Source organism: Rousettus aegyptiacus, unplaced genomic scaffold (assembly GCF_014176215.1).
Source record: "Rousettus aegyptiacus isolate mRouAeg1 unplaced genomic scaffold, mRouAeg1.p scaffold_m13_p_14, whole genome shotgun sequence".
Classification (NCBI taxonomy): Eukaryota; Metazoa; Chordata; class Mammalia; order Chiroptera; family Pteropodidae; genus Rousettus; species Rousettus aegyptiacus.
In genome coordinates, this window is record NW_023416289.1 from 45,643,255 (window position 1) to 45,887,047 (window position 243,793).

A 243,793-nucleotide genomic window follows, 5' to 3' on the forward strand; every position below is an offset into this window, starting at 1 on the left:
GAATTATAACGAGTCTCTGTCTCAGGGTCTCCCGAGTCATCTCTGAATCTCTCTTCAACCGTCATTCTTAGGTCAGCTCTGCTGCTGGCTGCCTGGTTCTCGGACGCTCTAGCTGCTGCGAACCATGCACCCCTCACCAGAGTCCCCTCTCCAGGGTCGCCTCGCCAGGGTCTCCACCTGGACTCTGTGCCAGACATTCTCAGACCCAGCGAGACCTGAGTCGCAGCCCTGAATAGTGCCAAAGGAGGCCGGGCATGCCAGGAACGGGTGGGGGCGGGCCAGGGAGATGCCGCAGGGTCACTCGAAGGGACCGAAGGACAGACAAACGATGGCTTTCCAGCCACTGGTGTCCTATGACATTGCGTAAAAATAGCATCTTCGGATGGGCTTGAGGGAGAAGTGGTGGGATTGGTCACCTGGACGCTGGGGAATGCGGTCTTGGGCGCCCTCTGCTGGGCGAGTGGAGAAGGGCACTAAATGTTCTATCTCCCTGCAAATTCCCGCGCTTCCTCCTCTGCCTAGTTTCTTTCTGAGATGCTATGACGCCAACTCTCTGGAAATCCGGGTCTTGTTTTCTGGGTCTGGGTCTCTACGGTCCCTCCCTCTGTGTCTGTGTCCTTCTTTTCTATGTCCTTAGACCTTCCTAGCTCTAGATCTCTGTTTCCTATCTCTCTGGTCTCTTCTCTCCTTTTCTCTCTGCTCTCTACCTCCTGTCTTCTGTCTCCTCTTTTCTCTTATTCTCGGAGACCACAAAGAGACCCCTCTAAGTGGGTCTCTGAACTCTCTGTGTGAACTGATCCCCTCCTCCTCCCTGCAATCCTGTCTCTTACGCCAGCAGTCCCAACCTTTTCGGCATGAGGAACCGGTTCTATAAGAATCTAATGCCTGATGATCTGAGGTGGAGCTGAGGCGGTGATGCTGGTTCTGGGGAGTGGCTGCAAATACAGATGAAGCTTTGCTTGCTTGCCTGCCACTCACCCCATGCTATGTGGCCCGGTTCCTAACAGGCCACAGACTGGTACCAGTCTGCGGCCTGGGGATTGGGGACCCCCGTCTTACACCTTCCTATCACTGAGCCAGGGGTGGATGACCCGCTTTGCCACTTCCAGTCCATTCTCTCTCCCTCAGCTCCTGTGAAGCTCAGGCTCTCCATGGACACCTTCCCATCCATTCCTGATGAACTCATCGCTTTCCCTTGGGGCCACTGCTGCATGGCCGTGGAAGATTTCTGATCCTGGCCCTCTCCATCCAATCGCTGAAATGACTGTCATAATTCTTAATAATTTCAATATTCCCATAGAGGATTCTGCTAAAACCTGGCCTGTACTGGACTGTCTTTTCCCAAAATGACCGTATTTCTTGTCCTACAAGGTAGTCCTGAACCTCGGCACACTCCATCTAGAAGAGTCCATGTCCCTGGCTTTCGGCGACCCCCTCAACCAACAGGTCATCTCAGAAGGAACACTGCGATTTCCAAGGTTGGGACATAAAAGGCAACTTTCCACCCCACTCTTTCTTGGAATATTTTGTGCAGGCCACATGGCAGGGCCCCTGTGGAGAGGACCTGAGGTTGCCGACCCTGGGCCCTGGCTAAACTCCTCACTGATGACCAGCACCAACCCATAGCCATGTGAGCGAGCCACTGCGGAAGCATATTCTGCCACCCAGTCTGGCCACCCCTGCTGACATTCCTGCAGAAGACAGAAGCCCCCTTCCCCACCAAACTAAGCCATTAAGTTTGTGGTCATTTGTGAGCCAAACGAATGATCTTTCTTGTTTTCAGCCACACGGTCTTCGTTACTGGTAAGAGATAACCAAGCCCGTGGCTTCTCAGTGCTCCAAGCCCATTTCCATCAACCTTGGCCTCTGCCCTGCCCCAGCCTCCCTTGTCCTTCCTTTCATTTTCTTCCCTTCCTTCCCTTCCTCCCTCCCTCCCTCCTTCCTTCCCTTCCTTCCAAGTTTTATTGAGCTACAATTCACATACCATATAATTCACCGACTTAAAGTGCACGACACGATGGTTTTTCATATATTCATAGGAGTTGTGCATCCATCACCACAATCAATTGTAAGACATTTTCGTTACCCCCCAAAGACACTGCATCCCTTATCTGACACCCCCTAATCATGATGCCCGTTTTCATGGTTCTACCCTTGTCCTTACCAGTAACTAACGCTCCCTCCAGACTCTGTAGTTTTATCGTCCCCATCTATCTATGTTCTCCTTTTCCTCACCAACCAAATTTTTAAATCTTTCAAACCCAGCAGCATGTACAACGCATTAGTTCTTACCTTTTCATTATCTCCGACTCCCCGCCACTTTATCCACCCGTCTTTCCCCTGCTCCCACTTTCCCATGGTCCCCCAATAAAATCACTGCCTTTCTCATGTCTTTTAACTCCCTTGCCTGTGACCCCCTCCAAGGTGCCTTTGGGGATGAACCCTAACCCTAGTACAGCCTTCTCTCATGTACTCTATGCCTTCCTGGGGGGCTCTAAGTGGGGCTGGATCCCAACTGCTAACCCTGCCTGTGACCCTGCTCCATGTCCCTCCTCGATGTACCTACCCTCCACCTCCCTAAGATGGCTGTTCCCCGTCTTGCTCTCAAATCCCACACAGCACCCTGGGCCTCCCCTCCTTCAGTCAGCTGATTACCTCCCTTCTCATTCCACTGAAAACATAGAAGCTGCCAGAACACTTCATCTTCCCGCAGCCCATTCTGTCAGCTGCCCAGACGCTCGTCTCTTCATCTGCCCTGCCCGATTCAAGCCCAACATCTTGCCTTGTGTCCTGGATCCCATTGCCCTGTTCCACCCACAGACTCTGCTTCTCTTATCACTCCCAAGTCTCACATGTCATCAATATGGGAGGAATAATGATGCCCCCCCCTTAAAGGTGTCCATGTCCTAATCCCTAAAACCTTTAAATATATTCTTATATGGCAATATGTTACCTTATATAGTATGAATATATTGCCTCATATGGGGATGTGACTAAATTATATGCTGATGCGATTAGATTAAGACTCGAGTTGGGGAGATGGTCCTGGATGATCGGGATGGACCCAATGTAATCATAAGGGACTTTATAAGAGGGAGGCAGGGAGGACTGAGTCACAGAAGATCTGAGGATAGAAGTAAAACAGAAGTTGCTGCATCGCTGGCTTCGGAGATAGAAGAAGGGGCCATGAGCCAAGGAACATAGGCAGCCGCTAGGAGCTGGAAAACACCAGCAAGGAAACTAATTCTCCCCCAGAGCCTCTGGAAGGAACCAGCCCTGGGGATCCGTTTGAGACGTCTGACCTCCAGAACTGCAGGATGATAAATGTGTGTTGTTTCACGCCACTGAGTTTGTGGTGATTTGTAGCAGCAGCAACAGGACACCAACAAACAGTCTGTCTCTCCGATCATTCCCATGTTATAATAACATCTTTACTTTTAATTTTGAAATATTTTTGGACTGACGCAAAAGTTGCAAAGATAGCAGTTTGTGAATATCGTTCACCCAGCATCCCCTAATTTTAGCATCTTACATTGTCCTGGTGCATTTCTTAAAATGAAGAAATTGACATTGGTACAATACTATTGACTAAATGACGTTCAGATGGCCTCTAATGTCCTTTATTTATTCCAGGATCCAATCCAGGATACCCCATTGCATTTAGTCGTCATGTCTGCTTAGCCTCTTGCAATCTGGTTGTTTCTTACTTTTTCCTTGTCTTTAAGTACCTCAACACTTTTGAGGAATACTGGTCAGTTATTTTGTAGACTATCCCTCAACTTGTGTTTATCTGGTATGTTATTGTGATTAAATTGAGATGATAGTTTTTTGGGGAGAGGTAAGAATGCCACAGAGGTGAAGTTCCCTTCTCATTGCGTCATATGGGGGGCACGATGTTGACACGTCTTATCACAGGCGATATTCACTTTGATCACCTGGTTAGAGTAGTGTCTGCTGGGTTTCTCCGCTGTAAAGTTAATTACTTTTTCTCCTTGCAATTAATGAATATTCGGGGGAGCCATCTTTTCAGTCGAGTTTATTAAGGTTTAATTTATATGCAACAAAATTTACCCTTTATAGTGTACTCTTTTGTGAGTCTTGGCAAGTGTATATAGACATGTAACAGCCACTACAATAATTATAAAAAAAGAACATTTCCATCCCTTCCCCAAAGTTCCTTCCTTCCCTTATAGTCCTACCTTCACCCCACTCCCCTGCCACATCTCTTGGAAACTACTGCTCTGTTTTCTCTCCCTCTGTCCCTGTAGTTTTGCCTTTTCCAGAATGTCGAGTAAATGAAACCATACAGTATGTAGGCTTTGCCTCTGGCTTGTTCCACATACCATGATGCACTGAGGATGTATTCCTGTCGTGTACATCCACAGTCCTTCCTTAATTCTCAGTAGGATTCCAAGGCATAGCTGTACATCCATTTGTTTGTCCATTCACTGTACAAAAGACATTTAAGTTACATTTTGTTTTTGGAGATTGAATACAGCTGATGTAAAAAGCCTTGTACGTGTTTCCATGTAAACATAAGTTTTCAGGTCTCTTGAATACATAGCTAAGAGTGGGTTTGCTGGGTTGCGTAATAGATGCATACTTAACATTTTTTTTTTTGCCATCAGCAGACAGTTGCATCATGAGACTTTCTATCAGTATCTTTTCTATCTTAAAAAAAAAAAAACCCACCTTGATGCTACTTCTCTCTCCTACTATCACCTTCCTCTGATCCCTAAAACTTCTCTAAAGACTTTCCTCTACCTGAGGTCTCCGCTTCATCTCTCATTGTCTTGTCAAGGTCGCCTGCAGTTGCCAAACCTCAGTCTTTATCTTTCTGCACTAAACACCGCCTCCTTCTTGAAGCGTTTTTCTTCTTGGCTTTCTAGACACCCCATGCCCCTCGTTTTCCTCCTAATTTTGTCATCATTCCCACTCGGTCTCCTTTGCCGGTTCTCTCTTCCATATCTGAACTCTACATGGCGGAGGGCCTTGCATCTTAGTCCTCAGACTTTTTCCCTTGTCCGTTTTCTCTTGTCTCCTAGATGAGTTCATCAATCTCATGGCTTCGAATATCATCTCTACTCCAATGACTCCCAAGTCTAGGTTCCAGCTCCGAACTGTTCTGTGATTACCGGATGTCCCAGCTTTCAATTCTGCAGCTCCATGTGAGTGTCAAATAACCCTCTCTGACATGTCTGAACCCACAACTCCCCCCACCAAAAGCCTCACTCTTCCCTACATCTCCCCACTCAGGATCAATCGCACGCACTATCAACTGCCCATTTGCTCAGTCTACAAATCTTGGAATGAGGATTATTGTTGAGGGAAGATTAGCTTCATTTAAAATGTGCTTGAAATGTAGTATTCTTAAATCATTTCGGACTTATAGAAAAATCACAAAAAATAGTACAGAGCTTTCCTTCACTCAGCTTTGGCCAATGTCAATTTTTTACATAACCATAGTACCTTCATTTGTCAGGAAATTAACATTGGTATAATACTAACCAATAATACTATAGACCTTACTTGAGTTTCACTACTTCCCCATGAATATTCTTTTTCTGGTTCAGAATCAAATACAGACCCCACATTTAATTTTCTTAATTTCCTCTAGGAGTTATTTTTAACTTCCCTCTTTTCTATGCACTTTCCTCTGACTCCTGTGGCAGCCGAATAAGTGAGCTCCACTTTCATAATATATCCCGAACCCCACCACGTCTTTCCATCCCACTGGTGCCCGTCTCAGTCCAAGCCACCATCTCTTCCCTGGAAATTGTCGCCCCCCCTAACCATCTCCCTGTTTCTGCTTTAGCCCCTTCACTGCATTTATTTATTTATTTTCGTCCATAGTCATTGAAGTGATCTTTTAAAAATGTAAATTAGGTTGCGTCCTTCTCTTGATCAAAACATTTTAGTTACTTCCTATTTCGTCTTAAAGAAAATCTGCCTACTTCTCCATGTAATGCTCGACTCAGGCAAGGGTCAACAATGGCTGCTACAATCATGAGGTGAGAGATGGTGGGCAACGGAATTTCTGCACGGTGGCAAAGCCTCGCCGCTCAGATTACCAAGGGGAAAGTGGATCTTTGCAAGGAGAGATCTGACAGTTAGATCCTCGACCAGGTGACCAAACTCAGCATCCTAATAGCGGGACCGCCTGACATCACGCACCTCCAGATGTGATGCACTATGACTTCTAAAGTGTCATCAGAAAAATATTCTTGCAAAAAAAATGCTTAACTTCAGTCTATTTAAACTTTCAGGTTTAATGTCCATTTTACAGGCAAAATGGGTTGTTGAACAAACTAACCAACAGGAAGAAACAATCACGCAAATCCAGAATGTGGAACATTCTACTGGAAACTGGTCTGAACTGTGGAAAAAAACCAACATAGTGGAGAAAAGTGTGTGCGCGTGTGTGCGCGTGTGTGCGCGCGCGCTCATCTGTGTGTATTCTATATGAAACCAGACTACGGAGATATGACACACAAATGCAATGTGTGAACCTTGATTGGCTCCTGGTTTGGGTTAAAATAAAATATTCTTGGGTTCGTTGGGAAAATCTGAATAAATAGGAACTGTATAAACTTTTGTAGGGGTGAAAATAATTTTGTGGTTATGTAAAAGAATGGCCTTATTCTTAGAAGATACATGCTGAAGTATTTAGAGGTTAAGTGCCTCAGCAATTTCTTTGCAAATGGTACAGGAAAAAAATACATCATTAAGGCAGGTTTAGCTTTGTTTATATTCTTTAAACTTTTTATTTTGAAATAATTTTAGAATTATGGAAGCTTCAGAAAATAGTGCAGAGAGTTCTCACATACATAAAGTAAATATGTCAAAATATTAAAGTATGTGTTCTTACATGAATGTTTCTTTGAAACAAAATTGGTCGTTTAAATTTTGAAATAATTTCTGTAATTATTATTAAACAGGCAATTGAATCTATCCAAATAAACTTAAAATGCAATATTTAAGTCTTCACCGGTCTTCAGGGCCTTGAATAACATGGCTGCCAGCTCTTTGAGGTCATCGGCAGCATAGTGGGATTCCTGCCAATTGTCCTAAATCAGGGCCTTTGCACTTGCCATTAACCCCACCCAGATATCCCTTCCAGGGCCTTTGTTCAGATTTCGGGTCTTCTGAAGAGCCTTCCATTAACACCCTTTCTAAACTGGCCTCCATTCTCACTGTTCATCCACCTACTCTGCCCTATTTTTGTTTTTTAATCGTGCAGGCCACTATCTGAAATTATGTTTATTCTTTTAAATGGCTTTATTGTCTCCTCAAGTACAATGAGCAGAAGTTAGGTAACAGAAGGTTACATTGTACTTGAGGAAAAGACTTTGCTTTAGTCACGTGTTACAGTCCCAGAGTTCAAACAGTGCCTAGAATACATTAAACGTTCCGTGAACAGTTATTGATTTAATGGGTTAGACACCTAAGCAATCACACTATTAACATAGGGACTTTTTTCCAGATGGCGGAGGGGTACACAAAATACACACCTCCCACGCATGCGCGCAAATCCGGGAAGTGTTAGGAAAAGGGGCGGAGCATTGAGAAAAGTCTCGCGGACAGAGGCGGTTGGAGTCCACTGCGCGAGGTGGAGGGGAACCGCTGGGTGCGAAACGCGCGTGCGCACTGCAGATATCAGCTTGCCGCGGCAAAGGAGTTCAAAGGTGCTCAAAGGCGGGGCAGTGCCCGCGCGCGTGCGCAGTGCCTGCGGCAGCGCCGAATCCCAATGTGTGGCTAGTGCTGGCATCACGCGGTGCGTGCGCAGTACGAACGGCGGAGGGATTCGAGCCGGTTCACCTTTTGCCCCTGTCGCGAGCCGAGGCCGCGCGGGCTCCTGAGAAGCGGCCTGGTGCGCGCGCTGGGCGGGCGACGGACGCAGACGGGCGCGGACGCCGCTGAAGTCAAAGCCAGAGCAGGAGTCCCTGCTGCTGAGGGGCCGCCGCAGCTGCCGCGAGCCCCCGTACCGTCGCCAGGTCGAGGAGGGCGCCGCGCGGCCGGTGAGTGTGACTGAGGGGCCTCCTCGGGTGCGGGGCTGCTACCCACAAGACCTTGCGGTGGGCCCTGGTCTCTTCTCCGCGGCCGGGCCCACTTCCCACGCCACCGCACCTTTGTGCACCCCTTATCCAGAGTTCCCTGGGCACTTAGGCCCTCTTCCCACGGCGCCCCCGCGGACCCTTACCCACAGGCCCTTGCGGTGTGTTGCCTCTTTTTTCTTCCCCTTTCTGCGGTGTCCCGGACCCTTACCCAGAATTCCTTTCGCGGTCCAGTTCTGGTACCTGCAAGCGCCTGGCTGGAGGGCTTTGCTAATTATGACTCTCTCCCGCTGATCGAGACCTGCTACCCTCATCCTGTTCTCCAAGTGCCGGACCACCAGCCGCCGCGCTGGACCGCCCTCGTCAGGGAACTCGATTTCTTCAGCAGCCCCCAGGGAACTTCCCATGCCCACAGTTCATTGCTCAGGACTCCGAGGCTCTGCTTAGAAACCCTCGTTCAGTCATTGTTTCCCTGACGGACCTTGCCCCACCCACACAATAACCCTCTCCCAAGAACCTGCTTTCTCAGTCTGATCTTATTACTTTCCCCTGTGATATAGGATCATTTTGTGTCCTTACCGAGACCTTGTTGCTATTTCTTTTTTCTGGGGAGTAAAGGGTTATACGGGCTTCACCTCTACCGCCCACCGTAACTTAAGGCTGGTTTGCTTCTGATCCCAGACTTGGCAAGATGACTCAGTTCCTGCCGCCCAACCTTCTGGCCCTCTTTGCTCCCCGTGACCCCATCCCGTACCTGCCACCCTTGGAGAAACTGCCCCATGAGAAACACCACAATCAACCTTACTGTGGCATTGCGCCTTACATCCGAGAATTTGAGGTGAGCTTGCTGAGAAAATTTAGAGTGGTTTGGGTTTCCGATGTATGGGGGTGTTTCTGGATTTGGGAGTCCAGTCGGACCATTTTCTCGCTGTGTGATTTAGGCAAGGCAGGTGGTTGATTCTTTATGATCCTCAGTTTCCCTGTCTTCAATGGGGTTGACAATATATCCCTTGTGGGGTTGTGTAAATTCAGTTATTAGCAGTTGAGGATTCATGCTCAAGTCTTATGGTACACACACTATATACCAGCTGTGTGACCTTGGACAAATAAATAGTGTTTCCTCTTAGTGCATTGATTTCTTCATTTTTAGCAAGGGAAATTATTATTTTCCTCGTGATATTTAGAAACGTGTTTTGGGGTTTGTTGGTCAGCAAATATCAATGTTATTGTGTTTACATTTTGGCATTAGTAGGGTGATATTTATAAAGGGTTAGCACTATGCGAAAGGGTGCTTGAAACCAAGAGCTTGAGAATCTCAGCTATGCACCTTCTGGGTAAACACAGATACATGACTCAGGCTCCTGGGCCGTAGTGTCTTCACTCCTAAAATTGGGATAACAATATCTATCTCTTAAGGTGTTTCAAAGCATACCTGAGAAATGGCTGGCACATAGCCAGAAGTTGAAAAAGGAAAGTTCTGGCATCCTAGGGGAATGGTAGCTGGAGGTGGAGAATGTCGCAGAGCAGAAGTTAGGTAACAGGAGGTTGGCCCTTTGCTAGGCTTTGCCGCCTTCAGTGAACCGGAGTTGAGAAATGTTACTAGCCAATTAAAATAACGGCTGCAGGCCAGGGGCACCTTTTAGTGATGCGGGTCTTGTGTCAGTTACTGTTCGATGAGTGGTTGCTGAGACCAGCGACTGCCCTGGCCCTTACAGGGTGTCTCGTTTTCTGTTTTTGAGCACTACACTTTCAGTTCCTTTGGCTTCAGGCCTGGTTCTGATTCCGATCCGTGATGAGAGACAAGTCCATTGTAAATTGAAGCTTTTAGTAAACACAAAAGAATTATTTTTATTTTTCTGGCATCTTTAAAGAGAGACTGGAAGATAGAAAACAAATATTTTATTAAGTTCTATGAGTATAAAGACTCTCCTGTCATGTTGCTGAGGAAGTTTCTGAATACTGCTTACTCCCGATTTCTGGACTTCTCTTGTCACAGACCTGTAGCAGTTTGCTGGTAGCACTGGTCCATAGACCGTGTTTTGATCTTCATCACTCCCATGCGTCCACTGGCCTGGGAACTGTCCTTGTTTGCTTGCTTGCATCTGTGCGTGGCCGGAGTGTATGGCTGAGATACTCATTATTTCTTGGATGGGTGTTGTTTGTTATTTCCCCTAGTCCTTCCCGCCCTGTCACCTCTCTTCTTTTTCCCAGGATCCTCGAGATGCCCCTCCTCCAACACGAGCAGAAACTCGGGAGGAACGCATGGAGAGAAAGGTATGTAATTTTTGCCTCCTGGGCCTTTGTCTTTTTTCGCCGCTTTCTTTAGAATGTTCTTTGACATCAGGGCACTTAGATCTGCATTCAATTGTCTGTCTTTCTATTGACAGAGACGGGAAAAGATTGAGCGGCGACAGCAGGAAGTGGAGACAGAGCTAAAAATGTGTAAGTCTCTTTTTCCTTTTTTCCTGTCTTTTCTTTTTTAAACTCCTGTGTTTCTCTCCCCCAGATCAACCCCAGGACCCTGTTTTGGAAAAGTGGGTTGTCAGTTCACATTTTGGCCCCCACTATTTGCCAAGCACTATGTTCACTTTAGGCAGTTAAGCGGGTAAGTGTGGATTAAGAATTGACAAGAAGGGAGAGCCTTGGTACCTTGGGCTGCATACTGCAGGGGGTCCTCTTGCAGGAACTGCCACTGCCCAGCTGGGTATATCACAAGCTAAAGCAGTGAAGTCCCACAAGTGAGGCAGTCCTGGCTCCCCCTTAACACCCTGATGCTTGGGTTGGGGATATTTCATCCCTTCTAGGTACAGATGGATTTGGTACATAGTAGCCATTCACCAGATTTCACAACCTCACACGGCCCATTGTTGTTAGAGCAAGGGCTTCCCAGTTAGAAAACTTGGGTTTTCCACCTACAGCCCTGAGGCCATGGTGAATCACTTCACTCTGAACCTTATTCCCTGGAGTAGCACATTTCCTTGGGGTGCTAATGTAAATCTTTGCCATCTAAATACCTGAGTATGTAGCCGAGAGCTCTCTGAGACCCGCTGTCACTGAAGCTGCCGAAGCTGCCGTCCTCTGAGGCCTCAAAGGCATCCCAGACTCAGGATGTCCTCTCCCTGCCAACTTGGTCTTTGGATTTCTTCCCTGGGACACGGCCATCTGGCTTTGCAAGACTTCAGTTTTTGCCACCCAGTTTGTTTAACACCTTTTCCCCCTTTTCCCAGGTTGTCACCAAGACCTATGTCTATTCTTTAAATGTCATAGGTCGACTTTTTTTCTGTGTCCACCACCGCTCAGGTCTCTTGTTTGGACGCATAATGACAATCTAACTGCTTTACTTCTATGTTTGCCCCCACCAAGTCCTGTGGGTCTTTTTTAAGTGCAATTCTGAATGTCCCTTTCTTTGCTAGCAACTTTTTGTTTAGCACAAAGACCATAGTCCCCTGCCCACTGTTCCAGACTCGTCATACATCATGCCCCCCTCCCTGCTTTAGCCTCGCCGGCCTCTTCTCATTCCTCATCCTTGCCACATGGTCTCTGGTCATTGGTCCTTTGCCCAGGCTGTTCCCACAGTGTCACTGATACCTTGGTTTACGTGTAACAGTCCTTATCTCAATTCAGCTGTTATTCCTAAGGAAGCCTTTTCTGACTGCCTTGCTCAGGTCGAGTCTCCTTATACGCTGAAAACCCTGAGTTTTGCGGGTTGGCCCCTTCAGTCTGCAGGGGGGCTCACTGATAAGTAACCTGTCTGCACCATTGGTTCACAAGTGCTTCAAGAGGGCAGAGTTTGGATGGGATTTGCTCACCATTGTTGTCCCAGCTTCTCCTGCATGGCGTGGCACACAGAATTGCTGGTAGCAGTTGCCTTGGGGAGTCTTTCAGGTCATCTCTTAGGGCATAGGCCTTATAGTCTGAGCCACGTGAGCTCAAATCCTGCCTCTGCCACTTAGAGCTGCATGACCTTGGGTAAGTCACTTCTCCCCTTGGTTGTTCTCCACACTTTAAAAACGGGATCCTAGCATGTTAAAAGGCACAACGAGGATGCAGTCAGCCATGTTTGGAATGGGGGGAATTGTGTAGGACGAACTCGTGACCCAGTTTCTTTAACAAATAAATGACAAGAAAAAAGGGACAAGGAATGAGCCACATGGGTTAAAGAGTCAAGAGACCTATCAAGCAAATGATAAATGCGGAGCTTGTTTGGATCTTGATTTAACTATAAAAGTCCCGTTTTGAAACAGCTCTCGACACTGGGTTTTGGGTCAAGGAATTAATGTTAACTTTTTAAGATGTAGTAACAGTACTGTGGTTATGGCTTTTTAACAGGTCTGTGTTAGAGACAAAAATGAAGTATCTGGGGTTGGTTTAAAATACTCTGGCAGAGTGGTTGTAGAGCAGAAACTGAAGCTAGGTCATGGGAGTTCATTATGCTATTCTTTACTTCAAATGTTTGTTCTCCGTAATAGAAAAGAAACGGAGAAGAATGGGTCCAGTACAGTAGGGTTCCTCTGTTCCCAACTGCAGAAGCTTGTTGTGCCTCATCACAGTTAACAGCTACCATTCGAAGGGCCTGGACCCTTGCTGAGCACTTGATGTACTTCATGTTACTGATTTCTCACCGCTCCCATGGGTGGCAGGGTTAAAATGAAGAATGCGGAGACTTGCTGAGGCCGAATATGCTTGCCAAGAGGGAGTTCTGAGCTACTTTCTCTGCCGTCTAAAAGCCTGATGCGGTTTTCCAACTCCTCAGTCCAGTCCTTTGAGCCCCTGCTCAAAGTGAATTCCTACAACCAAGGATTTCCCAAGGGGAGCATTGCCAGCAGACTGGAGTGCAGTGGTGTGTGGGTGGTCGTGTGTGCATGCTGACTGGCGCACTGTCCCCCAACGTGGGTATCGTTAGCTCACCTATACTAGCTTTTACCTTTAGTCAGACTCCTGGACCCCTTGGGTGAGCTGGAGCTACAGGGACTCACAGTGGCCTGTGGCCGGCCCTTTTGGCTGTGGGGCACTGTTAGGCCACCTATCAAGAGGCTCACAGCTCTAGGCCGTTTGGCCTTCATCTGCCTCCCCAGGCAGTGATGGGTGGTCCCGCTCTCCTGTTCCTGCCACATGCGTTAGGCCACCTATTGCCTGGTGTTGGCAAGTTGTATTCTCTTTGCTGCTGTCACACAGCAGGTCTTTGGTCAGATGTAATCATCTCAGACCTTTCCCCACCGTCCCATCGAAACTCCTCTTTCTTTCTCTGGCATTGTTTGGTAGAAGTAGACGGTTTCTTTGGCATCCGTTTGCTGTCAGCCCCCTCCATTAGCATATGCGCTCTAGGAGGATCAGGGTCGTTCTCATCTTGTTCGCTGCTGAATCCCCAACATGTAGAACAGTTCCAGGCACATACAAGTGCTTAACAAATACCTGCTGGATGGATGGATGAAAGTGACCCTGTGCAGACTAAGACCTGAGCACAGAAAATTGCAATCTAGAGGGTGAGGTGATGGGGGCGGTGAGCTGAGGCGGGTGGGCATAGAGATGGAATTAATTGTCTTCAGAGACTGCCATCAGTTCCTGAGTAGTTAGTCCCTTACATTTGGGTCCAGTCTTAAAGTCATCTGGAATTTAGTTTGTATTTGCAGCCAAACCCCTTCACAGAAAATATCTGACTTGATTTCTCTGGCTTCTGCAACTCCTAAAACTTCCTGAGAAGCTAGTGCCCATGGGTTCAGCCTTGGGGCCTGCTAGTTGGAAGAACACCTGGGCTGGGAGGCGAAGCTGGGATGTAAAGTTGGGCTTAGTCTCGGCTAGTCCTGCGCTCCGCCCTCTTCCATGCCTCATGGTCTGTTTCCATTTGCAAAATGATGGTGCGTAATTTTCAGCCTCAGCACCATGTCTAGACCGTATGCATGTTCAGGATTACTGTTATTCCTTTTCTCAGATTCCAAGTTCTCCTGAGATAGCCCATGTCGTAGAAGAAGTACCGCCTCTGTGCTGGGCAGGGTTGGGGCCCTGGCAGGCGTTAAGGGCCATTGTGTGTCCTGGGGCCACCATGCTTGGTGAAAAGGACTTCTTCCTAAGTCTGACCCATCAGAATCACCCATGCAGTTGGTTTTATAGTAGACTCTGGCTCCTGTCTGTGGAGGTGGCTATTCCTCAGTGGCCTTGTGGCAGTAAGGCTGGGAGGACTAATCTGATGGGCCTTTCGTGAGCCTCTAGCACCAGCCCTTGGGTCTGGGTTCCCCCCTGAGGCCACAGGGTGAAGGGAACAAAGCAGGGCTTGGACTCTCCTAGGCTTCTGTTCTTCCCTGGAGGGTTGCTTGGTACCAGGTTTTCCCACAGGCTGCAGTAGCTGGCTCTGCCAATGGGTGGCACTGTGGCCCTTCCGGTGAGGGATCTCAGCATCTGAGGGGATCAGGCTTCCTGTCCAGAGATGCCCAGTTGGGCTGTTGTTTCTCAGTGCTGGGAGGGACAGGGCCTTAGGGCATGTGGGTCTCAGGTGGCAGTTGGTTCTCCCCTATCTTGTTCTCTTGAACACGTCAGCCTTACCCCCCACCCCCTCTACCACCACCACCACCACCACAAGTTGGCCACTTGGATTAAGGCTGCTGAGCTTAGGGAATCTGGGGCTTGGGCATGCTGAGGTCTCCAGGTCACTGACAGTTTTCTTCTAATAGGCCTCTGCCCATTTGTCTATGTCTGTCTTGTTACGTGGGACTGTTGATACCTTTTATTTACTAATTCTCTTCCTACACAGGGGACTCTCACAATGATCCCAATGCTCAGGGCGATACCTTTTATTTACTAATTCTCTTCCTACACAGGGGACCCTCACAATGATCCCAATGCTCAGGGCGATGCCTTCAAGACTCTCTTTGTGGCTAGAGTGGTGAGTCCCAAGCCTTGGACCCCAGAGGAGTCTGGAGCCCAGGCTGCTGAGAGCCTGGGTGTGGGACAGAGGAAAATAGGCTAGGTCCCTGGAATGTTCTCAGGGCTTTGGGACAACTCCCTTCTCCTCCTTAACTCTGTATCTCTCTTGTAGAACTATGACACGACAGAATCCAAGCTCCGGAGAGAGTTTGAGGTGTATGGACCCATCAAAAGAGTGAGTGGACTGGGGCAAGGGTCTCTGAATCGGGGGCGTGTGCAGGGAGGGAGAAGGCCGTCGCTGCCCGGAGGACGCAGTGCATCATTCCAGGGCCTTGGAGTCTGTGGCCCGGCTCACATGCTGACTGCACTTCTCCACCGGCAGCTTTGGGTGGCAGAAGAACAGTTAAGTGATGACTGCGGGGTGGCTCCATAGTGTAGTGGTTAGCATGTCTGCTTTACACATGTAAGGTCCTGGATTCACGCCCCAGGTGGAGCCACGGCCTGTACACCAGGGGTGCCAGGCTCTGGGTACACGCTGCGAGCTTGTGGGAGGAGACGCCCCGCCTTCAGAGATCCAGTTCTTAAGGGGAAAAGGCAGCATCCATAGGTCAGGGGTAGAAGGAGAGGAGAAATTAGAGAGGAGAAACAGAAAAAGAAGGAATTGATGACTGCTTGTCATTGACTTGAAGCAGGGGTTGGCAGACTGCACACTTAGCTCTGGGTAAACACGTGTCGTAGGTATTCAGCCTGACCCGTTCTTTTACTGTTGTTTGGCTGCTGCTGCTATGAGGCTGAGTTGTGTAGCTGCGACAGAGACTGGCCTTCAGCAGGAAACGTGTGCCGACTCCTGTGTCAGCACAAAGCTTTATGTTTAAATGACGTATTTTCATTCAAAAGTCATTTGAATGTTCTGGGCAGTCGTGAGGTCACCGTGCACGTGAACTGCTCAGCCCAGCACTGTTACAGCATCAGTCACTCTGGGCTCTTGAAGGACAGTGGGCCGAGGCATCTGTCGCTGGCATCACCCAGCCCAGGCCTGGCACGCAGTCTGTGTGGTTAATGGGACGAGGGTTCCTTGTGTCAGACTAACTTCTGCCCGTTGCACTCCCAGATACACATGGTGTACAGCAAGCGGTCAGGGAAGCCCCGGGGCTACGCCTTCATCGAGTACGAACACGAGCGGGACATGCATTGTGAGTACCTCCCGCCTGAGCCCTGCCCTCTGACCCTCTCTCTTCTCTGCTGCCCCAGCCCCTTCCTGTCGTCTGTCCCCACCTCCCACCCTGCCAAACCTGACATTAGCAATGTCTCTTCTCCCTCTGTTTCTGATATATCTTTTTTTTTTTTTTGTATACGTGTTTTTTAAAAACAAAAACCAAAATCCCCCACAACGTGTGTGTGTGTGTGTGTGAACCTGGGGAGGTAAGTGTCACACGTTGAACCTCAGGGGCAAGGAGGGAACTGGGTGGGGCCAGCTAGAGGTGGGGGGAGGGGTCGGATTTTGGGGAGCCTCTCCCCATCACCCCACCGGAGTTGGGGGCAGCCAAGTTGGAATCAGGACTGGCCTTTGAACTAGTCCTCTCTTCCCCCAGCAGTGCTGGGCCACCCGACCCTCCGCCTCCCCACCCCTGGCCCCCCACCCTGTTCCTCAGTGGGCAGTGGGCTGGTAGGCGTGTTCAGCGCCTGTCCCCACAACTCCAAAGCCCCCTTTGAGGCTGCGGCGGCATCCACATGGGCAGGGATGGGTGGGTGGGGGCGGGCATGGCTGCGGCGTGTCCAGGGGCCGCCATATTAATTGACTGTTCTTATTGTCACTGCAGCCACCACGCAGCTGGCTTGCAGCTGATGCTTACGCTCCCCTTACAACACCTCAGTGTATGGTTGGTATAAGGGTTTGTATCATGGGTAAGATCACTCAGCACTGCACACCAGCCCAGTTTAGCCAGGCAGCTCAGGAGCAGCGAGGTGTCCCTCCTCCCATCCCTAGGCGCCCCTCAGCCTCCCCGCACCCAGAACCCTTTCCTTTTTTGGGTGTCCTTTGTCCCTTCTGACCCCTGATAATCCTGCTGACCCCATGAGGGGAAGGATGAACCCCAATGGGAAAGGCAGTGGGCCTCTCCACTTGGGTCCCACCCAGCCCGACCTACCTGGCTTCGTGGCATCAGCGGCGAGGTGGTGGGCGTACTGCAGAGCGGGTGCGTTAGGGCCGGGGCTCTGTGTGGAGCCCTCTGCTCCCTTCCCCCACACCTTCCGTGGGGCCGTTACTGTGGCCCCAGAGAATCATTTTGGTTGCTAGATTTGGGGTGTGCTGCCCCACTCCTTCTGCCTTGTGGTCTAGGCCCCCGAGGTGCTGTGGTGCCTGGCCGCTCTCCAGAGTGCATGGAATCAAGGATTGGGGTGCGGGCGGGGTAAGCAGCAGGCTGCAAACAGCTGAAGGTGCTGGAGGGTTCACTTAAGACTCTTCCACTGTCTGGAGACCTAAGAGAGGGAGAGAGAGAGAGAGAGAGAAAGAGAGAGAGGCCTAGCAGTACACATGGTACACGTTTTCTTTGCTGTTCCTCTGGGGCTGGGCCTCTGCCGGGGTTTGGGACGCTGAACCAGAGCAGGGTTTCTTTGCTTGACTGTTCCCGGTCCCTAAAATTCCTTCCCTGACTCTCCTCTGGGTTCAGGGGCCAAGTGGCCCCTTCTCGGATCACGGACAGCACTCCATCTCCTGGACCCCCGAGGCTGTCCGCTTGTGTGCCAGCCTCTGGGCTGGAGCAGGCAGTGGGAGGGAGTATGGAGTTCGAGGAGGAAAAGTCCTTCCATGTGCTGCGGGAGGCGGGGCGTGTGCCTAGTCTGGCGTGGACTCGGGAACGGCGAGGGCGGACAGGGTTTCCAAGGCCTCTCCAGCCTTCTTTTAAAATTCAAACAAAATAGGTCCAGAGTTTTCCAACTTCCAAACTTGACATTAATCCTTGTCTCCCCTTCTTTCAAAGCCTCCATGAGGTTTCTTTGGGGTCCACCACTTCCTCTGCCTGTCTCCAGGTGGTGCAGGAGATGTGGTTCTTCTCCCTTACCGTGGTTCCCTAGAACCCGCCATTGCCCTGCCCTGTAGCTTTAGCTGATCCCATGGTGGTGGGTGTGGGGTCTGGGCGTGTGCTCAGGTAAGCTTGGGGGCTCCAGGTAAGCGGTCCCGTGTCCCCACCCCCCGGGAAGCCCGCCTCCTCGCCAGGCCCCCAGGAGTTGCCGAGCCCCCCCCATCCCGCTCGGTTTGGACACCCGCAAGGCCGGCATCGGTAAATGGCACCTTTTTCTCTTCCTCTGGTTGTTATTTGGGGGGGGAGCGGGCTGGGGTGGGGCAGGGTATTGTGGTTGGTTGAGGACAACCCCCTAGGCTAGGGCTGGGGGGAGGGAAGCGGACTTTGTTGGCCTTCTCAACAGCCCCCATGCGAGACAGGCCAGGGCACTGGGCCTGCCGTTCTCTGTGCCCTGCTCATGAGTGGGAACGTACTTCTCCCTGCATCTCCCCCTTCACTCACCCTTTCTGAGAGGCTCCAGCTGGGGCTGGCTGCCCAGCACGTGTTGAGCTGGGGGTGTGGAGGGAGAGATGGGCTGGGCCCCGGGGTTGGGTGGCAGAGTTGGTCGTCTCAGGTAAGGCAGGAACTTTTAGCACCGCACGTCTCCCATGCCTCCCTCCACTTTCCCTCTGCCCCGCCTGCTGTAGGGGGCCCCTCCAGGCCTCCTGGGAGCACCGTAACCTGCCCTTCCGCTCCCTGCCATCTCCTAAAGATTTCTCCCACCCGTTCTGGTTCATTTTCTGTTCTGATGTCTGTTTACCCTATGCTCACCCTCACCCCCCCCTTCCAAAGAAAGTAACAGAAAAAAACGGTGTGAACTGGAGTGCGGAGTGGCCCAGCTGGGCCTCCTCCCCCAGCGTTATTGTTTTAGGGTGCATGCCTGGGGTTGTGGAGGAGCCCTCCCCTGCAGCAGAGTCCAGACTTAAGTTAACCTCCGGTTTCTTTGCAGCGACTTTGGCCACCTTCGCGGGAGGGGGCTGCTCTGTCGATTGGGAGTAGGAAGGGCCTGGGAGCCAGGGGTTGTCAGTTTGGGGTGGTCTTGACCCCCCCCAATAGTGATTGGGGGTGACAAGAAAGCAGATGCTGAGATGGAGCAGGCCCCTCCTTGGCTGGTAGAGGGTTGGTCTGGCCGTCAGTTGCCTGGCTGTCTGGTGGGCGTGCGTGCGTGCGTGCGTGAGTGCCAGTGCCTTGATGGGGATGTGTGGGGTTTGGGTGCTGCGGACCTGGCCTCTGTCCTGACTAGCGCACCCTCTGGGGACTCCTCCCCTTCCCCTCCCCACATCTGTTGCAGCCGCTTACAAGCACGCAGATGGCAAGAAGATTGATGGCAGGAGAGTCCTCGTGGACGTGGAGAGGGGCCGGACTGTGAAGGGCTGGAGGCCCCGGCGGCTGGGTAAGCACATCCTGCCCATGGTGGGCTCTGAGGGTTGCGCGCTTGGTGGCTTCATTCTCACCTCCTTCTGTATCTTCTGCTGCTTTCTGTCTTCCGTTTCTCACTCCCCCGCAGCTGCTCATGTCTTCCCTCCCTCTCCAGCTCATCGTTTTTCATCATCACGTGTTGTTTGCATCTGTCTTCTAATTCTGGGTTACCAGGTACAAGCAGAAGCACTGGCCTGATACTGGGACCAAATGCCACTTACTAGCTGGTGGCTTTTCCCTCTTCTTGCCTCATTTTCTTCATCCTGGAAACTGAGAATAATCTCAGAGTTTACTGAGGTCAACATCAGATGCCCAGGTTGGCCAGTAGCACATGGTGGGCCCTGTAGATGTCACTTTCATCTGCTTACACTCTGCTTTTGCACATTTATTCGTTCAGTGATTCAGCAAATGCCTTTGATCACTAGCTGTGTACCAGGTTTCTAGTTAAGAGCAATATATAATGGACAGTCTCTGCCCTCAGAGCTGCATATATTCAGTCCCCCTAACTGTCTCTAGTCATTGATCCTCTCAGTCAAGTTCTATTTCATTGCAAGTATCAGAAATACATTTGAGTTTCTTTAAAGTATAAAAGAGTTCTCAGTATAGATTTCTGGGTGTCTTTTGGAGCCCAGAGACATGTGATGCCAGTGGGCCTCAGGAGGACCTGGTAGCCAGGCCTTAAAACTGTCAAGAGCCACCTCTAGTTTCTTTGCCGCTTGCTTCTGTCTTGTTTGCTGGCCCTGCAGACTGGTCTCTTTTGTGTCTCCTTGCTCGGGCCTGCCGTGGCGTTCCACAGCCCCCCGCTTTACACCCAGTCCTGAATGAGTCTCTGCACGCCTCGGGGTTGGTGGATCTGATCGGCGTGGCGTTTGGCTTGGACCTAGCGCTGAGGTCCTGCCGTCCAAACATGCCTTTTGAGGACAGACTCTTGTGAGAGTGAGTGACAGCTCTCAGGAAAGATAGCCTTCCATGGGCAGACACCTCAGATGCTTCCAGTGCTCTCTGCTCTCATTCTTGCCTCCCAGCCCACTTTTCTCACTCTCGATATCTTGTGCTGGGAAGGGCACACACTCATCTGCCAAGTCTCTGAACTTGAAAGACAGATTCATCCTTGTTCTCTGGCTTCTCTGGGTGGAGTGGGTTCTTCAGAGTCTGCTATTGCCTGTTGTGGTAGAGTCCTGGAGTCCCAGAATCTTCTAGTTTGGTTGGCATTCAAACTTTTTGATGGTGATCTTGACCCAGTTTTTGTATGCAAAAATGCATACAAAAGGTTTATTGAACAGTAATTTATCTTTTCTAAGGGCAGCATATACTACTACTACTGTCGTATTCTGTTGTTTTGTTTCTAATACACTGGTTGCAATCCATACGGACACGATCCACTGCTGGGTCGTCACCTGAAAATGGAAAACACTTCTCTGTTCTACTGTTCCACTCCGTCCGTGCCTGTGACATTGCAGATGTCTGGTCAAGTGCCTGTTTCTGTTTGAATGTCTCTGCTACCCAAGCAGCCTTTTCCTTTGCCACCCTCGCTGCTGTCATCCATCACCCAGCCTGCCATTCTGCAGTTTTTTTCCAGGGACGGAGCTGCAGGAGAGTGTGTGTCCCAGCCCTACACTTTCTTTGCCAGGTCACCATGGGCAAGTGGCCTTATCTGAGTTTGTTTCCCCATCTGAAAAAGTGGCCTATCCACTGCTCCATAGGGTGGTTTAGTCAGTCGCTTGACTGCTGCACAGAGACCTTTGTGTCCTGGGTGCCGTACCCTATGCTGGTTACAGTGAGCAAAGCCAGGCACCATCCCGCCCCCCACGGCCCATCACATGCCGCTTGGGGAGGCGGCCGTGAAGCAGCGGCGCTTGGAATCGAGACTGCAGCTGATGTTGTGGGGGGAACGTGTGTGGCCTGTGAGGACATAGTGGAGAGTGGCCTGTGACCCAGTCGGTCAGGGACGGCTTCCTGAGGAGGCGGTGTTCGGGTTGACGTGTGAGCGGTGTGCAGGCGTGAGCAAGACGAGGAACGTGGATTCTGGGGAAAGGCAATCAGCCCCTAAAACGGGCAGGACGGAGATGGGGAGTGCGAGGAGTTTGAAAAGTGCCTGGAACGTGGAGAGCGGGGCCCCGCGGTCCGTGCACCAGTCTGTGCGCTGGTCCGGCAGATGCCAACCCCTGCAGGCTCCAGGCAGCAGGGGGCCGTTAGGCCAGCCGGGAGCACAGCTTCAGTTAGGAAGATGGCTGTGGCTTCGGGTGAGGATGATTTGTGAGGAGACTGTGTGCGGCGCACCAGGTTGAGAACACGAGCTTTGGGGCCTAGTGACATGTGTTTTCTGGCTAGCACTTTGGGAATCAGCAGATTTCAAAAGCACATTAAGAGAGTGCAGGCAAAGTGTTCTCACAGTACTTGGCCCCACAGTCACCAGCAGAGATGGCGTCCTGCCCTTTGCTCTTGGATGCTTCTGGTTTCCTGCGGTCCAAGCCCCGCTGACCCTCTCTCTGTCTGTCTGCCCCTCCCCCAGGAGGTGGCCTTGGTGGCACCAGAAGAGGTGGGGCCGATGTGAACATCCGGCATTCTGGTCGGGATGACACCTCCCGCTATGATGAGAGGTGAGGTCGGGCACCGGCTTCCTGGGAAGGGGGCAGTCACCTGGGGGAGCCCTGCCACACACCTCTGCCCGCCTCACCCAGGCCGGGCCCCTCCCCACTTCCCCACAGGGACCGGGATCGGGACCGGGAGCGGGAGCGCAGGGAGAGAAGCCGCGAACGGGACAAGGAGCGAGAACGGCGACGCTCCCGCTCTCGGGACCGGCGGCGGCGCTCCCGGAGTCGTGACAAGGATGAGCGGCGGCGCTCCAGGGAACGGAGCAAGGACAAGGACCGGGACCGGAAGCGGCGAAGCAGCCGAAGCCGGGAGCGGGCACGACGGGAGCGCGAGCGCAAGGAGGAGCTGCGTGGCAGCGGGGGTGGCGGAGACATGGCAGAGCCGGCCGAGGCTGGCGACGCGCCTCCTGACGATGGGCCTCCTGGGGAGCTGGGTCCCGACGGCCCTGATGGCCCCGAGGAGAAGGGTCGGGATCGTGACCGGGAACGACGTCGGAGCCACCGGAGTGAGCGAGAGCGGCGCCGGGACCGGGACCGAGACCGGGATCGGGAGCACAAGCGGGGGGAGCGGGGTGGGGAGCGGGGCAGGGATGAGGCCCGAGGTGGGGGTGGTGGCGGCCAGGACAACGGGCTGGAGGGTCTGGGCAACGATGGCCGAGACATGTACATGGAGTCCGAGGGAGGCGACGGGTACCTTGCTCCAGAGAACGGGTATTTGATGGAGGCTGCGCCAGAGTGAAGAGGGCCTGTCACCTGTTGTTTGGACGTGTTCCTAACCAGCCCCTTGCTGTCCTCCTCTTCCCCTACATTGGCCATCACCTAAGTTTGCCAGCTAAGGGTAGGAGTCTCCTTATTTGTTCTGGCCCTTTGGATTTAAAAATAAAATTAATTTCCTGTTGATGTTGGGCACCTTGGTTTCTTCTTCACCATTTAAGGTTTTCCTCAGAAGGTTGTCACCTGACTTGGATGACCCTACTTTGGTGTGTGTTCCAGGGTGTGCCTAGAACGTAAGCCTGGGGGTACCAAGGTATACCAGAACTATTTAAATGGAGTGAGGAAGGCCATTGTGTCAGTCCTTGACCCCTTAGTGTTGGTCTGCCCCTCCCCCCACAGTTTAAACCTCTTCAACACATTGTGCGCTGTCCATACCCGCAACTTGGCTGTGGTGGAGGGTCTTTAAGTACCAGATTACTCAGTGGAAGCTGCAACTGAATGTTGGAAAGGGTAGCCGTCGTTTGAGTTGGAGAGCAGGAAATAGGGTGAAGAAACGAAACGACACAAGGATGAGAAGGCTGGGAAGAGCAGAAACGCTTCACAAGGCTGGGATGGAAAGGGGCCTACACTTGACAGCAACTTCACCATCTATCTTTCTACTCTATACTTCCTAGTGGTAGCAGAGGAATAACAAGCAAGAAACAGAAGAGGTTCCATCAGCAATGGAGGTTTCAGCACATTTCTGGATAAAAGATTAAGGTCATGGTGAGAAGACCAGTCTGGCGACCACTTGAAAAGGGAACCAAAGAGCCTTGCGGGACCCTAGAGAGCCTCAAGGCTACAACTCCAGGTACAAGGCAGGGCAGAGGTGGAATTTGAACACAATAGTAATAGGCCTTTGTGTTAGAGCTCAGGATGCCTAGGAGCTGGGCTTTAGAAGTTTCCCAGCCTCAAGGCAAGTGGCCTGATAACCCAGTGGTATTCTGTCACATGACTACAGAAGGATCCCAGTATGCTTTCTGACTGCCTGAGTGTTTATAAACACAATCAAAGATCATAGGCATTTCCTGGAACGGGAGACCAGATAAATAGGCTGGTCCTGCAAGAAACAACGGAGGGAATAAAAGAGAATACTTGTATATTTTCATAGATACTCCAGATGTTGCAACTAGGCTTCTGGAATTGGCCATGAATACCCCTTTTAAAGATTGGACAAGATGTATAAACAACTTGTGAAAGACATTCAGGGGTAAACAGTGTTGGTGAGATGAGGGGGTCTGATCCCTAAGAAAAGGGAAGTACACAGGGGAATTTTATATTGAGGACATTTGCCAATTTATCGTAGAGGACTAGACTTCCACAGGGCTGGGTTCACAGAGGTTGCACCAGACAGCTGGGACTTGGTAAAGTTCCCACATTGGGCATTGAGCCCTCAGATCTACAGAACACCTATCGTCCTGGTGTTCGCCAGCTTCTAAGCTGCTCATTAGTGCAAGACCCCAAGCAGTATGGAGGCTAAGGACCTGAGCAGAGATCTCATTAGCCGTGTAGTTCTGGGGGAGATGGGTTGGGGTTCATGGCCTGCCAAGGTGGAGTGGCTGTGCATGAGACCCCAGAGTACCATGATACTGGAATAGGGCTGCAAAGGAAACGGACCAGGCCCTCGTCAGGTTTTAGGTGATCTGCCTGCCAGAAGAAAACCTTTGAAAGATACTCAGAGCCTCTTCCATGTTCGTACACAATGCTCAGCATCCACTCAAAATTATCAGGCATGTTAAAAGGGGATTTGAATTACCAAAAACCAAGAGAAAGAATAGGCAATAGAAGCAGGCCCAGGCATGATTCTGCTGGAGTTAGCAGAGATTAAAATGTTGACAAAATAAGGGGGGAAATGGAGAATTTTAACATCTGGAATCTTAAAAGAATTTTTAAAACTGGGAAACAACATTAAAAATTTGGGTTATTTGATAGTTGCTTAGATACTAGATAACCTCAACATACCTGTTGAAGTGTGAGAGAAATAAAAGAATTAAGACGAATGTAAGAGAAATCTCAATCTTTTTAGGATGTTAACTGAGAATACATTTGACCAGGATGAGGGATTTAAAATGACCCAGCTCCACAAAGCAGTGAAGTCCCAGGATGGCAGTTTCTAGAAAGCGCTTGGACCAGATGGGGGTCAGAGGACTGCCAAGGAGTGTTTCAGGATAAAAAGAAGACTTAGTAAGATACCTGTTGTGATGGAGAGAGGGGAAAATCAAGAATGTGATGAAAGAAACAAAAGTAGATAGAAATCACAGGGGAAAAAGCTGTTCAAGAAAGAATGTAATTACCGAACACGACTTAGAAAGTATTTAGACGTGATGTGAGCACTTCATTGATCGATATGAAAACTGGTACCATAAAACCACCATGGGAAGAAAGGGGAGGGGTTGTAAGAGCAGAAAATCAATATGTAATAATTACAACTAAAATTGGTAAGGTGAGAAAGCACGTTCCTTAGATGCAGAAGTAACTAGCAAATTAAACATTAAGTTGCCTCTCATAGTGGGGACAGTTAAGATTAGTTGGTGCTTTTCAATATAGCCCTTCTGGATTAATTTTGTTTTTAACTCTGCAAATAGGTTATTTTTTGTTAAAATAGAAAAAAGCTGTGAAGAAGGGAGGGATAGACAAACTGGCAAACTTCCTCTGATTTTGCAAAAGCCCTTCTCCGGACTCCATGCCAGACTTCAGTCTTGTCCTTGTTGCCTACATTCCTTTGGTCTCTAGAGCATCTGATGCCACTGTCCACTTTTTAAAAACACTCTTTAGTTTCTCTCACCTGATTTCATCCTTTTCTGGCCATTCTTTGTTCTCTTCCTGACTTTTAAGTGCTAGGAATTTTGAGGACTCAGCCTCAGGTCTTCATTCTATGCTCTCGTCCCCAGCATTCTTGTCCACTCCTAGGGTTTTATTTACCATCTTTGTCTAAATTCTCAAAACTGCTTGCAAGCTTTGGATACTTTACAGCAGAGGTCCCAACTTTTGTGGCACCAGGGGCCAGTCCTCCAATGAGAGTCCAATGCCTGATGATCTGAGGTGGAGCTGAGGCGGTGATGCTGGCGCTGGGGAGCGGCTGCAGATACAGGTGAAGCTTCGCTCCCCACTCACCTCCTGCTGGGTGGCCTGGTTCCTAATAAGCCACAGACTAGTACCAGTTCATGGCCCAGGGGTTGGGGACCTCTGTTTACAGGCTACTCAGATATTCAGATCTGAAATGTCCACTATCTGTCCTCCAGCCTAGACCAAGCAAAAGGCCCCACGCACGTTAATACCCCTCTCTACCTCCTGGTCCTCGTATGCAGTTGATCATGAAATGTCCACACGTTTTCATATCTGTCCACCCATCCTCCATGCCTCTGCCCTGGTCCCAGCCATCACAGACATTCGGATAGTCTGATCGGTCCCCTGTCTCCACTCACATCCAGTCTAGTCACCACATGGTGGCCACAGTGATCTTCAGATACACATCTGAATATCACATTTTATTCTTTGGAATTACCATGAAGTCCAAAATTCTCAACCTGTGTGTGTCAACTCGCAAGTCCAAGCATAAACTGCATCCTGCCCACCTTTTCACTTTCGTCACAAGTCACCCCAATACCTACTCTCCTGTCCAGCCACGGAGACTCTCTGGCCAGAACGTGATCCTTGCCCCCATGTTTTGACGATCTTACCTCTAAGGACTCCATGTCGATGTCCCTCTTAGGTCATGACCTCCCCACTCCCAATTCTGACCACAACTGTAAGCTGGTTGTCCGCCTCCCCTCCACCACAGGCTGAGCTCCCTGAGGAGACCAGCTGGCAGCCGCCGTCCTTCTGGTCACCCTGAGGCAGTGTGCCCTGCTCGCCATCGTGTCCATCGTCTTGGGCTCAGATGTTTAATACGTTTGTCCAGTGAACGTGGAAAAAAGGGATAGAGAAGGAACAGGTGTGGCTGGGAGGACAGACACATGGAAGGAGCTGCAGACAGAGGCTGAAACGGGATCGCAAACAAACAGACGTTGGGGGCTGAGGGCGCCGCAGCAGGTGGAACGGCCCCAGCAGGCTGCGGGGAGCGGAGCGCACGCGGGGCGGTGCCTCCGCAGGGGGCGCCCGTCGCCTGGGGCGGGGCCCCGCGCAGGCCCGCCCTCCTCGCCTGGGACCCGGCGGTCTAGCGGCTAGCAGCGGTGGCGCCGACATGGCTGCGCTGGTGGAGCCGCTGGGGCTAGAGCGGGGTAAGCGCGCCAGGGGGCCCTGCCCACCGGAGCCCCGATTCCCGCCCCTCCCCCGCAAGGCCCGGGCGGGGGTGGGCGGGGCGCCGCCAGTCGGGCGGTCTATGGGTGTGGGAGGGTCCGTGGGCGAACCGGCTGGGGAGGGGCGCCCGCCGCACACCCCCGCCTGGGTGCGTATGGGGATTCCGGCCGCAGTCTCTCCCTCGCTACCGGCGACTCTGCGGCTGTCCTTCCCGGGGTCTGTCTTGTGCTCGTCCTTACTCGGTCTCTGGCTGCGTCTCTCGATGCTCTGCGTCTCGGTGTCTCTCTGTGTATCCATGCCCGCCCCCGCCCCGCAGACGTGTCCCGAGCCGTGGAGCTCCTCGAGCGGCTGCAGCGCAGCGGGGAGCTGCCCCCGCAGAAGCTGCAGGCCCTCCAGCGCGTCCTGCAGAGCCGCTTCTGTTCCGCCATCCGGGAGGTGAGCCCTGCGTGGCGCCGGGGACCAGCCGGCAGCCCCGAGCCTTGGGACTACGCCTCCCAGCAGGGCCCGGGGCGGGCTGCCTGGGGATGCCCGCGTGTCAACTCCGGGTTTCTTTGGGAGTTGTAGTTTCCTCTGGCCCCGGGTCGCGAGGGCGGGACGCATCCTTGGGTGGGAGGGTCTGCGGGCCTGGACACCTGTGTTGAAGGCAGCTCCCCTGATGCTGCGTCCTCACCAGGTGTATGAGCAGCTCTATGACACGCTGGACATCACTGGCAGCGCTGAGATCCGGGCCCACGCCACAGCCAAGGTAGGCATCTCCACTGCATCGCTCATGGGACCCGCAGAACTAGCTCAGTATCTTCCTGATGTCAGACATTCTTGGTTCCTCCTCTGTGATTTTTGTCAAATCTCTACACCACTCGTACTATTACTTATTCATAATTTATTTTAAGTAATCTCACATTTTAACTTAAATGTCATATAAAGAAAGGTATCTTTAGCAACTACAAATTGTAACTAGTAACCATGTGCCTGCCTAGAAAATAACCATAAATACTCATACAGTGAAAACAATGAAATAGCAATAAGTACTGAAATCTGATTAAACTACAGTTAGATGCTATTTGTTGCTGCTTCCTGAAGGCTTTCAGCTCCTTCCAAGCCTTGTTTTTTTTCCGTTAAAAAGTGAGATTGGCAAGTGTTGAGCATCCAAGACACACCAAATGGGGACTTTCAGTTTGGCATGTCTGAACCATCCAAGGTGAACCAAAAAGGGGCATGTGGTCATCGTGGAGTGACTTCATGTGACAGGTGCCTCATGCTTGGGGAAATGTGACCTGGCCTCAGTTGCTCTCTGCAGCCTGGATCCCCCACCCCAGTCTGTATGTCATCCATGGAGGGGCCCTCACCTCCGGACACTTTCTCTCTCCCAGGCCACAGTGGCTGCCTTCACAGCCAGTGAGGGACACGCACACCCCAGAGTAGTAGAGCTGCCGAAGACGGATGAGGGCCTGGGCTTCAACATCATGGGGGGCAAGGAGCAGAACTCGCCCATCTATATCTCCCGTGTCATTCCTGGAGGCGTGGCTGACCGCCACGGAGGCCTCAAGCGTGGGGACCAACTGCTGTCGGTGAATGGTGTGGTGAGTGGGAGGCTGAGGCAGGGCCGGGGTCACTGTCCCTATTTTTGACATTTCTTCAACACATACTGGTTGAGCACTGCCTCTGTCTCTGGCCCTGTGCTGGGCTCTGCTGCAGACACTGAGAAAAGTTGGCCTCAGCCCTTACCTTCAAGAACTCTCCCTCTGATGAGACAGAGAGATTCTGAGTGATGTAGTCCTAATCCACGGAGATTATAATGAGGAAACACAAAACATTGTGAGAGCCCGGATGTGGCACTGGACCAGGGTAGACAAAGGAAGTTTTGCACAGGAAGGAACATTTGAGTAGGGTTTTGAAGGATGAACAGGAGTTCTCCAGGCATATAAGGTAGAGAAAGGTGTTACTAGGTGAAGGCGTTGTAGGTAGGGTCTGTGACACTCTTCTGAGATGAAAAGAAAGGGCTGGATTCTGATGGACTGGGCCACGCAGGGACTTAAATCACTGGTAAAAGCAGAAGTAGGCACAACTAGTATGGCCAGCCTCACAGGCCTGAGTAGCAGCCTGAGAATCTGGGAAAAAGTCCCATGGGAGGGCTGTGAGCAGGGCAGCTGTAGCTCAGCTTGGAGGTGTAGAAAGACGTCTTTGGGACTGTGGGGGCTGGACTGAGGGGAGAGAAGAGAAGCCAGAAGGCCAGTGAGGAGGCTAGGTGACAGACAGTCTGCTGGGGAGAAGACCAGGCCTGAGCTGGGGCTAGGGTGTTAAGGACATAGAAGGCGGCCTCAGGGCAGGAGGGACATGGCTGGGAGTTAGCAGATTGTGGAGGGGGGAGGGGCAGGAATAGAGATGGGCCTGGAAGTCTGACTCAATGATTTAATGAGGCATATGGCATATGGGGCTTTTCCCCGATGTGGGGACCTGGAAGGTTTGGACACGGAGCCAAGAGTTAATGACTCCCCGTGGGGACATGAGGTTTTCGCACCCAGGGCTGGTACCAAGTCTCTAACAGTCAGTCCTGTTTCTGGGGTGGGCCCTGGGTGAGGGCGGTGGGCCCCAGGCCTGGTTGTCTGTGCACTGCCCCCCAGAGTGTTGAGGGTGAGCAGCATGAGAAGGCGGTAGAACTGCTGAAGGCGGCCCAGGGCTCTGTGAAGCTGGTGGTGCGTTACACGCCTCGCGTGCTGGAGGAGATGGAGGCCCGCTTTGAGAAGATGCGCTCTGCCCGCCGGCGCCAGCAGCACCAAAGCTACTCGTGAGCCCTTTGTCACTGTTCCCCTGGGGCCTCCACTGCCTCCCTTATCCTCAGACCTCCAAATCAAGCCAAAGGCTCCTAGAACATGACCCCTGACACCTAGCCCAGGCTTTTGCCCCCAGCCGATCTAGCTAAAACCCTTGGAGACTCAGCTTGCTGCCATCCCAAGATCTGCTACCTACCTTCTTTGGAACCCCTCAACCTACTTCCCTGGGCCCTTGGCTCTGGAACCCCAGTCCTGGCTCTCTCCCAGGCCTCCTAGGTCCCCTCCCTTGAGCCTGGCTCCTCTCTCTTCCCTCTCCTTGCAGGTCCTTGGAGTCTCGAGGTTGAAACCACAGGTCTGGACCGGCTCGCCCACCCCCTCCCCTGTACAGTATTTATTTTCAACTGCTCCTTATTTAAAGATCTTTAACCCTCACTGAGTGTGTGTCTGTTCTGTATCCTAGGGTTAGAAGGTCTTGAGATATGGGGGAGGGAGGGAAGCTGATGTCGAGATCAGGCTCCGAAGAAGCGCTTTGCCGAGTCTGAGAGGAGGTAGACTTTTCCCCAGGTCTGAAGGCAGAAGCTGGCCGGCTTCCTAGGGACAAGTCCAAGGGCAGAGGCTGCGACCCAGTCTGGGTCTCAGTGCGAGTCAGAACGGAAGATAACGCCCTCTACTCTTAAAAGAGTCTGAGGGTGGAGGCCCAGCCCTTTCTGTAGCTGGTCCCACCGGAGTCCCTAAAAGCTGCGGGAGCCAGTGGGCGTCCTCGGTGTGGGCGGGGCGGAGCGAACCATCAGCCTTGTCCGCCAGGGGAGCCCTGAAGGCTGTACTATCGTCTGCGTGGGAGGCGGGGCTGGGGTTGCCGCGTGCAGTTCCCCAAGCGGACGCAGGAGGTGCGGAATAAGGTGCACTCGTCGACCCAGCATTCACCCCACCTTCCAACCCGATCGAGCGTCTCCAGGAGTCGCCACCACCTTAGAATACGACCTTTACTCCCACTTCGCCTCACGCGCAGCCCGCCTGTCCCGTGCGGCGCGAGGGCCGGCGCGCGCCACCGGCGGAATCCGGGGTTGCGACTCGGGTTCCACGCCGCGCACCCCTAACTCCAGGTGACATCATCCCCCTGCCGGGCTCCGCCCCCCGCCCCAGCCGCTTCACGCCGTGCGCCTATTGGCCGGCACGTCTTGAGCCCCGCCTTCAGCCCTCCACCCGCGCGACCCCTCCCGGCCCACGCGGAGGCGGGGTTTAGCCGCCGGCCGGCGCCGACGATGCCTCCCATTGGCCACTCAGCGCCGTCTGTCAGTCGCCTGTTAAAGGGGCCACGACCGCCCGGGAGCTGTTGGGGGGGAGGGAGGAGGAAATTTTTTTGGGGGGGAAGGTGGGATTTGGGGGGCTCTGGTGGGCACCCCTGGATCTGGCGGCTGTGGCCTTACGGAGAGAGGCTGACCGGTGACAGGGGTAGGAGGCTATTTTAGGGGGTAGAGGGCTGTGAGACAGTGAGGGGGAGGGGGTCCCCAGCGCCCAAGCCGGAGCAAGAGACGCGGAGCCCGCGCGAGCGGCGGAGACAGGGCTCCGGAGCTACAGATCCGGGCCCCGGCCGCCGCCAGGGGCCCCGCCCGGTCCCCCCACCCCACCCCACGTCCCTCTTGCAGCCCAGCTCCGCCTGCAGCCGCCGCGGACCAGGTAGGTGAGAGCCCGGCCAGGCCTGCCTGTCAGCGCCCACCCCAGGGACCCGCGCCGAGCTTTCCCCGCCTCCTCGAGACCCTAGATTCTCTTCCTCATTCTCAGGGACCCCAGAACCCGGATCTCACAGCCCAACCCCAGAGAGTCAGGCGTGCCGCTCCAGGCTCTCAGAGTCCCCAGCCGAACCCTAGAATCCCAGGCGTACTGCCGCCTTGCGCCTCCTCCAGGGCCCAGGAGCCTGGATTTCAGTTCAACCCTGGGAACCCCTCTGGACCTAGATCCTCCTCCTCCTCGGCCCAGTCCCGGGAGCTCCAGACACCCGCCGCGGCTGTGTCACATTCCCTTGGCGAGGGCCGTCCGTCGTCTGTCGCGTCCGCATAGTGCCCCATTCGCGCACCCCGTCTGCTCATATTCAGCCCTCCGGCTTGAAGCAGCCAGCCGCGTCCCCTAGTCCAGGCCGGCTCTGCCGCTATGCTGGACATAGGCCGGCTCTGGAGCTGTCCATGGTCAGGGTACTCGGCAGCCTCGCCGCCCCCATCTCCTGCCGCCTTAGAGGGGGCGCCGGCGGTGCGGGGATCCCCCCTGCCGCGCCTTTGACCCGGGGATACCCGGGCCCTCCCTGACCCGGGCGCCAAGGTTTCAGGGTTCCGTTGGCCAGGCTCTCGGCCCTGTCCTCAGCACCCCGGGTTTCCGGGACCCCAGCACCTTCCTGAGCAGTTAAGGCTTCTGAACGTTCCTGCCCTGTCCACCTTAGGGACCTTGGCCCCTTTAGACACCTGGTTCAACAGCCCCTATTCCCCTTAGACAAATATACCCAGCCTCCCAGGACCCCAGCCTCTGCCCCCTTAGAGATTCAGGTGCCATGACTCTCTCCCTTTCAGAGACTCAGAATACAATTCTTAATGAAATTCTTTGGCACCTTCCCGCCCTTCCCCCTGGAGACCTAGATGCCTTGTCCCCAGTCCTACATCTCCTCAGGGACCCAGGCATTATGATCCCAGCTTCTGTACTGACCACTAGTCTCTGCTGAGCCCATCTGCCCCAGCCCTCCCTCCAAACCCCCTGTTCTTTACCTCCACGAGGATTCTGGAGTCCAGGCCCCCAGCTCTGCCCCTCCCCCCCCCCCCGCAGGTATCTAGCTCCTCAGCTCTTACTCTTAGGGACTCAGGTCCCTATGGCCTCACAATCCTTCCTGTCAACGTGACATCTCCAGTAGCCTGGACCAACCCCTGCTTCATCCCCATTTCCTCTTAGCTGGGCTCCCTGGAACTCTATTCTCTCCCTTCACACCCAGCTCCTTGACATGCTTTCAGCACCCTGCTGCCTTCTGAGACCCATATTGTGATGTCCTATCCTCTAAGTACACTCCCAGGCTATAAGCCAAACATACTTGCCTTCCTCCAAATGTGTTCTGTGACCTGGGCTCATTAGATGATCTAGAACCTACCCATCGTCTTCAGTGTTTCCAGTTAAAGTGCCCTCCCAATGTCCATGTTCTAGATCACTTCTAGATCCTGGAACACTCCTAGTTGACATCTTTGTTCCATCGTCACCCAAGGTATGTTCTAAGTGCTAGGTTAGATGTTAAATTCCAGGCATGTTTTTTCCCAGATGAATTCAGATATCTAGATAATCCCCCCAAGCCAAATTCTGATCCCACCATCTCCTCAGACATGTTCCAAATTTTTAGAAACCAGTCCTTGCTTATTCTCTGCTAAATGTTCATTTTAAGTGTGTTCTAAGTTCCAGCCACATCCTTGGCATTGTTCTAGATTTTATTATCTTTTCAAGGGGCATCCTAAGGTCTACAATATGTGTCTTCTAGTTATGTGCTCTAGCCTTTCTCCAAATTATGCCGTCAGTTCTAGAATGCACTTTTCTGCTTTAGATTCCACCCAATCCTACAGTCTTAAGTCTAGAGGAGTCCCACTGAAACGTTCCACCTTACATCTACCTTTCTCGGGTTATAGATTCTATTCCCATTTTCTCTGTCCAGCTTTTCCTTAGTGTGACGTTAGTTTAGAACTTGTCCCCTGGTGGATTGCAGGCTTCCTCCTCCATCTGCCACTTCAGCATTCTAAGCATGCTCTAGGCTCGCTCCTCTTCTGGAGTCTTCAGCCTAGAAATGTCCTCATTTCCAGAACATCCCTCCTCGCCTTTGCCAGCTCAGTCCTTATGCCAGTAAATTTTCTACTCCCAGCATGCATCTTTCTGCATCTTCCCCCAGGCACTTCTAAGTTCCACGGAAACTCCTTGCTACTCTGTAGGTTTTTCCTCACCTCCAGGGCACGTTTTGAATTCTAGAGCATATCTTCTGCATTCTGAGTTCTAGCATTATCTAGACACATGATAAAACCAAGAATGCAACTCCTGCCATATTCTGTTATATCTTCATCCCTAGTAGATTCTGAGTTCTACGTTAGGTCTCCTAACTAAGTTTGTTGTGCACTACATTAGATATATTCCTAAAAATAATCCTGGGATCACCCAGATGCTCTTTAAATTATTGATTGTTCTCAGCTGGTTCAAAGTTCCAGACCTGGGTTCTAGAATATGTCCCATGTGCGGCTCTTAACCCAAGCACATTGTAAATGTGGGAGCATATATCCTTTTTGCACTCTGTACTGTCTACATGCCACAGTGCTTTCTAGATCTTTGCCCAGCCTTGCTATGCTTTGTTTCTCAGTGAATTTAAAGTGCTAGCGCAGCCTCCCTAAAGCATACTGGGTTGCATCTCCTGAATAGGTTCTGGGTTTTAGATACCATGTTGGTTTGGGAGCGAAGGATGGTCTGCCCTCTTATAAACATTTTCCTGACTCTGGCCTCTGAGCACTGGGGTTCACGTATCTAGATTCCCAGATGCACCTGCTCAGAGACCCAAAGGATGCAGCTGCCTCTTCCCGCCAGGTCCCAGGGCTCTCAGTCTGCTCCTCTGATTACGGGAGTCCAAGGCCCCAGTCCCAGGCTTTGGACACAGTCTGCCTTGGGTGGAGCTGGGAATTATCTACTCTCAGAACCGGTTATGCCTCTGCCGGAAAGGAGAAAAGGAAAGGAGGGAACAGAGAGAAAGTCCCTCCCGCTTTCGGCTGGGCCAGCTGGGCCTGTCTGACCTGATGTGAGCGTGGGAGCAGCTCAGGAGACCTCCCTTCATCTCCGCCCACAGCTTGTGCACCCGGACTCCTGGGCCCTGGGGGAGGAGGGGTCTGAAAGCTGGGATATTAAAGTCCAACGTTGGAGGTCGAAAGCCCAGATTCATACCCCAGGGGGAGGAAGGAGTGTGGTGTCTGACTCTGGGATGGAGAAGGAGGGGTCTGGAGGCTCACACTCCTGAGTCCAGGGGAGGTAAGGGACTCCAGGACCTAGACTCCTATGACCTGAGGAAGGAGGGAGCTGGATACTGGACACCTGGGTCATAGGAGATGGCTATCATGCTGGGCGGCCACCATGCTTTCCCCCATCCCCCGCCAAGTCTGGAGCTGAGGTCCAGATGAGAAATGGAAAGAGGGAGGAGCAGGATAACAGGTAGCCTAATTCTGTGACCCCAGTCCTGTGTCTTCTGCAGGCATGGTCCTCTGCTGGGGCTCAGTTGTCTCACGGATGCAGTGGGTTGCGGGAGATCCTCAGCAGGGCCAAAACAGGTAGAGACTGATTTTTCCAGTCAAAGTCAATGCCTGGGTCACCCGACTTCGGTTCTCGGACTAGGCAGGGCCTAGATTTGCCACCAGGGCCTGACAGAGTCTGACCTCGGTTTCCTCAAATATTTTCACGCAGGTAGCTAGGCCCGGTTTCCTGAGGGCAAAGGGTTTTAGTTTATCTTGTGCCATGATCAGAATGGATAAGCCTCAGTTTCTTCTGTGCAATGCCTGGGTGGTCCGGCCAGTTTCCTCTATGTAGTATCAGAGTGGCCCGCTGTGCCTCATTTTCTCTGCCTGTGTCTTCACGAGGCCGGTCTCTGTTCCCTGCCCCCTCCCCCGCACCTGCAGGCCAGCACCGCCGCCATGATGTGCGAGGTGATGCCCACCATCAGCGAGGATGGCCGGCGGGGCTCGGCGCTGGGCCCGGACGAGGCGGGCGGCGAGCTGGAGCGCCTCATGGTCACGATGCTCACGGAGCGCGAGCGCCTGCTGGAGACGCTGCGCGAGGCGCAGGACGGGCTGGCTACGGCGCAGCTGCGGCTGCGCGAGCTGGGCCACGAGAAGGACTCGCTGCAGCGCCAGCTCAGCATCGCTCTGCCCCAGGTCTGGGCGGGGCCGGGGCGGGGCCTGCGGGAGGCGGGGCCTCGATCAGAAGGCGTGGAGGGGCGGGCCTTGGCGCTTGCAAGGGCGGAGTCAGGAGAGCCGGCCTTGCTGGCGGTGGGCGGGGCCTGATCCGCGGGAAGGAGCGGGGCTTGATCCCCTGGAAGGGATTGGGGCTTAGCCGGGAGGGCGGGGCCTTCAAACAGCCCTTCCGATTGTCCCGATCTTGCCCACATCTGGACAGGAGTTTGCGGCTCTGACGAAGGAGCTGAACTTATGTCGGGAGCAGCTGCTAGAGCGGGAGGAAGAGATTGCAGAACTGAAGGCGGAGCGGAACAACACGCGGGTAAGTGGTGCTGGGGCGGGGCCTAAATGGAGTGGGTGGGGCCTCAGGTTTTGCCCCCTGACCCAGCTTTATTCCTTTTTCACCTTTCTGTCTTCTCTCTGCTCCCACTTCTTGGCCGGCCTCCTCTGGTCCTCTACTTCCTTCATGTCCAATCCCCTATCTCCATAATGGTCTCTATACCTGTATCACTCCTTTCTTGACCCCGCCCCTACTGCTAACATCCTTTTCTCTTTTCCTGACCTATCTCGCTCCTTACCCCTTTGCCTGGTGCAACCTCTTTGTCCATGTATCCGTCCACCCCATCTATCTGAACCACGTTTTTCCTCTTCCCTGCCTCTTTTCTTTGGCCCGGTGCCTTATCTCTGTAGCTTCTCTTGGAACACCTGGAGTGCCTGGTGTCCAGGCACGAGAGGTCACTGCGCATGACCGTGGTGAAGCGCCAGGCCCAGTCTCCGGGCGGGGTCTCTTCCGAGGTGGAGGTGCTCAAGGCTCTAAAATCCCTTTTCGAGCACCACAAGGCCCTGGATGAGAAGGTATGGGAATGGAAGAGCCTGTGTGGCTGGTGCTGTCTGGAATTGGGGGAGATTCTGACTGCGATTGGTTAGGGATGTCCTAAGTGGGAAGAATGTTGACTGCGACCGACCGAGACAGGCTATGCAGACCGGGACCTAGCTGGTCGATGATGGAAAAAGGGCGGGGCAGCTTTGGTAGCTGGTTTGGGTTGCACATCCATTATAGATAGAGGAATTCTAACCGTTGCCCTGTCAGGCCCATTCCGGGGTGATGTGCATCACGGTCAGCTGTCCTAGATTGGATCTGATCTGCATCTCATTCCCATCCTGCCCCATCCCCAGGTCCGGGAGCGACTGCGGATGGCGCTGGAGCGGGTGGCAGTGCTAGAGGAGGAGCTGGAGCTCAGCAACCAGGAGGTGGGGGCATGACCGAGAAGGGGAGGGAGGGACTAAGGAGCTCCCAAGGGGGGCGAGCTGATTCTGGGTTCCAGAATCTGTCGTGGGCAGTAATAGAGTAGAGGTCCAGTGAGGTTGGACTGTGGAGAGAGCCAGTGGGGTTCCTAAGGAGGAACTCACTGGGCAGGGCTAAGAGAACTGCCCAGTGAAGGTGAGTCTAAGGTGAGAAACAGCGGTTGGGACAAACAGAAAGAACCCGCTCCCAAGGGAATGGTTGAATGGGCAAAGTCAGGGCTAAAAAGGACACCTCCACCAGGAGGCTAAGTGCAAGAGAAGGCTGGACTCCCGCCCTGCTGGGCAGCTAAGGAGAGATATGAGATCACAAGGTCTCAGGGTAGACTGGGGGTGGGGGGTGCTGACTGGATTGAAGGCACCTATGAGCTCTCCTTAGAGAGTTTGTGCTGGTGGGAAGTGGAACTAATATTCCATTTGCCCTGATCTCCCTTTCCCATTCCTAGACTCTGAGCCTTCGAGAGCAGCTGTCTAGGCGCCGGTCTGGGCTGGAGGAGCCCGGCAAGGAAGGGGACGGGCAGGTAAGAAGTGGAAGTCCTTCACTCCCCATGCTCTTCATTGGTCCCCATCCTCGTGACCTCCCTCAGCCCTCTGACATTGTGATGGTCCTTTTAATGTTTGGTATGATCCTCACCGATCCTAGGATGTCTGAACTCCTAAGACTCTCATTGGCCTTAACCTTTGACCTTTGATTCAGGTCACTTAGCTAACCTCTGTGACCCCCATAACCCGAACCGATCTGCAATTCACTCTCCATTCCCATGGGCTTTCTCCTTGCATTCTCTCCATACCCTCTCTGGGGTCTGTCCCTTCCTCCCCCACTGTCTCCACTCCAGACCCTTGCCAATGGCCTGGGTCCTGGCGGGGACTCTAACCGACGCACAGCAGAGCTGGAGGAGGCCCTGGAGCGGCAGCGAGCGGAGGTGTGCCAGCTGCGGGACCGCCTGGCGGTGCTGTGCCGCCAGATGAGCCAGCTGGAGGAGGAGCTGGGCACCGCCCACCGCGAGCTGGGTAAGGCCGAGGAAGCTAACGCCAAGCTCCAGCGCGACCTCAAGGAGGTGAGGCCGGAGCCCCTGGTGGGCTGCCCTCTGTCCCTCCCTTCCCTTAACCTTCCCTGTTCCCCTTTGCCCAAAATCACACAGCTCATGAATGGTGGAACCTGGATTCAGCCCACAAGCTATGTAGATTTTCCTCCACCCTGAGCCCGTTTCCTAACCTGTAAGATAGGGCTTATGCCCTTTGTCAGAGGGTTGGCATGCAGCACATACATGGTAGGTGCTCAGTAACTGGTCACAGTTATTTTATCATTGGGAAATTCTCCCATGCCTCTCAACTGAATGCTTTGTCTGCATTTCGTCCCATCCTGGCTTAGGCTCCTTGATCCTAACTCCCATGTCCCAGAGACTGCTGGGAAATGTAGGGCATGAATTTTCGAAGGTCCTGGATGAGAAAGAAGAGTGGGCATCATGCACTAGGGCCATTTTAAGCCTGGAGCCTGTTGGGAAATGCGATCCACCCCCACAAGGGCTCCGGGGCAGGGTCCATCTCCCACAAGCACCTTCTCTGGGGTTCTAAGCCTATGTGACCCTGGGACATCTTGGGAAATGTTGCCTCACAAATGGAAGGGACCTTTGTTTTCCATGAGACCCTAGGGCATCGCTCTGTAATTTTAAGTCTGGGCCAGAAGTTGCTAAAAAAATCTCAGGCCTGGATTTTTGAGGCAAGTGGTTTAAGGAGTGTGGAGACTTCCCATCCTGTGGGCCTTAGGTCATTCATACAGGAGGGGTCTAAGCCAGTTCTGCCCTAGAAGCTACCACAATACTCATTCTCAGGCAGCAGGGGACCTAACATTGGCTATACCTGGGAGCTCTTGGCAGGTGTGGTTCCACTATTCTGACGCCCGGTATGGCAGGGGACTTCATTTCCCAGGATATCCTGGGGTGCCTGGTCGGGTTTCTAAGCCTAGGCTACCCCCAGGCTTTCCGGAAGCCAAAGCGCACGCGGCCCTTTGCCACCTCTGCAGGCGCTGGCGCAGCGGGAGGATATGGAGGAGCGGATCACGACGCTGGAGAAGCGCTACCTGAGTGCCCAGCGCGAGGCCACGTCTCTGCACGACACCAACGACAAACTGGAGAACGAGTTGGCCAGCAAGGAGTCGCTGTACCGGCAGGTGGGGGCGCGGCCAGAGAGGGGCGATGAGGGCGAGGTCGTGGCTCGCGTGGCCTACCTCCTCCCTTCCCCGCGTCTCTGTTGTCCTCTCCTAGAGTGAAGAGAAGAGTCGTCAGCTGGCAGAGTGGCTGGACGACGCCAAGCAGAAGCTGCAGCAGACACTGCAGAAGGCGGAGACCTTGCCCGAGATAGAGGCGCAGCTGGCCCAGCGAGTGGCAGCGCTCAATAAGGTGACAGGAGGCCTGGGGTGGTGATGGCAGCAGGGGGAGGTGGAAGGCGAGTGGAGTCTCCGGGGGAGGGGGCAGGGCCTGGAGGAGGCGGGGCCTCAAGTCTGGGGGGGTGGGTAGGAGACCCGCAGCGTGGATTCTGGGTAAAAAGACGGGGCAAGAGATGGGACTTGGAATGGAAGCAGAACCTGGAGGTTTCGGGGTGGGGACGTTCTCTGGTCCGGACTGAAAGGTGGGGTGGCCTGGAACATGAGCTGAGAAAGAGACGGGGCCTGGAGGTGGGGGCAGGGGCTGAATCTCATGTGTAGCGCCTGGAGTCCTGCGGTGGGAGGAGCCTGGAGCCTTAGGGGCCTGGCCTGGCGCCCAGTCTTGACAGAGGCAGGACTGGAGCCTGACTGGGTCCTAGTGGGGCAATGACAGATGTCATGGATTCCGTCCCTTAGGCTGAGGAACGTCATGGGAATTTCGAGGAGCGGCTTCGGCAGCTGGAGGCCCAGTTGGAGGAGAAGAACCAGGAGCTACAGCGGGTGAGGGGACAGTGACAGCAGTAAGGGCGGGGCTTTCAGGCTGTAGGCGGGACTTAGATGAGAGGCGGGCCTGGGGCGGAGCTTAGAGCAGGGGCGGTACTCTGGGCCAGGCAGGCTTTATCAGCCCTCACTCCCTCGCGTTCGGGCAGGCCCGGCAGCGGGAGAAGATGAACGATGACCACAATAAGCGGCTGTCCGAGACAGTGGACAAACTGTTGAGCGAATCCAATGAGAGGTTACAGCTTCACCTCAAGGAGCGCATGGGGGCGCTGGAGGAGAAGGTGCGTCTCAACCTTGGACTCCAACACCCTGGCATCTTGGACTACCTCTCCCCGGAATCCCGCGGCCGCAGATCTCTCCCCTACATCCCTCATTATCTGTGATCTCCTCAAACCTGGGCATCCCGAAATCAAGAGACTTCTCCGCTCTGTTGCGGGACTACTCTTTGATCAAGTCTAAACACCCCAAGAGCTAAATTCTAGGGCACCTATACCCTGAGTTCTTGGCTTTTCCCCAAGCCTCTAACCTTGTGGACCCTCCAGCTGAATCCTTTGATTACACAGAACGCGGAATTCGGAGGCTCCCAGGGACTCCCCTTCCCCACTGCATCTTTGGCTGACACCCCAAACACCCTCCAGCTCTCAGTTCTTGCCCACCTCATTCCCCCTGGAGTCCTCTCAGGCCCCCAGAGCATGTATTCCTCAGGCTCTGCCCCCTGTACCCCCACAGAACTCCCTGAGTGAGGAGATTGCCAACATGAAGAAGCTTCAGGACGAGCTGCTGCTGAACAAAGTAGGAAGGGGCCCAGAGGGGTGGACTGGAGGGGAGGTGCGGAGGCATGGCCTGGAGGGGTGGAGCAGGAGAGCTTGGAGCCTGGCAGTGGAATCAGCCCCCCCACCCCTGGAGCGTTCCGCGGGGCACACTCTGGGGCACACTCTGACTTGACAGCCCGCATCCGCTCCCCGCAGGAGCAGCTCTTGGCAGAGATGGAGAGAATGCAGATGGAGATTGACCAGCTGCGGGGGAGGCCACCATCCTCCTACTCCAGGTGACTGTACCTTCCTGTCCCACCTCCGCTCATGGACTGCCCTGACCAAGCTCATCCTTTCCAAGCCCTTCGTCTCCTCCGTCCCACTCCCTGTCTTCCTGAGACATCCACTCATCCCTGAGTTTTGACCCTTCACCCCAGACCCTTTTGCCTGACCTTTGACTTCAGCTCCCTCTCCCAGTCCCCGGACCCTGGGCCCTCCCCTGTGGTCCTTTTACTTCTGTTTCCTTTTTGGCCTCTGAGTGCCCTCCCCATGCCCACAGGTCTCTCCCTGGCAGTGCCCTGGAGCTCCGTTACTCCCAGGCGCCCACCTTACCTTCTGGTGCCCACCTGGACCCCTATGGGGCTGGCAGTGGCCGGGCAGGCAAGAGGAGCCGCTGGTCAGGAGTCAAGGATGAACCCTCTAAGGTCAACAGCCACTTCTGGGGCACAGGCAGAGCAGGGTCTGGGAGGGCAACGGTGGGAAATGGGTCTAATGTGTGGAGCTCTGGATGGGGGCTGGGTGGAGAAGCAGGGTCTCCTGGACCCATGCTGTCTTCTCTCCTTCTCCCACAACTCCATCACCCCCACTGCCTGGCTGTCTCTTCATGTGGAAATTCTGCTGCCTGGTGAGGACTTTAGAGGGCTGATAGGGTAGGGAGAGGGCTGACGGGGTCTGGGAATGATGGGTGATGGGAAGAAAGGAAGTGGGCAGAGTAACAGGAAACAGTGAAGTCAAGGAAGGAGGTGGAGTCGTGGGTGGAGGGTGGTCAGGAAAATGGACCCGTTGGGAGAGAAAATGGGTCTGGAAAAAGTGCGGGGGCTGGATCACATGGTGAGAGCAGTCGGTGTTGGGCAACGTGGGCAGGATCACGGAGGGTGGATGAGGTCAGGAGAGCTGAAGGAAGACCCAGCGCCTGCCTCTTCGGCCCCCATCCACCTGGTGTCCCTCTGTCTCCACACAGAGACAGGAATGGGAGCGATCTGCCCCTACGGGGTCCATGCCACCCCCGTTTCCTGGGGAACTAGATGGCTCAGATGAGGAGGAGGCAGAGGGGATGTTTGGGGCTGAGCTGCTGTCCCCCAGTGGACAGGCTGACGTCCAGACACTGGCCATCATGCTTCAGGAGCAGCTGGAAGCCATCAACAAGGAGATCAAGTGAGTGCTGGCCCGTCCTGCTCTGCCACTGGCCCTGGAGTCTGATCTGAAGGCCAGAGCCCATGTCCTCTCCCACCATCCTCAAGGAATTGTCCCAACCCAACGCCCCTGCAGTATCCAGGAGTCCCCCGAGATACACCCAGAAGTTTCCTCTGTGAACACATACATTCATCTCCCAGTCAGTACTCATGATTTCCCAATACGGCAAAGACTGTACCCCCAAATACCCAAATTCTCTATCCAGTACATCAAGAACCCTCCGGTATACCATGGATCGCATGGCTTCACTCACCAGTACCCACAGATTCCCAGTACCCAAAAATCTTAGCACGTTACAAGCGTCCCATCCCCAAACACCAAGAATCTTACCCTAACACATCAAGAACTGCAACTCTCTACACCAAGAATTTCTACCTAATATTAAGAATCTTCAATTTATTAAGAGTTCTCCCATCATGTAAAGTCCACCCTGATTCCCCAGCAACCGCCTTATTTAGCAATTTTCTAATAACATGTTCTCCTTGGTCCCAGCAAATATACCAATGCGAGCATCACTTTCCATTCAAACTCGGTCTGACTTGAGGCATCGACTCTCACATATGAGATGACTCCAAGACCTTTCCCAGACCCTAGGCTGACCTCCGAGCCCCTGACCGCGTCTCGTTCTTCTCAGGACCTTGTGCTTGCCATCCTCCTTGGATTCTGACCTCTTGCCCATAGCAATTCCTTTATGATTTTCCAGAACCACTAAGTTTTCATCAGGGTCATTCTGATGCAGACCTTGATCATCCTCCATGATCCCTCCATGACCTCCTGAGCTTATCATAACCTTTAACTCCCCTTGAACCTGTGAGGCGTCAGGAATCCACCAAGGCCCTCGAACCTCATGATGCCTTCCCTGGAATTATTTTTGCCTCACCGTGCTTTCTGGCTCATTGGACTCTCCAGACTCCTCCCGTTGTCTGCCCCAATCTTCTCACTCAGTCTTCCCCTTTCCCTCCTCAGGCTCATCCAAGAGGAGAAAGAGACAACAGAACAAAGGGCAGAAGAGCTGGAGAGCCGGGTGTCTGGCTCCGGCCTGGACTCGCTGGGCCGCTACCGTAGTAGCTGCTCACTACCCCCCTCCCTCACCACCTCTACCCTTGCCAGCCCTTCCCCTCCCAGTTCCGGCCACTCAACACCCCGTCTGGCACCCCCTAGCCCTGCCCGTGAGGGCACCGACAAAGCTGTGAGTGTTCTGAAGTTTCCCTAGCTTGGTGGGGTGGGTACGAGATCAGAAACTGGGCTCCCCAATGAATGCAATAATAACCGCAGACACCAGTTTTTTTCAAAAGCAACCTTAGCTTTCCCTAATAGTTCCAACTCAAAGGGCCAAGGGAAGGCTGAGCCACGGGGTTTCTGAACCCTAATGTGTACTTTAGTTAGATCTGGTCTCCTTTTACCTGTTTTATGTGCTACATTTCTACATAGGATTTTTAAAAAATGTTTCTATGACTAATCATACATTTGAGAACTACCATTAGGTCCTCAGAATTGACTTTTGAGGGAGGCATAAGAGATATCGGCCCTATTTTGTTGCCTTAAAGCCAAGCTTTCCTGCTTCCAGAACCTGTAACCTATTAGCTTTACTTGAGATTGCAAATCCCACTCCTGACACCATAGGATAAGATACTATAAATATGGGATTGTCATCCTCCAGTGGGACTGTACTCATTGGCTTTATGTTTCTGCAGTTCACCCCCTCTTAATATAGGCTACATTCAGAAATGGTGCCCAAACTACAGGCATCTCAGACCCTCCCTAGTAGACATCCCAACTAATGAGGGGCCACCAGCATGTTTCCGCCAACTCAATCCAGCCTCTCTGCCTCTCTGTTCCTAGAATCATGTCCCCAAGGAGGAACCTGGGGCTCCACGAGGAGAAGGGCCAGCCATCTCAGGAGACACCCCACCTCCCACTCCCCGTTCTGCCCGACTTGAGAGAATGACCCAAGCTTTGGCACTGCAGGCGGGATCCCTGGAAGATGGGGGACCCCCACGGGCAAGGTCAGTAGAGGCAAAGGATAGGACAGGGACAAGCTTGCTTGGGCTGATGAGATAGGCATGGACAAGGACTTGGGATGAGAGGAGGCATCCCAGATGGGGTCTGCTCTCACTCTGTCTTTCTCACCCAGTGAGGGTACCCCAGATTCCTTGCACAAAGCCCCCAAAAAGAAGAGCATCAAGTCATCCATAGGCCGTCTCTTTGGCAAGAAAGAGAAGGGGCGAATGGGACCCCCTGGCCGCGACAGCTCTTCTCTGGGTGAGTACCCTGATTCCAACCCTTCCTTCTTTACATATTCACTTGACATTCACTTCTTCATTCATTTGGCAATTTATTTGGAATATGAAGGGACAGGACTTGGCAGAGGGAGAGGGAAGGAGGGACAAAGAAAGGGCCCTCTGAAGAATGTTCGGGTGACTGGAGGGATACATGAATTTATTTTATTTACCTCTTTTTATTTTAATAGAAAAAGAGGAAGGAGAATCCTAAAGGTAGGCACCTGGTGTGTTGGATCCAGCTTGTACGGCCTCATGAGGGCCAATAGTCACATTTTCAAGGGTTTTGTGAACTACTTGACATCACATCCATAGCTTGAAATTAACATGGTAGGATTATTTACAGCACAGAAATTGGCAAATGCTACAAACGAGGGAATATTTCCCCTCTCCCCAGGGAGCCGGCTGTTAAACACTTACCAGCATGCCACTGCCACCTTGACAAGGCCAGCTCAGTGAATCCCCTGTTTAGGGGATGTCTCCAGTTTACCGCCTGGGAGGTGACATTGGTCCATGTCTGGTTTTATCACTCCCTCTTTGTGGCCTTGTTTACTACTCCCTTGGGGCCTCTGCTTTCCTGGCATCCTTATCACCACTTCGAGAATGAAAGATTCTGCCTCCTCCTTGAGACTCTCCAAATTTTTGCCCCTCTCTGCCTCTAGCTGGAACACCCTCAGATGAGACATTGGCCACTGACCCTCTGGGGCTGGCCAAGCTGACAGGCCCAGGAGACAAGGACCGAAGGAACAAGAGGAAGTGAGCGCGGGGATGGGGAGTGGGGGGAGGACTTAACGGAGATTCACATGCATTTTTTTTTTTAAACCTTCTGCCACGTTTTCTACATTCATAAAACGTGCTTTGGGAGGGGGTCGTGGTGAAGGGGGCCATCCAGGGGGGCTGGGTGTCTACCCCTGAGCTCCTGCCCTGGCCCCCTCTCCCCAGGCATGAACTTCTGGAGGAGGCCTGCCGCCAGGGCCTGCCCTTTGCCGCCTGGGATGGCCCCACCGTGGTCTCCTGGCTGGAGGTACCGGGGCCCAGAGATGCCCAGACTCTTAATCCCCAATCCGTGTGACAACCCCATTAAGGCTGGCACGGTCCACCCAGCAGCATCCTTCTAGCCCAGTAGTGGGGGGTGGGAGGGTGGGCGTGAGGCCCTGGCAAGGGTCAGGTTTCCTGCTGATCTTCCTATTCTTTCTCCCTGTCCCTCCACCCCTGCCCCATGACCATGCCCTCCCGTCCTGGTCTCCTGTTGTCTCTCTGTCTCTCCCCATGTCTTTCTCTGTCTGGAATTCTTTGTCTCTATTTTTCTTGCCTGTTTCCCCATCTCTGTGTTTTTGTCATTCCCCATATTTCTTCCTATGTCTCCGGGTCTTCCCATGTCTCTCTCCTACGCCTGTCTCTCACCTCGGTGTGTCTCTCCTCATCTCTGTCTCTCCCTATCCCTTTTGACTCTGCATTACCTTTCTCTGACTCTCCTCCTCTGTCTCCCTGTAACTCTCATGTCTCTTTGACTTGCCTTGTCTGTTTCTTCTCACTACGAACTTTCTGTATCTTCCTGTTTCTCCCCAACTTGCCTTTCCCCATCTCTCTGTCTCCATCTCTCCCTGTCTCTCTCCCATACTTCCCATCTCTCCTCTGCCTTTGTCTCTCCTTCTCCCCTCCCTTCCTGGTCCAGCTGTGGGTAGGCATGCCTGCGTGGTATGTGGCCGCCTGTCGCGCCAATGTCAAGAGTGGTGCCATCATGGCCAACTTGTCGGACACGGAGATCCAGCGTGAGATCGGCATCAGCAACCCACTGCACCGGCTCAAGCTGCGCCTTGCCATCCAGGAGATGGTCTCACTCACCTCGCCCTCGGCTCCCGCCTCCTCCCGCACGGTGAGTGTCCAATGGCCAATCCCAGCCAGTGCTGTCTCAAGGCCCCGCCCCATGTCCCCAGACTAACCAATCCTGGGCCTGCTTACTCCAGCCGACTGGACCCGTAGACCTACTTCCTATATGTCACCAGGATTATCTCTGGGGGGTTCTCCCCTCAGGTCTCTCTGCCTCCCCTCTGCCCCCAACCCCTCAGGATGCTTTACACACTGTGGCCAGAAGTATTGCACCCGAAGAAAAAGGCAAATTCATATGGTTTCCTGCAAGACTCCTGAGGAGGGGCCCCCTGTCCCACGCCTTCCCTGAGGGCTCTGATCCTTCGTTACCTTCTGTTTCTTGCCTGGAACACCCCTCCCCCTTTCTCCCTGCAAGAACGGCTTCCTATCCTTGAGGTCTCAGCTCATATGTCACCACTTCCAAGAAGCCTCCCTAACTCAACAGCTAAACTAGTCATGACTCATCACCCCAGCTCATTAATGCCTAATTTTCTCCCATAGCGTTTAATGCCTTCTAATATTTAATCCTTTCGTTCCGTGCAGAAAGTTATGTGTGCCATGCCTAAATCAGCAATCGTAATCTTTTGCCATACTTGGTATTTATGTGTCTGCGTGTTCGTTGGTGTGTACTTGAAGCGCCCGAATATAGTTTGTGGACATAACAAGTTAGTCTGAAAAATTACTTCAGTAGGCATCTTCTAAAAATAAGAACATTCTCACACGCAGCCACCACACCTTTATCATACCTCAGAACATGAACGTTATTGCTAATTTCAGCTTCTTTCCTGTTTATATTCAAATTTCTCCTTGCATATTCCAGATCTGGCACCCAGGAGGCGCTGCATAAATGTTTGAATGAATATATGAATTCCTGACTCCTGGGGTTGTGGGAGGAGGCGCTTAATAAATGTGAATACGTCTCCCTCCCCCCAAAGGGCCCCGTCGCTCACTCTGAATCCACATTCTGTACGTCTGACGTCATTGGCACAGGGCCCCAAGTCACACTTGCATTTGTTCAACCCCAAAGCCCATGTTCCGATACATAGCTGGCGCTCAACAAGTGATCATTCCTTTTCTCTGTTGCTGCCGAGCCCAAGCACTGACGGGCCTTTCTCAGCCAGAAAGCAGAATGTGTATAAATGTACATGGCTTGGGCCTCCAGGAGCACGACCTCTCCCCCTCCCCTCTCCTGAAGCCCTCTATAACCTTCCATAACACCCCTGGGCTCTCAGTCCACAGGAAACGTGTGGATGACACATGAGGAGATGGAGTCCCTTACGGCCACGACTAAGCCCGTGAGTGCCCCCTGCGGGCGGCCTTGGGGGTGGCACTAACTCTCCCTGGGGAGGAGCGTGGGGCGAGTCTGGCTGTCTGTACTTCTGTTCTTCCCTCCCGCCCTCCGCCTACCCCGTAACCCACCCCTTCTCTCCCCTCTTCCCACTAACGGGTCAGGAGACCAAGGAGATCAGCTGGGAGCAGGTAGGGGGCGCGGGGCGGTGTGTGGGCGCATGAACAGGCTGTGCACGCTGCATGGACTCCTCTCCTTCTCCCAGCCCCGCCCTTACCCTCGCCCGAGCATTCCATCATCACCGCGCGGGGGCGCTGCGCACGGAGCTCGGCTCTGGACTGTCTCACTGTAGCTTGGTGGGGGTCGGTGCAGAAGCCCTGTGGTTCCATTGTTAGTGTGGCGCACGGGGCATCTCATTATCGTGGGTTGCGGGCGCTCCAGGGGCTGCTCTAACTAGAGGGCCACGCTGAGCACCCGTTTTCCCTCTGACTGAGGGGGAAAGGGAACTGTTCCAGCTTGCCCAGCAAAGGCGAGAGCTTTTGGGTAGGGAGCAGCACATCAGGCCGAGAAGCTGGGGAGGAGGAGCTACACGTTGTTCTCAAGAGGGAGAGGCATGAACTTAACTAGAGATGGAAGAACTGTGTTGGACTGGGGTCTTTGTTTCTAGTGGGGGGGGGGCGCTATGGATTGTTTCCTTATGCTAATGGCAGTGCGGGACTTTGGGTTGATCTAGAATATTGTTCTGGGCCAGATTCAGGATTAGACTAGTATTTTCCAGACAGTACAAGAGTGATGGACGGATCCATTATCCTTTGCTGTGGGATACGTCGTCCTCACTTGGGGGAGTAGTGATGTTGGACTGATCTGTTCCGAGTTGTGACACCGCTAGATTAGTACTTCTCGATCTTTAATATACAGTTCGAGTCACCCTAGGATCTTGTGAGAATGCAGATTCTGATTCATTAGCCAGGGATGGGGTCTGACGAATCCAGCAATTCCAGCAAGTCCACAGGTGATGGTGGTGCTGTGGGTCCAAGGACCACACTTCGAGTAGACAAGTCTATTGTTTCATTTTGAAGGAGTGGGAGACAATTTTGGATTGGTTTACTGTCTTGAGCAGAGATTGGCCATTGTCTTGCTATTAGTTGTGTAAAAAGAACAACCTTGGGTTGGGTGGGTGGGACTGTACCCTTTCATACATACATGGGAAGGGGTCAGAAAGGCTGATCCCTCCCCCACCTGCCCATGGCCCCAGATCCTGGCATATGGCGACATGAACCACGAGTGGGTGGGAAACGACTGGCTGCCCAGCCTGGGGCTGCCCCAATACCGCAGCTACTTCATGGAGTCGCTGGTGGACGCACGCATGTTAGACCATCTTAACAAGAAGGAGCTCCGGGGCCAACTCAAGATGGTGGACAGCTTCCACAGGTGGGGGCTGCCTGGCCAATGGGGACAGTTCAAGGGGAAGCCCCACCCCCTAGAGAGTCTTTGGCCAATGGGGCTCCTCACGGGAAATTCCTTGGACTGTCTTTGGCCCTTCAGCCTGGATTCTCAGGAAATCCTGACTCCTGTACCCCTTCCAGCAATAAGATGGTCCACTAGGGAAAAGTCTAGATCCCGAGACAGCTTGGCTAGCTGACTCCACACCCCTTCCAAGTTAACCTGTACGAACTGCCCGTTGATCTGCCCCGACTCCTGGGAAGGTCAGCGATCACTGGAAGTGACCCGAATGGAACAAGTCTCTCACTTCTCCCAGGACAGCACGGGTCGATGGGGGCGGGACCAATAGGAACGGCAGTCACTGGGGTTGGGAAGGCTCCTCTGTGACTCCACTTCCCCTGCTGCTCAGGGTGAGTCTGCATTATGGGATCATGTGCCTGAAACGGCTCAACTATGACCGTAAAGACCTGGAGCGGAGGCGGGAGGAAAGTCAGACCCAGATCCGAGGTGAGCGGAGGAGCGTAGGAGTCCCACCTGGGAGCCAGGTGGAGGGGTTTGGGGCAGGGCTGGAGAACGGGTAATTGGGGCGAGGGGAGGCCAGGGAAGGAGAGTGCTGCCATAAACGCCGGGGTAGAGCCGGCACAGGGGGCGTGTCCAGGAAAGCGGAAATGGGGGTGAAGTATGGGCCAAATTGGATGGGCCTGCAGCTTAGGCTCCCTTTCGTCCCCAGACGTGATGGTGTGGTCCAATGAGCGGGTCATGGGTTGGGTGTCCGGACTGGGCCTGAAGGAATTCGCCACGAACCTCACGGAGAGCGGGGTGCACGGGGCGCTGCTCGCCCTGGACGAGACCTTCGACTACTCCGACCTGGCCTTGCTTCTGCAGATCCCGACGCAGAATGCACAGGTGAGCTGCCGCTCAGCCACGGGCATTCCGGGCCTCCCCGCCTCGCAGCCTGCTCGCGGCAACCCCTCCCCCACCTCTCTTCCCCAGGCCCGGCAGCTCCTGGAAAAGGAATTCAGTAACCTCATCTCCTTGGGCACAGACAGGCGGCTGGACGAGGTGGGCGCCGCAGCAGCAGCAGCAGCTCCGGGAGCTGCGCATCTGTTGCACCTCTGGGGCTGGAGCCGAAGGGGTGGGGCTTGACTTTGCCAAGAGCCGTGGTTGGAGGCGGGGCTGGGGTAGGGGCGGGGTTAAAGAAAGGGGTGAAACACGGAAAAGGGTGGAGTCAAAGAAAGGGCTGGAACCAAACCCGGACCCTAGTCCCTCACTAGCTGCCCGGCCCTTGTACCTAGGACAGCGCCAAGTCCTTCAGCCGCTCCCCATCCTGGCGGAAGATGTTCCGAGAGAAGGACCTCCGAGGCGTAACCCCCGACTCAGCTGAGATGTTGCCCCCCAACTTTCGTTCGGCCGCAGCAGGGGCCCTGGGCTCGCCGGGGCTCCCTCTTCGCAAGCTGCAGCCGGAAGGTGGGCGGCTCCCCAAAACGGCAGCCCTTCCCCCCTTCCTCAGGGTGGGAAAATGACCAACTCGACATTCCAGAAACCTCCCTCTCCAGGTTCTGAAATGGCCTAGTTTAATCTCCCCCACCCACGACAAATGGGCCGCTCCAATTTGCCAACTCTTTTCCTTCGGGTGCGGAATGGATTGATCCCGCACCCCTTTTCCGGGGTGGGAAATGAACTCGTCCAGCGTCAATGGGGCACCTTGGATGAATCCAAGACTGCGGGAACGGGAAGGAAACGGGCGTGGAGTCAGCCTGTTCTCGTCTCGGAAGGGGGAATCCAAGGAAGGACGCTAGGAGTTGAGGATCGGAGAAACGCCGGAGAGGACTGGGAGTGCGTGCGTGTGTGTGTGTGTGTGTGTGTGTGTGTGTGCGCGCGCGCGCCGTCTCCAGGCTGAACCGCTGCTCTCTCTCCCTTCAGGCCAGACTTCTGGAAGTTCCCGCGCAGACGGCGTTTCGGTCCGGACCTATTCCTGCTAGTGCAAGCCTCCAGGTGAGGACTGTACCAGGCGATCTTTGGGGTTCGGGGCGGCACGATGGATCTTCACTGCTCCACGTACTGCCCGGCCTCAATGCAGGTGACCTCGCTCGGATGGAAGAATCTATCAGAGGCTGGGCTGTCCCCCTTCCTGCCCAGAGTGTGGTGTCGCCGGGGAGCGCGGGCGGGGGAGCTCGCGCCGTGGACTGGACCATCTGTACCCACTAACGGGGAGTGCGCGTCCCCGCCTCACGAATGGACTGGGCCTGGACCAAACTACATGAAGTGGACCGAGAGGGGGAAAGAAGAGGGCAGGAAGAAATCCTGCCCCAAACTTCCGCCTCCCTTTTCTCTACTTTGTAATTTATTGACCAGTTTCCGGTGGGAGAAGGGTGCCCATTCCCTGCGGGAAGGGGGCGGGGCTTCACTCCTGGGCCGCATGCAAGGGGAGGCTGACCCCTCCCCTTTCTCCTTCCCAGTTGCGGGGCCCAAGTCTTCCTTCTTCGTCCGCAAGGAGGGGAGGGGGGACTCGCTGCTACAAGCCTCGCCCCCTGTGTCACCCAACCTCGACCCTCTGCGTTGGGTCGCCGACTCCTCGGGTCAGCTGTGGGCGGGGTCTCCTCGCCCTCCCCAGTGTCTCGTGTCCCCGGGGCCCCTCCGCCCCCCGTGCTGTGGCCGTGTCTGTGCCCCGGGGGTAGGGGGCGCAGAAGTGCGCTCCCCGTTCCCTTCCGGCCCCGGGGTTTGCATGGGAGAATCCTCTTTCCACGATGCCACTGGGCGACGTGGCGTGGGGGGAGGGAGGACGGTGGGGGAACACGTGCCCCCGACTCTTGGTCAGCCTCCCTGCCCCAGGCGTCACTCAGTGATCACGGGTAAAGAGAATTTGTTTCAAAAAGCTCCCGTGTTGACTGATTTGTTTGTCAGGAAAACCCACCCCGACGAGGACCCGGGACTCCAGGCCCCTCCTCCACCAGACCCACAAGTCCAAGTCCCTAGTTCCCCACCTGCATTCCCTGGTGCCCCGAGAAGCCAGTGAGGTTTCAGGGAGCACGTTTATTCAGAGAAATAAATAGGGCCTGTGGAAAGGGGGTGGAGGGCCAGGGAGGTAGGCCTGCGGGGTCGAGTCACGGTTCCGGAGTTTCCAGCATGTCTGCCAGGGCCCTGGAGAGGAGGACGCAGAGGTTAGACAACCGAAATGTCCGAAGCTCACCCGGGGCGCTCAGAGATCCTTAACCTGCGCATTTTACCGATGGGGAACTGGAGTCCCAAAGTCGTCCGATAGCGCAGCGGGACAGCGCCACCCTAAACACAGCACTTAAACTACCCCCTCCACACACTTACTGGTACAGGGATGAGGAGAAATAGTCGACGTAGCTTCCTGCGGGGGAGAAGAGAGAACAGGCTTGAGGGATATACCACGGGCGAAATTAGGCGGTCACTTTTCACTGAGTCTGGGAACAGAGCTAGTTTCGCTCCCTTTTCCTACTTCTTTCCCCAAACCAAATTTCTTCCACTGGGACTCCTTTGAAATTCCCGCTCGTTGTTCCCTGCTCTGGGTGTTCCCATTTCTCCAAAATTTCCCAATTCTCCAAATTTCCCCGCCCTTCGAATTCTTCTTGCTTTGGCCCCGCCCACTCTATTCTAGGCCCATCCTTCAAGCCTGCACCCATCCTTGCCTCCTAGGCTTCAGCATCTATTTCCAGCCTTTTCTCAGCCCAGGCTCCGCCCCCCCCCGTGCTCGCCCCTCCCCTCCCAGACTCCCAGCCTTGGCCTCGCCTCCACACCTAGTCCCGCCCCACAGCCTCCCAGCCCCGCCCCTCAGATTGGGCTGTGTGTCCACCTGGGTTCCCCTCGCTGGACCGCGCCCCTTCCTCAGGCTTCTCCTGAGCCCACTCACCACGCTTACCTGGAGTGCAGACGGTTTCGCAGACCAGAGGGCAGAGGTAGCAGAACTGACAGTGCTGGGGGCGGGGATAGATAGATAAAGCGTGAGTGGCAGGACGAGGTCAAGGACAGAGTCAGAGGGGGAGCGTAGTTAGGCGGAGGTTAAGGGCTGGGCAAGGTCGGGTGTGGAGTCAAGGCTGCATCAGGGGTAAGATGTCAGTTTGAGGGCAGAAGCCAGGGTTTGGAGCCATCCTGAGGTGGGGTGGACCCTTGAGCCCAGGGGTATGTCTCACCTGGCACTGGTCGCAGTGCTCTCCCATGTTCTCCTCATCACAGTGACAATTCTCACATTCAGTGCATCGCTAGGGATCGGAGGAGCCTGATTAGATGGAAACCCTAACCCCATCTGCGAGCCACCGGCCAGTCGTCCACGCCGCCCCAACTCCTCGCTCTCCTTACCTCCAACGCTGAGCTCAGTATCTTCCGTCATCCTGCCTGCCAGGCCCAACCCCACCCCCTGCCTAATCTTTGTCAAGGACCTTCCACCCCACAGCCACAGCTGCAGCTCAGGCTTCGGCCTGCCTTCCTGAACCACTGCCCCGCCCTCCTCCTTGGTCTGCTGGCCTCCTGCCTGCCCGGCACACAGCCCCAGAAGTATCTTTCTTCACCTGGAACTTCCCCTGCCCCTCCTTTGCTCAGAGCCATCCCAAGGCACCCCAGGACCCTAGGGCAAATTCCAGGAACAGCCTGGCGGGTGGACCTGGGGTGAGACGTACATCGCAGAAGGAGCAGTAGCCACACAGGGACCCTGGCCTGTAGTTCCTGTACTCTTGGGCATCCTGTGGGCCTGTAGGGACAGGAGGGCAGCAGTGACCCAGACTGACTTGGCTCTTCCCTGCCCCCATCCGGCCAGATCACTTACCCGTGTCTTCATCCTCCTCACTGGAGCCACCTTCGGCCACCTCCCGCCTGGCCAGTGGATTGGGGATGATGGTGAAGGGGAGCCCCTCCTCCTCGTCGTCCTCCTCCCCGTGGTCTTGGCTTGGTGGGGCCTGAACCTCAGCCCTCTCTTCCCTCCTCTCCTCCTCCCCTTCCTCCGCTCCTTCCTCCTCCTCCTGGCTCAGGCTGAGGCCATGACCTTCCTCCTCATCTTCCTCATCTTCCTGGTCCAGGCTGTGATGGTGAGTACCTTCTTCTTCCTGCTCTGAACCTTCATCATCTTCCTCCTGCCAGCCGTGGTCTTCTTCCTTCTCCATTTCCTTTTCCTCCTCAGAATCTCCCTCCTCCAAATAGCTTCTATCCTTGACCCCTGTGTGTTCTGGGGGCTGGTGGCTAATCTCTTTAATGGACACTCTGTGCCCAGTCTCTTCATCTCTGTGGCCTTGTTGTCTATGGCTGGGATCTTGGTGGCCAAGCTCGGCAGAGATGTCCTCATCTTCCCCCTTGGGGACCCTGTGGTGGTGATGGCCAGGGACTTCTGTTTTATACTCATCTGGTAAGTCCTCCTCTTCCGAGCTCTCGTGGCTTTCAGGTTGGTGACTTGCAACATGGTGGCTGAACTTGACTGTGATCTCCTCTTCCTCATCTCCAAGGCTGTGGTGGGTGTGTCTGTGAACCTGGTGCCAGTGTTCAGTGGACACGTCCTCATCCTCATCTTCTTTGTCTTCAGGGCCTCGATATCCATGGCTGGAGACATGATGGTGGTGTTCATCTGAGACATCATCCTCTTCCTTCCCACGGCCTCGGTGCCTGTGGGCCTGGTGTCCATACTCATCGGAGATGTCATCTTCTACTTCTTCTTGGCCTCGGCGACCGTGGGCCTGGTGTGCATACTCATCAGAGATGTCATCATCTTCTTCTTCGTGGCCTCGGTGACTGTGGGCTTGGTGTCTGTACTCCTCAGAGACATCATCACCTTCTTCTTCTTCTTCTTCTTCTTCTTTGTGGCCTTGGTGCATTTGGGCCTGGAGTCCATACTCATCGGAGACGTCATCTTCTTCTTCTTCGTGGCCTCGTCGCCCGTGGTCTTGGTGTTTGTAGTCACTGGAGTCGTCATCTTCTTCATGGCCTTGGTGACTGTGAACCAGGTGTCCATACTCAGCAGAAACACCCGCCTCCTCATCTTCATCATCCTCTTCCTCTCCGTGGCCTCGGTGTATGTGCCTGATGACATGATGTTGATACTCACTGGACACAACTTCATTCTCATCCTCGTCTTGATGGCCATGGCTCCCGCGGCTGGGGGAGTGGTGCCGGGGCTCGGCCGAATCGTCCGTGTCCTCGTTCCCATCGCCTCTGTGTTCGTGGGCCTGCCCAGTGCGCTCTGTGAAGACCTCCTCGTCAGAGACGTTCTCGTCTCCGACCTCATGGCCTTGGTACCTGTGGCCTTGGATTTGGTGACCGGATTCCCTGGAGACGTGTTCGTGCTCTTCTCCGTGGTCTCCGTGCCTCCAGAATCGATGCCCGCTCTCTGTGGAAGCATCCTCATTCTCACCGCTACGGCCGTGAGTGAGGTGGCCAAACTCACCTGATGCGTCCTCTGACGGCCCCACGACTCCTGTATTGCTGTTCCAGCTGCTGGGGTCCGGCCCGGCTCCTCTCAGCTGCTGGTTCATGGCGCTGGGGAGCAGCAGGCTGGCCATGGCAGCCCAGAGGAGACAAGTGCGCGTCCATGGCCTACAGTGGCCCATGGGGACGGACAGGCAGCAGACCTTCTCCCAGGCTGGCTCCAGCTGCCACTTGAGGCTATGCAAATAAATGTCGAGGGTCCTCGTCTCTTTTCGGGTCTTTCTCTTTCTTTCTCTCTGTGTCTTTTCTTTGCCGTGTCTCTTTCTGTCTTTGCCTGTCTGCCTTCCTCTGGCCCTTGCTCCCGGCTCTGGATGCCCCTGTGAAGCGTTCTCAGAAGCCCCCTGACCCCCCTCTTGGGCCCTCCCTGCCACTTCCCAGCCAATAGGGTCTCTCCCCTCCCCTCACTGTGGCTAAATTTACTCTCAGCCCTGAGTTATTCTGGGTTGGTCTGCCTGCCCTTCCCCTCCTGCTGCTCCTCCTCCCTGATGGGGAGGGGTGGGTGAAGGGGTCCCTCCTTGGCCAGGAGAGGGGAGCTCAGGCGCTTGACTTTGGACCACCAACTAATTCACCTTTGGCAACTGTAAAGACAATGACTAGACTTTTAGTGGGCCAGGTCGGGGGAGCTTGGGGCATCTGGGGGCAGGAGGGACTTATGTGAGCCATAAGGCCCCTTCCATGGAAGGGTTAGGAGTTAGATTATGGGGGGCTATTGGCCAGAATGGGATAATTTGTTGAGAGAGTGGATGCCGATATAAAGGCCTTGGAGAAGGGCAAAAGGAACCCCGCTCCCAGCACACGCACCCATGACCTCCTGTGGCTGGAACTCAGATCTGGGGGCAGGGGACGCACCCAGGCCTAGGCTATAAATACATCAAGGGGGTGGGGGGCTCAGGTTACCCAGGAGGCTGCAGCTGTCCCTGTCAGGGAGACCTGGCAGAAGACACGTGGCCCCGCTTGTCTGCGTGTCAATACCTCCCACTCCTCATCCTGTCACGTGGTTCTCATCCCCCTTTTGGGTCGCCTCTCTCTCTCACGGACCCGTCCCACCTCCGCAGGATTCTGGCCTCCCCCTCCCCGCCCCACTCTTGGGCTTGTCTTCCCCTCTCACTCTGAGCGTCTGTCCACCACCCAAGTCTTTGCTCCCCCTCTGGGTCGGCGTGTCTCCTCCCTCATCCCTGACACTCCCTCTCTGGGTCTCCTGCACCCCTCCTGAGCCTCCGACTCCCCCTCTGGCGTTCTCTGCCAGGAACTCCTGCCCCGCCCTTCGCCCCGCCTCCCGCTCACGTGTTTCCGAGACTCCCCGCCCCCCCCACTTCGCCCCGCCCCAGGCGGGGCTGGGAAGGCGGCCGATCCGGTTTGTCTAGAGCGGACCTGGTGTTGGGGTTGGGGAAGGGAATGTGGGGTGCCGGGTAGGTTGCGGCAGTTGCGGCGGCATGGTGGGTGCGGAGAAGGAGCAGGTACAGCGGCCAGACCCCGGATTTGAGGGAGCGGGGCGCTGGGGCCTGGTCTCCCAGTTCACAGGGAGGAGGGAGCCGAAGACACAGATTTTTGGGTGAAACGAAGGAGGGGTTTAGAGGGGCCCGGAGTCCTGAGTCCTTGGGGACGGATAGAAGGGGAACTGTGGGGGGGGCTCAAGACCCCCGAGTCTGGGGGAGGAGGGCGCCATGGTCCCTGACTCTTGCATCCCGGGGTCGGGGAGGGTTAGGGCGCGGGGTGAATGACGGCGTGTTCGGTAGGACTGAACTTGAGCTCCCCGCTCTTTGTTCCCGTCCCCAGAGCTGGATCCCCAAGATCTTCAAGAAGAAGACATGTACAACATTCATCGTGGACACCACAGATCTGGGGTGAGGAGTTCGCCCCGGGGAGCCTGCTGAGAGCTTCCCTCCTCCCCGCCCCCCCTCCCCCGCACCTCCGCCCCGCACTCCCCTGACCCTGCCCACCACAGACCCACACTTTGCCCCGCCCCCCAGTTCCCGGCCTACGGACTGGTCCAAGGGCGTTCCCCGGTCGGTCGCGGTGGCGCTCTCCCCTGGGAGGCTCTGGGTCTCCCCAGACGCTTGTGATTCCCATGCTCCAGCTCAGGGTCAGTGTCAAAGCGCCACCTCCGTTCCTGTCCTTCCTTCCCCGTGTCTCTGTCTCCTCTGGTCACTTTCTCTGTTTTTCTCTCTTGACTGTCTCTGTTTCATCCATCCATCCATCCATCCATCCATCCATCCAAGAAACCTTCACTCAGCGCTCCCAAGACAGCGTACTTTCCAGGAGCGTGGGCCTTGCCAGGGTTCAAATTTCACCTGGGGGACACGTGCTGTGTGGCTTTGGGCAAATCTTTTCACCTCTCTGGGCCTAATCTGTCGACTGGGCATTAAAACAGACCCTACCTCATGGGGTTCCGGTGAGAATTAAATGCTTGTGATGTTTCTAGAACAGTGCCTGGCATAGCGTAATCACTGAAAAATGTCTGCATTTCCCCGGGGAAGGGAGCAGTTACTACACGTGCAGTTGCCGGGCTTGTGCTGGGTGCCAGGCTAGCCCTGCGGCCAGACGGGGCGTTTACCACCCTCAGGCAGCTCCGGGCCTTGGGGCGATAGTCTCTCAAGTGGCCTCTGGCTTTCTAGTTATCCCCTAGTTGGTCTTCGAGGTGTGGAAATGTCAGCATTCCTAATTTAGTGTGTGTTTTGTTGTTTGACTTGCAATTATGTCTAAACGAATAGATATACATTTACGGGGGTGACTGCTCAAAACTTTTACTGGTGGCAGTGTGGTCAAGAAAGTTTAGGAACCTCTGGTGTGGCGGGAGGAGGGTGATATGAAGTAAGGGGACGTGAGCTGCAAAGGACACGCCACTGGTCCCCGTGGGAGACGAGAAGAGGCTAAGTCTGGCTAAGACTGGGGAGGAGACAGGGTGTCACTGAAGTCTTTTGGGGGAGGGGCCAGCGAGGTGACATTTGAAGGGCCAGCTGGAATTTGACGGTTGAAGGCAGGCTGGAGAGAGAGGAATAAGGCTGGAGAGAGGAATGAGGACGTGATTCTGGGAGCTAGATGAGCATGTGCAAATTGTCCCCTGTTATCAGGGTGGTGTGGATTGAAAATGGAGCAAAGTTCAGGGTGCAAGGAGCATTGACTTGAGAGAGGAAGGCGAAGAGGTTGGCAGAGCCAGACTTTGCTGGACCTCAAATGCCACCCCGAGGGGTCGGGACCTTGTCTTGAGGAGCTGGGGGACCACAGGAGGGGCAGAGTCAGCTCTGGGTATAGAAAGACCCTCTGGGGGCTGTGCGAGGATGAAGAGGAGTTTGGGGAGCTGGGGAAGAGTTTGAATGAGGGTCTGGGTGGGAGCGGAAGAGGTTTGAGCCAGGGCTGTGAGGACACAGAGAGGAGGGGACAGGGACAGGAGCTTGGGGACTGATAGATTTGGGGAATAAGGAGAGAGGAGTGTCTCCTGGATGTTTGGTTCGGGGCCTGGGGGACAGCGGCGTTGACCCCAAGATGGGGAACCCTTGAGAATGAGCAGGTTTGGGAAAAGTTGTGGAGCTCAGCGTGAGATCTTGTGAGTTACAGGGGTCCAGGGGGACCCGTGGCGTGGCAGGCCCAGGTCTGGGTCTCCCATCCGGGGTTTGAAAAGTCCTAGATGTCAGTGGTAACAGCAACTGCAGAAGTAGGCGTGATGGCACGGGGAAAAAGGCTAGGGAGGACGCAAACTGGCAAGTCTATGACCGTGGTTTTTTTTTGCGTGTGTACATGGAAATGCAGTTTTAGAAATCCGTCTCAAACTTGCACCCCTCAACTTACTACGGCCTCCGACATGTCCACTTATTTTCTACCTGATGCTTCTCTCCATTAAGTTACTCGCCTGGCCCCCGGGGGCCTCGAGTTTGAGACCTGTGTAGGGAAGCCATGTGGTCCTGGATCTAGGGACGACCTACACTCAAGAGAGGCACAGAGGAAGAGAAGGCCACAGAGGAGGGGAGGACAGAGCAGCTGTGTGTGTGTGTGTGGAGGAGGGGCAGGTTCACTCTGCCAAGGCAAAGGATTTCTGGAACCAGAGTCTATCAGCTGTGATCAGTGCCACTTGGTGAGAGTCAGATGAGACCTGAATAGAAGCCATTGTATTGGGGGGACGGGCAGGTAATTGCTGATCTTATCGTTAACAATTTCAGTTTCAGTGGCCTCACTGGGAGGCAGGAAGGCAGGAGGTGAGAAGTGCAGAGGGGGAGTCTGCCCGCTGTCCACCAGAACTTTCTGCAGTGGTGCAGATGCTCTGTATCCACGTCCCACAGGGCAGCTGCTGGCCGCCGTGGCTCCTGACTACTTGAAATGTGGCCAGAGCAACCGAGGGACTGGATTCGTAATTGTATTAGGTTTTAATTTATTTGGATATAAAGAGTCCCATGTGGCTAGGAGCTGCTGATTGAACAGCTCAAGTTCTGGAACATTCCCTGAGGAGTTTTGCTGGGAACGGCTAGTGGGAAGGTGATGGATGAGACCGAGATGGGTAAAAGGATCAAGTGGGTAAACTGAGGCATGCCAGGGCCCTGGAGTGGAGTAGGAAAGGGGAGGGAGCGCATCCTCCACTGTGCCGGGAGCCGGGCTGAGTGTATTCCGTTCATCCTGCGTGTGGATCCACTGGCCATGTTTGTAGTGTCTTCACAGCTTCTGCCAAATTTACAACTTTTGCCAAATCCACGTGCCACTTGTGCTCACTTCGTTACGATCCAAATCCCCTCTGGAGTCCAGGACCAAAGAGATTTAGACGCATTCGCAAATAAATCCCTCGTTCCCCAAACCCACGTTTCCTTGCCCTTTTAAACCCTGGTGCCAATCGCATTTAGATCGCGAGGCTACCTGCACATTTGTTTGGGGGCAGGGGACAGTGTCACACGTGAACCCTGGAAATGGAAAGCCTGTTCCGTTTGCCACAAGGAGAAAGGAACAAGTTATAAAAGGCGATGCTAACGAAAAGCAAGTAAAAGTATATACTTTCCTGCCGGATGCTGCTGCCAGCCCAGGTTTCTGAGGTGCCTGTTCTCTTTCAAGAAGAGAGAATAGCAAAGGGCCCGGCCTTCAACACCTGGCGCCACCGAGCCTCCCGACAGTGATCGGAACTGCAAAGAGGAATGCCTTTCTCACTGCTTTTCAAGGTTATTGAAAGCTGTGTGTGGAGCTCATGGGGCGTCTCTTTCCGACTGGGCCTGGAATGCAGCCCTCATTCCAGGAAACACTGCGCATGTCACCAGCTCCGCTTGTCACTGGCTTGCTTGTCACTGGCTCTCCTAGCTCTAGGCCATGTTATTATCATCTTTTCATTTTAGAAAGAAATTTAGGCTCGGAGGAGAGAAGCTACGTGCCCGAAGTCAGACGAATCTCTCTAGATTTTTCTTTTCGTGGTGAATTTTATCTGTTTGGACTGGGGGCAGTGAGGACACCCCGGGGAGGCCCCTGTGCTCTGCCGTGTCAGGTCCTGCAGGCCACGCTGCTCGGGCTTCCCTGAGCCACTGCCGCCTTGGGCCAGGAAGGGTGACTGTGTCTCTCCTTCCACCGTCTCTCCTTCGGGCTCCTTGGAACTAGGGAGGGTCAGGGTCAGGGTCAGTGAGGATCATGATGGCAGGGCGGGGCAGGGGGTTTGCTGAGGAGGCAGGCAGAAGTACGGACACTTCTTCAGGATGTTTGGGGCTGGTGGGGACACCCGTGGGGTTCATGCTCCCCTTATCCCTCCCCCCCCAGAGGGACCTTGTGCCAGTGTGGGCATCTGCGGAGTGCCCACCCATCAGTGGCTGTGGAGGATGCGTTCGGGGCAGCCGTGGTGACTGTTTGGGACAGTGACTTGCACACCACGGAGAAGCCCACTGATGCCTTCGGGGACCTGGACTTCCTGGGCTCTGGCCGCAAGGCCAGCAATGTGAGGCCTGCATGCCTGGGCAAGGCCGGGGTTGGCCAGTGGGACTGCATGTCTCAGGGGCTCCCCCAGCTGGGGTCTGGGGGCGCCCCAGCTGAACAGTGTGTCTCCCCATTTGCCCATCCCTGTCTTTACCTCTCTCTGGGTTTCTGTGTCCTTCGCTCTGGGTCTCTGTTCCCCTCTCCGTGGTTCTCTGGTTCTCTGTCCCTACCCCCTGGGTCTCTGTCCTCCCCTCTTGGTGTCTCTGTCCCTTTCTCCCTGGCTCCCTGTCCCTGTCTCTGTCCCCGTCTCCGTGTCCCCTCCTCCTGTGTGTCCACAGTTCCTCCGGCTCTCCGACCGCACGGATCCAGCTACCGTTTATAATCTGGTCACGCGCACGTGGGGCTTCCGGGCCCCGAACCTGGTGGTGTCAGTGTTGGGGGGGTCGGGGGCCCCCATCCTTCAGACCTGGCTGCAGGACCTGCTGCGAAGTGGGCTGGTGCGGGCTGCCCAGAGCACAGGTGACTGAGGGTGGGTGGGGGGCTCTGCCTCCTGGGCTGGGGCTGCTGCTCATCTCCCTACTTCTCTGGGATGCTGTCTCCCCTCCATCTCTGTGCGGGCTTTTGTCTCAGTCTCTAATCTCTCTCTCTCTCCATGCCTGCGTATTTCTGGACCTCACCACTACTCTCTGTCTCCATGTAGGGGCCTGGATTGTCACCGAGGGGCTGCACGCAGGCATTGGCCGACACGTTGGTGTGGCTGTGAGGGACCACCAGACGGCCAGCACTGGGGGTACCAAGGTAGTGGCCATGGGCGTGGCCCCCTGGGGTGTCGTGCGGAATAGAGAAGCCCTCACCAACCCCAAGGTAGGAGCCAGGGTCTTGGCAGAGAGAGGTTTGGGCTGTGGGCTTCTGGGTCTGAGGGAAGAAGGGCCCATCTGGACTCCTGGATCTTGGGGTGGGGGTGGGGGTGGGGCAAATGTCTGTCTTCCGGGCCCCGATGAAAAGACTCCATGACCCTCAGGGCTCATTCCCAGCCAGTTACCCGTGGCGCGGGGACCCCGAGGATGGGGTCCAGTTTCCACTCGACTATAACTACTCAGCCTTCTTCCTGGTGGACGACGGTACCCATGGCCGCCTGGGCGGTGAGACCAGCTTCCGCCTGCGCTTTGAGTCCTACATCGCCCAGCAGAAGGCGGGCGTGAGAGGTGAGTGGCTTCTTCCGCTCGCGACCCAGAGCCCCAGGCTCAGGATCCCGGTGGTCAGACCTGGTCGAAATTTGGGGGCGGTGGCGAGGAAGATCCTCCTACGGCCAAGTGCCTTCTGCCATCATTTGCTGTGCTTTAAAACAATCTTTATCTCTAAATCTAAAATACAGCAAGTGGACAGCTTGATGAATTTTTTCACAAACTGTACCCACTTATGCCGTCAGTGCTCAGATCAAGAACCAGCAGATTGCAGCCTCCAGAAACCCACTTCTGCGTGTTTGGGAGCCTGAATTCTTCTATTGACATTATTTCTGTGAGATTCATCTGTATCGTTGCTTGAGTTGTAGTTTGTAAATAACCACGAGTCAAGAAAAAAAAAGTTAGACAATATTTTGAACTGAATGATAATGAATATATGACATACCAATGTTTTTGAGATGCAGCTAATGCAATACTTTGAGGGAAATCCATAGATTTAAATGTATATACCCAAAAAAGAAGAAAGGTTGAAAAAGAATGATTTAATGCTCAAAAAAAAAGAAAAGAAAAGAAAAACCAACGGAGATCAAATCTAGGGAAAGTAGAAGCAAAAAAAAAAAATAATAAAGACAAGGGCAGAAATTGAAGAAATTGAAATATATACAGTGAAGACTTATCAACTAAACAAAAGCTGTTACTTTGCAAACACATCCTTTGCATAAAAAAGTCCATTTAATTCTTAAATTTTCCTTAGCTTTTCGGCCACTTTAATTCTATTTTTTAAAAATTCTCATATGGTAGAACAGTTTTTGGGAGTGTGCAGTTCTATGCTTATAGATATAAGTGACCAGTTTCACAATCAGGACACAGACCAGTCTCGTCACCATGAAGACATTTATTCCTTCTGTACCCCAACCCCTGGCAACCACCAATTCATTCACCATCACTGTTGTTTTCTCTTTTCTGGAAGGTCACATAAATGGAATAATATAATACCTAACCTTTTGAGACTGGCTTTTCACTACACATAATATTATGGCAGCTTTAATATGTACTCTTTGGAACAAATCAAATCATACAAAGGCATATGTAAAGAAAAAGTTAATTATCTTCTCTTCCTAGCTTCAATCCCTTCTACTGGGGTAATCAGCCTTATACAGTTTGGAATTTATCCTTTTGTAGCTTTCTCTATGCTCATAAGATTATATGCTAGTATATTTCCACCTGTATGGTGTTTTTCTTCCTTCTTTATACTACACCTACACAGGTAACGCTTTCTTATGACCACCCCTTTAGGTCCCAGCTTCTCTATCCTGATCCTCTTCTAAAGTTGCATGATGTTTCTCGGTCATGGGTGTACCATTTGTTCTTTACATTTTTCTCAATTGACAGATTCTTAACATTTTACCAGTGTTTGGCACTATTAACAATATTGAATAAATATCTTTGTGTGTGGACATCTAGAATTACATACAGTAGATTTCCCAAGTGATATTGTTGTGTGCGTATATTAATAGACTAGATAACTTTCTAAAAATTTGTAGCAATTTTCCCTCCCGTCAAGAATGTGTGATAGTGTTCTTTTCCATCCACTCTCAACCAGCTCTGGATTTTCATGCTTTAATTTTTTTTTTTTTTTTGCCAATTTGATGGGTAAAAAGTGACATGTTACTTTTAATTCGATTTTTAATTTATCTAATACTGTTGAGAAATACAAATATATATTTTGTTGGCCAATCAAATTTTCTCAATTATGAGAAAATTTGAATCGTCTACATAATTAGACTACTCAAATATGAATAGTCTATTCATATCGTCTTCATTTTTGAACTGAGTTATTTCTTATCTTTTTTCTTTCTTATCTTGTTATAGGATTTCTTTGTATCCTGTGGATAATAACCTTTTGACTACTAGATATATTGTAAACTTTAAAAAATATTTTAATTATGACTTTTATTTCCATAAAATTTCATTGTTTTTATGTGGTTAGATATATTTGTTGTTTCTTTTATAGCTGCTGGGTTTCCTGGGTTTTTTTTTTTTTCTTTTTTCTTTTTAACAAAGGTCCATCCTACTCCATCGCTATACAAATATTCTCCCTATCTTCTTTTTAATATCTTATATTTTCATATTTAAAAATTTAATCCATCTGGAAATGATTTTTACATGTTTTGAGGTAGAGAGTCATCTATACTTCTTTTCTTTGAAATAGTAAGTCATGTTTACTTCGTTATCATTTAATAAATAAGCCATCATTTTCCAGGTGAATTTGAAATAATATTCAGTTATATATTCAGTTTCTTTATACATTGAAATCTGTTTCTGAACCCTTTTCTACCTCTCTAATCCTGTGCCAAAATTATGTTGATTACGGTAGTTTAAAGATGTTTTGATGTTAATTAGGGAAAGTTCCCCCTCACTGTCCCTTCTCAAAAATTTCTTCACTCTTCTCTGACATTTATTCTTCCATATGAATTTTTAAATGATTTTGTTCCATTAAAAACAAGGAAAACACTTCTAAACCCTCCTCCCCTCTTCTTTCCCCAAACTGCATTAAATTTATGTGTTACTTCAGGACAGGTTAACATGGCATTAGCTTTTCCATTAGTTCAGGCCTGGTCCTTATATAAGGTTTATAAATTTCCTTATAAAGATGTCATACCTTTCTGGGGAATTAATTTCTAGGTATTTTATATATTTGTATCACAACATGAATAAGATACATATTAGTTTGGAGAAAAGTTTTTGATTTTTGTATATTTATATAATTCTTTTACTAAGTCCTCTTATTAATATTTACTTACTTGAGTGGAGTCTCTACAACTTTCTGAGAATATAAATTATATTTTCTTCAAATAGATATCTTTGTGTCTTCCAGCTTAAAAAAATGCGAGTTTTCATTTCAATTATTTCATTTTTTTTTTTTACATTATTATTCCTAAATGAGTGTGAATAGTAGTAGCATTATCTCGTTTCTTATTTTAATGGGAACAGAGTTCATAGAAAACTGTCTTACAGGCTTTGTTGATGGGTTTTGGTCAATATATTTATTATATTGGATAGTACTTATTTTTTTTATTTCCTTCATTTTCTGTTTGAATTTTCATTCTCTCCTGGCTCCTGGGTGGTTAATCAACTATCAGATTGTGCCACAAACATCTGCCTTGTTCGGGAACCCAGGAGTCCAGGCCCTCAGCCCCCTCTTTCGTTGGGGAGATGAATATTACTGTCTTCAAAATCTGGCCCCTTTCAGCACACTCGGAGACAAGACAATTCTCATGAGCCTCAGGATGGAGGATCAGGCAGAAGCTGATGTTTGCCCCAGGGCCTCCTGGGAAACTGTGGTTCTCTCCCATCCCTGCCAAGGATGATGGGAGGTGACCAAACCCCCAGCTCTCTTCTCTCCTCAGGGACCGGCATTGACATCCCTGTCCTCCTCCTCCTGATTGATGGTGACGAGAAGATGTTGAAGGTATAGGGGCCCAGATGTGTGGGTTTAAGGGGTGAGGTGGCTGGTGGCCTGGACCTTGAATCATAGGGGAGGAGGGGGCTCCAAGGGGGTAGACAGCTGCCTTGCCTGACCCCACTGCCCGCTTTGTCTCATAGCGGATAGAGAATGCCACCCAGGCTCAGCTCCCCTGCCTGCTGGTGGCCGGGTCTGGGGGAGCTGCGGACTGCCTGGCTGAGATCCTGGAAGACACTCTGGCTCCAGGGAATGGAGGGGGCAGGCGAGGTGATGCTCGAGATCGGATACGGCGTTTCTTTCCCACGGGGGACCCAGAGGTCCTGCAGGCCCAGGTATGACAATGAGGGCCCAACTCTGGGATGGATTCTGAGATGGAAGGGAGCTGGGGACCTGGACTCCTGGGTCTTGAGAGAAGAGGGTGCTTGCTGAGGGCTGGGAGTCTTTAAGGGAAGAAGAGGGGAACAGGGGCCCAGACTTGTGGATCTGAGAGAGGAGGGGCTGGGAGTCTCAACTCCTTGGTCTCAGGGAGGAGAGAGAGGCCTGGGGCCTTGGCCTCTGGGGTTCTGGAAGTAGAGAGTTGCTGGGCACCTAGACTACTAGGTTCTGAAGGCTTCCTGTGTCTCTGTGGACAGGCCCCAAGTGGAATTGGGCTGGGGATGCGAAATTTGGTATTCTGCAGGTGGAGAGGATCATGACCCGGAAGGAGCTGCTGACGGTCTATTCATCTGAGGATGGGCCTGAGGAATTTGAGACCATCGTTTTGAGGGCCCTCGTCAAGGGTAAGACTTGGACCCCCAAATCCTCCCCTTCTCTCCACTAAACTCTGGACACCTTTCCTGGCCTGGCACTTTATCTGTCCTTTCTAATCTCAGGTTATGCCCCGTTTCACCTCTTTCTTTTTATCATTCCCCTATGCAGTGTTTCTTGGGTGTTCACATGGTGCTCTCTTGGACAGTTTCTCCAAGATGCTTTCATTATGTCCCAACATGACTTTCTTTCTGTTGGACCCATCCATTCATCCTTTTCTCCTTTATCAATCCATCCATCATCCATCCTTCCATCTCTTCATTCATTTATTCATCCATCTACCTACCCATCCATCCATCCATGCATCCATCCGTCCGTCCATCCATGCATCCATCCGTCCGTCCATCCATGCATCCATCCATCCGTCCATCCATTTGAACAATGATTTTTCTTTTCCATCGACCCCTTATTCCATTCATTCTTGATTCTTCCCTCCATCTAATCATCTATCCATCTTGCCATCTGCCCGTCCTTTTACCTATCCATCCACACATCCATTGTTAATTCCACCCACTCATCCTTCTACCCACTCATCCTTCCATCCATCCATCTTTTCATTTATCCATCTCTTTATCCATCCACCCATCCGTTCTTCCATCTAACTGCACCCCCTCTCTTTCTTCCTCTTCGACATGCCTCCAGTATGTTTCAAGCACTGAGGGGTGGGGGTGGGGGGGTCAGAGATGAATCAGAACACTGTCTCTCAGTGAGTGACTCCTGATATTTCACTAGAGGAATGAATGATGGAAACCAAGGTAGGGGGCATAATGGCCACCTGGTCGTGGCCAGGGATGCAGCTAGTTTATTCATTCAACAGATATTATCCTAGGCTCCAGGCAATAAAGCAGACCCATTTCCTGCTCTCAAGGACCCTGGATCCCACCAGGGTTGTTTGAACGCAATCTTAAGTAAATTTAATACAAAAGCTTGAAGGGGAAACCATTGTTAGTAAGAGGAGAAAATTCAAGAAAGTGGTGTTTAAATTGGGCCTTGAAGAACTGGTAGAACTTGGACTTAGTTAGGTGGGGAGCTGGGGTACGTACGTTGTAAGGAGGATTTCCAGGGCTCTGGGGGTGCAGGTGGGGAGGGTCATTTTTGGTGTTGGAAGCATTTTACAAAGAGAACATGCACTTAAATAAAAACTCCCAAGAGGCATAGCGTCTATTTAGGATGAGTTCTCAGCCCTGCTGGCGCCCTCCATCTTCTGTGGAGGCAGAAGGAGTAGTTACTGCTGACTTTGGAGTCATATGAAGCTACAATCGAATACCAGCTTGGCCCCTTCCTTGCTGTGTGACCTAGAGAAAGAGGCTTCCTTTCTCTGAATCTCAGTCTCTTTCTCTGAAAAATGGAGGAAGGTCATGGGGCTTAGAAGGAGCTTATGAACAGTGCCTGGTCCCTGGGAGCTCTTCTTAAAATCATTCTGTTCCTTATGGGGACATATCCTGAAGTAGAACATAACAGTGGGAAAATCCGATTCACTTTACAGAAGTTAACATTCAAGCTGCTTGGGAGAAAACGCAGGTCTGTAAGATGTGGTTTGAGGGGGTGGTGTTCTAACTCCACCCGTCTGCAGAAGTGGGCGTGATCACACTGCTGGGGAAATTGGAGCTGGCCGCAGGCTTGGCAATAGCATGGTTGAAAAGATGGGGTTTCAGCAGGGGAGGAAGGAAGGGAGAAGAGACCAAAGGCTCCTTACGAGTCTAGTACGAGCCAGGCACTGTGCCAAGCAGTTGGCATGCATTACTGTCCCTGATCCTCCGTCCTTTCCCACAAGGATTGTCTCCTCATTTTGGATTTAAGAAACTGAGGCTCAGAGAAGGGAAAGGTGACTTGCCCAAGGTCATCTGAGGTGACAGGGGTCAGCCTTTTAATTCAGGTGTCTGACTCTCAGACCCACTGCACAGGGCGTGTTTGGGGGAGAGCTAAGAGGCCCACGTGGATGGCAAGAAGGGAGCGTTGGAGACAAAACCAGTGAGGTGGGCAGGGCCAGACCACCCAGGACCTCAACCGAGACTTTGAATGAGAGGACCAGTCCTGCATATAGAAGGACCCTCTGGGATCACGTGGGGACAGACGAGAGAGGAGAGGACAGACCGAGGAAAAGGAAGATACTGCGTGGTGGCGGCAGGGCAGGACGGAGCTGTGGGCACAAGAGCGGGGACAGGCAGAGAAAGTGGGGGGAAGGAGAGATGGGGCGTTGGGAACTAATGATCTGGGGGATGTAAAGGGAGGGACGAGAACAGCACCCGGGGGTCTGCCTCGTTTACTGGGTGGACAAAGGCGCCATCCCTGAGATGGACGACGCAGGGGAAGGTCAGTTTGGGGAAAGACCCTGAGCTCAGTGTGGAACGTGGTGAGCATGAATTAAAGGCCCAAGGTGACAAATGGTGACATGTTAAGGCAGAATATAATGCAAGATATTATAAATCTTTTTTTCCCCCTTCCCCTGAAACTGTGAGGAAAGCAGGGGCGATTCATAGACTCTTAGAAAATCTCTCTCTGAATTTGCTTCTGGGTTTGGAAAAGAACTATAAAGCTGTGTGGTCTCAGGTATGTTGCTACCTGTGTGTTTCCTCACCTCTCAGTCTTAGTGGTTACGCTGCTGGAGCTGTAGATCCCTCCCAATTTGGAGCTTCTTCCCCCAGTTATTACTGATAACAGTGCTCCACAGTGGGTACCATCATTCCCATTTTATAGACGAGGAAACCGAGGCTCCCGCCCGTCAGTGGCCTGTCCGAAGTCGCTCATCTCCACTCCTCCATCGCCTGGTTGCACCATGACAATTTGGGGAACGACCAAAACGAGACAAAAGTCCTTCGTTTTGGAGATAGATGTGGAGAAAGTGGAGACAGAAGGAAAAGCTAACTGTAGCACAAGTGAGCTGAGACCCAGCAGTGTGTAGACTTGGCTTTTCTTCTCCTTGGACCCACTGCTCGCTCCAGAAATTTCCGGCCCCTGCTGAGTGCACGTGTTTGTGGCCATTCAGTTGTTGGATCCAAGTTTCAAAGGCCTCTTGATTTTCCTTGCTCATTTTAAGGACCACCGGGCTCTTCTAAAGTCTTTTGAACATTCAGATTTTGTCCAACCTCATTTTCAGCCACTGCCACTTCTTTTTGTTCTCACACACACCCTGAGTTTCAGGAAATCCGCATGAGTCACGTTCGTGATCATATCCTGTGTTTTCCTGCACCCAGGCCTTTGCTCAAGCTGCTCCTGCTGCCTTGAAGGTTCTTTGTCTCCTTAGAGGCACGCCTCCAGATCCTGCTGGTCTTTGAAAAGCCCCATTTCAATGCCCGTCCTGTACCCGTACGAGGCTCTCTCAGATTGGATCACTCAAGCCTCTGTGACCATAGCCCCCTTGGGCCCTGATCACACTCTGGGACATATTTTCTTGGAATGAGCTCCTTCGGGGCAGGGACTGTATCCAGTTTCTCTCCCCACCCCTCCCACTGCCTGGTCCATAACTGACCTCAGTAAACGTTAAATGAGTAAATGGTTCTTCCTCCTTCTTGGGGTCTCTGAACCACTGGCCTGCACTCTGCCCCTGAGTTGAATGACTTGATGCTTGTAATAGCCTGTCTTCTTAAAGACCCCAGACTCTGCTCAACAACACCCCCTTTTTATGGAATTTAAATGTCAGACGTCTCAAATAGAAGCAAATCAGATGCTGATCCTGTGTCCCTACCTTCCTTCTGACTCCTGCCTCTCTCCCTGTCACCCTCGCAGCCTGTGGGAGCTCTGACGCCTCAGCTTACCTGGACGAGCTGCGTTTGGCTGTGGCTTGGAACCGTGTGGACATTGCCCAGAGTGAACTCTTCCGGGGCGACATCCAGTGGCGGGTGAGGGGTCAGGACCTGGGAGCTGGGAGTCCCAACAAGGGGACCCACTCTCCTCCCTCCCTGGTATTTGTCCCCGTCTTCCATGATGACCTTTCCGACCTTCTCTTAATTGTACATCGTCTCTGATTGTCCATCTATCCCTGTCTTGTACCTTCTCTCCTCTTCCTTCCTTCCTTCCTTCCTTCCTTCCTTCCTTCCTTCCTTCCTTCCTTCCTTCCTTCCTTCCTTCCTTCCATCCATCCACCGATCCGTCCATCCGTCCATCCATCCATCCATCACTTGTAGCTCTGCACCCGCATCTCTTGCCTGTATCCTCTGACGGCACCTGGCCCCCGTCTGTCTTTGTGCTCATCTCTTCCCCCATTCATTCCACCCCCGGCAGTCCGTCCACCTGGAGGCCTCCCTCATGGATGCCCTCCTGAACGACCGGCCCGAGTTCGTCCGCCTGCTCATCTCCCACGGCCTCAGCCTTGGCCATTTCCTGACCCCGATGCGCCTGGCACAGCTCTACAGCGCAGCGCCCTCCAACTCGCTCCTCCGCAGCCTCCTGGACCAGGCGTCCCATGGCGCAGGGACCAAAACCCCAGCCCTTAAACCCTCTGTGGAGCCCCGACTCCCTGACGTGGGGCAAGTGCTTCGGCTGTTGCTGGGAGAAATGTGCGCGCCGAGGTACCACTCCTGGGCCTCCGAGGATCTCCGCCACGACCAGGGCTGCAAGGAAGGCCACCAGGGCCACACTGAGAGCGTAAGGACAGGGCCACGCTGGGTAGGGGAGACGGGGCAGGGCTACGCCAGGAGGGGGCGGGGCCAGAGACCTGTGTGTGACTGAACTGGGGTGGGGCTGTTGATTGGGGCGGAGCCAGGCAGGAGTCTGGGGCGGGGCTAATCCTCACCACACCCCCTTGCCTGCAGGCGCAGCTGCTCTTGGTCAGGGCCAGGGCCACGTCGGATCTCACGCTGGACGCCGTCCTCGGGCAGACCCCCTGGAGTGACCTGTTCCTCTGGGCACTGCTGCTGAACAGGGCTCAGATGGCTTTGTACTTCTGGGAGTTAGTGAGTGCGGAGTTGATCTCTGATTCTACTCTCTCTAACGTCCTTGACCTTTATCAGTTCAACAAGACTCTGATGTCCCTGCAATACGATTCCCTGACCTCTGAAGTCACCCTGACCCTCATCCTGTCTTCTATCCCTGATATATGACTCCGACTGTTGTTTCTTCCTTTATTTCTTATTCTCCCACCTCCCCCCCAACTCCATACCACGCATTTCTCATAACTTGCCTTTTCTCTTAACAACATATATTGGGCACTTTCCCTTATTCATACGTGTGAATCTATCTCATGATGCTTGTGGAAGTTAGACGTTATCCTGTGTCCCATGGGGAGTCCTTTAAATACCGGTACACTTGCAATTTAGATGTATCAATCATCGTAGCTGCAGTGTAGACTGGGACAAAACTAGTCAAGGAAGCCAGGTAAGAAGGTGGAGGTGGGGTCCTCCAGGCAGCCAGGATGAGGACCTGGACTCCAGCAGGTGAGCTAGAGCTGTTGGGACACATCTGAGAAGTCTGTGAAGTTGAAACAAAGTAAATAAAAGAGTTATGGGATTCAAATAGGATCTAAGACAGCTCGAATGTTTATGCCATAGAAGTCTTGACAGGACTTCTTAAGCCTTGGATTGTTTTTAGCCTATCAGGTCGTGGGTTAAATATAGACTTTTTCATTGAGACGAAGTTCATATAACATAAAATGCACCATGAAAGTTGTTTAAAACTTTATAATTCAGTAACCTTGAGTACAACCACCTCAATCTAGTTCCAGGGCGTTTTCAGCACCCTAAAAGGAAGAATCCTGTTCCCCTTAGGCAGTCACTTCCCTTACCTCCTGTCCCCAGCCCGGACAACCACTGACCCGCTTCCTGTCTCTGTGGGTTTGCCTCTTCCGGATATTTTATGTAAATGGGATCATATAATGTGTGGCCTTTTTTATTTGACTTCTTTCACTTAGCACACTGTCTTCGTGGGTCTCCATGTAGCACGCATCAGAATTTCCTTTCTTTTTAAGGCAGGATAATATTCCATTGTATGATATATTTTGTGTATCCATCCATCTGTTGATGGACTCGTGAGCTGTTTTGACTTTTTGGCTATTGTTAATAATGCTGTCACGAGCATTGGTGTACAAATATTTGTTTCAATCCCCGCTTTCAGTTGTTTTGAGTACATACCTAGGAGTGGAATTGCTGGATCACAAGGTAATTCTGGGCGATTTCTGAGAAACCACCATACTGTTTTCCACAGTGGCGGTACCATTTTACATTTCCATCAGCAATGCACAGAGGTTCCAATTTTTTCACATCTTCACCAACATTTGTTATTTTCTGTTTGTTTGCTCTGGATAATTGCCATCCCAATGGGTGCGAAGTGGTATCTCACTGCAGTTTTGATTTGCATTTCATTAATGATTAGTGATGTTGAGCATCTTCCCACATGCTTATTGGTTACCTATATGTCTTTGGAGAAATTTATATTCAAGTGCTTTGCCCATTTTTCAACTGAATTGTTTGTCTTTTTTTGTTGTTGAATTGTAAGAGTTCTTTATATCTTTTTGGATATTAATCCCTTATTAGATATAGGATTTGCAGATATCTCTTCCCTTCTATGGGTTATCTTTTCACCTTGTTGACAGTGTTCTTTAATGCACAAAAGTTTTAAATTTGGATGAAGTCCAGTTTGTCTATTTTTTTCTTCAGTTACTTATACTTTTGGTGTCATATCAAAGCAACCATTGCCAAATCTAAGGTCATGAAGTTTTATCCCTATGTTTTCTTCTAAGAGTTTTATTTTATAAGTTTACAACTATCTGTTATAGTTATTTAATCCTACGTGTTGATTTCATTGAGATTCCTTGTGTGTAATGAGTCACTTCTCCCTTGTTGTTTTCAAGATTGCTCTTTGTTTTTGACTTTCAGCAATATGATTATCATGTTTCTCAGTGTGGATCTCTTTGAATTTTCCTATTTGGAGTTCCTTGATCTTCTTGGATGTATAAATTCATGTCTTTAATCTAACTTGGGAAGTTTTTGGTTGTTAAGTCTTCAAATATTCTTTCGATTCCTTTCTCTCTGTCCTCTTTTTTTGGACTCCCATCATGCAGATATTGGTATGTTTGATGTTGTCCCACAGGTGTCTTATGGCTTGTTTATTTTCTTTCTTTTTTTTTCTTTCTGCTCCTCAAACTGGATAATCTCAATTGATCCATAGTCCAGTTCATAAATTCTTTCTTCTGCCACCTCAAAGCTACTGTCGAGCCTTTGCAGAAAAGTTTTTATTTCAGTTATTTTCACTTTTCAGCTCCAGAATTTCTATTTGGTTTCTTTTAATACTTTCTCGCTCTTTATTCATATTCTCTATTTGGTGAGACATCGTTCTCTCGGCTCCTTTAGTTTATTGTCCTTTAGCTTTTTGAGGATATTTGAGAGAGCTGATTTAAGGTCTTTGTCTAGTAAGTCTAGAGTCTGAGCTTTCTCAGGGACAGTTTCTGTTAATTCCTTTTTTCTTATGAATGGGCCATACTTTCTTGTTTCTTTACATGCCAAATGATTTTTTGTTGAAAATTGGACATTTTAAATATTAGAATGTGACAACGCTAAAAATCAGCTTGTCCCCTCCCTCCAGCATTTGCTTTTGTTTCTCATTGTGGTTTGTTGTTGTTTGTTTAGTGACTTTTCTAAGTTATTTTTGTAAAGTCTCTGTTCTTTATGTGTGGCCACTGAAGTCTCTGTTCTGTTAACTCAGTGACAAGCTAGTGACTCGACAGAGATTTCCTTAAACATTTGGAGCAGGAAAAAAACAAAACAAACCAAAACCCTCCCAGTTTGCAGATTTGCTCTGTGTTGGAGCTGTCTTTCAAAACTTAGGCAGGCTATTTACAATTCTGCCTTAGCCATCGCTTCCTGCTTTTGCTGCCTAAAGGTCAGCCTGAAGTGAAAGCTTAGGGCTTTCTTTAGTCTGCACTGAGCACACATCTAGTCTTGGTCATGCGTGCAGATTTCCTGGTACACGTAGGAGCTTTTCCAACCCCTTATTCTCCCAAGTATCTCCTTCCCCAGCCACTTCCCTCCAAAGTTCTTCAGTACATCTATTACTAGCCTAGGCTGTTATTCTTTGCCATAGGCAGCTGAGGCTAATACTTTTACTTTAAAATGGTTTGAAGCATCACCTGGAAAGCCACTTCTGTCCTGGGGAAAATTCCAGAACAGTGAAACAGAGGCAAGCCCCTGAGCTGTTTCTTCAGGGAGTACCCAGCTGGGTCCACACATACAACCACAATTATTTAAGAATAATATCCGAATTGCTCCTTCTGGTACCCCAAACGCACACCTACAAGGTTGCCACTGAGCTGGGGAGTTGGCCATGGTAAGCAGGTTAGTTAAAATGTCACAGTGCTCTTTTACTAAAATTTAGCATTTTCTTTCTTCATTAAGCATTTTCCTATTTATTATAAATTTTATATTGGATTCAGAAATTCCGGAAAAGTTGATTCTGACAGTTTTTGCCAGCTTCTTTGTTGCTTTTGTGGAGATATGGATTTTTGAAGTTCTCCGCTCTGCAATTTTAGGTGACATCTCCAACTGCTTCTTGTCTATAACCTCTGGTGTCATTCTAAGCTCAACCCCTGGCCTCTGAACCACCTGACTTCTGATGTTTTCAACTGGTGTCTAGTTTCTTCCAGATCCTTCTACGAACATTACTTTATCCTTGGCCTCTGTCGACACCTCCCTTGATGACAGGCGTTCTCCTCACCCCCACCCTCTGTGACCCTCGCTCTACAATCTGATCCTACCCATGACAACTCTTTTTGTCTCTCCAGGGATCCAACGCTGTGGCCTCAGCTCTTGGGGCCTGTTTGCTGCTCCGAGTGCTGGCGCGCCTGGAGTCTGAGGCCGAGGAGGGAGCGCGGAGGAAGGACCTGGCGGCTAAGTTTGAAGGGCTGGGTGTTGGTACGTGGGGCCTGGGTACCTGGGGGCAGGGACAGGGCGCTGCCGCGAAGGGGGTGAGTGCGTCCCCCCTCTCCTCTCATAAGCCTGCCCCTCCCTTTCGGTCCCCTCATCTCTCCCCTTGCAGCATCCCCTACTCACTTCTCTGCCTCTGACATAAATCCCTTGCCACCCCCCCCGCCCCAGACCTCTTTGGCAAATGCTACCGCAGCAGCGAGGAACGGGCTGCTCGCCTGCTCCTCCGACGCTGTCCATTCTGGGGGGGTGCGACGTGCCTCCAGCTAGCCATGCAGGCCGACGCTCGTGCCTTCTTTGCTCAGGACGGGGTACAGGTGAGTATTTGAGACACCAGCATCCCCAACAGTTCTCGCTGGACTCTGGGCGCTGTGGAGGATAAGCCCCTGCCATCGTGGGCAGTCCGAGGTCTTGACTGGTCCCGCCCCTCCCCCCGAGACCACACCTCCTCCAGAAAGTCTCAGCCCTCAGAAAGGCCAATCTTCCCATAAGAGGCCCCGCCCCCTGCCACAGGAAAGTCCACCTTCCCACGGATTAAAAGGTTAAAAAAAAAGGTTCCACTCCAGGTACAGGAATTCCCGATGACTCTAATGGGAAGTCCCAACTCTCACCCGCAGAAAGCCCTTCCCACTCCTTTAAGAGATCCCTAGTGCCAGGTCTCAGCAATTAGAATGACCGAACCGGACAATGGCCTCGTGTTCCAGACGCAGACAAGCTCTGGTTCCGGAAATCCCACTCTTTCTGCAGGAAGCCTTGCTTGGCCCCCACAGCTCCCCCATCCGGCGCACCCCGACGCTTTGCGCTTTCTCAGTATCCTTCATCTATATCTGGAGTCCCACAGAGTCCCACCCTCAGCAGAGGAAATCCTGACTTCCCAATGGGAAGTCACGTCCTCAGCTGTCCAATGATTTGTGGGAACGATTTGATTGTCATTTCAAGGAACTCCCCAGAGTTCTTTGCTTTGAATGGGGATTCAACTCATAGGTCCCATTTTGTGCTCCTTCCTTAACCTCCTTGTGCCCCACCTGTGAAAAGGGAGAACATACTAGTACCTGTCTTCCTGGGTGTGTGGTGAGAGGTAAATGAGCTGATCTCTGTCAAGTGCTCAGCCCGCTTAGTACCTGGCATATTGTGTTAATAATTGTTGCCCGTTTAACTCTGTGAGCTAAAACCTGGGACAGTTGGTCCTTGCCTTCAACTGCCTTCCCCCCACCTGGATAGGTTCGGTCCCCACATCAAGCATTTGCTCTGTGCTTTGGAGCTGTGGCCCAGTTCTTGCCTGGGTCCTTGGGAGGGCACAGGGGAGAGATTCGGGGTCCTAAACCTTCCCACGCTCCACAGTCTCTGCTGACTCAGAAGTGGTGGGGGGAGATGGACAGCGCCACGCACATCGGGGCCCTGGTTCTCGCCTTCTTTTGCCCGCCCCTCATCTACACCAACCTCATCACCTTCAGGTCAGTCCTTTGAGATTAGACTGGCAAGAGGGGCTGCTCGGCTTCCCTCCTTCTCGCTGCTGACCACCTTTCTACTCAACCTGCCGGGTGCTTCCTCCCCCCCACCTTGTTCACTCTCTTTTCCTCCTCAGACTGAGGGCGTGTTCTGGAAGGTGAGCTTTTGGGCGGCTCTCTGTATCTGTAGGGGCAATTCCTCTGCCGTCTTCCATGGCTCTGGGGGAAGGTCCCTTTGGGGTGACTCTAAGGGGGCACTTCTCTGTCTCCCCGCTGTGTCTCTGGGTGAAGAAGGGGGGTGTCGCTTGAGAATTCTTCTCCTACTCTTCCTTCCCGACTTTACTCACTCCGTGCTTCTCTCCGTGCCAGGAAGTCGGATGAGGAGCCCACACAGAAGGACCTGGCATTCGACATGGACAAGGGCCTCAATGGGGAGGGACCAGTCAGGTGAGTGTGGCACGAGTGCCACATGAGGTGGGCATCATGGGCAGCTGCAGGAACACCAGGTATGGGGAGCGAGGCAGGAGGGGAGAAATTAGGCATCAGGGGGTTGTGGCTTCTGCGGCCACTGAAGATACTGAGGAAGTGTCCCAAATGTCAGGTTCGAGGCTTGGTTCAGGGTCTGGGTCTGCCACCAAGGAATTCCTCACTGGAAACCAGTTTGCTTCATGTTACATATACTTCCTTCTCGATACAGCAAGTGGAACTGGGTGGATTTGGTTCATTTAGGGATCCTTGTCCTTTTTGTTTTCTGACTCCAAGGTCTTTGCTCTTAATCTCTATGCTGTGGTACCCACGAAAAGTATGTTTAAAATTAGGCCTGAGCAAATGAAATAGAAAACTTATCAATCTTCTGCAGTGTGCAGGTGCTGGGTTCAAATCCTGAATTTGACTTTGGAAGTGACTTCAACCTTGTGTCCCAGCTTTCTTTTCTGTAAAGAGAAGGTACAGAGCAAGTTGTCCCTGTGTTAGTCAGGTTGGGTTGGGTGAGGCTGCGGTAACAAAACAGCCCAACAACAAAGGTTTAGGTGTAACTCACCGTCCATTTGTGGGCTGGCCATGTCTCTACTCCATGTGGTCTGGACTCTGAGGTGAGCTGAACTGTTGCTGGTCTCACAGCAGAGAGAAAAGAGACATGGCGAACCAGGTACTGGCTCTTAAAGCCCCTGCATGGAAGTGACAGGTGTCACTTTTGCCTACATTTCATTGGCAAAGCAAGTCATATGATGACTCCTTAGCTCCCAATTCTCCCACCAGGAGGGAACCAAAGTGTTCGATGAATAGTAATGTGACATATCACAATGCCTAATGGAGCATTTGAGACAATTCATGGAAATAATGTATATAAAACATATATCATAGTGCCTGGCATATAGTAAGTCCTCAACTAATGGGGCTTATTATTAGTACTGCTATTATGATACATTTATGACTTATTTTGTTGAATGGAGGGTGTGTGTTTGCATGTGTGCGTAAGAGCCAAAATCTACAGTTACAGAGAAACAGGGGGAGAGGCCCACATTTATACCTATCTTTGCAGCCCTCATCTCTACCGTAGTCACATAAACAGGGAAAGGGAGGGGCCTTGCCCCCTAATATCCCAGAAGTAAATGTTTCTGGGAACTATTAGGAATATGATCAGATGACCAGAAGTCTGCAAATCCCACTACATTCTTTGTGAAACAAGTCAAATTTAAATATATATATGAATATATTTTTTTCCTGAGACAATGCACAAAGAATACAAAACATTTGTCAAGATAGAAAACTAAGAAAATTTGGACTGCTGAGAAAGGTTGGATAGAAGGCCCCATGTCAGGATCAATAGTGATGTCCTTGCATAGTGATTTCCCAAAGTCTGCACCATATGATGACAATGACAATAGCTGATGTTACAGAACACTAACGGTGGGCAGCCATTGTGCTAAGTCCTTTGGAAAATCAGCTCGTTTAATTCTCTCAACAACCCTGCACAGCAGGGTCTGTTATTACCCACATTTTACCAATGAAGTAACTGGGGCCTTAAGTGACTCACCTTAGAGCATGTGACTGGTACAGATTCTTGTGCCGGAATCTGTGCTCTGAGCCACTGTGGAGAGCCGCTGCCATGGAGAGCTCTGGAAAGGGTCAGTCCCATGGCTTCTCTCCCAGGGAGCCCGGGAAGCTGAGTGTGACTCGAGATGGCAGTGGGTGGGAAGCATTGTGACCCACCACACGTTCTTGGCCCCAGGACCCTGCAGACAGTAAAACAAGAAATGGCAGGGCCGTTTTCCTCGTCGGCAGGAAGCTCGTGCTCTTCTCTGCCTCTCGCTTTCTTTCACCTTCACTGTTCTTTCTGCCTATTTTCTGTAGAACAGCTTGACTGAGATAGACATATACGATTCAGCGTTTTTTAGTCCAGTCACAGGGTTGTGTAATCATCACCATTAATCTTAAACCATGTTCATGACTGCAACAAGAAATTTTGTAGCCATTAGCAGTCATTCCCCCATTTCTCTCTCTTCAGAGCCCCCGACAACCACTGATGTACTGTCTGTGGATTTGCCTGTTCTGGGCATTTCATATAAGCAGAGGCATACACCATGTGATCTTTTATGACTGGCTGTGTTTACCTAACATCATGCTTTCAAGATTTATCCACGCTGTAGCATGTATCAGAGTTTCATTCCCTTTTATTGCTGAATAATATCACTTTGTCTGGAGAGACCGCATATGATTTATTCATTTGAGTGGTTGTTTCCACTTTGGGGTTATTTTCTGTTCAATTTATAAAGAGGAGACACCTCTCGGAATCAGTCTGTTAGCTTTTTGAATAGATTATGAGTAGTATTACTCATTTTGGTGTTTCTGATTTGAAGTCAGAATTAAGAGTCAGGATGAAATTGAAACAGAAGATCAGAACTCAGGCGAGAAGGGTCAGAGATATGAATGAGCCAAGGTCAGAATTCAGAAGCCAAATATGGCTGTATGGTCAGATATCAGATGTGGGGAAGGAAGACTGGAACGAGAAAACTGGGCTGGCTAATCTGATCGTCGAATCTGTGAGTCAGAGGTTACTATGCAAGCACCGAATTGGCCACTTGAAGAATTGGGGCGAGCATGAAAGTGAGGGGGTCGAGGTCGTATTTGGAGGTCAGAGGTCAGGTGGATGGATGATCCAGCGTCAGACACAGAGAATCAGGGGTCGTGAAGGTGAAAGCAGAGGGACTTGGAGTCAAAAGCCAGGCAAGGTCAGAGGTCATCCCGGGGGTGGGAGGTCAGAGGCGGAAGGTGGGCGGTGTCGATGGTAGATGTCAGGTTAGAGGTCAGGCTCAGGGGTCGGGTGGAGCCCTCCTCCCTGTCCCCTGTTCCCCGCAGGCCGGCAGAGCCCGCCGAGAAGACATGCCCGGGGGCGAGGGGCCAGCGCGGCTACGCGCGCCGCTGGCCGCAGTTCTGGGGCGCGCCGGTGACGGCCTTCGTGGGCAACGTGGTGAGCTACCTGCTCTTCCTGCTGCTGTTCGCGCGCGTGCTGCTCGTGGACTTCCAGCCGTCGCCTCCGGGCGCGCCCGAGCTACTGCTCTACTTCTGGGCCTTCACCCTGCTCTGCGAGGAGCTCCGCCAGGGCCTGGGCGGCGGCTGGGGCAGCCTGGCCTCTGGGGCGCCCGGGCCGAGCCCCTGCCGGACCCCGCTGCGCCGCCGGCTGCGCCTCTACCTCGCCGACACCTGGAACCAGTGCGACCTGGTGGCCCTCGCCTTCTTCCTCTTGGGCGTCGGCTGCCGGTGAGCACCCCTGTGCCCTCGAACCCCTAGCAAACGCTCCTCTGAGCACCCAGACCCGGCCCGGGCTGAGCTCTGTGTATTCCCCCCGAGGGCAGGCCAGATGCTGGTGCGACCTTCACTGGCCTCCTCCACCTCCACAGCCCATCACCTCCCCACCCCCCACTCTGTCCTATCCCCCTGACCATCAACACCACCACCCTCCCCCGTGGACCCTCGCCCCAGCCTGTGGGGCTCTATCCATTCCATCCCCACAGGAGTCTTATGCCCAGATCTGACCGGTCCCTCCCTTCCCCAGTGCCCCTGGATGGACCCCCAAGCCCCTGGACCTGGCCTTGGCCCTGTCTGATCCTCTTTGCAGGACTGTCTCCTAAGTTCTTTCTCTTTTCTTCATCTACACCGCAGCCTCTCTGAAAGCTACCTGTAGTTCCTTTGACAGGGAGACAGATGGGGGGACTTTGACCTTAATCCTAGAGATTTTGAATTTGTGTAATTATAAATCTGTAACCAGAATTTTACCAGTACTGATGAGTTTTTATCAAGGAAATATCTTCCAGTTGCTTGAAACCTCCCTGATCAATTTTATAGGCCGGGCAGTTAACTCAGCTTCTGTTATGTTTGTTTTCAGTTTCTGAAATAATTTCAATGTGGTTAACTATTATTGGGGTTTACTTTTACAACAAATATTTGGTTCATCATTCGAGCTTTTATCCATGTTGAATTGGGCTAAAATCTAGGGTCTGTGTTTATGAATTTTACTTTGTGGCTTTTATTTCCTTATGTCCAGTTTTTTTTTTCTGGGTGAAATGTCATAGATTCAGATTTCATCAGGGAGGCTTGACTGTTTTGTCAGTTTTTTAGTCCATAAAAACCTTGACCGTTTCTGCTATTTCTTAGCTAATTTATACAAAATAGGAATTATGGGGATTTTTTCTCAAATATTTTCCATTGACAAGACTACTGTTCGTTCATTTCTTTTATAGTTTCCAGATTGTACTGTGAGGTGTCCAGAGAGAGGGCAAAGGACATGTCAAAACTTCCTCAGGGACAAATTATCTTATCTTTGGGTCTTGGCACAGGCTGTTCCCTCTTTCTGTGACACTTTTCCCTCCTCTCTTTGTCGAAGCCAACTCTGATACTTCTTTTAGGCCTCAGCCTTCCTTTATTCTTTCCCGTCTCTGTCAGCCTTCCTTTATTCTTCCCAGGCTCAGGTCACTTCTTTGTGTTCCTTTAATATCCTGAGGTCACCCCAAATGGTGCTCTGATTGTGGCTTGTGCTGTCTCTCTCCTCCAGTCACATTTATCTCATCTCCCGGGAACTTAAAAACATCTTTGAAATATAGTCTATTATTTGTGGCTTTTATTTCTTTATGTCCATTTTTTTTCTGGGTGAGATGTCATAGGTTCAGATGTAGGCAGTAACATATCCTCATTGAACAAGATTGAACAAAGGCAGAAGGACACACAACAGAAACCAAAAATTTTCCTCAGTCTTTCCAAGTGTCCTCCCTTTCTCTGCAGTTACCTCCATCGGTACTTTGGTGCACGTCCTGCCTGTTCTTTTTCTATGCATTTACGTGAACAGATACACATACTTCTTTTACACACAAAAGGCATTGTATTTTATGTATTCTTCTGCAGCTTTTTTTCCCTCTATAATATGTCCTGACATTCTTCCCATATACTATATTCTTTGATAATGTTGCATCAGATTCCAGAAAAAAAGGGTTTTTGCTATTATCGGCCGAAGATCAGACAAGACAGACTTCTTGCCAGAATTTAAAGAATGAATGAATTCTTTTCGTAAGGCAGTGAGACAAAAATTCTGAACTTCAAGAAATAGAAATTAGGCTAGGATTTTCTTCACAAAGTCTCTTTCATTTTCTACTTAAGGTAGCGTGAAGATATAATCAGATATTAGCTGTTCTGGGTCCAATACTCTGCTTTTTCTTTATCTTCTTTTTTATAAAGTCCTCGCAGTCAGGACACTGCTCGTTTTGAGGAAAGCAGACAACTCTGTGGACACAACTTAGTGACTATTTACAAGGATGAAGGGACCTGACACCCCCTTGTGTAACCTGGATGGTTGACATCAATACCCCCTACTCCTTTCTCAGTCGACACCCCAAAAGAAATGCTTCTTCCATGCTGTGTTAGAAATGCTACCAAGTAGTGCCCACTTCGGCAGCACATACACTAAAAAATGGAACAATACAGCGAAGATTAGCATGGCCCCTGTGCAAGACGACACGCAAATTCGTGAAGCGTTCCATACAAAAAGAAAAAAGAAATGCTATCAAGTAATACAATGTGAATAATTTATTCCAACAGCAAGATAAGAGTTTTGCTTTGCAGAACACTATGCTTCTGTTTATCTCTTGTGCTTATATAAGGTATCCTTTGAGATGATAGGGTTAAGGCCTTGTGCTACCCATGCTTTAAGAATATCAGTGGTATTTAAGACATATTGTCCAGCTCACCATCCTTGGGGTGGGAAAAATTACTCCTTGGGGGGGAAAAATTACTCCTTGGGGGGGAAAAATCTGAAGATCTCTGCTTACAATGGAGAAAATTTCCAGTGATGTCCAGAATTGCACGGATGAATCAGTTTGTGTTGCTAATCCCTTCCAGATGGACATTTTGGTTGTTTCTAATTTTTATTATACCAAAGTAATAAAAGTTTACATCCCATACTTCAACTTTTTGGGTTGAAGGGTACATATAGTCTTGATATGGACAGATTTCGTTGTAAAATAGCTTCACCCATTTATACACCTACCATCAGGGTAAGAGGATGCCCCCTTTAAGGACACACTTGACAATACCTGATACTTTTAGTCTTTAAAATTTTGTAGCTCTCAATTTAACTTTTACATTTTTTAGCCAATCTTATGGGTAAAAAGAACCTCTCCGTTTTAAATTTAGGCACTAGTAAGGTTGGATATATTTTCATAGCTAATGACCACATGTACTTCTGTCAACTGTCTCTTCATAGCTTTTGCCCCCACTTAAAAAATTTTATTATGTTCATTGATCTCTTAAACTCTGGATCATAATCCTCAGCGGTTTTGTTCTAAATATCTTTTTACAGTCTGTAGCTTGTCTTTACACTTTTGCATGTTGTCTTAACATATTCCTTTATTTTGTAACTTTTCATTTTGAAACAACCTAAAACTTATAAAAATGTTGCAAAAGCAGTAGAAAGAATTCCTGTACACTTTTCACCCAGATCTTCCAAATGTTAACATCTTACATCATCAAAACCAGGAAATCTTACATTTCACCAGTTGTCTCACTGATGTCCTTTTGCTGGTAAAGGATCCCATGTTGCCTTTGGTTGTCATGTTTCCTTAATTTTCTTCAAGTTGGGGCAGTTCTTCCATTCTTCTTTGGCTTTTATGACCTTAATACTTCTGAACAGTCCAGGCCAGTTATTTTGTAGAATTTGCCTCATTTGGGCTTGTCTGATGTTCCCTCACGATCAAATTTAGGCTATGCTTTTTGAGCAAAACTATTTGTCTTTCTCTGTCCATCATATTTCTCTTTTGATGCATAGACATTTTATATTTCAAAGTAGTCAAATTCATCAATTTTTTCCTTTATTGTGATTTTGTGTCCTGTAAATAAGACTGTTTTTCTTATGTGACATCTTATCTCAAGCTCAGGAAGAAATTCTTTCGTTATTTTTTAAAGATTTTAACGTCATGCTTTTTACTTCAGGTTTTCAATAGATCCAGCATTTAAGTACACGATGATGCAAAATAGGGATGTAATTTGTATCTTCCCCAGAGAGATTACTCACGTGATTGGCCACTTGACCTCATGCTGTGAATCGTGTGTTGGCCTTTATCCTCTTTCCAGTTAGGTCATTTGTCTTCTGCTTACTGACTGGTTTGCTAGAACTCCCCACATTTTGCCTTTTGTAGGTTGGACGAATATTGCAGTTTTTCCAACTTGCTAAAGCCATCGTTCTTGCAGCCGTTTTTTATTGGGTGCCAGTGCCCTGCGTGGCCTAGTTTGGGCTGTGAGATCTGAATACAGCTCTGGAGAATCAGAGGGTCCCAGTTCTGGCCTCCACAGCCTTATCTGAAGCCTCGTATTGGGAAATCGCGAGTGTTCCTTTGCACCCTGTGACCCTTGAGTGACCCCTGTCGCTTCTCCTCACACCCCAGGCTGACTCCGGGCCTGTATGACCTGGGCCGCACGGTCCTCTGCCTCGATTTCATGGTCTTCACGCTGCGCCTGCTGCATATCTTCACGGTCAACAAACAGCTGGGGCCCAAGATTGTCATCGTGAACAAGATGGTGAGGGGGCGGGACCCGAGGAGGAAAGGGTTGGGGCCAGCGAGGGTCGGTGACTCGCAAGTGCTTGTGGGGCGGAGGCGGGGCTTTGGGTGAAGGGGCGTGGTCAGCGGGGAGGGGCGGGGCCAGGCTAGTTCTCATCTTTCTCTCCCGTAGATGAAGGACGTGTTCTTCTTCCTCTTCTTTCTTGGCGTGTGGCTGGTTGCCTACGGGGTGGCTACGGAGGGGCTCCTCAGGCCCCAGGATCAGGACCTCCCGAAAATCCTGCGACGTGTCTTCTATCGGCCCTACCTGCAGATCTTCGGGCAGATCCCGCAGGAGGACATGGACGGTAAGGAGGGATGAGAGGGCCCAACACCCACCCTCGCTCTGAGCCCCTCCGCTCTGTCCCCTGTCTCTGGGTCTCTATCCCCTTACCTCTTTCTCTGTCTGTCTAGGTCTCTGAGCAGGCCCCCTGCTCTTTCATTCCTAAAGGACTCTGTCCTCTTCTCTGTCTAGGTCTCTGCCCCTTCCTGTGTTTCTTTGGGGCTCTGTCCCCCTCTCTTTCTGGGACTCTGCTTCCCTCTGTCTGGATCTCTGTTCCCCCACACCCCTCGGGACTGCTGTCTTCGTTAGGTCTCTGTCTCTGTCTCTCTGGACCCATCTCTGAGTGTCCCCCTTTGCAGTGGCCCTCATGGAACATGTCAACTGCTCGGCGAAACAGGGCTTCTGGGCGCGCCCATCCGGGGCCCAGGCGGGCTCCTGCGTCTCGCTCTATGCCAACTGGCTGGTAGTGCTCCTCCTTGTCATCTTCCTGCTCGTGGCCAACATCGTGCTGGTCAATTTGCTCATCGCCATGTTCAGGTGAGGCCCTGCCCATTCTGATCTGACGTCACCCAGCATGACCCTTGACTCCAGCGTGACCCTTGATCCCAGTGGAACCCTTGTCCCCAGCATGATTCCTGATTCCAGCATAATCAATTCTATCTTTAGTTCCTGAACTCTGACTCAAATCTAGCGCTGGCTTGTCCCCAGATCCAGTTAGACTCTTATCTTCTCCCTGAGCCCCGGCTGAATGTTTAAAAAAATTTAATTTTTAATTTTTAATTTTTTAGGCGAGGCAACTTTTGGTTGACCTCACAGATTGCAAGAATCTTGTTAGCTTACAATCCCTTGTTTTTTTTTTTATTTTTTATACCTACAGCACCTGGTCTTCCTGGGTGGTCTCCCATCCAAGTATTAACCAGGCTCGACTCTGCTTAGCTTCCGAGATCAGACGGGATCGGGGTTATTCAGGATGGCATGACCGTAGACAGATTATTGAAAAATTTTTTATTGTGGCAAAATATATATAACAGAAAAGTTGCCATTTTTGCCATTTTAAGTGTATAATTTAGGGGTATCAATTACATTCATAGTGTTACACAACCATCAGCACCATTTCTAAAACATCTTCATCACTACGAGGTTGTGTACCCATTAAGCAAGCAATAACTACTCATTCCCCCCCCCATAATGTACTTTATGTCTCCATGAATTTGCCTATTCTAGATGTTTCATATAAGTGGAATCATACACTATTTGGCCTTTTGCGCCTGGCTTATTTCACTAAGCATAAAGTTCTTGATGTTCATCCATGTTGTAGCTTGTGTCCGCACTCCGTTCCTTTTTAATGACTGAATAGTGTTCTATTGTATTGCTCTAAGACATTTCTCTGTGATGGAAACTTGGGTGGTCTTCATCTTTAACTACTGTGAATATAACAGTGATTTTGAGGCTCTTTACATGTGCTTATTTTCCATTTGCGTATCTTCGAAGGAACATCTATTTAAGTCTTTTGCCCATTTTTAAATTGGGTTTTCTTTTTGTTCTTGAGTTTTAGTAGTTCTTTCTATATACTGGATATTACACTATCAGATATATGATTCACAAATATTTTCTGCCTTTCCTTTTCTTTAATAATATCCTTTGATGTTCAAAGTTTTAAATTTTTATCAAGTCCAGTGTATCTATTTTTTTCTTCTGTTGCTCGGACTTTGGTGTCATAACTAAAGTGCCAAATCCAAAGTCATGAAGATTTATTCCTATATTCTATGATTTTGGCTCTTACATTCAGGTTGTCGTTCCGTTTTAACTTAATTTTTGTATATGGAGAGGTAGAGGTCCAACTTCATTCTTTTTGCATGTGGAAATCTACTTGTGCGGGACTTAGTTGAAGAGACTGTTTTTTTCTCACTGTAAGGACTTGGCACTCTGAATCAGTTGGCCATTATATTATAGTTTCCTAGGATTTCTCTAACAACCAAAAAGTGGGTGGCTTTAAGTTACAGAAGCCTATTGTCTGACAGTTTTCAAAACTAGAAGTCCAAAGTCAAGGTATGGACAAGCTTGGCTCCTTCTGAGGGCTGTGAGAGAATCTGTTTCATGCCTCTCAGCTTCTAGTGGACATCTGGCATGCATCATTGCAATCTCTTCCTTCACCATTACACAGTGTTCTCCATGAGTGCATGTCTGTGTTCAAATTTCCCGTTTTTATAAGGACACCAGTCATACTGGATTAGGGACCAAGCCTCATGACCATATTTTAACTTGTTTATTTTCATAAAGGCTCTATTTCCAAATAAGGCACATTCTGAGATCCTGAAGGTTAAGATTTCAGTACATCTTTGGGCGTGGGGGGACACAATTTGAGCCATAACACTCACAGATGTATGGGTTTATTTCTGAACTCTTGATTCTATTCCATTGGTTGATATGCCTATCCTTATGCCAGAACCACAATGCTTTGATTTTGTAGTGAATTTTGAAATTGGGAAGTATGAGTCTTTTGATTTTGTTCTTTTTCAAGATTGTTTTGGCTATTCAAGGCCTCTTGCAATTCCACGTAAATCTGTGAGTTGGTTTTTACATTTCTACAAAAAAAAAAAAAGGCTGTTGGAATTTAGCTAGGATTTGTAATCGAATCTATAGATTGCGCTAGGTACTGTTAACATTTTAACAATGTTAAATCTTCATGCTGCTGAGCACAGACTGACTTTCCACTTATTTAGGCACTCTTTTACATTTCTTTCAGCATTGTTTTGTAATTTTCAGTGTACAAATCTTTCACTTTCTTGGTTCAATTTATTCCTAGGTGCTTTATTCTTTTAGATTCTATTAGAAATGGAATTGCTTTCTTAATTTCCTTTTCGGATTATTCATTGCAGGTGTAGAGAAACACGACTTTTTTTTGTCGTTGTTGATCTTGTATCCTGCAACTTTGCCGAATCCATTTATTAGCTCTAGTAGCTTTCTTGTGATTCTCTGAGACTTTCTATATATAGGATTGTATCACCTGTGAATAGAGATAGTTTAACTTCTTTTCCATTTTGGATGCCTTTTATTTCTTTTTCTTGTCTAATTGCTCTGGCTAGAATTTCCAGTACAGTGATGAATAGCAGTGGTGAAAGTGGACATCCCTTTGTGTTGTTCCTGATCTTATGGGAAAGCTTTTAATCATTCACCATTGAGTACGATGTTAGCTCTGGGTTTCTCATGTTGAGGGAGTTTCCTTCTATTCTTACTCTTACTTTTCTAAAGTTTTTTTTTGTTGTTGTTAAACATGAAAGGGTATTGCATTTTGTCTTATGTCTTTTCAGTGTCTTTGTGTCGATTAAGATGATCATGTCATTTTTTTTCCTTTGTTCTATTAATGTGAAGTATTACATTAGTTGATTTTTGTATATTAAACACTGCTTGTGTTCCTTGGATAAATCCTGCTTGGTCATGGTGTATAATCCTTTTAATATGTTGCCAAATTAGGTTTGCTAGTATTTTGCTGAGGATTTTTGCATGTATATTAATGAGGGATATTGATCTGTAATTTTCTTCTCTTGTGATGTTGATACCATGGTAATGCTGGACTCCTAGAATGAGTCAGGAAGTGTTTTCTCTTGTTTTTTGGAAGAACCTGAAAAGTATTGGTGTTAGTTCTATTTTAAATGTTTGGTAGAATTCACCAGTGAAGGCATCTGGTCCTGGGCTTTTCTTTGTTGGGACATTTTTTATTAATCTCTTTACTTGATATAGGTCTTTTGCGACTTTCTATTTCTTCTTGAGTCAGTTTAGGTAATTTGTGTTCTAGGCTTTTTGCCATTTCATCTAGGTTATCTATTTTGTTGGCATAAAATTGCTGATATTTTCTTACAATCATTTTTATTTCTGTAAGGTTGATAGTAATATCCCCATTTTTATTTCTGATTTTAGTTATTTGTGTCCAGGCTGACTTTGGAACCTGACTCCAACCTCCATCCTAATTTGTGATACCATCCGAAACTTGACCTCTAACATCTGACCCTTGGTCCTCCTAACCTAACTACTAATTGCATCCGTGATAACCTCTGATTTTATTGATTCTGACATCTGCCTGCTGCCTTGGACTTCAAACATATTGCCTGACCTCTAATCTTGATCCATCGCCCGCCCCCCGCCCCTCCCCGCACAAACCGGGCTTTGACTTCTGGTGACCTCTGGCGACCTCTGGTCCCTACAGCTACACGTTTGGCAAAGTGCAGGGCAACAGCGACCTCTATTGGAAGGCGCAGCGATACAGCCTCATCCGGGAATTTCACTCCCGGCCTGCGCTGGCCCCGCCCTTCATCATCATCTCACACGTGCGCCTCCTCCTCCGGCGATTTTGCAGGCACAGGGCCAGCTTGCCGTCCTCCCCCGACATTCAGCATTTTCGTGAGAGCGGGTCTTGGCTCAAAACTCAAGGGGCGGGACCTGGAGAGGAAGGAGAGCATGGATAGGCTGGGGAGGATGCCCGGTAGCACCGGTGGGCGGTGTTTAGGCTGTCAGGGGGCGTGGCCTGTGAGCGCACTCCGGGATTGGGGCGCGGGAGGCTGGGTCTGGCGGGGGCACAGTAGGAGGACTGGCCGGCCCTTTGACTCCCGACCCTCCTCTCCAGGGGTCCACCTCTCTAAGGAAGCTGAGAGGAGGCTGTTGACCTGGGAGTCGGTGCAGAAGGAGAAATTCCTGCTGGCGCGCGCGAGGGACAAGCGGGAAAGCGACTCGGAGCGTCTGAAGCGCACGTCGCAGAAGTGAGGGTGGGGCCTGGTTGGGGGCCGGTGTCTGGCCTCAGGGGCGTACCCTGCGACGGAGGTTGGGCTTGCGAAGGACCAGGGAGGAGGCGGAGCCTGAGGGGGCGGGGCCCAAGCACCTGGGAGGAAGGCGGAGCTCCAGGGGCGGGCGACCCGAGGTGGGTGGGGCCGGCAAGCTGCTGTCCCGGGCCTGAAGCCCTGGTTGCCTAGGGTGGACACGGCGTTGAAGCAGCTGAGGCAGATCCGCGAATACGAGCAGCGTCTGAAAGGGCTGGAACAGGAGGTGAGGCCGCAGGTCAGGCTGTGGGTTGTGGCCGGGGTGAGGCCAATGCAGTTTGCAGCTGGTGCCCTGACTTAACCCCTGCTCCCCAGGTCCAGCATTGTAGCCGCGTCCTGGGTTGGGTGGCCGAGGCCCTGAGCCGCTCTCCGTTGCTTCCCCCGGGGGGGCCTTCGCCCCCAACCCCTCTTGGGCCCAGAGGTCAGTGTGTAGGTTCCACCTGTGTGTATTTCCGGCCTCTGTCGCTGCTTCTGTGTCCGTTTTCCAGATCTCTCTTCCTGTATCTCTGTTTTTCTCTTTTGCTGCCCTCGCTTTGTCCCTGGTTCACGCTCTCGGTCTCCTTTGGGCTTTTCATGGATCTTTCTCCCTCTTTTTGCCGGTCCCCCATTCTTTCTGGCCTCTCTATTCCCACCACCTGTCGTTTCTTCTCTTTCTCCCCAGACTGAGCCTTGCCGGTGGAATGCAGTTGCCCACATGGGGAGTTTTTGCTCCCAGAATAAGGCCTAGCTGGTCCTGAACTCCTGCACCTGGTGGCCTTGGCCTTGAGGTGGGCCCCATACCCATGGACTAGCACCTAGGTCACTGTCGGGCCCACCAGAAGGAGTATCATCCGCGCGACCCACATCAGGCCCAGCCCCTCCCGGACCAGCCTCACTCCGGGTGGGTCAGCTTCTGGAGCCCCGCCATGGCCTCTCCGAATGTGCAGCCACAGGGTCCTGGGCGGTACAGGGACTTCAGACTCCATCCACAGCTCCCCACACTGGGGAAATAAAGCCATTTTAGAGGAGTGGGGTCTAGATGCTTGATTCTTGGGGAACTGGTGGGTATCTAGACCTTTTTAGGATGGGGGCCGGCGCTGGGGGTGGGTTTGGGGGTCCTTGGTCAGTTTGCTGCTATATTTCAGATATTTTGGGGTCCATTCCATCCTGTCAGCCGCCCCACTGTTCCAGTCTGACTGAGGCCCGGCGCCTTTTGTCCGCACAATTTTGAGGGCTCTCACTTCAGTGAGACAAGAACCCCAACCGTCTGCACCCCCTAGAGTCAGAGATAAAAGCAAATGACTTCACCGCATGGGGGTGGCGGGCGCTGTGTACATCTGCTCTGGCGACGGGGAACAGATGATGCAGATTTGAGTAGATAACTGCATATGTGTCTTTAAAAAGTCTAATTAGTGGAAAATTACAGGCCACGCATGCATGCAATTGAAGCAAATATGCATCATTATACATGCAGTTTAACTAAACAACCTATAACGAACTAAACTGGTAATGACAAGGCTGAACTGACAGCAATTATTAGTTAAATAGCAAGAAAGACACCAACAACCAACGCATCCAAAAGTCAAAACCAAAACATCCTCTCTCCAAATTGGAGGAGTTCCAGCTAACTGCTACTTCGGGCACAGAGTGGCTTTGAAACATTGCCAAGTGTTGTGTGGCAACCAGATTCCTCTGGGAGATACAGAATTAGTTCTCACAAACCCGAGTGGTAATAATAACAGTAACGACGGTGGTGGCAATGACAGTAACAGCTAATGCTCACAGGGCACTATGTGTCTGGCATTGCGTGCGTTTGCTTCACATGAGTCACGTGGATGAGTTCTCACAAAAAACAGGTAAGGTAGGAACTAATGTCTCCATTTTGCAGAGAGGAAAACTGAGGCACAGAGAAGGGATTCACACGAGGTCACATGGCTAGCAAGCGGCCAAGTTTGCATAGAACTCTGGGCATCTGGACCCAAAGCCCTTGGGAAGCACTAACTCATGCTCGGAGATGTCAGATGCTACAAAGCCCTGGGAGCTCGCTCCGCCTGCATGCCGTGTTTATCGCTATTGAAATATCTGTGTAACAGGAAGACTCAGGTCGGGTAGATAGGATAGCAATCTGACGTGAGTCATCAAAATAGAGAGTTACACCCTCTCGCTTCATTTCCACACATAAACCAATTAGGAAACCAAAAGTCCCTTAATTGAAGGAGAGGCTAGGTACTCTTGAGGAGTCACACTGAAGTACTGCTATAAGTTTATATTTTAAATCTTCCCTGCCAGCATATTTTTCCTCTATGAACCTACTTCACTTCTCCATTGCACAGCCCTTGTGGTGTGTAGCCTGACCTCTCTGCATGACCGTTGGTGACTACAAAGGAAAATTCTCCATCCGTCCTGGTGCTGTGATTTTGCAAGCCACACAGAGTTTAACTGGGTCATTACAAAGGTGGAAAATATTCCCTCTTAGGAGTGATGGCAGGTCACCATCAAGGCCGGTGACTGGGTGTCCAGTAACCAAGAGTGGGCAGCGTAGCCATGACCTCCTAATCTCAGGTCCTCTGGAAGGGCTGCTGAGGCGTGGGACATCTGTGGGATCCACTGGCTGGGGATCCATCCAGGTCCCCCAACGTGTCTACTCCAGGTCTCAGATGTGGGGCAGGATGCGTCACCATCAGCAGAATATGAAAGCCATAAACTAGCAGGTCATTTGAAAGAGAGGTGTATTTTATACAAAAGGAAAACTCCAGAGAGAGTCTGCAGGTCGTCAGAGGTGGGAGGGAGGACTGAGGACCCAGGGATGAAAGCGCTGTGTGACTGCAGGCGGAGGAAATAGTAGCTTAAAAAGGCAGGTGGGGCTTAAGGAATTGGAGCCATAAATGCGGCCAAAACCGAAAATGGATTTGAGGTTTAGGCTTTGCTTCTGTGCAGCAAAGACTTAGACAAGGCAAAGGGTTGCCACTCAAATTCAGACTGGATTTGAGAGCATCGTGGGTATTGGACATACGTTTTTGTTTCTTTTGGATAAACACCTGAGATTAGGATGTCTGGGTTGCATAATAAGTGTACATGTAACTTTACATGAGACTGCTCGACTCTTTTCCTAAGTGGTTCCACCATTTGCGTTTTGCGTGACCACCAGCAGTGCACGAGAGGTGCAGCTGCTCTGTGTCCTCACTAGCACTTGCTATTATCGGTGTTTTTCATTAGCCATTCTCATGGGTTCATAGTGGCATCTCGTCTTGGTTTTAATTTGAATTTCTCTAATGACTAATGATATGCAACATCTTCTCAAGTGCTCATTGCCATCTGTATAGCTTCTCTGGTGAAGCATCAGTTCAAATCTTTCATCTATTTAAAAAGTGGATTATTTGTTTTCTTACCATTGCATTGTAAAATTTAATATATTCTGGATTCTCCTTTATCAAGTACGTGTTTTGCAAATATTCTCCCTCAGTATGTAGCTTACCCTTTTATTAATAGCATCTTTTGGGGAGTAGGATTTTTAAATTAACGGTAAAATTTTATCCACTTTTTTGGTTCATGCTTTTGCTGAGAAATCTTTGATTTAACCCAAGGTCACAGAGGTTTTTCTCCTCGAAGTTTTATAGTTTTAGGTCTGCAATCAATTTTGAGTTCATTTTTATATAGATAGTAGTGTTAGAATCAAGGTTATTTGTTTACTTTATTCTCCATTGAATATCTTGGCCCCTTTGTTGCAAATCAATTGACCGTATATGTGTGGGTCTTCTTCTGGGCTTTCTATTCTGTCCAGGCCATCTATGTATCTGTCTCTTCACCAACACCATACTGTTTTGATTATTGTAGCTTTATACTAAATCTTGAAATTAAATAATGTAAGTCCTCCAACTTTGTTTTCCCTTTTCAAAATTATTTTAGTTATTCTTATTCCTTGGATTTTCAATATAAATTTTGGAATCTCATTGTCAATTCTTCCAAACAACCTGCTGGGGTTTCATTTGAGGTTGTGTTGAATCTACAGATCAGTCTGAGGCAACTGGCATCTTAATGGTATTGCATCTTCTCATCCATGAACATTGTATATCTCTTAATTTACTTAGGTCTCCTTTGCCTTCCGTCAAAGATGTTTATGGTTTTCAGTATACAAATCTTGCACATATTTTTGTTAAATGTATTCCCATACGATATACTGATGTATGTGATACTATTTTTAAAAAATTTTAATTTCTCATTGCTTATTGCTAGTGTACAGAAATGCTGTTGATTCTTTTTTGTATACCGATCATGTATTCTATGCCTCTGTTAAACTCATTTAATTCTAGTATAATTTTTGCAGATTCTTTGGGATTGTCTAGGTATATTGTCCTGCTATTAGTAGAGGCAATTTTATTTTAGTTTCCAATTTGTACTTTATTGTAGTAAAATCCACATAAAATTGACCATTTTACCCTTTTGTAGTGTATAATTTGGTGGCATTTAGTATATTCCCAATGTTGTAAAATCATCCACTATCAAGTTCCAGAAATTTTCATCACTCCATACAGTAACCTAGTATCTGTTAAGAGCTCCCATCTCATTCTCTTTCACACCCCCTCTCCTGGCATTCGGCTATCTCTATGGATTTGCCAGTTCTGGATATTTTATATAATTGGGATCGTAAAACATGTGGTCTTTTGTGTCTGACATCTTTCACTTAGTGCAGTGTTTTCAAGCTCACCCATGTCATATCAGAACTTCATTCCTTTCCACAGCTGAATAACATCCATAGTATGGAGGCATCACTTTTATCTGTTCATTCATTGACAGACATTTGGGGGGTTTCCGATCGTTGGCAATTGCGAATAACGCTGCTATGAACATTCATGTACAGGTTTTTGTTCGAACCTGTTTTCATTTCCTTTGGGTGTATACCTAGGAGTGGAATTGCCGATATTTCTATGTTTATGTTTTTGAGGAACTGCCAAACCGAATTTACACAACGGCCGCACATTTCATATTCCCACTGGCAGTGTATGAGGTTCCGATTTCTTCAAATCCATGCCAATGTTTGTTACTCCCTCCACCTTTTTTTTTTTTTTTTTTTTGCTTATCAATATCCTGGTGGGTATGAAGTGATATTTCATTCTGGCCTTGATTTACGTTCCCCTAATGGCTCATGATGTTGAACTTCCTTTCACGTGCTGGTTGGCCATCTGTACGTCTTTGGGAGGAATGACCGTTCAGTGACGCCCTCTGCTGCTTGTGTTGTGTTGCCTGCCACTCACAATAAACGAAGGACGGATGGGCCTTGAATGAAGGCCACAGTGAAGGCCCTGCTCTTCAAGTCACCCTCCTGGGGACTGTCTGGACTCAGACATTTCATGATTTAGGAGAGACAGACTGTTGGCGTTGCAGCATCTAATCACGAAGGAGATGCAAAAAAAGGATCAGTCTTCAGGGATCTCAGAGGCAGTGTCTCCAACAGGCGGAAATGTCACTCGAGCTGATAATGCAGTCCCTTATTCACACCTGTTCCTTGGCCCATGGCCTCCATGGAGGAAAACGCATCTGAATTCAACCAGTGAGGCTCAGTGGGAGAGAAGGAGCGGAAGCGACCTTGTGAGGCAGAGGCCTCTGGGTCACGTCGCTGTGCCATCATTGTGGCTTCCGCTATCGAGTGTACGATCGGTATTGATGTTTTACGTGTTCAGACTATGACTGTCCTGTAAGTGTCAGGATTCTCCCACCCAGGGACTGTGGCTTGTGCTGTCCTCTCTGTGGCAGTCTGCGAAAACAATGCAGAATGCCCGAAGTGGAAGGGAGCTCACAGGCTGAGTGACTCCACGGCTGCCAGAGGCCACGTCCCAGTGCAGCAGCGCCACCTGCCGGAGGCAGCCACCAGGCGCACAGGGCAGCCTTGCTGTGACACTCTCCATAGGAAGGAAGGCCTGACCCTCGGAGGCCTCGTGAACCCTCCTCGCCTTGCCTCTCCATTTTGGGGTATGTCGGCTCAGCCTCAACAGCCTGTAAGGTCTGAAATGGTCAAACGTAAGTGGCATATTCAAGAGTGCAGGTGGCCGGTCCTTGTGTCACAGGTTCTGCAATGGAAAAGTAGCAGCTGCCCCTTTGGAAGAAACGCTGTCCCCCAGTCCACTGCCTGGAACAAAGCCTCGGGATCAGTGGGCCCCTCCATCCTCAGAGGTCCTTGCAAATGCTGGGGCCTTGCTCACTGCCGGCTGGTGGGGTCCACTGGGATGTGGCAGCTGATCACCTGCCACAGTCAGGTATCGTGTGGGACATTCTACTTACTTTTTCTTGACATCTGATATTATTGGTTTGGGGAAGAGTTTCCTCAAAAGTCAGTTAAAAACATGTTTCTGACTCTACCTTCCTTCCCTCCCGGCCCACACACTATGGTCCGGCAGTTTGGCCCCTGAATGTGGGCACTTCGACCGTGGCTTCATCTCCGCTGCCTCCTGGAGGATGACAGACCAGAGGGGTGAGAAAGCTACACAGAAGTTAAAGATACTGCCCCTTGATCATTCTGGGGTCGCCTTTCTTTCTTCTGGACAACCTGGTGGCAGCCCGGCCCACAGCAGGCCGAGTAGGGCACTCAGACTAAATTCTGGTTCAGCCACCAGCATTCCTTTCTTGGCCTGATGGGGCCCTTGGTCAGGGGTTGGCAAAGCTCAGCCTGTAGGATAAATCTGGCGTTTCAGCTAAGAATGGTTTTTGCATTTTAAAAGAGTTGTAAAAAGCAAATAATGAAGAGTATGCAGTAGAGATCATACGTCCGGCAAAACCAAAAATATTTATTATCTAGTTCTTTATAGGAAGATCGCCGACTCTTAGGCACAACTGCTTGCTAATGCTACCGATGTGACCTCACTGAGCCAATGTCATGGTCGTCCAAGTGAAGGATAACAACCAACTCACCCACCCGTCCTGCACGACTGGCCTAGCAGAGCTCCCTGGTCTACCAGTGCCCATGGCAGGGGGTCCGCACTCCCCAGAACCACCGATCGCCCCACAACCGAGGTCACCTCGTATGTCCTCGTTCGCCCCTTCAAGCTTGTGGGAGCACCTCCGATTGGGGGATGTATATCACATGCCAGCAGCAGCATCCACAAGGAATGAGAAGCATCTCACCCAGCGGAGGACTTTGCTTCTTTTTCCACCTCAGTCCCTCAGGAGTAGTGTGACCTCAGGGCTGTTTTTATCTCTTCCCTGAGTTTCCTCTAACAGCCGCTTCCTGAAAGGAAGGTGGGTGGAGGGCCTGTCCATTGCCTTGTCCAAGTATTAACAAGGGCATGGGGACTTCTCATGGCGCCTGGCACAGTGTCCTCCATGCCAGGACTTGTCACCCCCAACCTTACGCAAAACGACTTAGAACTGGAGCTCTATGTCAGGGGTCCCCAACCCCCGGGCCGCGGACTGGTACCTGTCCATAGCCTGTTAGGAACCAGGCCACACAGCAGGAGGTGAGCGAGCGAAGCGTCATCTGTATCTGCAGCCGCTCCCCAGCACCAGCATCACTGCCTCAGCTCCGCCTCAGGTCATCAAGCATTAGGTTCTCATAGGAGCGCCGGTCCCTGGTCCAGAAAGGTTGGGGGCCACTGTTCTATGTGATTTGGAATGCATCGTCTACACTGATTTTTCTCTTACCTCCACCGGAAGTTTGGGGATACTGGTTCCTGGTGGCCCGCCCGTCCTGGCTTTCAGAGGTGAGGGTGAGGGTGGAAGGGGGACCAAGCTCATTCCACCCAGTTCTGGTTTCTTGAGCTGGGTCATACCAGACCCTGGGTCCCTGGAGAGCAAGAGAGAAGGCAGGAGGCCAGGAGGTGTGGGTCTCGGTGGGAATGGCCTGGGGGCCTCTGCCTCTGACCTTTCCAGCGCTCTCCAAATTAAGTTGTAGAAGCCATTACATTGGGGATGTAGGAAGAAAAAATTAGAACTACTTATACCTATTTTTTTTTAACCAAAAGTAGCGAATCAAATTAAGCTTTACTGATATTAAGTATGCAAGACAACTTTAGTTTACATGTAAATTTTCTACAAACGTTGGGGATATTTTTTTCGAAATGTTGTCCTTGATAGCAGAGTGTGATAAAGAATGTTTGGGGACCTCCAAGGTAAAGAAAAGCTGTGAGAACTGGGAGATTGGGGCCGGCCGTGACTGAGAAATAGAGTCAGGGGTGAGGGGTGGGGGGCTAGCACTGGGTCTCGCTCATTTGGGAAGCGTGGGAGAAGGGTTTATGCCCAAGATGCCACCAGAGGGGGTATGGCTTCTAGAAGTACCCTCTGCCCCCTGAGTTGCCCTGAATTAGTTTGATATTTGAAGAGGCTGGGCGCTATTACTTCTCCCGCAGACGACTCTAGTAAGCTCCAAGTTCTCCCAGACTTAACGGTCCCAAGGCCACAGAAACCAGGTGACCCAAGTGTGTAAGGCTCTACCGAAGTGAAGAGGGACCCAGCGCCAGCTGCAGAGGACGCGCACACGGGTGCCGCTCTAGGCATGCTACCCCCTCGTCCGTCAGGGTGATACCACAGTTATTGGACAGATTTAGTACGGTCCCCAGTTACCGAGTTAGATTTAGGGGTTGACACGCGTTCTGGACTGAGGGATCCTGATGGTGTCGAAATTCCGCCACAGTTTGGGTTAACTCCAGGACAAAGAGGGGCCCAGAAACTCCGTGTCGGCGTCACCGGAGTGGATGCCCGGTTCGCCAGAGGTTAGCGATTTGGGGGTGTGAGGGGCCCGCTCACAGAAAGAACACTACGCCAGGCCTGAGCGAGTGAGTGTCCCAGAGGGCTGATTTATTGACCCACGGCATGGCCGGAACCAGGCCCAGCGCGAGAGGTCGGCCGCCCACCGACCGGTTCGGCAGGGCGCACGGCTTCGGTTTCCATGGTGACTAGAAGTTGGTGCTGCAAAGTGCTGTGCGGCCCTTGGGCCCCGGAAGGGGCCGCGCTTCGCAGGGAGACACGCGGGGAGACCGTGCGCTCGGTCCAGCCCCGCGCACAGCGAGTCGTCATCGTCTTCTGTGTTCTCCAGCCTCGGGGCAGAGTGTCCCACTTCGCAGAACTGGTACTATTCCCGGACAGCAGGGTTCCCGGGGGGCCCATCTTCTTCCCAGGCCCAGTGAGTGACATCAGCGGTTGCTAGGCGAGTCTCCCTCGCTCTCCTCCCCTTCTGTCTCCTCCGAGCCAGAGATTTCTGTGGCTAAAGGCACATCAGCGCCCTCGCCAGGCACTGGATGGCTTTGCTCGTTGGAAGAATGGGCGGTGTCACTAGTTTCTTGACAGATGTCTTCTGAGCTTTCTTCCTTGATCTGCTGGGCTAGGTTCTTGCCGCCCAGGGTCATTGCGGCGGGGCTCACCTGCTTCCGGCTGGGCGTGATCGCGCTCCTCGTGGAAAAGGCGGACGTCAGGGAGGAGATGAGAGGCAGGCTGAACCATGAGGAGCTCTGGCTTTGCATGCTCCAGGGCAGGCTCAACTTCCTGAGCGGCGTCATGCTGAACCTCTTCCCCGCGTTCTCCCGGCTTCTGTCCTGGGGCGCCACGTTCCAAGTCCGCAAGGGGTGTTTAGGCCACGGTAGGGACGTCCTGGGCACCACGGGTGTCTTTTTGTTCAGCAGCTTTCCAAAGGGGTTAGTGACGGTGTGGTCCCGGAGGAACCACCGGTGGTGCAGTGAGTGGACTGGGACTGGCAGAAAGGTGAGGACGCTGAGGAAGGTGGCCCAGCCCAGGGCGCTCTCCGGGTAGGGCTCTTTGACTTCCTGGCTCTGGATGGAGGGCGGGTGGGGGGGGATCCAGGGTGGGAGGACGAGGTGGGGGAGGGGGGTTTTAGTCCACAGTGACTCAGAGGATCAGATGCCGTGAGGGCCAGAAAGCTTCTTAGAGGGACGGTAGGAACCCAGATCTAGGGTCCTATGGGGTGGGAGATCTGACAAAGGGTCCCCAGAGTGGGGGTGGGGGCGGGCTCCGGGCGGCTCACCATGCTGCTGTTCCAGGCGACGTAGTGGGGGGGCATCCGCTGGTAGAGATGGATGAGGAAGAGGGTGAGGAGGGCCAGCAGCCCGGGCAGGGTCACATAGCACCACAGGAATGTGTAGAAGGACCATATCAAGTGGCCCAGCTCGCCGTACATTTCTTCCCTGAACCTGGGGCGGGAACCATGGCACGGACACCTGGCCGGGCGCCCTCCTGCAGGTGGACGGGCCTGCCCGCCCTCTGGTTCTCGCGCAAGTCCTCAGAGCGTAGGGGCTGCAGAGTTGCGCCAGGCCCTTCCCGAGGCTGAGCCCCGCGTCTGGACTCTGCCTGGGAATCCCAGAAGCCAGGGGCCCTCTGCCTCCGGACTGTCCCATGCGGCCAATGCAGGGGGCCCTGAGATCCCCCAGCTTCCAACTGCGCGGCTGTCAGAACCCACCATACACAGCCATCAGAACCCACTGCTGGCCCCGGATCCCTCCCTCCCCACTCCCTGCTCTCAGCTGCACCCCCCTGCTGTGGGGAGGGGGTGGCGAGAAGGCAGGCCATGCCCTGACACTGCAGAGACGTGGGGCGGACTCCCCTGGCTGGGCACCCCGGGGCTTGGACGGCACCTCTTCGCTCCGTAGACACAGGCCAGGCCCATGTTCTGGAAAGCCACAATGACGACCAGAATCAGCGGGACCAGGTTCTCGTGAAACAAAGACATTATGTAGCTGCCGGCGTGGCTGGTGAAGATGATGCTGCCCAGGAAGCCTCCCAAGCAGACGACCACTACAGCAGAGGCAAGTTGGGCCACACTGAAGTCGGGGTATGGGGCTGAGTCGGGGGCGGGGTTCAGGACATGCACCCCGGAGCTGGTGTCAGCTGGGCAAGAATCACCTGACAGCAACGAGAGGTGATTCCTGAAGATGGACATGCAATTCTGCAAGGGAAAGATGATGCCTTCTGACACTATGGTGAAGGTCCTCAGCTCCATGATGCAGAGGGTTAGGAAGAAGATGATGGCCCAGAAGGAGCCCCCAGGGAGCAGCGACACGGCCTGGGAGAAGGCTGCAAACGCCAGGCCGGGGCCTTGCATGAACTGCAGGCGAGAAGGGCTCTGAGGCTGACAGGCCTGGGCCGGGGGAGGGGGTGGCGAGGGGCTGGTGGGGTGTGTCTCAGGCGGAGGACAGAGGTGCAGAGCGGTGGGGCGCAGGCCGGAGTGCTGAGCGTTTGCCTTCGAGGCTTCGCGAGCCCTGCGAGCCTCCCCCGCTGCGGCCTCAGTTTCCCCGTCTAACAGACAGGGATCCTCAGGTCGGTGTGGCACTTAAAACATAGCGAAGCCCTAGCAAAATCCCTGTGCTACACCCAAAGCGGTGGTAGAAACGTGATTACAGCCGTTACCTGCCTCGGAAGATGCTCAGGTGGCCCACATTTCCCAGGGTCCTCTAGGGCCTTTGGGACACACCCTCCCACCCCCACAGACACACCTGTTCTTTCTGCGCCTTGATGCTGCAGGATGGGGAGAAGTGGATGACCTGGTACTTGAGGTGTCCTGGGAGGCTGTTGATCCAGTCTAGGTAGACCAGGGAGGGCGAGGGCTGCAGCAGGATGTCTTTAGGGGGCTCGGCATCCTGAGGCAGCAGCCCCTTGTTGATGAGGTCCATCATCTCTGAGATGCTCCTGAAGAGGAAGTAGAAGGGAAAGGGGGTAGAGGTCACAGGTGCCTCCGCTCTGCAAACGAGGGGGACTGGGGAACGTGGGGTCGCCCAAGGTGAGTGCCGATGAGCAGCAAGGACATAGGGATGGGGCGGGAAGCTAATCATGTGCACTTAGGGTGAGTACACCTCAGGCAGACCATTAGTGCCTCACAAGGAGTTTGTCCCTTTGTTTTAAGTTCCTGAATTTTTTTGTGTAAATTGGATCATAATATTTCATCATTGTGCTCTTAATGACTACAGGATCTGTGATGACGCTCCCTTTTTTTATTCCTGTTATTTTACATCTGTATTTTCTTTCTCTTTTATCAGCTACCAAAAGGGAATTGTTGAAATTTCTAGGATTATGGATTTATCTGTTTCTTCTTTAGATCTGAAATTTTTTCCTTTATTTTGAAACTCTCTTATAAGGTACATAAACATTTAGATAACTGGGTCTTCCTGACCGTCTGAATATGATGAAATGTTCTTCTTAACCTCTGGTATTACTCGTTCTTTGTTTGATATTCATATAAACTCACGACCTTTATGATTATTTGTTCGCATGGTGTATTTTTCCATTCTCTTACTTTAAGCCTATCTGCGTCTTTATACAGAACATCTCTCATAAACAGGATATGTTCTGAGGCATTATCTAGTCTAAATCACTGCCCGTTAAGTGGGGTAATTATTTAATGTAATTATTGATGTGGTTTCGTTTATGCCTCCCCTTTTCCATGTTCTCTTTTCCTCCTTTTACTACCTCTTTTTTGGTATTTATCAAATAATTTTTTGGGAGGTTTTCATTTTCTCTTCTCTATTGCCTTTTGTGTTGTCTAATAAAGCGACCACTAATAAGGTGTGCTTGTAAGTCCATGAAATGTGGTTCCTGTGACTGAGAAAATAAATTTTTAATTAAATTAAATTTTTATTAATTTAAAAGATGAGTTATCAGTTATCATGAAACTTATAAGTGTATTTGGAAGAACTTGGGTGTGTGAAACTACTTTTTACTTATTTATTTATTTACTTTAGGTGTGACAGCCCTTGGTTGACCTCACAGATTGCAAGGGTCTTGTCAGTTTACGATCCCTTATTTTTTTATTTTTGTATTTATTTTTTATGCCGACAGCACCTGGTCTTCCTAGGTGGTCTCCCATCCAAGTACTAACCAGGCCCAACCCTGCTTAGCTTCTGAGATCAGACGAGATCGGACTTGTTCAGGGTGGCATGGCCATAGACAAAACTACTTTTTCAACTCTGAATGAGACTCAGACATAAGTGTTTTCTAAGGCTCCTCAAATCACTCCAGTGTGGAGCCTCGGTCACTAACCACTGACTGTGGCTCAGACTGCTGTAACAGCCTCCTCCATGAGCTAAAGCATTGATTTTGAAATCTTTCCGCCATTTGCAATTTATGGAAACCTGTGGACGGTCACATCTCTGAGCTTATTTTCGTGTCTATAATGTGCCGGCTATTAAAATATTCCTTTTTTGGTGTTTTCTATGAGTTATTAATAAATGATATTGTTGTTGTTATTATTATTATCATTATTATTGGAGAGGTTTGAGTTCAGTGGCCCATGAGCCCGGGGAATTGCTAAAGTAGAGGGAGGGGACCTCTGCTTTGACCCGTGAGGCTGTGATTACTCACTTCTTAATACAGGCATGGCCACTGGTGGTGGTCCAGAACCCCAGTACCATAAAGATGATGGACGTGGCCAGCAGCGAGGTCACCAAGTTGACCGTGGCCAGCAAGGAAGCCACCTGAGCATAGTTGTTGCTTCCAGCCTTGTAGGAGATGTTGATGATGACGCCCATGCCCAGGCCCAAGGAGTAGAGCACATGGCCCCCGGCCTGACGCCATAGGTCCAGCGAGGCCCAGGCCGAGAGCTGTGAGTGGAGGCGGGGAGATCAAGTTCGGAGTGGGCCCAGAGCGCGAAGGCTGGAGGAGCGGTGGGCTGGCACAGCAGGAATGAGAATGTAGGAGAAGGAGGCGGGGAGAAGTCCTGGGGAGGTGAGGGAGGGAGAGGGTTGGGAATCCCCGGCCTCACCTCTGTGGTCACCATACGTCTGAGGCCGATGACCGCACCTTCCAAGAAGAAACCTCGAATCAGGAGGCAGAGGAGAATGACAAAGGGGAGGAACACCAAGAAAACCAGGATCTGTCCAGGTGGGTCAGGACAGAAACCGGAAGTCAGGAGCAGTAGGGAGAAGACAGGCAAGCATTAGCGGGGGACTGCGGGACAGCGGGAGTTAGAGAGGTGGAGGGTGGCCCAGATGTAACGTGAGGGAGCCAGGGAGGATTATGCTGGGGGGACACCAGTAAGTTGCTTAGGGGTGAGGTGAGAGACCACAGATGCAGATGGCTTTTAAACAGTGACGCAGTTAGACATCACTTGTCCACGGGCCTTGGTTTTATGGCCTATGTGTGAGTTTAAGGATTGAAACTGCAAATGGGAGAGGAGCCAGTGGGGTGAAGCCTGCTGGGAAAGACCACACAGGTGAAGGGGAGGAGGAGAAATAGAAGGGAACCCTGGGAGAAAGTAACACAGTTCATAGGAATTTTAAAGGTTTTTATTGTTGATGTTGTTTGGTCTGTGATAGGTAAGGTAAGCCCCTCCGCCTCAATGTGCCCCTGCTAAATCTTTAGTAAAATCTGCTTTGGTGTGAGTGGTTTATCTTGGAGGATTTGAGGAGAAGGTGAGGTGAGCCTCGGGGGACACACGGGGTGAGAGCTGATTGCCCGCACAGAGGGCAACAGGAGATGCTGGCAACGTTAACTAAAACGATCTAGTAAACACACTGAAATAAACACTCTCGGTGAGAAGGGACAGATTGGAAGTATGAATTGGAATAAAATATTTTAAGTGGGAAACTCTGGAAAGGAATTGGCGCCAACTGGCGCCTTTATGAATAAACAGGCCCTGTCAAAATGCAAGAAGGTGGAGGACGCTAGGCTCGGGGAGGGGGGGGGGTCAGGTGGGCAAGGCTGTGGTCTGGTCTAAAGGCTGCCCGGTGGTCTCCATGTGCAGTGACACGGGGACGTGAGATGGCGAAGAAAGAGTTGGGTTGACATGAGGCACTCCTTCCTGCCATGGATGGACAAGGAAGAGCAGTTTTTTTGTGAAAGGAGCGGTTGTCACAGTTGCCGGGGTGGGGGGAGTCTGCCAGCTTCCCCACAACCCCTGACGGAGGTGCTGTATGGCCACATGTGAACTTGTCCTCTGGGTGGGCAGGAGGGTCACAGGCATTGGAGAAGAGAGGGCAGCAGGAAGGGGTTGGGTAGTGTTGGGGCCAGGAGCCCGAGGATCTCTGGGTTTGCAAAGGTGACGTGGAGGTGGCATCGGCGGTCAGGGTGGCTTACCGGCATTGATATCTTCAGCCCCATGATCATGGTCAAGACGAGGAGGGACCAGGCTGCGAAGATGCCCATGGCGAGTTTCAGGACAAGGACCTGGATCCCTTCATCAATGCGGCCTGAGGCGTACAGGATGCTGTGGTACCAGAAGTACTGGTGGGACATAGTCTGAAGGCAAGAGAGGTCTGCGGGGACCCAGGCACTTAGGACCGCCTCGCCCAGTGCCTGCTCCCCTCTTCCCTTCCTCCCGTTTGACTCTCACTCGCTGTCTCTTGCTCCATGGTGCCCCAGCCTACCTCGGCTCTGCCGGCCCTCTCTCTCCCTCTCTCTCCCTCTGCTCACCAGTGACACTGATGTTCTTCAACAGTGGGCACTGGCTCCAGGGCAGGGGGTGATGAAAGGAGTGGCCCAAGTAGGAGAGGCTCCAGGCGATGATGATGCTGTTAGACAAGCTCATCAACATGCACACCTGGGGGTGGACACAGTGGGCCTGAGGGTTGGAGTGGGTGGAGACAGGGGACCTGGGGACCACCACATGGGAAGCTGGGGTTCCTCTTGGCCGGGCCCCTCATTCACCAGGATGCTGGAATAGCCTATGCCGCCCAGCCAGGGCATGAGATGCTTCCAGACCCGAATGTTGTCCAAGCGTAGCCACTGCCCCATGATCAGCTCCATATATAGGAGGGGAATCCCAAACAAGAGCAGCATGAAGAAGTATATCAGGATGAAGGTGCCTGAAGAAGCAAGCCCAGAGCTGTGCTCAGGCAGCCAGACAGCCTGACCTCCCTCCTCTTTATCCCTTCCGAGTCTGGGTTACATCCTCCCCTAGGACCCTGGAGCCTAGACTCCCATCCCCAAAACTCTCCCCTTAAACTCAGGGTCTGGGTCCTTGGCCCTACCTCCTCCATTCTGAAGACACAGATAAGGAAACCGCCACATGCTGCCTAGCCCCATGGAGAAGGCAACCTGGATCAAGATGTTCTCATTTCTTTTCATCTGAGAAAAGTATTGGGTCTTGGTCATGGGGTTCCAAGGTGGCGATGTGGAAGTTGCAGGTTTTGGGGGGACCTCTTCTTCTAATTTATTTTCAAGGGACTTCATGATTCTCTTCTGACAGGTCCACTAAATCCCGAGGGAACCCTGCAGTCACCAAAAACAGCAGACTTTAAGGGACACGTCTCAGAAGATGGTAAAACTTTATGACAACAAAGATTTTAGAGCAATGAGGGTCAGAATTTAGATTTTGGCCTTTCTCACTAGTTACTGACTTTGGACAAATAACTTCATCTCTTTGAGACTCAGCTATTTTTTTCTCATCTTACAAGCATGGGGGAATTTCAAAATATTTCATATCTGTTATAGCATGAGCATCGACCCTTCAGATTGTATAACAACTTATGCTGTAGAGCATTGTCAGAACAATATAATAAATAAAGCAATCATCTGGAAATTAGCAGATCCCAAAATCTGGTGTGATCAGGGGAAGGGAATAAGAGAGCCTTCCAAAAACTACTGCCATTCCAGGGTGATGGCACACACCCGAGGTTGTGTCCTTTGAGGACACAGCATGATCAAGTGCGATTTATCCCAGGAATGCAAGGTTGGTTCAACATCTGAAAATTAACATAATATAGCACTTAAGCAGGATAAAGGACAAAACTATATCATATTTTTGAAGGAAATGACAAGTTGATAAAATTCATATGGAAATTTGAGGGGCCCAGAACAGTTAAAACAATTATGAAAAAGAACAATGTTGGAGGACTTATACTTACCAATTTTAAAACTTACTACAGTGCTACAGTGATCAAAGCCGTGTGGTACTGGCATAAGGGTACACATGTAGACCAATAGAATAGAACAGAATCAAGAACCCAGAAATAAGCCTTCATGGACATAGTCAATTGATTTTCAACAAGGGTGCCAAGGCCATTCAATGGGGCAAAGGAAAGCCTCTTCAACAAGTGGTGCTGGAAAAATTGGATATACACACAAAAAAATACTGAAGTTGGACCCTCCCCTTATACCACATACAAAAACTAACTCAAAATAGATCAAAGACTTAAATTTAAGAGTGAAAACTATAAATCTCTTAGAAGAAAACCTAGGGATATTCACGAGCTTGAATTTGTCAGTGGTTTCTTAAATATGACTCCAAAATATGTCCTTTTGTGCATCCAAAGATACTATCAAGTGAGTGAAAAAAATAATCATAGAACAGTAGGAAAGTATTTTTAAGCCATATATCTGATAAGTCTGGTATCCAGAATATATAAAGAGCTACAACTGAGCAACAAAAAACCCAAACGACACAACTCAAAATGGGCGAAGGACTTAACTAGACATTTCTTCTAAGATGATATACAAATGGCCAACAAACACGTGAGAAGATGCTCAACTATCTATTCATTAGGGAAGTGCAGATGAATACCACATGAGATACCTTCTCACACCCGCTAGGATGGCAATAATAATAATAATAATAATAATAATAATAATAATAATAATAATACATGGAAAAGAACACAAGCGTTGGTGAGGATGTGCTGGGAAGAACGTAAAATGGTGCAGCCACTATGGGAAACTCTTGGGCAATTCCTCAAATGCTAAATAGAATATGACCCTGCAGTTCCAATGCTGGATATTGACACAAAATAATTGAAAGCAGGAACTCAGACTGATACACTTGGACACCAATGTTCACAGCCACACTATTCGCAGCAGCCAGAAGGTTGAAATAACCCGAGTCCATCCACAGACGAGTGGATAAACAAACTGTGGTCTAGCCAGACAACAGAACAGTATCCATCCATGAAAAGGAATGGAATTCTGATGCATGCTATAACGTGAGCGAATTTTGAAAATATTAAATGAAATAAGCCACACACAAAAACAAATATTGTGTGATTCCACTTATGTGAAATATCAATTACAGGCAAATTCATAGAGACGAAAAGTACATAAGAGGTTGGAATTATTGTTTATGGAGTTTCTGCGTGGGGTGATGAAAATGTTTTAAAATTAGACAGAGCTGGTGGTTGCACAACATCGTAAATGTAATACATGCTACCAAATTTTTCACTTTAAAATGGCTAATTTTATTTTGTGAATTTCATCTTAATAAAAATTATAAAAAGTGAAAGTGAAATAATAACGCTATCACACAAACCAAAGTTGGGAGGATTTCTCATCAGCAGAACTGCACTACAGAAAATAATACAGGGGCATCTTTTGGTTGAAGGAAAATTATCCCAGATGGAAGCAGAGATACGCGAGAAGGAATAAAGGACACCTAAGAGGTGAGTATGCAAATGAATGTAAGAGACTGTTGAACGGTTGAAAGCAATGAAAAGAGTGATGCACTGTGGGGATTATAATGCGTAGAAGGAAAATATTTTAGAATGATGACAAAAAATGGATCGAAGACAAGGAAGAGAGGGTGGCTTCCTTCAACTGATAGCTAACACCGCACTCAGTGGTGAAATATGAATGCTTTTTTTCCAGAGGCTGGGGACGAGGATGTTCATGACCACCGCTCCTACTCAGCATTGGACTGGAGGTCTTGCTCATTGCAATAAAGCAAGGACACAGAAAAAATCTATAAAGACCATTAATAAATAATGTTTCCTTATTGGAAGATGATATGAGTATATAAATGATTATATATGTAAAGAGGATCTGCAAACTACACAATCTTAAAAGATACCATGATTTAAAGTGTTTGCTCCCTTTAGATTTGAGGAGGTATAGCCAATCCTATAAATTGGATATCATCATATTATATATGAATATTGTATAAATCTGTATTTCTTACAAATTGGATATTATCACTATAATGTGTATCAGATATTGTTATATATTATATATAGGATATGAACATGTTAATCTAGTCTATGAACATGTATATGTATGTCTTACAAATTGGATATTATAGAATATATATTATATATTGACAATATCATTAAATAGAACATAGCCTGTAAATATATGTAGCATATACTTTATGAACATGTGTGTGTATTCCTTACGAATTGGAGAGATATATGTATATAGCTCTCCATTATATCATAAGCATTTTCTTATATAATAAAGTATTCTTTTAAAATATGGTTTTTAATGGCTGCTTAGTAGTCCAGAGTCCTACCGTTTGCTGCAAACCTCCCGAGGGGCCTGACAGCCCTGTCTGGTTGGCGCCCAAGGCCCTTCCTGATCTGACCCGTTTCCGACCTCTGCGTCCACAGCCTAGCCCCTTGTCACCCTTTCAAGGCCTCGTACCTGCGATTCACTCAGCGGCCGATGCTCCCTCAGCCTTCGGCCCTGGGAGGTGTCTGGCCAGGTAGCAGCCGCCTGGGATAACTGTCCCTGTCACCAGTGCGGCGCTGCCTGGATCTGCGCGCCGGTCCTTCTCTGCCTCGCCTCCCTCTGCGGCGTGGACTCTCCGCCAGGCTCTCGGGGGACCCAAGGAAGTCGGCTGAGAAGCTCCGATCCAGACGGGGGAGCCCCCTGAGTTCCCCCTGGGAGCGAGTCAGTGACGGACAAGCCTACACCATTCCAGTGCCGCCCGCCGCAGCCCCGGCCACCTGCCGGGGAAAGCGGCGCGTCCGCGACCCGAGTGCAGGCGACAAGAAAGGGGGGTGGCCTCCGGCCTCCTGCTCCGCCCCTCCCTGCCCTTCGCCCACCACCTCAGGGCATCTGGGCCCCTAAATCCGCGGAAAGGAAAGGAGGTGAAAAGGGAGCCTCAGAGGTCCGGGTCCAGAGGCGGAGGGGTGGTGGCCAGGGGAACTGACGCCTGGCTCCCCGAGAGGTCGGGAGCTGGGGGCCACCACTACTGCCCCCCTCTTTACCCGCCGCCGACGCGCGAGTCCGGCGAAGACCGGTCGCTGCTGCAGGCACCTGCGGGGCGGGAGGCGCAGCGCGCGGACGGGGGCGGGGCGGGGGGGGGGCCGCGGGGCCGGGGGCCTGGGGCGGCCTGAGGACCCATCCGCAGGCAGGGGGCGGTTCGGGCGATTCGCCCCGGAGATGTGTGCCCCCCTCCTGTGCAGGCTCCTCCCGCCTCCGGCCCTGCACCCGCCGATTCGCGGGGCTCCCCGCCCGCAGCGGGCTGCCGAAGCTTGGGCCCCAGCTCGCCGAGGGGACGCCGCCCGCTCTACGACCCCCAGCGGGCACGCGAGCTTTGCTGAGCAGCACAGTCCTAGTCTTCCCTCTCCTTCCCGCCTCATCGTCCCTGACTCTGCGGAGTTTTAACAAGTTTACTCTTTGAGGAGGGTCGCTGGGGTCACAGGCTAGCAGGCAGATCGGGCCTTGCAGTGCGGAGGGAGGTCACCAGCTGGCATGCCGATCGAGTCTGGCCCATAGACCCAGCGGTTAACACGCTCCGTGGACTGACAAGAGGGTAGAGTCAAGGCAGGAGCCCAGCGGCCTGTTTCAGAATTCTTAACTCCTGTGCTGCAAAGATTCTGCGCAGCTAATATAGCTTAAAGCTTCCACATCTAGATCAGGTGTTTCTGGAGCATATTCGCACAGGTAGCTCCACGGCACGAAATAAGAAGCCTAGAAGACGCCTGGGTACTGACGGACGTCTGGGTGCGGCAAAGTGGCATTTCAAATCAGAGGACAAACACCAGTTACTCAGTGACTGGAGTGGAACTGGCAAGACACCTGGGGGAAAACGATGCCGCTTCCATCAGAATACATTTCAGGTGGATCAAGGCTCACGATGTGAAAGATGAAAACATAACTCACTAGGAATAAATGTGGGTGAACATTTCTAGAATCTTGGCACAGGGAAGGGCTTTCTAAGAATAACATAAAAACTAGAATCCATAAAGGAAAAGTTTGATAAGTTTGACTACATAAAAATGAAATCTCCATAGGGCAAAATAAAAAGAAAATTAACCAAGTTAAAAGGCATCAAAGTTGTTAAAAATTTCAACATTTATAACAAAGGGTTTAATTTCCCTAATATACCAGGAACTTTAAAAATTACATAAAAGGATCGACAACCTGATGACACCTGTGGGGCGGGAGGTACCGTGTAAGGTCCAGTTACACGGACTAGACCTTACACAAACCAACTCCAAGAGGAAGGTAGCTTAGGCATAGCAAATGAACAGACAGTTCAAAAATAAGATACAGCAAGCCCACTTCCGGGCATACATCCGGGAATGCAATCACTATCTCAAAGAGATACCTGCACCCCCATGTTCACTGCAGTATTATGCACAATAGCCAAGACATGGTGACAGCCTACCTGTCCACCTACGGATGAATACATAAAGAAATGTCATCCTATATAAAAACAATGGAATGTTATTCAGCCACAAGAAGAAAGAAAATCCTGTAATTTGCCACAACCTGGATGAACCTCGAGGACATTATGCTAAGCGAGACGTCAGAAAGATAAATGCTCTATAATCTCACTTATATGTGAAATCTAAAAAAACCAAACTCATAGAAACAGAGTAAAATGGTAGTTGCTGGGGGCAGGGGGAGGGTGGAGTGGGAGAAATGGTGGTCCCAGCGTACGAACTTCCAATTATAAGAGGAGTAAGTTCCAGGGGTCCGGTGTGCAGCATGGCAGCTCTAGTTAATACTATATTACATATCTGAAAGTTGATGAGAGAGATTTTAAATGCTCTCAGCACGCACACATAAAAAGGTGATTATATGAGGCGATGAAGGTGTGAACTAACGCTGTCACTGTCATTTTGCAATAGGTATGTGCATCGAACCATTGCACTGAACACCTTAAACCCACACATTGTTATATGTCAATTATATCTCAATGAAGCTAGAAAAATAAAAAGACTGACATACAAATAACTGTGGTCCCCACGTAAAGGGACGAGATGGAGGAGAAGCAATAGTAAATTAGTAGAAGATAATGTCCCCCAGTAAAGAAAAGTCTTTTTTTCCCCACAAAATTTAAAGGTTTCATTGAGTTCCAGGCAGTTTTGATGGGCAGGGGGAGGGGGAAATATATATATATATATATATATATATATATATATATATATATGCATAACTTAGGCTTAATTTTTAGCCTCTTAAAAGATTTCCCTTAATTTTTTCTAAGCTCATCTATGCATTTAAAGAGGATTCTTAAAATAGTTTTTACTTTATATTCTTCGGTGTCTTATAATGATGGTGCATTTTGTTTGTCCTGTTTCATTGTCATGTTGCCCCAGACGAAGTCCTCCTTGGGTCTTCTTCAATCTTCACACTCACCCTCTACTCTCCCCCTTATCCCCTGCCTAATACCCTTCCTCCAGGCTCCTAGAACACGTTAGTAAAAACATTCGATGTTGTGTCAAGTTTCAAGCTACCAAGTACTTTGAGTTACCCACTTTGCCGTAGTCAGCGAACCCACTGTTTTCTGAGTAAATCATCTCTGTCCGGCCCTATTTTCTTACAGGAAGCCCTGGGTGGAGAGGACCTGGGATTTGAGCTTGTGAGCTGAACAGAGTCATGGAAGGTATAACTGGGAGTTGGACACTTTTTTTATAAGAAAAGTAAAATTTTCACTTAACTGTTAAATAAATCGCCATTTTGGCACTGTTTTGGCCCTAGTTTCACAGGGACTAGACCTTACACAAACCAGCTCCAAGAGAAAGGTCGCCTAGGAGAAGCAGGTCAGCAGCCAGCATCGTCAGACAAACTCTGGAGGTCAAAGGACACGTTATTACGGCTCTGCTGGGGAAAAGCGCTGAAGACGCAGGGGGTGGGTGCTCCGTCCCTCTCCACCAGGCCAGAGAAACCTTCCCAATCCAGAAAAACAAAAGACCTCTGGGTCCAGTTACATCAGCAGCTGCTCCATTTCCGTCTTCTAATGCCAAGTGGCCAGCGAGGCGGTTCCGCCATGGAAAGGAAGTGATGTCATACCAAATGGACCAGGTCTTTATTTCCAAGAGAAATAACTCACATGGCGGGAAGATTTCCCCCCAGCTTTTTATCTATTTTACTCATCTTCTTTAGGCCCTGCCTGCTGTGAAGCCGCGGACGGGACCCCAGTATGTCCCCTTTAGCTTCGGGTTCAAAGGTAACTGTAGTCCTACTGTGGGTCTTGGAGGCTGAGAAATACACTGTATAGAGGGTGTACAAGAAGTAGGCAGGGATGGGCAAGATGGTGACGACGATGAGGACTATGAGCAGGATCTTCATCCAGGATGGGTAACTCTGGTCCACCTCGTTGGACTGTGAAGGAAGGGGAGGGCGGGGAGCGCCGGTTAGAATGCCTGAGTTCTCCGAAGTGGAATGCAGAGGGTGGGGGCAGGAGACCACCCAGCCAAGAGGATAGACAACTCCCAGGGAAGCGGGGAACAAGATGACGGAGTCCTAGAGGCAAGCACAGATTGAAGAGTCTCATCTCCGTGCCCTAGGGGGGTCTGGGGTCTGCCACGGGAGGCTCACAATGCTTGAGTTCCAGGCTATGTAGCTGATAGGATTCAGATACAGATGAATCAGGGTGCTGAGAAACAGGACTACCAGCACAAATGGAGATGCGTAGCACCACAGCCAACGATAGATGGGAGGGATGGGGCGGCCAAATATGATGATGATGTCTGCGAGAAACCTGGGAGACAGGGCCGCGAGACTTTGGGAGGGCCGTCAGGGCCTCACGCAGCCTTGGGGGGCACGTGTCAGCCCTTAACATTCCTTAGGCCTTTCTGTTCATCTCCACAACCAGTCTTCTTGCCTCTGATCCACCCCTTTGCAGACTAATTTTTGTCCCAGCCCCAGGATTTAAAAAAAATTAAACATGCCTTCTTGCCTTACCTCTCAGGATGAAAGCCAAGGTCCCGAGCGCAGTTCCTCTCAGCCCATACACCCAGCTTTCTTTGGGGCCCCATCCTTACCCCCATGCATACACACGTTGGGGTCCTTCTGCCCAGAATGCCCTTCTCTCCCCCTTGATGAACTCCCCTTCACCTGTCTGATTCAGGTTACACACGCCCTCCGTGCCTGACTCCTCACTTCTCTTTAATAACCGTGTGTTCCTGCAGTGCCCCAGGCCACCTGCATCAGACTCACCACCCTGCCCACAGATGTGCTCACACAGGTCTTCCTCTTTGAACTCTGGGAGCAGAAACTAAATACGAATTATCCCAGCATCCCAAGTATTGACCGCGAGGCCTGCCTGGCACAGGGGAGACCCTAGGAAATATCTGAGAGTGAGCGAGTGTACGAATGAATGAACTGATGCCAAGAACTGCTGTCGCCTGGAAACGCTGCCACCCCTGGGTTACACAGTGCTCCTCGAATGTTAGTGTGCATCCAAATTGCTTGGGCTTGTGTGAAAATGCAGAGACCGACTCGCCAGTCTGAGGGGTGGGCCCAAGGGTCTGCATTTCTAACAAGCTTCCAGCCAGTGCCGCTGGTCCACAGGACACACTGTGAGGAGCGAGGGACTGCTTGTCTCAGGTGTCCACACTACCCTGCTCAAAAGTAGGACTCAGGAGCCCTAGGACCTGATATAGATTGCTAACCACTTTCCCTTTTTACATCGATTTTCTCCAGGAGGGGCCTACACTCTCCTGGGATTAGCTGTGTGGGTGCATGGCAGGAGATCCGGGCTTGTTACATCACCTCCTGGCCCCATAGATCCAGACAATGGCTATGTTCTCCATGATGAGAACACAGAAGAGGGGCACAGACGCCCAGTAGTCATCCAGCAGGTTCACGTAGTAGCTGCCGGAGGGCCCCACGAAAACCAGGCTGCTCAGGAACATGAACGCACAGATGCTCACTGGAGGAAAGCATTGGATTTGGGTCAAGGTCAGAATTCACACTGGGCTGCATGCATCCTGACGGGATTGAGCTGAACGGTGGAGGATTGGGGTCGCAGGTGAGAATACCTGTGAGCAGCTTGGTGTGTTTCCTAAGGGAGGAGAAACTGTCCTGGAGAGGGGTGATGATGCCCTGCACAATCCCCATCAAGGTGCTCAGCCCCAAGGTCACCAGAAACACAAAGATGATGATGGCCCAGAAGGCGGGTCTCTTAAACACAGAGACGATGTCAGTGAATGCCACAAGGGCCACACCTGGGCCCTCCATCACCTGGAAGCGAAGGAAGGGTAGGGCTCAGAGGTCACCGTATAGAGTCCCGCCTCCAGCCCTCCAGCCCCACCCCCTAGGAAGCTGCCTGCAGCACCAGCGACGGGTGCCACTTGCCTCCTCCTGCCGGAGGCCTGAGGACTGCCTCCTCCCACAGCTGGCAGTGCTTCTGGTCGGGGCACACAGGCTCATGTGGACTATAGTGCGTGGTGCCCCAGGGGCCACGGTGGCTCGTCATGGAAGACAGCAAGCCTCATCTTAGTGGTCCAGGGTGCTGCTGAGAATTGCCCTTCCGGACCCTACAGAAGCCTCAGGGGAGCTGCAGCTTCTGGTGCTCTGGGGGCCTGCGGCAGAACTCTGGGGCCCCATGCCCAGCCCAGACCCACCTCCTTCAGCTCCTCGTTTAAGCTGCAGTTGGTCAGATAGGTCAGGAGCACATTTCTGATGTCTTCGGGGAGGCTGCTGACCCACGCAGAGTAGGTGGCGCTTATGTCCTGGTACAGACTCTCTGGGAAGCTGGCCTCGGGGGGCAGCACTCCAGCGACCACCAGATTCCTCACCTCCTCAGCATTCCTGGGGACAGGGATGGAATGACACAGAACCATTCGGGCCTTTAAGGTAACTCCTCCTCTCCGATGTTCTAGATGAGGGTGTCTGGGGCCTGACGCCCTCTCCATGGCAGCAAAGGTGCTGGTGTGAGGCCGAAAGGATGGGGGGATCTGTCCTACAGTATCGTTGTGGGATTTAGGACCCCCACCTGCCACTGGATGGTCTTGGGGTAACATTTAAGCTCCTCAGCTTTCTTGGCCTGCTGGCCCCAAACTCCTAACTCCCAAGTCTCTCCACATTCTACACTTCAGCCATATTCAACTTGCCATGCTCTCTCTCCTCAGTATCCTTAGTACCTGATGGTTCCTCCATCCAGAACCTCCCCACTCTACCCCTACTCGCCATACCCCAATTCTACCGCCACACCCACGCTCTATACGGCAAATGCCTACAAATTCTCACTCAGCTTAGTGAAGTCTATCTACTGCGATGGAGAGCCGTTCAAGATCTGCTTTCATAAGGTTAAATCAGTTAGTTGCACCAAAATAGTATGGTCTGATCCAACTTTTTAAAAAACAGTATGTTCTTTTATATATAGGTCTGTGAATAGGAAATATTCGAAAGCATACTAGCAGTGGTGCCTGCCAGGAGACACACTTGGCTCTGGATTGCCTCCGTTAGGAAGCCTTCCTTGATTGCCCCAGAAAGTCAGCAGCTTCCCCCTCCATGTCTCCTCATCATTTCCACTATCAGTTATGATTTAGCTTGTGATTCCCTGTTTAGCATCTGCTTCTTCGAAAGATTGTGCTCTTCCTGAGGGCAGGGACGCTGGTCTGACTCACCACTGGCTACGTTTCCAGAACCCAGCACGGGGGTTGGTAGATAGGAGACATTTTATAAATAAATGTCTGATAAGTATTTTTGAGATTAATACCACGGAGAATAAAATAGGGACCAGGCTACTGGGGCTCTGGTGCCACAGGCCCCATTTTTGTCTAATGGTTCAGCTGAAGGCCTCCCCAAATTTTTCCGTGGCAGTCCCAGTTAAGAATGGGGCAAACACACTTTTGAAAACCTCCGAGTTTGAGGTTTTCCTGGTTTAGAAAGGCAGCTCTGGAAGAGACGGTTGGAGACAGAGACGTTCCTAAGGTTTGGGACGCTCCGAGTGGAGAGACCCATAAAGACTGAGCCAGCGTCCCTGAAGGATAGGGTCCTAGACTGGAGTTCTGTGCTTCCGTACGAAAGATTGGGCTCACTTGAAGTAACACTTTTCAAAGTTCTTTGTGGCGTAGTGACCCATTATGGCAAACACAAACACCACGGCAGTCACTGAGGTGAGCAAGTTGAAAAGGGCCACGATGAAGGCGTCCACCACACAGTTGTTGGACCGAGGGATGTACGAGCTGATCGCAGTGAAGCTGCCGAAGCCGGAGCCCAGGGACAGAAACAGCTGGTTCCCCGTCCGGCGCCACACTTGCAAGGAGTACAGGGCCGACACCTGGGGAGAAGCACCGTGCAAACTGGATGTGAAGGGAGGACAGGCAGACCACGACGGAGGCGGAAGACGAGAAGAAGGAGCTAAGAGAGGGTGCAGGAGGGCCTCTGCCAGACTGACAACCGCACTGTCCCGACGCCCCGTTTGGATAAGAAGCTTAAGGGGGGAGGACACCTCACCTTGGCAGACAAAATATGCTTGAGACCAAACCCTGCGCCTTTCAGCATGAGACTCCGGATAAGAAGAAAGAAAAAGATGATGTAGGGAAGGAATACTGAGACATACAGCATCTGAGTAGGAAGTATGATTCAGAAATAAAATTTAGAAAAGGCGGAAGCTGGGATCATAGGGTCACAGGCTACTGGGAATCAGAGGTCAGATTAAAGGAAGTTGGAGAACTACAGGAACCAAGTCGGGAGAATACTGGGGTCTCAGATAGAAGGGAGTCCATCAGACTAGTAAGTTAGAGGGTGGCTCACCTTCCCAGAGGACTTGAGCCCTTTGATCATGGAGATGCAGGTAATTAACCAGGTCACGAAGAGACAGACACTAAGATGCGTGACTGGCAGCCCACCTATCTCGACTTTGTCCGAGGCGTTCAACACGTGTCGGTACCAGAAGTATACAGTGGGTATTGTCCGCACACATTCTGGATCTGAGGTGGACCAGCCGTGGAGGGCACTGCAAGACCGCTGCCTCCCCTTCTCCCCTCCGCCCCCATCCCCTCCCGCATCACCATCGGCCTGCTCTGCCGATCTCTGGATGACCCTCCTCCTTCATTTTGTCCTCTTCTCAGCCCTCCCACTGGCCTCCTCCCCTTGCTCCTCACCAAACTGACTGGAGTTCTCCAGGAGGGGGCACAGCGCCCAAGGCAGCGGGGACTGGAGGGACTGAGTCAAGTAGAAGAGGCTCCACGTCATGAGCACGCTGTAGTACAAGCCCACGATGAAGCACACCTAGGGGCCGTGAGGGATTCTGGAGGCAGGGGCGGAAAGGAGGGGGTTCGGCAGAGGAGTGGGGCAGTGAAGGGACCTGACGCCCGGAAGTGAAATCCCGGGCCCTGCGCCAGGACGGGGTGAAGGGCAGGCCCCGGCTCCTCACCAGGAAGCTGGTGTACCCCACCCCGCCAAGCCAGGGGCTGACAATCTTCCAGACACCGATGCTGCCCTGGCGCATCCTCTGACCAGCCGCCATCTCCAGCAAGAGGAGGGGAACCCCGACCAGGAACATCAGGAAGACGTAGATGATGAGAAAACTCCCTGTGTGGGGGAGTCGAGCAGGGCTCTGAGAACCGTCTGGCTCCTCAGGGCTGGACTTTTCCGGGGGTCCAGGAGAACATGCCTCCCACCAGTGACCTCCCTCAGGGCTGCAGGCATCAGGCCTGAGCTGTTTCCACATCACTCATGGTCCTGGTGACCAGTTCCCCGGCCCCCAGTTCCCAGAAGACACAGTTTCCAGTCCCGCCCCTGCCCCTGACCTCCAGCCCCACCATCCTCACGAACCCAAGTATTGGGATATCCCGATCCCCCCCTCCCAAGGTCCTCAATGTTCATATACTTGGCTCCTGCCACATTAAGACCTCAAATTCTCAGCTCCCATGTAGCTCAGAGAGCAGGGAGCAGCCGGGACAAGCCTGTGGCTCTTCCACCCCTCCAGTGGGCCCGAGGTTCCTGGTCCCCAGGCTCACCGCCTCCGTTGTGAAAACACAGATAAGGAAAGCGCCAGACGGTGCTCAACCCCACGGAGAAGCCCACCTGGGCCAGGAGGTACTCAGTCTTATTGGCCCAGGACGGCCGGTTATTGGGGATCTCCCCCGCTGACTCTACTTTTTCTATGGTCTCCAACATTGAGTCATAGTCTGCATCAGACCAAACGTGTGACGACACATTGTCATACTTCTGCTCATTCTCAGTCGATTTCTCGGAAAGCGACGACTTGGACCTTGCTGACTGGAGAGCCAAGCTGGTGGCAGCGGTCACAGATACGGAATCCAACGGCCCCGCCGTCCAGGAAAGCTCATTCTGCTCATCCTGCTCATTCTGCTCATCCTGCTCAGCCTGCGGCTGTCCCTCCGCGCTGTCCCTCCTGCTCATCATCCCAGGGGAGCGCTACTTCCAGCTTCTACAGGGGTGGGACCGCCTTCCGTCTTTATCTTGAGGACATCAAGAACAGCAGACGGTGCATGAGCTAAGGAAAGACGAGGCTAATCCCACGAGAAGCCCCAAGGCCTCCCCAGTACTGCTCCACTGAGGATCCCAGCCTTTCATCGTCACGTGGGTAAGAAGACAGTCTCCACCTGGAAAAGGCTCAATAGTGTAACAATGTCACTTCTCCCCAGTTCGGTCTATTGATTCAATGTAATTCCTACTGAACTCACAGCAGGATTTCTGTGGCAACTGACAAGCTAATTCTAAAATGTACATGAAAACCCAAAGGCCTGGAATGGTCAATACAGTCTTGATGGGGAAGAACAAACAAACTGTGAAGACTAATCACGAAGCTGTGGTAATTAAGGGAGCACAGTTTCGGCTCCAGGACCTATGGCACAAACAGGCCAATGACGCAATGTGCTGCACTGGCCAGTCTGGTCGCTACTAGCCACATATGGGGAGTTACATTTAAATGAATTAAAATTAAATAATGTTAATAGTTGGCTCCTCAGTCACACTGGCCACATACCGAGTGCTCAGCAGCCACATGGCTACCGTATCGAAAGGCAGGGAAGGAACACTTCCACGGTCACAGGAAGTTCTCCGAACACCACTGGGTGAGCTCAGAAGCACATTCACGCACGCGGATACCTGATTTACAGCAGAGACAGCACCGCGAAGCTACAGAGAAAGGACATTCTCTTCAATAAGTGACGAGCAGTTCCTAGGGCGCTTGGGTGTCTACAGAGAAATAAATGAACCTTGGCTGCCCCAATGCTACACATTAAACAAAAAACCTATTCGGAGCAAATTCTAGTTCTAAGTGTAAAAGGGAAAACAATAACATTTCTAGATGAAAACCCTGGGAGAGCTGCATGGCCTAGGGGTAGGCACAGATTTCTTAAGTAGGACATGAGAAGCACCGATCAAAAAGCCTAAGTACAGGAACAAGACAAAAACGCCTCTCTCGCCACTGCCATTTAGATTACACTAGAGGTTCTAGCCAGCGGGGAGCAGACAAGGAAAAGAAATAAAAGGTATTGATATATGAATTGGAGAAGTAAAACACCTCTATTGCCAGATAACACACTGTGCATATAGAAATCCTAAGAAATCCACTAAAAATCTATTAGGACTGATAAACAAGTTCAATAGGATTTCAAGGTACAAGAGCAATATACAAAATCAATTGTATTACAGATTAATGGTTACCAGAGTTAAAGGGGGGGGGGTAAGTAAAGGTAAAGGGAGTCAAATATTAGGTGACAGAATGAGATCTGACTTCGGGTGGTGAACATACAATGCAATATACAGATAATGTATAACTGGATCGTACACTTGAAACCTACATAATTTTATTAACTAATGTCACTCCAATAAATTTAATTTAAAAATAATAATAAAAAGGAAAGTTTGGCATATTGGACTAAAACTAGAACTTCTGTCAATTGAAGTTACCATTGAGTAAACAGACGAGCCATAGAATGGTGGAAGATATTTGGAACACACATGGTAAAATAATGCCCTCCTCCAAGATATTCACGCCCTAGCCCCTAGAACCTGTGACTATGTCGCCTTACACAGCAAAAGTGACTTTTCAGTGCAGTTAAATTATGGGTCTTGAAATAGGGAGATTATCCTGGATTATCTATAATCCTGGACCCATGTAATTACAGGGCCCTTATAAGGGAAAGAGGGAGGCAGGAAAGTCAGAATCAGAGAAGGCAATGGGATGGCAGAAGCAGAAGCTGGGGTGTCTGACTGTGGAGGAAGGGGCCATGATTCAAGGAACGGTGCCCAGTAGCTGGAAGGCCAGGAGGTGGATTCTCCCCTGGATCCTGCGTAAGAAACGCAGCCCTGCTGACACCTTGCTTTTTGGCCAGAGAAACTGATTTCAGATCTGTGACCTCCAGAAGTGTCAGATAATAAATTCGTGTTGTTTTAAGCCACTAAGTTTGCATTTTTTTCGTAGAGCAAAAGTAAGAAACTAATAAAATATTTAATCAGAAAAAGGGCTTCGTTTCCCCAAAAAAATATTTATAAAAAGAAATACTTATGTGTAAGTAAGAAAAAGCCAATGACTTAAGTGGAGGAGAGGGAAAAGAAAGTTTGAGCCGGTATATTACTAAAGAAGATATACAAATGTTCAATAAACACATGAAAAGGTACTCAATGTTCAACTTCACTGGTCAACAAGAAACTGTAAATTAAAACCACAATGAGAACAATGAATATATAGGCGATGAATCATGTACAATAAATTGCTAATGGTAGAATCCAGGTTGATGGGCATATGTATGGTCACTGTATAAATCTTTCAATTTTCCTGTATGCTTAAACATTTTTCATAATACATAAGTACACCAAAAACAACTCCAAGAATGCTAATAGCTGCACTCTTCATAATTGCCAAAACCTGGGAACAACCCACATATCCATCAACAGAATGTATAAGTGGTAGCATATTCATATCATGAGTATACGACAATAAAAGAGTGAATTACTGATACGCACAAACATCTGGATGAATCTCAAAAATATTATTCTGAATGAAATATTCCAGACCCTGAAGAGAATATACAATATAATTCCATTTATATGCAGTTCAAGAATACGCAAAACAAATTCATAGTGTCAGAAGCTGGGATGGTATGCTCACATTATGATCATGTGTCTAGCCCTAATTATGATTTGTTCATACTTTAAGATGTGATACTTCAATAAAAGTTTATCAAACTCTGAATTTCTATTCAGTAATATTAAACATAAAGTGGATTTTTAAAAAGATAGTACTTCCAATAGCAATAAAAACTATATGGCATCAAGAAATAAACCTAAATAACGTTAAAACAGACCTAAATGAATGCAGAAATAGCACATGTTCGTGGATATAAATATTTAATACTGTAAAGATGGAATTTCTTCCCCAAATTGATTTATAGAGTCCATGAAATTCCAATCAAAATCTCAACATAATTTTTCATGAAAGCTGATGAGATTTTACAATTTCTATAGAAAAACAAAGGGCCGAAAATAATGAAGAGACTGCTGCTAGTCTTCTGTTGCTAGCCAATTTGGAATAAGCCAATGAAAGAACAGCCACTCTCTCCCACTGATGACAGCTTAAAATCTCTGGATATAATACAAAAAAGCAGCTGCCCAAGGACTTTGAACAGTAAACAACAGTGGTCAGTCTAGGGATATAAGTTAAAACCCGAATAGTGACTTACAATGGGGGAATGAATTACGTATATCTTTTTTCTTCCTTTGTGTCTTAATCCAAGAATAAGCCAAATTATGGAACTGTGCACGATGCACTAAAAGCAAAAGCTCCAAGAGAAAGCCCCTGTTTTCCAGAGGACCAGGAAACGGGGTTCCTGTGAGGTGGGGAATGCTGCAGTTCCCTTCTCCTCAAAGGCTCACCTCTGAACTGTATAAGCAAAGAAGCACAGTGAGGCTTTGAAAACTGAACAATTTACAGACCACTGCCCAAGTCACAGACAGGCTGGCACGCACTAACCCAGATAACATAGCCAAGGCCAGAAAACTGAACTAATATCGAAACCAGCACCCATAGACGATATGGCAAAACTTGCCATCTGAACCTAACCAGGTTGTTACCTGCTAAAACAAATAAGCAAACAAAATTCAACATTCTCCTGAGAATATTAACAGGATCCCGAGTTTCACAACATAATACTCATCACTCGAAAAAAAATCTATTCCCCAATGGAAAAGAATCAATCGATGTCAACCCTGAGATGACCCAGATGATGAAATTATTAGACAAAGACTTTATTACTTTTAAATGAAGATATTTTTCCAGCTTTATTAAACTATTATTGACAAAATTAGAGCGGAGATAAATGGAGAATGTAAAAAGAATAGAGAAAATCAATGAAGCCCCAATCTAGTTCTTAGAAAAGATAAAAAGTGACAAAACTTTAGCTAGATGGGCAAAGAAATAATAGAGAGAAGACTCGTATTACTGAAATCAGAAATGAAAGTCGGAACATTGCTACATGTTTTATGGAAATAAAAAGGATTACAAGAGAGTAGCATAAACAATTGTACATCAACAAACTGGATAATCTAGATGAAATGGACAAATTCCTAGATCCACAAAATCTACCAAGACTAAATCGCAAACAGAGAATCCGACTAGACATAACTAGTCAGGAGACTGAATTAGTACTTTTAAAATATCCCAACAAAGAAAAGCCCTGGGCCTGATGGCTTCACCGAACATTGAAATTAAGATTAATATCCATCCTCTTCAAACTTTTCCCAAAAACTGAAGAGGAGGAAACACTTCTCAACTTATTTTATGAAGCCAACCTGATACCGAAGCCAGACTAAAATACTGTAAGGAAAGAAAACTACAGACCAATATCCTCGATGAACACAGATGCAAACACCCTCCACAAAATACTGGCAAAATGAATTCGGTAGCATATTAAAAAGATAATACACCATGACAGTGTGGGATTTATTCCTGGAACGCAGGATGATTCAACAAATGAAAATCGACCAACATAATGCACCACGTTAACAGAAAGAAGTATTCAAATCATGGTCGTCTCGACAGATGCATAAAAAGCACTTGACAAAATACAACACTTTCATGATAAAAACATTCAGCAAAGTAGGAATAGAAGGAAACTACCTCAACATGATAAAAGCCAACTGTGAAAACCCACAGCAAGCACCATACTCAGTGATGAAAGACTGAAGGCTTCCCCTCTAATATGAGGAACAAGTCAAGGATGCCTGCTTTCCCCACGTCTAGTCAACACAGGACTGGAAATTTGGCCAAAGCAATTGGGCAAAAGAAAGAAACAAAGAGTATCCAAATTGTAAAGGAAGAAGCAAAATTATCTCTGTTCATAGGTGACATAATCTTACATGTAGAAAACCCTAAAGACTCTACCAAAAAAAAAAAAAAAAACTGTTTGAACTAATAAATGGATTCAGCAAAGGAGCAGGATACAAAATCAACATGAAAAAACCAGTTGCATTTCTATACACTAGCAATGAATGATCTGAAAAGAAAATGACAAAACTAATTCCATTTATAGTAACATTCAAAAAGAACAAAATACTTAGGAATTAACCACGGAGGTGAAAGACTTATACAATGAAAACTATAAAATACTGTTGAAAGAAATTAAGACATAAATGAAAACACACCCTATGTTCATGAATTGGAAGACTTAATATTGTTAGATGTCAATACTATCCAAAGTGATCTACAGGTACAATGCAAACCCTGTCAAAATCCCAGTGGTTTTGTTATATAGAAATAGAAAAATCTATCCTGAGTCTTGAATCTATTTTGAGTTGATTTTTTTTTTGTATCAGGTATGAGGTGTGAATCCAAATTAATTTTTTTAAATATGGATATCCAGTTGTATCTGTTACTTATTTTAGTTCCATATATGTGCGGGTAGGTTTCCAGACTCTTTAATTCTGTTTCATTGGTCATTTGTATATCGTCGCACATTTACCTCGCTGTTTTAATTAATGTAGCTTTATATAGATACACGATAGATAGGTAGATAATCTACAAAACAAGTAAAGCAAACTATATAGAGATATGCACATAGGTTGAAGCAAGAAAGTGATTCTCTTACAGTCAGGATAGTGATTACCTCTGGAGGGGAGAGACATAGTGGGGGGAGGGGGCACATGGTTCTGCTGATGTTCTGTATTTCTTGACCAGGGTGGTGTTGATGACAATGCCTGAATATCTCATGGGTCAAGTAGGCACCATGGAAGACAGTTCAGTTTACATTCATTAGTAGGTATGTTACCTAAGAAGGCTGACTTCTGGAGTAGGATACGAGGGTCTCAGAAGAGCTTATGTTGGAGTCAAACCTCCCATGGCTCTTGCTGGAAGTATTCCACCTAATAAAAAAAAAAAAGGAATGATAAAATACCACCATTTTATAATCTCTAATGGATCTAGATAATGATCATCAACAGCTAACATTACAAAAATAGAAACACCCATATTTTTTTTTTGCCTCCTGATACAGAAAACCATTCATGAAGTAGTGTTGCCAGAATATTGAACCTAAGACTCATTAATGTCTCGACCTAACTACCAATTTATAAGAAACACAGGGGACAGAAGAATACATTAAATGACACAACGGGGAGGCAATCAGCCAAATTCCAGTTTGTTGGAAACTCTATGGGACAAATGACTCAGTTTTATCAACAAATACATTGCCAGGGGAAGAAAGAGGGAGGAAGACCTGTGGTATAGATTAAAAGATTCTTAAGAGATATAGCAACAACTTTAAACACATAAATTTTATGTGGATGTTGACACAAACTTTCAAAAAATTATGAGACAGTTCCTCAAATAGTTTAACATAGAGTTAGCATATGATAAAGTAATTCCACTCTGAAGGATGTGCCAAGAGAAATAGAAGCATGTTTACCCAAAAAGCTTTTACATGGATATTCATAACAGCATTATTAGTGAAAGCCCCATAGTAGAAACAACCCCAGTGTCCACAAGGGGACGTTTGATAAATGAATAAATACAATGTGGTATATCTATATAACAGAATGTTATTTAGCAATAAAAAAAGGTGAAGTACTGATATATGCTACACACAGATGAAGCTCGAAAGCATTGCTCTGTGAAAGAAACCAGTCACAAAGGACTACGCATATTGTAAGATTCCATTTTCATGAAATGTCCGGAATAGGCTAATCTATAGTACGAAAAGTAGATTAGTGGCTGTCTAAGGCTGGGGCTGGGAGCTGTGGAAGTTGGGGTGATAGCTAAGAGATGCGGGGTCTCTTTCCGAGATAATGAAAATGCACTAAAATTGGCCGATGGTGGATGCACAAGTCTGTGATATACTAAAAGCAACTGAACTGTACATTTTAAATGGATGGACTGGACGGTCTGTGAATTATACCTCAATAAAGCTGTTTAAAAAAAGCTACCAGAAAAAAGCAAAATGAGACAACCAGGAAAATCCGAATACTGACTGAATATTTAATGATATTAAAGGATTGCTCGTATTTGTTTTCAGTGTGACAAATTTCGTCAGGTGTTTTTAAAGGGACTTTTTTTTGGAGCTAGGTATTGACATATTTACAGATGAAATGGTAAATTTGTGACTCAAAATACTGAAGAGGCATGCGGTGGGGAGAGGGGGGATAAGGGCACACTGGTCGCAAGTTAGGCATTCCTGAGGATGGGTGATGAGCGCGAAATAATTCATTGTTATCCTTTTGTACGTGTTTGAAAATTTCCAAAATAAAGAGGCCGGGAGCCACAAGAAAAGAATCTTTGTCAAGCTTTCTTTACGCCTCATTCATTCACTGCGCGAACCCCTCTTTCTTCCTGGTCTCCTGATGAAACCTGATGACAGTACCTGTATCACCTGCTGTCTGGCGAGGAACTCGTGCAAGGCTCCGCTGTCCAACGCGGCCAGAGACCAGAGATCCCAACAGCTGCACAGAAGAAAACGCGCGAGGGTGCCACGGACGCCGACCAGACGACAAGGACCGGGGCTCGCTACAGAAGTGCCCACGAGAGAAAGTCCTCCCCTAAGCGGCACCCCCAAAGGGCCTTCACCCGATGGGCCGAGGAGGGAAGCCTAGAGTGGGGGAGGCGGCACCCCGGCGAGTCGGCAGTGCGCCCCGCTGCCCGGCGCCTCTCCCGCGGGCTCTGCTCCCGGCGCCGGCGCTGGCGGCCAGAAGGGACAGAAGGATCAGAAGGGACAGAGGGGACAGAAGGGGCAGAAGGGAGGGTGAGCGCCTGGGCTCCCAGGAAGCAGACGGTCGCCGGCTCGGGCTCTGGGCCGTGAGCACACGGGGACCGCCTCCTCGCGCCGCCCTACCCGACCCGACCCCGCCGCGCAGCACGGTCGCTGGACGAGCGTTTGCAGGGGGCGGGGACGCAGGGTCAGGAGCCAGCGGGTGATGACAGAGGTCGCAGCCCCTCGGCTCTCCTGTCCCCGCGCTCGAGGAGCGTGACACTTCGGGTGTCCAGACTCGGGTCCCAGCTCTCTCCTCGCGCGGGACCCACAAGGGGCCGTTGGAGAGATGGCGCTATCTCGCTGTCACAGACACGCGCGCAGAGGCGCCTCCCTGTAGCAACCGCGAGCCCGGGGGCATCTGAGCACTCACCGGACGCCGATGGGAATCCCAGCCACCGCCCACGGCCCCACCCCGTCACCGCTGACTGGTCCCCTCCCGCGGGTGCCAGACCCACTCCGTGTTCATCCGCCAGGCAAATTCGTTCGCCGGAGCCCTGCCATAAAAGCCTGTCTCAGACGAGGGGAGACGCGGCCCTGGTGGGCCAAGCAGGGCGAGCGACAGCCCCCCACCGCCATCTGTCCCTTCGCAGGTCACTTACTGTGTGGACCGCTTAGTCTACAGCAGTCTCGGAAACTGTTCTCAGTAATAATTTTTAGAGCCGCGCTGGGATCCCCATGTCCCATTAGCAAGCACATTAATACCCTCCCTATCCTGCTGAGCCACCGTCCTGGGTTTGTCTTGATGTCAGGCGGGTCCCTGGATAAAGCAAGTCGGGAAATCTAGCATCTGCACTTGCCACCCAAGGACAGGGCTGGAGCTCAGGGCTAGAGACTTAGCTCTCAAAAGCATGAAAGACTCAGAGAGGAAGCTTCCTGGAAACATCTGAGGAAAAATAAAACAGGGCTGCTTGCACCCAGTGCTTGCAGTCCCAGGGGACTGAGCTATTACCTGGGAGCATCGCTCCTCCAGCTCCGTCCCAGAAGCTGTGCGGACCGTGGAGAAGCAGGACCATGACCCACGGTGTATGTGATGAGCATGTGGACACACTGAGAAAGGGGGCGGGAGAACCCAAAGACATTGGCAACCAGAGGGGCCCAGGAGGAGGGTTGCATGGCCCGGCCCCAAGAGCCCCCCAAATGATGCCCAACCCTTGGGAATAAAAGGAGTGTTTCTAAGGACACCAACAGTTTCAAGCTGGTATTGATAGTTGCCTGTTAGATCTGTTGTGAGGGATGTGTGATGTTGGGCCACATGTGAAGTTAGGAAGTCACACGACAGGTTGATCTGTAATTCGATACCCACCTTGTAGGATTCCCTCCTCTCAGAGCTCTTTGATGGCTGGCAAGGCATGCTCAGGGGCTGGGATTCGGAGGATATAACAGACCCACCCCAGTGTGTGCATCTGAAGGGAACGCCATAGATGCGGCAGTACACAAAGTACATGGGGATGGCAAGGATGAGCATGAACAAAGGGCAGTCATTATGAGCAGCCCCATGATGAGTGCTGTCAAAGCACCGCTTTTGACTGTGGAGAGATGAGACAGGGGATCGGAACATCTAAGCTCCCAGAAGAGGAAAGATGGTGAAAGGGAAGAGTGGGAAGGGAACCAGGGCAGAGGAGTAATGAGTCTTCGAGGAGCAGAAAATGAGACGATAGGGTCTTTAGGCCAAGAGTGGATTGAAAGGTCTGGCCCCCACTCCCGAGGAGGGCCTGGGTTCTGGACGGGGAGGCTCACACTGCTTGAGTCCGGGCCACACAGGGGATGGTCTTCAAAGACAGAGGGAAGTGCCATTTGTAGTGGGCTTTTGAATCAAAGGAACTAATTTAATATCAAATCTGCCTTGTAACCTTGGGAAAGTTGTTTTCTCTCTCACTTGAAAATGATTATAAGAAGAATACAGATTATCTTCGAAAGGGAGACAAAAGGTGACTTCTCAATAGCAAAAATGGAAGCCGGAAGTGGTAGGAGATGACTGACAACTTGAAAGGAAAAAAAAATGATAATCTAGAATTTTAAACCTTAACAAACTTTTTAAAAAAGGGTAAGGTAGTTAACAACAGACTAAAATTTTGAAAATCAGTCACGAATAAATCCTCATTTATTCTAAAACATGTGCTTCAAACAGAAGGAGAGTAATCCTAAATGGGTGATTTGAGAAGAGTGGATGTGGTTGCACAGTGTAGTGGTTAGCATGTCCGCTTTACATGCAGAAGGTCCGGGGTTCGCGCCCCAGTGGAGCCATGGTCCATGGTCTACAGCCATGATACCCTGAACAAGCCCCATGTCTTGGAAGCTAAATAGGGTGGGGCCTGCTTAGTACTTGGATGGGAGACCACCTAGGAAGACCAGATGCTGTAGACATAAATAATAATAAAAAAAAAAAAGAGAGAGAAGCAAGAGTAAGAAAGAGAAAAAAGTATATATATGTAATAACAGTAATACATGTTATATATCTTAAATATGTAATAAAATCTGAATAAAAAATGCTTATAAAACAAAAAAAAATAAAGTCCTGAGAGATTAACAAGTAAAATAAAAAGCATCAAAACAATACCATATAAATTGGGAAGAAGATAAACAAAATTCAGATATTCTAAGTTCTTTATATCTTCTGGGAGGAAAGGAAACATATCACAACTTCGATAAATTAGGTGTGCACTTTTTAAGTTCTAAGGTCACCACTAAGTGTATAAAGAGTGTAAAACTTTTTAACTATTATAAGGAAAAAGTATAATGATAAATAATACCAGTCTGTTTACCTACCAAAATTGATCAAATTAAGAAGACTAACACCAAATGTTGGCAAAGATGTCTAGTAACTGGAAATTTCACACGTTGTTGGTAGGAGTGCAGACAGTCCAACCATTATGAAAAAGGTCTAGCAGCTGCTTTTGAAACTGAACTTTCTGAGCCTTAGTTTCTTATTAAACTGATAGACCTGGTAGTTCCACTCCTATGGATTTACTCAAGAAAAATAAAAACGTATGCCACAAGCCTTGTCATGCAGAAAGAAATCCAACTATGGGAGGTGAACACACAGTGTAAATATATATATGCCTTACTGTTAAAGTATACAGCTGAAACTTATTGGATTTTGTTAACCAATGTCACCATAAAAAAATAATTCATTTTTTAAAAAAGAATTGTCATAGCATCTTTATTTATAATAACCAAAAATTAATGAAATAAAGAATGAACATATAACAGAGATTACAAAGTCCAGAAGTTTTCTGAAATAGGTAATAAAATTGACAATCTTCTCGTGAGACTGATCCAAAGAAGGGTATGAAAGCACAAATAACCAAAATTAGGAATAATAAAGGGACATTACTATAGATGCTGCAGATATTAAAGAAGTAATAATGCATACAAACATTAATGCACCAATACTTGAAAAAATATATGAACTATTCTAATACTTTTTAAAAAGTTAACCGAAGAACTACCCCAGGAAGACCAGAAAACCCAAGAAGTCCTATAACCATTAATTAAAATAAATCTATAATCAAAAATCTTTCAAACACATATGTTCATGCACACAAGCACATACACACGACACACACATACACAAACCTGTCTAATACCAGATGTCATTCATTCATGGCAAATTCTACCAACCTTTAAGAAATAATTTTAGCGTTAAAAAATCTCTTCTGGAAAACAGAAAAGAACACTCCCAACTTATTTTGTAAGACCACCTTAACCTTGACATCAAAATGTTACTTGGGAACTCAAAAGCCCCAAAATAGCTAAGATACCCCTGAATAAAAACAAAGTGAAAAAGTGAGAAGACATGCTCTAACAAGCATTAACTCTTGGGACTCAAGATGGGGACAAACAAATAGACTAACGGAACAGAACAGAGAGCCTAAAACCAGACCCATGCATAGACAGAGTCTTGGTACATGACAGATGCACCTTAGACTCGTGAGTAGAGAGAGAACTTCTTGATATATGGTACGAGGACAACTGGGTATTCATATAGCAAAAAAAGAAATTGACCCCCTACCTCGAAAAACATGCAAAACTCAACAGCAGATGGAAAAAAGAAGTAAAAGTGAAAAGCAAAACCATAAAGTTCTAAAAAGTAAAAGAAAATGGAGTGTCACTATCTCACACTACTCCAGGTGCCCCCTGAAGTATAACACTTTGGTAAAAGACACAATAAGCAATAACCATAAATTTTCAATTTGATACATTTTCCTACATTAAAATAAAATAAAAAAACTCCTTTTCATCAAAAGACCCAAAAAGGAGACTATAAAGAAAAACTATAGAATGAGAGAAGATATCCACAACCTACATAACAACTAATAAACAAAAGATATAACGAATACCTATAAATCAGGCAAGAAGCTTAAGAGGAGCTTAAGGAAAGGCCAGTAAGTATTTGGACAAGTGTTCAATCTCATTAATAATCAGGGAAAGGCAATTAAAATAACAATGAAATACCAATGCACACCTACCGGATTGGAAAAAATGGAAAAGTCTAATAATACCATGGATGGATGAGTGTAGAGCAACCAAGAAGTCTCATCTTCAACTAATGCTCATGTCAATTGTTATATCTACTTTGGAGAATAACTTAGTATTAGTAATAAAATCAAATACACACATACCCTCTGACCCAACAATTTCTACTACTAGGTATATTCCCATGACAACTCACAACTGTCATGATGTTGAAAAATACAAATTTCTATCAACGATTCAACAAATTGTAGAATATTCAAACAAAAGAATATTACACATATGTGAAGAAAACCAAGGAACTCCAGCTACATTCAACGATATAAATTAATCTTACAGTGAAACAAAAGAAACACGATATAAAATATTCGACAGAATTAGTCCATATTTCTAAGTTCAAAAAGAAGCAAAATCAAACTGGATAGTTTAGGGATACATATACTCATGGTACAAGTATAAAGAAAAGCAAAGAAATGATTATCAAAAACTCAGACTAGGAGTTACCTCTAAAAGGAAGGAAGGTGGTCCTGATTGTGAACTGATCATGGCGATCTTCCAGAGTCTCGGATATGTTCTATTTCTTGATCTGGGTGTCAGTTACACAGATATAAACTTTACATTCATTTAAAACTCTGTGTACATGTTCCATGCACGTTTGTGGATATACATTCTATTCCATAATTTTAGAGTGTTAACAGAGAAAGAAAGAAAGAAAGAAAAGAAAGAAAGAAAGAAAGAAAGAAAGAAAGAAAGAAAGAAAAGAAAAGAAAAGAAAAGAAAAGAAAAGAAAAGAAAAGAAAAGAAAAGAAAAGAAAAGAAATGGCCAAAGAATTAGGAGAAACACCAGAAGAAAATGTCACAACAGCTAAAGACAGAAAAAGTAACTGAGAGCCTCAGAAATGATCAACACAAAATCAAATGCGATAACTCTAAAGACTGTCCATGGCTGGGGAACACACAGTGCAATCAATATATATACACCTTACTGTTGAATTGTACAACTGAAGCTTACAGAATTTCATTAATTGATGTCGCCATAATAAAAAAAAAATTTTTAAGATATGAAACTAAAAATTAAAAATAAATTTAAAAAATCTTTTAAATAAAAAAGAGTGTCCATAGTGACGTCTTTCATTTGGGTTTTACTTTCCTTTTTTTTTGGGGGGGGGGAGAGGCACAGTAAATAGAAAAACAGATTTTAATTCAATTCATTCAAAAATTAACCAAGTTGAGGAGGCTGGAAACATTTACCTAATAGTTGGCATCTTACCCAAGAAGCACAAATCGTCACTATTACCAGATATCTTGCCAGCAACTGAAATGTAACACCCCAAAACAACAAGTACTTCCATGCCTCATAATTCATGTTGTTAACACTGACCCTGACCCTGTGTTCCACCAGTAAGAAGGAAAATTATACTCAAAAAATACATCCACCTTTCTTGACCACATTCGAATAGTGTATTTCTTAAAACAAACTTTGGGGATTTGGGATAAATCGGTAAATCTGATCCCTCAGTGAGAAAAATTAGTTTTGGCAAACCGAGATTCTGCAAACTGGCCACCTGTGACATCTCTAAAGCCCCCTGGTTCCCCGGGTGACCCTTCTTCCCAGGCCGCAGAGAGCATGGTGGCGGCCCAGCGTGCAGGGCCCTCCATCGTCATTTCCCACACCTGCTCTTCCCGGCTCGCGCCGTGGGAGAGGGGCAGGGTGCTCGGGTCGCCCTGCAAGGCCCGTTCACCTCCTACTCTGGAATGATAATTTCCAAAAAGTAAAGGAAGGAGCCAGTGTCCAGATTTCTCAAAGCGCAGGAAATAGCTGTTTGTCCCTACCAGGCGGGTGATGGGGCTGGACCCAGGGTCCACGGTTTGGGCGCTTGAACCAAGGCGTGTCCTCAAAGGCGCGGGGTGGGGCTGGCGGCCGAGTCCCGCGAAGGCCGGGCCTTGGGATTGGCTCAGAGTCAGATTCAGTGAGCAAAAAAAGGGCCAGAGCCAGCCTCCTGTGTTCTAGCGGAGAAAACATGAGGGACTTCTCAGGCCTGTTTGATCCCTCAGCTCCACGGAGCCCGGAGTGGCCAGGAGGCTCTGCTCCATTGGCCTGTTACCCCTCAGGAGGGACGTCCAGCCTCACACCTCAGATCCATGAACGTTTCAGAGCTCCCAGGCCGAGGCATCCTCACCCGAGCCTCAAGGCCTGGGCTCTTCAATCTGCTCCGTAGGGCGAAAATGAGGGTGAAGAAGCCTCAAGTGAGAAGTCTAGCGACCAATTCAGTCCGCGTCAGGTATCGCGAGGCCCACTCGCTCCGAGATCCTCGCTCAGCCGTAGGTGCAGGTTTTTACGCAGTTCTGCGCGTGCGCCGACCTTCTGTCACATGTCTCCCAGCTGACCTAGCGGCCTACTCTGCATCCCCCGGCGGTGCAGAGGTCCTCGCCCTCGCATGCACCGGCCACTTGGCGCCCTGCCCCCTTTCCTTTGCACATACACACATAATGGAACATTATTTAGCATAAAAGAAGGAAATCCCGCTATTTGCATAAATGAAACTGGAGAGCATATGCTAGGTGAAATTAGCCAAAGACAAAATATCGTTTATGTGAAATATTTAAAAAAAAAGTTTGGTAGTAACAGTAGAATGGTGGTTGAGAGGGGCTGGAAATGGGGAGCTATAAGGTCAAAGGGTACTACAGTTAATACAGTACTGAGTACTGGAAAGTTGCTAAGAGTAGATCTTCAGTGTTCACACCACCAAAGGTAAAAAATATATATATATATATGTATATATATGTTAACTATGTGAGATGACAAACCTGTTAATTAACTTGAGTTTGATAATCATTCCGCGATATATTTTGTTTGTAAAATCATGTACACTTTATAGATATACAATTATATTTGTCAATTATTCCTCAGTAAAGTTGGGGTGAGCCCAGAATAAAAAAAAAAAACAGATTATTAATTTGAATTGATTTTTTAATGACAATAATAAATTGCACTTGGAGCATTAAAAAGGAGTGTAGATGAGATCTCTCAGCAGAGAGACAGGGTGCTGTGTCTCTAAAAGGGACTGGTTTTCCAGGGCCTGGGTGGATGTCATGACGGGAGAAACATCTCTGACCCACTGGAAATCTGAGGATTTGAGATGTGACAAAAATGAGGATCCCGCGGGAGTCAGGGGAGACTTCAGAGGCTGCTACCCACCCAGCTCAAACCTAGAAAGGATAAGGTACTGCAAACCTGGGATCTAACTGCCAGGCCTCCTCCTCTGAGGGCCCCACTGCAAAGGCAGGAAGTACTGCCTGAGGCTGGGTTTCTGGTTTCCGCTTTGAGTGTTTTGGCACTGCCCAGCCACCCCTCTCACTCCCAGGGACCTTCCCACTTGGGCCTTGCAGCGCTTTCACTTCCCCCAGTGCCCAGCCCCTGCCCCAGCACAGGGGAGCACCTGGTCTACACTTGTTGCCAAAAACAGGACGCAGACTCTGAGAGAGGGGCATTGACGGAAGGCGGTGGGGGTGGGGTGATCAACAGAGAAAGGAGGACAAGCACAGAGAGAAGGGGCCAGAAACCCAGAGAGAGTGAGAGCAGAGACCCTGAGGTTGGGGGAGACAGAGACCCAGAGAAAGAGAGAGGGACAGAGACTTGGAGAGGGGATAAAGATCCAGAGAGAAAGGAACAGACCTAGAGAGGGGAGGACAAGAGACCAAGGGCCAAGTAAGTGGGACAGAGATGGATGCAGACATGGCAGAGCTTAGCAGGCAGTGAGGTCAGAGTGTCTGTGAGGTCGGCTGGGCTGCTGTCCAGGGCCAGCCTGGGGTCTTGGTGTCCAGAGCACGTGGGTACAAGTAGATCAGGAGTCCATGTTGGTCCTCCAGCCTGAGGCAGGAAGGCCTGGGAGGGACTGCCCACTGTGTCCTTGGTGTCCACAAATTCCAAGGCCCCTCAGGAACTGGCGTGTGTGTCCCAGTGGGGCAGGTGAGGGAGACGGGGAAAGAGACAGAGCAGAAAGCCACCTCGTGTGTAGAGGGAGGGGGTGAGGCTCCACCCCTGGAACTTCCTCTTTCTCTGTGTTCTTCCTTTCTCTCTCTCTCTCTCACAGCTCCTTTCTGCCTGTCTCCTCCGGTGCCAACTCCTCTTCTGGTCTCACCCCTCTAGGCAAAGATGTCGGCCCAAGACAGCTGCCTCAGCCTCATCAAGTACTTCCTCTTCGTTTTCAATCTCTTCTTTTTCGTGAGTTGCCTCATGGCTCCCCAGCCCCCGGCCCCAGCCCCTGCCACAGCCGCCCCACCCTTCCTATCCCCACTCTCCCATCACCGTATTCTCATCTCCTCTCCCCAGGTACTAGGTAGTCTGATTTTTTGCTTCGGTATCTGGATACTCGTGGACAAGACCAGCTTCGTGTCATTTGTGGGTGAGGGGGCCTGGGCAGTCGGGGAGGGCCTTCCCGGAGCAGGCATGGACCCAGACTCCTGGCAAGTGGCCTCCTGGGGTCTCCCTTGTCCCAGGGAGCTCCACAGTGCCCAACTCCCTAGACAGGTCCCAAGCTCTGCTGTATCACTCACCACTGCTGTGTCTCTCTGAGCCTCAGTGTCTTCCTCTGACAAACGAGTTGTGCATACCACTAGTAATAACAGCCATTTCTCAGGTACTTCTTATGTGTCAGATCTCATGCAGATGCTCATCAGATCCTCCCACAAACCTTCCCTTCTCTTGAGGTTCAGAGAAGGGAAGTCACTTACTGGATGTTATAGAGTAAGGAAGTAGAAGAGCAGATATAACACTAATAATAACAGTAGAAAATAATGGGGTAATAGTCAAACTCCTAACAGCTCATAATTAAGAAGTGTTCGCCTGTGTCGAGGACTGGGTTGAACACATGACTCCTGGGTGTCCCTCAAAACCCCTCCAGGAAGTAGATATGGTTATCCCTAGGCTGCATAGAGCTTAAAGTGACTGATCCAATGTCACAGACCAAGTGATGGGGCTGAAACTATTGGGAGTGAGGAGGGTCTGAAGGAAGGAAGAGATGCTGAGAGACAAGAGGGAGAGACAGAGACTGGAGGAAAGAGGGACAGAGAGGAGAGAATCCCAGAAAGAGAGAGACAGAGAGACCCAGAACGCAGGGTGCCATAATGGAGAAAGAGACCCCAGGATACTGCTCCCAATTTGGGAGGCTGCATGGGTAAGGGAACGGGGCTGCTTGGAGTTGTACACACAGGGCCCAATGTCACTGCTCTCTCCTCCCCCAGGCTTGTCCTTCATGCCCCTGCAGATCTGGTCCAAGGCCCTGGCCGTCTCAGGAATTCTCACCATGGGCCTTGCCCTCCTGGGCTGTGTGGGAGCCCTGAAGGAGCTCCGCTGTCTCCTGGGCCTGGTGAGTGTCCCATCCCTTCTTCACCCCAGGACCACCCACATCCCACCTCAGATAGAACCCTTGCATCCTGGGGAGGGGCTCGGCCTGACCTCTCCACTCTGCCCCCCAGTATTTTGGGATACTGCTGCTCCTGTTTGTCACGCAGATCACCCTGGTGATCCTCATCTGCACTCAGTGGATCCGGGTGAGCTTGCCTTCCCCACCTTACTCCTCTGGCGGATAGATAGCAGGTGGATGTGGGGTGGGGATTGGAAAGAGATGGGAACAGGGACTGACGTAATGAGAAGTATCAGAGACGGACAGAGGTAGAGAAACAGACACAAAGACAGAAAAGATACAGACATAAAGAGGGAAATAGAGACAGGTGGAGGCAGAGAAAGACCGACGCGGACAGAGGAAGACGCACACAGCGAGACAGCTCCAAAGGGGGAGAGAGAGAGAGAGAGAGAGAGAGAGAGAGAGAGAGAGAGAGAGACAACGCACGGAGACACAGAGGCTCCGGGGAAGAGATAGAGACCTCATGATGAGATCGTAGGAGATCGCGAGAGAAACAGAAAGGCTGACGGTAAAAACGGGCAGAGAAATTTTGAGAAGCAAAGACATAATGTGCCAGCCATTCAGTGAGGAACCGTCGCCAGCATAAAGATGCTCAGGGACCCCTGGGGCTGAGACAGCGGAAGGATAGCTGGATCGGGTCGGGGCAGATGGAATGGGGAGGTGGGTGGGGGTCCAGCCTCACTCTCGGCCTCTCAGCTGGAGCGGAGAATGAAGGACATGGTGCTGGAGACCATCCGAAACTACCACGCCAACCCCGAGCAGACCGCGGCGGAGGAGAGCTGGGACTATGTGCAGTTCCAGGTGCGTGAGACCCCACCCCGCTCCCGCCTGGACGTGTACCCCTCCCTCTACCTCTGGGACACCGACGTGGCTCCGCCCCCTGCCTGGAGATAACTCCGACCCCACGTAGCCGGTACCCCAGTTCCAGGAACCTAATGTAACCCTACCCACCCACCCCTACCTCCTGTAGCGCCCGACGTGGCCCCGCCCCCTAATGATAACATAACTGGCCCCAATGTGAGCCAGACCACAGCTCCCACCCAGACCCTGAAGAGGCTTCGCCCTCTGCCTCCACAAGACTCCGCCCTCAGCCACAAAGCCCTAGTGTGACCCTACTCCCTGCTCCGTAGTGACTCTGGCTCCCAGGGGACCCAGCCCACATGAGCCTCTATTCCCTAGTCACTCGCGTGGCTCCACCTTCCCATCCACCTGTCTCCTGCGGCTGAAATGCACTGCCACCCAATCTTCAGTCCACAGCGTCATTTTGCAGCTTCTCCCCCAGCCCCAGGTCGCCTCGTGATTGATTCATCTTTCCCCACTCCATATCCCTCTAATGTCCCCTGGCCCTGGTCCTGTCGTGACCCCAGCCCAGCCCACGACTTAGCCCTCTCCTGCCAACATGACCTCATGCCATAACCCAGTCCCCTGATCCCCCAAATCATCTTGCATCTCTCCAGTCCTGGTCCCTCTGACTCTGTTCCTCTCCCAGTTGCGCTGCTGCGGCTGGAACTCTCCTCAGGACTGGGATCGTGTCCCCAGCCTGAGAAGCAACGAGTCAGAGATGTACCACCGTGTGCCCTGCTCCTGCTATAACTCATCGGCGACCAACGACTCCTCAATCTTCGATAAGATCTCGCTCCCCCAGTTCAACCGGTTGGGGTCAGTGGCGCGGCCCCGACACAATACAGACATTTGCTCGGTCCCCGCAAACAGCGACACCTACCGTGAGGTGGGCAAGGTTTGGAGAGGGAACCGCTAGAAACGGGAGGAGCATGGCCCGAAGGAGGCGGGGCCACAGCGCGTGGGCGGGGTCTGATAAGAGGGTGGGGCTACGGGACAACGGTACAATAGGAAGGACGGAACCCCTAGAAGGGGCGGGGCCTAAACGATACGGCTGAAAGGGGAGGACCTGGAACACCCACGCCTCGGGAGGGGTAGGCTTGGACACTGCGGGCCGAGACTGGAGAACCCTGGTAACTAGGGAAACGGAGCGGTGCCTGAATGAGGGGTGAGAGCTGCGCTGAGAACGGTGGGCCAGGGCTTGAGGGCGCATCTCAGGAAGAACCCACGTTTAATCTTTTTCTGCATTCCCAGGGCTGCGAGCGGAACCTCAAGAACTGGTTGTACAACAATCTCATCTCCATAGTGGGCATTTGTCTGGGTGTCGGTCTCCTCGAGGTAATCCGGTCCCGCCCCCACTCCCAATTGGCCCTATAGTCCCTAGATAGCCCTGCCGCATATTGCGTGTCCGCTCAAGCTCTGGGAAAGGCGCATGCGTGATAGAACATCAGCGATCCAGGTCCTTCTGTCGCTCCACCTGGGAGACCTAGCCTGTGAGACGTAACCGGTTGCACGTAGGCATTCCCACCCTCCCTCACGAGGCTCCCACGGGCCTCCTTGGCGGAGCAGCGACCTGTTGGCCGCAATATCCCTCCCCTTTCCCCGCAGGTGAGTGTGGCAGGGCTGAGCCTGCTACTGCCACGCAGAGCGCTCGCCCGGGAAACCCAGCCACAAGTGCAGGGCGCGTGCGCTTCGAGCCCAGGGCCCAGCCTGAGCGCTGATGGCGGTAGCGGGCGCGGTGGCGTGCTGAGCAGCAGCGGGCGTAGCGGCAATCTGAGGGGTGGCTGGAGCATGGCGCATGCCTGCCCCAACTGGGGGGACAAGGCCCCGCAGGGCAAGCTGCCTATGGCCCTGGGGCCCTGGCCGCGTTGGGATCAAGAAGAGGAACAGCCAGAGACCGGGAGCGTGGGCACAGAGGTGGAGGCCACCGAGATGGAATTAGAGGCAGATGGGGAGACAGACGAACCTCCGGAATAAACGACCCTGGGCCTGCTCTGGATCTCACTCCTTCCCAGACTCTAGACCTACATTAGGCGCAGCTGGATTCCCCCTCCCACACCCTGTATCCACCCTCTCCTGCTTGTCCGCATCTTTGGTGTCTCCTTGTGACCTCCTGCCCTTTTATCCTTAGCTCCACCATTCTTTTCTCCCCCAGACCCCAGGCCCAGTTCTCCCCTAGCCTTGCCCCGTCCAATACTTGACACCCAGTTTATTACCCTGACCTGGGCCCCCAACTTCCTCAGGAACCCCCACCACCCCACCTCCCTCTTGACACCGCCCCCTCCGCCTCTCTGACTGGGTCTCCTTTCTCTATAGCTCAGCTTCATGACGCTGTCCATATTCCTGTGCAGAAACCTGGACCAAGTCTACGACAGGCTCGCTCGGTACCGCTAGGCCCCACCCTTCCCAAAGTCCCCTCCTGACCCCTTTAAGCCCTCAGAGCACTTACTTTCCTGTCACCTGTAAATATCTGTTTAACCTCTAGTTCTCCCCAGACATTAAGCCCTCTGCCTCCACATTACCCCACACACACTGCTGTCACCTCTCCCACGGGAACTGGGGCTTCCGGCCACCAGCTTCCTGTCCCCAAAGATACCTTGTTCGTTTCTGTGCCTCATCAGTCAGCCCACCACTTCCCACAAGATTATTTTTCACCCAAACCCCAAATAAATCCCCTGTGTTTTGGTAAAATAGCTTTATCCTCTGTCAAAATGCAAACCAACACACGTGGGGTGGGGGTTGGGGGCACACAGTCTAGCTCATGTAGAAGAGGGGATGACATTAAAAAGCCTTACCCCACTGCTTGCCCAGCTGAGAAAAAGTCATGACCCTAACACCCACTTATAAATAGCTCTTGTTATATTAAAAAAAAAAAAAAATTCCAAGGCCCACTTGGCTCTGCTCCTGCACTGAAAGTGTTAACCTTCAATATCAGCTATCAGGGTCACGGGGTGAAGGAGGTCAGGAGAGGCAGACTGGGAAAGGGAGGGCTGAACAACAGAGAGAGAGACAAGCAGATGTGTAACTAGGGCCCTCTAAAACACCCACGACAGTACGGGGAGGGCCCCTCTTAGAGACTGAGAAACCAGTGCCTTACCTCACTCCTGTCCCCAGTCCCTGATGCCCTGGAGTGATCTATCCTTTCGGACAACCCTGTGAGGTCCCAACATCCTTCCCTTTCAGTCCCTGGCCGTTCGGCTCACCACCCAGCTTTTATGGTCCCCTTCTAACAGGGAGCAGCTCCCTCCCCAAATAAGCATGAGGGAAGCTAGAGGTCCTTCCTGGGAGGAGGGCATTCTGGGGTAAGCCACTTTTGGGGTCCCTCTTCAGTCCCTGACCAGGCGGTAAATATGGTGCTGGGCTCCCCGTTCGCTGGTGGAGACCTCAAAGACGTAGGCGGTGCAGAGCAGCAGCTCCTGAGTGTCTCGGTTGGTCACCACCTGCCAAGGAGGCCAGGAGAAGGGATTTATTCTTGGCAAAGGGAGAAGGGACCACCGTGCCTTCCCACAGTTATCATGAGATAACCAGGAAAGGGGCCCCTGCATGTCACACCTCCTAGGTAGAGGGGATGCCCAACATGTTGGGTTCCCCATTTGAGGGGCCTTGCATCAGGGTCAAAGGAGTCTCCACCACATCCCATTCTCCAGGTGAAAAGGGGTCCTCGGCTCAGCACATTCCCCAAAGTTAAAGGTATCCTACCATATCATGTCCCCTCACTGTGAACAGGGTCCCCTTAGCTAAGGATGCCCCCGTGTGTCCTCCAGGTCAGTTTCCTCAGCGAAGGGAGGCATCCTCTCATGAGAATGCTATGGAGTGCCCACTGTGTCAGTTCCCCAGGCCTAGGGTCTGTGTTGGGCTCCGCCCCCACCCCCACCCCCCACATCCAGGTCCCCGCTCTGGCCCAGCCCCAGCGTATCACCTGAAGGATGGTGAAGTTCTCCAGGACGCTATTCATCATATAGCGCTCGGGCAGCTGCCGCAGCTTGTGCAAGAAATTCACCAGGTACTCGCACATGGGCGAGCGCAGCAGGCGGTACACGAACCTGCCATCCTCGAGCTGGGCACGCTCCGTCTGAACCAGGGGACAAGGAGCGGGGAGGACGGTGACTGAGACACAAACAGGGGTCACCCTACGAACCCAGCCCTGCTCTGTTGCCACACCCACTCCCCGTCCGCGGTGACCAGAGATGGGACCCGGAACCTTTGGCTGTCCAACTCAGCATCGCCGAACCCACAAACCAGGGACCCCGAGGGCCTCAGGGCCATGTTGGGATCCCTCAATGACCCCCAGGCCCTCAGATGCCCTCAAATCCTCCAGAGACCCTTCACGAGATCTCCAAACTCTATGACCACTGAACTGGAGACCCTGCAAGTCCTCAGAACCCTTAGGTGTGAGCCCTGAACCTCCTTGGCTTGAGGATTCTTCCATATCCACAAGAATTTTTTGAATCTTAGTGACTGTGAATCTCTGTTCCATGTGTTACCTTTGAAACCTCAAAGCGACCCCTACGTGTGACTTTAGAACTCCATTATCAACTCTAAGTTGACGCATTAAACCTCCCAGAGGCTGCGACACCCCACCCCCACCACGAAGACCCCTCCCCCCAGGTGCCTGAGCTGTCATGGCTTCTGGTCCACTTAAGTCTGCACCCCCAAAGTGGCTGGTGGCTGGGCGCCCACCTGCACGGAGCTCCACCCCTCTGGCCTCACCTCCACCTTCTCCACCACCTGCTTGCCGAAGGAGCAGACCTTGGAGGAACAGGTGAGGGTCATGTGCTCCAGGCTCTCGTACTGGCTGCTCACGCCATAGAAGCCACCGCTGCTGCCACCAGCCCCCACCTCCTCGCCACTGGGGCCCCAATTCAGGTCCGCCTGAGGGATGGGGAGACAGGTAAATTGGAGGGGATGTCCCTTCTAACATGGGAACTCTGCCCCATGGCCTGGCTTCTCCCATTTGCCCCTGTAGTTTCCACCTTTCTTCCTTGGCATAAAGTCCTCACCTCTCCAGGGGACCAGTTTCCGAAGAAGGCCCACACTTCCATCAGTGTTGGAGAAGCCCAAGTCCCTCACATTGTCCTGCCCCTCTCTCCCCAGTGAGCCCCCCCACCAGAGGAACCCCAGAATTCAACTTTTGTCCCCTAAATGCTCCAACTCAAGAGTTCAAAGCCCTTCGGAAGAAGCAGTTACTCCCTAGCAACTGAGGACTCTCTCTGGGGACCCCTCCCAACTCTGTAGCAATAGGGCCTAGTGGGGGGCAGTTGCCTAGAGAACGCTCTCCCAGGTCCTTCGGCTCATCCTTAGAGGTCAGACCGTGCCATGAGCCCAGTGGCCAAGTGAGCAAGAGAGTCCATCATTACGCCAGCTCAGGCCTAATGAAACCTAAGACCTCATACGACCTTTGGCCTGAGCCCTTTGTCACCTATTGGGAGGCACACTTCTTCCTGACTTGAGTTACTAACTTGACCAGGTCCCTCTCTGGGACAATTTTGTCCTCTCCTCAGAGGCCTGACTCTATCCATCGCCTTAACAATATGTCCTTGAAAAGCCAGACAAAAATAAAGGTATTCCCAGCCACCCCAATGCAGCCCTTCAGATGCTACGCTTTTGAAGGGTCGCTCTCCGGACCTGAGGCCTGGGGAGGCCTGTGTTAATAGCTATAGCATCAGCCATTGCGCTGGACACCAAACCAAACAGGCCTAAGAAAGACCCAAATGGCCTCTCTAGCAGTTACGCACATAGCACCTGGCATAGGGCCTTGTATACAGTAAGTACTCAATAAACGATTGTTAAGTAAATATAAGAGTTTACAAAGCCACTCCCCAGCGCCTTTATTTGTATCCTTAAGGCCAGACATTCTCTAACAACGGGGTCTGGTGGGACACAGCATCTACTTCTCAGAAGCCAAACTCCCCAGGGCTCCATTTGCTAAGGGGAAGGGGGACCATCCTGTAGCAACAAGGCTTGGTGTGGTCAGGTGGGACAAAGGGAAGTCTGAAACGGCACACCCCAATCCCAAGGACCGTATCAGTCACATGCCTGGGTGTGGCAACATCTAGCGGGGGCTGGGGAGGTCCAAGTCCTATACCTAACCTATGCCTGCACCAGTCCCCTGCATCCCACCCTGGGAACAAAAGTCCTCTGTGGTCCTTGTTGCCAAGGAAGCCGATACCCCGAGCCAGAGGGAGTGGTAAGGCCCAGGCCGACCTGGCAGGTCCTGAGACTGTCTCCCTTAGAGCCAGAGGCTTTGGCTGGGATGCCACGTGATTTATGAGCGCTTGGGTTTTGGTGGCAGGACTCACCCAGAACTTGACCAGGAAGAAGGCGTGGGGCGGCCCGCGGTCATACAGCTCCCGCAGACCGCCCTTCTTCTCAGGGAATTTGTCGTAGATCTGCCGGACGTCCACGCTCTCCAGTGGGGGCGCGCCAGGGCTAGGGCAGTGCTGGCTGATGTGCACGAACAGGTGCCTCTGGTACTAGGGATGGGGGACCGTGAGTGAGAAGTAGGGTGAGTAGTTGGAGAGAGGCTGGACCCCCAACCCTCACTACCCACGCCCATCTCTCACCCATCACCACCCCTGGAGCTCCTGTGAGTTATTCCACCCTATCCACCCAGAATCCAGGCCCGACTCACGGGCACCGTCCCCACTTCCTTCTGCCCCTTCACTCCCACAGTACCTCAGTTCCCAAGCCCTGTCCCCTCCCACAGTCACTGCAGCCTCCTCACTGGCCTCCCCACCTCCCATCCCTCCTCTGCAGTTCATTATTCACATGGCTCCAGAGCTGACCCTGGACCTCCCCTGCTCATAATCCTCCCATGGCTCCCTAGCACCTCCAGGACAAAGCCTAAACCTGGCCTGTACTGAACAGTTGTTCATAAATGTTTGGTCAGTGTGTGTGTGGATGGATGGGACTCCACATAGGCCACATCAAGACTCTGTCTCCATTCTTTCACTTCTCGTCCATATCCTGAAATCCTCCCCATCTTTTCCTCTGATACAAATCCTCCTCCATCTTCCCAGGCCATCCAAATCTGCCGCTTCCCAGAAGCCTCCACTGTCACAATCAAATGGGATCTCTCTACACCACCTCCATGGTTCCCCATCACTGGGAGAAAGTCTGGGGCTCTCGGCTTGGCTACGCCAGCTCCTCCAGAATTGGCGCCTGCCCACCTCTCCGCAGCCCCACCAGCTCCCACCACATCCGATTATTTGTTTTCCCGAGCCTCATGCTGGTTCCTTCTCTGTCCCTGAGACATCCACTTCTGCACATGGCACTCCTACATAAGCCTCAAAGCCCAACTCAGATGTTATCATTTCATCCAAGCAGACATACACCTCTGTACACCCAAAAAAACTCAGGCTTCCCCTGTCCCAGCACATACTTATTACTCAACAGACATTTACCGAGACCTACTATGTAGAGGCACTACTCGGTCCCAGAGCCACAGGGCGACGTCCCTGACCTCATGGAGTTCACAGTCTACCGGCAGAGACACAAAAAATTTTAAATCATCCCATGGATAATATAAATTTCAGAGAGTGGTATATGCTTGGAAAATAATTCTAATAAAGCACAGCAAGGGCGTCAAGGGTGATGGTGGCTGGTATTTTCCTTAAGGTGGTTTGGGAAAGCCAGTCTGAGAAGATAACCAGGCAGGGGCCTGAATACATGGAGAGAGTGAGTGGAGATTGTCTAGGGAAAGCACATTCCAGGTGGCAGAACCGCAGACGCAAAGGCCCAGAAGCAGGGGTGGGCCCAGCGTGTTCGAGAAAGAACATGGAGGCCCGTGTGGCCAGAGCAGAGCGAACGAGGCTGAGGGTACAGGTGGGAAGGGCAGAGCCCTGTGAACAACGGAAAGGACTTCAGCTTTGGCTCCAAGTGAGATGGGATGGTTTCGCCAGGACCACTTTATACAGCAATAGGTGTCTGTGTTCACGAACCCTGGTTCCTTTTCGCACAGCTAAACTACATTTCCCAGGCTCCTCTGGAGTTAGGTGTGATCACATGACTAAGTTCTGTCCAATGGGGAGTGAGCTGGCCTGATGTTTGCCGCTGCGAATCCAGAATCATAAAACCCAACTCTCTGCCTTCCACCATCTGCCAGCCAGATGCAGAGAATCCAGCAGCAGATACTGAAGCCCTAGAAAATGGCAAAGCTGCAAAATGGAAGGAGCCCGGATTCCCCGAATGACTGTACGGAAGGCTCCTGCTCAACACCCACAGAGAAATGATGCATGAGTGAGAAACTTCTATGACGTTCAGTCTCTGGCTGTTGGGGTTATTTCTTCTAACAGTCAGCCCTCCGTGACTCATATGGCATCTGTCTCCATTCTAGGCCAGGAAAAGCTCAAGCCTAGAAACAAGATCTGCTTTTCCAAGTTCCCGGTGTCCACAGCAAAGCCTGGCTCACAGTAGGCACCTAGAAATGTTCGATGAATGAATAAACAATGTCCTGGGGGAGTTTCTCTGACCTTCCTAACCCCTGACCCCATGACCTTCCAGTTCCTTTATGCTAACTAAGAGTCCTCAAAGTGTGGTCCCTGGGCCAGCAGCATCAACATCACCTGGAAGCTTATTAGATATTCAAATTCTCAGGCCTTGCACCAAACCTACTGAATCAGAAATTCTGAGGGTAGGTAGGGCCCAGCAATCTGTGTTTTAACACCACATTACTCTGATGCATGCTAAAGTTTGAGAACTACTGCTTTATACTTTTGCTTCCTATAACCCTCTACATTCCAAAACATCTGTAGTGATGATCCCAAAATGGCACTCACAGAGTCAACTGCATCAGGGGGTTCCACAAAGGCTGAAAATTCCACCAGCTGCAACCGGGCAGTGCCCAGGGCCCGAGCCTGCCAGGCTGGGGGTGACGGGGCAGGTGGGGGCACGGCAGGGGGTGAGAGGGCTTGGGGGGGTTCATACCCTAAACACAGAGAAGAATAAACAATAAAAATTGCTAACAGTTATTGAATATATTAAGTGCTATTCTCTTGCCTGCCTCTGCTTAGAAGCTAAAAAAGCTAAATACTCACTTTCCCAGCCTCCCTTGCAGCTAGAGGTGGCCATGTGACACAGTCCTGGCCAATGAGACGTTAGGGGAAATCTGCTGGGGGGCTTCTGGGAAGGAGTTTCTTCCTGAATGAAAAAGACAGAACTTTGGGAGGAGAAAGCTTTTGGTTCTGGACAAGTCTTGCTTGGGACGTGATGCCTGGAGTCACAACAGCCATCTTGGCACAGTTAGACAGAGGCCAAGGGACCTACAGAGATGCATGCCAGTCCTGATATTGCTGAGCTGCTAAGCCAACAGAAAAGCAGCCCACCTCCAGACGTTCTGCTGTGTGGAATCATTAAAGCCTTTATTATTTAAGGCACTCTTAATTTGGGTATTCTGTTACTTGCAGCCAAGAGCATTCTTAACTGATGAATCTGTGAAACCTAAGAGTAATTTTTCATCAATGTGAGTTCGTAGGACCACATCAGCATGGACTTCTGGAAGTCATCTTTGCTGCCCAATCGTCAGGGCTTGACTGGGAATGAAGCCACCAGAGGAAGGCAAAAACCAAAGGAGTCCTGAAGCTACCACTTGACTTCCTGCATCCAGCCGGGCCTGAAGTCATACTCCTGAAATATCAGTTACCTGAACCAATATATTCCTTTTTTTCTATTATCTAGCTTGATTTGGGTTTCTGTCACTTGCAGCTGAAAGAATTTTGACTAATACACCTCCCAGTGAATGTCCTTTAAGCTAGCAAATGGCAGAACACTACCCTAGTGTTCTGGCTACAGACTACAAATTCTGTCACTCATCCTTCCATACTCCCATACACCCTACCTCAGAGCTGGACATCAGTTACAAATGTGTCCCCAAATTCATGGAAGGTTAAAGGAAAGACAGGGTTGACGAAAGAGATGGGAGACAAGGGAGAGTGGAGAGCAGACTCTTACCTGGGAGTTCAGTAGATGGGAGAGTCAGTGACAAGGAGAATGGTGTCTGCGAGAATGGCTTCACACTGAGGAAGAAAGGAGGCTGAGGGTCAGCAAGATGGAAAGAGGCTAATCGTACCAGCCAGCATTTACTAAGGGGCCGGGACAAGCTGGATCCTGTGCTAGCACATTACGTGCACGTTTTCATCAAAGCCTCACAGCCTGTGAGGAAGCTGCAATTGCTGCTCTTCTCATTTGCACAGGAGAAATCACAGGGGTCAAGTGAGCAGCCCAAAGTCACACAGCTGGGTGCACTGAAGCCTGGACGGGAACCCAGATCAGTCCCAGGCACAAGCCTGCAGACTTGACATTAATTTGGTACCTCTCATGAAATGGCAGAAAGAGAATAGAAACGAAGTTTCAAGAGGTGAAAAAAAACCCACAAGAATAGGAAATTTGGAAAAAGAGGAGGCTACAGCGTCAGGAAGGCGGGGAGAAAATGACCAGTGGCTCAGAAATGAGACACAGGGCCGAACTTGGGTGGCAAGGCAGCATAACAGAACTTTCTGTGATGGTGGAAATATCTATATCTATGCTATCCAATACTGTAGCCACTGGCTACATGTGGCTACTGAGCAGGAAAGTGGGTAGGATGCCCGAGGAACTGAATTTTTTATTTTATTTGATTTGGATTAATTTAAATGTCAATAACCACACATAGCTAGTGACTAAAGCATCTGACAGCACAGGTCTAGAGGCCAATGACCTATGGGCAGCCCAGGAAATGGTGGTAAGGAGAGGTCAGAGGTCAAGATTTGACTTTGGGTCAGAGGTCAATAAGAGGTCAAGGGTCAAAAGATCAAGATCAGAAGGACACAAAGCCCAGGGACTGTCAGACATTGACTCCCAGGACTCTTGACCATTCCAATTCTGAAATCTAAACTCCAGAGTATCCTACCCACTGACTTAACCTCTTGTCATCAGGGCTACTGCCCAGAGAGGCCTCCGTGACCCTTGCCTAAAGAAGATATACACATCCTGCTTTATTTCCCGCATTTATCCCTTTCTTATTAATGCTCGTTGATTTGTTTACATGTTTATTGTCTGTCTCCTCCCCCTCTAAGTATATAAATGCCATGAAGGCAGGGCTTCTGTCTAATTTGTTCAATGCCGTATCCCCAATCCAAACAGAGCAGCAGGAACTTAATAGGTGCTCAAAAAACATTTAACTGACTGACCAATGGCTTAATACTGGCCTTCTCTCAATTCCAGAAACTCAGCAGACTCCCACCTCAGTGCCTGGGCACATGCCCTTGTCTCTGCCTACAATATCCCCACTCCCAACCTTGCGAAGTCTTATTCAGCATTCAATGTCACCTCCTCAGAGAAACCCCCGAGAAGGCTCTCCCTCATCCCAGAACCTACTGTGAGTCTTCACGCCACGTCACCCACTCTTCAATTCTGTGTTTGTGCGCGTGATGATTTAATTAACATTCACTTCCCCGATCTGACTATCGGCTCTGTAAAGAGTGGGACTCAAGCGACTGGTGTAGTGCCTGCTGAACCACCGCTCCTTCTAGCTCAGCCCCGTCCTCTGCAAACCTGTGGTTCATTCGGCTCTAGGAACTTGTCCTGCCACTTCCTGTGTCCCCATCCAGCAGCATCTCCCCAGCGAACTTTATTCTCTCCCGGCCTGGGTCCCACAGCCTGTAACTTCACTCTTTCTCTGACAACACCCTCAAAACCCCTGAGGCCATCCGGAGGCCACATGCCTAACCAATGCCCAGCCTGGGTCCACCGGCTCCTTCCTAGGCTGAAAACTGTATTTCCCATGAGCCACAGGGGCCCGTTTCTATTTTTCTAAGCTAGAAATGTATCCCATCACCCTCCTGGTGCTCTCAGAGCTGAAAAGGACATTCCTGTGTACCTCTGGGCTCATTTTATTTTTGACTCTGAGAGGTAAGGACCCCTGCTCAGGCTCAAGAACCACTTCTATCAGATGACGAGCCTTCCCATTAACCTCTGGGGCTCCACTCATCCCTTCTGGGAGCCTCTGGACCTACGACTACCTCTCCTATGAGCCTCTGGGCCCAGCGCATCTCACTGAAAGGCCATTATTCCCATGCATATCCTCCAGACCCCTCACATTCATCAGGTCTCATTTCTTCCCCAAACCCACTCCTCCCCCAGGTTGCATATCTCTGGGGTCCCACCAAGCTACCGCCAGCCAGACCTCCGGCACTGTCCCTGCCTCCTCACTCCTCGGCCCCAGCCCCATCATCCCCTGTCCTGACTTGCCCTGCCTGAACCCCTGCTCACCATCCCGGCTCACACCCAGTCCTCCTCTCTGGGCCACAGCCTCACCCTCCTGCCTGGGATTCACATACAGATAGTCTGGCTCCAGAATCTTGTTCGCAAGGGAGTTGGGACCTGGACAGTGGAATGAGAAAGCCCTCTTGGCGGGAAGAGGGGAGGGCAGGTGCTGAGCCAGAACAGAAAGTACTCACTCTGGAACATTCCAGGGGGTCCCAGAGCCCCCTGACCAAAACTGGAAAAGCTCAGAGGCCTGGAGAAGAAACAAAGGGGGGGTCAGCCAGTCCGTTTGTTGTTGAAACTGCATCCCCACCCCTCCAACCCTGAGCCCCACGATCCACAACCCAGGCCACCTGCGGACCCGTGGGACCCAGCTTGGCCTGCAGGGAAGGTGCTGAGATGAGCTGGGCTGAGGACATGGTGGCCATTGTCTGGAAAGCCTTGTCCTTGGAAACCTGGTCCTGGAGGAATAGGTGGAGGTTCCATGTTAATAGGGAGCTCCAGGTAACACAGGTAGGGTGGGACGACGACGAGGCAGGGCAAGCATGGGGAGATGCAGAGTTGGGGAGTCAAAGTAAAGGGTTGAGGGGGGTCCAAATCCCTCTTCCTACTGCCCCCTGCCCCCTTGGTCTCCTCAGGAACATCTGGGGTAAGGGAAGCACATAGGAGGATGGGCAGGGGGACTTACCACATTCAGGGCCTGCCCATGGGGGTCAGGTGCCAAAGGAGGAAAGAAAACATGATTTAGGAAGTGAGGCCTGGACACCCCACCTTCCTGCCGTCCCAGCCCCTACAGCCCTGCCGTCCTGAGCCAAGCAATGGGAGAAAGGGGAATGAAGGATGAATGCGCAACAGGAAGTGGGGGGGGGGGCAGACCTAGAGGGAAAATAAAAGATAGTAATGAGGATTTCTAGGTCAATAAGGAGCCAGAAGTGAAGGTTCTTGGAGATGCAGGCAACCGGAAATGAGAATTTCAGACTCAGAGGGAATAGGTGGTGAATATTTCCTAGCACGGAAGGGACAGAGAGGGAACATCGAGGTCCAGAAAAGACCGGAAGGGAAGGTGCTTAGACCAAGAGAGAAAGGAAGGGGAGACTTCCAGGCACACACAAAAAAAAGGAATAGGAGGTGATGGCCCTCAAACCCAAAGGAAGAGGCAGAAAAGACCCCATACTCAGTGGGGCAGAAAATGAGGATCTCTGGCCAAGAGCGAATGGGAAATCCAGAGATAAAAGAAAAAGGGATGTGAAAAGGTCCAAAAGAAAATGAAGATCTCTAGGCACAGAAAGAGCAGGCAGGCCACACAGGAGGACCAGGAAATGGGATGAGGAGCCAGGAGACCCAAGAGGAGATTCTCACAGCACATGAGGGAAAAGGCGAGGGGGACACCAGGAAGAGCAATAGGAGGGACAGAAGGGGTAGAGGAGAGGGAGGGGGAAGACGGCAGTAGCCAGAGGAGAGGCCTGACGCCCCGTCCATCTTGCCATTCCTAAGATAAATCTCCATTCCTACCCAGGGTCTCTATCCACCCCCTGGCTGGGCCACAAACCTCCCACTGAGGAACTCTGCTCCCTTATTATGTCTAGCTTTCCATGTGACTCTTTCCCTCTGCCCCCACCCCGGGTCTCTCCGTCCCCCTTTCTCTAGATCTCTGTTGCCCTCACTCTCTAGATCCTTGTCCCCTCTCTCTGGGTTCATGTCTCCCTCTCTCTGTGTCCCTGTCCCCTCTCTCTCTAGGTCCCTGTCCCCCTCTCTCTGGGTCTACACTCCCCTCTCAGGATGTTTGCTTTGGTCCCTACCTTGAGCTTGGACTGGATTTCCCTCGATTTCCTTCGGGCCAAGACCTGGATATGACTAGAGACCTAGAGGGAGTGATGAAGAAGCAGATTCAAGCCAGGGTCACTTGCCCCTTGCATCCCCTACCCCTTCCCTCCTTCCAGGTGTCTCACAGAGCTGCCAGACCATGAAAGATGACACACAAGGAGGGCATGCTAACTGTCTCAGGAGCATGCAAACACAGATGTGTCCCTAAAGGCCACTCTTTTCTCAGTAACACTACCGACCTTCCCCAGACCCAGCAAATCCAGGTCTCCTTTCCCTTCCTGATCCCTTTCTCTTTGGATCTTTTTGGTCTCTGTCTTACTCTGGGTCTAACACAGCTGCTAACTGAACTATACTAAAACAGGCACAAAGTATACTAAGAGAAGTTCCAAGAAGACAGACAAAAGCATATGAATCAGATCCTCCTTGAACTTGAACAGCCCATACTAGGATGGCCCTGAGAAGACTAGCCCATCCCAGACAGAAGCCCACAAGTCAGTCCTGAGACCTGTTTGCGAGTTCGGGTCTTCCCCGTTCTCAGCTTGATGTAGCGGGCAATCAATTCATTCCGACCTGAAGAGTCAAAGATGGAACAGAGTTAGACCTGAGCAGAACTTCCCAATGGAGAGGACACCGGGGAAGGAGAGAAAAGCAAGAATTCCCTGGGGTCCACAGAAAGTTGGGAGAGGAGCTCTGACTACTGGTTTCTGAGCTAGATGGCCTGGGTGCAAACCTCAGCTCCACCATACACTAGCTCTGTGACCTGGGGCAAATCACTTCACCTTCCTGGGCCTCGGTTTCCTCATCTATGCAAATGGCGATGCCAGCTCCAATCTGAGTTATTGTAAGGATACAGTGTGCTTTTATATAAAAACTGTTTAGAGCTTCATGAATGTTATTACTTTTTGTTATTGTTAATCACTGGGCAAATGAGAAGGGTGAACTCACCATACATCTTGCCTTCATCAGATAAGATGATTTTCCGCCGGCCGCAGGGTGGGTAGATGGCCAGGGCCTCCTGGAAGCTCTGCTCGATGTCTGGGCTCCAGACACCCTCTGCGTCTGGGCTCCCATCTCCCCCAGCCCCCTCGCTGCCACCGGTGCCCTCCTCGCTTCCTTCCTCACTTCCTGTCCAGCCGCTGCCATCGTCCAGGGGGGCCCCGCCCCGGGGTTCCCCCATCTGGGCCTGAAGGAACACGGGGCTCAGCAAGGTTTCCTAGACCCACCCAGAGGGACCTCAGGGCTTGGAGGGCTGGGGCCCCGACCTCTGGGCCTGAGGGGGATGGGGCCTGGGCGCTGGGGATCCCAGGTCCTGGAAAAGGGTTCCGTATTTCCAGGGCAGCCTGCGTTGTGATGAAGTCTTGGAGACCCCAGAGCCATGCCTAAGGCCCATGAGGGCCAGTCATTTGGGTATGTATTACTGGTTTAAAGAAGACGGGAGTGGGGCCTGGTCGCAGGGACTGGGGTGTGGGTGAGATCTTATGAATCCCACCCCAAGAACAGGTGCTAGGATGTGCTCAGCAGCTGCTAGTAAAGGAGGGGCCACAGGCCCTAGTAACGCTGAGAGGAGATACTGAGAGGGGGACAGAGACTCAGAGAGACGGAGGAGGACAGAGTTCCAGAGGGAGGCAGAAGACAGAGGCTCATAGGGAGGCGGGGAGAGAGACCCAGAGGAAAAGGGGACAGAGACTCAGGGCAGAAACTCAAGCCGGGACCAAGAAAGACCCACAGAACCACAGACTGGGGGGAAGGGGCGCCGTGCCATCAGGAGAGCCAGAACAAAGGGCCCAGGCGTCCCCTCCCCCAGTTTCCCACAACCCCCATCAGGGGAGGGGCTGGCCAGCAAGGGAACCTCCCCTCAAGCCCCCGGCCCCGCCCCCTCCCCCACCCCTCCGCTGCCCCTGCGCCGTGGGCTCGGGTCCAACTCGAGTTCCCAGCGACTTTCCGGAGGCCGGGAACAGGGAAAAACTTTTTCCAATACAGTCAGATCCCGCCTCCCTGACGACTCTGCGTCTTCCACAGCTTTCCCAGGACCCCAGAATCCAGGTTCCCATCCCCCTCCTCCCTCGGACCCTGGAACTCCCCGGCCGAGACAAAGACCCTAGGCCGAGCCCAGTGGCGCTGCGGCGTTCAGGACCCCCGTAGGCCAAAATCCAAGCCCAGCTCTCCCCCATGTGGCCAGACAAAGGGACGGAGGAGCCGGCTGAGAAAGGGTCCCCTAAATTCCCTCCCCAGGCCACAAACCCCCAAAGAAACAAGACTGAGAATCCAGAAAGCACTGTAACCCGCCCTCTGCCACCCCGGAGACCCCTTTCTCCACGAAGAGGACCAGGCATCCACAAATGACACGCGCAAACCAGTCCGGTCAAGAGTACGCACGGAGTCCTTTCTCATTTCAAAGCGACACAGCCGCAGACACACCCGCCAAAGTCCCCAGCCCTCACACCACTCCCGGGCGCGCGCGCGCGCGCGCACACACACACACACACACACACACACACACACACTCAAACTCAGACCCGTCAGCAGGCACCACAACTGCGACGAAAGTTCCAACCCGGCGCTTCGACCCGGTCGCCAGCGCCAACTCGGGGCCGCCGGCAAAAACGAGAACGGCAAGCAATTCAAAGACGGTCCCACACACACCCAGAACTCACACACCCCAATGCAGGATCCCTGAGTCCCGCCGGCGCCTTCCTACCTCCCGGCCTGGGGCTGGGGAACCGCGGGCGGGCGGGGCGCAGAGAGGCAGAAAGTTGCCCGCGAGCTTTGTTTGGGAAAAGTGGGAGGGACTGAAGGGGGGCGGGCCCCGGCGCCGGACCGCGGGAAGGGGAATACGACGGTGACAGTTTGGGGGAGGACTTTCGTTTTGGCAAAAGAGAGGTGTCGTCTAGCTGGGGGTCTGATGGAAACTTCAGGATTCTGGGAGAGGAGAAGGGTCGGGGGTCCGCACTCCTGGATCAGAGGGAGGAGATTGATGGGGACCGGAAAGTAGGGGGCTGGGGCCTTGGATTCCTGGGTCTGAGGGGAGTAGGGACCTTGAGTCTGGAGAAGGGGTCTGGGGGCCCGGACGCCTGGCTCTGCAAGAGGTGTGTTAGCGTGTTGGAGATGTGGAAGAGGTACAAACACAAAAGAGTCTTTTCTGTTCAGCCTCAAGCATATTTTCAACGATTAAAGTGTGGAGGAGTTTTGATCGATTTCTATGACAACACCGTTGCCTTGTGACTTCACCAGAGTTGACAGTCGTGGGCCAAATGACCGGGAGTTTAGTGGAGGTCAACGGAGGTGTAGGCTCCAGCATCCACACGCCCTAGTGAGCTAGAGGTGGCAACTTCCCGGGACAGAGACAGACATCCGGTGCCTGAAGGGAGAGGGGCTAGAACCCGGATTCTCGGGTCTCTTCAAAGGTGAGGGACTGGGTGTTTCAGCTCGTGAGACCATAAAAGGCTGGGGTCCAGACTCTGGGATCCTGAGGGAGAAGAGAGCTCGGATTTAGGGTTCCTTGGAAACTGGAATCTAAGACTTGGGTTAGGGTTTCGGGAGAGGGCGGGGGGTGTTTAGTGGAGCCGAACCGGGCTCCGGGTTCAGCGTCCCTACATTGCACTCTATTGAGTGCGTTAATCGTTTCAAATCCTGGAGAAGATGAGACGCGACACGGAGAAACTCTACAAGGTAGCTACAAACTAAAGAGCGGGCAAACCAGGACAGTTCACGAGCCGAAGGAGCCTAGGAATAGAAGTGAGGGAGGGCACTAAGGGCAAGATCTGAGGCAGAGGCGTGGCCCAGGCTTTCAGTCAGGGGCCTGGCCACTTGAGATTGAAGCCGGACATGCAAGACTGAATGAATACTCGCAAGACTTCTGTCTCCAAGGCCGAGGTCAACCGACAGAGGCGTGGCCTAACGAGGGGGTGTGATCATGAAATGAAAGCGAGGCTGGCTCAAGGGGCGTGGTTAACAATAGAGGCGTGGCTCTGTCCTTAGGGGCGTGGCCATCCAATAGAGGGCCCAGCTGGTGGGTGAGGTCAGCAGCAGGGGGCGTGGTCTGACAATAGGCCCGCGGCTCCGGCTCGCGGAGCTCACCCAACGCTCAAGGTATTCCGCTCGGGCTTGAGATCACAACTGTTTGGATTTAACAGTCTGGACAACCGGAGTCTGAGGGTCCGGTGACCAGACTGCGGTCTAGCATAAAGGCAGGGTCCAGAAGAAGGGGCGGGGCGTAGGAGAAGGTGAGAAATGGGATTAGGTATGAATATGGGGGAAGGAGAAGAATGAGATCCGTGTAGGAGGCAGAGCCCCGAAGAGTCAAGGCTGATACGATGGAGGGGGTGGGAACAGATGGAAAGGGGAGAGAGGAAATGGGCTTGGTGCGGGGGAGTTGCTGGGCATGTTTGGTGAGGGCGCGACCACTGAGCGAGCGGCCTTGATTGGGGCGGGGGCTCTGACCTCTACCCGTGCCACAGCCTCCCGGCCCGCCCCGCAATGTGGCCCGCGCTGGTCCTGCTGCTGCTGCTCCCCTCTGCTTCGGTGCCCCCCGCCACTGCAGCCCCGATCCGCGATGCCGACGCCGAGAGCTCCTCGGGTTTTCTAGGTCTCCAGAGCCTACTCCAAGGCTTCACCCGGCTTTTCTTGAAAGTGAGCCATGGCGGTTTGGGGAAGAGAGGTACCAGAGAGAAGAGGGACGGCAACAGATGGAGACAGAGATGGAAAGTGTTCAGGGAGACAGGCTGGGAGACGGGTCGCGACCCGGCAAAAGGACAGACAGGAAGAAAGGGAGTCAAAGGGACAGTGACAGGGAGACCAAGAGATAGGAAGGGAGGGAGATGGGACAGGGACAAGATACTGAAGAGGAGGGTGGGAACAGAGAGACTGAGAACAGTACGAACAGGACGGTAATGGGGCAGAGAACAGAGACAGGACAGATGAGGGATGGGGGCAGGAGATGAACTGGTCAGGTCCTAAGGGTCAGAGAACAGAGAGGGAGGGGGTGGAAGGGAAATGGCAAGGCCTCAAGGGCATCCTGGCAGGGCTCCAGATGTCCTGGGGAGTCCCGAGGTCCAGCGCTCACCCGTTCCCCCCACCGCCCCAGGATGACCTGCTACGGGGCATGGACAGCTTCTTCTCTGCCCCTATGGACTTCCGGGGCCTCCCTCGGAACTACCACCAAGAAGAGAACCGTGAGCGCCGGCTAGGGAACAACACTCTCTCCAGCCACCTCCAGATTGACAAGGTGCCTATGCCAGGAAGTCCCTCGTGGAGCCTCGCCCGTCCTTCAAGCGGAGGGCAGAGAAGAAAACAGTTTTGCTCTCACTCTCTTCTCCCGTCCTCACAGGTGACCAACAACAAGACAGGAGAGGTGCTGATCTCCGAGAAGGTGGTGGCATCCATCGACCCAGGAGAGGGGAGCTTGGAGGGCGACTGGAAGGTTAGGACACGCAAAGTGTCCAGGCCCAAACATTTTCTGTAATTTAGGAGGAGATGATGAGTTAATTCTCCCACCCTTTCTGTGTGGAACTTCCTGTCCTGGGCCTCAGGTTTGTCATCTGTCAAAAGAGACTAACCAACTCTTGGGAATGAGGTATTCGACCTCAGAGCACATCCTCACTGGTTTAGTAACCCCAGAGGGTTTTGTAAACCCGAAGTGCTTTTAATTGCAAATCCTTGGTAAGCTCCCCCTGGCAAACCACAAATGGTGTTTTTATATCAGAGTGCTCTGCAAACCTTTAAGTATTTTTCGATCTATCCCAGAGTGGTAAATCTCTCCACTCCAAAGTATGATTTTCAGTTCCAAAGTGATTTATGAACCCCAAATGCTTTGTGTATCTCACCTTCGTAAACCTTCAATTGATTCTAACCCCAAAGTGCTCATTTTTTTGATCCTAAAAAGTTCTAAGAACCCCCTAGTGCTTGGTAAACCTATATGGCTCACATACACACAGTTTTTTATTTTAAAATTTTCAAATATACAGAAAAATTATAAAAAATAGTACAATAAATGTATCTGGAGTCCCTTTTCTATACAGCAGCATTTCTCAGCCTTGGCACCATTGTCATTTGGAGGCTGGATAATCTTTGTGCACGGGGCCATCCTGTGCAATGTCAAATGTTTAGCAGCATCTCTGCCTCTACCCATTAGATAAGTACTGTTCTCACCCTGGCCAGTCATGACAACCAAAAATGTCTCCAGACTCTGGTTGAATATCGCCGGCCTACATTCACCACTTGTTAACATTTTGCCACATTTATTTATTTTTGATTTTGTATTTTTGAACCACATGACGATAGGTTATCGACATCATGACATTTCACCCCTAAATCCTTCAGCTGCTATCTACTAGAAATAATGCATTCTTCCACATGACCGTTATACCATTTTTACACCCGAGAAAGTTAACATTGATGTCCAACTATTGTCTCTATTTGTTTGTGAGGGTTGCTGTCACAAAGTACCACAGATTGGATGGCTTAAATAACAGACTTTCTGTCTCATGGTTTTGGAGGCTAAGTGTCCAAGATCAAGGTTGATTCCTTCTGAGGGCTATGAGGGATAGTCTTTTCCATGTCCCTCTCCCACCTTCTGGAGGTTTGCTGACAGTCTTTGGCGATATTTGGCCAGTAGATGTATCACCTCCATCTCTGCCTCATCTTCGTATAACATTCTCCCTGTCTGCATTTCTATGTTCAAAATGTCCCCTTTGCATAAGGGTCAGCCTTATTGGATTAGGGCCCACCCTAATGACCTCATCCTAAGTAATCAAATCTGCAGTGACCCTATTTCTAAATAAGATCACATTTGAGTTACTGGGGGTTAGGACTTCGATGTAACGAATGGGGGAGGGATACAGTTCAACCCATAACAATCTCTTACATGACTTCTCATTCAGACTCAGCTTATGAAAATGCAGACTGATCCAGTAGATCTAGGTGGGGTGGGCCTGCTAATTTGCATGTCCAACGAGCTCCCAGATGATGCTGATGACATTTGTCCACAGCCTACATTTTGAGTAGCAAGGACCAGACAGACTTTCAGTCCACATTCAAATGTTTCCACCGGACCCAAAGCTGTAAGAGCTGATTTGATTTTGGACCAGAATCCCGTCAAGGATCACACGTTGCAATTGTGATCATAATTCCTTAGTAAAGCCAAGTGCTTAAACTGCTTTCCAAATCTCAGAGTATGCTTAATCCTAAAGTCCTTTGTAATCTCAACAGGTATTTTAAACCCTAAAGTGCTTCCAAAACCTCCAAAGCATGTTTTCAATCCCAAAGTTGTCTATAAACCTCCATATTTTTCATTCAAAAGCATTTGTAAATTCAAGTGCTTTGTAAACTGCAAAGTGAGTTTCCAACTCCTGAAGCAGCCTGTAGGTGGCAAAGGGAGTTGATTATGCCAATGGGGTCTGAGCGGTCTGGGGTTGGTTGTCATTTGAAGTATGAGTGGGTCTCCTTGTCCCTCTTCCCCAGGTACCCAAGATAGAGGAGGAGGTGCCCGTCCCAAAGGCCATGGACACCTTCCGCCCAGAACCCCATCCCCGAGTGGCCTTCTGGATCATGAAGCTGCCACGGCGAAGGTCCCACCAGGATTCCCAGGAGGGCGGCCGCTGGCTTAATGAGAAGCGACACCGCCTGCAGGCCATCCGGGATGGGCTCCGTGAAGGAACCCGAGAAGATGTCCTGGAAGAGGGGACCCAGGGCTCTTCCCACCCCAAGCTGCCGGTCCGCAAGACCCACTTCCTGTACATTCTCGGGCCCTCCCAGCAGCTATAGGGGTGAGAACATGTATCCCCCACCCCAAGCACCATATGAAAATAAAGTTTTTCTTATGTCTAGCAATACTGCCTCTTGTCAGGATTTGTCATTAAGCCTAGCTGACCAGGCTGTGACAAGTCCCAACAATAAAAAAATAACTAGTCAGTCATAAAATATTTGGAAATGAAGCAATACACCACTAAAATAATGCACTGGTCAAATTAGTAAATGTTTTGAACTAAATAATAATAGAAATGTGACATAAGAGACTTGAATGAAGATTTAGAAATTCTCAGAAAGCAAATTATGGCCTTAAATGTCATATAGTAGAAGAGAGATTAAATATCAATAATCTAAAAATATCACTGATCTAAGCACTCATCTCAGCTATAAAAAAATTTCACTGAGCTATAACTTAAGATTTAGCACTTTATGTAGGTTATCACTATACTATAAATTTTTTGATTTTTAGGTTTTGCAAAATTATCCAGACCTCAAAAAAAGGAGCAAGAAATACTGAAGGAATAAACTGAAAGAATGAAATTATACTAAAAATGTTAATAAAGCTATTGAGGTCCACTACTTGCCAGCCTCTGCTAACACTGGCAAATACTCTTATTGAACTCTCATAAGACCCCATGAGGTGGATATTATTTGTCCCCATTTTAGAGAAGATGACATTCAGAGAAGTGAAGTTACTCGCCAAAGTCACACAGCAACGGCACTAGGTTTGTCCGATTCCGTGTATCTCTTACCAACTCACATCACCTGCCAAACAGGTTCTTTCCCAAGCCTTACAACAAGCCACTACCTAAGAGCTAAATAATAACTTTAATTAAAGATTATCACCTTAAGTCTTCAAGGTGACCTAAGAAGCAATTATCTCCATTTCTGGGAGGAAAACCCAGGCTCAGAGTGGGTAAGCTGTTGTACCATGATCACAGCTAGGAAGTGATAGAGCCAAAATTCAAACCTAAGAATATCTGATTCCAGGCCCGCAACCTTATCATCACTCTACACTGCTCAGCACTTCAGAGGCACAGATTCTATCCATTCATTCATTCCATCAACATTTTTGAGCGCCCACACTGGGGCAGGCATATTCTAGCCCCAAAATCGTCTCGTACTGCACGTAGATCACACAGTCCAGGGTGGGTGACAGACAGTAGGCAAATACAGACTATGTCACATTTTGAGACGTGCCGTGTGGACCACTAAAGAGTAGATAGTGTGGTCTAGCAGAAAGTCATAGTGGATGAGACATTTTTTGTTCCAAATCCCCCTTCTTAGAACCTGGATTTTGGATAATTCTCTTCCTCTCTAGCCAGAAAAGCCAAGAATATTTTTTTCCGCATTCTCTCCTAAAAAAGGAGTAAATAAAATAGTTTGGGAAATAATCATTCGGGGACCTATTAATGATGCATCGAGACTGGGTGGGAGGGGTGAGGCAGGACAAGGTCCCTAGGGCATCATTGTGACGATGAGGGGCAGCATGTCACGGAACAGAGGGCACAAAGAGCACGGCTTGGTGGCTGATAGAAGTAGGGATGGACGAGAGGTCTCTCAGCCCAACTCTCCCTTGTTTGGGCCTATTTCACCGACTCTTAGGGCCGCAGAGAAGACCCCAGCACAAGAGACGCAGCCTCCACCACCTGCCCCTATCAGCCTTCATCCCCGCAGCCTCCACCTGCTTAGCCAACACGCACGCGTCCGCTCCGCGAGTCTGGGGTCGCGCCCCAACAGCCCTGCGCACGCGCAGCCTCGCTGTTGCAGGTAACTGACCAGACGAGCGCGCGCCTTTCCCCGACGTGCGCCTGCGTCGGGAGGAGAGCGCAAGAGGGGCGGGGCTTAGACGCCGCATGCGCTCTCGGTCCCGCCCCGCCCCCTCTCCTCGTTCCGGCGGGAATAGCGCACGCGCGCTTCGTCCCTGGGCAACTGCCGTTCGTCGTTCGTGGCCTGCGTCCTCAGGTGCGCTTCAGGTGTGGCGAGATTCCCCAGAGCATCCCTGTCAGAGCCCCTCCTGAACCGTCGAGGAGAGTCCCCAATATCAGGGGCCTTCAAGTCTTCTTCAGAGTCTTGAAGAATCCCCTCAGAAATATGGAGATGAACCCACCAGGGAATCTTAGAAATGACCCGTGAAATCTCGTCAGAATCTTACCGAAATTCTGTCAGACTTCTTCCTCAGAGCCTGTCATAGACCCTCCGAAATCCCGTCACGTTCTTTTCCGGATCCTATCAGAGACCCCCCCCCCCCAAGTCTTGTCAAGATCCCCAGGAATCACGTCATACCCGCAAAAATCTTGTCAGATTCCCCTCCCAGAGACTCGAGACATCTGAAACCCAGTCAGAGACACCCCCGGAGATCTAGTCAGAGATCCCCCCAGAAATCCAGAGACCCAGCAGAAATCCAGTCAGAGATACAGGTCCCCTTAAAATCCCTGAGATTCCCGCCTAGGTCTGCCTGCTAGAATCTCCCCTTCCAAGGCCTCCGAAATTGACCAGAACCTCTGTCTTCACCAGGAGTTTTCCCCCCCAAACCCTGCCAGAAGCTCCCAGTACCTACCAGCACCCCCAAAGGGACCCTTCCCCACTCCAGTCCCATGGCTATCCACCCCCTTCTGCATCCTCCAGCATTGCCCAAACTCCAGAAATGTCTCTCCTCAAAGACCGCCTTTTCTAGAACATTCTAAAAGCTGCCACGAAGTGTGTAGGGCACAGCCATGAACCCCATCTGGTGCCAGGGAGAGCAGGCTGTGGGGAGTACTTGGTGAGAAAAGGGGGCCTGAGAAAGTGGGGTGAAGACGGACAGGCCCCAGGCAACCCTGCCTGACCATTTGCCCCAGTGTACCCAGTTCGGTGCAGTGGGCACCATTGTCTAGTGTAAAATTATTAATAGCACCCCTTTCACTCTTGAAAGCTTCCCTGAGTTGGGACAGGAAGTTATATGTTAACCTGGTTATAATGGAGACAGGACAGGGCATCGTTGGGGCACAGAGGAGGGAGCCCTTAACTGCTCCAGGGACTCAGGAGGGCTCCCCAGGGAGCTGCGGGCCAGGGCAGGGGCCACAGGTGGGAATGGTGCGTGTGGTATGGCCTGGTTCTGGGAGGACTATTGGCCTACTCCTGGGAGGACCATGGGAAGATCCCAAGCTCCCATGGTCATGAAGAGGGCGACAGGCCTGGAGATGGGCCAGTAGAGAGAAAAGCAGCCAAAAAGCAAGGAGTTGCAGGGAATTCTGTGCCACAGCAGCCAGAAGGGCTAGGACTTAGTCCTGAGGGTACTAGGGAGCCATGGGAGAGCTGAGAACAGGGGAGACATGGAGTCGAATTCACGTGGGAGGCCAACATTTCCAAATACAGGCTGATATGGCAAGGATGTCAGTAGCCCAGGACAGTGCGGAAACCCAGAGACAAATGTTCAGAAATGTTTCCCCAGAGGGGGGACATGTAAGCCGAGACAGGAAGGGCTGGCAAGAAGGGTGTCCCAGGCAGAGCCTCCGAGGTGATAATGGTGTGCCTAGCTTGGGGAACAGCACGCAGTTCAGAGTTGCTAGAGTAGCAAGTGTGATTTGAGGTGGGGAGGTGGGTGGGGCCAGGCCACACAGAGCCTTTAATGGTGGGTCCAGGGTCTAGGCTCTGTCCCTGAAGTGCTGGGGAGCCATGGAAGAGCATTGAGCAGGCGAGAGACAGGGCGCTGTGGGGATGGACCGAAGTGGGAGACTGGAGGCTGGGAAGCCAGGGTGGAGGCTGGGATGAGGGTCGGGGGTGGGGGGAAGAAAACGAGCCTGATCTGTAGGGAAAGAAAGGAGGGGATAGGGTCGAGTCACTGGGGAGAAGGGACAGGATTGGGGACTTGACAAGCTGTGGGGAGGAGGGATATCGAGGCAGTGACTGCCACCCACTAGCCCCCTTTTGATCTCTGCCACTCACTCCTCAGGTTTCCCTTTTCCCAGCTCACACCTCCAATCCATAAAACAGGTCTGAGAGGGAGCTGCTGTGATGGAGGCCTGGGCGGGCAAACAGGTTCTGAGAACCCAGAGCACCTCACGGCGCAGGTGGGGTAGGGCGGGTCCCCACCCTCAGGTGACTTGTCTGAGGAGGCTATTGCCCTGCTTGTCCTTCTAGGAGTTCTCCCGGCAGCCATTCCTTTTTCAGTCCTTGCCAGTGATGGAAGGAAGCTGTTAGCATCGCCAGCAACTGCCGAGCAACGAGGTTGGCCCATGGACCTGCCAGAGAGCCTGGCAGGCAGCCCTGCTACAAAAAGTAGGTGACTGGGCCCGTGTTTGCTCCTTGGGAAGATAAGGGGGGAGCAGTAGGTGAAGGGGTGCCAGGCTGTGACTCGGGGACTTGAGAGAGGTGGCTTGGAGTGGCTGAGGCTCCATCTTCATGCCAGGTAGGAAAGAGAGAGCCAGCTGTGTGCCCACCTGTCTGGACTCCTTATCCCCTTTGCTCGGGAGAGGTCAGAGCAGAAGCTTTTGCTGTGACTCCTGCCCAGACCATCCCCGACCAGTGACCCGCAGGCTCCCCACTTGCTTCATTCAGATCTCAGCTTTCTGTAAAGCAGCTGCCCTGTCACTCTCTCCTCATTCCTGCTTTACCTCTCTTCATAGCACTGACGTTGGTTGGTCTGTTTGGTCTCTGTCTCCACCACTAGAACAGGAGCTCCACCAGGCAGGGTCTGTTTCAGTTACCCTGCTATTTTCAGTCCCTAGAGCAATGCTGTCCAACATGAGTGTCATACATGTAATTTTCAATTGTATTAGTAGCCTTATTTAGAAGAAAAGGAAAAAAGAACCAGGCAAAATGAATGGCAATAATAGATTTCATTTAACCTAATACATCCAAGGTAGTATCCTTTCAGCATATAATCAATATAAAAATGTATCTTTTTTTTTTTTTTCATACTAAGCATTCAAGATCTGATGTATGCTTTACACTGAGGGCACCTCAGTTCACACTTGCCACAGTTCAAGTGCTCACAAACCACATATGGCAAGTGGCTTCTCTACTGGTTAGCACTACCCTAGATCAATGCCTGACATATGGTAGAAACCGTGGTTACTGTCCTTGAGTGATTGGCTGGGTGCAAACCAGATGGGTGTGAAAGCGCTTTGGGAGGAACTCATCTGCTAAGTGGAGAGCCCAAAGGTAATCATGGGGGAGGAGGTTCCCACCCTCAGGGAGAGGCAGGGTTTTTTTCTTAGAAGCTCCCAGCATCCCGCTACAGGGCCTGAGTCTTTTCTCAGGACCCCAGGCCTGAACTGTGGCTTCAGGAGGTTTTCCAGGTAGAGAGATAGGAGGCAGACACCTGGGTGTGAGAACCCAAGGGCCTACTGACCGAGTGACCGACTTCTAAAGTTCACTGGCACCAGCAGAGGGCGTGCAGCCACCGAGGAACCCATGGGCAAGGGCTGAGCCCACTTTGGGAGGCTCCCTAGGAAAGGGAGGGACACACTCAAGAAAGATGGAGACAGAGGCGGGGTGGAGGGGGAACAGAGAGACAACAAGGGAAGGAGAGAGAAGGCTGGGAAATGGAGAGTCACTGAGATATGGAAAGAGAAGCACAGAGATGGAGACAGAAGAAAATGGGGGCGATGGACACGGAAATGGAGAGGCAGGACGCAGTGGGGCGAGAAATGGGGCAGAAGATAGAGAGGGCAGGGACAGAGACACAGAGAGAGGTAGAGACACTGAGGAAGGACATGAAGAAAAAAGAACTGGAGAGAAGCAGAGCGAGACCTTCCTGTGGGGCCCTGGGAAGGAACTGTAGACGGGTGCGCATCTGGAGCCAGACAGTCCTGGTTGACTCTGGCTTGCTCTCCCTGGCAAGTGACCTTGCTAGGCCTCAAGAATCCATGGGGAGCACAGTGAGAGGGAGAAACGAGAATGTGGGAAGCCCTGGACACAGGCCCTGGCATCCACCATATCTGTGGGTTCCTGCTCCCCTTCCCAAGGAGCGTGGGTTCAAGCCCCAGGAGCTCACTGCAAAGAACTCTTGAAGAGTTAAAAGAATGAGAAAGGGCACTCATGTGTTGAACAGGTGACCTTAGGCAAGTTCCTAACTTCTCTGTGGCTAAGTCTCCTTGTCTGTAAAGGGAGACTAATGGTAGTAGCTACCATGGTCCATGCAAACGCTCAGAAGAGAGGCCTGAGTGCATGTTTGATTCTATTACTGAGCCTCCAGCACATGCCAGGCCCTCTGCTGGGGACCTGGCAATCAGATTTCATCTCATTTCTTCTGTAGGAGGGAGGGACACCACCCCCATTTTCCAGAGGAAGAAACTGAGGCTCAGAGGCTGAGTTTCTTGCCTGGGTTGTTCCCTGGATCTGCCAAACCCTAAAGCCTGTGCTCAGCTGGCTGCTATACCTAGCTGTCCAGGAAGCCTTGAAGGTCACTTCCAACCCTGGGAAAGAGGCTGGGCTGTCCCAGTGGCTTCTGGGATAGAGACTTCCTCCTATATCTTCGAGCATTTATGGAGTGCCTACTTGGCAAACAGCTCCTGGGACATTCACATTGTATGTGATCAGGAGGCTCTTCACATACACAGACCTAACCCTCTCAGCCCTGGATAGGTGGATCGCTCTACCTGCCCCCATATTACCAGTGAGGAAACTGAGGCTCCAAAAAGAGAAGCAACTAGCCCACAGTCATGGAGCTAGGATCTAAGCTCCCCCACCACCCTCCCTGGATCAGCCCATTCCCTGCCTACTGGCCTGGCCTTGGGCTCCCGTGATGCCAGCTTTGACTTAGGGATGGTGAGAGGAGAGAGAGCCGGCTCCCCAGACATGCTAGGAGACCGGAGATGTGGCAGGCGGAATCGATCCAGGCTGCCTGCGCAGTGCTTTATCGGATTGTTCCTGGCTCCTAGGCCCCCCCTTCGCCCTCAGCTCCTCCCAGAATTCTCTCTTCTCTGCCCTCCCCAACACACATACCCCGCCTCTGCCTCTAGCCCCCTCCCAGCTCAGCCTGAGAGTCAGGGGAACAGAGGAAAGGTGATTTTTCATTCAGCTCTCGGGGCTACTGAGCCGATTGGATACAAAGGATTAGACAGCAGGGGGGACTTCTGGCCTGAAAGATGGGCTCCACGTCCCCAGGGTGGGGCAAGGAGGTGACTCAAAAGACCCTCACGTTACTGCCCTTACCCGAGGCGCCCTATGGGTCTCCACCAGCCCCAACTCCAGGCAGCTCTGGATGAATTCCCTTTCCTCTGTAGGAGCCCAAGTCCCTTCTCTTCTCGGCCTCCTCCTCAAGGCTGGACTGACCCTTTTCTCTCCTCAGTGTACCTCTGGGACCAGGCGGAGGAGGGGAGCCTGGGGACACTGCTCAACTCAGAGGAACAAATACTCAACTCCATGTTTGAAGCTTGTGACCCCCAGAGGACAGGTGGGAGGGGCAGGATGGGGCCTGGGGAGCACTGGGTATGGGAGAGACAAGGGGCAATAAGGGGCAGCAATGGGGACTGGGAACTGGGGAGCCGTAGAGAGAAGCACGGGTTAGGGCCCTTCTTGCAGGTCCTGCAAGACAAGTGGGTGATTGTGGGAAGCTTTAGGAAGAAAGTAGATAGGGCGATGGAGGCCTTGCAGGTGAGGACAGTGAAGGGAGGAAAACTTGGGGGACATTAATGGAAGAAGGTAAGGCTTTGGGCTAGGAGAGGGAGGGAGGGCAGCCACTATGGGCCTAGTGGAATACAGCTTGTCTTCTTCCCTCTGAGGTGAGGATGACTGGGCCTCCATTTGCATATAAAAAAGTAGACTCAGAGGAAGGGAAAGGATTTGCTCAAGTTGGCTCAGCCGGGCTGTGGTGTAGGGTTGCCACCAGCCAAGCTAGTGATGTCCTACCTAATGTCCCCAACTCTCACCCCCCAACTTGTCCATCCTCCTACATGGCATGTTCTATCCCCAGGCTTTGTGGCTGTGACCCACATACTAGCCTACCTGGAGGCTATGACAGGACGGAGCCCCCAGGATACACGGCTTCAAACACTGGCCCATAGCCTGGACCCCAATGGAGAGGGCCCACAGGCCACCGTGGACTTACACACCTTCCTGGTCATCATGCGGGACTGGATTGCTGCCTGTCAGCTAGATGGGTGGGTCCTTGTACCGCCACTCTCTCCCGGAAGTCCTTCCTAAAATCTAACCTCATACCCGCTCACTGCAGCCCTTTGGGCACAGGGACCCCCTGTGTTTGAAGGAGGGTGAGGAGAGAAAGTAAAACGATGGGGTTGGAGGAAGGGTGGAGAGTCTGAGGACAAAGTGCCTTGGATGAGGAGGTGAAGGGGATCTGGGTGGCAGAAATAAAAGGGGCTGCAAGGAGAAGGGGGGTGATGGGGGGCCGACAGAGGCCCTTCCCCATCCCTTCTCCAGTTCCAGCCCTCACCCCTCCTGCTTTTCCATCTGGCCCCGGGCGCTTGCCATCTGGCCTCACCTTCTTCCCCATCGTGCTTGCTCTCACCTAACCTGGCCCCTCCTCTGCCACCGCCACCCGCAGCCCCCCTGCTGGTGGCTGATCGGGGTTCAGGGGTGGCTGCAGGGGGGCTCTAAGCCTCATCCCTTTGATACAGAGGATTAGAGCTGGAAGAGGAGACCGCCTTCGAGGGGGCCCTGACCCCCCAGCATCTGCCATCTGGTGAGATTGCTATATATAGAATGAAGCAGGGTGGCCCAGGGTCAGACAGTGGGGGGACTTCCCACCTGACAACAGAGCAGAGGATAGAGGAGGACCCCGGGGACCTTTGCTCTAGCCTGGAGCTGTGAGTTTGGCTTTCTAGGCGCTTCCATGATGGCCTCCCCACCTTTCCTGAGCTTTGGGGGTTTTGTTCCTCACAGGTCGTTTCCAAGGCCTCCTCCTAACACCAGCCCTATTATAGAGACCCGTGAGGCCCCGCCCACCTCTCATCAGCGTCATTGTCATCCAGCAGCTCCCGCTACTCTCCAGTTCCTGCATTTGAAGTCTCTCTCCCTCCCTTCCTCCCCATCTCTCTCTCTCTCATGGGTTACCCACCTGCCCACCTCAGCCTCAACTTTCCACACCTTCCTCCTCCCGCACACCTGGGGAAGCCGTGCAGAGGGGGGGCCAGGAGTGGGGTGCTGGGACACCCCAGGCTAAGGGTCTTGCTCTCCACACTCACTGCACTCACACAGTCATCACATTCCTTTCCTGCAGAAATCCGATTATCCCCTCAGTTACCTGCCCTGCTGTTTGGTTAGTTGATTTGCTCACTGATGTTTCCTAGGACCTCATACACAGGAGGTGCTCCATAAACAAGGGTTTGAGTGACATTTCTCCAGCCTTATAGAAACAAAACGAAAGCAAATAAAATAGAGCTTTCTTGACATTCTTTGAGCCTCCTCCAGTCGGCTTGGGGCTGCCAGGAGTGGGGGTGCTGGGACAGTCTCTTCTGTTCCTCTTCTTCCAGGCTGTGAGCAGGGCAAGGGACAGGTCAGCTCTGGGTGAGGAAAGAGCCCTCTGAGTGGGAGAGGGACAGAAGGGAAAGACTGGAGGCCAGGAGGCCGGGGAAGAGGCTGTGGTGAGGGTCTGGGGAGAGAGAGCAAGGCTGGAGCCAGGATAGGACCTGGAGACAGATGGCAGGGTGGAGCAGAGAGAGTCAGAGAAAAGAGGGACAGGGGCTGGGCTCTGGTAGGCTGTGGGCTGAGGTGGAGTGAGGGATCCAGGTCATGAGTGGCAAGGGTGGGGACCGGGAGGAGGAATGGGTTTGGAGGCAGTTGAGGCGCTGCCCAGTGTCGGGCGTGGAAGTGATGGGGCTATGGAGAGATCCAACCTGAGCTCAAGGTACTTTCCAGTGCTGGGCGCCATTGCAACCCCGAGAGCAGATGGGATCGCCCAGAGCAAATGTGAGGATGGAGGAGGCCAGAGGAAGACCAAGCCCTGCCTCCTGGGGCACCCACTAAGGTCACCGGGAGCTGAACACCCTTTGTCTGTCTCCCTCCAGGCTGCCCGGAGGAGTCAGCCAACCTGGAGAGCTTTGGAGGCGAAGACCCCAGGCCTGAGCTGTACCTATCCTGGGCCCCTCCCTCCCCTCCCCCTGCCCTTGCCCTCCATCCTGCTGGGGCGTGGCTATGGTTTAGGGTCCTTCAGGAGTGGGTGAGGGGCAGGGGCTGTGCTAACAGCTCAGGGAGAGCAGGGCAGTCTCTTCCGTTCCTCTTCCTCCAGAAGAGGTTGTTCACACCACCCTCACCACCTACCCTCCACCTGGGAAAGGAGGCTGGGGCTGTGGGTGGTGAGCCTAGCCCTTTCTGCTCCCAGGCCCGCCACAGCTGACCTACTGAGCAGCCTGGAGGACTTGGAGCTCAGCAACCGCAGGCTGGCAGGGGAGAACGCCAAACTGCAGCGCAGCGTGGAGACTGCCGAGGAGGGCTCTGCACGCCTCGGGGAGGAGATCACGGCCCTGCGCAAGCAGCTTCGCAGGTGGGCCGGCCCACATCCACCCTCCAGGCCCCGTGTCCACCTGTCCCTCCTTGACCACAGCTCCAGCCCCCCTCTGCTCTCTCTCTGCCCCTCCTGCCCGGGTCTGTGAGCCCAAACCTGCCCTTTCTTCATTTCCTCTTTCTGTCTTTTATCTTTATCTTGTATGTCTCCCTGGTTCTTGTCTCTCAGCCCCCAGGGTTCAGACTTCTCTCTTCATTCTTCTCTCTCTGATTCTCCATCTCAGCGGCCTGTTCCTTTCCCTGTGCTCTGTCTTCCTCATGTCTGTCCTGTTCCCCCTATTTTAGGTAGAAACTTGGTCTCTGTCCCCCATAGTTGGTTCTTTCCCCCCTTTTTTTCTGAGTCTCTGTCCCCCTCTCTCTGGTCTCCATCCTCCTCCCTTTAGTCTCTGTCTCCCTGTGTCTGTAGGTCTGTCTGGGATTTCTGTTGCTTCTGTCCCTCTGAGTGAATCTGTCTCTGTGGTCTCTGTCTTCCTTGCTCTCGTGGCCCACCTGGCCCTGCCCCCACCAGCACCCAGCAGGCTCTGCAGTTTGCCAAGGCAGTGGATGAAGAGCTGGAAGACCTGAAGAGTCTGGCCAAGAGCCTAGAGGAACAGAACCGCAGCCTTCTGGCCCAGGCCCGGCAGACAGTAGGTTCTGGGCAAGGGGCTCAAAGGTGCCCTCTTCCTTCCCCCTTGCTTGGAGTCTGAGCAACAGAGCCTAAGGACTGGGAAGGGGCAGAAGTCACCCCCAGCTTCCTCCCTCACGCCAGGTCCTGCTTGCCTCAGACATTGAGGCCAGATCTATTTTCCATCTCTCATGACAAAGGGGACAACAGGAGTTATCAAGGCTCCCCAGACAAATTTCCCCAACCCTGCTCCTCAAGGACCCAGGCCCAAGTTATGTTCCCAGGAGTGGGAGAAGGGCAATATGGGGACAAAAGAGGCCAGACAAGAAACCTTTGTTCCCTCTGGGGTTTTTCAGGAAAAGGAGCAGCAGCATCTGGTGGCTGAGATAGAGACTCTGCAGAAGGAGGTGAGCTGAGGCCCAGCACCCACCCTCACCCCTCTCCCAGTCCTTAGGATCTTCCCACCCTACCCTTGCAAGCCCAAACACCCCCAGCAGCCGGTGACCGAACATCCTTCGGTTTGGGGAGGGAGACCCCACAATCCCAATAATGTATGAACGTCCCTCAATCGCATCGCTGCATGTAAGAACTGCCGTAGTTGGTAGAGTGGGGCATGGAATGGACCTCCTGGGTTCACGCTATGGCTGCCTGCAGAAGCATGCATCCGTCTGTCTCTGCTCTGTGCCTTAGTGTCCACACTGTAAAAATGGGAAAAATATAGACTTTCCCTCATTAGGTTTTATGAGGTTTAAACAGAGGATGTTTGTAAAACCTTAGACACAAGGCAGGACACATGGGAAGCGCTCGCTAAAAGTTAGCTAGTGCTATTCATGTATCACTGTGTTTTATTATGGCGGAAAGAACACAGGCCTTGAAGTAAGCCCTGAGTTCAAATTCTATCTCTGCCACTTACATGACAGGCAAACTTTAGTCATGTGACTGCCTTTTCCCGAGCCTTAGTTTAATTCACTAAGAATAAGGGAGAAGTGTATCTGCTCAACAGGGTTATTGTGGGACTCGAATGTCATCTTTTAGCCCAGGGCCTAGAACATAATATAAACAGACCCAGTTCAACCTCATTGTCTACTTCAAGCTCCATTCTGAGACAGAAAACATCATCTGAGTTAATTCTGGGTCCACCTAGTCATTTTTGGTGGAAACTAAAACTCATCGATTAATGATGAAACACATCACCAACCCCCCACAAGGTGGCATCTAAGTTGCTGGAGACTCACACAGCACTTAGTGTTCCAGGAGGCTGCGGTCCTCGCTCAACATCTGTTCTCTCTGTTGGTCACAAGATTGATGTTCATCATCCCATCTGGTCCTTGGCCTTAGTCACCACTGCACCCCGGCATCCACCATAAGGCTGGCATTGTCTTCTGGTTTCTGGACCTATAGGCCTCAATGCATCTGCTGGTGGTGGCCCTTGTCTGGACCTCATAACCCATGAAGGCCACTGGGGCTCTCGCTCGGCCACTCCCACACCCTTCTAGGGGCACAGAGGAGGTTTAGCTGCTTTCCTGTGACTCTGTGGCCACTGGGGCCCCACTAGGCCCTCTCTGCCTCAACTTTTCACATGGCCATCTCTATGCTATTATTCACCATCTTGGGGGTTCTGCCACGGAGCTGGGAAATGCCCCTCAGATTCCCATACTCCCCGGGGATTCCATGGTTCAAGTGTATCCATCCTCGCCTCCCTTCACAGCTAACCATTGCCCTCACCTTCAACTTCCCTACACCCCTCCTCCAGCCAGATACTGGTTCTGCCTGATTCCCCAAAATCATCCCATATCTGCATTGTGGCTTTTACATTTAAATCCAGAACTTTTCCACTATTGTTCTCTGGCTCTTCCGTGAAAAGTCCCTCCCTTGGGGCTATGGGAATCTCTCTGCAGGATGGCTGCCACAGTGTGAAGCACAGGGTACAGACAGGAGGTGACTGTTTCTTCCAGAACTGCTCTTTTTAAGAACAAGGGGAAACTTTCCCTGAAGCCCCATGGCAGAACCTCCCTCTCATACCTCATTGGTCAAAGTGGCAGATGACTATAGCCACCACTCCCTGGCGTGGGTAACACAGTTACCAATGTGTCCCAGATACTTTCAGCTCCAAGGAAGAGAACACCGAAGAACTGGCAGCTTCAACCTGAAGGACACTCATTTCTTTAACAAGAGGTTTCAAAGGTCTCTGGCTCTCTATTTTCCAGGAGCACCTTCACTCCACCCCTACCCCAGCAGGCCTCTCTCATATCTCATGGGCCAGACTGTATCACGTGACACCCCCAGCCGCAAGAGGGGCGGGGAGAACATCCTCAGCCTCTAGAGAGAAAATGGCTGCTGGGTTAGCTGACCAGCTGGTCTCTCGAATCTGCCAATATTTCCATCATGATTGACACCTCACAGGACTGGGGCTGGGACCCACCTGCCCGCATGGAGAGAGGACCCCTAAAGAAAGTAAGAGGAATAAGGGTGAATGGCAGCCAAGGGTCTCTGCCTCTTCCTGGCCCAGAAGGCCTGCTGCCAGAGCAAATGCCTTGGGCAGTGCCTGGAACGTCCTAGGCTCTCAATAATAGGAGCTATTCTCGGATCCCTCCCCTTCACCTTTTCTCTCACTGGCAGCTGCCCACAGAGCATCTATAGATTGAGTTCTCAAGTTACAGTAGAATAGTGCTGGAGTAAGGGACACTCAGACACTCAGCTTTCCTGACGAGACCCTACAGGGCGAGGCTCATGTTACCTCAGGAGGCAGGGGCGGCTGAGTAACCCGGTTCCCTGCCGAGTCGCCCAGGATCCAGCCTGCGAATCCTGACCAGATGGACAGATGTCGACACAGCATTCCTGGCCGTCCTTCCTCTGCCCTTCACCTTGTATTCCAGGCCTGCTGAGACTGAGAGGGTGGAAGGCAGCTGATGGAGGACCTGGAGCCAAGCCAGGCTGGCAAAAAGGAGCTGGCCTTGGTGTCCCTAGGGGCACCAGGAGGAGGGATGTGGCAGGGGACTGCTGCCGTGCTCCAAAATGCTTTCCCCCGTGACTGCCTCACATGGAAACTCTGTGCAACTTGCACAGTTTTTGGTGACCAAAAAGTCTAGACTGGAATTTGGGCCATTTTATTCTGATGTCCCATTTCGTGACTGGCCCCGCCCACTGCCCTCTCCCGGGTTCCTCGTTTTTCCCAGTGACCACGTCTTACCTTGAGGACTCAGCCCTGGCACTGCCTCCTCAGGAAGCCCCTCTTGTGGGCTCCCACAGAGCCCAGGCCCTGTTCCTCATCAGAGGCCTCTCCACACGTTGTCTGCTTCAGCTTGGTTTCCACCTCTAGTGAAGAGCTTCTTGAGACGACGGCTGAAGCTGGTTCCTCATTCTCACCAAGGGCTGTGACTGGCTCAGAGGAGAGTCTGGGGTTCTGAGCCCAGGATTCGAAACCAGATTTGCGTTTGAGCCCACTTATAGTGTGAACTTGACCAAGTCTCTAACCTCTCTGCTTCTCAGTTTCCTCTGTAAGTCTGGGGATGATGACAGTAAAAACAGTGCTAGGACAGCCAGATATTACGGTCTTCATGGTGGCACACTGTGATGTTTACAGTAGCACCCACGAAGTCTGCCTGCCAGAAAGTTGAACAAGAGTCTGGACAAGGCCCTGGATCTTCCCACCAGTTTACAGGAAACAAAGAAGATGCAGGAACATGGTGAACGTCACAGAGAAGGAGAACACAATAAACCAAACTCAAGGGCACTGATTCTGTAGGACAAATAACCTGGTTTCTTCTATAAAAGAAGGGCCCCAAAAAGTGCCAGGGTTAAGAGGTGGCGGATCACTTTCAGACAAAAAGAAACGAGACGTTTCAACCAAGCGCCTGTGGACCTATTTAGATCCTCATTCAAATAAACTAAATGTGAAAGGTATTTGTGAGACAACCAAAATGAAAAAAAGAACACGAATTGGGTGTGAGATGATGCTAAGGGGTTACTCATTTTGTTAAAGGTGATATCGGTGTTGCAGTTTTGCTAAAGGAAATGTCCTCAGGAGATGAAAATGCTGGAGTCATTACAGGTGGAAGAATATGATGCCTGGGATTTGCTTTAAAAGAGTCTAGTTAAACCGAAACAAACGAACAAACAAAACAAAAAAACCACAGAGGATAGAGAAGAAACAAACTGGGAAATTTTTAATTATTTAAGCTTTGTGACAGGTATTGAGGGTTCATTGTACTGTTATTTTTACTTTTGTGCATGTTAAAAAATTCTTAATCAAAGTTTTAAAAAATATTTTTAATGTAACATTCCTGGAACGTTTGGTATATGTCAGGCACTGTTCTAAATGCTTTTTGCTTATCAACATCTACTAACATATCGGCACGAACCACCACCTCTATGACCTGGGGCAAGCAGTTCAACTTTCCTGTGCCTGAGTTGCCTTTATCTTTAAAGTCAGGGATAAGAAATGAGTTAACATATGTCAGATGCTCGGTAACTATTAGCAGTTGCTATTAGCTCACTTAATCCTCACAGCAACCCCATGAATAGGTCCTGTCTTCATTTTTATGGATGGGGGACTGACTGATGCACAGAGAAATCAAACCTGAGATTCCACAGGACAGTTGGAGGGGTTTCATGGGGTTTCATGCTTGGCGTGAGGCCTGATGAACATCAAGTGTCAGCAGACGTCAGCTGTGAATAGTAACACCGCCATTTGCTGAAACGAACATGACTGGCCATTCTTCTTTCCAGAATGGGAAGCTGCTGGCTGAGCAGGATGGAGTGAAGAGGAGGACTGAGGAGCTGGCCATGGAGAAGGATGCTTTGAAGGTGCCACCCCTCCCTCGTGCCTTGACGACTTCCCAACACCCCTGTGGCCATTTTTACCTCACCAGTTTTAGCCACAGAGCCCTGGTGAGAGCCAGGCAGTTTGGCCGAAATCTCTCAGTGTAGTTAATGTCTCAAGACGTTAGAGGAAGGTGAAGGAGAAGGACTCAGGAGTGGGCAGACCCGGGAGGGCAGGGCAGAGGCGGGTCCTGGGAGGCAGGACAGATGGACAGGCTCCTTCCTTGGCAGCGGCAGCTCTACGAGTGTGAACGCCTCATTTGCCAACGTGACGCCGACCTCTCCGAGGTAAGAGGGCCAGGGGTGTGTATGAGGTTTGCTCTCACGTGCACCTGCCAGTCTTAAGCCCTGCCTTGCTCTAATCCTTGCATAAGCAAGCAGCCCACAGAGGTCATAGGTCACAAGCCTGATCCTGCAGGATCTGGAAAGCTGCTACTTACCACTGGCCATAGCCCTTCCCCCAAGCTCACCCCACCTCTGCTCCCAGCCTCAGTATCTTCTCCCAGCTGAGCCCAGGCTCAGTCAGCTTTGGGCTTTCCCAGCGCACTTGCCACGCGGAGAGTCTGGCGAAGACTTTGGAAGAGTACAAGACAACGACCCAGGTAACCCTACCCCCTCACAAACCCTCGGAGGCTCCCCGCCTGGCCTTGCTCTCCCCACTTGTCTTTTGCCACCTCCAAGATTTACTGCCTCTTTCGGCCTCTTCTTACTTCTTCCATCTCCACTGTTTGCGTTCTCCCTCCCTTTCCATCTCTCCCTGCTGCTTCTCTTTTTCTCCATTTCTTCCTTTCTCTGTGGATCTCTGTTTTCTATTCACTTCCATTCTCTGTGGGTGTCTTCTCACCGCATGTCCCCTCCTCATCTCTCTATGTGGCTGCTGGCTCATTTAGGTTCTGTCTCAGGCCCTCTATGGACCTAGTCTGTCTCCCAAGGTGACTGCTTGCTCTCTCTGTCCTTGGTCTTAATTAGTTTCTTACACCTTGTGCATCTCTTGCTTTTATGTGAACGTGGCTCGTTGTTCTGTGCGTCTTCATCTCCACCTTCCTTTTCTTAATTTTCCCGGCTGATAGGTTACCTTCTGGGTTCCTACTGCTTTCTGTCTCTCTTTGGCCTCCTAAGTTTCTGTCACTGCTCTCTTCCTTGTGTCCCTTGTGTCTGGAGGAGCCCAAAGAAGTCTGGGGAATGGAATTGACCTTGGAAGAGGATCCCAGGGGTGGGAGATGGGGAAGAACAGAGAGCCAGGTGTCCCCCACTTCTTCCTTTGCAGGAACTGAGACTGGAAATCTCACACCTAGAGGAGCAGCTGAGTCAGACTCATGAGGGGCCAGAAGAGTGAGTGGAACATCGGGGGTAGAGGAGGCAGGAAGGGAGCCCAAGGGCAGGGTGGCAACCCCAGCATCAGCCAACTGACAGGTGATGGGCAGCCACGGAGGCAGCCTTCCCTCTCCTGACTGTATGGCCAGGATACCCGAAGGGGCTCAGGCAAGAAGAGTGGACTGGACCAAGCTGCCGCCCCCATCACTGGGCATGGAGATCCAGGCCATTCGGCAGGTAAGCCTGGCACTGGCCTAACATCCCAACCCACCACCAGCTGCACCTCTGACCCAGCCCTGACTCTCGTCCTACCCTGTTCCCCCCAAGAGCCATCAGTCCCTAACCTCATCCCTAATCTACTCCTTGGTCCTGGCACCAGCCCCTTCCTGGGTCCTGCCTTCACCCACTTCCCAGCTCAGCCTCACACCAGCTCCCTCCACTCCCATCCCCACACATCAGCCATCTCTGACCTGCCTTAATCTGGCCCTTCCTGACCTCAGAAACAACTTCCCCTCTCCCAGAAACAAGAAGTGGCAGCTGCCGATCTCTCCAGCCCTCTCTGTGGGGTGTGGCGGTGGGAGGAAGCCGTCAAGGAAAGTGATGAGGAAGCTGAGTTTCTACCTGAACCCCCAACTGAGGGACAGGTGAGCACAGGAGGGCTCTGAGACCACTGGAGTCCAGAGCTGGCAAAGGGGCCCGGGACTCCATGCACCTGTGCTGTTCCCCATGCAATAGGCAGATGGTGACTGAGGGACCACTGGTTGCTGGACACGGAGCCCAAGCCAGATGGGACACCATCCCTGCCCTCTAGGGACTGGCCTGCTAGTGTGGTAGACAAACGTGAAGAAAACAAACACACAAATTCCTTTGTGTTCATTACCATTGTCGTTTAGGAAACATTGGCCGAAATCACTTCATTTAATATGGTTCTACCTCAGAAAGCAAATTGTTCTTCCCGATGCCATAAAGACACATTAAGCGTTTACCTTTGAATACGACACACCTTTAAGAAAAGCTTAGCAAACCCACCATGAAATCTCGAACTCAACAATAGCCAGTTTCATGACTTCTGTAATTACCTGAACGATAGTATTACAACATCGTTTGAAATAACTGAGGCAACTCATCTTGAATGTCCACAACTAAAAAGTGAGATGTTAATCTATCAGTGCCAGAAGAATTTTTTAAGAAAATAATGTTAACAGCTCTATAAACGCCTCTGTACTATCTTGCAATCTATCCCGCTTCAAGGCTGTTCTCCCTCCTTAAAGGAGAAACTCATTTCTTGGCCCACTTTTTCCACGGGTCAAGAGAAGCAGCTGTGTTTTTCTTTGACCTGAGCGCCCTTGTTAAATTTCTCATTTACCGCTCCCGGATTCTCCGTAAGGTCAGCTTCTTCATCCCTCACCCTTCAGGGAACTGGCGGCTCAAAGAGAGATCACATGTCCACGGTCACACAGAGCTGCAGCCCTCAGGGCGAATGAGCTTCAGCTGGGAGCTTGCAGACACCCTGTCCAGGGGGAGACCAATCCAAGCCTCAGGCTGCCGCCTGCACTGGGTCCGGGGGAGATAGAGCAGTCACTTGGGGTGCAGGGTCCTGAGCACTCAAGGCCTAGTAGGGAGACCATGCCAACGGGCCATCCCAGTGTAGGACGATCAGTGTGCTGGAGGTGGTGGGTGGGCCCGTGGGAGCCCGGAGAAGGGGGCACCTATGTCAGGTAGGAGATTGGAAGAGACATCATGGGGAAACTGACATTTGAGTTTATGTTGAAGAAAAAACGAGAAGGAAGTTAAATGGTGTGAGGAAAGAGCAGCCCTTTCAGGCAGCGGGGCATGCAATCGAATAATACGTTTGGGGAGTGGGGGGCAGTGGGGTGATAGTGAGAGATGAGCCTGGGGCCAGATCTTGGAAGAGATCCCCTGTCAGTTGGGCTGAGAGATTGCACTTTTCCTCCATCAAGCCACAGGAGGGCTGTGAGCAGGAAGGGGGAGAGACAACCCGAGAAGTGAAAACTCCCTCTGGGTGCACATGAGGACTGACTGGAGGGCATGTGGCCAGGGAGGAGGCCAAGGCAGTGGTCCAGAGCGGGAGGATGAAGCCTGAGCCAGGCCAGGGCTTTTAGCTGGAGGAAAAGGGATGGACAGAGAGAATGGGGGTGGGGAGACGGAGCTGCAGACAGATGCTGTGGTGTAGGGTGATGAGAAGGGAGGAGAAGTGGGAAAAGTGCTGAACATACCTTGTGATGTTCCAAAATGAGGGCCCTGAGGGACATGGTGGGAACAGGTGGGCCGCCCAGGGGCAGTGGTTGCACAAAACTGCCAAGTGGGTGGTTGAGGCCATACGAAGAGGTGTCTCTGGAGAAGATGGAGAGGAACCTGGGGGAGAGCAGATGGTGGCGCCTCCCCAAGACTGGGAACCTGGGAGGACAACGGGGTTCAAAAGGGAAATGCCGAGACCTTCTTGGGCCCACGTGAGTGTGAAAGGCTGTGGGGGTGTGGGAAGTTTCAGGTCCTTAGAAAGGGGGCTGGTGGGGTTGGTGGGTTTCCTGCTTCTGCTCCCGAGGATGGTGCCCAAGAGGAGGGCAGGCTTCAGAAGAAGGGGGTGAATGAATTCTTTAGGTGCTGTAGCCCTAACTTTTTCTTTCCCACAGAGAAACTTCCAGGGAGAGCCAAGGCACCCTCAAAAAGGAAGGAAGGAGCAATCGATGTGGTAAGACGCTTGCCCCTCCCAGAGCCATCCCTCTGACCCGGGGTGACGCCTGATTCTTGGATGGGTGGGGTTCAAGGGCTGAAGGGCCCCCCGGAACGACCCTCGCATAATCATTCACTCATTCGTTCATGCTGAGGTGATCCTGGTCCTGTGGGCCAGGATGAGTCAGACCCAGCTTAGGGGGAGACAGCCCCTGACCCAGAAGACATCTGGAACCTGACCCCAAGGGGGGCGCTTCCCAGAGTATCAATGTCTGAATGGGTCCTGCAGGAGCGGTATTCGTATAACTGGAAGACAGTTGTCAGACAGATGGGATAACTCCACCACACAGTCACTCTCACCGAACACACCTCCCCGAGGCCTTCAGGAACCCCTGGGGTGAATGAGAACCTGACTGGGCCCCTGGGGAGCACCCAGGCAGTGGGGAGATCAGGGGCCTCTGGAATCAGACAGCCCAGGTTCGAATCCCTGCTCAGCTCATTAGCAACAGTCGGCAGGTGCAATGCCTTGCAGCCCCCACCTGGTTGTTATAAGGCTCAGTGCAGGCTCCTGAGGACAGAGAAAGTGCTAGGTGTCTGGGCCCACCCTCCCTGGGGCCCTGGCCTCGGGCTTCTGGTTTCCTGTGGGGCGTCATTCTCCCCCTCCCCTCCCGGCTGCAGCTGCTAATGAGGCTGCCTGCCATGGGCTCTAATTGGACTTGTCTGGGAAAGATGAGGTTGGGAGGGATGGGGGCTTTGGAGCTGTGACCTCCTCTCAGTCACCAGGAAATGGCGTGGAGAAGGGACTGAGCTGCAAGAGGGGTGGGGGTTGGCATCTGAGTTTGCAGGAGTTGGGGGTTGGGGCCTGGGCAATATGACGCAGATTGAGGAGCTGGGAGTGAGGGAGGTAGTGAACCCCGTGGCCCTTGTGGGCTGAGGGCTTGGACCATGAAACGGGCTGGATGCCTTCTAAGGTACTAGCTGAGGGAAGAGCTGTGTCCCAAGGGTGTCAGGTCTGAAGCCAGAAGGCTGGGTCCTGGGTCCCTGCGAAGGTAGCAGCCAGTGGCGTGGACTTCTGGGTCTCCAGGGCGCATCCACACTGGGCAGCTTGAGGCCTGAATTCCTAACAAGGCATTTCAGGGGCTCAGGCAGCTGTGATCCTAGGAGGGGCAGAGGCTAGAGGTTCACACCCCTAAGCAGTGATTTGGATGAGGGCGGGGCTCATATAGTTGGATTTTGGAGTCTGTGTCCTGAAAGAAGGCCCAGTAAGACTGAGACTCACCAAAAAGGGAGCAGCGCAAGCGTGGGGACAGGGTCCACACCGGCCCTGGTGTTTTGGTTGGGGGAGGGGTCTGGCTGGAGCATCAGCTGGAAAAGTAGCAGATGAGAAAGCAAGTGAGATGAAGAGATTCTCTGACCCTTTCTTGGGTCACTGACTTTTTTGAGTCTGGACCCCCAGGTCCATCTAGGGCTCTAGGACACCCCCAGGTCCATCCATGGTGCCTATTCCGCGCTATGACCTCAGCTTTAAAGGTTCCCCCAGCCCCTCAGCGGGCAAATGGGAGCTGGGCAGAGGAAAGGTACTCACAGTGACGATGTTGTTGCCCCAGGTTGCCCAGAAGAGAGGACAAGGCGGAAGAGGAGACCCAGGTCATGGTAGGCAGTCCCCAGCATCCCTCCCGGGTCCCCATCCACACCAGACCTCAGAGGGGCTGATGTCATCGCAGCTCCTCCCCAGTTCCCGCCCACACTCCCACTGCTCCTGAGCTGACAGAAAAATCGTTTGGCTAAGAGATAACAAGGCCCTCGCTGTAGCTAATGAGACCCGATGGTGCTGTGGGGGGTGGCCTGCGGGCCAGTGGGTGGCCAGAATGTTCCCAGGGGACCCCCCCAAGCACACAGAGGTCTGCGGCCGCCACACCACACAGACGTGGCTACACCCCCGGATTACGAAAATGAATACGCACACGCTCCCACACACAGGAAGGGGCCGGGCCCTCCCCATCCAGCCTCAGAACTCTCCCAGGGTACAGCACCCGCAACAACTCCCTTGCCCAGCTCCGCACACACTGAGTCCTTTGCTTCTCAAACTGGCAGGTGATGCTCCCTATTCTCAGGTAAGGACAGGGAGAGAAGGATCTGTGGTGAGTGAGGAGCCTGCAGCCCTCAGCCCAGGACCGTGAGAACCCAAGTGCTCCAGGCTCTGTTCCAGGCACCTGGGACCCCTTGGGGTTCACACCACCCACGATGGTCTCTGTGAGAAGCCTGGCCCCAAAGCCCACCTCCTTCCTGCCACCCATGCCCCTTCAGTGGGGCCTGGGCCCCACCTTCATCCAGTTCCTCACTGATGGCTTGGTGATGTTCTTTACCCAGCTCCAGGGTGGGGATGACGGCTAGGATCATGTCGTAAAGGGCCTGGTCCCATGCCTGACGTAGCAGGCACGCAGTAGGTGGTGGTGGCTGGGACTGGTGTCCCATTATTTTTTATTTTTTATTGTGTTTTTATTGCCATTGGGTACCTCCAGAATCCAATGGAGGTGGAAATAATCATATCAAATATCTCACAGTTATTGAGCACTCACCAGGCACTGTTCTGAAACCCTCATGAACTTTTTTGCTTTTTACTGGCATTCACTCAGTCTCCACTTCAGCCCTGTGAGGTGGGTACCATCGTCGTCCCTGTCCCGCAGGTGAGAAAAGTGGGGCATGACGAACGAGGTGGGTGACATGCCAAAGGACACACAGCCGGAAGCTGGCAGAGCTGGGACCCCAACCCAGCAGTGTGTCTCGGGGAAGCTCACATAACGAGTCACCTGCTGTGCTCCCCCCTCTTCCATGTGGTTGCTTCTGTCTAGTAAGCTAAACTGAGAGTGTCTCTCAACCCAGGGCCCAGTGTCTCACATTCATCTTCTCTTTCATCCTCCAGGCTGAACTCCCCATCCCTCTGGGAGACTCTCACCCCAGAGACATCTCAGGAAGTTCTCCTGAGAGGTAAAGGGATCCATTGGGACTGGGAAGGGACTTGAGGGCAGAGAAGAGCATCCAGAGCGATGAGCTTGGCCTCCTTTCTTGCCAGCAGCCCTGCCAGCTCTGACCCACAGCGAGCCCTGGTGCCTGTGGAGAAGGAGCTGGTCCCAGTCAGGAGGCCGGGCTGGGGCCAGCTCTGCCTGTGCCCCTTGCACCCCCAGCAGCTCAGGTGAGCCCCAAGCCTTCTCCCAAACGGGGGTGGTGGTCAGACATCATGGCACACAGGCTCCCCTGGGCCCTGCCCTGAGCACTGACTGTCTCATTGCCCCCACCAGGGTCGCTCAGCACCCGCTGATCCCGGCACCAGTCTTGGGCCTGCTGCTGCTGCTGCTGCTCTTTATCCTGCTCCTGGGCCAGTCCCCACCCCCCACCTGGCCCCACCTCCAGCTCTGCTACCTCCAGCCCCCACCGGTGTGAGCCGTGCTCCCCACCCCTCAGCGCAATGTCTAGTTCAGTGAATTCCTCTTTCTACTGTCATTTCTATTGTTCTGGCACTGTTACCTGGGAGGACCCCAGTACTGGAACCCCAGATACTGTATTCCAGGACCCACACTCCTGTATGAGGTCTTTCTGTGAAGTCTTTTGGTTTTTTAACGTTGGCGACTATATTTCCTAACAATTGAAAAATGTGCCCAATAACGGATTAAGCACTAGGGGTTAATTTTCCTCATAAAACAAGCCTGGAGGAGAAGGCTGTGGGTCCACAGCTCAGAGTCTCTGCAGCCTCAGGGTGAGCGTGCTGTGATCCTCTGTGATTCTCTTGGCTCTTCTCTTATGCCCAGGGGATGTTGGGCATTGTAGCATTGTACCTCGTATCTTCTGGAAGAAGGGGATGTGTCCCTTCTGTTTATAAAGAAAAGCAGTGGCCTTCACAGAGCAAGTAGCAGACCTGTGTTTATGTCTCATTGGCTAGACTGTTCAGTGTGACCACCCCTAGCTGCAAAGGAGGCTAGGAGATTGAGTGCCTCTCCTGGCGGAAAGAGGGATGTGGGCAAGAGATGTCCAATGGTCAGTGCAAATGGTCAGCAGGAAGTGGACCAGTATGCCATTTGTTCATTCAACAAACTTAATGATCACCTATGTGTCACAGCTAGCCCTTAGAAGAGAAAACTGTAGAGAAACAAGCCATCCAATGCCAGGTTGAGAAATGATGGGAGGTTTTATTGGTTGTTTTTGGTTATTTATGTTTTAATTGAGGTGTAACTTACAGATAAATGGAAAAATCTTAAGTATCAGCTGGGTGAATTTTTGTAATGTAAACACTCATGAAACCAAAACATGGTCAAGATATAGGACAGTTTCAGCATCACAGAGGCGTCCTTGGAAAGGACAAATTCACACCATTTAAAGACAGATAGTGATAGAGGCAGCTGCAGGCTCTGTACAAGCCCCCCAAAAAGACAGTATAAGGGATTAATGGAGATGGGGAGAAAGCTGGGGCCGTGGTTCAGGTGGGAGAGGATGAGATCTGAGCTGGGCCTGGTGTGTGGGCGGAGAGAAGGCAGAGCAGGAAGGACGGAGCCAGGGACCTCACAGGCTGTGAAGGCGGATGAAGAGGGAGAGAAGGGGTGAGGACAGCACCTGGGTCCCACCCAGTGACTGGTAGACTGTGGAGCCATTCCCGAGATGGGGAACCCATGAGAAGGAGTGGGTTTGGGGGAATGCACTGAGCTCATTTGAGAGCAGGTAAGTGTCAGGGTTCCAGGAGGTGGCTGGAGCCCTGAGCGATGGGGTTCTGGCTAAGGGGGTTTGGGTGTTATTAGCTGTAGATGGTGTTCAAAATCTATGGAGTTGCTGGAATTTCCTGGGGAGGGGGGAGGGAAGGGATTTCCGGCAGCATTTTGTGAAAAGGCCCAAACACCAGGCAGAGATCTAGGGAGGAAGTGGAGTGTGGGAAGAGCACTGGCCAAGACCTGCTGCCGGGCCCTCCAGGCACGGGATTAGGCTCCTCACAGAGTTTAGGAAAGTGCCTGGCATAGAGCAACTGCTCGTAACGTTGTAGTCCCATTCCTCCATGGCAGTAGTAGAAAGGTCTAGACTTTGAAATGGCGGATTTGGGTTCCAGTTTTCTTTTTGACCTTTATTAAGGCTGGCAACTTGGGGAAATTACTCCTGACTTTCAGAGTCTTGTTTATTTGTAGGCTCTGAGGACCACAGCTGTTCATTATTCAGTATTAAACTAAAGGAGAAATTGGCCTACTTCACGACCTAAGGGCCAATTAGGGCGCAGCCCGCCTCCGAAAATGCAAATTATCGAAAAGCCTGCCAATCACCTAGTGCAGGCTCCGCCCCCCTCCCGCTCGCGGCCTCGCTCAGATTAACCACCTCTTAGACCAATCGGTTCGCGATCCGCACGAGCTACGCCCCCGCGCGGGCGATTCAAAGCCCTTGGTGTCTAGGGAGTAGGTTGCCATAGTCACCATTGAGGGGCGGGGCCGAAGGGCTGGCGGAGCCTCCCGAGTCTCCCCGCCCCGCGTCTCCCCGAGCCTGGCGCCTGGTCTCCTCTCTTCCCGCCCCAACTTGCCGCTCCGATGGTATCCCAGGGCAGGCGCGGTCTAAAAACTGAAGAAACTGCTGGAGGCCGCTGCGAGAGAGAGGAACCCCTTTTCTAATGAAAGCGTTTGGTTCGTGCCGGGCGCTGGGCCGAAGTCCTCTCATAGTGTAAGTGGTTTAATCCTCAAGTGAGGAAAAGGAGGCTCAGGTTAAGCCCTTTCCAATACCTCACAGCTCGACTTGGGCGAACCTGGTCTTTAATGGCAGGTGCATCTCACACCAGAGACCCCGCTCTTCCCACTGCGCCCAGAGAGAAGGCGGAAACGGAGAAATTCAGCGAAAATGAGAGCTGGAAGAGAGGCGGAGATCCAAAGGAAGAAAAAAAGGAAGACAGGAAGGAGTCGGGAAGAGAAAGAAGTGATTAAGAATGGAAGGAAGAGTTCCAGAGGCCGGAAAAGGTAGAGAGGAGACAGAGATTCTTAGGGAGCCAGGAAGCCAGGAAGGTGAAGAAGGAAAGTACAAAGACTCTGAGGACAGACATCCGGAGAGCGCCAGAGACCCAGAGGAGGCAGAAACCCAGGACGTTACAGAACCGGCGGTGGGGTGGGAGCAGAGACACAGACGGAGAGGAACAGAGGCAGAGAGTAAGAGGACAGGACAGAGGGGGTGGCGGGGGTAGAGCAGAAATCGAGCGGGGGAATAAATAAACGGAGATAGAGGTGATTTTTTAAAGGAGAGACGAGAGGATTGAGGGGCGAGACGCCAGAGTGGCGGGCGCTAAGCCCGCCCCGGTACCCCGTCCTCCCACTCCACACACGCACGGGCGCAGGAAGGAGGTGCAGGCGGAAGCACAGCGAGGTCTTTATTGAAGTGAGCGCGGGATCTCAGCGCGTGTCCAGCACCAGCAGCTTGTGCATGTACGAATTCAGCCAGTGGCGGCGCTCGAGGGCGGCCAACATCCGCGCGCGCTCCCGAAAGGCCGCGTCGTCCGCCAGCGCCAAGCTGCGCTGCGACAGGCGGCTGGCTGGACCCACCCAGGCCCCGCCGGGGGAGCGGAGGCTGCGGGCAGACGGAGAGACGCGGTTACCACGATTCCAGGCCTCCGCCCGCCGCAGCCTGTCCTCCCCGAGCTCTAACTCGAAGCCCCGCTACTGCACCGTCTGCGGAGGGGCTCTCTGTCCGCGTCTCTCTCTCTGTGCGGGTCTCTCAGTTCACATTCGGAGTCCCTGAGTACGGAGATCGAGTCTGGCGCACTGGCCCGCCCCCAGCGCATGGCCGGGCACACCCCCAGAACCCAACGATTGTTTTTCAAAAGACAAATCCGTTTCTGCGTTGACTCCTTTCGAGTCTCTCGAGGCCTTTCTCAGAATCTCTTTTTGTTTCTTTTTCTTGCTGATTCCCCATCCACCCCCATCTCTCCCCGACCCTAGCCTCTGTCCTCCTTTCTCTGGGTCTCTGTCCCTCTCTTTGAGTCTCTCTTCCCCCATCTTTTTGGGTCTCTTTCCACCTCTCTGCCCGCCCCTCCCTGGGAGTCTTGGGCATTGCACATACCTGAAAACCCTCGTAGGGGGCAGGGCGACGCCTGAAGCAGTGCCTACGCCCCAAGGCACGAGCAGCAGGAGCAGCAGCAGCAGCCGCACCCGGGAGCTCCTGGACACCTGGCGAGTCTCCATCACCTGTGGAGAGACAGGGAAGGGCTCAGTGAGGCCCATGTCCTGGCCCAGAACCCCAGACCCCAGAGTCCACCCACCCCTGGTAGCTCTCAGGGCCCCCTACCGCGCAGTAGGCTCCTGCTGCGAGGCTGGCAGCCCCCTTATATCCCTTCCACAGCCCCCGCAGCGGGCAGTGACGCAGACCAGGGGGCTCGGGGCGCGGGGTCAGCTTCCCCCCAGGCTCATTAGGAGCCGCCAGCAGTAATGAGCTGGGGGTGGGGGCCCAGCCGCTGCTTTGGCGGCCACCAACTAATTGGGACCAGGAGCTGGGACCTGAGAAGAAGTGGGAGGGGGAGAGACAGACAGACGGAGAAGTGGACACAGGGGGTGTGTCAGAGGGATAAAAATAGAGACTGGCTCAGGGACCATCAGAACAGAAACCAGAGGCACAGAGAGAAAGAGACACTGGAAAAGCCACGGAGAAGGGCCTGATGGGGAGAAGCAGGGGCATAAAGAGATGAAGTAACCCTGAAAGGGAAGAACAGAGACAGAGTGACAGAGGAAAGGGAAGAGAGGAAGAAAGGGAGCAACCAAAGAAGAAAGAAAGGAAATGGAAGGAATAGAGAAGGAAGGAAATGAACAAAGAGAGCCAGCTAGTGATGAGAGGAAAGGCTTAAAGGACAGAAAGAAATGGAAGGATAGCCAGCCTGGACAGAGATGCCCAGAGATGAATCTGGGCAGGTAGTAAACCAGAAAGATAGAGTGCGAGGTAGAGACCGGGGAAAGGCAAGAGAAAGCTAAGTGTATGTGTGGTGGGTATGAAGGCAGGTAAAGTGACAGGCAAAATCATGAAAGTCTTAGATGATGAAGAGGAAAGACAGACAGGACCCAGACCTATCCCATGGATATGTCTAACCTTTCTTGGGCTGGAGTTTGGAGGTGTTGCAAGCTCCAAGCTCCAAGCCCCACTCACCCTGGCTCTTAAGAGGGTACTCTCTACATGGCAGGGGAGTTAGGCAAAGGTTGGGAAGTCCCGAAAGGCAGTAGCAATCTGGATCTCTGACTGGCAAGACATGGGAAGCTGGACTCCTAGTTCCCTAGAGAGGAGGGGAACAGAACCTGGGCTCCTGGGTCTAGGAATGGAGGGGACAGGGACAAGACTTTTGGCACTTGGACCCTTGAGCTGGGGATAGGAGAGGACAGAGGGCCCAGGCCTCTAGTTTCAAAGGGAAGATAGTTGGTTGGTCCACGTCCCTCCAGCAGAGGACCCAGTCCCTAACTCCCTTCCCCACTCCATAGACCAGGTCTTTTATCTCTGTCCTTTTAAGAGCTTGTCGCTAGGCTCCCAGGATCCCCAGGGAGGGAGTCAGGTGCGTCACCTACGCCCCTGGGACCCTACCTGCTGCAGTTCTGCCCAGAACCATTCTGCAGCATTCACTGATCTCTACATCCAGCTCTACTCACCTGCTGTTATCTTGGACCCCTCTGAACAACAGGTAAGAGGCCCCAGGGCCCCAAGTGACCCTGTCCCATGCAGGTATCCGCCCCCCCACCCCCACCTGACCGCAGACCTAGGCATCTCTGCCCCAGATCAGCCCCTGAGACCTTGAAATCTAAGTTCCATCCTCAATAAACAGAGACCTGAGTTCCCCCCACCCCCCACCCCAGCTCTCTCCTCCTGCAGACTGAGGAATACAGATTCTGACACTCTATCTCTGGAGGACCGGAGACTCAGAGTTCCAAGTCTCCTTCTCACTCAGGATCCAAGGTTTCAAGACTCCCATTTCCTTTCTCCTCTGTAATGTGGCTCCCCAAGCTTGGCTCCCTCAAAATTCTAGGCGTCTGAAGCTTCAGGCTTTTTCTCTCTAAAGAACCAGGACTTTAGACCCGCAGTGCCCTCCACCATCTGAGAGTCTAAACCCCCAGCAGCCTCTTGCCCAGGATCCAGGACTCTCCCTCCTCCCCCAGATCCAGGAGTTCTGGCCCCCAGATCCAGGAATTCTGGCCCCCAGCCCCCACTCGTTCCTCTGAGCCTCTTCTAGTGTAAACAACCGTTGAGTGAAGGTGTCCCCTGGGCCCTAGAAGAGGAAGGAATCTCCTGTCCTTTCCGAGGTCTACACTCTGAGAAGTCCAAGTTAAGGAGGTCTGAGAGCTTGGAGAGGTGTCGTTTTTCCACAATTTTTCTGGAACCCTTTTGGGGAAACAAAGATATTAACTACGAGTCCCAAGAAGCCCCGCGCCTCAGTGTCCCTTAGCTACAGTGGCCACCGCCCCAGTCTTCAGGGAGTTGCAACTGGGTTCTCCTCATGCAAGTCGGTCGGGGGATGTGGTCTACCTGGGGAGTGATGGGCGGGGCTTCTGGAAGTGGGCGGGGACTTCGAGAATGGGCGTGGCCTTTGGGAGTGTACTGGGGCTCTCCGGGCGGCTTCCTGCCTTAACCCTTTCCTGCCTGCTCCCCCGCAGCTCTAGACGCCTTCCAGAGCTATGAAATCCTTCAGCCCCATCCTCTTCTTCCTCACCTTCCTCCTCGCCGGGCTTGGTTCCAAGGCTGCCCCTTCGGCCTCACCGCCTGCAGGGTCCGATGTCCCTGCAATGGGGTATCCCTCCCAAACCTCCCCTCATGCTACAGAAAATTCCACTCACGACCAGCTTAACCCAGAATCCCCTGGGATTGCGTCTCTTGAGCCCTCCAAGATGCCTCATGCGGTTTCCCCTGAGCCCTCCTCTCATAATTTCACTGAAACCCCCAATCCTGACCTCCAAAAACCCCCACACCCAAAGTCTCCTGAGACCCCCAAAACTAACTCACTCAACACTTCAATATCAGAATCCCTGGAGACTCCAAAAATTAACCCCTCCCAAATGACACATTCAGAAACTTCTGAGAACCCCAAACATGACCCGACTGAAATTCCACACCAAGAATCCCCTGAAACCCCCAAACCTGATCCCTCCAAAACTTCACACCCAGAATTTCCTGAGACCTCCAACCCTGACCCTACCCAAACTCCACACCAAGAATCCCTAGAGGTTCCAAAACTTAACTCCACTGAAATCTCACATGCAGAAGCCCTTGAGACCCCAAACCCTTACTCCACCAAGACTCTTCACCCCAAATCTCCAGAAACCCATGAGCCCAACACCACTGAGTCTCCAAATTCTGAGTTCCCCCAGATCCTCCACTCTGACCCTACCAAACCCCCCAACCCAGAATCCCATGTAACCCACAACCCCCGCCCCACTGAAATCCCGCAAACAGAATTCCCCACAACCCACTACCAAGATGCAACAGAGATCCCCGTGGCCTCCGACCCTGGAATCTCCACTAGTCTTCACCCAGAAACACCTGCACCCCTCAAGGACCGAGCTACTGCCTTAAGCGAGCTGCCCCTGAATACTGAACCAGAAACCCTTGTGGCCATTCAAGCCGGATTCCTTAAATTTCCCGCCTCGGATGCGCTTGGGACCATTGAGCCCAAGACCTCCCAGAACTCTAGCCTTAAAGGGCCAGACGCCCTTCCTCTCTCAGCCCGGATTGTAGGCCCCCCTGCTCCTCCAGGGCCCACCAGTCAGCCTGCCCCTGCCACTCCACGGGCCCCCCAGCGGCGCAGCGGAGGTGAGCGAGTCAACACGATCATCGTGGTGGAAAGAGTGGAGAAGACGGGTGAGGCACTGGGCCCCGGACTCCTGGGTCTGAGGGGAGGGGACTGAAGATGCACGGCTAAGTCTGGGTGGCGAGGTGCTGAGAGTTTAGAATGCTCATTCTCTGGCCTCTTCCTTCAGGCGTGACCCTGGCGGGGCGCCCTCGGGGCGCAGTGGGCGGGGCCCTGTGTTTCTTCTTCGCGGGGGTTGGGCTGCTGCTGGGCATTTTCCTGCTGCTGTGGTGTCTCTACCGCCGGGCGAGTCAACATCGGCCCTTCGCACACCACCGGCTGCCAAACGACGGAGACGAGCCGGGTGAGCGACCCTTACAGCGCCCCGCCCTCGAGTGCCAGCACGTTTCTTTAAACTAGTTTCACCTGGCATTTTGGGGAGCCCCGAGAGTCCCCCATCTAAGGTCGACAGAAACCCTGACCCCTCCGTGGTCAAGTCCTGCCTCCCCCCGCAAAAAAAAAAAAAAAAAAAAAAAAAAAGAAAGAAAAAAGAAAAAGAACTACCATTTTTTGAAATTTCAAACACGCACCGCCCCCAGCCCAGCTGGGACTGGCGGCAGGCTCCCTACAAGCCCCGCCCCTTCCCTCGCCTGGTACCCTGCATTCTCCGCCCCCTTCACTTCAGGCCCCGCCCCTGTTGCGTGGACGCCTCGTCCCCAAATCTATTCCGCGGATCTCATTTGATTTGAAAACCCAGCTCCAAAGGAGGGTCGCATCCTCTGACCCGCCTCCTCTGCAGCGCGGCAGAAGCAACAGGACCTTTGTCAGCCTGGGGATGACCTCGCCCCTTTGCTCCCACAGTCATACATTTGAACGCCCCGAAGGAGCCTTACGATCTCTACTTTTATGCGCCGGACGCCTGGGTCCCATCACACATCGCCACCAAGCAGCCGCCGCCCACCCCCCCGCTGCCGCCCAAGCTGCCCCCGCCGCCCCGTGGGGGCCGCCCCCAGCGTCTGGAGCCGCTCTCCCCCGCCACGCTCCCCAACAACTTCGTGTGAGCCTGGCTCGGTCCCGCCGGATCCGCGCCATCCCCAGATGGAGGAGAAACCCAGAGGTCCTGTCCTCCAGACACGCTTCGCTGCTTAGTGGTACTTCCGGATAGAGTCCAACTCTCAGAGATTGCTTTAGCTGCGAGAGGAGAACACCAGCTGAAGCCGAATAAATCACGTGTTCCCACTGTTAGACACCTCCTCCAGCCTGGGTCCTGGGGGAAGGGGGGTTGGGGTCCTAGGATACCATGTCTGCGGGAGGAGGAGGGGGCTGGGGGCTGGGACTCCTGTGACCTCCGCCGATAACCCAATGACAACAACTGGGTGTTTACATCAAAGCATTTTATGGGGAGTGGGGAAGGACAAGATTTACAATCACAGACACAGAGACACAAAGACACAACCCTGCCCCAGGAAAAACATCCCTCTGCCCCAGCCCCATTCCCTTTTCTGGGATTCCGTGACTTCTTCTATATAGGTACCCCAAATTCTAAACTGAAAGAGGAGCATCTGAGTGGGGCAGAATCCCAGATTTTGAGTCATTTAGCCCCTGAGGGACACAACAAATGGCCACTGAGAAAATGAGGGTAGCTTGAAACCACCCAGGAGAATAAAGTGCAAGGAATTGTGGGAAGAGAGACATCTCAAAACCACCATGGGGAAGTTCAGTGGTGGTGGCTTCAAACCATTGAGTTGATGAACTTGAGCAGCCACTATTTAGACCTGAACACCATGTCAAAAAAAGTGCATGGGGGTGGAGAGAGGCATATTGATAAAACCATCATTTTGGTTGTTTCCCTAAACATTGTGCTAAACTAGGGAGAAAGTCTTAGGGGATTTGGTGCTTCAGCAGAATCTGCTGGTGGAGGGAGGGGTGAAGAGGTTGGGGGAGCTTGAAACTGCCATTTTCCCTCAGAAACGCTGGTGAGAATCAATCTCTAGAGTGGAAGGGATGGGCGATTGGTTAAATCAACCTGGAAAATGCAGAATAGAGTCAGGAGAGACGTGAAACTTCTAGAGGAAGACTTGAGTTTTCAGAAAGGAGAAAGGGAGCTGAGGAATCTCAGGGTCCCTGGGGTTAAAGGAAAGGGCAGAGTAGCCTCAAAACCACAAGAGAGAGAGTGCAAGAGATTGAACGGTCCATTCAAACAGAGCCCTGAAAGGAGAGATTCGAAACCACTGAGGCAGAACAAATGGAGAAGGAAACCTTTAGGAGAATTTGGGTATCCTTGAAACTGCCAGTTTGCAGCTTCACTACCCCTGAGAGGCAATTGGGAAAGGAAGAGAATTTGACAGCACTAGGAACCAGGGAAAGTGCTTCTTAGGCCTGAGGCAAGACAGCATCAGGGAGGTACCATGGGGTTCCTTGACACTGTCACTCAGGCCAGAGATGTGTGAAATGGAGGTCCTGGAAACTGCCATCCGGTGGGAGGCACATGATCAGTAGTCCCGGACAGGGGGTGGGGGTCTTGGGGGCTGAACTGTGCTGTGCGTGGCCCCATAGGAGGGAGGGGGAGCAGGGGGTGCCCCAGGGGGCTCATCCTCATCCTCCATTTCACTTTCATCACTGCCAGCCAGCTGGTCATGGCCAACAAAGCCACACTTCTCTTCACTCATCTCCTCAGGCTCCGCCCACGGCTGCTTCTCTCCAGAAGCGAAGACCCCGTAGAAGATGACACCCCCATAGTGCACCAGGGAGGCAATTAGGAACACGTACTGCCACTCTTCCCGAGTCTGTAAGGGAACAACGGGGTGGTGAGACCGGAAGCCAGCGAAACGTGAGAGGGGGAGGGGATGCCCAGAGAGGGGGACACAGGTCCAGAGAGACTCTGAGACACCTAGAGAGGGCAGCGGTGGATCCCAGGGACAGCGATACGTGTCAGGGAGGTATCATGCATAGATGTGGAGCGCGAACGAGTCAGGGCAGGCGCACTGACCTTGTGCTTGGTCATCGCACCCACGATGATGGGGCACACCATGCCCGACAGCGTGCCCACGCCGTTGGAGATGCCCATGAGGATGCTGGCGTAGCGTGGGGCGATGTCCAGGTGGTTCACGTTGAACCCTGGCGAGGCGAGCCAGGTGGCGTCACGCCCGAATCTCCCTCCAGTGACTTCTCTGAGACGCCCTTGCCCGCACTCCTACCGCCCCCCTCCTCGCTGCTCTTTCTAGTCCACCTTTTGCGTGGCGGGGAGGTCCCCTTCCTGAGCCCGGAAGTTCCCCACAGCGCTGTCCAGAGTCCCCCAAGCTGCAGATCCGCGCTTCTCACCAGAGATGGCGAAGCCGCTGAAGCCCACGGCGAGGACCAGGAAGGAGATGGCCACGCCCTTGGAGTGCGAGTAGCCGACCACCAACAGCAGCGTGGCTTCCATGCCGAAGCCTGAAGAAGCCGCCTCATCTGAGCGCCGGCCGCCTCTCGCCGCCTCTCCAGACCTGATCCCGCCCGGGACTCCCTCTGTCCGCTCCACGCCTGCCCCCGGTCGGGCCCCCATTCCGCCCTCGCCCGCCCTGATCTCCCCAACCTCTTGACTAGGCCACGCCCTGAGGACGCAGGGTCCCAGCCGCACCCCTGCACCTTCACTCCTTTCGTTCTGTTCTCATTTGTTAGATAGCACGCCGCCCAGACAGACCCTCGTGTCTCCCGGTCCCCGCCTCGCAGCACCTGTTCATCACCTACCTCCCGTCCTCTCCGCCCAGTCTGTGTAGGCCCCGCCCTTCCAGAGCCAACTTGGCGTCGCCTCTGCTCCACCTCGATAATCACACACACTTCCCACCTACGCCTCAGACAGCCACCTAAGATTCTGCTGGGTTCAGCCAGGCCCGGCCTCACCCTGCCTCCACCTTTTTGGACACGCCGGGATACGCCCTCTGACCCCGCCGCATCCTCCCTCGGTCCCGACCCCTGGCTCCTCCCCACCGCGTTCTGGCCCCGCCCAGGCTGGCCCAGACTAGGTCTAGGTCCCGCCCCACTCACCCCCACAGTTCATCAATTTGCGCACGTTGGTGGTGGACATGATGCGGCGGCTCCTAAGGAAGTCAGCAATTTGGCCGCCGATGGGCACTATGATGGTCATGACCAGGTGCGGCAACGCTGACACCAGGCCCACCTGCGCAGGTGGGAGAACGGGGAGGAGGTTCAGGGGCTTCCGGGCCGGCGTCTCCACCCTGTTCGTGCACCACCGGCTCCTCCCTGTCTCTCGTTCCAAGCGCGTGGGACCCGGGCCCCTCTCCTTCCCCCTCACCCCGCCGCGCTTCCTGCCCTCTCCTCCTGGGCCCAACCTTGCTGATCTCAAAGCCGAACACTTCTTCGAAGTAGGCGGGCTGGGAGATAAGGAGCAGGTAGAACGTCCAACTGCGACAGAAGTTGGCCACGATGATGGCGTAGACTGGCATGGACGTGAAGAAGCGCCTCCACGGTGTGTTAAACTTCTGTGAGGGACGAAAGGTGGAGCCACTAAGACGAACCAGGGCCGGGCACTCTGTGTCCCTTCAGAGACCCCACTTAAGTCTCGCAGAGACCCACGTCTCCCAACCTCACTATATCATCCAGAGCCCCAGGGGAACCGACCTGACTATGTCCCCCTTGGGGACCCTGGGATCCTAGCCTCACGGTGACACTTCAGGGATACAGGGGCGTCCTGACTCTACAGTGGCTCCTCCGGTTTGCACGTATCTGGACCCGACGATGACCCTCAGAGACCCATAAATGTGGGCCCAGGAGTCTCTCTGCATTCAATTACAACCCCTAAATCTAGCTTCGCTCACCCCAAGATCTAAGCAAAACCCCCACACTCCAATCCTGCGTCTGCTGATTTAACCACGCCCACCAGTGGTTCCGCCCCCCTGGAGCCCCGGCCCTTCGCTGTTAACAGCAGACTCCCCCGGTTTTAACCCCGCCTCCTAGCCTCGCCCACTTTGCTTTCCCACCCTGTCTCCTCTGAGAGTCCACGCCTACACGCTTGCGGGTTTGAAGCCCCCTTTTCTCCTGCCTCCCTGCCTGGATATCTCCCCTCGCCCCACCGAGCCCCCGCCCCACAGGCTTGGGCCCGGACCGTGACGGGGTTCATGAGTTTGGCGCTCTCGCCGATGGCTTCCTCAATGTACTTGCGCTCCTCCTCTGAAATGCTGGGGTGCAGCGCTGGGGACTCATAGGAGACAAGCAGCCAGAACAGGTACCAGAAGATCCCGAAGCTGCCTGGGGAGGGCCGGGGGCGGGGTTATGGAAGCGAGGTGACGACCGGCCTCGTTTCGCCCCAGCGCCTCCCGGACCCAGGCGTCCGGGACCCTCACCGTAGACGTAGAACACAGAGCTCCATCCTGAGTACTGCACCAGGACCCCGGCGAGAGGCATCGCGACCACCGCCCCAGCATAGGAACCTAAGGGGGAGGATTCGGGATGGAGAACAGACCTTTATACCCTCAGATCCAGGAGTGCGGACCCCAAGCCCCCGCTGCTCTTCAGTGACACAAGTACAAGATCCTCCCCGCACAGATACATCGGTCCGGGTCCCCCTTCTCTCTCAGACCCACAAATCTAGATCCCAGCCCCTTCCTCTCACCGCAAAAGGCTGTTGTTGCCAGGCGACTTCGCTCTAAGGGTGGGGCCCATTTGCTCCAGATCCCGTGGCAAGCGGGGTACGTGACCCCCTAGGGAGAAGAAAGCCAAAGTCAAGGAGGAGAGAGGCCAGAAGGGGGCGGGGTCGGATGGGGTGGGGCTTTACCTCTACCAACCCCTGCAGGATTCTCACGAAGATGACACAGCCATAGTGGACACGGGCAGCCGAGGGGATCAGCATGTTTAGAGTGGACGTAGCCACAATAGCAAAGCCGAAAACCCTGGGAAGAGTTCGAAGAAAGAGTTCAACTATCCCGCCGTGGATTCTGCTCTTTTCATCCACAGCAGAACCCCACTCCCCAGAACTCCCGACTCCACCTTCCCTGTGACTCCTACCTTCCCCAATCACAAACCCCGCCTTTCCCTAAGACCCCGCCCCCGCCCCGCCCATTTCCCCCAGAGTCAGCCCCCGAATGCCAGGCCACACCCCTAACTCCACCCACGCGATCGTAGTCCCGCCCACCTCGAGACTCCACCCCCTATACCTGTTGGCTGCGAATTTTTGGCAGATAAATCCTCCAGGAATCTGGGTGACAATGTAGCCCCAGAAAAAGGAGCCGTGTATGAGGCCGACGGTCTCTGGATCCCAGTTGAACTGAGCTTTCTGTGGGCCAAAAGGCACATCAAACCGGCTGCCTTCCTCAGGTCTGCCCTGCGCCAGTCACTACCCACAGACCTAGTCCTTTGGCCAATCAGAAACAAGGAAACTCTCTTGAGCCCGAACACCTGCTAATCAGAGCCAGAGTCTTCCCTCGGTCTGGCCGAACTAGATGTCTGCACGTCGCCAGGGCCGGTACCACCCTAGCAACCGGGCCCCGTTGCTGTGTAGGCGCCTCTCTCCCTGCTTCTTTGCCTCTGTGCCCCTTTTCTCAACGTCTAGGGGCCCATATACCGTGGCGGGGATTCTTTCTCTATTTCAACCAATTTAGGGACTGTTTGCAGAGTGATCTGGATGGGTTCTAGTTAGGGACAAGAGGTAGACAAAGGGGCGGGCCTGACTGGAAGGGAGCGAGGGGTGGAGTAGGCCACAGCCATAATCAGAACTTTTCGCCGAGACCGACTTCCGGCCTACACTAAAATTAAAATAGGGAGAAGGTCTGACATGAGGCACGGCTTTAGGTAAATGGCCACAGCAGAGGAAGCGGAAGTTAGCAGCAGCAGAATTCCGGAAAAGCCAGAATCGAAATTCAGGGATGAACAGGGGATATAGTCAGTGATACTGTAATAAGTATGTATAGTGCCGGGTGGGTACTAGACTAATTGGGAGAATTCGTAAATTATATAAATGTCCAACTGCTATGCTGTACATCTGAAACTAATTTAAAACAATCTTTAAGGTCAAAAAATGAATTGCAGGGCACTTTTTCCAGTGTATCTAAAATGTTAGAATAGCAATAAAAAAGACTTGATATTTGCATAATGAAAGAAAATTTAGGGAGGAACCTGCTACGGGACTGGGATAAAATAGATGTGACACGGGACAGGTGTAAGACACAGGTGGAGTTAGGTTGCTAGGTGGCCTACAATGGAGAAGAGATAACGCAAAGGGAATCTAATTGCAGGGGCAAGCTCTACATTTTGAAATCACGGACGCAAAATCAAAAGGAGAGGGCTTAATTTATATCAGGGCGGGGCTTAGGAAGGGGAGATTCCGGGGGCGAGGTCAGAGGTGAGGGGGCGGTACAAATGGGCGTGGGCTGCGCCTGGGCGTATATGACGTCATCGGGGCGGGGCAGCGCGGTGGCTCCCGCCCGGAGCTACCTGCACCACCACGTGGCCCCCGCGGTGGGTCGTGCTGTTGTTGACCATTGAAACGATGGCCACGCCCAGGTTGCAGCGGATGCCGAAGCTGATGCAGAAGCCCAGACCGCTCATAATGGCGATGATGTAGCGGCGAGGGAGGCCAAAGCAGGTGCAGTCCACCACCGGCGGCTCCCGGGTCTGCGTCGTGACCGGACGCCCGTCGGCACTCAGCTCCAGCGTCTCTGCGCCCTCCTGCCGTTTCTCCAGAAGGCTGCGGGGCAGCAAGAGTCAAAGACTGGGTGGTCCAGGGCCCTGGCCCCCTCCTTCCTGTGACACACAGGATTCCAGGGCAAAGCCTCCAGCTTGAAAAAGACCCAGGATTCTAACTTGGCCGGCACTCCCTCCTTCCTTCCCCAGGACACCAGCCCCTCGTCCCCCTAGGATCCAGGAATCTGGATCCCCCTCTATCTGCATCTCCCTCAGACCAGGAATTCTATGCCCCTGGCCTCCGTTGAGGTCTTCAGTTCCCTTCTCCCAAACCCTGTCATCTCTAGATTCAGGAGTTTTAGACCCTAGACTATCCTTTGTGATCCAAGAGCCTGTGTCCCCAGCCCCCATCCCAAGGCCCAGGGACTTTTCAGCCCCCTCTCCCAGATATGAGTCTATTCGAGGAAGCAAAAGGCGCTAAGGAGATGCTTCAGCAAAGGTGTCAAAAGAACAGATGCTTCTCAGTTACGTCTGCTATATATACCAACCCCCCCCTCCCCTGCCCCCACAAGGCATGCCCTTCCCGGCTTCCAGGCCCCAGGTGTGGAGCTGACATCCAGCTGCTTCCATGCAGCCACCAGAAGCCCATTCCTAGGGTTGTGGGGGCAGGGACATGCCCAGGGCCCTGGAATCCAGCAGCCTAGTCCGACATCCCAGGGGAACCTTGAGTTCAGGCTTTCAGCCTAGGGGATAGGGCGGGAGAGTTGCGGGTGGTGTCCTGGCAAGGGACAGATGGCGTTAGTAGGGGGATTGGCTCAGTCCCCAGTGAGGCTCTCGCCCCCGCCCATTCTGGATCAGGGATTGACTCTGTGATGATGGATAGGGTGCTCAAAGGGCTGCTTCAAACCCAGAGAGAAGCTGCAGGGAGAGAGAAGTGTTCTGAGACAGTTGTGGAGAGACCCAAATGGAGAGGGGCAGAGGCTGAGATGGGTGGTTGGAGACACAGAAGGGAGAGAGAGATCCCTAGTTATGGGGACAGAGACCCAGAGAGAGAGGGAAAGAGAGAGACCCAAAGACCTAGAGAGACAAGGAGAGAATAAAACAAGAAGAGACACCTCATGAGAAGAGGGGACAGAACAGAGAAACAGAGACCCAGAGACAGGGGACAGAAACCCAGGAGAGAGGACATGAGGAGACCCAGGGCAGAGATAGAGAGAGAGAGAGAGAGAGAGAGAGAGAGAGAGAGAGAGAGACAGAGAGACAGAGAGACAGAGAGAGACAGAGAGACAGAGAGAGAGACAGAGACTAGGAGGCTGAGAAGAGACAGGCTGGGACGTAATTTGTGAGGTGCAGCTCCTCTCTGAGGCGGGTAAGCAGCCAGAGGATCGGGCTGGATCCCAGGAAGGGGCTAGAACAGATGGAGGCGAGGGAGCCTGGGACGGGGGAGGAAAGAACAGCCAGACGGCGGGGGGGGGGGGGGTGCGGGGGGGCGGGGGACGAGATGAGAGAACACAGCCACCCTCCCCATCCTAGAACTTAAAAAGAAGGAGGAAGGAATGTTAAGAAACAGGGGGTAGGGGAGAAAGAGGAAACCGGGAGCTGGATGAAGAATGAGACCCTGGAGGGGGGGCAGGTTCAGAGAGCCAGAGGAGGGGAATGGAAGCCCCCAGAATGACAGTTCCCTCCCATCAGAACATATCAGCCAATGAAATTAGACTTTGACCCGGGTTGCTATCAGATGCTATTTGACTCTGAAACTCAAGATGTGATTGCAGCCCCCAAAATGTGACATTTATTGTTACTGTTAGACATGTCAGATTTCTGTCCAAGGCTCTCTAAATGGGAGGAGTCTCAGTATCCCATGTCTATGAAATGGGGGCAAGAGTAGAAGTCACAAAGAGGGAACTGCAAGGGGATACTGACAATTTCAGGATGAGAGAACCAGGGCAGCAGAAGGTGCCCCCCAATGCTTTTCGGAGGACAAGAACGAGTGGGAGAAACTCCCCTCCCAGGATGCCTGGAACTCTAATCTGGAGACCTGGTGATGAGGAAAAGCAGGGCTTAGAAGGCAGATATCTCTGGATCTCTGTTTCTGTCCCCTACGTCACTGTCTCCATATGCCCTTTTGCTTCTTTCTCTCCCATTGTACAACGAAGGAAACTGAGGCTCAGGGAGCGAAAGTAGCATATCCAAGGTCACTCACAAGAGTAGTGATGGGGCCTGATGACCTCCTGACCCCAGCATCGCCTTGCGCAAGGCCTGGCTCTCAGAAAGTAGACACTTCGGCTACTTGTGTCTCCTGCATTCCCCTCCCCTATGTCCTTGTCCCAAGTCACCTGTTTTACCATCTGTTTCTTGGTCTAAGAGCGTTTTCCACCCACTCTAGCATCATTCATCTCGAGGAAAATCTACAGCCCCCATCCCAGGCTTGCGAGGGGGCTGACCTGGGTTTCAAAGATGGCGCTGGTACTCACTCGCCCACTGATTTCTCCCCCTTCTCGAACTGAGCCTCAGTTTCCCCAGCTTTGTGTAGAGAGTTAAATAGAATCAGGGTGATGTGTCCAATACAGGGCACCCGCCTCTCTCCAACCATCACAGTGAACTCCAGGATTCAGATGCAAATGTCTTCTCAGCTCACATTCTTTGGTGGCTGTCCTGGCTGGAGCTCTGGGGTTTCTAGGGGCCCGTGAGGCAGCTTGGAGAGGTGAGAGTCAGGCAGAGACAGACCGAGAGAAACCCAGTCACAGATGAGAAGCTGAGGAGCAGAGACTGAGAAAGGGGGCCTAAGGAACACATCCCTCCCTCGCCACCCCCCACCCCAGCCTGCTTCATCGGCACGTCTCTCTCCCTTCTCCTGACTTCGCGCTGATGTATTTTGAGAAACTCGTGAAAGGAGGCGAGAAAAGGGGTGGGGAGGGGCTGGAAGATTGGGGAAAGCAGGGGTGAGGTTATCTCAGCATCGCCGCCCCCTCTTCCTCCCTGCGCCATCCTCCTGCCCCCTCCCTCTGTCCAGCCTTAGTCCTATCCTTCATGTTTCTAGAGGGTGGGGTGACTTTGGAGCTAGAAGGTGATCTGCAGCAAGCAGGACTCGTATTAGACTTAGAGAAGGACCCGCATGGCCTCATGAGATGGATGGAGAGTCAACTAAAGATGGGGTCAGGGCTGTGGGTGACCGGGACAGGGTCTGAGGGAAAGGCAGTAGGGACCGATCAGGCTATCTCCTCCCGCACTGTGGCCTGATATTTTTAGGCTCTCTGCAGCTGAGTAATTTCTCTGACTTGGAGCCAAGGCTGGGGTTGGGGGTGAAAGACAGGAGGAAGGTGTCCAGATTGCCCTGGGGACACCCAGGTCACTGGAGTCATCTCCCTGGCTGGAAGTCCCTCTTAGCTCTAGTGGGTATCCTTTTGGAGGCCTGATTTTTGGTCCGCAACTCCCTTCTCCCCTCAGAGACCCAGGACATCATGGCTTCTTCCTCTCAGCTTAACTCTCCTCAAGGACAAGGACCAATGGGCCCCAATCCGCTTTAGCTTCAGATTAAACACTCCGAGCGACTGAAACTGAGAGAAAGATACAGTGATGGAGCGACCCAGGGCGGGGGGATAAAAACTGAAAGAGAGGGGACAGAGACCCAAAAGGAGAGAGTCAGAGACCCAGAGAGAGAGGGACAGGCCCCCCCCCAAGAGAGGTTGATAGAGATCTAGTGAGAGCAATGGCCAGAGAATCAGAGACAGGGGGACAGAGACTCAGAGATAAAGGGGACTAGAGACCCACAGAGAGGGGGATAGAGGTCCGGAGAAAGGAGGCAGAGGGAAGATGGGTGAACAGCCAGAAGTGGGGCATGGGGTCAGAGACCTGGAGAGAGAGGGGGGCATACAGTCCCAGAGAAAAGGGTAGAGCTCGGAGTGGGGTGGGGCGAAGAAAAATAAATGAGATGATGGACCACACCGAGCCAGAGAGAGCGGTGCCGTCGGAGGTGGAGGGAGAAAACCGGACAAATGGGGGGATCCCCATCCACGGGTATCGCCCGTCCACCTATCTGTCTGCGCCCAGGTGGGAATAAGCGTCCTCCTCGCACCCTCGTGCTCTTCTCCCCGCAAGACCCCCACCACGCTCACCGGTGCAGCCTCCCTAGGGTGCGACCCGCTAGCTTCCGAAACTCCTCCTGGCGGAACTCCATGGTGGCTGACCCTGCTGCTGGCGCCCCCCGCCGATCCCCCCGCCCGCGGGCCCGGGCGGCCGCGTCCGGGTTCCCGGGGTCCGCCCCGGCCCGGCCGGCCCCGCAGCTCCGCTCGGGGGGAAAGAGGCTGCGAGTGCAGGCTGCCTAGAGGCTGTCACTGGACTTAGCGTCGGGGGCGGGGCGGGGCAGAGGCCACGCCCACCCTGCTGGACCCCGCCTCTTTTAGCAGCCCGGCCCTGCCAGTTCTGTCCCCGCCCTTCCAGCCGTAGATCGAGCCTCCCGGCTCTGAATTCTCTCCTCTCAGTTGCGTCGCCCCCGATCCCGGAGTTTCTCCACCTGTGTTCCATCCCCTCCCCCCCAACTCCGTCTATCCCAGATTTTCTCTCCTCCCGAGTTCTCTTCCCCATCTGAGATTTGTCTCCTTTACTCCAGTTCCCTTCATTTCATCCTCTCATTTTCTCCCCCTTCGGTTCCAGCTTCCCCTGAGCTTCCTTCCGAGTGTCGTCCTCCCACGCTTATCTTATCCCTCCTAATTTCTGTGTCCTCCAGTTCTACATCCCGTCTCCCGGAGTCCATCCCCATCCCTCATCATCCCCAGTTCCAACTTTCTCATTCAGAAGGTTCTTTTCTTATCCAGGGAATTCTTTCCCCCTGAATTCCAACCCCTTGATTGTCTCTTCTAGTTCTTCCCCGAACCGGTTTCTTCCCCCTTTGACTTCTAGCCACTTGTTTCCATCTTTCCCCTTTTGAATTCCATCCCCCTTAATTACTCTTTCCCCCTCGGGGCGCACCCCTCTTCCAGTTCCTTCATCCCCGATTCCCTTCCCGTCTGAGTTCCATCCCCGACAGTAATACTGGCCTCTAGTTGCCAGATTCCACCCTCTCCGCCCTCTACGTCATGTCCCCACCCCCTGAGTTCTATTCCCACCATCTGAGTTCTGTCCCTTCACGCTGGGATTTGTCCCCGCCCCCACCCCCTAGTTCTTAACTCCACCCCCGGATTCCAGCCCCGCCCCTCTGGAGTTGAATATGGACTTTTCCTCGGTCTGCCCCGCTCTTTTCTCCAGACCAGCATCTTTCCCCACTCTGAGTTCATCTCCAGATACAGTCCCCAGGAGGGCGCTCCCTTCCCCACCTCCTCCCTGCGTCGGGCCACAAATGCATTCGAGATTAAATTTTCATGATGTGGCACAGGACCACCAGGGGGTGGGAAGAACAGCCGGCGTGGAGGGTGTGGCCCCGTCACTGCCAGCTGCAGCCTCTCGCCTAGCTTTGTCTCGCTGGGTCTCTGGGTCTCACAATTTTGCCTGCGTTTGAAAAGGTCCCTGGTCTCCAGGGAGGAGGGGGCTTGGGGCCGGAATGCTGGGTCTAAAGGAGCAGGAGCCCGCAGAGCCGCGCACACGCGCCACCGTGTGGCCGCAGAATCCCCCGCCTGGGTGCGGAGGCGGCGGCCGCGGCTCCCGGCCAGGTGCGAAGGTAGAGCAGATGGTGAAGAGGAGGGAGTGGGAAGGAGGCCTGGCCGCTGCCAAATCTCGTGCCTTCGCCGGAACCATCACCATGGAGACCGTGGAAGGCAGGAAGGACCCAGCCCCACACTTTTTGGGACCCGAGAATGAGTTCTTCAGCCTCCTACGTAGGGTCCCCTTAGAACTACAAGTCCCAGCGGTCGCTGGACTTCTCCATTTGCTTCGAAAGAGCTGTATACGCCGAGGGCCGCCGGGACTGGTAGTTCTGAGACAATGGGCCGAGGTTGCGTTTCGCCCTCTGGTGGACATGGCGCCCACGTTCGCTCCCTCAGGTGCCCGACAGACCCTCCCCGTTGTCATCTCCGCCCCCGACCTTTTCCCCTTCTCACCATCTAGTCCCCTCTGCACCCCCAATCACATTGGCTTCCTTGCTGTTCTTCTAATTTATCACTGAGACTCCTCCATTTACTTATCCTCCTGGGACTCGCTATGAAAAGGTGTTGGCAATCACTCATTAATTCGACAAATATTTATTGAGTTCCTACTAGGTGTCAGGCATTGTCACACCATAGAGGACATAGCCGAGTAACACTGGGTATTGGGGACGCCCAGAGGAGGATTCTAACTCAGTCAGGGAAGATCATAGAGAGCTTAAAAGTTGAAAGGCTTTCCAGGAAAGCTCAAAAAAGGGGTGACTGGGTGTATGAGGGGTAAGGATGACAGAATACGGCAGGTGTCTGCCTCAGGGGAAACAGTGCTTGCAGAGACAGGAAGTGGGAAGGTTTGGCGTGAAGCTTGTCAGGACAAGGGTAAGAGAGGCTAGAGATGATGGTATGGATCCAGTCACCGAACAGCTCAGGAGATGTCCTCCGTGAGGGCAAGGTAATTAGAAATTTCCTGGGTGTGTTGGAAAAGTGGGCACTAGGTGAGAGGAACAGCAGACACTAAGAGAAGGGGTGCTCAGGACACTCTTTAGTGTGACTAGACTTAGGTAGAGGGAGGAAAAGGCCAAAATGATACAGGAAGGTCAGACCACAGAGCCTGGAGTGCCCGGCTAAGGGGCTTGGCCTTTCTGGGGGAGCCAAGGAAGGGCTGTGAACAGGAGCGGGTCAGCTCTGGGACCACACGGAGACTCATGAGGGAGGCTGGAGGTCAGAAGGCGGGAGAGAAGATCCTGGGGGAAGAGTGCCTGAACTGGGCCAATCACCCCTAGGGAACTCCGGGGCTACAATCCAATTTCCCTCCTCCCTCTCACTCCCCATGTATTCCTAGCCAGACACAGAACAAGGGCAAAAATCTTTTATTCTAGCTTTAGAGAAGCCACCCGCCTCTTCTCCCCACTCTTGGAAGTCGCTGGGTCAAGAAGGTGCCGACAGAAGGGGCATTGCCACCATCAACTGCTGAGAGAGGGGGAAGAGAGAGAAGAGTCAGGACCCAAGAGTCCAGCCCCCAGCCCCTCCCTCCTTCACATGCAGGAGTCTGAGTCCCACTTCCCGGCACCACCTGTACCCCCCACCAGGTACCCTTCTCTTCCGATGGAAGGCCGCTCTGCTCTCATCAGCGTTGATCCGCAGGGGGATGTAGGCATCTAGATGGTATAGCTGCTGAGAGCCCCCCATCACCAGGTGGTTCTCCCCGACTTCCAGCGACAGCCCCTGAGCTCCATCCTGGGGATGCAGTGGGATCAGCCATGCATCCCATCCCAGCCACAGGATGGTAAGAACCAGACCAGGGAGAGAATTCGAGAAATATGGGATACCATATTTAAAGGGCCTGACATTCCAGGGAAATTGTAAGTGACTGATCACTTACTATGCCTGGGCGTCCTTGAGACAGCACCGGAAGTGGGCCTGAGAGCCCCAGGGGCCAGGGGAGGCAGCTGCGCACAGAGAGGCAGCACTCACAGGCTCACACAGGTCTGGCAACAAGCCCACTTCACTTATCCTCAAAGACCGGACCTCTACAGACCTCATTCTCCAGCTCCAGTTGAGGGTGCACTCACCAGTTTGGGGAGGTTGATTTCAGCCAAGAGGAGGTCAGGGGCTTCCAGCCAAATGTTTAGGTGAGGCTTCTCAGGGCTGGGGAGGAGCAAGACCCAGAACTGAGGAGAGCCTCCAAGTCTCGGCTAGGCTGTTCCCTCCGCCTAGCATGCGGTTCCCTCCCTTGCTTGCTTCCACTAGCCCTGCTGCCTCAGATGGCCTTCCCTGTGGGAGTTCTGCGTCTCCCCACTTTGGGTTCCCAGAGTCCCATGACCTCCGTGTGAGGGAGGGCCTCAACGAGCATTTGGGGAGACATGAGAGAGTGCATCGAAAGCCCACCCTTCCTCCGGTCTCGGGGTGTCTGCGGTGTACAGGTTCCCCAACTCCTGGATCCGAGGTCGCTGCTTCGAGCGGATATTTTGCTGGCAGATGGAGCCCAGAAAAGGCCGGTTTTTCAGTATGCGCCACTCTGCAGGGAGGAGCACAGGGTCAAAGGTTACATGGATGAAGGAACCCTTTGCTCTGACAGGGGCGATCTTGACCAACAAGAGCTTCCGGAGAGGGGCAAGATAAGCAAGGGAGCTGGCCGCACCCCCAAGCTTCGTTTTAGGAAGCCAACCCACCTTAACCCCGCCCTTCGCCCGGTATTCGCCAATAAAACCTGAACCTGCTGCCCAGACCCCGCCCCTAACCCGCCCCGCCACCCCAGCCCACCGTGAGAAACCTCCCTGGAATCTGAAGCCAAGAGGCTAAGAAAACCCCGGGCCACGCTAGGCCCACCTCTCCCAAGGGCTGTCCCCAAGCCGCTCCAGGATCTGTTCCTCCTGGTGGCCCAGATGGCACCCCTCACCTGGATTCAGCTGCAGGCTATATTTGTCCTCAAGGCCCTCCCTGGCGATGGTGATCACAAGCTCTCGCAGGAAATCGCTGTTCTAGGAGAGAGAGGGGGGAAAAGGGATGAGGGAGGGCTCGGGGGTGGAGAGGCCCCTGCCCAGGCCTCACCGCAGCCCCGCCCCCAACCTGCATTCTTCGGTAGAAGTCGCTGTTGACTGCTACGTCGTAGGCAGTACAACCCTGGCCTTCTGCGGGGAGACAAAGGGGGTGAGGTCCCCAGCTTTCCGGGGCAAGCCCACCACAGGCAAAGACAAAACAATGAAAGAGAGCAACCCCAAGAACCAGAGCCGCAGAGACGACTGGGCAGGCACACTGGTGAGAGCCTGCCCGCCAGCACTTGCCAGTCTGAACACATACTAGCCTCGTCTGTTTCCCTCCAGTCCTTCCCCCACCATGTCCCAGAGCTGTCCCTGCCCCTCCCCTGCTCACAGCTCACCCATGGCTCCCGAGCACCCCCAGGGGAAGGCCTGAGTCCTTTAGCCTGGCGCTGGAGGTCCTGCGTGGTCTGCCCCTCCCACCTGGAAAGACGTTCACTTCCATAGTGACCTCGTCCCTGTAAATTTCTCCCAATCTCTCTTGACTAATGACCAGCCCGTTCAATCATTCTTTCTGGCCTGTGGACCCCTCTGTCCCCTCTGCCCAGAACCCTCTTCTCTGTCTTGGCCTGATGAACGCCCCCGGTTCCTTCAAGTCTTATATCCGGCGTCTCTTCCTACGGGAAGCCTTTCCAGACTTTTCGTGTGGGCGAAGAGCCCCCTCCAGCAGAGCAAGAATCACATGATATTGAAATTGCGAGTTCTGTGTTTGATAAGTTCCCTACTCCCCAAAGCTTGGGAGGCTACACGGGACATGTGCGAATTGAGAAAACAAAGACATAGAGACAGGAATGCATCAGAGGCAGAGGTGAGACAAGGTAGAGAGACACAGACAAGGAGAAGGGCAGAGGAAAATCCAGGGATGAGTGAGGGCTGGCCAGGGACTGAAGCCACAAGACCAGCTAATGAGGCACCCGCCCAGCCTTCCTTCCCTGCAGTGGGGTGGGGAGAAGAGCCAGCCTGGCCATGTAGGCAGAACAAGGACTGCCCTGTGTAGAGGGTGCCAAAGGCCCAGAAGGCTAGGCATATGCCACGGGGAAAAGTATCAGATCAGGGGTCCAGATTTCTAGGCCCTGTTGGAGGAGGGTCCTGGGCCCTAGACCCTTGGATCCTAGAGAAGGACTTAGGGAGCTAGGGTCCTGGGTCCTCTGACGGCACTGACTTGCATCCAGTTCGGCATGAGCCTCTCCCAGGCTCATGGGGATGCGGAACGCGGCTTGGTCCTCTTCCAGCATTTGTAGCAGCTCGTCCTCAGTCATGTCAGCCGGAGGAGGGATGGAGGGAGAGTGACAGATGTTGATGAAAACCTTTCCTTGGGATGAGTTGGTCTTTATGCAGAAACCTGGTGGGAATGGGTTGATCCTGACCATCTGTCTCCACATAGGTCTTGATTTCCACCCCCCGTCTTTCCTTCTTTTGATCTGTCCCCCTCTTTCAATCTCAGTGTGCCACCTTCTGAATCTGTTCCCCTCCCCTGCCTGGGACCTCTGACTCTATCTTGGAGTCTTTTCCCCCTCCTCCCTCTCCCTGCCCCATCTTCGGATCTCTGTTCACTCACCCCTGCCAAGGTCTCTAAACCCTATTACTGTATCTGTGGCCCTTTCCCGCAATCTATGTCCCCCTCTCTCTGGGACAATCTCTTTCTCTTTTTGGGTTTTTGCCTTTCTCACCAGGTTGAGGTTGAATCTGTGTTGATTCTGGTCTGCTCATCTGGGCTTGCTGGATCTCCTTGGAGGCCTGCATGAAGGAAAACGACTTCCAGGCTTGGCATTTGTTCTATCAGACCCCTCATTTGTTCCTCAAATGTTTACTGAGCAATTTCTATGTCTACGAGCTGTGTGGAGAATAAGACATATATGTGTCCCCTTCCATCGTTCAGGGAACCCAAGGAACAACCCCAATACCACTCCCATTTATTCCAGAGCCTCCCAAACCTATAAAATACCTACAATGTCTTTAGATCCTGTTGCCTCCCCAGAGCATTCTGGGAACTGCAGTCCCATCTCTGCGGGGGGGGGGGGGGGACAAATTCCCAGGGACGCTGGAGTCCCGGTCAGCCCGCACCTGCAGCAGCAACTCCTGGAAACGCGCCGTCTCAGTGCCCATTGTCTCTGCCTCGTTGAGCTCTGGCACCAGCAACTTCGAGTCCGCCATGGCCCTAGGGAAGAGACCACTGCGTCCCCAGCAACGCCAACGCTGCGGAACCTTCGCCGGGATCTGAACTCTGGGTTCTGCTCCCGGGCCCTCAACCGACTCTCGACACCCACTTTTCTGTAGGAAAATCTACGAAGACTGGCCGGAGACTATAATTCCACTCAGATCAGATACCGTCGTCAACTCTGTTAGGAGTCCATATATCTAGGTGCTTTCTATGTCCTACTTGCCAAATGTGTAAATGACAGACTCCTCTGGTCTGTGAAACCTGGGATTTGAATAGGCCATACTGCTAACTACCCCAACGCTCATTCATCAGTCCCGCAACCGCGTTCCGTTACAGACCAATCATACCCTGGCCGAGGCCACCAATCAAAACCCAACCTCCAAACACAACCAATCAAAACTAAATTCGGAAGCTGGGCCCTGATTGCCACACTACCGGTACCGATTAAAGCCACACTACCTCTCCTCCCCGACAACCACATCTGGCCGTGTTACGGGGTAGTAAAGGATGGCACATTATCAAAACTTTAATTTCAAAACCAAACAAAACGAAAACCTTAATTTCGATGTCTACCCTAAAAGACTCCCTTCTGGTCTCTGAAAACCTATCGCTTCGCCCCAGAGCTAGGTTCGATTCTCTAGTAAATGTATTTCGGGCCAAAAGCTGCACTTTTGTGAACAGGGTGGCAGGAAAACACACCCATACGGCCAGACTTCTAAATCTGGAGCTCTCCTATTTGCAAGGCAACCACATTTTCGTTCCTCTCCCGCCCACCCCCGGTTTGGAGAACTAAGCATGCTCCAAACTATGTCCCCCGCTTCCCTCCAGTGTAGGCCCGTGGGCGGGACCGCCGGGTCCTAAAGAGGGGTTACGCGCGCTCTCCCGTAGCCCCGCCCCCCGAACTGGAGGAGGCGGTGCAGCCCTTCGGACCTCACGGCTCCCTGGGGCAGAGTGCCCGGCAGTCGGTGGAGAGCGGTCCGGCCGGGCGATGGCTACCACGCGACCAGAGTCCCGCGTCCGAGAGATCTTCTCCACGATGGACTACGGCCCGGCGCCCGAGAGCCACGCATGCGCACTGGTGAGAGCCTGCCCCCCGGCGCTGCCCAGTGCCCCCCCCCCGTCCCCAGCCCCCAGGCCCCGTTAGGAACGCGGACTCCCGTGATCCCCCGCGGCAGCTCCGCGACTCCGCCCCTCTCGGCTCACGTGATTCCCGCCTGCCCGTAGGACCCACCCCTGGCGGGCGTTCCCGGGAGCCTTTGCGGCTGTCGCCTCCCAGTCATGTAGTCGGCTCCGCTGTTTCCCAGGACTTTTCGTGCTCCACGGTCCGAGGTGATGGTGGCGTTTCCTCGATCCCCCAGAGCCCTCCGAGGCGCCCCAGTGATTCCTGAGGGCCCCTTCAGAGCCTCGCGTGGTCTCGCGGGTCTCGGAATTCCCGTGGCGCCCCCATGATCCTCCAGGGACCCTCAGAATACCCTCGTGGAGTCCCCATGACCCCTCATTACCTCTCAACGTGCCATAGGGCTCCCACGACTCCTAGGGACCCCTTAAAATCCTGATGAGGTTCGCGTTAGCCCTCGATGTTCTTCAGACCCATCTTTAGGACCCCTGCGATCCCTCAGGGTCTTCTAGAACGTTTTGAGGGTTCTTGTAGTTAACTAAGGTACCTCGAAATTTCTGTAATTACCCAGACCTCTCAGAATTCCCTCACGGAGCTATGGTGATATGCAGGATCCTCTAGCACCCAAGTGTGAGAAACTCGGGCTTCTCTTGAGGGTGAGGAGTGGGGGAATTCTAGAATAATAGTCCAAGTGGAAGAAGATGAGAGCAGAGCCTGCGCGGGCTGTGGACGTGGAGAGGAGGGAATGAGGCAGAGATGCAGGAGGGACAGGATTTGGGGGATTGAGAGGGTGAGGACAATGCTTGGGGTCTGGCCCTGTGACGGTGGCTGTCTCTCCTTCCCCCTCCGTGGTGAACCCTGGGGGAGCAGGCTGTTGGGGAAAGATACTGAGCTCAGTCATCACATGGCCAGAGCGTGAGGGACCTGGAGACAGGCGTGGGCCGTGTGCAGGAGTCAAATCCTACTTTGCAGCTCAGGCGGGGAAACTGGGACCTGCGAGTCACCAATGTAGAAAGATAACTGAGCTGTGAGAATAACAAGATTATTTAGAAATATAGTGTAGAGACTTCGAAAAGAGTACCTGGGACAATATACAGAGAATCCTCATAAGTGGAGGTTGATTAGAGGTGGAATATCATGAAATAGCAATAACGTGATAAAAATGTATTGGATGCTTTCTATATCCCATCTGTGCTTAGCATGAGAACATTGAAATCCCTCAACGGCTGTGAGAGGGGATTATTGTCATTATTTTAACGATAGTTAATAGAGACTTGAAGAAGTATTTGCCCACAGTCAACACAGCTTAAAAGAGGAAGTTGAGATTCCAGAGCCCCTGGTCTCCCCAACCTCTCCTCATGCGAAGATCTCGACCTTATGGTCTGTGGGCCAGACTTGGCCAACAAACATGTTTTCTTTGGCCTAAACTTTATTTGTTAAAATGTGAATTCAAGGACAACTAATTTCATGTAAACATCCCAGATTCCAGTGTCTCTTGAAACTAAAATCTCAAAATTTGGCAACCCTTGGCTCAACATTCCTTGACAAAAATCATCTGGATCCGTCAGTGATGGTCTTATTAGACAAGTCATGAGTTCCTGGTCTCCTCTGGGCCCTCATCTCACACAAATGTTGTCTGCCAGGACCCCGTGGACATGATTTCAGGGTTTTGTTCTTTGAGGGGAAATTTTTGCAGAATTCCGCAGGGTAGTTAATATTATGAATTCCCATGTGCCCATCACTCAGCTTCAACAATCAACATTTGATCTAAGTTTGTATCTTTGTTTTCTCTTTTTTGGAGTGATTTAAATCCCAGATGTCATGTTATTTTCCCATGATATTTGAATTCTCATTTCTAACAGATAAGAAGTCATTATGTGTCATAACCACCATTCCATTTTCACTCTCAGCAACGTTAATAGCCATTCTTTAATATCTAATGCTCAGCTCATAATTCATATTTCCTCGACTGTTTCAAAAATGTCTTTTTCCTGGGGGGTGGAGAGTTTGAATTTGGAATTTCCAGCTGAGCGTTTGATTGTAAAGAAAAATGAGAAGGGCCAGTTGGCAGAAAAGAAAGCTCAAGAGACGGTGACATCGGGGATATTAAGAGAAGAGTTTATAGAAAGAATAAGACACGTGTCTTGGATTTAGCAAGAATTTAGGGAAGACAGGACCAGAGACAGAGAAACATGAAGCCAAAGTGGAGGGTGAGATGCAATAAAATTAATAGAGAGTCTTAAGTAGTGCTGCTGTGAGCATATAACATGCATGATCCATTTAATCCTCATCACAGCCTTGTGGAGTAGGGAGGGACTGTCATTATCTCCATCTGGAACGTGGCTTAGCAGAGGCCACAATATTAGAAGAGCCTGGCTAAGGTTACAAATGAGTATGTACTGGAGCTGGGATTCAGACCTAGGCCATATACCCCCTAGTTCCAGGGACTCCCCTCCACTCGCTTCAGTGGGGGTCCACACCTGCTCCCCCAAGTAACAACAGCTGAGATGGGAGGGGAAGCCATTAAAGAGATGGGTGTAGGAGCCACTCAGTCTCATGGGCATTGCTTCCAAGGTCCCATCAAGGTTCACAGGTATTCAAACAAAAACTTGTCAACAAACATAACAGCAGGATTCACGATAGCCCAAAGGCAGAAACAACCCAAATACCCATCAGCTGTTGAGTAGATAAACAAATGTAGTCTATCCAGTGGAGTATCATACAGCCATAAAAAGAAAGGAAGCATTATGCCAAGGGAAAGAAGCCGGCCACAAAAAGTCTCATGTTGTAGGATTCCATTTACGGGAATCCATTTGTCTGTCCTTGTCCGGAACAGACAAATCCACAGAGACAGGAAACAGATTAGTGGTTGCCAGGGACTGGGGAGAGTGGGGGAGGGACGATGATTGCCTAATGGGTACGGAGTTTTCTTTTGGGGTGAAGAAAATGTTCTGGAATTAGTGGTGCTTATTCAACATCATGAATATACTAAATGCCACTGAATTGTACATTTTAAAATGGTGAATTTATGTTAGGTGTACCTTATGTTTTTGTGTGTTTTCCTCCTACACAGGAAAACTATTAGCTGACAGGGCAGAGGGGAAGCAAGTGTCCCCCTCCCAAAGGACACTGGGTAGGGATTGAGCTACCCCAGCTGCCTCCCAGACCTCTTTTCAAACTGTCTCTGCCTCCTCCAGGCCTGGCTGGACACCCAGGACCGGCTTTTGGGTCACTATGTCAATGGAAAGTGGTTAAAGCCAAAAGACAGGACTTCAGTCCCTTGCCAGGATCCCGTCACAGGTATGACGTGTCCCCTGGTCACTGGAGGAGAGAGAGGTGTTCTTGCCTCCGGCCGTGCCCACCAAAAACACCCCATTCCATTTGCTCAGGGCCTTGAGGGCAGGGAGCGGCCATCGAGGGAAAGAGGCTGAGCGTTCTGGCTCCTGCTAACAGCCATTCTACTTATGGTTCCAAGTCCCTGCAGACGCTTTTCAAAGTCACTATCTACTGAAATCCCTTCCTCGCCTGTGGGAAGCAGAGCAACAACCAATAGATTTATTCCTATTTGTTGGTCGACAGAACTGGGCTGGGGACCAGCTTGACTGCCCTGGGGTGCTCCCAGCCTCTGGACATCTCAGCCCCCCTCAGTTCTGGCGGGCTGTCCCCTTCCTATCCGGGTCCCCCCATTCATCTCCCCAGGGGAGAACCTGGCCAGTTGCCTGCAGGCGCAGGCCAAGGATGTCGCGGCGGCCGCCGAGGCAGCCAGGACCGCACTGGAGAGCTGGCGTGCCCTGCCTGGAGCCTCTCGGGCCCAGCACCTGATCAGGTGATGCAGCTGAGGTGCGGACTCCTGACGGAGGGGGTGGGGGACCTGGGAGTCAAGACTCCATTTCCCAGCATCCCACTGATTTCACTGGCAGCTACGGCTTGTGTTCCCAGCCTGCGTCTGGGCCATTAGTGGTTAAAACACCCATTTTCCACTGTGCATCAGGATGAGTAATAACAAAGCCTCTGTTATTCATTCTCAGGGCTCCATGTCCCAGCTGCCCCTTGAGTCCCAAAGCCCACTCTTGGGGCAGCTTGAGACAAGATTCCATTTCCCAGAATGCTGTTGAGGTCATAGCTAAGCCTAGCGCCCCTGGGGGTTACAGGTGGCCAAGGTCACATGGCTCCCTCAGGTGGTTGCCTCACTGCATTTCCCATAAGCCTCTGGGCTTTCCCAATCTGCTAAATGGTAGGGACGCCCCGGGGGGTTCATGTAGATTATCATAATCCAGGTGTATGAGACTCTCATCAGGCCAAAGGGCACTGGGAAGTGACCATCCCCCTTGCTTTCTGCACAGACTGGCCAAGATGATCCAGAAGCACCAGCGGCTACTGTGGACCCTGGAGTCCCTGGTTACTGGGCGGGCCGTTCGCGAGGTTCGTGACAGGGATGTCCCGCTGGCCCAGCAGCTGCTTCAGTACCATGCAACCCAGGCGTACACCCAGGAGGAGGCGCTGTCGGGCTGGGAGCCCATGGGTGAGAAGCGGGAGTCCGGGCCCCCCCAGCCCCTCCCCCCGCGCCACCTGGCACCGCCTGTTGCAGCCCCCTTGTTTGTCCTTGCAGGAGTCATTGGTCTCATCGTGCCACCCACGTTCTCCCTCCTCGAGATGATGTGGAGGATTTGCCCCGCCCTGGCTGTGGGTCAGTGACAGGCTGGGGGCTGGACTTGGTCTGGGGGGACAGGGACTAGAGCTGGACCCCTGGGTCCTTGAGCTGCCTGCCTTCCCCAGGCTGCACCGTGGTGGTCCTCGTGCCCCCGGCCTCTCCAGCACCCCTCCTCCTGGCCCAGCTGGCAGGGGAGCTGGGCCGATTCCCGGGGATCCTCAACGTGGTCAGCGGGCCCCCCTCCATGGGGCGTGTCCTGGCCTCCCAGCCCGGGGTCCAGAAGGTGGCCTTCTGTGGAGACATCCAGGTATCTTCAGGGCTGGGAGGGGGATGGGATTCAGCTAGCGGGCAGGAAGGCTCCTCCCCCAGCTGAACCCCACTGGGCGTCCCTCAGGAAGGACAGGCCCTTCGGTGGACCCTGGCGGGCCTAGGTCCTGAACTGGGACTGGCGCTGGGGGCCGAGTCAGTGATGCTGCTGATGGAGGTGGCGGATGTGGACTCGGCTGTGGAGGGCGTCGTGGATGCGGCCTGGTCCGACCGCAGCCCGGTGAGACTTGTGTGCTCATGTCCCCTCGTGTCCCAGAGGCTGTGCGTGTCTGTCTCCAGACCTCGGGGCCCAGGGTGTCCTTGTGTCGCACAGCTGTCTTCGCACCACAGAGTATTTGGGAGCCCTAAGCTCGGGTTTCTGCATCTCCGCGCCCGGCTCTCCTGGCTTTGCTGGGCCGGGGGCCTGTGTCACTTATTCTTAGGACTCCTCATTTTTCTGAGTGTCGATGTCCCTCGTTTTCCAGCCTCAGTCTTCACTCTGGTCACCAGCTTTCTGCAACTCTGCCGCCCGCCTGGGCTCTGGGGCCTCGGAGAGTCTCCAGCGTCCTCAGCCACTTCTCTCCTTGACCCTCCTCTGACCTTTGCATGTGTGTCCCCAAGTCTCAGCCCACTGTGGGGACCTGTCCCCCCTCCGCACAAGCACCCTGATTTTTGCCCACCCCGACAACCTTCTTTTAACAGGGGGGCCTCAGGCTTCTCGTCCAGGAGTCCGTGTGGGATGACACGATGAGGCGGCTCCGGGCGCGGATGGGGCGGCTTCGGGTTGGCCGAGGGCTGGACGGGGCCGTGGACATGGGGACCCGAGGGGCTGCTGCGCGGGACCTGGCCCAGCACTATGTGCTTAAAGCCCAGAGCCAAGGTGCACAGGTGAGCCGGGGGCACAGGGTGGAGAGACCCAGGCTTGGGAGAGGAGGGTCTGGGGGCCTGGACTCCTGGGCTCTCAGGGAACAGGCGACTGGGAGTGGATTTCTCGGTCTGTTTCTCTTTGTCCCCAGGTGTTCCAGGCTGGTGATGTGCCCTCGGTCAGCCCATTCTTTCCACCAACCTTGGTCTGTGACCTGCCCCCAGCCTCCCCGTGTGCCCAGACAGAGGTGAGCCTTTCCTGTCCCAGATGTCCTATTCCATCCACCCATCTGCACTGGACGTAGGCAGCGCCTTCCAAGCAGAGGCCCCTGGGTGACCGCCTGGGCTAGATCTGGGGGCTAGAGATGGGACTGGTAACAGTGGAGCACCCTTGTCCCCCTTCTAGGTACCATGGCCCCTGGTCGTGGCCTCCCCATTCCGCACAGCCAAGGAGGCGCTGGCTATGGCCAATGGGACGCCCCGAGGAGGGAGTGCCAGCGTGTGGAGCGAGAGGCTGGGGCAGGCGCTGGAGCTGGGCCACAGGTCAGCCAGCGCCCCCAGGGCGTGGGAGGTAGCCTGTGGGTCTCTCTCCCCGCTGCCTCTCTGATGCTGCCCCCATCAACGTCCTGGTTTTTTCTCTTGTGTCTCCCTCTCTGCCCGTAGGCTCCGGATGGGCACAGTCTGGATCAACGCCCATGGCCTTAGGGACCCCGCAGTGCCCACAGGTGGCTGCAAGTGGAGTGGGTCATCCTGGCACGGGGGCCTGGACGTGAGTCACCCCTTCCCCCACCCGCCACTTCCCCTTCATTGACCGTGTGGCCACCTTGCGTTCTCTTGACACTGTCCTTCTCGTAGGGTATGTATGAGTATCTGCAGCCCTCGGGGACCCCTGCCCGGATGCCCTACTTCTGTGAGAATCTGAACTATGACACCTTTGGCCTTGCTGTCCCTTCAAACGTACCAGCTGGCCCTGAGACAGGGCCCAGGTGAGCTCTTCCAGAAGTTGCAGCGCCCAGAATCTCTCGGGGTATAGACAGGGTAAAGGGAAGTTGTGCGGGGCTTCCCAACGGACTTAAGAGGGGTCTTTAGAGCCATAGCGGGGTCCCCAACTCCTGCTAAGAATTGCATTCTGGGTCTTATGGCCTCACATCCCCTGCCCAGGCCTGATGAGAGCCTTAGTTCTGCTACATGGAGGTCTGTGTTCTCCCAGTGACTCGGGGGACCAGGAATTCGGAGTCCCCCAGAGGCTCATGGGAGCTAGAGAGGTCCATCCAATAGAGTGGCACGTGGGCTCGGAGCTTTGGCCCCAGGACCCACCCTCATACCTCATCTTCCTCCAGCTCAGCAGCCCCCTATGGGCTCTTCGTTGGGGGCCGTTTCCAGGCTCCTGGCACCCGGAGTTCCAGGCCCATCCAGGATTCCCATGGCAATCTCCATGGCTATGTGGCCGAGGGTGGAGCCAAGGATATCCGAGGTGCCGTGGAAGCTGCTCACCAGGCCGCCCCTGGGTAAGAGGGTGTCGCAGGGGAAAAGCCAGGGGTCGTGGGGCAGCAGACAGTGGTCTGGGACTCCCAAGCACTGAAGGGTTACGGGGTCTGGAGTGGGCTGTGGAATATGAGCTCCTGGGGGTGACAGGATCGGGGTCCGGACCCCTCACTACCTGTCCTGGGCGGATGGGCCATGGGGCCCAGACCCCCTGAGAAGGTGCTGTATACAGAGGAGCACCTGGGAAGAGCCAGGACCAGGGTGCCAGCCCCTAACATGCGCTGCCCACCCACAGCTGGGTAGACCAGTCCCCAGGTGCCCGGGCAGCCCTTCTGTGGGCTCTGGCAGCCGCCCTGGAGCGCCGGGAGTCCGCCCTGACCTCCAAGCTGGAGAGGCATGGAGTGGAGTTCAAGGCCGCCAAGGTGGAGGTGGAACTGAGCATGAGGAGGCTCAGGGCATGGGGGTCCCGCGCCCAGGCCCAGGGCCCCTGCCCTCAGGTGAGAAGGCTGTGAGGCTGGGGGCGGGGCAGGCGGTCTGGGGCAGGTCAGAGCAAAGCCTCTGCAGTGAGCTGGACTTGGGCTGAGGCTGCATGATCGGCAGTGAGTGGCCTCACCTCTGCACCTCCATTTCCTCATCTGTATAATAGGCATGCGGCATACCCCACAGAGTCATGTTTCAAACTGTCGTTAGTAACCCATTGCTGGGCCATAAAATCAATTTAGTGGGTCATAGCCATGATTTAAAAAAAAGAGAGAATATGATAAGAAATACAGGGTGCATCGCACAAAGTGTTACATGATGTAACTTTTGTTTCATTTGTATATGTAACATCCAACCCAATACAGATACTGGACTGGTATGAATTGTGGGGGTTCACTGAGGAAAGTGAGAATTCAATGACTTAAGGGGATTGCACAGAAACACTCAGAGATAGAGGTAATAGAAAGATACTGGGAAGATAGCAAGTCATTCCACCTGGGTCTCCCCCATAAGAGATAGGCAGTTATATAGTTACATTTACAGGATGGTATTGACCTTGAGGAATGGTTATAAAGACTAAACAAACAAAGCATTTAAGGCTCAAAAAATGTTTGCTTGTCTACGGCCGTGCCACCCTGAACGTGCCCGGTCTTGTCTGATCTTGGCAGCTAAGCAGGGTCGGGTCTGGTTAGTACTTGAATGGGAGACCATCTAGGATGATCGGGTGCTGTAGGCGTTTAAAAAAAAAAGTTTGCTTATGGCTGGCCAAGAAGCTCACAAAAAGATGGAGAAATGCAAATCAAAACCACAATAAGATATCATTATGCACCTATTAGAATGGCTGAAATTCAAAAGACTGATGATACCAAGTGTTGGTGAGAGTGCGGAGGGACCGGAACACGTACCCTGTCCGTGGGAATGTCCATGGGACAGCCATTTTGGAAAAACAGTTGGGCAGTTTCCTAAAAAGTTAAACATACTCTTAACCTATAACCCAGCCACGATTCCTATACATTTACTTAGATAGATTTAATTTCTAGGTTTTAATCTGAGAGAAGTGACAGCATATATTCCTACAAAGACGTATCCAAATGTTTATAGCTGTGTCATTCATAAGAGCAGAAAACGAAGCAACCCAGATGTCCCTCAGTGGGTTAATAGATCAACAAAACATGGAATGTCCTTATGGTGGAATCCTGCTCAGCTGTCGGGGCGAACATTCCACCACGTGGATGAACCCCAAAATGACTATGCCGAGTGAAAAAAGCCAGATTTTTTTTTTTTAGAAGAGTGTAGACTGGGTGATTCCATATCTAGAAAATCCTAGAAGATACAAATCGTAGCGAGAGAAAGCAGGTAAGCGGTTGTCTGAACACAGAGGGTCCGAGTAGAGGCAGAGGTTAAGGATCACAAAGGGGCACAAGGATATTTGAGAGAGGAAGTTCATTACCTTGATTGTGGGCGGTTTCATGGGCGTGTGCATTTGAAACTTATCAGATCGTACCCTTAGAAAGGTGCAGTTAAGTGAATGTCAATTACAAAGTTAAAAAAAAATAAACATACACACAAAGGCAAACCCATACTGCTCCATACTTTAGCTCATTTTAATGGCAAATCTCTGAGGTAGGTACTATTATTATCCTTGGTGGAAAGATGGGAAACTAAAGCCCAGGGAAGTCAAGGAACTCACGCAAGGTCACACAGCTGGCAGAGCTGGGACCTGAACCCAGGCCGTCTGACTATATTATCGCTAGAGGACGAGATGGGGATGAGAAGGAAAGGGGCAGGTGATGGAGGAGACTGTGGGAGGACAGTTAGGCTCCCTTGTCCTGCCTTTAATAAACCTCCCACCTGTCCCCTGCAGGCAGCCGAGCTGAGAGGCCCCGTGCTCCGGCTTCGCGAGCCGCTGGGGGTGCTGGCTATCGTGTGCCCAGATGAGTGGCCCCTGCTTGCCTTTGTGTCCCTGCTGGCTCCTGCTCTGGCCTATGGCAACACTGTGGTCTTGGTGCCCAGCGGGGCCTGTCCCATCCTTGCCTTGGATGTCTGCCAGGTACAGTCACCCGCCTTCCTGCTCCTGCTCCCGGCAGCCCTTTGGACAACACAGGGATGCCAAGTGCCCCAAGGCCTATGTGGAGCTTGGCTTTCACCCTACCCCCTTGGTAACCATGGTAACCCCAGTCCCTGCATCCAAGCCTTCACTCCTCTAGACCCAGCAACCTTCTTCTGCATACCACAAGCCTTCACCAGTCATGACCCAGTCCCATTCCTGCCTGGTGCCCCATGCTCACTCAGTCTCCTACCCCCGCTGCCCTTGGGGGTCTCAGACTCCTTCCCTCCCAACCCCGGGTGGCCCACTCCCTCTGTCCCCTAGGATATGATCACCTTGTTGCCGGCGGGCCTGGTGAACGTGGTGACAGGAGACCGGGATCACCTGACCCGCTGCCTGGCCCTGCACCAGGATGTCCAGGCCCTGTGGTATTTCGGCTCCGCCCAGGTGCGTTTCGCCACCTTCTGTGCCTTAAATTCCACCAAGAGGCTCTTCCTCTTCTGGGAACATGGCTCCGTTCCCTTAAAGCTCCCGTTACTAAGGGGGAGAAGCTTCTCGGCAACCAGGTTCTAAGGTTGCGCCCCAGTTGCTAAGGAAAAGGATGGTCTTAGCAACAAGGACCTAAGATCCTTCCCAGCCCAAAGACCTAATGTAATGAACAACCGTTTGCTAAAAACCACACCCTAGCAACAGAGTCAGAAGCCCAAGGGCCATCTTAAACCTCCCGAAGGTAACTCGTCAACAAACATCGGAGGCCCCTTTGGATGTGGGCTGCTAACGGGAGGAAGTTCCCCAGCTACAGAGGTCAACCGCATTGCCCTCAGCTTCTGGAAGGTTTGCTAGCAAGGAGCTAAGCATTATAGTAACAGGGCCTCGGTCAGGCTTTCGTGCCCCTTCTCAGTTGTAGTCCTTGTTGCCAAGGAAACGGTTGCTTATCAACCAAGCCAAGGAAGTACTGACGCCCCTTCTCTCCACGGCAGGGCTCGCAGTTCGTGGAGCGGGCCTCCACCGGAAACCTGAAGCCGGTGTGGGTGAGCAGGGGCTGCCCACGGGCCTGGGATCAGGAGGCCGAGGGGGCAGGCCCAGACCTAGAGCTGCGGGCAGCACGGACCAAGGCCCTGTGGCTGCCCATGGGGGACTGAGGCCCACGTGCCGTCCACTCCATCTCGAACAGAGGAGAGTAACCCCAATAGACTCCAGATGCCTGGAACGTCCCTCCGATTTTGGTTTCCGTGTCCTCAAATAAACTGACCAACCTTGGCTGTGCTTCTGAGGGAGGGAGTGAACGTAACTTGGGGTCTGTTTGGGCTACTTGAGTTGTGTGACTCAGCAGCCCTGTGGGCTGGTTCCAGAACAGCACAGTGTTTGTGAAACACACAGAGAGGACTATGAGAAGCCTTGGACGGGGCCACAGGGCCTCTCGTGGCTTCTGGTCCTCTCCATCGGGGGGCTTCTGTTCTTTGGCGTTCTCTGCCTGTGCTCGGAATCCGTGGTGTGCTGGCTCGAAATAAAACACAGTAGCTCTGGATCAAAGGAAGTCCCAGGCTCCAGATGCTTGGACAGGAGAAAAAGGAATGCAAGAGCCGTAGGAAAGTCCCTGGAAGCTCTGGTTCCCATCTGTGGTTTGACGACTGCTCTCCAGATTCCATGGGTTGACTCAGTGTCCTTCCTATTTATTCCGCTTTCACTAGCTAAAGCCAACCAGGTGAGAGGTCAGTATGCTGCCACCCAGACCTCTAGAAATGCTTGCAGCGCGCCCCCAGGAGAGGAAAGCTGATTGGCCAGGCCAGGTTAGGGGTCCACTTCCGAGCCAATCACCTCAGCCCAGGGGGGCGGGGCTTCATAGTTGATTGGGGTATCCAGTCAACGCATCGCTTCTGAGGGCCTACTATGAGCGAGGCGCGCTGCTCCAGGTGAGTAGAAGGTGTGTATGAGTTCTCTCTTCCTGCTGTAACCAGTTCCCACAAAGTTAGTGGCTTAAATGAAACAACACAAGTGTATTCTCAGAATTCTGGAGGGCAGAAGTCCCAAGTGGGTTTCAGTGAACTAAAATCAAGGTGTCAGGAAAGGCAAGGAATTTGTCCCAAGGGCACTAGGGAGTCAGCAGGGTCTGTGAGCAGAGGAGGGGTGGGCTCAGCTCTCGTTGAAGGGCAAACACAACCTAAAGTCATACACGTTATAATAGTAGAAGCTCGGGAAATCCACCCTACCCAGCCTGAGTGTGAGCGTGTGTGAGGCGAGGGTGAGGTGGCAGAAATCTGTCCAGGGAAGGTGCTGTCTACATGGAGGGTTTTTCCCTCAGCTTTATTGAGGTATGGTTGACAAAACTACATATTTTGGTTGTACGTGATTTTTTAAGGTGTGCAGCAGGATGATTTAATATGCATATGCATCATAAAATGGTTACCACACGCAAGGAAATTACGCCGGTCACCTCATAAATGTGCATGTGGTGAGAACACTTAGGATCTACTCTCTTTGACTTGTACAGTCCAGAGTGTAGTATGGTTGGCTGTGGCTGTCACACTGTATAGTGCATCTGCAGAACTTGCTCATCTTCAGAATGAGAGCTAATATTCATCTCCCTGCTTCCCCATACCCCCAACCCCTGGTGTAGAATCCCAACTGTTCTACTCCGGTTCTATGAGTTTGACTTTTTTAAATTCCACCTGTAAATGGGATCATACTATATTTTCTTTGTCTTCTTCCATCTGGTCTATTTCACTTAGCATAATGTCCTCCAGGTTTATCCATGTTGTCGTAGTATTTCCATTTTATGGCTAATAATCCATTATATATACATATTAAAACCTCACATCTTTACTGATTCATCCATCAGGGGACAGGTCGTTTCCATGTCTTGTCCCTTATAAATAATGCCGCCAGTGACTGTGGGGGCGCAGATACCTCTTTACGATCCTGTTTCCATTCCCTTCGGATGTGTACCCAGCTGTGGGATTGCTGCATCACGTGGTGTTTTTAATTTTATTTCCTGAGGAACCTCCACAGCTGCTACATCATTTTCCATTTCCACCAACAGCTCACAGAGGGTTCCTTTTTTCCTCACCCTTGCCCACACTTGTGATCTCAGGCTTTTTGATAATAGCCATTCTAACAGGTGGGAAGTGGTTTATCTTGTGGTTTGGGTTTGCATTTCCCTGGAAATAAGGTGATGAGTGACTGCATCAAGTCTAGAGGTGAAATGAAGATCTGATTAGGAACGTGGCAGGGGACCCCAGGCTCCAAAAAGATAAGCATACATCCTTACCAGTGTGTGAAGCATACATCCTTACCGGTGTGTGACCTTATATGGAAAAACAGTCTTTGCAGATGTAATTCAGTTAAGGATCTTGAGATAAGATCATCCCCGGTTGTCCAAGCCTAAATCTAAGAACCTGTGTCTCTACACAGATTGAAGACACAGAAGAGGACAAAACCCCATGAAGCGGTGGAACTCAGCACCCAGCCCTCCTCCCCTAACCCGGGAGGTGGGAGGTGAGAGGGCAGCACATTAGCAGATACCAGTGCTCAAAACGCCAACCCTCTAATCCTGAGATCGGTCTTTCCTGCCCAACCAGCCCCCCATCCTGAGTCACCTCATTAGCCTAAGCTCAGGTGAGATCAGGGGCCTAACAGAGGCACTCCTATCACTTATCTGGGGAATTCCGAGGACTTGGGGGTTTTCTCTCAGGGACAAAGACCAGAGGTGTTCTCTTTTATACAACAATAATGAAGGAAAGCAGCCCGGATCCATTTATTCATTCATTTAGCAAGGTTGAGCACCTTCCCTGAGCCAAGCAAGGCTCTAGGTGCTGGAGGTTCGGCAGGGTAAACAGACACGCACCATGTTCCTTCTGGAACAGAAACCGACAAGAAGTGCAAAGTGCATGGTGTGTCAGAAGGTGATAAGTGACAAGGGCGACACCAAAGCAGGGTTGCAGTTTGGAGAAGGGTGATAAGAGGAGCATTTGCCTGCCTGTTTGAGCAAAGGTCCAAATGAGATGGTGGGGGGGTGAGCCGTGTGGGCATCTAGGCCCGGGGGGGGGGGGGTGTTCAGGCTGAAGCATCAGCCAGTGCAAAGGCCCTGGGGCAGGAGCGCACCTGTCGGGGCATAGGAAGAGGCCGGACCAGAGGTCAGTTCTGTGCCGGCCACGAAGAGGACTTGATCTCTCTCCTAGTGCGGTGAGAGATTGGGCAGTGTTTGGAGCGGAGTAGGGACCTGAGCTGACTTAGATTTTCACAGGCTAGATGTGGGGACCAAGCTGAGGGGGTGCGGGCAGTGTAGAGGAGCCAGGTGAGGAGGCCACAGTGATATTCAGACGCCCTGGGATGGCAGCGGGAATGGTGAGAAGTGACCGGATTCCGGATACATTCTGACGTTCAGCCAGCAAATTCGCTGGTGCACTGGATTCCTGGGCAGCAAGAGGCAGAATCACAAGTCCACGCCAAGGCTCGCGACGGAGGAGGGCGAGGGGAAGGTTAAGGCGAAGATGAAGGACTCGGGGTGACCCCCTCCGTGCCCTGTGTGAGTTGACTCTGAGACCCGGGTTGGAGCCCCAACTCCCCATCCACTGCATGTCCTACCCAGGGGATTCAGCCCAACCCCAAGCCCTACCGGGCAAGGCGCCCTCCGTGGCGTGAGCTGCCACCTGTCACCACCAGGTGGCGCCCCTGGCCTCAGCCAAATCCACCCCAGTTCACTATCTCCCCCCAAAATTTCCTTTCACTTTCACTCTCTCGCTGTCACCCTGCCTGGCTCTCTCCACATCCAGTCGGGGCTAGCTTGGTGCGCGAGGAGAAATGGGCTCCGGGTCCCTGAGGGGCGGAGCTGGGGTCCCCCTCCTGGGGCCGAGGGAGGAGGGGTTGGGGTCGGACTCCTGGGTCCCTGTCTGGGGGGGAGGGTTCCGGGGACCGGACGTCGGGGTTCTTAGAAGGGGAGATGCTGGGTTCTCACCATAACTGGGGCACACGCAGGAAGCCCGAGGGAGAAGGAGGAGGAAACTTAGCCACATCAAGGGGCCAAGGGAGGGGCAAGGACGTGAAGAGGCGGGTGAGGAAGGGGCTGGGGTGTAGGTGTCCAACACTCGCTCTTCTGTCCCTTCCAAGATCTGACCACAGGCATGAGGGGCCCCTGGCCGAGATGATAGTGTTGGCGCCAGCCTGGAGCCCAACCGTGCGTATACCTGGGACACAAGGTGGGGGGAAGGCAAGGCAGTGTCGAGACAGGCGGAGCTGAGAGGGGAGATGCCCCGGGGCGGGAGAGACGCGAAGGATGAACAGGAGGTGGGCGAGATGGACTGAGGTGGGGGGACATGGAGACAAATGGAGGTAGGGGAGACACAGGGATGGGTGAGGGGGACAGGGCAGAGGCAGACAGACAGGAGTGGAGGGAGATGAATGGAGGTGGGGAGAGGTGGACAGCGGTTGGGGGACGAAACAGGGAGCTGGGTGCAGATGGAGGGCCCGGATGGAAGGAGAGCCGGGAGAGTGAGCACAGGAGGGCAGGGGGTGGACACAGAAGAGAAGATGCCGGGCAGAGGTCAGCGGAGACCAAGACCCACGGGCCAAGTTGGGAGATGGGGACAGAGAGAGATGGGGTGAAGGAGGCCGAAAACAGCATGGGACCGGAGCGGAGAGAGCCGGGGACTGAGGGTCCGACGTGGGCAGACGGGAGCCGGAAAGAGGAGGGGCCTGGGGAAAGCGGAGTGGGGGGCGAGCAGGAGGCCGGGCGTCGCCCGGCCTGGGGGTGCGGCGCCAACAGGGCTGTGCGCCCCGCCCCACAGACCTCCCTGCTGCTGCTACTGCTGCTGCTCAGCCCCGGCCTTCGGGGGACCCCCGACTGCTCCTTCCGCCACAGCCCCATCTCATCCACCTTCGCGGACACCATCCGCAAGCTGGTGAGCCATGCGTCCCCGCGTCCCCTCCTGCCGCCCTGTCCGAGGCCCTGCTTCCATGGCCGGGTCTCAGTGCCCCCGTCCGGGGCTCTGTCTTTTTGGCTCCCTGTCCCCCACTTCCCTGGGTGTCCACAGCTCTGTTTCTTCCCGTCTGCAGCGTGGCCTGACCCCGTTTTCTCCCACAGTCTGACTACCTGCTGCAAGACTACCCGGTCACGGTGGCCTCCAACCTGCAGGACGTGAGTCGAAGTGGGAGGGGCCTGGGCGGAGGTGGGAAAGAGGCTTGAGAGCCCCGCCCCTCAGGGGACCAGGCCAACCCAGCCCCCTCCTCCTTCAGATCCCGGAGTCCGGGCCCCCAGCCCCTCATCCTCCTCGGGCTCCCAGCCCCTCCTTCCTTCCTGCCCCAGGACCCTAGAGCTCAGGCTGTCTCTCCCCCAGGACAAGCTCTGCGGGGCCTTCTGGCGCCTAGTCCTGGCCCAGCGCTGGATGGGACGGCTCAAGACTGTGGCTGGGTCCCAGATGCAAAGCCTGCTGGAGGCCGTCAACACCGAGATACACTTTGTCACCTTATGTACCTTCCAGGTCAGCCTGAACTTGGGGGACAAGTGAGGGGAGCGAGATGTCTTCCTAGGGAATGGGAAGCGAAGCTCACCCCGGCCTTACTGGAGATTTCTTTTGTCAGAGCAACTCAAGAGAGGTGGAGCTGGAACCCCAGTCCCCCTGGGGGCCCACCCCTGAGCCCTAACACTTCTTTGGGCACTGGAGGCTGGTGAAGGGCCTGGGCCCAGTGCACGAATCTCGAGCATATTTCTCAGGCTCTGCTGCCGGGCGTTGCTAAGGGGTTCTCTCCCTGATCAGCCAGGAGAAGCAGAGGATCTAAATGCCCTCTGCACCTAGGTCTCCCCCAGCCGTTGCTAGGCATTGCTAAGGATGCTTTTCCCTAACAACCAGAGGCAGCATGGGGCCAGACTCTCCCTCTGAGATCCAGACCTGGCTGGGCCCTGTGGCTGGGCGTTGCTGGGCAGGGAAGGCCCTTGGCCTAAGGTGACAGGGGCAGCGGAGTGGTGACGTCTCCCTCCCCTGCCCCCAGCCCCTCCCCAGCTGTCTTCGCTTCGTCCAGACCAACATCTCCCACCTCCTGCAGGACACCTCCCAGCAGCTGCTGGCCCTGAAGCCCTGGATCACCCGCTGGAATTTCTCTGGGTGCCTGGAGCTGCAGTGTCAGCCCGGTAAAGCCCCCCAGCCCCCATTCCCCCATCCCCCCAGCCCGGCCCCTCCTCTTCACCCTCACAGCCCCTCATGGCATCCTCTCGGGGTGTCCCAGTCCCCACTAGCTCCCATGGGCTGCGTTTCTGTGGGCATGTTTCCTCAAGTTCATTCCCAGTACCAGGACTCACTTTACCCATCTCTGACAAGGGATGACAGTCCCTTCCTGTTCATCTAAGGTGACCCCGTGCCCTAGCAATAGGAGGAGAGTCTTATTGATTAAGTAGATATTTTCTAGTAGCCATTTTTTAAAAGTTTATGAAAATGTAAATTCACTTTTGCTCGGGATTTTTATATTCTATTGACCGTATCAGTTATTATTCAGAGTTTTCCTGTCCTTGGACTATTTGTCTACTAAATCTGTCAGGTGCTGAGAGAATAGTTAAAGAAAACTCACTCGAAGTAGATTTTTCCTCAATTTCTTCCTGCATTTCCAATATTTTTTCATTTATATTTAGCTTCGTTAGTCATTTGTACTTACACTTCTGCTATTTATTTATTCAACCAAGTTTTATTAGCCACCTCCCCGGTGCCTAGCACTGGTGACAAGGCACGGAACAAGGCCAAGATCGTGCACATGTGGGGCACACACGCTAATCAGGACACAGACAATAAACTTGTAAAGAATCAAATAGACAGGAAAACATCTGAGTGTAAACAAGCCCTATGCAGGCAAATTAAAACAAGATGATGAAATCACAGGCTGAGGTCGTTGTTGGAAAGTTGCTTAAAGTTGGGAACAAGGGGAACGACCAGCATAAAGGCCCTGGGGCAGAAACCTGCCTACGGGAAGAGGCAGAGGGCGGGACATGAGGGTACAGAGGGACAAAGTGGACCAGGTGGTGTGGGGCTCTGTGGGCCATCAGACCTTCACGCATTGTATCTTTCATTGTTTATTATCTATTCATTCATTCATTCAAATATGTAACTTATGTAAATTAAATTCATAGTGAGCACTAAGTAGTGGGTCCTGGCAAATAAACATGACAGATGAGGGTGCTGTCCCCTATATGCAGCTCACAGACTATTAGGGGACAAATTAAAAATAAAGTGATATAAAAGCCCTAGAAATACTTGTTCAGTTATAAAATAAGGCAGCCTTCCTACGTGCCAAGCCTCGTTCCAAGCTCCTTCTATACATGCGCTCACATAAGCTTTGTGACAACCTTATGAGGCAGGTGTAGTGATGGCCCCCATTTCACAGATCAGGAGACTGGCACAGAGAGGCCAGCAGCCCACCCAAGGTCACATAGCCAGCACCAGGAAGGTCTTTTCTTCCCTGGCCTTGCCCTTCTCCTTGGTCACACAGCCCCCTCTCTGCCCTCAGACTCCTCCACCCTGCTGTCCCCAAGGATCTCTGGGGCTTTGGGGGCCACGGTTCCACCAGCCCCTCAGGCCCCTCTGCTGCTCCTCCTGTTGCTGCTGCTCCTCCCAATGGCCCTCCTGCTGGCCACCGTCTGGTGCCTGTGCTGGCGAAGGAGGAGGCAGGGGACACCCTACCCAGGGGAGCAGGTGAGCCAGCAGGGTGAGCGGAGGGGGTAGGGAGGGCTGAGGGGATGGCCAGAGGTCCTGGTCACCCAACTATGGCTGACCCTGTGGGGGCTGCAGGTGCCACCTGCCTGCAGTTCCCAGGACGTGCTGCCCCTGCAGCTGGTAGCCAACTGACTCATCTCTATGAGGACTCATCTCGAGTCTTCACCAAGCTGAGGACTCTGGACTTCCTCTGTGTGTGCGTGTGTGCGTGTGTGTGTGCATGCGTGTGCGCATGTGCGCGTACCTGTCAACAGGGGAGGGGTAGGTCAGCTCTGGATGCAGGGTGACCCCTCCAGGGCCACAAGGGGCACAGGCTGGAAGAGACAGACTGGAGTCCAAATAGGAAGATGGGTGAGGGTCCAGGAGGAAGGGGACAAGGGCTCAGCCAGACTGGGACCATGGAGATGGAGAGGAGGGGACGGGCAGAGTCAGGATTCAGGGATCGGTAGGTGCAGACTTGTGGGGGACAGCGGCACAGATGACCCTAGCTAGGTCTGGCCCAGTGACTGGATAGACAGTGGGCAACCTGGAGGAAGAGGGAAATTAAGGCATGACAGCGAGCTCAGTGGGGACCTGTAGGCATGAGGGACTCCTGGGGAGAGATATTCAGACACGGGAATCTGCAAGCTGGGAGAGAGCTGCCTCCTGGAGCAGGCAGAGGGGACCCCTCCAGGTGTGAAAAAGCTCAGGGTGCTCCAGCCTGAGGCGGCTGTGGGTGAGGGGTTGAAAAACACCACAGGAAAATCTGGGCCTCAGATGCCCAGCAGGGGAGTTGCTGGTAAGTCCTGAGCAGAGCAGCAGCAAGCCATGGGAGGCATGTGACAGAGGAAAGGACCTGGGATCAGGTGTGGGGGCTGGGGACGGGTGAGTCAGTGGAGAGCAAGGAGCAAGGCCTCAGGGGGTTCCTTACAGCAAGAAACATTTTGCAGGAATCACGTGCACCCGTAGTGCCTCTGTGACACGGGCCTTGTGCTGGGGCTCCCACACATTCACTCACTTAACTGAGAAGCTGGTACGATTATTACCCCGGTTTCACAGAGGCTGAAACCAAGGCACAGAGAGGTTAATAAGTTGCCGGAAGACACACAGCTCGTGAGGGACAGAGCCAAGATCTGACTGAACTGTCTGGTTCTGGCACCTGTGCCTTTCATTCTTCTGCCTCAGTTTCCTTATCTGTACAAAACACTAATAATAGTCCTTCTACCATTGAGTTGTCTAGAGGGTGAGACGACACGTACAAAGCCTTTAGGGCAACACAGTGCGACGCTGTCCACCAGAAATAGAACACAAGAAAAGCAAGTGAGTTTAAATTTTCTAATGGCCACATTAAGAAAAAAAAAGTAAAAGGGGTCGGGTTCCTTTATTTTTTTTTTAATTTTTATTTTTCAATTCGAGTTGACATTTAATATTATTTTCTATTGTTTCAGGTGTAAAAGCAGAGCGGTTAGACATGTATATAATATTATTATTATTTAATATTATATAATACATTATATAATATTACTCTTATATAAATAATATTACTAATACACCTGGCACTGTAAGTCATCATCGCAACATTATTGACTATATTCTGTATGGTAGAAACAGGTTACTTTAAACTATTTTATTTCATCCTACATATCCAAAATATTGCCATTTCAACATGTAATCAATATTTTTAAAAATTATTCATGGGATCTTTTACATTTTTTCCATACCTGACTCTTCAGAATCCAGTATGTACGTATGTGTGCTACCCCCATAGCGCATCTCAATTCAGAGGCTAAATTTTTATCAGAAAAACTTGATCTGTAGTTAGGGTACATGGAATTTACAGTTGCTGAAGTAGATTCACCTGTTCAAGGTGTTTGAAACATACAGAGGTTTTCCAGGAAGGATGTTTGGAAGACGTTTCTAAATGTAATGATTTTTCATTTCAGCACTTGTTTCTGAACAGAAATTTTTATTCTGATTTTTTTGTAATAGAGAAGTTTTCCTCCCACCTGTGTCCCTGTCCAGCACCCTGTTTTCTCGCCCGCCCAATAACCACGCTATTAAAGATAAAATCAGGGAAAATTAAAAACTCGGGTGCACTGGCTGCGTTTGGAGGGGTCAGTATTCACGTGGCTGGGATGGCGGCTGTGGTGGAGAGCGCAGATCTAGGATGTTTGTATCACCGTGAAGCCCTCCTGGACAGCGAGGCCCGCACTCGCAGTGAGCGCTGGCTGTGCGTGACCTTGATTTCTAAGTCTGGGCAGAGCCTGGAGCTTTCTGCTTTCCTCTGTCCAGGGATCCTCAAATGGCCCATTGAGACAGACACATCTATCATCCCGTTTTACAGAGGAGGACACTGAGGCACAGAGAGAGGAGTCACCCGCCAGAGGACACAGAGCCGGGACTCGAAGGAAGTCAGCTAGAGACTGGTCCCTTCCTCGGCAGCACTGCCCCTGTCACTCTCTCCCGAGGATGGAGGCAACGCCAGCACCCAGCGCCGGCCCCAGCCCCACCTACCCCTCTCTGTACAAAGCCCTTGTCTCCAGGAAACTGTATATAAATAAGCCTTTTCTACCAGCTCTGACCAGGCCTGTCTGTGGATGGGACAGGGTGTGGATGGGGCAGTTTGGATCGGAGTCTTAGTTTTTCAGTTAATGCAATGAATGTTTTGTTCGAAACCTGTTTTCCGAGACCTCACGGGGCCCAGGCCCGGTACCGGCCCCGGACGGGAGTCAGAACCAGTTCAGCCGTCTCGGGGCTCAAGACATGGGACACAGCCTCAGTACATGATGATGGCGGCCTCGGACGCCGTAGGGGCCCCGAGGGGGCACCTGAGCCAGTGCAGGCCATCATATGCTCTACAGCCTGCTGTCGCTTGAGGGGGAAACGACGCTTCTCGCTAACACCGCAGGCAGTTTGCGCGAAAAACACAGGCATCCCCTCAAACACATGGAAGCTAAAGCTGGACAGCCCCACCCCACGTGATCTCTCGCCCCGCACAATCATGGCCGCTGGGAACGGTTCCTGGATTGGACAATCAAGAGACGACCCGCCTTCTAAAGGGGGTGGAGGGAGTCCCTGCGCACGCGCACAACTCTGGCCAATGAAACGACGGAAGGGTGAGCACGTGTTCGTGTTGCGTCACTTCCTCCGCCCCTGTTTCAAGGGATAAGAAACCCTGCGTCGAGGAGGACCCTCTTTCCCCGGCGGCTGCCGAACATGGCGGAGAGTCAGGTATGGTCTCCGCGCTAAGCGGCGCGGCGTGGGGTGCAGGCTGAAACGGGGTTGGTCGTATGTGTGTAGTGACGCCCGAGCGCGATAGCTGAACGAAACGGGGAGCTTCTGCGTTAAGAGGAGTCTGTAACAGGGAAATAGGAGATGATGGGACTCCGTGCCCAGGGCTCGGTTAATGCGGCATCGCCATTCCTCTACGAAGGGCTAGGATGGGGCTTGCAGCACAGGGAGAGCTGCTTTAAAGTTAGGCCCCGTTTGTCCTGTTCTGGGCCAGGCTTTGGCTGATCGGACCCGTGTGTCCCCATGGCTGGGCGAGCACGTGGAAGGCGGCCGCATTGGGCTGCCTTCTGTCAGGCGGGCTTGCGTTAACCTCTCGCGGGAGCGGGAATGGGAGTTCCCTTGCAGCTCTGGGTATTTTGGACGAGAGATCTCAAGCTTGTGGGGCTTTCAGGAGCACATTGCTTCTCTCTTCGCTTTTGGTGGGTTTAATGGATTTTTTGAAAACCCGTCGTTGGAAGTTGGAGTTATAAAAAGATCCTCAGTCCTGGAGACATCCTGTGTCCCTAACCCCTTGGGGCCCACAGTGAAGACAGCAGACGCTTCCCTCACTGTTCTGGCTCCTTCTGTAACGTACATGAAGGAGGGGTTGTGTCTGATTGAGGACGGAGAGCCAAGTTTGGAGCAAAAGAGTGGTGACTTTCATTCTTAGTGAATAAGCTTTAGTGTGGGCATAAAAATTCTTGCTTTTCAAGCAGCCAAGATGTAAAAGTTTTTACTCTGTTAACGGAAATCCTTAAGCATTTGTATTTTTGGTTTCGTGTGTAAAGTGAGCCTTGGTGCCCCTAGTTCCGAGGTCTGATAGGCATCTTGGGAGGTAAGGTAAAAGCAAGTCAGGAGCAGTGGTTTCTTGGGGTGAGGGAGGCTGTGGGTGTCTCTAAGTCCTCCCACCCTATCTCCAGCAGGTCCTGGTGCTCGATGGCCGAGGCCATCTTCTGGGCCGCCTGGCGGCCATTGTGGCCAAACAGGTACTGTTGGGTAAGTGCGCTCTACCTGCAGCACCCCCAGACTCAAGCGCCGACCAGAGGTCAGTGATGAGCAACAATCACCATCTTTCGTTTGAGTCTCACGACCATGAGATCAACCCCATGCACCGCTCTGAGACCTGTTGTCTGCTCCCTCCCTGGAGTTGGGGGCTGTGGGATCAGAAATTACTTTCTGTTGGGCTAATGTTCAAGCATGGATCCAGCTCTGCCCATTGCTGCTCTGTGCCCTGGAGGTGTTCCCCTTTGGGTTCTCTGCCGTAACTGGGTACGTGAGTGGTCAGGTGTAGGTAGAGCCTTCAGGTGTCCTCCATGGTTACCTTTTTTTCTCTAGGCCGGAAGGTGGTGGTGGTGCGCTGTGAGGGCATCAACATTTCCGGCAATTTCTACAGAAACAAGTGTAAGTTGGGGTGTGGGGGGAAGGGCTGGAGAGGGTTGACTTTGGAGGTGCTTGGTCTCCGTAGGCTCCAGCAGTGACCCCACCAGTGGTTGGAGGTGCTAGTGTGGGTTCTAGAATAGGCCCTTGGGAGTGTGGGTGTCGATTGCGTGTAGTCGGCATTTGCCTGGGGATCATGGGGCTTCATCTTCTCAACAGTGAAGTACCTGGCCTTTCTCCGCAAGCGGATGAACACCAACCCCTCCCGAGGTCCCTACCACTTCCGGGCCCCCAGCCGCATCTTTTGGCGGACCGTGCGAGGTGAGCTGGGCCTGAGAACTTCAGGTGGTGACAGGGTGGGTGGCCAGTGATGAGGACTTCTCCCATTCGTGTTTGAGTTTCACAGCCATGAGATGACCCCACATGCACTACCATCTGAGGCCACCCATCTGTGTGCCTTTGTGGGGGTCCTCGTGAGCTCCACTGAGCAAGGCTGCTGTCTGTACCTCTGCTCACAGGCATGCTTCCCCACAAGACCAAGCGGGGCCAGGCCGCCCTGGACCGCCTCAAGGTGTTTGATGGGATCCCACCCCCCTATGACAAGGTAAGCTTCACTGATCCCCCTACCCCCAGCATAGCATTCATACGTCCAGCAGTGTCCATGATGACCCACGGTTACCTACATTGTTTGATCCTCGTGAGAACAGCGTTGGCTGAGACACCTGCCCTAGCCGAGCCTTTCCCTGTCTCCCTCACTCCAGGTCCCTAAGCCCCTCTCCTTCCCTAACAGAAAAAGCGGATGGTGGTTCCTGCTGCCCTCAAGGTAGTGCGCTTGAAGCCTACGAGGAAGGTGAGGTCTGGGTTTACACTGTGGGCTAACTTAGGGACCTCAGGCCCATGGGGGGGCGGGGGATAAACTTGAAGGTCCCAAGACTGGCATATGATGGCTTTTTCTCACGATGGTCTGCGGATGCCACTGTGGGCAGTGCCGAGAACGCCAATGGCTCAGCTGATGCCAAGAGGAGCACAGAGTCCTTAGGGGTGGGATCTCTCTGATAAAAACTCAATGAGACAAGTTGGGTTATTAAATTTCCAGAGTCCTCTAAGACAGGTTACTGATCTTCTGGATGCCCTCGCCCCAATCCAGGCTCTGTCTTTACAACTTCATTCTCCCCGCCCCTAGTTTGCCTATCTCGGACGCCTGGCTCACGAGGTTGGCTGGAAGTACCAGGCAGTCACGGCCACTCTGGAGGAGAAGAGGAAGGAGAAGGCCAAGATCCATTACCGGAAGAAAAAGCAGCTCATGGTGAGGACGGGCTGGGGGTGAGGCGTTGGCACACACCACAGTCCTGGGCTGGGCCACCCTGGGCAGTCAGTGTCTCCTAATGTGATGGCCCTTGTTGCCCCGCAAGGGCTCTGCCAGAGGCCCAGCCTGGAGTGTGGGTAGTGGAATGGAGCCACTGGGGTGAGCGTGGCCCCAGGCAGCAGCCACTGACCACTCACTGTCTCAACCCCACAGAGGCTACGGAAACAGGCTGAAAAGAACGTGGAGAAGAAAATTGACAGATACACAGAGGTTCTCAAGACCCATGGACTGCTGGTCTGAGCGCAATAAAATTGACACTTATTCCTCATGCCTGGCCTGGCCTGCCCTTCCTCCATCGCCGCCCTACGATGTAGGGGACCCCCAGGGGCTGCCTTCCAGGGTCCACAGGCAGCCTGGGCCTTAGAAGGCTGTTAGTCACTGCTGTTTAAAAAAGGTTCATTGACAAGTTCCAGTGGCTCCAAACTGTGCAGGAGTGATTTGTGACCTTGTTCACAAATGTGTTAGGAAATGACTTGGAACAGTCTGTTCAGTTTGAGCTTTCGCAGGTTAGCTGAAACACACGTTTCTGCTTCCCAGGCGGTCAGGTGCTATGTTGACAACTCTGCAGCTGCTAGGAGGTGAGGGAATGCTTGGGGGCAGACCAAGCCCAGTGTGCCAAGGGAACGGACAGATGCATGTCCTGGGACAGCTCAGGAGTCACAGGCCTTGCCCTTGTGCTTTCCCTGTACCTTGTGATCAGAAACAAATAAATTATTTTTACAGAAATTTGGTGTCTGCAGTGTGTGTCTGCCATGGAGGCAGACCCAGGGGAGCAGGCCTTTGGCAAAAAAGGGGCGGGGGGGACTTAAACAGTAAAACTGGTCGTGCAGGAGTCCTTCACAGATGAGTGGGTAAATATTACTTTATAACCTGTCATTCATGGAGAATTAACTAGAGATTCGCCTGATTTCTCAAAACCATCTGGCTTATGGTGCCTGATGTTGCCCAGTTGGACAAAGCTGCCTCAGTCTTCAGCTGCAAAGTATGGGCTTGCCAGTGTTCTAAAGCTGTCCCCCAGGGAGCGTGGACTATCCCAGTCTTCTGCCACACTAGGGGGTCTGTTTCCTGTAAAGAAAGTTGGCAGGAAACATTGCAAGCTTCATTAGAAGCTAGAAGTGGACTATTGCCTAAGCTCATAATCCTTATCTGTAAGACTACAGGTAGATCTGCCAGCGTGAGTCCCTAGAAGGGCAAAAGCATTTGGCAGGTAACAAGCCCTTTAGTAACCCTTGGTCACCTCCCATCAGAACCTGTCCCCATTTCACTGGAGTCGGCTAATAGGCCTTAGACTCCCCATACCACAGGAAACGCTTGACAAAGGCAAGCAGGTCTCCCTTGAAAAAGAAGCTAGATTCATGCTGCCCCTGGGCCGGGGTTGGTGGGCAATGCTTAAAAATTTTCTAATTTAGTTCAAAATTCAAATGGCTGATACACAAAGGAAGCCAGTTAATGAGAGACATTTTACCATTCAGGAGCAAGTTAGAACTTGACATTCTATCTTGTCTAATCTCGAAACGTCCACAGATAGCCCTGGGTTTGGTTTCCTCAAGATCATTAGCACGTGGACAGTGTTTGAACCCCTTCTGGGACTCTGGCTCCCCAGGGAGCTGCCTCCAAAAGAGATCAAAGGTACAGAGAGTTTCATTCTTAAGTTCAACAGGGCATGTCAAATCAGCCTGGGGAAAGCACAATGGGTTAAGTCTGGCTTTTTAAAACTAGGTCTTTCCACTAAAAAAGACCATTACAAAGATGAAGACTAGCCACAGATTGGGAGAAAATACTGGCAAATCATTTCACTTGTGAAGAACTTGTATCCTGAATATATTTTTTAAAAAATCTCAGTAACAGACAAACCACGTAAAAATGAGACGTAGATTTGAATAGTCATTTTACAAAAGAAAGCATCCAGATGGCCAATGAGCCCATGAACATAATTGACATTTGGCTGAGAATGCACATGAACTGCTGATGCTTAATCTTCATATAAGACAAAGGAAATCGAGCTAAGCCAACCGCAGGATCATTTCAAAGCTCTACTTCCATCTTGCCCAATTGCCCACCACTGAAGCATCCTGCCAGGCAGGGGTTCACAAGCTCTGGGCCACAGACTGGTACTTGTCCTGCCTACTAGGAAGCTTCATCTGCATTTGCAGCCGCTCCCCAGCACCAGTGTCACTAGAGCTCTTTCGAGAATATAACGCCTGATGACCTCAAAGGAGCTCTGGTGCCAAAACTGTTGGAGTCCTCTGCCCCAAGGGTATGTGGGTGTGCCAGCAAAGGGCCATAAGGGAGGGTCTTGTTTTAATAGGTATCTTTGTGTTCACTGGGGAGGACAAGCATCTCCAAGTGTAGTGACATAGGGAGGAGACAAGAGAATTAAAATGGTAATCAAGCCACATTTAGAGACTGCAGTGTGCTGATCAGCTCTGCAGCCAGGCCTGGAGGAGGCCTTCAGAAGAAAGGAAGATGTTTGCTGGGATTTCCCCACTCCTGTGAAGGGGAAACAGGAAGCAAGAGTCATTTCGTAAGGCTAAACCGAGGAGAACCTAAGGATTAAAGGCTGGGAAGCGCCAGCAGGCTTTTCACTCTACATATTCTTACCTTGTCATGGTACACAGTCTTCCTCTTCTCACTGTATGTCCATATCAAAGGAAATGGGTTAACGAAGTCGTTAAAACAACACAGGAACTAAAGAATGATATATAAACTGAATTCCCTGACACTCCACCCCCCCACACTATCTTCTTTCCAAGCCTCTCAATACCTCTCAGCGCCCTTGTTCTCTCACTCTTTGCCTCTGAGAGGAGACCTTACTCTGTAGAGTTATCCCTTTTCTAATAAACTTTCCTTTTGACTCAAACTTCGGTGTTTGTGTTGAATTCTTTCTTTGCTCTCCACCAAAGGACCCTCTTGTCTCAGTATTTGGTCTCCCCATCACTTGAGGAAATTTGCCCTGTCCCACATCACCAGCATTTGCATTCCTGCTGTGAAATAGGTCTGTGAAATCTGGCAGTCTGAGAAATATTCCCTTTAGAGGTAATAACTAGAGTTTGCTCAAGTTTATTATTGGATACCAAGGCTGTTTCAGAATCCAGATCAAAAAAAATCTATGTGGTGGGTTGTAAACAGCAATAAAAGAAAATAGAATAGAAATGGAAAGAAAAGTGGCATATTGCAGGAAGGAAAAGAAAGACATAAAAGTTGGAAAGGAAGACAGGGAGGGAAGAAGAGAAAGAGATAAGGGGAGAGAGAAATGTGTTTGATCACAACATAGAATGTTATTTCCTATTGTGGGTTGGGTTCAAAAATGTTTAAAAGGTAAGGCCCTAAGTATCTCCAAACCGCCCCCAACCCTTCAGAGTCAAGGAGTATTTCTTTGTTTTTCCCTTATCGTCAAAATCTCACCAGTTACTCTGAACGGTTTGCAAAATAGTGAGCATTAAAAACCAGAGATGAACACACACCCAATCCCACCACCTGGAGATGTAAACCACTGGGGCGAGTTTTCTCACGCTTTTTTCTAAATAACTTTCATATGAAGGTTAGCACACATTGTACATAATAATGGTGGATCCTAATTTTTTTAAAAATCTAAAATATAAATACTTTCCAAGTCATCCAAAAACTCTAGGAATTACTTTTTTTTTTTCCCAAGAAATAAATTATAAATCTAGTACATTTCTGGGGGGAAGACAAGGATCTAGAACAGGAAATGAAAAATCCCCATTAGTGCTATCCCAGAGGGTTGGCTGCAATTTAAAATGATTCAAAATTTACAAAACTAGTAAGTATGAAAGAAATTTAAACAAGCTTTCAAGTGATTTATTGCAATTCTGTAGCATTTTTATTTCACATATTCTGCACTGCCCATTGCACAAGACTTCAGCGCAGTGTGGCTATTTAACTAAATTTAATAAAACAAGTTAAAAATGCAGGTCTTTAGTGGCTACCGTGTTCAACAGCTCGGATAACATCAGTCACAGCGAAAAGTTCTACTGGTCAGCGCTGTCACAGACAGACAATCAGCAGAAAGACTGTTTTCCCCAGGAACCCATTGACTGGAGATGAAATGGGACAGAGACGAGAACAACTTTCATTAAACTTCAAAAAGCTGCTGGGTAGCGCCCACCCCTGACGAATATGGCGGCGCCGTGCATGCTTCTAAGATCGTGCGATCGCCCACCCCGCAAAAAGATGGCAGCCAACCCATCCCGGTCGAATCCTATAGGAACACCCCCGCGCGGTCTCCAAAGCCCACGTGATCTTACGCCACGCAGAAACATGACCGCCTCCTTATAAATCTCGCGATAACGGAGGCGGGCTCAATGCTGGTCGCGCCTTCCCAGTGCTGGATTATCGCGAGACAAGTGTCCGCGGCTTCGCGCCCGTCTGCCCTTCGCCATCAAGGCGGCGTCGGTGCAGTCTCCCAATCGCCTGCTTGGTTAGGGCCGTCCGTCGGTCAGAGTCGTGCCCCAGGCACCGCCCCCGAACCGTGCTACCCCCCTCCCCCTTTCGTCACTTCCTTCCTAGCCCCTGCGCAGTCGATAAGGAAACCCGGACGCCGCCGCGACTTTCTTTTTCACAGGCGCCCGTGAAGATGGCGGACATTCAGGTGCGGGTTCGGAGCGGAAAGCGGTACCCCGCCCCCAGTTTGGGGGTTAATTCCGAGCACCCCCGATTTCCAGGGGATTCATTCGGGAGACAACGCGTGTTTTTGCGTTTTTCCATAGTTTTCTTATATTCATATAAATGTATGGGGTGGGTGGTTTTCTGGAGGCCTTGGGCCTTACGAGTTATATATGCGGAATGAATCCTGGGTGGATGTCTGTGTCTTGGACAATGAGCCTTGCTGAAAGGTGCGTCCGGGCTGTTCGAGGTTTGATTCTGTATCTCCGGGTTTTAAGGGGTGAATTTCGCAGGCGACGGGGGAGTGTTTTAGAGCATAGATGCTGACCTAACCTCGACTTTTTAGAGTTGGGTCTGAATTACCCGCAAGTTTGAGTACGAGTGCTTTAGGAGATAACCTGGGTCAGTAGGCCTCGGCAGCGTCTGGGCATAAATGCCGAAGAGGATGGGATCTCGGGGTTCCTTGGAAGGTTTCCAGGGCCGGTTGCTGCCTGCGCCAGGCTTACGAGCTCACCGGCTTCCTCCTCATCCCTGCAGACCGAGCGTGCCTACCAAAAGCAGCCGACCATCTTTCAAAATAAGAAGAGAGTCCTGCTTGGAGAGACTGGCAAAGAGAAGCTTCCGCGGTACTACAAGAACATCGGTCTGGGTTTCAAGACACCCAAGGAGGTACGGGGACCCTTAAAAAAAGACTCGCGACCCCTGTCGCCCTGCACGTGTGCCCAAGCTGAGTCGCCCTGCCCACCTCGGAATAATTGCTCAGAGGGCTGCTGGGAATTGTAGTTCGTTTCCCTAGGGCCACACCCCCTGTTCTCTGGAACTACCTGTTGACCTCCCCTTTCTCTTCTGGATCCCTTCAGGCCATCGAGGGCACCTACATTGACAAGAAATGCCCTTTTACCGGTAACGTCTCTATCAGAGGACGCATCCTGTCTGGTGAGTGAGGCTCTCTCGGGGCTTGGGTTCAGATTCCTGGGTCTGAGGGAGGAAGGGAGGGCTGAGGACACAGACTTCTGGTTTCAGGGTCACTGACAGATGATGTTTATCTTCACGATGGTCTTCAGATGCCTGTCATGGGCACTGCTGAGCAAGCCACTTGGCACAGCTGATGCCAGAGCAAGGCCGCTTGAAACCCTGCCCTGCAGCTCTGGATTACCAGCCTGCCTTCCCCCAGGGGGTCTGACACAATCTGTCCCCTCCCCCAGGCGTGGTGACCAAGATGAAGATGCAGAGGACCATCGTCATCCGCCGAGACTACCTTCACTACATTCGAAAGTACAACCGCTTTGAGAAGCGCCACAAGAACATGTCTGTGCACCTGTCTCCTTGCTTCAGGTGAGCATGTGGGGCCCCCAGGTAGCCCTAGCCAGCCATCCTCCAGACAGAGGGGAGGGAGGGGTTGGGCTGCACCCGTCTGAGTAACGGGGGACCTGACCTGTGTGAGGGTGTTAAGAGGATCCCCCCACCGCCGGTGTCTGTGGAGATGGTGAACTGTGCGGGGCAGGGGCGGGGGCGCTGTAAGCAAGCCACAAGTCTTGGGGAGTCTCCAGTTCTCTGTAAACAAAGGTGAGGGTTGGAGCACCCTCTGTCCAGCGTGGAGCTGGGTGTCCTGCGCCTAATTTGTGCTCGGTAAATAAGGGTGAAGGGATGGTGGAACTGGAAATGACAGCATCATTGCATCTGGTGGAACCACAGCTGAGAAGCCTCCACCCAGTGACTGTGAAGGCGGCTCCCCTCCAGGGTCCAGCTTGGGGCAGCCTTGCCTCCCCCCTCCCCCAATGTAACATGGCTGCTGGCTCCCTTTACAGAGATGTCCAGATTGGCGACATTGTCACCGTGGGTGAGTGCCGGCCCCTGAGCAAGACTGTGCGCTTCAACGTGCTCAAGGTCACCAAGGCTGCCGGCACCAAGAAGCAATTCCAGAAGTTCTGAGACTGTAGACCTGCCCGTCCCCCCAAACAAAATAAAGTTATTTTCTCAGTCGTGGGTCAGGTTCCCGATATCTGTGCCATTACTAGAGGGAGGGACTGTCCCTGGGACTAGAGCAAGACGATGAGAAAGGTGGGGTGTTTTTTCATCCCCTAGGCCGTGAGGATGGAAATGGGGCCAAGTCCTGTCTCCTCATCTTTCATCTCAGTGAAGAAAGCCTGTTTGGAAGAGGCTGCACCTGTCTCTGTCTCCTTTTGGTCCTTGTCATCTACCTGGCCTTGAGCTGCTACCTTTGCCCCCCTCCCCCAGTCTCTAGGGAGGAAGTGAAGGCGGAGGTTCCTGGGCCCTTTCTGGCCTCATTGGGGAGAGGGAGGAAGCAGCGGCTCGCTGGGCCGGGCTTGAGGTCGCAGACACCAGCACCAAACCTCCAGGGTCTGGCACCTGGCCACGGGGTCTTCCTTTCTCAGTGAGGCAGGGGTGCAAGTAAGGGCTCATCCTATGAGTGCACCCCACTCACCACCACCCACACCCCTGCTACCAAGTGAGCACCATGCCCATCTGCAGATGAATGAGCTCATTTGAGGGGGCAGCTTTTTGGCTTGGAGTCCCAGTGAGGAGTGGAGTGCCAGGTCTCAGATTTGGAAATTTCCTTTGCCTGAAAATGCAAAAAAGGAATTTGGCCTTGGGGACATTGCATGGTGGGCCCAGGGTGGAGCCTGCTCAGCAGTGTAAGGTGGCATGCAGCTCCACAGGCGGGTGAGGAAATGGGGAAGAACGTGGACAGGGTCAAGTAAATCGAGGGAAAGATTGCTGGCAGGGCCAGGTAGGGTGACCTTGAAGGAAAGATGGGGGAGACGAGGGGTCCACAGGCGGTGGTGGTGGAAGGCATTCATAGAAGATGGGAAAACGGGAAGGGACCTTAGGAGTATCAGATCGGGAGCAGCGTGGGCAGAGGGCAGGGACGGAAACCACAGGTGGGGACAGATTCGGATTTCAGAAACAGATGGACCATGAGCATCACAGAAAGTTAGAGCCGGGCAGGCCACCAAGAGGATGGCCAGTATAGACGGAAAAAGCCAGAGAAGGCATGGAGAGGGAAATGAGGACTTCAGGGATCACAAGGAGACAGACCCTCACCATGCACAGATTGGAGGCGCACAGGCGTTGCCCCGCCGGCTTCGCATCTCAGGGCCTGGTGCTGCGGGCCCCCAGGTCCCTGCCCCCCATGCCTGTACCAGGGGCCGCAGCACACCACTGGTACAAGGGTTGGGAGACGGGGCCGTGGGGAGAGGAAGCCGCCTCGGGATCAGCCCAGCGGCTCCTTTTTACCCCGGCCCAGGAGGGCGGGGGTTCCTGCCAGAGGAAGTGGGGCCGCATCAAAGAGGGCAGGAAGGGGCAGGGACAGGTCAGAGGGGGGCACCGCCCGAACTCCAGCCTGCAGCAAGCCCGCCCCACCCTGGGCCAGCGGGGTAGAGACCCCGAGGGAGGGGTCCGAGGCTGTCCGAGCCCCCCCCACGCAGGTGTTTCCGTTCCGGGTGGGGCCACCATGTTTACAACAACAACAGCCCAGCTCCCCTGTTTCCTCCCAGCAGTCGTTGGGGCGTCTCCTTGGCACCCCATCGTGTCTGACTACCTAGTCACCGGTGGGGCTGGTGCCGGCTGTGTGTTGGGCTACACCTCTGACGGGCCTGGTGGGTCGAAAAAGACCAAGGAGAAAGACCCCTGGGTCCCGCCGATTCCCTTGTGTGAACAGTGGGACAGCAGTATCTGCCCTTAAACCCCGGTGACAGCTAAAGAGATACAATGCCTAAATCCTATTATAACCTTGGTGCTTCCCCCTGTCCCCTCTGCCCACCCGCCCTCCCTGCCTCTGCCTGCAGGTGCCCACAGCACCTAACCCGCCCCTGAGCCTTTGCGAGGCTGTGCCCTCCGCCTGGACCACCCTCTGCCCCATGCTCCACCTGGCTCCCGCCCTCCCTCCCTCCTTCCCTAGTCTCTAATGCTCATCAGCCTCTCCACTTGGCAAAACCTGCAAACCTCCCAATCACCCTTACCTGCTTCATTGTCCTACCTGAGCAGGTAAAACCTATTTATGATCTATTTGTGAATTCATTGTATAAATCCTGTACAATATTGCATATTTATTTGTTTGCTTGTTGACCACCGGAATCTGAGCTCCAGGAGGGCAGGAATCTCTCATCCTCAGAGCCCGGAATGAGTTGTGACTGCTTCCTACCAGTTGAATGAATTAAATTGAAAGTTAAATCCCCACATTCTGGCGAGATGGACTTGACAAGACATGAAATAACCAATAGTAGCGACCTTGAGCAGAAGCCTCCAGAAATAAACATTAAGACCACACAGATGCTGTTCCAAACCCTAGCCCTGCCACTCACTAGCTGTGCGACCTTAAGGAGGCCCCCACCACAGAGCCTCAGTTGCCTAGTACATAAAATGGGTCCTTGCCTCCCTGCCCCACTGGGAGGATGGCATGTATTCCCGTGTGTGTGTGTGTGTGTGTGTGTGTGTGTGTGTGTGTGTGTTAATGGACGAATAGCTCTGCTAAGTGCTGCTTCTTACGGAAGTAATTATGCCAGAGCCCTGAGCCTGTAGTTAGAAAAAGTCCCGGTGATACTCGGTATACTAGGTTCCCGCAGGCCCCAGGACAAGAATCTTTGGCAGGTGGCCCCAGAGGCAGGTATTATATGGTATGGAAGCCTAGCAAACCCTGAAGGTTTGTCATGAGATTTTCTTTTTACCCTGGCCCAGG

General features: G+C 52.0%; 20 protein-coding genes, 6 non-coding genes and 3 pseudogenes across 66 annotated transcripts; 20 read left to right on the forward strand and 9 right to left on the reverse strand.

The window, feature by feature from the left end:
* The first annotated feature begins 7,815 nt into the window (after positions 1-7,815).
* SNRNP70 (small nuclear ribonucleoprotein U1 subunit 70) lies at positions 7,816-22,884 on the forward strand. Of its 2 annotated transcripts, none has more exons than XM_016122415.2 (10): positions 7,816-8,018; positions 8,736-8,892; positions 10,266-10,328; positions 10,442-10,496; positions 14,867-14,931; positions 15,085-15,147; positions 16,024-16,105; positions 19,263-19,364; positions 21,903-21,990; positions 22,099-22,884. In XM_016122415.2, the coding sequence occupies exons 2-10, from the start codon at positions 8,746-8,748 to the stop codon at positions 22,721-22,723; spliced, it is 1,290 nt and encodes a 429-aa protein (XP_015977901.1). In that variant the 5' UTR covers positions 7,816-8,018; positions 8,736-8,745; the 3' UTR covers positions 22,724-22,884. The 2 variants fall into 2 exon arrangements, with proteins under 2 accessions (XP_015977901.1, XP_015977899.1); XM_016122413.2 differs by having other exon boundaries at positions 7,818-8,018; positions 22,072-22,884.
* Positions 22,885-26,854: 3,970 nt separating this feature from the next.
* On the forward strand, positions 26,855-30,179 carry LIN7B (lin-7 homolog B, crumbs cell polarity complex component). Its single transcript, XM_016122520.2, has 6 exons — positions 26,855-26,957; positions 27,293-27,411; positions 27,650-27,721; positions 28,347-28,556; positions 29,598-29,761; positions 30,070-30,179. The coding sequence occupies exons 1-6, from the start codon at positions 26,921-26,923 to the stop codon at positions 30,089-30,091; spliced, it is 624 nt and encodes a 207-aa protein (XP_015978006.1). The 5' UTR covers positions 26,855-26,920; the 3' UTR covers positions 30,092-30,179.
* Positions 30,180-30,295: 116 nt separating this feature from the next.
* On the reverse strand, positions 30,296-31,813 carry CUNH19orf73 (chromosome unknown C19orf73 homolog). The gene is given in 3 exon segments (XM_016122325.2): positions 30,296-30,631; positions 30,633-30,739; positions 31,699-31,813. Coding segments are annotated over 3 exon segments (471 nt in total). The 3' UTR covers positions 30,296-30,382.
* On the forward strand, positions 31,173-51,616 carry PPFIA3 (PTPRF interacting protein alpha 3). 4 transcript variants are annotated; one of them, XM_036231790.1, is made up of 29 exons: positions 31,173-31,424; positions 35,408-35,662; positions 35,904-36,005; positions 36,374-36,538; positions 36,860-36,934; positions 37,432-37,506; positions 37,822-38,043; positions 39,009-39,155; positions 39,250-39,384; positions 39,825-39,908; positions 40,058-40,189; positions 40,638-40,700; positions 40,877-40,956; positions 41,220-41,364; positions 41,901-42,094; positions 43,100-43,322; positions 43,976-44,139; positions 44,268-44,395; positions 45,075-45,168; positions 45,355-45,436; positions 46,088-46,288; positions 47,514-47,576; positions 47,734-47,760; positions 48,825-49,000; positions 49,422-49,519; positions 49,743-49,918; positions 50,006-50,074; positions 50,308-50,479; positions 50,936-51,616. In XM_036231790.1, the coding sequence occupies exons 2-29, from the start codon at positions 35,423-35,425 to the stop codon at positions 50,992-50,994; spliced, it is 3,591 nt and encodes a 1,196-aa protein (XP_036087683.1). In that variant the 5' UTR covers positions 31,173-31,424; positions 35,408-35,422; the 3' UTR covers positions 50,995-51,616. The 4 variants fall into 4 exon arrangements, with proteins under 4 accessions (XP_036087683.1, XP_015977878.1, XP_036087681.1 ...); XM_016122392.2 differs by lacking the exon at positions 31,173-31,424 and having other exon boundaries at positions 35,398-35,662; positions 41,907-42,094; positions 50,936-51,007; positions 51,093-51,616; XM_036231788.1 differs by lacking the exons at positions 31,173-31,424; positions 47,734-47,760 and having other exon boundaries at positions 35,399-35,662.
* On the forward strand, positions 50,876-91,254 carry TRPM4 (transient receptor potential cation channel subfamily M member 4). 3 transcript variants are annotated; one of them, XM_036231786.1, is made up of 26 exons: positions 50,876-51,007; positions 54,546-55,380; positions 57,221-57,288; positions 61,163-61,337; positions 61,654-61,834; positions 62,016-62,179; positions 62,337-62,520; positions 65,910-65,971; positions 66,106-66,297; positions 66,645-66,744; positions 70,499-70,611; positions 70,994-71,356; positions 71,524-71,664; positions 75,483-75,612; positions 75,796-75,941; positions 76,966-77,078; positions 77,442-77,519; positions 80,430-80,831; positions 85,001-85,133; positions 85,287-85,461; positions 85,796-85,973; positions 89,641-89,834; positions 90,058-90,190; positions 90,401-90,473; positions 90,563-90,668; positions 90,909-91,254. In XM_036231786.1, the coding sequence occupies exons 2-26, from the start codon at positions 54,940-54,942 to the stop codon at positions 90,911-90,913; spliced, it is 4,050 nt and encodes a 1,349-aa protein (XP_036087679.1). In that variant the 5' UTR covers positions 50,876-51,007; positions 54,546-54,939; the 3' UTR covers positions 90,914-91,254. The 3 variants fall into 3 exon arrangements, with proteins under 3 accessions (XP_036087679.1, XP_015977874.2, XP_036087680.1); XM_016122388.2 differs by lacking the exons at positions 50,876-51,007; positions 54,546-55,380 and adding an exon at positions 56,752-56,901; XM_036231787.1 differs by lacking the exons at positions 50,876-51,007; positions 54,546-55,380; positions 61,163-61,337; positions 61,654-61,834 and adding an exon at positions 56,767-56,901.
* Positions 51,021-54,546, forward strand: LOC118611384. Its single transcript, XM_036231791.1, has one exon. It carries the CDS (start codon positions 51,051-51,053, stop codon positions 52,026-52,028), a length of 978 nt encoding a protein of 325 aa, XP_036087684.1. The 5' UTR covers positions 51,021-51,050; the 3' UTR covers positions 52,029-54,546.
* Positions 83,001-83,107, forward strand: LOC118611527. Its single transcript, XR_004954490.1, has one exon. It is a non-coding gene; the product is annotated as a U6 spliceosomal RNA (small nuclear RNA).
* Positions 86,305-86,423, reverse strand: LOC118611659 (annotated as a pseudogene).
* Positions 91,255-98,884: 7,630 nt separating the features above from the next.
* Positions 98,885-109,797, reverse strand: LOC107498883 (orphan sodium- and chloride-dependent neurotransmitter transporter NTT5). Of its 3 annotated transcripts, XM_016122523.2 has the most exons (13): positions 109,499-109,797; positions 106,999-107,193; positions 106,123-106,363; positions 105,800-105,957; positions 105,566-105,692; positions 105,230-105,408; positions 103,917-104,027; positions 103,517-103,755; positions 101,656-101,848; positions 101,066-101,267; positions 100,798-100,957; positions 100,191-100,356; positions 98,885-99,978 (listed from the first exon to the last, which is right to left on the reverse strand). In XM_016122523.2, exons 3-13 carry the CDS (start codon positions 106,322-106,324, stop codon positions 99,346-99,348), a joined length of 2,370 nt encoding a protein of 789 aa, XP_015978009.2. In that variant the 5' UTR covers positions 106,325-106,363; positions 106,999-107,193; positions 109,499-109,797; the 3' UTR covers positions 98,885-99,345. The 3 variants fall into 3 exon arrangements, with proteins under 3 accessions (XP_015978009.2, XP_015978007.2, XP_015978008.2); XM_016122521.2 differs by having other exon boundaries at positions 100,798-101,267; XM_016122522.2 differs by lacking the exon at positions 106,999-107,193 and having other exon boundaries at positions 100,798-101,267.
* Positions 102,986-103,104, reverse strand: LOC118611928 (annotated as a pseudogene).
* A 2,489-nt stretch (positions 109,798-112,286) lies between the features above and the next one.
* SLC6A16 (solute carrier family 6 member 16) lies at positions 112,287-135,120 on the reverse strand. Of its 9 annotated transcripts, none has more exons than XM_016122495.2 (13): positions 126,871-126,942; positions 125,284-125,377; positions 120,122-120,211; positions 119,008-119,472; positions 118,422-118,579; positions 118,150-118,276; positions 117,800-117,975; positions 117,082-117,323; positions 115,663-115,849; positions 115,078-115,279; positions 114,809-114,968; positions 113,633-113,795; positions 112,287-113,416 (listed from the first exon to the last, which is right to left on the reverse strand). In XM_016122495.2, exons 4-13 carry the CDS (start codon positions 119,414-119,416, stop codon positions 113,141-113,143), a joined length of 2,100 nt encoding a protein of 699 aa, XP_015977981.2. In that variant the 5' UTR covers positions 119,417-119,472; positions 120,122-120,211; positions 125,284-125,377; positions 126,871-126,942; the 3' UTR covers positions 112,287-113,140. The 9 variants fall into 9 exon arrangements, with proteins under 9 accessions (XP_015977981.2, XP_015977980.2, XP_015977983.2 ...); XM_016122494.2 differs by having other exon boundaries at positions 120,000-120,211; XM_016122497.2 differs by lacking the exons at positions 120,122-120,211; positions 126,871-126,942 and adding an exon at positions 133,564-135,120.
* A 542-nt stretch (positions 135,121-135,662) lies between these two features.
* On the forward strand, positions 135,663-141,021 carry CD37 (CD37 molecule). 4 transcript variants are annotated; one of them, XM_016122473.2, is made up of 8 exons: positions 135,663-135,955; positions 136,064-136,136; positions 136,975-137,099; positions 137,209-137,283; positions 137,853-137,957; positions 138,646-138,885; positions 139,251-139,334; positions 139,605-140,293. In XM_016122473.2, the coding sequence occupies exons 1-8, from the start codon at positions 135,887-135,889 to the stop codon at positions 139,971-139,973; spliced, it is 1,140 nt and encodes a 379-aa protein (XP_015977959.1). In that variant the 5' UTR covers positions 135,663-135,886; the 3' UTR covers positions 139,974-140,293. The 4 variants fall into 4 exon arrangements, with proteins under 4 accessions (XP_015977959.1, XP_015977960.1, XP_036087691.1 ...); XM_016122474.2 differs by lacking the exon at positions 139,605-140,293 and adding an exon at positions 140,313-141,021 and having other exon boundaries at positions 135,711-135,955; XM_036231798.1 differs by lacking the exons at positions 135,663-135,955; positions 136,064-136,136 and having other exon boundaries at positions 136,163-137,099.
* Positions 140,677-154,830, reverse strand: TEAD2 (TEA domain transcription factor 2). Of its 7 annotated transcripts, none has more exons than XM_016122469.2 (13): positions 154,759-154,830; positions 153,006-153,243; positions 152,566-152,630; positions 152,036-152,098; positions 150,925-150,936; positions 150,590-150,697; positions 150,431-150,489; positions 147,945-148,009; positions 146,774-146,922; positions 144,296-144,469; positions 142,707-142,868; positions 141,916-142,068; positions 140,677-141,436 (listed from the first exon to the last, which is right to left on the reverse strand). In XM_016122469.2, exons 2-13 carry the CDS (start codon positions 153,235-153,237, stop codon positions 141,323-141,325), a joined length of 1,356 nt encoding a protein of 451 aa, XP_015977955.1. In that variant the 5' UTR covers positions 153,238-153,243; positions 154,759-154,830; the 3' UTR covers positions 140,677-141,322. The 7 variants fall into 7 exon arrangements, with proteins under 7 accessions (XP_015977955.1, XP_015977956.1, XP_036087689.1 ...); XM_016122470.2 differs by having other exon boundaries at positions 154,719-154,799; XM_036231796.1 differs by lacking the exon at positions 154,759-154,830 and adding an exon at positions 154,715-154,735.
* A 490-nt stretch (positions 154,831-155,320) lies between these two features.
* Positions 155,321-159,889, forward strand: DKKL1 (dickkopf like acrosomal protein 1). Of its 2 annotated transcripts, none has more exons than XM_016122332.2 (5): positions 155,321-155,464; positions 156,518-156,689; positions 157,144-157,284; positions 157,387-157,479; positions 159,519-159,889. In XM_016122332.2, exons 2-5 carry the CDS (start codon positions 156,537-156,539, stop codon positions 159,819-159,821), a joined length of 690 nt encoding a protein of 229 aa, XP_015977818.1. In that variant the 5' UTR covers positions 155,321-155,464; positions 156,518-156,536; the 3' UTR covers positions 159,822-159,889. The 2 variants fall into 2 exon arrangements, with proteins under 2 accessions (XP_015977818.1, XP_015977816.1); XM_016122330.2 differs by lacking the exon at positions 155,321-155,464 and adding an exon at positions 156,110-156,283.
* Positions 159,890-166,879: 6,990 nt separating this feature from the next.
* On the forward strand, positions 166,880-183,592 carry KASH5 (KASH domain containing 5). The gene is given in 19 exon segments (XM_016122518.2): positions 166,880-166,921; positions 166,923-167,187; positions 167,707-167,893; positions 168,368-168,432; positions 169,757-169,817; positions 170,071-170,232; positions 170,761-170,878; positions 171,213-171,263; positions 175,585-175,662; positions 175,909-175,965; positions 176,220-176,279; positions 176,945-177,009; positions 177,141-177,228; positions 177,513-177,635; positions 179,643-179,701; positions 181,290-181,335; positions 182,606-182,670; positions 182,759-182,875; positions 182,982-183,592. Coding segments are annotated over 19 exon segments (1,851 nt in total). The 3' UTR covers positions 183,124-183,592.
* A 2,438-nt stretch (positions 183,593-186,030) lies between these two features.
* On the reverse strand, positions 186,031-186,922 carry PTH2 (parathyroid hormone 2). Its single transcript, XM_016122324.2, has 2 exons — positions 186,751-186,922; positions 186,031-186,258 (listed from the first exon to the last, which is right to left on the reverse strand). The coding sequence occupies exons 1-2, from the start codon at positions 186,909-186,911 to the stop codon at positions 186,084-186,086; spliced, it is 336 nt and encodes a 111-aa protein (XP_015977810.2). The 5' UTR covers positions 186,912-186,922; the 3' UTR covers positions 186,031-186,083.
* Positions 186,907-191,661, forward strand: GFY (golgi associated olfactory signaling regulator). Its single transcript, XM_016122337.2, has 4 exons — positions 186,907-188,347; positions 189,315-190,515; positions 190,635-190,808; positions 191,306-191,661. The coding sequence occupies exons 2-4, from the start codon at positions 189,336-189,338 to the stop codon at positions 191,503-191,505; spliced, it is 1,554 nt and encodes a 517-aa protein (XP_015977823.2). The 5' UTR covers positions 186,907-188,347; positions 189,315-189,335; the 3' UTR covers positions 191,506-191,661.
* Positions 191,662-191,817: 156 nt separating this feature from the next.
* On the reverse strand, positions 191,818-202,367 carry SLC17A7 (solute carrier family 17 member 7). The gene is made up of 12 exons (XM_016122514.2): positions 202,177-202,367; positions 197,873-198,125; positions 196,597-196,715; positions 196,218-196,332; positions 196,056-196,143; positions 195,787-195,873; positions 195,549-195,691; positions 194,776-194,925; positions 194,471-194,603; positions 193,766-193,876; positions 193,434-193,561; positions 191,818-193,230 (listed from the first exon to the last, which is right to left on the reverse strand). The coding sequence occupies exons 1-12, from the start codon at positions 202,236-202,238 to the stop codon at positions 192,937-192,939; spliced, it is 1,683 nt and encodes a 560-aa protein (XP_015978000.1). The 5' UTR covers positions 202,239-202,367; the 3' UTR covers positions 191,818-192,936.
* A 2,621-nt stretch (positions 202,368-204,988) lies between these two features.
* Positions 204,989-209,898, reverse strand: PIH1D1 (PIH1 domain containing 1). Of its 4 annotated transcripts, none has more exons than XM_016122372.2 (10): positions 209,764-209,898; positions 208,737-208,830; positions 208,343-208,409; positions 207,835-208,014; positions 206,704-206,765; positions 206,534-206,615; positions 206,023-206,152; positions 205,707-205,782; positions 205,228-205,371; positions 204,989-205,104 (listed from the first exon to the last, which is right to left on the reverse strand). In XM_016122372.2, the coding sequence occupies exons 2-10, from the start codon at positions 208,824-208,826 to the stop codon at positions 205,063-205,065; spliced, it is 873 nt and encodes a 290-aa protein (XP_015977858.2). In that variant the 5' UTR covers positions 208,827-208,830; positions 209,764-209,898; the 3' UTR covers positions 204,989-205,062. The 4 variants fall into 4 exon arrangements, with proteins under 4 accessions (XP_015977858.2, XP_015977857.2, XP_015977856.2 ...); XM_016122371.2 differs by having other exon boundaries at positions 204,989-205,101; positions 205,228-205,401; XM_016122370.2 differs by having other exon boundaries at positions 205,228-205,401.
* On the forward strand, positions 209,785-221,056 carry ALDH16A1 (aldehyde dehydrogenase 16 family member A1). 3 transcript variants are annotated; one of them, XM_016122359.2, is made up of 17 exons: positions 209,785-209,911; positions 213,148-213,250; positions 213,650-213,776; positions 214,294-214,472; positions 214,560-214,637; positions 214,727-214,908; positions 214,996-215,148; positions 215,610-215,795; positions 215,924-216,019; positions 216,178-216,314; positions 216,435-216,540; positions 216,627-216,757; positions 217,112-217,279; positions 217,552-217,753; positions 219,601-219,786; positions 220,108-220,230; positions 220,764-221,056. In XM_016122359.2, the coding sequence occupies exons 1-17, from the start codon at positions 209,822-209,824 to the stop codon at positions 220,923-220,925; spliced, it is 2,409 nt and encodes an 802-aa protein (XP_015977845.1). In that variant the 5' UTR covers positions 209,785-209,821; the 3' UTR covers positions 220,926-221,056. The 3 variants fall into 3 exon arrangements, with proteins under 3 accessions (XP_015977845.1, XP_036087693.1, XP_036087694.1); XM_036231800.1 differs by lacking the exon at positions 220,108-220,230; XM_036231801.1 differs by lacking the exon at positions 213,650-213,776.
* LOC118611827 lies at positions 218,354-218,472 on the forward strand (annotated as a pseudogene).
* A 387-nt stretch (positions 221,057-221,443) lies between the features above and the next one.
* FLT3LG (fms related receptor tyrosine kinase 3 ligand) lies at positions 221,444-231,102 on the forward strand. 9 transcript variants are annotated; one of them, XM_016122365.2, is made up of 9 exons: positions 221,444-223,398; positions 224,168-224,308; positions 224,890-224,956; positions 225,567-225,680; positions 225,863-225,916; positions 226,116-226,259; positions 226,768-226,906; positions 228,271-228,455; positions 230,748-231,102. In XM_016122365.2, exons 3-9 carry the CDS (start codon positions 224,924-224,926, stop codon positions 231,093-231,095), a joined length of 1,017 nt encoding a protein of 338 aa, XP_015977851.1. In that variant the 5' UTR covers positions 221,444-223,398; positions 224,168-224,308; positions 224,890-224,923; the 3' UTR covers positions 231,096-231,102. The 9 variants fall into 9 exon arrangements, with proteins under 9 accessions (XP_015977851.1, XP_015977852.1, XP_015977853.1 ...); XM_016122366.2 differs by lacking the exon at positions 221,444-223,398 and having other exon boundaries at positions 223,865-224,308; XM_016122367.2 differs by lacking the exons at positions 221,444-223,398; positions 224,168-224,308 and adding an exon at positions 224,520-224,569.
* A 509-nt stretch (positions 231,103-231,611) lies between these two features.
* Positions 231,612-235,194, forward strand: RPL13A (ribosomal protein L13a). 2 transcript variants are annotated; one of them, XM_036231803.1, is made up of 8 exons: positions 231,612-231,686; positions 232,646-232,721; positions 233,061-233,126; positions 233,322-233,423; positions 233,621-233,706; positions 233,893-233,952; positions 234,286-234,408; positions 234,622-235,194. In XM_036231803.1, exons 1-8 carry the CDS (start codon positions 231,672-231,674, stop codon positions 234,706-234,708), a joined length of 615 nt encoding a protein of 204 aa, XP_036087696.1. In that variant the 5' UTR covers positions 231,612-231,671; the 3' UTR covers positions 234,709-235,194. The 2 variants fall into 2 exon arrangements, with proteins under 2 accessions (XP_036087696.1, XP_015977862.1); XM_016122376.2 differs by having other exon boundaries at positions 231,614-231,686; positions 232,649-232,721.
* On the forward strand, positions 232,768-232,851 carry LOC118611539. The gene has a single exon (XR_004954499.1). It is a non-coding gene; the product is annotated as a small nucleolar RNA Z195/SNORD33/SNORD32 family (small nucleolar RNA).
* LOC118611538 lies at positions 233,463-233,547 on the forward strand. Its single transcript, XR_004954498.1, has one exon. It is a non-coding gene; the product is annotated as a small nucleolar RNA Z195/SNORD33/SNORD32 family (small nucleolar RNA).
* LOC118611540 lies at positions 233,757-233,826 on the forward strand. Its single transcript, XR_004954500.1, has one exon. It is a non-coding gene; the product is annotated as a small nucleolar RNA SNORD34 (small nucleolar RNA).
* On the forward strand, positions 234,038-234,124 carry LOC118611543. The gene has a single exon (XR_004954503.1). It is a non-coding gene; the product is annotated as a small nucleolar RNA SNORD35 (small nucleolar RNA).
* Positions 235,195-238,924: 3,730 nt separating the features above from the next.
* On the forward strand, positions 238,925-241,080 carry RPS11 (ribosomal protein S11). Its single transcript, XM_016122358.2, has 5 exons — positions 238,925-239,080; positions 239,632-239,763; positions 239,955-240,030; positions 240,300-240,429; positions 240,903-241,080. Exons 1-5 carry the CDS (start codon positions 239,066-239,068, stop codon positions 241,024-241,026), a joined length of 477 nt encoding a protein of 158 aa, XP_015977844.1. The 5' UTR covers positions 238,925-239,065; the 3' UTR covers positions 241,027-241,080.
* On the forward strand, positions 240,125-240,212 carry LOC118611545. The gene has a single exon (XR_004954504.1). It is a non-coding gene; the product is annotated as a small nucleolar RNA SNORD35 (small nucleolar RNA).
* Positions 241,081-243,793: the final 2,713 nt, after the last annotated feature.

What these genes read in the sequence shown, in the direction of transcription:
- SNRNP70 (XM_016122413.2), top strand. Translation starts at nt 8,746, where the DNA reads ATGACTCAGTTCCTGCCGCCCAACCTTCTGGCCCTCTTTGCTCCCCGT. An exon ending in GGAGACAGAGCTAAAAATGT is followed by an intron (nt 10,497 to 14,866) that starts GTAAGTCTCTTT and finishes CTTCCTACACAG; the next exon opens with GGGACCCTCACAATGATCCC. An exon ending in ACACGAGCGGGACATGCATT is followed by an intron (nt 16,106 to 19,262) that starts GTGAGTACCTCC and finishes CATCTGTTGCAG; the next exon opens with CCGCTTACAAGCACGCAGAT.
- LIN7B (XM_016122520.2), top strand. Translation starts at nt 26,921, where the DNA reads ATGGCTGCGCTGGTGGAGCCGCTGGGGCTAGAGCGGG. An exon ending in GCCGCTGGGGCTAGAGCGGG is followed by an intron (nt 26,958 to 27,292) that starts GTAAGCGCGCCA and finishes CCCGCCCCGCAG; the next exon opens with ACGTGTCCCGAGCCGTGGAG. An exon ending in GGGCCCACGCCACAGCCAAG is followed by an intron (nt 27,722 to 28,346) that starts GTAGGCATCTCC and finishes TCTCTCTCCCAG; the next exon opens with GCCACAGTGGCTGCCTTCAC.
- PPFIA3 (XM_036231790.1), top strand. Translation starts at nt 35,423, where the DNA reads ATGATGTGCGAGGTGATGCCCACCATCAGCGAGGATGGCCGGCGGGGC. An exon ending in GCAAGGAAGGGGACGGGCAG is followed by an intron (nt 37,507 to 37,821) that starts GTAAGAAGTGGA and finishes TCTCCACTCCAG; the next exon opens with ACCCTTGCCAATGGCCTGGG. An exon ending in GTGAGGGCACCGACAAAGCT is followed by an intron (nt 43,323 to 43,975) that starts GTGAGTGTTCTG and finishes CTCTGTTCCTAG; the next exon opens with AATCATGTCCCCAAGGAGGA.
- LOC118611384 (XM_036231791.1), top strand. Translation starts at nt 51,051, where the DNA reads ATGGATCTTCACTGCTCCACGTACTGCCCGGCCTCAATGCAGGTGACC.
- TRPM4 (XM_036231786.1), top strand. Translation starts at nt 54,940, where the DNA reads ATGGCCTTGGTGACTGTGAACCAGGTGTCCATACTCAGCAGAAACACC. An exon ending in CTGGCCGCAAGGCCAGCAAT is followed by an intron (nt 61,338 to 61,653) that starts GTGAGGCCTGCA and finishes GTGTGTCCACAG; the next exon opens with TTCCTCCGGCTCTCCGACCG. An exon ending in GGGGCGACATCCAGTGGCGG is followed by an intron (nt 70,612 to 70,993) that starts GTGAGGGGTCAG and finishes CACCCCCGGCAG; the next exon opens with TCCGTCCACCTGGAGGCCTC.
- LOC107498883 (XM_016122522.2), bottom strand. Translation starts at nt 106,324, where the DNA reads ATGAAGTCCCTTGAAAATAAATTAGAAGAAGAGGTCCCCCCAAAACCT. An exon ending in GGCTGAAGATATCAATGCCG is followed by an intron (nt 104,028 to 105,229) that starts GTAAGCCACCCT and finishes CCACCTGGACAG; the next exon opens with ATCCTGGTTTTCTTGGTGTT. An exon ending in GGCCATGCCTGTATTAAGAA is followed by an intron (nt 101,849 to 103,516) that starts GTGAGTAATCAC and finishes CTTCCTCTTCAG; the next exon opens with GAGCATCTCAGAGATGATGG.
- SLC6A16 (XM_016122497.2), bottom strand. Translation starts at nt 119,416, where the DNA reads ATGATGAGCAGGAGGGACAGCGCGGAGGGACAGCCGCAGGCTGAGCAG. An exon ending in ACACACCAAGCTGCTCACAG is followed by an intron (nt 114,969 to 115,077) that starts GTATTCTCACCT and finishes GCTTTCCTCCAG; the next exon opens with TGAGCATCTGTGCGTTCATG. An exon ending in TAGCCTGGAACTCAAGCATT is followed by an intron (nt 113,417 to 113,632) that starts GTGAGCCTCCCG and finishes CTTCCTTCACAG; the next exon opens with TCCAACGAGGTGGACCAGAG.
- CD37 (XM_036231798.1), top strand. Translation starts at nt 136,752, where the DNA reads ATGCTGAGAGACAAGAGGGAGAGACAGAGACTGGAGGAAAGAGGGACA. An exon ending in TCCGCTGTCTCCTGGGCCTG is followed by an intron (nt 137,100 to 137,208) that starts GTGAGTGTCCCA and finishes TCTGCCCCCCAG; the next exon opens with TATTTTGGGATACTGCTGCT. An exon ending in ACAGCGACACCTACCGTGAG is followed by an intron (nt 138,886 to 139,250) that starts GTGGGCAAGGTT and finishes CTGCATTCCCAG; the next exon opens with GGCTGCGAGCGGAACCTCAA.
- TEAD2 (XM_036231795.1), bottom strand. Translation starts at nt 153,450, where the DNA reads ATGGGCCTTAGGCATGGCTCTGGGGTCTCCAAGACTTCATCACAACGC. An exon ending in CATCCCCCTCAGGCCCAGAG is followed by an intron (nt 153,244 to 153,322) that starts GTCGGGGCCCCA and finishes GTGTTCCTTCAG; the next exon opens with GCCCAGATGGGGGAACCCCG. An exon ending in TGATGAAGGCAAGATGTATG is followed by an intron (nt 152,099 to 153,005) that starts GTGAGTTCACCC and finishes CACTCCCTCTAG; the next exon opens with GTCTCTAGTCATATCCAGGT.
- DKKL1 (XM_016122332.2), top strand. Translation starts at nt 156,537, where the DNA reads ATGTGGCCCGCGCTGGTCCTGCTGCTGCTGCTCCCCTCTGCTTCGGTG. An exon ending in TCACCCGGCTTTTCTTGAAA is followed by an intron (nt 156,690 to 157,143) that starts GTGAGCCATGGC and finishes CCACCGCCCCAG; the next exon opens with GATGACCTGCTACGGGGCAT. An exon ending in GCCACCTCCAGATTGACAAG is followed by an intron (nt 157,285 to 157,386) that starts GTGCCTATGCCA and finishes CCGTCCTCACAG; the next exon opens with GTGACCAACAACAAGACAGG.
- PTH2 (XM_016122324.2), bottom strand. Translation starts at nt 186,911, where the DNA reads ATGGGCCTCACTGAGCCCTTCCCTGTCTCTCCACAGGTGATGGAGACT. An exon ending in CCCCCTACGAGGGTTTTCAG is followed by an intron (nt 186,259 to 186,750) that starts GTATGTGCAATG and finishes GTCTGCCCGCAG; the next exon opens with CCTCCGCTCCCCCGGCGGGG.
- GFY (XM_016122337.2), top strand. Translation starts at nt 189,336, where the DNA reads ATGAAATCCTTCAGCCCCATCCTCTTCTTCCTCACCTTCCTCCTCGCC. An exon ending in GGAAAGAGTGGAGAAGACGG is followed by an intron (nt 190,516 to 190,634) that starts GTGAGGCACTGG and finishes CTCTTCCTTCAG; the next exon opens with GCGTGACCCTGGCGGGGCGC. An exon ending in AAACGACGGAGACGAGCCGG is followed by an intron (nt 190,809 to 191,305) that starts GTGAGCGACCCT and finishes TTGCTCCCACAG; the next exon opens with TCATACATTTGAACGCCCCG.
- SLC17A7 (XM_016122514.2), bottom strand. Translation starts at nt 202,238, where the DNA reads ATGGAGTTCCGCCAGGAGGAGTTTCGGAAGCTAGCGGGTCGCACCCTA. An exon ending in AACTCATGAACCCCGTCACG is followed by an intron (nt 194,926 to 195,548) that starts GTCCGGGCCCAA and finishes CGTCCCTCACAG; the next exon opens with AAGTTTAACACACCGTGGAG. An exon ending in CAGCGGCTTCGCCATCTCTG is followed by an intron (nt 193,562 to 193,765) that starts GTGAGAAGCGCG and finishes TCGCCTCGCCAG; the next exon opens with GGTTCAACGTGAACCACCTG.
- PIH1D1 (XM_016122370.2), bottom strand. Translation starts at nt 208,826, where the DNA reads ATGGCGGACTCGAAGTTGCTGGTGCCAGAGCTCAACGAGGCAGAGACA. An exon ending in TCCAGGAGTTGCTGCTGCAG is followed by an intron (nt 208,410 to 208,736) that starts GTGCGGGCTGAC and finishes TCCTTCATGCAG; the next exon opens with GCCTCCAAGGAGATCCAGCA. An exon ending in AAATCAACCTCCCCAAACTG is followed by an intron (nt 205,402 to 205,706) that starts GTGAGTGCACCC and finishes TGGCTGGGATGG; the next exon opens with GATGCATGGCTGATCCCACT.
- ALDH16A1 (XM_016122359.2), top strand. Translation starts at nt 209,822, where the DNA reads ATGGCTACCACGCGACCAGAGTCCCGCGTCCGAGAGATCTTCTCCACG. An exon ending in TTGCCCCGCCCTGGCTGTGG is followed by an intron (nt 214,638 to 214,726) that starts GTCAGTGACAGG and finishes TGCCTTCCCCAG; the next exon opens with GCTGCACCGTGGTGGTCCTC. An exon ending in CCTGGTCCGACCGCAGCCCG is followed by an intron (nt 215,149 to 215,609) that starts GTGAGACTTGTG and finishes TTCTTTTAACAG; the next exon opens with GGGGGCCTCAGGCTTCTCGT.
- FLT3LG (XM_016122360.2), top strand. Translation starts at nt 224,723, where the DNA reads ATGCTGGGTTCTCACCATAACTGGGGCACACGCAGGAAGCCCGAGGGA. An exon ending in TGGCCTCCAACCTGCAGGAC is followed by an intron (nt 225,917 to 226,115) that starts GTGAGTCGAAGT and finishes TCTCTCCCCCAG; the next exon opens with GACAAGCTCTGCGGGGCCTT. An exon ending in CACCCTACCCAGGGGAGCAG is followed by an intron (nt 228,456 to 230,747) that starts GTGAGCCAGCAG and finishes TCCTCTGTCCAG; the next exon opens with GGATCCTCAAATGGCCCATT.
- RPL13A (XM_036231803.1), top strand. An exon ending in GGCCAAACAGGTACTGTTGG is followed by an intron (nt 232,722 to 233,060) that starts GTAAGTGCGCTC and finishes TTTTTTCTCTAG; the next exon opens with GCCGGAAGGTGGTGGTGGTG. An exon ending in GCTTGAAGCCTACGAGGAAG is followed by an intron (nt 233,953 to 234,285) that starts GTGAGGTCTGGG and finishes CCCCGCCCCTAG; the next exon opens with TTTGCCTATCTCGGACGCCT.
- RPS11 (XM_016122358.2), top strand. An exon ending in GTTTCAAGACACCCAAGGAG is followed by an intron (nt 239,764 to 239,954) that starts GTACGGGGACCC and finishes GGATCCCTTCAG; the next exon opens with GCCATCGAGGGCACCTACAT. An exon ending in CAGAGGACGCATCCTGTCTG is followed by an intron (nt 240,031 to 240,299) that starts GTGAGTGAGGCT and finishes CCCCTCCCCCAG; the next exon opens with GCGTGGTGACCAAGATGAAG.